The sequence below is a fragment of the Pectinophora gossypiella genome, chromosome 13 (assembly GCF_024362695.1).
Source record: "Pectinophora gossypiella chromosome 13, ilPecGoss1.1, whole genome shotgun sequence".
Classification (NCBI taxonomy): Eukaryota; Metazoa; Arthropoda; class Insecta; order Lepidoptera; family Gelechiidae; genus Pectinophora; species Pectinophora gossypiella.
This window is the reverse complement of record NC_065416.1, coordinates 7,967,604-8,255,961: the sequence shown is the minus strand read 5'-3', so window position 1 is coordinate 8,255,961 and position 288,358 is coordinate 7,967,604. Positions and strand designations below refer to the sequence as shown.

General features: G+C 36.6%; 5 protein-coding genes and 1 non-coding gene across 9 annotated transcripts; 2 read left to right on the top strand and 4 right to left on the bottom strand.

Moving 5' to 3' along the window:
- Positions 1–60,763: 60,763 nt before the first annotated feature.
- LOC126372076 (uncharacterized) lies at positions 60,764–64,260 on the top strand. The gene is made up of 2 exons (XM_050017615.1): positions 60,764–61,684; positions 63,505–64,260. The coding sequence occupies exon 1, from the start codon at positions 60,780–60,782 to the stop codon at positions 61,677–61,679; it is 900 nt and encodes a 299-aa protein (XP_049873572.1). The 5' UTR covers positions 60,764–60,779; the 3' UTR covers positions 61,680–61,684; positions 63,505–64,260.
- Positions 64,261–120,118: 55,858 nt separating this feature from the next.
- Trnaa-agc (transfer RNA alanine (anticodon AGC)) lies at positions 120,119–120,191 on the top strand. Its single transcript has one exon. It is a non-coding gene; the product is annotated as a tRNA-Ala (tRNA).
- Positions 120,192–120,411: 220 nt separating this feature from the next.
- LOC126372086 (glutaryl-CoA dehydrogenase, mitochondrial) lies at positions 120,412–122,115 on the bottom strand. Its single transcript, XM_050017625.1, has one exon. It carries the CDS (start codon positions 121,837–121,839, stop codon positions 120,559–120,561), a length of 1,281 nt encoding a protein of 426 aa, XP_049873582.1. The 5' UTR covers positions 121,840–122,115; the 3' UTR covers positions 120,412–120,558.
- A 12,348-nt stretch (positions 122,116–134,463) lies between these two features.
- On the bottom strand, positions 134,464–138,858 carry LOC126372081 (UDP-glycosyltransferase UGT5-like). Its single transcript, XM_050017620.1, has 5 exons — positions 138,702–138,858; positions 138,377–138,614; positions 137,339–137,937; positions 136,046–136,268; positions 134,464–135,121 (listed from the first exon to the last, which is right to left on the bottom strand). The coding sequence occupies exons 1-5, from the start codon at positions 138,702–138,704 to the stop codon at positions 134,616–134,618; spliced, it is 1,569 nt and encodes a 522-aa protein (XP_049873577.1). The 5' UTR covers positions 138,705–138,858; the 3' UTR covers positions 134,464–134,615.
- A 1,164-nt stretch (positions 138,859–140,022) lies between these two features.
- On the bottom strand, positions 140,023–142,619 carry LOC126372264 (UDP-glycosyltransferase UGT5-like). 2 transcript variants are annotated; one of them, XM_050017957.1, is made up of 4 exons: positions 142,262–142,619; positions 141,509–142,107; positions 141,123–141,345; positions 140,023–140,682 (listed from the first exon to the last, which is right to left on the bottom strand). In XM_050017957.1, exons 1-4 carry the CDS (start codon positions 142,509–142,511, stop codon positions 140,171–140,173), a joined length of 1,584 nt encoding a protein of 527 aa, XP_049873914.1. In that variant the 5' UTR covers positions 142,512–142,619; the 3' UTR covers positions 140,023–140,170. The 2 variants fall into 2 exon arrangements, with proteins under 2 accessions (XP_049873914.1, XP_049873915.1); XM_050017958.1 differs by having other exon boundaries at positions 142,258–142,393.
- A 2,570-nt stretch (positions 142,620–145,189) lies between these two features.
- On the bottom strand, positions 145,190–276,319 carry LOC126371975 (serine/arginine repetitive matrix protein 2). Of its 3 annotated transcripts, none has more exons than XM_050017470.1 (12): positions 276,014–276,319; positions 252,232–252,332; positions 235,416–235,452; positions 234,983–235,152; positions 234,420–234,513; positions 233,089–233,276; positions 162,540–162,692; positions 162,166–162,270; positions 161,162–161,315; positions 160,715–160,801; positions 148,791–150,021; positions 145,190–146,766 (listed from the first exon to the last, which is right to left on the bottom strand). In XM_050017470.1, exons 2-12 carry the CDS (start codon positions 252,310–252,312, stop codon positions 145,581–145,583), a joined length of 3,486 nt encoding a protein of 1,161 aa, XP_049873427.1. In that variant the 5' UTR covers positions 252,313–252,332; positions 276,014–276,319; the 3' UTR covers positions 145,190–145,580. The 3 variants fall into 3 exon arrangements, with proteins under 3 accessions (XP_049873427.1, XP_049873424.1, XP_049873426.1); XM_050017467.1 differs by lacking the exons at positions 252,232–252,332; positions 276,014–276,319 and adding exons at positions 235,534–235,797; positions 250,261–250,410; XM_050017469.1 differs by lacking the exons at positions 252,232–252,332; positions 276,014–276,319 and adding exons at positions 235,534–235,797; positions 250,385–250,406.
- Between the last annotated feature and the right edge of the window lie 12,039 nt (positions 276,320–288,358).

Below are 288,358 nucleotides of genomic sequence, written 5' to 3'. Positions count from 1 at the left end.
AAATACAGGATTTCGCTCCGTCAATATAGTTATATTATGAATACGAAACTTGATGCACACAATAAAGTACAGCTATTTGCTCTTTTAACATAGTTATTATTAAATATGAAACTTGATGGGCGGGACAAACGTCAAAACGGCCACTATAACAGTTTATATAATATTAAATAGAAGTTGTCCCACTGTTAGTTTGTATGTATATTTTGTGACAATTGCGGCAAATCGACTTCAGTACTAAATACCGTATGTTTAAACTGGAGACAATGCGTGAACACACTCGGATAAGCTGAAACGACGCTTACGCAGTTATTTTTAGTTATATAAGCGAAGCTCAGACAAGTAAAAACCTAAAGAAAAAAAACATGTAATTAGTTATTGATTGCCCTCTATGATGGACTGGGAGCGAAGTCAACATAAAACGCGTTAAATACGTATCAAATTGGCTGTTTGTTATCTTATCATTACTGCCGTTGTGAGAGTTGTATTGTAGTATACATATATCTTACGTAATCGGTTCAAGACAACATTCTAGCATAACATTCATATTCACGATCATTCCACTACACGAAAACGAAATCAGAACAGTCGTAACTATTCCATATTCATCAATAAATCCGTTGTTTACAGAACACCTTCATTAATCAACTTGCTTTACAAGGGGTCGTAGAATATCATCCTAAGCAAACGTATGACCCTAAACAATATACATTATTCAACAAAATGATGACGAATTCAAACAACGCTAAACCCCAAATTCAAATAGAGTTCGCAAGAAAGTCGTAAGAGTTATGGCTTTGAACTAGTATGTATGATAGTACAGTCAGAGATTCTGTTTTATTCAATGTAAAGTACAGTCAAAGGCGTCATCTATACGTATTTTCACTCTTCGATAACCTTTTGTCTTCTCGGGAATTACGTAACTATGTTGCCAAAGATTTTTTTTAAACATTGCTGCTTTTAAGACGCAAAGCACGTCCTGCTACACGCTGACGATTCAGATCAATGAACCACGGAATAAACGAATAAACACTTGAATTAAAAGGAATTCCATGCGTTTCCTTCCTCTAACATCGCGTTTATTGTAGCCAAGTTAGAGAAGCAAGATAAAGGTATTTAGCAATGTTTACGTCAGATAAAAAGTTCTTCATCCGTCTAAGTCGGGGTTATTTACGTTTCTTTGCTAACTTTAATCCTTTTCTTTTTCATTTGCGATAACAAAGGCTCCCAGTTCCGAAGTTTGCAGTTATTGTGTGCTTTGGTACGAAGCTTTATTAATTATTATCTTAACACAGGAAAGTTTATCTAATATTGCTACACCGTAATGAACTAGGTATTTCAGATGTACACAAAGTTTATTCCTACGTACACAAAATTGTTTAGGAAAGCAAAATACTGTTAATAAAACGAAGAGAATCTTAAGGTAATTAGTTGCTTTAGAAAAGGTTTTGAATACGTTTTAGTAAAAGTTATTTGACATTGTGTTTTCCTTGCTCGTGAAACAATAATTGGCGTACACCTTGAAAGTTTTAAAGACAATAATTATCAAAGTTTGCCACTGAATCTATTATGATTTTCAGTTGAAATATTACAGTTTTAGTACTCTAGTTTACATTTTGAACATCTTTCCTATTTAATAGCCTTACAAAGGTAAAGATATATATGAATTTTGTTCTTTTTTGTAAATAGTTTGCAACTGCAGTAAAAACTTATCTTAAGTAAGATATTGAAAAATACTTCGATAAAAGAAAACTTTATCTTCTTAAGACATCAGTTTTAAGTGCTTTTGAAAGTATTTTAAGCTTTAAAAATCTAGATCAGGTATTTCATGGAATTTTATACATTTTTAATGTCAGAACAGACCCCTCAATACTTTGCCAAGAAATTTCATAATGCAATTAACTTTAAATAACTTTTGACTAGCTTTGATATAAAAAAGAATACATCATAAAAGACACGAACTGAAAGAGATCGATGGTCCATGAACATTATTTCTCCAATGAAAATTCAAAGAACTTTATTTATAGTATAATTAAAACAGTTTATAAAACATTACAATACAATACAATACAAAAACTCTTTATTGCACTTAAATCACATAAAAAAAATTAAAATAGCATAAATTAAAATTAACATTCATGAACAGAAAGAGATTTTACCACACTAATCACCTAAAATTATTCCGTTCAAAACATTTATTTTCATTTTATTAAAGGGGTTGTAAACATACGAAAAAACTCTACCTGTTTTGTGTATATTTTGACGTGTATTGTACTCCTGTCTTCCAGAGGGTGGCCTGACAGTAAGCTTTAGGGTAGGTAATCCATTAAAATACAAAGATACTGAGAGGGAAAAAGGTAGGGCTAATGTCCAATCAGTTTCTTGCAAAGTAATAGATTGACGTGTTGGTTGCACTTAAGACCTTCTGATTACGTGTCGTTTCTGTAATAGACTACAAACACTAACAAAAATATATCATTTTTATAATTATGACGACTGTGGTCCAAAATTTTACCACTGTTTACAAATAGCTCGCTAGCTCAGTGGATATAACATCCGAGGAAGACGAGGTGACTAGACTATGACCGCAGGATCGAACCGCGCCTTCTGTTGAATTTTATTTCTTTATTGTTATTATTTTTATTTAATTATAATAATAAATAATAGTTTAATCAACACAATATATTCATAACTAAATTAAATTAGTGACTAGACACGACATGTGGGTAGTTCAAAGTAAAAAACATGATATAAATTAAAGAAGAGAGTAAGTGTTAGTTAAGATGTCTTTTCGTAATTATTTCTTTTTATTTTGGTGCAACAAAGTGTATTTGTATTGTATTGTAGTGTACATTTTAATAATATTTGTTAATTATGTGTGGATTCATGCAACACAGAACCGATCACGGTGCAGTGGTAACAAACATCTTCAAGTGCTATTTGTTTATTATTTTGGTTTTCCTCCAGTGAACTAAGTACTTACTTTTAAAAATGGTGGCAAAAATTAATATCGAAACAAAGGCCAATATTATTGTTCTGCACAACGTAATAATATCCGATGTGACTGTTAGTAGCCCAGTTTTTGTTTGTTCAGTTGTTTTTGATGATAAATCGGCTGCTGCTGAAAATCAGCGCCATAATCTAGCTACAGCTGCTATGCTAGGCTGTCTTTTGCTGAGCTGTATCCGTTTCAGTATTAATTATAGTTCAATTGTTACCACTAAACAATATGTAAATATGTATTCTTTGCCGAATAAATATTTTTCTTTATTTTCTTTTCTTCTCCTTTCTTGGTGGATAAGTGGAGAAGTGTGAGTTATATTTTGATTTTTAAATTATCGACTAAATTCCGCAAAGATGGTGACTTAACGTGCTTTTGAAATGGAAGATACCTACTTGGCCGTTCCAATGCCGAAAACCATCTTAAATAAATATAAAACAATATCGAACTCTTATACAAAATGCAGCATCTTTCCAAATAAGTAGTTCACAAAACCCTAAACAATAAAGTCAAAACACCTTTCCCGAAGCTAGCACACAAGTGGATGATGTAATCCCACCGCGCAAAGACCACTAGAATAGCGAATTTTCCGCTATCTCACCTTCATACACTTGTATTCGTATCTAGTGCATGGCACTCATAAATAAGCTGCAAAGAGCGGTATGACAAGATAGCTAGGACATTCTCTGATGCTTCCGCCACCCTGCGGCGCGCTGTCGCGGCAACACCACTACCACTGGATATACTTTATTTCTCACATTCAAATTGTATACCAACCTGCGTTTTGAACGCGGCGTTTATAATATACTCACTATACTATACTACTCAAATTTAAAACAGGCATAGCGAATCATTTGTTCGGCATTATCATCGAGTTCCGTGGAGATCGGTGGCTTGGAAGAGAGCTTGTCAGGAGTGGACGAAATGCGATAGAGATATACCGAACCGGTTCATCGGATATAGCGGTGGGGGGCGACCCAAGAAACTGTGGATGATGGTGTAAAGAAGGATATGTCTGTGAGTACTCAGGTGACGACTGACAGAAAGGAATGGAAAAGGAATTCATGTTGTGGCGACCTCACCTAAAGTGGGATAAGAGCAGGAGGATGATAATGCACTGGATCAGTTCATTTCACTCCCAACAACAGTGGAATGAGTCGTTTTGTATGACACATTGGACGACAGATGGGATAAAATGACATAAAGTGGCATAATAAGCGAATATATACCCACGAAATAGTTATGCCCTTTTTATGACGTAACTTAGGTATTGCAGATTTGCCTCAGATGGCATTAACCACTTGTCCGGACGTATGGGGAGCTCTAATTTGATATATATGTATAACCAGTCAACCTTGATTAATATAGTTAAATTGATAAAATAAATGATATCATTGAAATATTATTAAAACGTACACAGCCATGAAAGAAAGTGCATTTCTTCGAGGCAATGACGTCATAAATCGTCTGAAACAGATGTATAAGGCCAATGACGATTAAAACGTAATTTTGAATATTTATCTCTAAGTACCATATTTACAGTATCAGCTATTAAAAATAAAATTTTATGAAACATGTTATTAAAACACCGCAATAAAAACGCAAGTCTACATTAATATCTGAATAAATCATTGTCTTTGGGACAAGAAGATAGTGCGTGTTGCTTTGGCAAATTTATTTTTACATTTTGCGACATTTGAATACAAAGGGGAGCTGTTTTGATTTTTATTAGTCTTTGTTCTATCGTTGTTGTTTGAATTACTGCCACAGACTCATAATGTGACTCAGAAAAAAATAAACTTTAGTTTTGCGTAGTGATAAGTGCTACGCTAGAATTTTGTGTTTGTGTTACCCTACTTAAAAATGTTTGTTACTAATTGGAAAAAATGTGTTACGCAATAAATAATTCTATATGTAAAGCTTTCTGTTATAAAACTGTCGAGTTCATAACTATCTATATATCACAGAACGGTTGCTCCAAATATTAATCAATCCAATCATTCTCGAATTTGTTTTCGAATTCATGTTTGGATCATAAATGATTATCACGTGCTCAGCGGTGATGGAAAATATCGTGAGGAAACCTACATTCCCGAAAAAATCATTTTCGGAGATATGTGACCTAACCTGTATTAGTCTAGTTTTCCCTTCGCGGGTTGGAACCAAACCAGACAGGCAGTCGTTTCTGTAAAAAACCGGACACACATGCCGGATAAACATGAATTCAAACTTATAAAATTGAATTCAGTGGTTTAAAGCCCGAGATTCCCAGGATTCGAACCACTACGATGTAAATCACGCTTTCTCAGAAAAAATCAATCACGGTTTAAAAAAAAATCTTCATTCCCACATGTTAGCGAGATAGTCACTTGTCATCATACGGTTAAAAAAAGATTGTATAATGTTAGTAGCAAGCGATAGCGAGGCTGAATTGTACAATATTCTCGTGTCATGTAGTAGAATCTCTATGAAGCGAAACGGTAGCGCGAACGGTATAACCGACTCTGTTTGAACTTAATTAGTGCAATCGCTGGCAGCGCTTTATAGACCTCGGTTCATCGTATGCTGAATAACCTCATATCCGCGAAAGGTTTCAGCAATTTTTGTTTTTGGATAAAACTTCACGCTGGAAATATTTAAAATATTATCAGAAAACTCGTAGTAATCATTAATTTCAGACATGTTCTGCATTATAGAATTCGATTTCAAATTAAGTAAATAAAATTTTAAAGATGTTTTCCAAAAATAAATGGAATAGTCTCATCAGTCAGGTAGGAAATTGTCGTTAGTTTATGTATGTATTTTTCCAAAAATACTCAGGATATAAAATAACATTAGATATTTACATTAAAAATAAAATGAATTTACTAATGCGCCAGCTTAATATTCGTTAGCTTAGTATTATTACAATATTATATTAACCGTCAAGTACATATTATTAGTAAAATATATAGATAAAATCGGCCAAAAGTGTAGTCAAAGTTTTTGTGAAATTAATTAAAACATAGCTACATAAACTCATACTCGTTGTTCCTAATGGGGTGGGCAGAGACACGTGTAGATAACCAGATGACAATTTGTAGCCACTTTTGATTTGAAGCCCTCAATGTATATAATGAACCGTACTGTGACAGGTAATCCTTTACGAAACTGCATTTCATGCTCTGGCAAGGTCTGGTCTCTTGTATTTAAAAAAATCTCAAGCGAGCTTTTATTTCGTACGTGTATAATATTATACTTGATATTTATTACACATTATTTTTTATATCATTTGTAAACTACAGTCTTGAGCAAAATTGGCTGTCCCGCTATCGTGTGACTTTGAATACAATTCATGGTTCTTTCTTAAAATTGAAAACCATAACTTCACTGTTAGTGTTCTCACGGGCGTGATACGTCACGAACCGGGGTTCTTTTACGATCGCCGTCGATTTCATTAGATCCATCTTGACATTGAGGTGTTTGACGATTTGATTTTTATGAGCCCTGTAACATGGGTTTACAAGGTCTAAATTAAAAGTCAACTCATTAATTCCTTTGTTGCGAAACACTTAGAAGTAGCCATAAAAAAAACTAATTTACTTGCTACAATAACCGAAGTACACGCGGACAATGTCGCGGCTAATAGTATTATTATTTTTATAAATATAAGCAGGATATATTTAATGTTGAGTCGCACGGTTGACCGAGAACTAAAAACTTTCCGCATGTCATGGGAGCAAGCTACATAGGCTTCAAAAGATCGCAAAGAGTGGAAATCTGTTCTCGTATTCCTACATCCCAGCATGGGATAACAGTATTAAGAGAAGAAGAATGTTGAGTAGAGGCCTCCTCTATGTACTACCTTTTGTTCCGTATCATACTGATTCGTCCAAATATCTGGACGTCATTGGCCGCCAATGATGTTCTGATTGTCTACTCGGCTACAATGTCATTGTTGCTTTACAATGTTTCTACCATTACGTATTATAAACAGCCTGTTATACGTCTTACACTGTTTGGCACATGCCTTTCCTCACGCTGCTTCTACAGCTACAGAATAAAGATTTCAAGGGGTAGGTGTGTATAGTATACATCTCTGCCGAACCCTCCGGAGATATAGGCGTGATACTGTAGCAGAGTACAAACTCTGCACATACTGGCCTTTCTTTCTAACCGTCAATCATATTAAATTTCGAAATTCTCATTCCATTCCACATTTCCTTTCATTTTACACTGACTCATTTAATCCCCGACCTTCATAAGAGCAACATACATTATACTGCTTATCTTTGGCCGTGCCCTCTAATTTTGGATTGTGATCATTCATTCTTCACTGTATCTTATATCTAAGCATCGTTATAATTACTTTGTGAAGTGCTTTTTATAAAGTGGAGATTCCTGTTGGTGTTACTATTTTCGTCGTTATTACTAATCATCCTGCTACTCTGCCGGCACGCCGGGACTCAATCCCCACCCATCGTGCCGCAATAATACGTTATGTTTTTAAATACTCGATAAATAGTTCATTTGAAATATTATGTTGAAAATTGATCCTGCTTTTAACAATAATATTTAAACAAGGGAAAAGATAAGGCAAAGGTACAAGAATTACTAACTAGTTTCAACTTTTTAAAAGTGTTCTATATAATTGAGTTGGTCCGCGTATTGTCGGCCGAAAATAAAATTACTTACTTCTTATTCGGACATAAAAATGTTGCAAGAGAAACTGGAGAGTGTTCCCGGGGCAAAAACTTGAGGGTTTTAAGCTTACTCAAACTGGAAAGTTAGGCAAATGACACCGTGGGGACCGGAATATTTCTCATAATCTCCTGCTTGGGGTAGGATGCTTTCCTGAAGTTTTTCCTGGAGCAAGTTGGCACAAGGACCGAGGTACAGCGCTTCATAGCTCAAACAAGACAATACACTGAACATAGTTCCCAAGTTAACTTTTGTGTTAGAGCTCAAAGTGCTCTTTTTGCACTAGTGCAAGATATTTCTGCCCGTTGTTTATATGGGAGCCGCAGAATGAATACCTACTTGTGTATTCGATGGGAATGCAGCGATCTTAGAATGATTTATCTATCGGAGTTGTCTCTTGCTTTGTAAATAAAGTATTGTGTGCCATCTCGGTAACACTTTTCTTGGAAATGATGATAATAATATGTTCGTTTCAGCGTAAATCCTGTGACGGGAGAATAATTAGCTAAATGTCAACGTAAAATATAGGAAATATTCTGCAATCAACGAATAGAAAAATCACATACAAAATAATTGAAATGAATTATATCGTCTATCCCAATACCTTCATTTCGAACATATGGATGGTTTTGAATTAATGATCGTTCCATAAATTAAATAAAAACAGAATACAAAAAGCCTTTTGTGCAAAAAACAAAACCACTAAATAAAAAGGTTTTACGCGACCCGGTTTCCGGTATTAAACGCAAATTTTAATCAACAAATGAAAAGTCCGGTGTCGCTACGTAATCGCAGCGTGTGACGTGCGGCGGGTATGGGAAATGAAAATCGGCGGCGCACATCCTTTAAGCATCGCCTGTATCTGAGTGATGAGAGGAGGCGAGAGCGACAACACATATCGATTAAGACAAATTGGCAAATTAGCAAAATTGGTCATCCAGTGGCTGAGCATTGGGCTCGTGAGCCCCCGGACTCGGAGGTCCCGGGTTCGATTCCCGGTGGGGACATATCACAAAAATAACTTTGTGGTCCCTAGTTTGGATAGGACATTACAGGCTGATCACCTGTTTGTTCGAAAGTAAGATGATCCATGCTTCGGTAGGCACGTTAAGCCGTTGGTCCCGGTTACTACTTACAGATGTAAGTAAGTAGTCGTTACATGAGCCATCTAATGGGCTTTTGGCAGCTCAATAGTAACCCTGACACCAGGGTTGACGAGGTTGGTATTCTACCTCACAATCCACACGATAAGAAGAAGAGAGACAAAATTGGCATCTTTAAAACTTAAAGAGATATTATTAGACACAAAAATTGTCACAAAATCTCATCCAAAACTTAAAATAAAGGACTGACATATATATCATTGAATAAAGTAAGAAGACGAATTAGTACAATACTATGCCTGACAGTGGGACATTAAGCGATTTTGCGTTTTATGTTCGGGGATGTTATTACAGCACAATTATTATGTTAAATGTTATGTACACAAAATACAATACAATACGATACAATGCAAAAATTCTTTATTGCACTTAAAATAAATATTAAAAATAAACAATTATAATCAGTAAAAAATAATCAGTAAAATATTGTTTAAACATAATTTAACTTTAGCTTCGTAACGACAATGCGTATTTCTAATCTGTCCCCTCATACCTAAATGCATGTTACCTAACTCCGCTCCCGCGCCGTTATATCATACAATTCTAGGTGATGCTTTACTGAGCTGTGGTAAATTGAAAAAGCACCACCTGCGCTCGGCACCCCAAAACAAGGCACTGCTTGTTTCAGCTGACGTTTTTCACTACTGCGTAATGGTGTCACATATTGGATGCCTGTAATCAACTAAATGACGGCTACGTACGCCTAAAAATTACAACCTTTTGGTTACATATACACGCTGACTACCTTATGAAACTACGGTATCAGGACGTGCTTCTTCTTCTTCTATCGTGTGGGTTATGAGGTGGATGATCAACCTCATCTACCCTGGTGTCAGGGTTATTATTGAGCCGCTAAAGGACCCCGGCGTGACCAATGGCTTAACGTGCTTTCCGAAGCATGGATCATTTTACTTCCGGCCAATCAGGTGATCAGTCTGCATTGTCCTAACCAAACCAGGGATCACAAAGGACTTTAATGATTTGCCCCACCGAAATTCGAATCCGGGACTTCCGAATCGTGAGCACAACGCTCAACCACTGGACCACGGAGGCCGTTCAAGATATGCTATAAGAATACAAATTAACAGAATGGTCAATGCAGCCATTTTTGATATTGACGTACTAAGACCTAAATCATGTAAGTCAAATGTATAATCAAATTATCGTAACATCGGCTACGAAATGGAACTCGAATTACTTACTTTCCGAATGAGACACGAAAACAATGTAAGAACAAAAACAATTTACACAAAAACCCAATCAACACAAATCAAGTAAATCCGACGCAGAAACTTATTTAATTTATTGTAACGCTAGAGAAATATTTACAACATAAGCTGTTCAAACGTGAGAAAGCATTTAATCACAAAATTAAATTAAAGAAACTCTAAAGAAATAAAGTGGATTTCGTTCACGACCTGTGCAGGCACGAAAGCTTGTTATTTGTTGGTAACTTGCTTTAAACTTAAATTACCTACTACTGCACTTATTGTTTCGCATATTTTTGTAGATAACTTGGTGAACTAGTAGAAGTTACGAATATTTCGTTACTCCACTTATTATAACATAAGTACTTAAACAACCTATCTATCCTTCGTCGTGCTTTACCACCACCTGAGGAGTCGCGTTTTGTGTGCGAACGATGTGGCAAGAAATGCCGCGCTGCTATAGGGCTCTATAGCCATTGGCGGCGCTGCGGAAACCTGTAGACTCACAAGTGCTGCAAGAATTATCTACGATAGATGCTGTGGCCAATGATGATGATGATGAAACAACCTATGAATAGGATATAGTATACGTCCCACTTCGGGGCACCAGCCATAGAGCTCTTTCAAATATTCTTCCTCTCAGACGACGCCCTGAGCCGAGGTTCGCGTCCAACTGGGCACCCTCAGGCCTGTTGTCTTAAATTTTGATCCGGGTGAGAACCCACAGCGCTCTCCATTTGTCCGGCCAAGTAGTAAATGCCATCTGCGGCAAATCTACAATACGTCACGTCAAAAAAAACTAGCCATAGAGCATAATCCACCACGCTGCTTATCTTCGAGTTGGTGTTATAATATTTTGTGATTAAATATTAACACTGTATTTTTCGTCAAAAAATCCAAATAACGTATAATATTAATCGTAAAATTAAATGTGTATTATTATCATAGCATAATTTTATACTTTTTGTGTTTAGATCAATTCTATCCCTATTATTATTCTAATACAGAAAAATGGCAAACTGAGACAACAGCAATTTGTAGTTTTAGTAAATGTATTAGTGGTCCTTTTCATTGTTCCTATATTGTACAAAACATAATTCAAATCATTAGGAGTATCAACAATAGTATCTTCGTTATCTAACACACATTGTAATCCGTTGTAATCCTATTTACTAACTGTAGATATAAGTATGGAGATGTCCCACAATATTATCTGCTACAATTTGCAGAGGACACAAATCAAATGGATATACAAACCATATTATGGATACAAGCCGAGTGGATTTATTATCGAATGTGTCAAATTCTCTAGCAGTTGAGAATTAATCAATCCGGATTTAAGAGCTATCCTTACTGTAACGTGAGATAAAGTGTTGCCTTCATACTTGGTATCATAATACGTGGTTAGCTGATATATGTACGCATAGAGCGCGTGGTATTTGGAGCGACCCTCGGTACCTATCCATCCGCTTGTGAGGTTTCTTAAAGCCAGTTAAATGAGGGACTATTCAGGCTATGTTCTTCAAAAACAATATAGGTGGCGCTGTACAGATATTCCTTCGGGTAACCTTCGGATTTCGTGGATATCAGGCATATTTTATGCATCTTTTATCTTTGTTTTGGGTATAAATAATGACCCTTTTTATTGCACCCAGGCACAATTACAACTTCCACCCATTATTATTCTGATTTAAATAAAGAGAAATATATGTAGAACATAATTCTATACAAATTATTATGATCTAATATATCAAGCAAAAAATATTTTTATATTAAATTCTTCTGCCATTACATTCTATTTTGGAATAATTTATGTACCCGAGTAATGAGAAAATATGTGATTATCACGTTAAAACCAACGCTATCTATATTGTTTTTGGTGAACATAGCCTACCTAGGCTATGTTGTGAGAAACTTCCTAGTTTCTCACGGTTGACTCGAATTTATTAAGAATGATAAGTTTTTTGACTATTTTGAAGTACTTACTTATTAAAAACTTAGTACATTTCAATCAGTTTTTGTAACTCCACGTATGGAAAAGGGAACAATATGTATTGTGAATTTAATAATATATTAACCTGCGTTGTTTCCTACATTATTGACATGAATTCATAATTGTTTTGTTACAGCAAGGATCTAAATACAAAAAGTATTTTTTTTACGTTACACTGAATTTAAAGTTCTACTTACCGCTACTAGTATCGGTCTAAGACGCCACCTTGACACTTAAATATTAGTTATTGTACTTAAACCAAAACAAGTAGGTATAATGCGCAAAGTAATCATCTACTGCTATCAAAGCAGTATCAATTCCTCTTAGGTCATCGCACATTGAATCGAACCCTCCATTTCACACGTCAATAGGGCTTTTGTATGGAAACCACACACGGCTCTCGCCAAAGATGGGCTAGGCAATTAGCAGATAGCATTCCCATCGTACGAATTCACATACAGGCATAAAGACCAGACAATAATATAACATATTTTGTGGTCTATAGTTAGACAGTCTGTCGGCCGGTTTTCCCTTCGCGGGTTGGAAGGTCAAATAGACTGACACTTTTGACATTTCAAATCTTCAGGTTAGGTAAGCGGACTCCGTGAAAACGCTGCATTAACTTACACCGGTAATCCTTGATAGGGTGAGCAGAGCCACAAATAATCAATGACAACTTGCAGCCGGTGTTGATGCGTAGGTAGGTTTAAGTGGATATAATGAACCTTAGGCTGAGGCTGATAACAATTGACAAAAAATATATGAATAGGTGTATATACTATACACGTCTGCCTACCCTTTAGGTTGAACAAGCGCAATACTTACAGCTGTCTTATGTTTTGTTAATGTTAAATTTTATCCCTGCGGTCTGTATGTCAGACTTAGACGTATTGATTGATAGCAAAGCGGCTTAAAGCAATTTCATGCAAAGATAAATATGATTGCACACGCAGTAGCTTCGTTACATTTTTACGATCATTAAGCAAGTATTAGTATCATAAAAGTAAAAGAAAATTCGAAGTAAAATACACATGTCTGTTAACATTATATTAGAGACTTGTTATTTTTAAATGTACTAAAAATAGTCCTTTAAGTAGCCTTCGTTTTGTTACAGTTTATTATGAAACATTGCTGGGCACGGGCTTCGCTTCAATCAAACGGAGGTAATAGTGATGTGCATGTACCAAGCTGCTGCATTTCAAGTTGGTGGACTACCAACCCTTTGCTAGAGTTTTCAAGCCACCCCGAATGCCTCTCACTTACCGTTCTATGCGTAGTATTATTCTTTATTATAATTTTATAACTAAATTGTGCCGGAGTATAATCCTTATCTCCGTCACTGATAGGTTAACAGTGGGCCACGTTTTTAGGTCTTCTGCTATCGTGTGGGTGGTGAGGCCAATGACCTATCCCCAGGTGATTTTATAAGATTCCACTTTAGAAACTACATATTGAGATATGTATATGGATTTCTTCCACATAATCAATAAACAGGAGTCAAGTTTCATTAAACCAGCCTTCTCCAATGGAATTTAAAAATTTGCCGTTTACGAGAATCCGAATTTGTTTCCGAATACAATTTCCTCTCAGAATGATTCGGTATTGTATAAACAAAGGGGCCTGAATCAAAGGGATACATTTCATTTCATTTGTCCAATAGGTTTTCGATCGTGGCGTTCCCAGCTACTTCTTTATTTGCTTAAAATTTAATGAGTTAAGTTTGTATCCCTATTCCTACTTGCTTGCTAAGTGAAAGATGAATCGAAGAGTTTTTAATTATATTTTTTTATAACTCTACTTTAGTTCTTAGTAAGCTTATTATAACATTAATGATTATAGGTAATGATAGAAATGCCTGGTATCAAATGTGTTTCTCTAGTTATTAAATAACTTGTAATATAAACCATTGATTTAAAAGATGTGTTGCTGTTGCAGTTTCTTGTTGTTGTCTTTTCTTTAGCCATATCACCTTGCGAAATGTTAAATTGACCTTCAACAAATTTATCTGTGATAATTACGTTGAATAAATGATTCCGATTTTGATTCTGTTCTTTGTAGTCCACTTAAGTAGGCCTGAATAAACTAATACATGAAGTAAGTGCACCTACTTAATATATATAATATACACTTAGATATATAAGTTTGTTGTTGTAATTACGAATGTTGTGTGTACCTGTAATTGGAGCACATATACAAAAACTAATTTAAGACTTGTATTTTATAACTTTACAATATGTGTACTGTTGGTATACCTATCTAAATAAATAAAATAAATAAATAAATAAAATATACATAAGTAGGATTATACCATTACACCATGAATGTATTTACCGATAAATACTTTAAATAAATAAATAAATAAATTATATTATATATAAATTGTAATGTACTTATATGATAATTAAGTACGATAGTTGTGTATTATGATATTCAAATTGAGGTATCACGTATTTGCCGGCCCATCGCTCGGTGATGGATTGCCAACACATGTCGATTAATGATTAACGGCAAAAAACCGCACGTTGTTCCATGTATCCATAGCTTAATATCGTATACAATGTGGCACTACTCGGCATATACGAGTACCTATATATCGTCTGTTGTAAAGCGTTCGGAATATGTAACTTACCACATTAAAGTTAAACATTCATAAAACGAATAATAATTGGAGCCCAGTTGGTAGAACGCTTGCCTCTCACTTTGAGGTCGCAAGTTCGAATCCAGCATAGTCCTAAACCAATCATTGTCGAATTTGTTTTCGAATTGATGTTTGGATCATAAATGAATATCACGTGCTCAGCGGTGAAGGAAAACATCGTGAGGAAACCCGCATTCCCGAGAAATGCATTGTTTTCGAATTGATGTTTGGATCATAAATGATTATCACGTACTCAGCGATGAAGGAAAACATCGTGAGGAAACCCGCATTCCCGAGAAATGCATTTTCATTGGGCTGGTTTTCCCTTCGCGGGTTGGAAGGTCAGATAGGCAGTCGCTTCTGTAAAAAACCGGGCCTGTCAAATCTTCAGGCTAGGTAAGCGGACCCCGTGATAAACGGAATGATGCTAGGAAGATGAAAACGAATAATAATTATAGTCTTGACTCTAGTACACTATCTAGTAGGGTAGTAAGTAAGTCAATATAATGATATTGGCGGTTATTATTATTGCGTATGGCAGACAAAAATAAAATATCCTGCGTGGATCATAATATCCAGCTCCCGGTTCCCAGGTGGCATAGCCGGGCTGCATTATGTGACGGATGCGGCAGTGACTTGGTTAGGGGAGCTTAAGCTGGATATTGGCGGTAATGACCGCTAATGCAAAAATATCCTAGACTGCTGTGTATTTTTTGCAAATATCGTGTTACGGGTGTTGGGACCCTAGCCAGTTTTAATCCGTTCCCTACATAGCGTACGTATAGCGCATTCAGTCTAAAACTAAAATTTTGTCTTTTTCAGATTTACCATTATTTCTGAGGCTTAATTTTATTTTTGCCACAGAAGGTAGAATGATCATGTATTTTATTTAAATTAGTGATTAAATATACATTCGCATACAAAAGTATTTAGTATGTTTAACAAAATAAATATACCTGTACAAAACTTTTTGTGTATGTTGTTTTTATAATTAGTAATAAAAAGAACATTTATAACAAAAAAATCGAAAGTGTCGAGAGAGGCAAGGATCGAACTGGGGCCTGACGTTTATGTCTAGTTGACAACATGTCGTTTCTTACTGCTAAAAATAATAATTACTTACCATTTGTAATAATTTCGATCACTGAACGCTGTGGCTACACTTATGCCATAATATATTGACGCCGAAACACATATAGTGAGGGTCCCAACACCCTTTAAACTTACGCCATTTTACGTAAGTTCGAACTGGATAATTGCAAAAAGACCAAAGATTCTCGAATATTTTTGCGTTAAAGGTAATGATATTGACCCCTGGTGTTCGAAGACCTACCCAGTAGCGGGATAGAGAAGCTATATTACTATATCTTCTATAAGACTAAATATCCATATTGACTAGATAGTCTTATCGAGATGTAGGCATAATAGCTTCTAAATTCCAGTAGCGATAAGGTAGTCTCTTCTTCTATCGTGGTAACGACCTCCGTGGTCCAGTGGCTGAGCGTTGGGCTCACAATCCGGAGGTCCTGGGTTCAATTCCCGGTGGGGACATATCAAAAAAATTTTGTGGTTCCTAGTTTGGTTAGGACATTACAGGCTGATCACCTGATTGTCCGAAAGTAAAATAATCCGTGTCTCGGAAAGCGCGTTAACCCGTTGGTCCCGGTTACTACGAGTACATACGATGTAAGTAAGTAGTCATTACATGAGCCACGTCAGGGGCCTTTGGCGACTCAATAGTAACCCTGACACCAGCGTTGATGAGGTTAGTACTCCACCTCACAACCCACACGATAGTAGAAGAAGACGAAGTATCGCCCAGTGGCTACTACAAAATACTTAAGTCTTTGTAATATTATACAGTTTGGAAGTGTATCAACACAAATGCAATAAAAACCATTTCACCAGTGGAATATCTGAACATCTTTCAAAAAGCGTCGATGTTTGATAAATACGGCTCTGATGGAATATAAATTAAATAAGTCGTTGGATCTGCTCGCTGAGATTTTTATTGATGGCAGTAATTTATTTGAGCGGCACCCGCAGTGTGCTTCGGGAGAAATATGAAAGGCATTACAGCAAAAAGGCCTCTCCAAATTTATGAGCATCTCTCTCCCAGTTTGATAACGTTCCAGTTTTCATGGCTGTAGGTTTGAAAATACTCTCAATTGGCTTAAAAGCCCGGAAATCAGAGCGATATTAAGCCGGTTTTTGAATATTTTTATCCCGAGTTTTACGTTTTAATCCGCAGTTTGAATTCGACTTATTCTAAGCTAAAAAGTTGAGAATTGAAAAATAAAATTATGTTACTTGCATCATTAATACCTATTCTGCTTAGAACATTACCTGATTGTCCAAAAAGTACGATGATCCGTGCTTCGGAAGGCACGTTAAGCCGTTGGTCCCGGTTAATACTTACTGAGTACATAGTCGATACATGAGTCATGTCAGTAGGCCTATGGCGGCTCAATAATAACTCTGACACCAGCGTTGATGGGGTTGGTAATCCACCTCACAACCCACACGATAGAAAAAGAATACCTATGATTCATATTTTTAAGATTTTGGCATTGGTTGTGGGTTTTAGGGTCTTAAAAATAATAATATTAATCTTGATGTACCATCTTTCATTTATATCACTGTGCAAAAAATTGTCATTCGGAATACTTGTAGGGTGGTCATAAAGTTTATGCAGATTGATCTATATAGTAGCACCTAACATGATAGTCACTTGGTCTAGACCCGTGACTATTAGGAAACCGGTTGTTTAAAAGCCGTGAAAGAAAAAAATATAAATAATATTAAGATGACAATCTTTTTCGTCGTGTGGGTTGTGAGGTGGAGTACCAGCCTCATCAACCCTGGCGTCAGGGTTACTATTGAGCCGCCAAAGACCCCTGACATGGCTCATGTAACGAATACTTACTTACATCACTTAGTGGTAACCAGGACCAACGGCTTAGCGTGCCTTCCGAAACACGGATCATCTTACTTTCGGACAATCTGATGATCAGCTAGTAATATCCTTACCAAACTAGGGACCACAAAGTAATTTTTGTGATATGTCCCCACCGGGAATCGAATCCGAGACCTCCGGATCGTGAGCCCAACGCTCAACTACTGGACCACTGAGGTCTTTAAAAATATATGGTCGATAAAAAATTATATATGTATAGACTATTGCCAAACGAAAGATCAGGAAAGTTAATTATCTTCCAGTCTTCAGGAACAAACCAGCCTACGCAAACGAGGTCACGCATTGTTCGGGTATGAGTATCCTCACTATTTTTACCTGGGAAATAAAAAAAAAACTTCAATCAACACGACAAAATGTTGCTCAAGTATCGATTTTACGAAACAATGCTCGACGCAAATTATAATGGCAGACAGCCAAACTTTAAAAGCGTTTCAACATTAACAAGTATTAAGGTGGCAATAAAGTAGAACCATTCCAGAGGTTCTCATTTCGTACTGAAATTCACACCACTTACTCGTAATCACTACGTACTATTTCTACTGACGTGAAGCGCAAAGTAAAAGGTTTTACTATTCTTTCAATTATATTTTATACGTAAACTCGACCTTAGTTTCTCTAGGGGCTGGTTCGGTACAGTAGTCATCAATACTAAATATGCACTTTGAAAATTAGTACCAGAAAACGTATTACGGCAGATATCAAATTATACCTTGGACGATAAACATAAATCGATCATTGTAAATGCGCTTACAGAACAACGCCACAGCATCGTCGACCAAGCGTCGTTCTTAATCTGTAAGCGCCCTAAGATTTTTAAATGTCAAACCATACATGTCATAGTAATTCAATTTCTATTTCAAACTTTTGTATATTTCTCTTGCTACGAGTCTGCTACGCCGCGTAGCAGCAACATGGTCTTACGCATAGTGACTGGCTACATTATGGTTGAACGCATACATACTACATACAGATATTTATAAACTCACAGAGGACACTTTTTCGTTGTTATATCTCTATGTAAATAATAAACACCTAAATAATCCATTCCGTTACAGCTCCAATACCTTCGACAAAAAATCTCGGGAACATGGCAAGTATGCGCAAGTAATTTTAAACAATAAACAATCTTCCTCCGAGTAGCATTCTTCAGAAGCGTTGGGGCTTCGCGAAATGCTATTTATGTTGTAATTAATTTCCCAGGTGTGCTGTAAACAACTGCTGGAACTTATATTTACATTCTCTCTTTTATAGAAGCATCAAACTGTCATGTGTAAAATTATTCCAAGTTTATATCCAGCCGTAGTGCCTTTGTTCTCAAGTTACTGAGTGTTGAGAAATATTGACTTCAGACAGGCTTCTCGGAAATAGACGCTTTTGTATTTGTTATAATATAAATAAACCTCATTATTTTGTTTTACATATTATAGTGAGTGTTGCATCAGTTTTCAAATTAAACTAGTGATCAGGATATACTAGTGCCATTTGTGATATTCGTCTTAACATGGTTATGCCTCCCAAATCATGTATCTTGGATTTTTCAAGTATTCAAGTATTCGATTTTTTATTAAACTTTTATTTTCTTATTGTGAATTATTTTAGTCATTTGTATATCCTCTTAACGCCGAGATTTCCAGACACAATAGTTAAACAATGGGTTTTGGTTTTTAAAAGAACATTCGGTCTTACGACTATATTACGTATTTATATAGTTTTTTATTGTTTATTATTATTAATTTATGGTTTTTTGTCTTAAAGCCATGATAGACATAATTTACTTATGTATTGGTCACAAACAAGTTTGCACCTAAATTATAATACTACAGAGTAGTGTAGTTCAAATACTATTCATTGACTGTAGTGGTTCTACGACTGAGAATAATGTGGGACATAGAATAACAAAGGATATTTCTTTTCGTGTCTTTTATTTATCCTTCTTTGTAACAATAACTTTCTTACTCCTTAACACTGTCTGTACCTAAAAAAGAATTATCTAGGCATAGAAAATATCTTTTAAAAAAAATCTTCCTTCCCCAACCATTTAAAATTCCCATTCATCAACCATTAAAAATTCATATCATAAACAAACAAATCTCCAACCATTATCCTTCCATAGTATTCTCTCTCACTTTCTATCAACCTTACGTTCCGTTCTACTTACTTTCCTAAAATGCTTTCAAGATGAATTGCTTTAATGTGGCCTTTTTAAATCCCCAGATTTATATCAAAGGCATGTTTGTTCACTAACTATTTGTGGCTTGGTATTACTGGGGTGAGCTTATGTACATACGTAATTAGGTAGTAAATACGCCTACAAATAGATTACGTCGATCTAATATATTGCCATAATAATTAACGGTAAGAAACCAGATCCGTTCGATCATATACCGCTTAATATCTATATATATATATAGGATAATACATCAACTATCAATGAAAGATAATGGATCTAGATTAAATTTCAATACAATTATATTACTTATTAATTGTTTACGTAACGAATTAACTGTATAAATAATATGTAAATAGTTCTCTCAAGATCTATAATGATATTATATAATTTTAGTACGTGGTAACTTATAAAGGCTGTTCTATATTTAAATAATTCTGTTATTTAAGTATACTATCGTATTAAGTTACTTACTTAAATAAAATAAAATAAAAATAACGGACCTCATTGGAAAACCCTCCCGAATAAATACATTACATATCTCAAATATTTGGGAATATGTCGGCAACCAAAACAACACGAAAATAATTATTTTCTCTTTGGTTCTCACTCAACTAGTTATTACATACAGTTCAGAAATTGAAACTTAAAGCGTGAGACCTCGTTTATTACAACTAATACCTCAAGAATATAATTTGTTCAGGGGTTAGTAGAAAATATGTGACTTTAAATGACAAAAACGTAAACGCATAGAGTTCATTTGGTTGGATCACACAATTCATCAGAAATCTCTCTTAGCTGTTGGACAAGAAATATTCATACTTAGCTGCGGAAGAAAAAGATTGATCTGCATGTGCTGATCCTTACCTATATAATACGGTAGGAAATAATTCATTAAAAGGCAACAACTAATTGTTCAAAATATAACTCGAATAACGATTCATCGGACTAAATGTTATAATATAAATGTCATAAACAAACAACATTAAAATTAAATATTCATCAGACTAGCCTAATCAATACAGAGCTATTTAATAGACATAAACACGAAAAGTGCGGATTAGTAAATTAGCTTTGTCCACGTTTATTTTCACTCTAATTCGCAAAATAAGGGTCGACATGCAAAGTTTCTCAAGTCATTAACCTAACATTTGCTGCCTCAAAAGTTATGGCACCGCCATAAATTCTATTTTCTTCTAGATTCAAAAAAACAAAAGGAATTTCTCGTGCCGAAACTTTTTGAAGTGTTCCCAACTTTAGCATTAGAAAGGAAATTATCGCAGGGCAGAGGTATAATTTGGGAAGTTTTAGGTCGACGCCGGCGGCGACAAGTTTTTAATGTAAGCAGCGTCGACAGAGAAAAGCTCAGGCATCACTATAATTATGTGTTGGGTGTGTTTGTTCACGCGTATTGATTTGCTGTCGAGAACACGCGTCCAATGACACATGCAACGATTACAAATATAGAGCGGAAAATGTGGGACTGGCTGTACTAGAAAACCCTTTAGTTGCGTCACGGAGCTACAGCCGCTTTGTTTGTTACGTTTAAGTAGAATACTTGTTCATTGCGAGATCGTTACTGGGAGTTTTATTCATTATCTCTCTAGCGTTTATTGCGTTTTTATTCGCGGCTACTGCGAATTAACCACCGCCACCGGTGGCTATCGCGCGCCTCCGCCTCTATTGCAACATTTACATGTGTTCGGAAGCCGCTACATTTTATTCTTCTTCCTATCGTGTGCCTGAATACCAGCCTCATCAACCCCGGTGTCAGGGTTATGTTTGAGCCGCCAAAGGCCCCTGAGATGGCTCAAGTAACGATTACTCACTTACATCAGTAAATACTTACCGGGACCAACGGCTTAACGTGCCTTCTGAAGCACGGATCAGGTTACTTTCGGACAATCAGGTGATCAGCCTGTAATGTCCTAACCGAACTAGGGATCACAAAGTGATTTTTGTGATATGTCTCCACCAGGATTCGAACCCGGGACCTCCGGTTCGTGACTCCAACGCTCAACCACTGGGCCACAGAGGTTGTGCGACATTTTATAACCCGCACTTTGCTAAAAAGTCTTATGATGGAGTCGGAACTCCGACCGACACGGAAAGTTTGCTTACGCCAGGCTATTCTTAATACATACGTAGACAACGCAGACAACGCCGTCGCTGTCCTTTGCGTACATTTAATTTTACCTTTTCTTACACTAAAACAGAACTTGTATTTTGATACGTACGTATTTGACTTCATTTCAATAGCTGTTGGTAGTGTTACAAGATTAATTGAAACAGCAATATACCAATATCCCAAATAAAGGGACGTGTTCTGGTTTCCGCTATGAATGTCTCAATCTCAATATCCATTGAGACTTCGTGTTCCATGGCGTGACTCAAAGGACGTCTGATGTAAGTACGCAGTTACATGAGCCATGTCAGGAGCCATTGACAGCTTTATATTTAATAACCCCAGCTCCAGCACGAGGGTTGCTGAGGTAACTAAATTTTATCATCTAACCCACAACCCACACGATATCAGTAAACTAGATTACATTTAAGGTTTTAGTACGAAATAGACAAGGAAATCAGGTTTAATTTACTTGCAGTGTAGCAAAATACTATTACGCTAACGCGTAGGAAGTGCTGCATCCTCATAACAAGCATATAGTACAGTACAAGACTTTGCTAATTAGCCGTGTAACACGTATTGCAGTGCTTACGGCCAGCGAAGTCACCCTTAATTGGCACCTCGACGGATGTCACTTAACGTCGTCGTCTCATGCCGGAATTAGATGACTCTATTGGATTTCTCTCCCTGAATGTCGAGGGAGTGGTTCATACAGCCCTCGTACTAGCAGTTTATAAACCTTTTGATGTAATAAGTTGGCAAGTATCAAAAATTTTGTCAATTAGTGGAATCGAAATAATTACTCTATAAGTATGTAGTAAGGTTTTATGAAACCGTAATTGGCCAGTGCAAAAACGCATTTAAACTTACAAAACAAAATACTGAAGGTGTCACAAATGTGTGTTAATTATAATATGACTACAATACTTACTTTAAGTAATACCTATAACATAATTCCATGAATGATAGAAGCTCTCTTTATCAACAGGTACGTACTCACCATGCTGAATCGCTGCTAATTGAAGAAGGGGTTTTAGCATAAGCTTGCTATTTCTTGAACATAAGGTAACTATTTCTTTGACGCAAAATACAAGAAATTTATAGTTTTAGTTAGTAATAGTTTGAAATAAATATTATGTGATGCCGAGAAATCTAAAAGGACTATCGAGTTGAGTTAGCAACTCGAATCAAGTGCCTTCATACCTGGAATTAATTACAGCTTACTATAAAAAGAAATAGCGCTTCAATAATTCTAAGAAAAACACGTATCGTGGCTGCCGCCACTAAACAAGACGCTGCAAAGTCTAGCTCAGACAAAATGAGAATTTATTTTTTCCTGTTTGACTTGTCAACGAAATATCTAGAGGGAACCAAAACAGCAGAAACAGTGTGACGTAAGCGTTTATTTATCTCCATAATCTGCGATATAAGGCTATATATTATAGACTATCGGCACCCCGGTAACAAACGCTGGTTTTCCGGATGTTGCAGACGAGATGTTAAAATAAATAAAAGCCTGTACGTACTCGATTTCCGACGCGATGCCGCTTCCGCTGTTAAGAGAAAAGATATATTTTCTCGCTGGTTTATCAAAAGAGAGAAATACTTACTGATTTATTACAAAGCAATATAGCTGATTCGCGCCAATAAAACACTCGTGCGGATACAAATAAGAAAGCTATTTCATGAACTGTTTTCGCGCTCAGTATTAGTAACTTCTAACTTTGGTAGAGACTGTTTATTTTTATTAGGCTAACTTACTATATACTATCTTCAATTAATATAACACATACGACTACACGTTTCAATGGTATTATTATTTCTATTGTTTTGAACAGTCGACTTGACTGTAGTACATGACTTTTGACTGACAAGAAATTAATAAGAATTCACTTAGGTACGTAGTATTAAATTAATTTTGTTTTGTGCAATAAAGTATATTTGATTTGTTTTGAATAGTAACATTGTAAATAAATGACTTAGGACATAATATTTATAACAAGTTAAGAACTGTGTCACAATAACTTTATCTGTTTATTTGTGAACAGAACACTGCCAAATATGGCTCAGAATACGAAACCACACAACACCGACACACCAAGCGAAACCCCGTGGCTACGAGTATTTGTATACATTTTGAACTCCAATAATTTATTGCTCTAACGGGCACCGTTAGTCAAACCAAGTTAGTGACATTAAAGTTTGTCCAAACAAGAAAACGTTGGCTACAACCCGCATCCAAAGCAGGCCAAATTACAACTTACGAAGTGACTAAGAACTAACACATACACCAAGTTTGAGGGTAGATACAACATTTGTCGCTGTTAGACTATTGGTGTTAGGGTACCAATTAAGTAAAGCGGTAGAGTAGAATGGCTAGCTCTTTAATGAATCATGACCGGAGAGCAGGAGACCTATTTAAAAGCTATCTTAAACAAAGTATTTCCCGCCCGTTATTGATAACTCACACAAATCCAGATAGGTTTTCATACAATACAATTTAAAACGCCTTATTGCACATAAACACATATTAAAAGAAAAAACATTAAAACGTGGAAAGACTGTACATGTCGGTACCTAATAAATGCCTATTCACTAACAGAAGTCGGCGCGGCATGCGTACATAAGCAGGGCTAACACGCGCCACGTGATAAAATTATCGATCGATTCAATAAATTTTATCGAAATCGATAAGTTTGTTTTTCCTAACATGTGTGGCACGTGATTTTGATCGTATTTTGACAGAACTACATGACTTATTTGGATTCACATGACGACCCGATTACTCTAGCCATAGAGGCAGCCAATCAGCTCGCGACACCAAACACTTCAGGGCCCCGATACCGACCCCGCCGGCGTGGTCGACGATTTCCCTCATTCAGCGCTTATCGCTATCGACCCACTAGGGTCGATTAATTCTTTCAAATATTTTTCCTCTCAGACGACGCCCTGAGCCGAGGTTCGCGCCCAACTGGGCACCCTCAGGCCTGTTGTCTTAAACGTTGTACCGGGTGAGAGCCTTCAGCGCTCCCCATTTGTCCGGCCAAGTAGTTAATGCCATCTGCGGCAAATCTACGATAAGTCACGTCAAAAAAAAAATTGGATTCACATATTACCACCAATCGACTAAACGATATAATTATATCGTCAGAATCGATATAATGACCGTGACAACATTTTATAACGTAGCGCATGAGCCCTACAGGGCACTGTCATCGGCGTACATCAGTAGTAATAAACAGTATGCTTTTATTAGAGTTTGTTGTCTGTTATCTACCTTACTAGTAATGAAAAACGCTGCAATATACTAAGTGAGTTCCTATGTAGAAGTCTCCAGCACATTACTCTAGCTACCGCAGAGCGTCTGCATTACACGGTCACCACTCCAACTCATTATTGGCCAAGTCTGCACAAACACTAGTTGGAAACCAGCCTCTGTAGTGTGCTTCTTAGAATTCAAAGACTAATTTATTTACGGATTGTAAAGCGACACATAGTCTTCCCTCAATGCGAAATTCCATGCCAATTATTCAAATAATTTATTGGTAAAAGTTGTAATCTAACGAAACGTTCGATAAAGTAAAATTTCACACATATTACTATCTGTCCTCTCAGTCAAACAAAAAATATTGCTCGAGATAACAAATGCTAACTGCTATACTGTTGAGGAGCTCGAAGTTAAGTAACTTTGGGAAAGGCCGGTCATAGGATGGGTGACCCCAAAAACAAGTTTTCATCTCGACCTCCTCCGTGCTTCGGAAGGCACGTTAAGCCGTTGATCCCGGCTGCATTAGCAGTCGTTAATAACCACCAATCCTGCAATCCGCACTGGGCCCGCGTGTTGGTTTAAGGCCCGATCTCCCTATCCATCCATAGGGAAGGCCCGTGCCCCAGCAGTGGGGACGTTAAAGGGCTGATGATGAACAAATGCTAACCAACGATGAAATAAGCAAAGCGCTAGTGGTGGCAACATGTTCAGTTTTGAATAAATCCAAAGATTTAATTTACTATCAGAATTGAAAGACGTCTCAATATCCCAAATACGTACAAGGCGTATCTCCTCAGCACATAGAGTGGGGACCGCCGCGAGTGAGACTGCATTACACAAACACCACTCGAGCTCGTTATTGGCTGAGTTGTAACACGATTGAATCACACTTCACAAACACTAGTTTGAGACAGTTGTGTGCTTCTAGGAATTCAAATGGTTTCTAAAGAAACGTTTTTGAAGAATAGTATGGCGACTATTGAAATTTATCCTGTATACGCTTCATCTCTATGAACAACTTTAGAAACAATTAATGACTAAAAACAATAATATTCAGTACATTCACCCGTCATTCAACCTCAGTGAGAGGTCAGGGGAGTTTTTTGTATTGATAAAAGCTATAACAGCCTCCGTGGTCTAGTGGTTAGAGCGTTAGGCTCACGATCTGGAGGTCCGGATGCGATTCCCGATGGGGACATTGTCGAAATCACTTTATGAGGCTGTCCTTTGTTTGGTAAGGACTTTTTAGGCTTGAATCACCTGATTGTCCAAAATAAGTAAGATGATTCCGTGCTTCGGAGGGCACATGAAGCCGTTGGTCCCGGCTATTAGCCGTAAAAACACCTCCACCAACCCGCATTGGAGCAGCGTACTGGAGTATTCTCCATACCCCCTCCGGTTGATTGAGGGGAGGCCTGTGCCCAGCAGTGGGACGTATATAGGCTGTTTATGTTATGTTTTTGTAAAAGCTATACATTTTAAAGAAGAATATTTTAATAAATGTTGACATTAAAGTAAACGTCTATATTCTAATTAAATACTCAATTTACTAGATAAATAAATGTTATGTGAAGCTTCACGAAGTTGCACTGTGTTCCGCCTAAAAACAGACAATTATTTAGCAAATATCCTTTGCATCCACTGCGAACCTGAAGTAAATGTGGTTAGGTCCCGTCTTGTTTCTACCACGATTACCTACTTTGACGTGGTGCAGTGTTTAGTTCCTACTGCGTTGAATTTAATATGTGAATGTCACTCGTTGGAAGCTTATCTACTTTAATGTAATTAACTCATTCCATTTGAAAGATAATGTTCTATTTTATTTTTTTGCATACTTATTTTGAAGTGATGGAATTAGATATAATTTTATTATAATAAGCAAATACAGGTAGATAGATGACTTTAGAAAGATGGAACTGGGAGAATTGAATAAGTACTTCGAGGCCGACTACACTAAATATGTTATACTTTTAAATTGACTGATACGACGATAGAATATACATTTATTAAGTAAAGTGCACCTCTCTGCCTGAAAATGTCGTCGTGAAACTTAATATTGTTGCCTCCAATTTACAAAAACCTTTTTATCAACCAATACGAGCGGCTGTCCTGTTATTGAACAATATTCCAGTAAGCTCACATTATTTAACGATTTTATGTTACCAATACTTCATCCACAGGACCGCAACGAACTATTTTAGCTTGGAATCTGAAAAAAAGTCAATTCCGTCCATCTGGGTTTTATGCCCGAGTGTTGCGACGCTTATCATTAGGGTTATCCTTGAACCTTTTCTGGCCCTTTTTCAGGCTCACACAGAAGTTTAGGGTTGGACAAATGACCACATTTTGTGGTGTACCAACATGACGGTGGCAGACTGTTGCTAAGCTGGCAATTACTCACAGCTAACGTACGGCAGCACAGGCTTGGCTGTGAGATTCTAATGACTGCGATGCGGCCTAGATCTGCACCAAGCTAGATTTGGTCTGTCACAGTACATAATTGTTACGCAGTATAAGTTTATGAGACTAATTAATCAAGGCTAGATAATATGTTTTTTATCATTTTGTACTCACATAAATTTACCGTTTATAACAATTATAATATAATTTAGTTTTGAAATATTTTGCTAAGGTAACTATTAGGTTACCTTAGTTTATTTAAGATAGATTTTAGATACCTTAATTAATACCTGAATTATCACTTTAAATCGACTATCGCAAAGTGATAAAATTATCGATTAATTCAATAAACTTTGTCGTATTTTTATCGTATTTTGACAGAACGACATGACTTATGAACAATATTATAATAAAGTATCAAAAAAAAAACTCAAAACAGAAGTGATCTCATTGGCGATGCAGCGCGGGAATGCTAGTAGCATTATAGGAACCTTTGGGCAGGGCGCGATCCGCTGTGGTCTAAATAAATAATAAAAATATTTATTTGACCATAAAAACAAATTTAGGACAATAGATTAAGAACTAAAACATAAACTTCAAAACATGAACCCTGCTGCCTGTATCTTAAGGAGCAGTGGTCGGTGCAAGTGAGATAACAGTACAGTACCAGTGTTATAACAGCTTGTTCGGGTTTAAAATACATACTTAATATTAGTGTTCATATTTGTTAGAGTGTATGTGTGTGGGTCTTTTTTAGTTATAGTTGAATGAAGCGTAGCCCCGTATGTAATTTATAATAATATTGTAAAAAGTTTATGTAAATTGAATATTGTGTTTTAAGAGTAAACTACTAACTGATGCTAATCAAATATCAAATTTAATCAGTATTTTAGTACTTAAAGCCGATGACAACCCTGGTGTCATGGCTATTATTGAGCCATCAATGTCTCTGACACGACTTTAGTACTTAATTTTAATACTCTTTGGAATACTACCGTCACATAAATTCAGTCTGATATATAACACTGACAATCATTCGCCAAAATTGAAACGCAAAAATATGTCGCAAAATAATTAATTTTATTTTATTTGTACAAATATATGCAACTCCATTTATTTACTTTTTCGCATGAAAAATGTGAATGTATTCCACAAATCACTTTTATGTCAATATCATAATACAAAAAATACTGTTAAAAATTTCGTATTTCGAACAATTGGTAAATTATGCATTATGATATTATTAACTATGGAATTATTAGGTACTTTATAAGGTAAGTAATAGGTAACCTACCTACTTGTACTAGAATATTTTCATGACGCATTCTTTATCAGCCAATACAAAAATTCATAATTATTAGTCTACCATTGAATTTTAGGTAAATAAGTGTCCGAACATCCTATCACTACAGACATTAGAAAGTAATGAGTATAACACACTCATCAGATAAACCTAGTAGCTAAGGGCTGAAACTTTAATATGTAGGTATTAAATACATACTTCTCATCATTTAAGAGTCACGCTCTTGTCGGTGTAGCATTCTCCATGCTACTTTTTAGGGAAAAATAGGGTAGTGGTGTCGCTCTTCCCTTCCGCCCCGCAGTACTCTGACGCGAGTGGGATGGCACCCAGAGTAGTCTATTTCAAAACCACATACACACACACATGCACAACACACATACACACACGCACGCACACGCACACACACACGTATTACATACTAAGTAAATACAAATAATGCACTCTGCTATACAAGATACTCCAACGTTCAGCCAAACATCAAAGCTTTGGTCGGCCCCAGCTGAACCAAAATCAAACGCTGTGATTACATCTACTGCTTTCAATATAGGTACCAGCAAATCCACACTTTCGTAGATTAAACTCGTGATTATTTTCGCTAAGTCCGCATTCCACCAAATGAGAAGACGGTACTTAAACAAATTGAAAATTTCTAATCTGTTTCCGTCAAAGTATACCGAATTACTTTTCCAACACGAAGAAAATTAAGGAAAACGCAATAGTTCTTCGTTTATCATACTTTTTTAAGGATTGTTAGGTATATTTTAACACGCCCACCCCCTCTGGTAGATTGAGGGAAGGTCTGTGCCCAGCAGTGGGACGTATATAGGCTGTTTATATTTATGTAATGTCGGTATATTTTCGCTCATATAATATTTTGCTACGATTTTTTTTCAATACGGTAGGGTAAATTAAAACAATGTAAGTACTTACATTAAGTAAAAACTTTATAAAGCAACATCGATACATTATCTGCCTTCGAACACCATGCATTGAATTTGAAGGTAAAAGTAGCTTTACTTCTCCATTTTATTACCTAAAGTCAATCAGAAATTTAATTCCGAATTAAAATGGTCTTTTGGAGTTTAAGAAGCAGGGGTATGTTGCAACCCCTGCTTCTTAAACTCCAAATTTCATACAACAACAACATTGTCTTTCTAAACAAACAAAGAAAAGGGGTTCTTGAATGAAATTAGTCTCAAACAGTTTGATTTCACGGCCAATATCTTGAGATTAAAAGATATATTTACCAATATTTGTTTCCGTCGGAATAGATTGCGATTGGCGACAGAGAGATATCATTCTTTCTTGTTAAATTATATTACCGTTTACTTTTGCTTCGACGAACAGGCTTTTTGACGGTCGGTATATTCTACCTTTATTGCTATGAAATATGGTAGCTAAAGGAAACATAATATTAAATTACATATTACTTTGATGACTGTTTCTATGTCGCACGTAGGTAACCATTATAAAATCACGTAATAAAATAATTGTAAGCAGTAATGCGAAGGTATTTTTTATAAAACTATGTATGTTTTAAACTCATATCTATTTCCCACTGGGGTAAGCAGAGACTATGGAATTCCATTTGCTTCAATCCTTACTTACTATTGAGAATTATTATTATTGAGTTTAAATTTGAATTATGTTATTGAATTATTGTCAAGTTCATATTATTATGTTGATTTCTCAGGTTGATTTAGTTTGTTTTATGCATGACAGTTTTAAATTCGTATGCCAATTCTTGGCTGAATGTATTGAGACCGATGACAACACTGTAACTCTGTAATATTTTGTAACACGCGGTATTCACGAATAAATATTTTTGTATTTGTATTTACTATTTTTTAGAAGGCTGTAAATTAAACATTTTATAGTTTCATACTCTCATTCTCTGAAACTGAAATGCATGGTAATAAATATGCAGAGTTAATAGTGACTTAAAACAACTTTTTGGTAGGTAGGTGTATAAAAAGGAATAAAAAGTTACGCTCTTTATGTATTATATTACTAAATCATGTAGGTTTGGGTACATTTCATATCTTTATAAATATATTAGCGTTATTGAAGGTTTATATAATAATAATAATAAAATAATAGTAGTTTAGTAATATTATTATATATTATAATATATTATATATACATCATTTGAAACGACGTGATCCCTCAGCCGACAAATCCTAACTTATAGCTTGAATACTATAACGTCTGCCAACTCTTTCACTTAAGTGTTTCAAATCTTCTTCGAACGTGCATAAATATTACATATACTTCGAAGAAATCTATCCTACCTAATAAATAAATCTTTAGTTTTCACTTTTCGGTTGATAATTTTGAATTATACGTAGGTACACAGTTGCTCATTAGCGTGACCATTTATATAAGCAGAATCGATAATTGAAGAAGCTTATCGAACTAACTACATAACACAATTTGCAAACAACGAACGAAGCACGAAGTCTTGATTAGAGAAAACCAGATTAGACCTGATACATAGCTACGGTACCAGATAATTCCAAACTGAATCTAAAATTCACGAATTCGTTACCGGTAGGAACTAATAGAGAGCAAATCCATTTACACGGTAATATTGATTATTTACACAACAGCGATGGCACTGTAGAGCTTACGTGTCAAATTAAACTTGAAACAAACACAGTGATTGGCTATTGAGCATGCAATGTGACCAATCAGGCGAGCCGGTGATTATCATTCATGGAACACATAATTTTGCGGTTAGAGATGGGAGAATGATATCAGTATTATGTTAAAAGTAACAGGTATGCTCGTGCAAGCAATGGCTCATCTCAGAACTATATATGTAGAGGTGATGCTCTGAGCTGCTGTGCATTATAACTAAGTACCCTATTGGCCGTTGTCCGTAACCTATTAATATTTATCTTATTCGCACTATTTACACGAACTTGTTAGGAGCTTCTTGTGGCTCAATAATAACCTAGACAAGGAAGAAGTAAAAAACAAAGAATACATTATTTTATTTATTTCAAAGGCTATCAGTAAGCTTTAAAGGTAGAAATTAAGTAAAATTTTAGAAAATCGAGAGTATTTATAGCTGGGTTAACAAGACATCGTTTAGTTGTTACAACTATGGTCGTTGATTTTCGACTGCCCACGCAGATTCCAGAATCGTTAATTACTGTAATAGCAAGTGAATTCTAAAGGTCAAAACTGTCAATAAAGTTTACGAGGAAGAACTCTTCACAAAGTTTCTGTGTTGATGCTTTCAGGTCACTGGCTAGGACGCGGTCAGTCTTCTCTCACTTCTGCATTCCTGGTACATGTCGAAAAGGACTGAGAACTAGGCATTTAACAACAGTTTTTTATGCCAATAATTGCCTCTTACAATACATGATGTCGTTACATGTCGTTGTCATGGTGTCGTGATGTGTGTCGTTACATGAATCATGTCAGGGGCCTTTGGCGACTCAAAAGTAACCCTGACACCAGAGTTGATGAGGTTAGGAATCCACCTCACAACCCACACAAGAGAAGAAGAACATGATGTTGAAAGAAACATCATGTAATCCCACATACTAGAGTTATATGTTTTCGGAGGAATATGAGGGTAAATTGTAATTGGGCTGTTTTTTCCGCTGGATTGATAGGTCAGATTGGCAGTAGCTTTCTGTGAGGTGCGCGGATCCTGTGAAAATATACACATAATAAATATACAAAAGAATATCTCAGTCGCTCTATCCCTACAGAGTGTTAGTTACAGCGTAATGAAAACTTTGGGAGATGATTCAGGCCATGATTCTGAATTGATGTCAAGTGGAATTTTCCATCGCAAAAGTATTGAACGGAAAATACAAAAAAAATCCATGAGTTTTCCGACAAGAAAATCCACTTGATATCTATATATGATATCATTATTTGTTACTATGTCACTAACACCCTATCTACTTGTATGGCTACTTGTATTTGCTTGTACAGAGTGTAGGTGACATCGTAACAAATACTGAGGGGGATGTTTCAACTCATTATTTTGATTTAATATTAAGTGGAATTTTCCATCGCAAAAGTATATAATTGAAAATAATTTAAAAACAAAAAATACATTAATTTTGCGACGGAAAATTCCACTTGATAATTAACTCGGAATCATGGTTCAAAACTCGCTCGACGTAAAGAGAAAATAAGGCCACTCGCCGTAAAGAGACTCGCCGTAGCGCGGGTCGCCGTTCGGAAAGTCGCTGTCAACGCCACAATTCGAATCATTCGCCTCAGTATTTGTTACGATGTCACTAAGAGCCTATATAAAGGGATAATGCGACTGAGATATCCTTGGATCAGTATCTTTAACATTGTTTGAATCACCAAATTCGTAACTCCTCGCGCCGCTGTGATAAATGTATCGATTCACAATACCAGGATAATCTCCCCTCTACTTGTGGTTGATACCTATCGAGCGGCAGTTCAATGGAGTGTGACATTAATCGGCAGATTACCAGTCCAAATGATATTTGATTAGTACACGAGCGGGATTATTACCTCCAAATATTACTATATGTAGCTAATCACTAATCACCTTTGTGTTAATGTTTAGATGGATATAATCTCCCTTGAACCCCTGCAAATTAATAATAATTATATTATCTTCAATGAGTCTTTGATATAGAAGTCTGTTAAGCCTCCTAAGATCAGATTTTCAAGATAGATATGTACCTTTGAAAGGATTTTACAAGATTTGGCCCTTACGACTGAAGGTGATTATAAATTGTGTCGCCTAAAACTCTAGTAATAATTATAAGTAGTACCTTGATATCTACAGTGATTCATAACTCATAAGTCAATATAAAATAAAAACACCTTTGACTAAAGTGCGTAAGAGATGTTACATATTTTGGTTTTATAGGTCCGGTTCGGTAATTCCATTTGCGGCAAATCTACAATAAGTCTCGTGAAAAAAAATTATAGCTAATTGATATTTATAGCTCTAATCTTAATTGGTTGAGTCTACCAAGCCTGCATTATCTATTTAAATTTTATTAAAGAATGAACTTCATGATTTCCCTTTAACTTAAAAAATGCGAAACATCTCGCCTACTTAGATGCAACGCCACAGAATTCTATTAAAAGGGGCGCAAGATGTTTTACGGCCCCTTTGTTTATGTTGCGCCCTTATTACAGCAACCTTCTATGACACTGTCGCAATTTTCTCTCAGCACGGTTTTGCGACCCATAACCGCAAGTTATGAGTCCCACCTGCGACTATGAAGTATATTTGTAGGCATATCCACGCAAGGTCTCGGGTGATAATAAGAAGTGGAGAATGGGGACTTGTTTTGGCTAATGTGATTGTTATTCTTTGGGGGAACCAAGAGCCTTTTTTAACCGTTTGTATATGTACGTTACCCCGTGGTGTAATTGGGAAAATAAAAGACAGTATATGTAATACCTAATCTAGTAACTATGTATTAGAGCGTACGCAGCCGTTAAATGAGCCATGTTTGGGACCTATGGCAGTTCAATAATAACCCTGACACCAGATTTGATTAATTTAATACGCATATTTACCATAGCAACAAAGCCAAAATGAACGAAAAAGAAACCAACCTGCTTAAACAACAAAATCAAGTTGCCTATCCAAATATAGTCGTTTACCCCGAGCAAACAATCCTAAGAAATAATTTCAACGGGCAAATGAGAAGTGCAAAGGAATTTTCTTGTGTCGTTTTTATCTTCGTAAACAGGTAAGTTGGCGAGTCTTCCAAGTTTGCTAGCCAGTGGCTTGAACGTAAACTTGCCACGAAGTTGATTGCTCTGTGACCGCATTTGAAACAACTCGACAGATTTCCTGCGCGCATTTAGTTGGATGTTGCCGGATGAATAGTGACGGATTGGTATAAACTTAGATGCGCTGTTAATAAAGTTTAAATTGATTTGAAAAACTAAAATAGGTACTTAAGAAGTTACCGCATTATTTACTCTCGATTCTCAACGAATTCATAAATATTTATATGTTAGAAGCATCGAGCGTAGTGAGGCAAGGCAATGCAGAAGAAAGGCCCCTAAACTGTTGTATACTGTAAATTATGTAAAAAAAATCAAAAATCACATGTAAATACTATAATCAACTGTCTCAGGACCTAGTAATTTGAGAGAGTCAGATATATGCGCTGATTTATAACTCTATGATTATGATTATAAACCTACTAAATTGTACAATATTATTATAGAAAGGAATATTCAAATATTAATTAGAAGTGTGACGCACATTGCATTCGGATTTAATCAATATTTTATGTAAGTACTAAAAGACGGAAACTGAATAACGAATCATGGAAATTTCAATGTTCTATTCTCTGAAATAAATCTAAATAGAATACGCCGAATAAGTCTCAAAATAATTATGTGAATTCTTATGGCTTCTTATAACATCTCACTATACTAAACTTCATTTTTCTCTATAGATCACACAACTAGGCACAAATCTAAAAATAAAGGAAACCAAAATTATGATCTGTTTCAATAACTCCAAGTAGTGATTAGCGAAATTGGCTGTTTCATAGAAACAATCTCCCAGGAAATTAGGTTAAGTACCAACCAAAGTGGAAAATGTTGAGCTTCGACCAGCTATGGCTTATGCTAGAATTAAAAACTCATTACGATTTGCAGGCAACTACAGAGGCTAATTCCTGCCGGGTGAAATTTTAAATCCATATTTACCGACTAAGTTTAAAATTAATTGGCCTCTTATGCAATTATATTTTCTTTATTTATGAAGTATTACCGGAGCTCTCATTAGTATGAATGCTTTATTATGCAGTTGCTTAATGGCTTCTCTAGCATTATAAGTAAGTCAAAAAATAGAGTAAGGAGATTATACGAATTGCTTTAAGGACGCGTATTGCTATACCTTGTAATAAATAGTGAAAAGGAAAACAAATGAAAGTCAAAATTGTTATAAATCAATGTATTATGTTCGTACCAATTTGTTCGTCGATTAATAGTATTATTATCACTCATAATATATTTATTATTTATATTATTATATTCTATTCTATTTTATGATGATGACGTCGTAAGACTGTAAACAACTCCGACGACCTTTTCCGTCAGCTTTGAAAATAATTTTATCCTAACCGTAATTACTTTTAGATTTTATATTATATTTTTTTCGAAGAATTTATAATTTCACACACTAAGATTAGATTCTATATAACCATTACTTATAAATAAATTACATAAATCGACGAAGAGTAATAAATATTAAATATAGGAACAGAAAATGTTCATTTCTGTAGAGTACTCGTATCATGTATCCATACTCCAAAATACGCTCTACACGCAAATTGCAATTAGGTTCACGTTTACTTACCGCATTAAACTTTAAGCACCATGCAAGAAATAAAGTAAAACAATGGATTTTCCAATAAAGGTCTTGTTCTAAAGCTACAGGTTTCGACAACCAGAAACCACTGAACGTATCCCAAGGGTGTTCCATTAATGATTGGATGGTGTCAAAATGAACAAGCTGGAATATAGCGCCGCTGAGCAGATTCCAAGTTTGGTCTTGTCCAGTCTAGTCCAGTTTGTTTCACAACAAGAATGCTTGTGTTAAATAAAGGTATTCAAATACCGTATCATTATTTCAAGCTAGTTCGTACCGTTGTCTCTGAGTCCGGCCTAATATACAGGGTGTTAGTGACATCGTAACAAAAACTTTAAGATAATATGGTTCAGACCATGATTCTGAATTGATATCAAGTGGAATTTTCAGTCGCAAAATTCATGTTATTTTTTAGTTTTTATAAATTATTAATTTTTAAACGGGACAATGCTCCCTAGCACAGTATCCGTTTACTTGAAGACTTGACAGGTTCGGTTTTTTACAGAAGCGACTGCCTGTCTGAACTTCTAACCCGCGAAGGTAAAACCAGCCTAATACAGGTTAGGTCACATACCTCCGAAAACGCAATTCTCGGCAATGTGGGTTTCCTCACGATGTTTTCCTTCACTGCCGAGCACGTGATAATTATTTATTATCCAAACATGAATTCGAAAACAAATTCGATAATCATTGGCTGTGCTGGATTCGAACCTGCGACCTCAAAATCCCGCAAAAACGCGAAAATTTGGTTTTAGATTCAGTAGCTCCAATATTTTATAGCGCCGTCCCATTTCCACTTACAATACTTAATAAGGTTCTCGTACATTTGGCTGGAATTTGCCAGGTTTTATTTTAAGCTAAGCCTGGCAGAGGACTTGGCAGCCAACGGCGTACTCCTCATCTTATGAACTTCCGTTTCGAGATAACTTTTAGGGTTATTTATAAAATGGAGAGGATTATTCGGACGAAATACTCCGGAATGAAAGGCTGTGACGTCAGAGGTTTTCCGATGCTTATCTTGGAAAACCTAGGTTTTATCTGGCGTTGAGAACTAATTTAAGACTTGGCTAAAAGAAAAGTATAAACTTACTTACGTAGTTTATTTTTCACACCTCTTTCCAATTTTTTCAGTAAATTATGTAGTAATCCAGTTTCAGATTGTATAATGTATTTAACAGGTAATCCCGTATTTAGTAATGAGTTATTGGGTTCATTTTTACATTTCAAATTATCAATAGATACTTGATACAACAAAGAGTTGAATAATATTGTTTATAAGCATGTTTACATTAATGTTTGTGTCTAACACATTCAGCACTTGCAAATTTAGACCCAGGCATCTCTCAACAAAGTTTAATAACAAAATACCTGTGACATCACTTATGCTCCTCACAAGCCACCAAACATTCTTGACAACTCCGTAATGTTGCTAATCTCGATTTAATTTATATGTAAATTCATTCTCGGCACATTATCCCTAATATTCCGTCAAATGTTCAGAGTTCCAAAACTTTTTCAGAGATATTTTAATAATCGCGATCTCTTTCTTATTTCCCCCTTTATTACCTCGACTTTTATCTTTAATTCTGCAGACATGCCATAGGAAAGCTGTGATTATAGGGAGGGGAGTGGGGAGACAAAAAGAAATGTGTATAATGAAGTCCCGCACCCCACTTTTCCTCTTGTTGCCATTCTTTAGATGAAATCAAGAGTTGTGAACCGATTGATAATGAGGGACACAAATTGACTCGTTATATTTTATTTACGTATTCAAATTATTCTGACTAATATAATGCTAAAATTTCAGTGACACACGTGTATTAGGTTATTGAACTTTCAATTTTATTAACACGCCTAAGCCTATGTGACAGTCTTTCGCGTAGCAATCACACAAATCATACGTTATTTCTATAATAATAAAAAATCAATTGCCATGTCCGCGTGACTGGACCGGTTTTAGGATTATTGTGTGTGTGTTGGATAGAAATTCTCTGCAATAGGTCACGTCGAAAAAGAAGAAAAATATGAAAGTCATAACCCAAGTCAAAACAACAGAATTAAAGTTGCTCTATAGAGCATTCCATGTTAGGCATCTCCCTCGTGGATCGCGTACGCAATGTTGATATCCATCAAGATATAAATGTCTTTGACGTGGGTAGGTGAATCACGAAAAAAAAATACTATTAAATATAATCTCAGACCTATTCCCAAATCAAATCAAATTAATTAATTTGCGAGTACACATAAAATACAATAATGTGGTAAAATTATTTACATAAGAATGTTGTGATGTGTTCGGCATGCAGGCGTACAAATATTAAAAAAACCTCATACTCAAACTTTATCCTATTTCTACTACCACACAGAATACCAGTTGGCTGCATTTCGCAGTTAATTACCGTCACTTGACACCTGCCGTATGTTGTAGCTAATTGACAGCGAGACAAACCAACCAGTGCCGAACTGGATTTACCACCATTTTCCTCCTAAATCTTGTTGCTTTGTTTACATTGCCATCGCAATATATTGCAGATAACTATAGGGCTTTCCATTTGGAAACACTAAACAAACAGAGCCCTATAGTAAATACTTGCACCTTGTGTTATTCGTGACGAATAAGGAATGTCTGTTTGCTCAGTCTTGCAGACAAGGAAGACTCTACTTAATGCATATTTCTTTTTTACCCCGACTTTAGCGAAACAATAACGAGGGTTATTAATTTATTTATACTGTCATCTTAATATTTAGTAGTTCTTTAAAATGAATTAACAGGTGTAACATTATGTAACAGTCCTATTGCGAACTATATCTCTTTTGCATCGACACTCGTAATTTTGTAACGATTGTATGGTAAAAATATACTCGTGTGTTATCAAATAATAATTTAATGCCCCAACTACATTTTTTTTCTAAATTGTCATTAAAATAAACATTAAAAACTAAAGCTTTTTTTTGTTATTAAGTTTTGTTAAAATAACAACTGAAAGTTGAGATAAACTGTCAGCTATATTAGTAAATGTACAACAATGCCAAGTTTGGAAACACGGGTAGGCTCGCAGCTCCGAATGACTCCTGTTGTCACATGAAAAATTCGGAAACTTTTGTTTTTAGTTCGAACGAGAATACACGGCGCGACGTCGGGATCGGGCCACGCGAAATATTTCACAGGTACAGCAAATAATTCCCGCGAACACCGTAATAGATTTGGGAAAAAGCGGAAGAGAAGGCAGCTATAAATCCAACTCGAATGAACGGCCTTTTTAAAATATCAGAATATGCGACAGCCGGGAGCGTATAAAAACTAACCATTGGAACAGAGTGACGAGAGGGACCCACCATTCTCTTGTTTCCATTTAATTAAACTGGAAATTCAGAGTCATGGCTCGAAACGAACGAGATGGCTAAGCTCAATTGAAAAAAGTTAGTTTAGCTTTGCAAATGAGATTAAGTCTTATAGCGGTGTCGGTCTTCATAGTGTCGTATTTAGCTTGAAGTAACTGACTCTACTTAGCGAACTTCCAGCAGCTGAACAAACTTTAATTTATTTTTGAAAGAATAGAAAAATCAACTGCTAGTAACTACTGCCAGGATTCAATTATAACCAGACTTATTTTGATTTCATTGAACTACGATAATAGGAGTAACTTCAATTATCTGCGAGAGCTCTTACAATTTGATACGAACAAACATTATTAACTGCGTACATTCACTGTACAGGTAAATGAACTGGAGACCCAAATCACCTCTAAAAGTACTCCATGTTCAGTTACCTTTCAAGTCTGAATGGCAAAGCAGGTGTGAAATGTCTTGGAATAGAAACAAAACCCACCCACAGATATTCGTAATTAAATTCCACAAAATTACATGCCCTTTCACCAAATGTTAGACCATTTACCTTCACTATGGAGTAAACATGGACGAAAAATATTACAGAGAGAAAACAATGGACCAAGTATGTTTACAACTAATTCTAAACCCTTCTATAAATAAACGAAGTTGGATTCCCGGAAGGTTGTCTCTAAGTATGCTTTGCTCGTTCACATTCAGCTTAATTCGCAACATAAAGGAAGAATTGCTCATTATTTTAGATCTTATTTGGAAGCAAGCCACAAACACGCCCCAGTTCGGCGTGGTCTAAAATGACGGATGTTTTTTCTTATTTTCTCTTAGTTCGCTCCTAGCTTCGTGCGAAATCTGAACAAAACTGGGTGTTCCGGGGCGAGGGTTAAGATTAACGGGCAAGGTACAATTTTATTAGCATTTTTTCCTCTTTCCTGGGTGCCAAGCTCATTTCCTCTCGTTTAATTTATTGCGGTGGCAGCGAAACGAAATTAGTGATATAAAATAACCCCATTCGTGTTTGCTTAAAAAGGAAATTTAATTTAATATCGGGATTTGATTAAGGTTTCTGGATTTGGTGGGAATGAGCGAATTTAGTCGGTCCGTATTTAAATATGTGCTGTTCACATTCCGTTTACATAATATATTACAGAATTAAATTATTGAAAGTACTTTCCGTAGGCAAAAGGGAATCTTCTGTCGGGGAATAATTTCTCGAGAGTATTGTCGTTTCGTTGCTTTCAAATCGAAAATTGTACTTTAGAGAATCACTCTTTGATTTTAAAAACCACAAACGACTACGAATAAAATTAGATGCGGTTTATAAATAAATATAAATACGCGTCAAGCCAATAAATCCACGTTATCGCTTCCTTCAATCAAAATCCTCGGTACTCCCGTATCCTTATTTCGGGCAGCCAACTCGTGCATTACCGAAATTGCACGGAACCAATCTTCTTTATGCGATACTCTACTTGGACGTACGATTTATTTTGTGTTGAGAGTTGTAACGCAATGATATTTATGTGAGCAATTCACACGGGAAAGATTTTTGGACTAGAAACCTGTTACAAACTACATTCGAACCTGACCACTTTAATCTATTCAATATTTACGTCAAAATGAAATGCTTTACTACTAATATGCTTTACTCTACATGATAATCAACCATGAGAGCCCTGTTCGAAGAACGCTTGATATACACCGTAGTGTCACTGATTCTAATCCCGAATTGGGCTCTAAACCACTGAATTCGAGTTTATGAGCCTGAATTCATGTTACGATCATAGACAATAGGCTACTTGACAACCTAGTCAAATGAGATACTTTTTACGAAACGTGAAAACGGAAGTTTTCTTTTGGAGTTTGTATGGAAATGCCATCCTGGGATGTCGTCAATTAAAGCGCTCAAACGTCGTACTTATTGTCACTTATTTCCACCTAGTATAGGCATCGGCCCTCCACAAAGAGATGCTGTACTCTTGACTATAAGTCAATTGTTACTGTATTTGTCTTTTTGTGGATTCTAATAATAAACTTTACTTTACTTTACTTAATTCGTAATTAAAATTCGAAAATAAGTAAAAAAAATGAGATTGATTTTACAACATCATATACTGGCTTCTATTTCTAGATTGGAATTTTATAATTTATCTTTCACCCCGACAAATACCCAATTGATATCACGCGATTTCCAGGATTTATGCTCGTTTAAAGGCAACAGAAATGTAGTGTTGGCGTAGGTTGCTACGCATACCTTGGACTGCGATGCGTACCAATGAGTCCATATTAAAAGAGCTCAAGATCACGACGCGGCTCTCTTCAATATGCCGGGATCGTGTCCTAAGCTTCTTCGGACATATTATGCGGTCTCCGAAGCACAGTATAGAGAAACAGATAATCGTTGGGCAAATGGATGGCAAACGTGCGCAAGGAAGGGCACCTACGAGGTGGTCTGACATCCCGAAGAAGACGGTGGGCGGCAGCATACAGAGGGCGGTCCACGCAGCATATAGCCGTACCGGGTGGAAAACCATAACCTGTGGTCGCGATCCTCAGCAGTGAGGGTACCACGAAGAAGAAGAGAACGGCAACAGGCTCACCCCTTTAAACATAGCTGGCGAGGAGTGGGTACTATACACCTCTTCTTACCCTTTAGTACCTAACGTGATAGAATGTTAACTTATGTTCTCAGAACGGAAAATGTTACTCTATATGATGCCCAGCCGTACTTCTCTACTAGAGTTCAGTAGGAGTATAGAAAAACATATTGCTTTTAGCTGCTTAGGTACATTATGGGGCATGTCATTAAAGTCAGCAAAGGGATTGTGTCTACATCAATATGACGGACCATTTGCTGTAAAGGCAAGGGACTGATCACTTATCACTACACATCACATCCACCTCAAAGGACGTGTTATCAAAAATCGTTACAAGTTCTATTTTAAATCTTCTAGCCTTCTTAATATGATTCTGCCTGCCCCATTAGTGATCACGGGCATGAGCATGTGTGTATGTCATGGGAATAAAATTAGTATAAAAAATCTCAAACTAAAATTAATATTGTGCGTCAAAATTCTATATTAAAACTACAAGAACATGACAATATTACTACGTATTACTACGTACGAGTACTACAAGGGAAGTACACGCATAGGTTTAAACTTTAACGCCTCCCTTCTATCCATGCGCGTACAATATAAAACAGTAAACTTAATATAAATAAATTAGGTACAGCCGTTAAGGGTCCCTTAAGGGTCGCTTCGCAAACCTAATACATTTACATTATCACGAAGCTTTTTAGCGGATTTCAATAAATGAAAGAATGGTTCTCCCGGGCATCGTGTTTGGTCCACGTTAATAGACACATTGATGAATCAGGCCACCCCCCGGGAATTGAATCTGGCAACTTTTAAGACTAGCTGCCGTGCTACTTTTCATACCTACTACTTTAGCCGGGTACAGTTCGCTAGATTACTTTTATATTGCGATATGTTGTGAAGTTGTTTGAAACGACATCTATTGGATGGCTGGTGATAAATCATTTATTTTTTTAGTTTTTGTAGAGGTAAATTTATGGATTAGAACATCGCTTTTTGTGCAGAACCTTAAAATTACTCGTAAATTTGCCGAGTTATTTAGGAATTCGGTGAGAGTAAACTCTCTATCCATTCCTTAATGGCTCATCTTGGTTCAAGAAGTCTTATAACGGCACATTTTGTAACCCCCTTCACTCTCCATCTTTACCCAAGACACTCGTAAAGCTCCTTCCTAGAACCGCAATCTTGAAACTGTATCCAACCCTATTATGAGTAAGTTGCAACACTGCACATTATACTAACTGGGGCCATTGCGTTTTACGATTGTGGGTGCATACGAAATGCGACCGGCAGATGCGTAGGAATTGACATTTCCATGCGAATGGTCCGATTCCGAGAAAACACTTTGACTCCCGTTTCGAGAATCTTCGATAGCGGTGATCTTTTAAATGCTGTTTAAAAACGCATTTAAAGACATTCCAGGTACAAGAAAAATGCAAAAAGTAAGCGTAAAGTGGTGAAAAAATGCAAAATGGCACTGGAGTGAGGTACTTACCAAGCTTCCTGGTGCTTCCAAGATAGATTTTCCAAACATCTCAAGGATATAACTGTTTAAAAGCGATTAACTTAGTTAAAAAGTAGCGATAAACGCTGAAAATATTGTCAAAATAACTTCGACCCTGCCGGCCGTTGCCTGTAACAAAAAACTAAACTCTACATTCCTAGTTCATGCCACATGTTTTTTCAAATACGTTTCATTTCATACATACACACACATACATAAACTCACGCCTATTTCCCACCAGGATAGGCAGAGACTATAGAATTCCATTTGCTCCATCCATTTCATTACTTCAACGTATGCTTGTTTATTCATTTTATACAAAACATTAATATCTACCAGCCATAAAAACCTAAAAATACATTTGATACTGAAACCAACTATTTACGGATTCAACACAACGGTTACCGAGTAAAAATCGAACATTCTGCGCAGATGGTGTACTGAATCAAGCTCAAAGTTGGGCCATTATTAATTCTGATTCCGTGTAGCTCGAACTAATATTGCCGGGCTTATTATTGAGAAATTTTGTAATGACTCTTAATACAACGACACGCCACACTGAACACGCAACTATGCCACGAATAAGGACAAGAAGGTAGAAGTTCAATGAACGCAAAATCAGAGCGTAGGTATTGCGTCGTACAAATTGAATTGTTATACTTAATTGGAAACTTCCCGTTGGACTTTTCTATCGATTGTAGAATTTGTACCTACTATGATCAGAACAAACAGAACAGCAACTTACATGGAACAGATTAAAGAAAAGGTTAACGTCGTGTCTTATAGGGGAGTCAAGGAAATGGCCTTTGATAGACTGGAATGGAAAATGCTACACCGACAAGAGCGTGGCTCTTAAATTGATGATGATGATGTTACCAGTATTATGAATGTTTATCTATTCTATTCTACAACGACATTATCCGCGGATACTTAATCATTTAATTTAATTTTGTTTATCAGTGCACGCACTCCTGATTATATATTATGTCTAATATAATAATAATTGGAATAATCTTTTGATAATATTTATCTAAAGATTATTGCCATCTGATACATAAGATCATGTTAAAAAAGGCTCGCTTTTAGATATATAAAATAAAACTGTACTTATATCGTTGTTCTGTTGTGTTTTTCGTTATGCGTTATGATATGTCTGCTCTTGGCATTAAATATTTGCGCTTTTATTCCACAACCCAATAGGGTTGGGGTATGTTATTACATACCTTGACAATGTAACCCCTAAGGCGAGTACATAATCTTACAAAAACCATTTGCACGTTTTAACATTCGTCACTGATTGTGTAACTGTCAGCGCCCCTATTAAAATCTCATTCCACACACTGTGTGTTCGTCCGTTTCTCCCCCAAAAAATCCTCTGAATGTGAATGCCACACGATGTTGAATCTACCAACAGATAAGAGTACCTTTATCCCTTTCATGTCTTCTCACAAGCAACCATTTTTCATGCCTTTGTTGGCCGTCTAGGTATTAGGGTGTCGCTCACTATCCCTCCGTTTGTTAGATTTAATATATTTATTTTTAAATTTTTCAACACGCGCGTTGCCACCCGTTTTTAAAACGTTGCTCGTTTTAGTGACAACGTCATGCATGCTTGTTAAGGGGGATTTTCGTTGCATTTTACAAAAGAATATGCACGGATTTGCATATTGTTGTTGTGTCTGCAATTAAGTGGAAAACTGTTTAAATTTAGTAGCAACAAAGGGACTTTCAGGGGAAAACTTCTTGTGTCCGGTTATAAAAGCGAGGTGGTACCCCGAATTTGTATTTAGCATTAAAATTTCGAGTATTTTCCGTGTTCTGAATACCAGAGAATAAAGATATTCAAGTTCATTGTAAGTAGAATTTAGCTAACAATTATTATTTCAGCGAAATTTTCGTTTCATATTAAATACGTTACTTACCTTAGCCAACATTACTTAATAAATGAATTTTCAAAATAATCATTTGTATTGCATCATTATCGCCGATAATGGTTATTGAGAATTTCCTTGTATTACGAAATAAATAGGTAATTAATTCGTTACATTTTCCACGCCAACATTATCAATAGTAGTGTCGCTTGATATTCCCATATAATACCTACATAATCTCTTTAATGTCATTATAACGAATGGGTTTATGAGTTCAGAAAATCACTTATCACCGATAATTTAAACTCAACAATTTACTGATTCCAATTTCGAACAACCCGCTTCCGAACGAGCGAGCACGCTAAATTGTGTGACTTTTAATGTACACCCACACACAAAGTAACGATTTGTTAACTAACCCGGTCGGGTTCTTAAATCAAACAGAGGGCAAAACTTTGTTGAAAACTGTACAGCTGTGCGCACACCAGCCGCAAAAATGTTGCCGATGCCACAATAATTAGAGTTGCGACTGTTGATGTGCTATGTAATTAGGAAGCTTCTTTAGATTATGTGTAAATGTGGCTTATGCGTGGGTACATGTGTGCGTGTGTTACTTATCTGATTCTGATTTCGTAAGGAACATCAAACGGAACAAGGGTTGGGATGTGAAATATTCCAAATAGTTCAAGATCCTTTTGTAAATTAATGTCTGTAATTAATCAACTGTTCCTTAGTTATATTAATAGCAGTAATTATAGCTGAGTTTCTTTGTGGAGCAAAACGCTTTTTAGTTGTTTGTGTTTACAAATTAAAACTATTTTCGACGTTTTTGTACTTACGTAGTTAATGTCAAGAGTGGCTGGAAGTTGTATCTGATAAATCTACTTAAGTACCTCTAGAGTAAGTATTATTAGATAGTTAAATAGAAAAGAATCGATCGACTTAATATCGACAGATGATACATCACTATGTTAATGAACGTCAAAACACTAGCTTACTTACATTGACAGATCTAATTCTTACCGCGCATTCAGACATTAGTAAAATGTTATCTTATTGAAATACGTATAATCACTAATTAATTGTACTGAATCTGTACATACAATAAGTGCGCAATGTAAACAAATCTCAAAAAGCAATATTGCTTTTCACATGAATTGCTTCGATATAGCCTTTTTAAACCCCCTTGTCGTTCTGTTTAATATTATAATGTGCGTATTATACAGGGTGTTAGCTACACCGTGATTCTGAGGGGGATGATTCAATGATTCAATCAAGTAGAATTATAACAGCCTCTGTGGTCCAGTGGTTGAGCGTTGAGCTCACGATCCGGAGGTCCCGGGTGCGAATCTCGGTGGGGACATATCACTTTGTGATCCCTATTTTGGTTAAGACATTACAGGCTTATCACCTGATAGTCCAAAGTAAGATGATCCGTGCTTCGGAAGGCACATTAAGCCGTTGGTCCCGGTTACTCATGTGAGTAATTGTTACATGAGCCATATCAGGGGCCTTCGGCGGCTCAATAATTACCCTGACACCAGGGTTGCTGAAGTTAGTAATCCACCTCACAACCCACACGATAGAAAAGTGGAATAATACATTACTTACATATTCAATTATAGGAAATCCAGAAGTGAAACCAAGGGAACAAGTTGCTTAAAGTTTATTTAGCTCAATGTCGAGTACATCGAACACTTCTACTACCTTTCTGCGTAAATATCCGAAAAATAGGGCCCGAGCCCGAGCTACATTTTACCGTTTTTTTATAAAGGCTCTCACTAGTGTTGCCAACATAAATCCTATTATACCACTAAATTTCGACGATGTAAAACAAGATTCTGAGGCAAACCTACAATCATGTAAAAAAAACAACTTTATATTTACAGGACTGCTCCCTATAGTTGACAGGTTATTGTATAGTTTTTCTCTTGAGAGTCAACCCTAGAACTTAGCCTGCCTCTCTGTCGCACCGCCGCCCAAAAATCGAACGCTGATACGCTCATGCTTAAGACTCTTTATAATTGAGTAGTACAAGTAAATCACTAACTTAAAATATTCAACCCATTACTTACACTTACCGAAGTGGCGTTACCTCGAATATTTATCGAGTGAAAGATCTTTTAAACTTACTTCAGCACGCCACACAAACATTAAAGTTTGTAGTGCATTACGACTTGTTACTATAGCGTGTTATAACTTGAAAACTTTGTATGTGCTACGTCATTTTTAATATCCTGCTTCGTTATTCTCAGCTTTGTTATAGAAATATTACGTGTTGTTTTATAAAAATCCACCACTGCTACTCATATTGCTAGTAAACTGACTCAGAAGGTAATGAATAATTATTTAAATTATTGTTATAAGCCACCTATCTTAAATTTATGTTTGTGTTTACTTTTATTTCACAAAATCACCGCACGTTATAAAGAACAAAGCTTGTAACTTAACTGCACGAATGAAATTTATTAGAACATGCAAAATGTTCGTTAATGTATATAGTTACATAAACATTTAATAAGGTATTGCTAGATAGAGACAACAGAAGTAACCTAACCTAATCTAATCATCACACTATTCGTAAAAATTTAAAAAAAATACTTTCTTATTTCATACCTTTTAGGGCTTGATTTTCCGTAATCGGGTTTTAGATTTTAAACTTTTATTTTTATTTATATTATTCCATTAGAGAGAAAAAAAGATGAATATTTACTCGGCAAAAAATACATAATTCCACATTGTTTAGTAGTAGTGAATAACAATTGAATTACAAATAAGGCCGAAACGGCCGTATCTCAGCAAATGCCATTGCCTAGCTGTACCTAGATCATGATGATGTTCATTATGTGATTTATGCAAAATTTGGAGATAAAATCTACCCGGAACATGCTTGAGTAGTTATGTTATCAAATCAACGTAATTATCGAGTAAATATAAGCAAACCTGCAAGTTATAGCCAGTAGGTAATATGTATATATTTGGAAAGCCCTTTCATTTCACACCCAGCACAATACCATTGGAAGAAATATTTTTTTTCGTCCTCAGTTTATGTCCTCTAGAGGGCGCCACGTTGAATTTAGCGTGATGTCACATAGCCTATAACCACCGGCTAATCAAGATTTGCCCCGGGATGCTGTATGCAAATAATGGGCACGATGTCAAAGTCACTTAAAGTTTTGCACATGAATATTCGAAGTGTTAATAAGAACTTTGATGAATTACAGGTTTTACTCACATACTTACAATGCGACATTATCATTTTGACTGAATGTTGGTTAAATAAGACAATAAATATTCCTATCTTAGACGGTTTTCTAATGTATAAAACTAACCAGAATGCAAATCAGAATGCAGGCATCATTATGTATATTAAGAGTGACCTTAATTTCGTCATTAACGAACCGGACTTTGACTGTGCGGATTGTTTGACGTGCAAAATAAACCATGATCTCGCGATCGTCGCAATCTATCGCTCACCGTCATATACATTGCGGGAACATTTTGATGCTTTTATCGACAGTTTGAACAATGTATATTCTTCCTTGAATACCTGTAGTAATATAGCTCTAATAGGAGATTTAAATATCGATATTAAATTACAAAATAACGACTTTAGATCAGACGAATACTTGACTTTTAATGCCTCACACGGTCTTTTACCAGCCCATCTTTATCCCACTCGGGTAGATAAATGCTACGACCATATCTTATTAAAGACTAAGAATGAAGCTAAAGCATTGGTTATTGAGACTCACATTACTGATCATCTACCAGTTCTTCTAGCCGTAAACCTAAACATCATTCCTAGAAAACCTTGTCGTACGGTATTAAAAACTGACCGAGTAGCTATCCAAAACGAAATCGATTCCACGGACTTCTCATTTATTTTACAACTCGATAATGCTAATGATGCACTTAATAAATTTATTTCTATTATGCAAGATATTATATTCAAACATACACATGAAGTAAAAGTGACAAGAAAAAACAGAAATATAAAACCGTGGATCACGCCGGGATTGCTGCGCTGCATACGTAATCGGGACAAACTTCATAGAAAATCTAAAAAATCTCCAGACAACCTTATATTAAAAATGACATATACTCGCTACAGAAACTTCTGTAATAATCTCTTGCGTAGACTCAAAAGAAACTATGAAAAAAACCAATTTATAAAAGCCAAAAATAATCCCAGAGCAACTTCGAATGTTATTAAAAATATAACTTATTCGCAAAAACCAACTAAGGTAAACGCTCCTATTAACGCCACCCAAAAATCGACATCGTTTACCGCCACCTTTTTTAAATTGCGGATATTTTGAATTGTGTCCGAGATAGAAAATTGATTCAAATGTCAAAAGATACATGTATTAATTGACTATGAAACGAACATACCCCTGAGCGTGGGCAACAACAGTCTAATTTGTGATTGGTCTGTAAGTGTGCAGTGTCCGCGCAAGCAACGCGCTCCATACAAGCCACTACTGAAATGCATAAGCATACAACATTTTTTTCTTAAGGTTTTGTGTCCGATGAAACATATTTTTCTTCATTTTAGTGATTATAACTACTTGTTAATACGTTTAAGAACTGAGAAAGCATGCTATATTTGATATTTGTGTTAGTTTTAAATGATTAATTTGAGTTTTAAAATGTGGCGGTGATAGAAGCATACATTTGCAGTTTGGTTACTATTACCGCCACCTATGGCGGCGATCGATATTTGTATGATATTTGTATTTTTTAATTATTTAAGGTAACATGCCCAATCGTTCATAATGTTATCATCTTATTTTATAGTATGGTTCATGAACTATATTAAAATCTATTAACGCCACACATTTGGTGGAATTCAAGTATCCTGTGCTGCATATAAGTTAATGTATTTTTTTAAGAAATGTATGAACAAGTAGTTGAAGTAATTATGAATTTCTAATTTAAATACTTTAATATTTATTAAAATATGCTTTGAAACTGGTTATTACATACGTAGGTCTCATTTTGAATATTTATTTGTTTTCTTAAGGCTAATTTTTATGTGGCGGAAATTGAAACACAGAAATTACATACATGTTTCTATTACCGCCACCATAGATTCCCTCTTATGATTTATAGACAGGGTGATGCATTATTCTTCGGACTGACAGAGACGGACGGACAGACCGAAACGGACGGTCAGATAGAGACAGACGGACGGACAGACCGAAACGGACGGACAGATAGAGACAGACGGACGGACAGGGACAGATGGACAGACAGAGACAGAAGAACAGACAGAGACAGAAGGACAGGCAGAGACAGACGGACGGACAGAGACAGACGGATAGACAGAGACAGAAGGACAGACAGAGACAGACGGACGGACAGAGACAGACGGACGGACAGAGACAGACGGACGGACAGAGACAGACGGATGGACAGACGGACGGACAGAGACAGACGGATGGACAGAGACAGACGTCAATTATGTATATAAATCTATGAAACCAAAAGATTTTTCTGTAGTTTATGTCATAATTCATTTAATAAAAAAATAACAATAATAATAAAGTTTATTGAAAACTCCTCATACAGAATCATTTCGTCGACTCCCGAAATCCTGAGGGAGATTGGGAGTTTCCATAGACAGCTATATTCCACGAAAACATCAGGCGAAAGCATGGCTCGAGACCCTCGAGCCAAGCTTACCCGACACTACACTGAAGATATCCCGGACGTCAGCCTGTACGAGATTAGGATGGCCCTCAAATAGCTCAAAAACAACAAAGCGGCAGGAGATGACAGAATCACAGCAGAACTTCTGAAAGCGGGCGGAACGCCAATACTCAAAGCCCTCCAGATGCTCTTCAATTCCGTCATATTTCAGGGCAAAACTCAGAGGGCATAGAGCGGAAGGTCCTGTTCTTCAAGAAAGGTGATAAAGCCCTACTGAAGAACTACAGACCTATCTCGCTTCTGAGCCATGTCTACAAGTTGTTTTCGAGGGTCATTACGAATCGTCTCGCTTGCAGATTTGACGACTTCCAGCCTCCCGAATAAGCCGGTTTCCGAAAAGGCTTTAGCACCATAGACCACATCCATACGCTGCGGCAGGTTATACAGAAGACCGAAGAGTATAATCTGCCACTTTGCTTGGCGTTTGTGGACTATGAGAAAGCCTTTGATTCGATCGAGACCTGAGCGGTGTTGCAGTCTCTTCAGAGGTGCCAAGTGGACCATAGGTACATCGAAAAGCTAAGGGACCTCTACCAAAATGCCACTATGTCAGTTCGAGTACAGAACCAGAGCTCTAATCCGATCCAACTGCAGCGAGGAGTGAGACAGGGAGATGTCATCTCTCCGAAACTGTTCACTGCTGCATTGGAGGATATTTTTAAGCTTCTGGACTGGAAAGGATTTGGCATCAACATCAACGGTGAGTACCTGACGCACCTTCGATTTGCCGATGATATAGTCCTAATGGCTGAGACCCTGGAAGAACTGAACACCATGCTCGAGCATCTCAGTAACGCATCCCAACGAGTGGGTCTTAGCATGAACATAGCAAAGACAAAAATTATGTCCAACGACCATGTCGCACCCACTCCAGTTCAGGTTGGGAACGTTACACTCGAAGTTGTAGACCAGTACATTTACCTAGGACAAATAATCCAGTTAGGTAAGTCCAACTTCGAGAAAGAGATCTGTCGTCGGATCCAACTCGGATGGGCAGCGTTCGGGAAGCTGCGGAATATCTTCTCGTCCAAAATACCAGTGTCTCAAGACGAAAGTCTTTGACCAGCGCGTGTTGCCAGTGATGACCTACGGCAGTGAGACGTGGCCGCTTACTATGGGTCTCGTGAGGAGGCTCGGTGTCGCTCAGCGGGCAATGGAGAGAGCTATGCTCGGTATTTCCCTGCTTGATCGAATCAGAAATGAGGAGATCCGCAGGAGAACTAAAGTCACCGACATAGCTCGGAGAATTGCAAAACTGAAGTGGCAGTGGGCAGGACACATAGCGAGGAGAACCGATGGCCGCTGGGGCGGAAAGGTTCTGGAGTGGCGACCACGTGTCGGACGACGCTCAGTGGGTAGGCCCGCTACAAGGTGGACCGACGATCTGGTGAAGGTGGCGGGAAGCCGCTGGATGCGGGCAGGGCAGGACCGATCGTTGTGGAGATCCTTGGGGGAGGCCTATGCCCAGCAGTGGGCGTCATACGGCTGTTGATGATGATGATTATTGAAAACAGTTCGTTTACAGTTTTTGTTGGAACGCTGTCTATCAAACTAGGTCTTCTTCTTCTTCTATCGTGTGGGTTTTGAGGCGAATTACTAACCTCATCAACCCTGGTGTCAGGGTTACTATTGAGCCGCCAAAGGCCCCTGACATGACTCATTTATAACGACTACGTACTTACACAGTAAGTAGTAACCGGGACCAACGGCTTAACGTGCCTTCCGAAGCACGGATCGTCTTACTTTCGGACAATCAGGTGATCAGCCTGTAATGTCCTAACCAAACTAGGGACCACAAAGTAATGTTTGTGATATGTCCCCACTGGGAATCGAACCCAGGACCTCCGGATCCGGATCAAACTAGGTGAACCTGTATTTTGAGAGACAGTGCCTTCCCAATTTAAGTATCTATTAACTACATTAATAGTGGTAAAAACAACTTTTTTTTAAATAAAGTATTTTATTGTACCTGAATAGTTGGATAGATATCTCGTTGGCGGTATTCGATGCAGCAAAGGCGGTAATAGAAAGAAACCGCAATTTATGTGGCGGTAATAGAGGAAAGTGAGTTTTCGGACATAAAATTATTTTTCATCCAAAATATTCACTCAAAATTAAAAATTCTTGATGTATTTAGCAGAAGACAGTCATAACAATACAAATAAAATAAATAAGCTGCACTAGCAAATACAGAAGTACTTAATTTCTGAGAGGTAATCAGAGCATAGCTTAACCTGGCGGTAATAGGAGCGTTTACCTTAATACGCCATATGAATTACTAAAAGTAGCCAATAGTTACAAATCGTCACTAAATCAAATCAATAAATTTTTTGTAGATATCGGTAGAAACCTAGCTTCAAAAATAACTCATTGTCAAGATAATTCATGGTCTCCGTACATAATAACTAAAACTTCTAACCCGAATTCATTGGTAATTTTGGAAACGGATCACAAAGAAATAGAGTCTATCATTATGTCACTACGATCCGACTGCGCCGTCGGATGGGATGGCATTTCATCCTCTATACTTAAAACGTCAACACCAGCTCTGGTCCCTGTAATCACACATATATGCAACCTTTCCATCTCAACCGGTGTATTCCCTGACGCTCTAAAGAAAGCAATTGTTCATCCAATTTATAAGAGTGGAGAAGCAGACAATATAAACAATTACAGACCAATCTTGATCCTCCCAGCCATGTCTAAGGTCCTGGAAAAGATCCTTAACAAAAGATTAGTAAATTATCTCAATAAGTATAATGTTTTAGCCGCAAAACAGTATGGCTTTAGGGCTGGGGTATCGACAGAGAATGCGGTCAATGATCTTGTTGAGAGCATTGTCAGAAAACTAGATGCGGGCACCAAAAGCTTATGTGTCTTTTTAGATCTTTCTAAAGCGTTTGACACGGTCTGCGTCTCCACTCTACTAAAAAGAATGAAAGAGATAGGTGTCAGGGGTATCGCCTTTGACATTTTTGAGGACTATTTAACTAATAGAAAACAGTTCATTAAAATAGATTCCCATACAAGTGATGAAGAAACTGTCACGTATGGGGTCCCGCAAGGGTCCGTCTTAGGCCCAACACTCTTTAATATTTATATTAGCCAACTTTGCAAACTAAGCATACCAAATTGCACCATATTTACTTACGCCGATGACACCGCCCTTTTAATACAGGGTGCGAATTGGATAGAAACCAAAAATAATGCCGAGGTAGCTATGAGGGTGGTTATGGGGTGGCTGGCTTCTAGCTCCCTCACGCTAAATTTTTCAAAAACAAAATACATTCCGTTCTCGTTAAGACCGAAGACTAAATTTCCTTCTCACCTTAGAATTAAAACACATAGTTGCTCAAAGCAGTCCCCAACTTGCAATTGTCCAACCCTTTCACGAGCTTCTAGTCTGAGATACTTGGGAGTTATCATCGATGATGGACTCAACTGGCGGGAGCCAATTGACACTCTATCTGCAAGGGTCAGAAGACTCTTGTACATATTTAGGTTACTTAGGGCGGTGGTGGATGGAGACACCTTGCGGATGATCTATTCAGCCCTCTGCCAGTCGTTAATTACATATTGTATACCGGTGTGGGGAGGTGCAGCTAAAACCTTCATGCTAAAGGCGGAAAGAGCTCAGAGAGCGGTGCTAAAAGTTATGCTATTCAGACCACACCGGTATTCTACACACAATCTTTACCAAACAGCTCGAGTTCTCACAGTAAGACAGCTTTTTGTTCTTAGAGTTATCTTGAATAAACATCCTCAGGTTCCAGCTAATCAAGATCCTAAACATCGATCTACTAAACCAATTTGTCCTTTTGAATCTTTCAAAACATCTTTTTCTAAACGGTTCTTCTACATCCTAAGTTCTCGTATCTACAACTCAATTAATAAATCTATAAATATACATAAATTAAATAGAAATGACCTCAAAAATAAACTACATCAGTGGCTACTTAAACTAAATTATGAAGACACGGAGAAACTACTTTCCTTCTAAATATGTACCTTCTAGCTAGACATACGCAACTACACACGCACGCGCACTCACACACACCGCACACACACACACACACACACCCACACACACACACACACAGAGAGAGAGACACTTACACACACATGTTTCATTCATCTATATCCTTATAATAATAGTTCGTTGCACAAACTTATAAGTTATTATTTATAAGCTCACGGATGAATTCTGCCTCCTAAAATACAGGTTGACCTAGTTTAGGAGGTAGGAAAAACCTTGTTTATAACGCTCAAAAAACTTATATAATTGTATACTACATAGTTTTGTAGAAGATGATGAATAAATATTTTTTTTTTTTTTTATTAAGACGATTCTAGTGACACTCCGTTTGTTAAATTCTGACAGGTGGTGTACAAGTTAGGCGGAAACAGACATGCATACACACATACATACGTACATAGCGGTCAAACACATATCCCTTCTCTGTTTGCTTCTCCTTAATCTTAAATTCTTCCTATTGGAATAAACACAATTATGTAGCTAATACCCAAGGGTACATAGATTCAAGTAACGAGTATCATAATATTCCATCAAACTGTAATTTTCAGCAGCTTATAGATTTCACCGAGATTGTTGTTTATGTAGCAAAGTGCTGCCTCGTCATATTCTTCAACAATCAGGATTGTTTGACGTTACATTACATTTAGTAATTAAAATCATGTCTTGTTTGCTTTACTGACGATAAGTGAGTATATAAACGTTTTATTTATACATAGACATAAAACTCACGACTATATCCCAATTGGGGTAGTCAGAGGTACATCCATCGCAATCATTTTAAATTTCAAAATTCTCATTCCATTCCGCATTTTCTTTCATTTTTACACTGACTCATTGCATCCCCGACCTTCATAAGCACAACATAAATTATATCTTATACTGTTTACATCTGGCTGTGCCCTCTAATTCTGGATTTGTTTGTGAAGTGTTATTAATAAACTATATATATATATGTGTGTGTGTGTGTATATATGTGTATATTCTTGCTCGCTGCTTGCTTCTAATTTATCATCGTTATCACCAATCATTCCTCTACTCTGCCGGCACGGTGGGATTCCATCCTCACCACCCAGTACCGCGTGCCGCAGTGGTAACCGCGGAACCAACTCGTGCAAGTCTAGGGTTCTGACCGACGCTCCTTTTTAAAGAAGCAATCCAGTGTACAAGACCACAGTGTCAGTATTTTATTTATGTCTTCATTTATATTTAATTTTGTATACCCGTGGTTGGTTATATATTATATAAAATTATTTAACAGGGAATCATACAATTTACATACATTTTTTTAGAGTACTTAAATAATTGTGTGCAATATCATCATCAATTTAAGAGCCACACTCTTGTCAGTGCATCATTTTCCATGCTACTTTTTTAGGGAAAAATAGGGCAGTGGTTTCCCTCTTGCCTTCCGCCCCGCAGTACTCTGTCTGACGCAAGTGGGATGGCGCCCAGAGTAGTCTATTAAAAAGCCATACTAGGACTGCTGTCCTCCGCCAATGAATAGTACTGAGAGTTACTGCTGCCCTCTGTCAGGGTCCAGGTAATAATTATTCATATATTATTGCAATAATGGCCCCGATTCCTGCAGACACATCCTTATTTTATTTTAAGTTATACCCGTCATTTTCTTATCCGCCGAAAACGAAAGGGACGGGTGATTGTCAACAAGTTAATTTTAAAACGAATGAATAACCCGGGCGAATAAAATAGGCAACTCGCTGGTATGTAATCCGTTTGACGTGCTGTCTACTTAACTTTGTCGGGTTATTGGCCGATGTAAAATTTTTAGACGGTTGTTTTAGATTTCTGCTTAAAATTGACGTGTATTCCATAAATTTTATGCCTGTCGATTACCCGTCCCTTTCCTTTTCAACGGATAAGAAAAAGACAAGGCGTCTGCAGGAATTAGCACCATTATTGTACTAAGTTGTACTAAATTATAACTAACCAATTTTCAATGATTCTCTAATTTAAATACAGTGTTATTTTTTTATTATAGTCAATTATGAAATATGCAATTTTATTTTACTATATAAAATACAATAATTGCGGCGGTAATTTCATTATGTTGTGTTAAGTAGATATTCTGCGGTCAGATCACATTACGTTAACGGTCTCCGTGGTCCAGTGGTTGAGCGTAGGACTCACGATCCGGAGGTCACGGGTTCGAGTCCCGATGAGGACATATCACAAAAAATACTTTGTGATCCCTAGTTTGGTTAAGATATTACAGGATGATCACCTGATTGTCCGAAAGTAAGATGATCTGTTCTTCAGAAGGCACGTTAAGCCGATGGCCCCGGTTACTACTTACAGCTGATATAAGTGAGTAATCGTTACATGAGCCATGTCTGGAACCTTTGGCGGCTCAATAACCCTGATACCAGGGTCGCTGAGGTTAGTAATCCACCTCACAACCCACACTACAGAAGAAAAAACATAACCTTAATGAGAAGTAATGTAAATAATATATGTTCGCTATAGCCATAGCTAACTGAACGAAAAAACCAAACGGATTTCATGCAAACCAGCTCTATACAAAGATTTGCAGTTACAGAGTTATTTCAGCTAGTCTATGATTTTTTTTATGATGCCTATTTAAAATACGTGAAATAATTTATGCATCTTCTTTTATGATAGTTTATGCATGCATACCATGTATGATATTATCTATTGTCATAAAAATATTGAATGATTTTCACTGTTGACTTGGGCATAATATAATGTAATCATAAAGTTTTCCCGGTTAATTTCATTTAAAAGGTTTTCAACTAGTTTGCTTAACATTATTACTATTGTATTTGTTCAATCTAAAAGTTTTTAGACTCTCACGTTTTATATTGAGTATAAAATAAATAAGAATATTAAGTGTGCATTTTACATTTTTAAACGCATTTATTAATAATACTTTTTATTTTGTATATCATTCTATTTCTTTAAAAAAGTTGATTGTCTTTTGTTTTTTCTCTTTGTATGGTGTTTTATTTACTTTTAGTTATAATTGTAACAACAATAATGGTCATCATCATCTCCAGGTCAGGTTCGCTTACTTCCTAACCTGAATATTTGACAGGTCCGATATTTTACAGAAGCCTGGCTGACCTTCCAACCCGCGAAGGCAAAACCAACCCAATACACGTTAGATCACATACCTCCGAAACGGTGGGTTTCTTCACGAAGTTTTCCTTCATCTCTGAGCACGTGACAATCATTTATGATCCAAATATGAATTCGAAAACAAATTCGACAATCATTGGTTTAGGCCGTTGCTGGATCCGAACCTGCGACCTCAAAGTGAGGGGCAAACGTTCTACCAACTAGGCTACCACGGCTCTTAACTACAATACTGATCATATTATGCGATAATACTCTCTTAGTTTTACCGTTTATTTCCACGTCATAATTTTGAGCAACCTTCTAAAGTCGTGTGCTCAAGCGAAAGCCTCACTGGGAAAATACTGGTGTTTACCCAATTTTCCACCGTCGTTCTTTTAAATGGACTTCGCCGCAAATGTTAGTCTGTACGTATGAAAGGCTGATTTGATAATGAGCCACAATATTTAGACTGTTAATATTATGAAATCTTTTTTATGACAGTGTAATAGAGCTTCTGATGCAAAATTATAGTGCTTAGCGTTTGTGATGTAAATTATAGTACTTTGCATTGTACCTTTTCTTGCTGAAGAAATTATACTTACGCCCTTTTTTAATTAGATAATAATCAAAATATTGTAGATATTATAGATTTGCAATTAATCTACGAATTGAAACTTATAAAAACAACTTTGCAGGTGATTCGTTTCTTTACTCTCTATTTTTATTGATTTCAAATGAATTGTAGTAAATCCAATGAATGTGGAATTATTAGTAAATCTAAATACAAATGTCACAATAATTTCTTTTTAGTAATAAATAACTATGTTTCATCATCATCATCTCCCTAGCGTTATCCCGTTTTTTACACGGTCCGCTTACCTAACCTGAAGGTTTGACGTTAGATACAGGTCCGGTTTTCACATAAGCGACTACCTGTGTCACCTTCAATCCCGCGAAGGGAAAAATAGCGCAATATAGGTTAGGTCACATACCTCCGAAATACATTAATAAATAAATATCTTTATTTTTTTTTCCGGTGCCATTTTCTCGCGAATCAACAACTAAAAGTAAACACCATCTGTTTAGGAAGTAAACGAAATCAAACAAGAGGACCGGAAATTATTCGGTCAAATTACACAGATTTAGAAATTGTCCGCCTTCATTTTACAGGTAGAGTATTTTAAGGGGAAATCTCGTATTATCCGAGTCTTGGGGACTCATAAAAATGGAGACCACGACGTGACTGCGATATGCCCGCTTTTAATTTCGAAACGGACGAGGGCGAGAGATTTTAATGAGAGATCAGGTTTTTCAATTATCTCCACTTCTTTCTGCCAAGTTTTACGTCAGAATTTTGCCGGCGACCCGCCTGGATCTAGGTATTATACGGCGTAAGCGAAATCTGTAAGGTTATTTGAAGAACTTTTATGAGTGGTAATTGTTTGATTTTTGCAGTTAACTGACGGGTTTGATTCTTTAAGTCTTATAGTAGATTTGCCATTCAGTAACTTGCAGTGTTGTATTTGAAATGATCACTTTATACTTAAAAAAAAAACAATTATATTTCGTCGCTTCATTCTTCAGATATAATATAAATCAATACAAGGTAGTCCCTTTAACCTACAGGCAACATCGCACGTTCTTTAGAGTAAATCGATTCAAGTCATCGATTTCAAATTTAAAACAATTTTTTAGTCTACTGTTTCTCTATGTACCCGAACTGTCAACTTCATTCTTTTTTCGTGCGAGGCAACGAGCGTACGCGCCATTAAAAATGCCGAAACGCAGTGCACAAGAAAAATTGGATAGCTACAAAAGAAAGATAAGGAAAATAGAAGAACGAGAAAAGCGTAAAAAAGAAACATCTCGACGTCGAATTCGACGTCTCTTAGACTCGTCAGAGGACGAGAACAACGAAGGTATGTAATATTTTATAACCTTAAATTGGGTTCTCACGTTTTTTCTTTTTCTATCGATAAAAGAAAATATAAGTGAATAATATGTACATTAAATTGGAATTGACTGCGAGTCAATTACAATAGCATGTTTAGTTGCGAACTATTCATGAGACGAGTATGTGTGTCAGTAAAAATGTCGAAAATACGTGTAATCTTAAATAGATATGCACGTTAAATACATAAATTATTTTGTCTGCGAGACAATCGCGTTTACTAACGCATACAATTTGCTAAATCACATTATATTATTATTCTATACCTTCATGGGTCTTATTAGATTTACATTTCTGGTATGAAATACCCATTATGCCAATCATTTGGTAACGTGAGTGTATTTTATTTTAGATACAAATTAAATGGAATCTCGAGATGCGACGGAGCCACAGATGGGCCTGTTGACTCCACAAGATGAAGTGATGGCAGCACCGGTCTCAGAAGTGCTGGATGTTGTGACGCCCGAGCAAGGCTCGGCGGAGCCCGTCACTGAGCCAACGTCCGAAGTAGCCTTGGACCCTGAATTGTTATTCGCCCTAGGTGCTTCCACATCCGATACACCAGAATTTGGTAATAATATTCATGACAGTTTAAGTAACTTATGGACCCCAATATTAAAGAAAGGACTTCCAAGAGAGGACAAGGACAAGCTTACAAAGGAGTACCTCCTACCCAGTAATTGTAAAATGTTACAAGCACCCAAGCTTAATGCTGAAATATCTGCTGCTGTGGCAGAGGTTGTAAGAGGACGTGATAAAAAGCTAGTCAGATTCCAACAACAACTCGGTATAGGTACCGCAGCAATAAGCAGAGGGATAGACACTCTGCTTACATCTAATGACAAGATCGTGGCTTTGAAACAATTAAGTGATGGTTGCCGTTTTTTAACTGATTTACATCATTTATTATCCAAAGACAGGATTAAGTTGGTCACGCCTAGCCTGGAAAAGAATTTCCTGACAGTCATTCAAGATGCTGAAAGGGACGAGACGTTGTTTGGCAGTTCATTATCTGAAAAGATTAAAGCCAGCCAGGCTATTAGTAGACAAAGCTCTCAAATAAAGGCTTCGACGAATCAGAAAGCTGCTGGTAGTGTCGGCTCCACGCAGTCATCGGCTAATCGTCCTGTCCCGGGAAATTGGTCAGGACCTCCTCGTTACCCGTCAAACAGGGGGGGGAGGGGAGGTCAGCGGAGGCCGGCAGCGTCAACACCGCGCCGGACATACCCCCTAAACCAAGCACAAGCCAAGACTTTCAACCACCAACCCAAGACACGTGCAACTGCACAGTAGCTCAGGTACATGCTGGTCGCATTCAATTTTACCTTAATTGTTGGGCTAAAATAACTAAAAATGATGTTGTATTATCGTGGATTGAGACCGGATATTCTATCCCATTTTGTAACAAAGTAATTCAGACTATAACTCCACATTGTAATCTTTCCTATAAAGATAGCTTAGATATGTCAGAGGCCATAAATAAATTATTAGAACTAGGAGCTATATTGTGTTGTAACCCATCAAAAGATCAATTTATATCAAAAATATTTCTAGCACCAAAACCTAATGGTGGCAAACGTTTTATCTTAAATCTTAAACCATTAAATAAATTTATTGAAAAAACACATTTTAAGATGGAAGACTATAGGACAGCTGCAAAACTGATACCTCAAGGAGGTTATTTAGCTACTATTGATTTAAAAGAGGCCTATCTTTTAGTACCTATAGTCGAATCTGACAGAAAATATTTGCGTTTTAATTTCCAAGCTCCTAATTCTAATGATTTAATCACATACGAGTTTACAGCAATGCCTTACGGCCTATCCGTGGCACCCAGGGTGTTTACCAAAATAATGAAGGAGGTTATCGCCTACCTCCGGAGACAGGGATACATGTCAGTTATATATCTGGATGACATATTATGTATTGGTAACAGCTATGAGGAATGCGCACTTAACGTGCGCGAAACCTTAAAACTTTTACAGTGTTTAGGTTTTGTTGTTAATTATGACAAAAGTTCACTGATACCATCTCAAACTTGTAGATTTTTGGGCTTCCTCTATAACACTCAGAACCTTACCATGTCTTTACCGGCAGATAAAAGAAAGAGTATTGAACAATTAGTTCAAAAATATTCAGGCTTGCCAAGATGTACCTTACGTGAATTTGCTCAGTTAATTGGTGTTCTAATTTCCGCTTGTCCCGCTGCCAAATATGGTTTTATGTACACAAAAACATTAGAAAGACAAAAATTCATTTTATTACAACAACATAATAATAATTATGAAACTAAAATTATTTTACCAAACTGCATTTTAGAAGATCTTAATTGGTGGCTTAATAATATATTTACAACTTCTTGCCCAATGAGAATTGTAAATTATAAGAAGGAAATTTTTACAGACGCTTCCAGAACAGGCTGGGGCGCAGTGTGTAATGATGAAAAAGTCAGCGGCAGGTGGAGGACAGAAGAATTAGAACATCACATTAATTATCTAGAACTTCTCGCGGCATTTTTAGGACTAAAGAGTTTGGCTAGTGATGACAAAAACTCTTCTATTATTTTGCGTATTGATAACACTACGGCTATCAGCTACATAAACCGGTTAGGTGGCATTCAGTTTCCACACTTGAACAATTTGTCTAGATCCATTTGGCAGTGGTGTGAGAAGCGAAACATTTGGTTATTCGCTTCTTATGTGAATACCAAAGATAATTGCGCAGATGCAGAATCTCGTAAAATTAATCCGGACACAGAGTGGGAACTATCAGATGATGCATTCAATTCTATTATACATCACTTTGGACGTCCAGAAATTGACCTTTTCGCTTCTCGCAGCAATGCCAAATGTATCATGTTTACTTCTTGGAAACAAGAGCCAGATGCTTACGCCGTAGATGCATTTACCATAAATTGGAAATATAATTTTTTCTACGCATTTCCACCCTTCTCATTAGTCCTGAAATGCTTACGAAAAATTATTGACGATGAAGCCACCGGTATTTTAGTTTTTCCACATTGGCCTTCACAGGCTTGGTTCCCATTATTACAAGATCTTCTCGATTCTCGTATTGTGTTTTTCAACCCAAGTAAATCTCTCTTACAATCTAATTTCAGGGAGTACCATCCCCTCTACCACAAGCTTACACTGGGTGCCGCGAGACTGTGCGGGCGGCGTTCGCGCGCCGCGGCACGCCACCAGAGGCGCTCGACTTGATGATGGCGTCTCTGTCTGACAGCACTGTTAAGCAGTACAATGTAACCTTAAAGTTATGGTGGCAGTTTTGTTCGGTTCATAATATTGACGGTTTTAATTGTTCAGTTCCATCGGTTTTATCTTTCTTAACGGAGCAATTTGCAAAAGGATGTTCATATGGCTCTCTTAACAGTCATCGTTCGGCATTGTCCTTAATTTTAGGCGATGTCATCGGCTCAGATCAATCTATTAAACGGTTGTTAAAAGGAGCATACAAGTTAAAGCCAAACCGACCGAAGTATACCTCAACATGGGACCCACAATTAGTACTTAATTTTGTTTCTTCATGGTACCCAAATCTGGAACTTAGTATAGAAAATATTACAAAGAAACTAGTTACTTTATTAGCCATTTGCACAGCCCATCGGGTTCAAACTTTATCTCTTATCAAAATTGAAAACATTACAATTTCTCAAAGTGGAGTTAAGATAGCAATAGTGGACATTATTAAAACCTCTGCTCCCGGACGGGACCAACCAGTTTTGTTTCTTCCATTCTTTTTGCAGAACCCGAATATATGTCCTGCTTCAGCTCTCAAGGATTATATTTTTATGACTAAAAATTTGAGGGTCACGAACGCGGGCAATCTCTTATTGACCCATAAAAAACCACACAATCCTGCCACTTCGCAATCAATAAGCCGCTGGATTAAACAAGTGTTGTCAGACAGCGGTGTCGACGTCGCGACATACGGCGCGCACAGCACGCGCCACGCGGCCACGTCGGCGGCGCGTTCCGCCGGCCTCGGCCTCGACGTGATCCGTAAAGCGGCAGGATGGACCAATGCGTCCACTGCCTTTGCTCGATTTTATAATAGGCCTATTGTAAATGAGGGTGAATTCGCCAATGCAGTAGCATTTCCTAATTAACAATTAAGACTGATTAAGACTGATTGATTATTACATTTAAGTTACCATACGAAGAAGCGTATTTTATGTTATTTTTTTTTTTTTTGTTTGAAATAATTATGTTTTCATATGAAAGAAACAGTTCTTTTAGCTATCCTGACTTTTATTTGAATAATTACTTGATCCTGAAACAAAACTTAAATCTCTAAACATCTACCTTGTATTGATTTATATTATATCTGAAGAATGAAGCGACGAAATATAATAGATGATCAAACGAACTTCTAAGTGAAGTTCGATCATTATTATATGAGTCGCTTCATTCGAAGATATAATAACCCTACCCTCCCATAGTCATGCCACATACAATGGATGTGGATAAAGCCCAGGACTAAGTTTTGTTTCTAAATCTCTAAAGAATGAAGTTGACAGTTCGGGTACATAGAGAAACAGTAGACTAAAAAATTGTTTTAAATTTGAAATCGATGACTTGAATCGATTTACTCTAAAGAACGTGCGATGTTGCCTGTAGGTTAAAGGGACTACCTTGTATTGATTTATATTATATCTTCGAATGAAGCGACTCATATAATAATGATCGAACTTCACTTAGAAGTTCGTTTGATCATCTATTATTTGTGTGTAGCTCCGACGGGCTAAAGCTGAAAAAACTGCTCTTCTATGTAAATATAAGCCAATCAATCAAGGTGATACTCAGGGGAATTCAAAGAAAATAAATACTGGGTTGGGCACGGGCCTCCCTTTAATCAAGAGGGGTGGGGGGGGATGTTACGTAGCATATTCTACTACGCTGCTGTGGAGATGTTTTATTATGGCTAATAGCCAACGGCTTAACGTGCGGCTTAATCTCCGAAGCACGGAATCATCTTATCCAGCCTGCAATGTCCTTACCAAACAAAGGACAGTCTCACAAAGTGATTTCGACAATGTCCCCACCGAGAATCGAACCTGGACCTCCAGATCGCCTAACGCTCTACTACCACTAGACCACGGAGGTTGTTAAAGGTACGTAAAGATATTAATAATTATAAAGCTGGCATACTACGACATCATCAATAACGTTTTATTCATATGCTTTTCAGCTTAAACTTTCAAAAACGTTACAGTATTTATTTATCAAATAAACTACTTGCTTTTTTAAGGTACAAATATACGCCTCCACATCTAAAGAGTCTTTAAAAACATATATAGTATAATAGTAAATGACAAGGGATTATGAAACATATCTCTGAATATCTGAACAAATGATCAAAATCGGTACAAACAAAAACATCTAAGTATTTATTTTTTTGCAATTTAACCTCTGCGACGTGACTTAGTGCATAAAAGCGTTTATCAACACAAAATAATTTTGATATTCCTGTAATAAAATTCTATCATCATCTCAGGCCTTTACATCTTTATCAGATGATTCAAACAGCGTTTCTGTGGCAGCTTTTAAAATTCTATACAGCTAATTTTATTACACGAACATCAAAATTATTTTGTCGAGTTACAAAAACTCAAAGTTAATCAAACGCCTTCACACCAGAAAAGCGAAAAACAACACAACACAATATCATTTCTGATAAGATAAGATAAGATAAGATAATCGTTTATTTGCGAGAATACATGATATAAATTAGATATTAGTTACATAGTCCAGTACAGTATTCGGCTTACAAGCAAGCATGCAAATGTATTTTTTTTTATATTTAGCGTCTAAGTAATATTATTAATACAATTCATGTCATTATAATACTAACATTAATAAAAGATAAAAATCACAATTACAAAAAAAAAAAAAAAAAAATACAGTCAATCAGTCAATATTTTAAATGTCATGAATTTACATTTTTCCATTGCATGTATTCCTTAATGCTATAAAAACAATGATCCATTAACCAATAGTGCAATTTCATTTTAAATTTATTAACTTGTGTTTCCTTAATATCATCAGGTAAATTATTATAAACTACGATACACATATTATAAACATTGTTCTTGTACATATTTGAGCAACAACGTGGTTGGTAAATCAACTTACTATACATAGTTCTCTGTTGCCTTAGCATCACTTCATTACGACTTTTAAAGTACTCTGGATGCAATTTAACAAAGGTGCATATCTCTTTAATATATGTACAAGGCAGTGGAAGTACTTTTAATTGTTTAAATAAAGGTTTGCAAGAGTCTGATATCATTCCTTTATTAACAGCAACATTCGACATCAAAGTCCGCAGAAAAGAAATAAAAGATGAAACCCCTCGTTAATTTAGATCATTATGTCTTTGCTGTATATCTCGCCACTAACAGAGAATCGTTTAAAAAGTAAAAGGCACAACAAATCACATCTGAACATCAAAGTTACCTAGCAACACGCAGATTATTGGATTTTGTTCCATATTTCACTCGGGGTTAGGATAAAAGCCACTTTTATGTTGTATTTTTACGTCACTTACGCACATTTTGTCTTATATTCTTATTAGAAGATTTTTTCCGGTTACGACGTGGTTCATATATTTACTGAATAAACAGAGCGTCGTTCTTTTAAAGTGATTTTTTAATGTGTGTATTTCAATATCATCATCTCCCTGGCGTATTCTGTTGTCACAGGGTCAGTGTACCTAGCCTAAAGATCTGACTGATGTCTACTAAAAATAAAGATACTTACTTACTCACTCGGCGCAATAAGCAAACTGATTCTATACTAACTATTTATACCAGTTTCTAACCGGTTTCCTTTATTGCTACACACAGGTGTGTTAAAAGGAAAAAGCCTTCTAAATGTATGCTTTATCTACAGCATATCTACGTTAACATTAAATCAGAATCATTTATTCAACGTAATTACCATAGATAAACTTGTTAGTATTTTTGAATCTATTTTTACATGAATTTCCTATCACGTTGGCCTAACAGAAAACTCGGTTAGGTGTGAGTAAATACTTAGGTCATCTTGCGATGGATGTACGGCCACGAGGACTAATATGTATACACTTTAAAACCATGTCACATTAACTTTTTTGACAAATTAAACCGTAAGTCTTATTAAATGTGAAATATGATAGTGCGACAGGGTTCTAAAGTGGGTACATGATATTGCTCATGACTGTCCCCGCGGGATATTGTCGTGAGCTTATGTTATGCTATTTCCTATCAACTTACGCATCTAAACTACGAGCTGTTCACCTAAATACTGAAAAACCAGCAATACTTTTGAATCCATTAAACCGTCCAGCACTTAATAAATGAAAATGTCCCAAACTAAAAACAACATGTAAACTACAAACTAAAGCCCACGACAAAATACACGCCAATCTAACTTCCATTAAGCCTAATTCCTTTAGCTTTTTAACTTAAGTCAACTCACCTGTACGTTTATGCTAATGTCCTCACACGTTCCTTGTCAACTAAATAAGCACGTGACACAACAACGGTCGTGTTTTTGTCAGAACAATGAATGGCGTTTCTTGAACACGAAGAACTTTGTTTGTTGACCGCTGCCGTGTTTATGGACTCGAAACACCGCTGCTACGCCACTAAAGGAGATTTATTTACACTCTATTTCAGTATTATACTGGCCACCGACACATGGAGGACAAAAACAAGTTGACAACTAAACAGAAGTATAGTATAGGTATATGTTACGGACACGTATATTCGCGTGCTGTGACCTTGGAAATAAACAAAGAGGAATAATAGATGTAAAATTATAAAAAAGAAAACGATTACGATACTTTTCATGTTATTAATTATTACACCACGTCAAAAGTTGACTTCTGATTACAAAAGTTACCTACCTGTGTGTCCAATCCATTAGGGCGTGAGTGTATGTATGTATTTAAAACACAAAAAATATTTAATTGTGTAGATTTTATTTGCGTCGTCAAAGTGCATTCTTTTATTAATGCTTAAAATCTATTTCAATTGATTTGTGTATCAAAATCAACATTCCATATACAATTAACTGTACTGAGTATTTATTACTGGATTACAAAAGATAATACGACCAACAACGAATGGGCCATAAAATTCCAAATATCGTTTATACAGAAAGAAATTTGGAAGCCGAAAATGAGAAATGTTCGACTTAAATCGCTAACGACTCGTGCTGTAAAAGATTACAGTATTTCTGTAAATAAATTTTAGGAAAAGTGTCTCATTAACTGAATAATGATTTACGTCGTGTTTTTGCAGCAAAAGTCTGCTTTAATACGGAACCTTTGGAGTCTTAATTTAAATGTTCTAAAGTGCTCCTGAGCGTCTCTTTCTGTCCACTTTTTCCCTTACCGGTTCGACGAAGACATAGTTTTAATTGGTCTGCTTCCGCCTAGCCTTAAGTCTCTAATTGACTTTTTGCATTCTAATTTTAAAGTTTTAATTCGGAGGGTGAAAAAGTCATGGCATAATTCAATTAATTAATCTTAATTGTATTTCTCGTACTTTAAGTAGATAATGGAGTTTTTGCCACAGTTGTTTTTGCGTTGGTCTACATTAATAATAATCCAGATGTTCCAACCTCAATTTTTCTCTCGATACTTTTATTATTATAGACTCTAGTCTGAGCGTTTCTTCACATATTTGCAACAATGCAACGATTAATAGAGTAGTGTACCTATATTATTCTCCGATCGTTATCCGTTTTGATATCCGATCAATAAAAGGCGGGCCTATGCTATTTTGTGACAACATTATTCCGAGAAAAGCGTCGGGTAAGTAGCGGTAGTAAGACGTAAAAGGCGATAGTGAACCAAAGCCACACAAGAACTGTGGTTACGGACGTGTAGCGCAAAAACTCGATTAAAAGTTACCTAATACGTATGTGGATACTAAACTCTCGGAGCTGTGTCTCTCCTTCATATGTTTTCTCATCGAACTGAGTCAATTTAGCACAGTTGTAGGTCGGGAAACTTAGTATTAACCGCTCAGCTCTTGTTCGAAAATAGAGAGGAACGATGTTGAGGAATTAATTACGTTTATGTAAGGTAAGACTGAAACTCGTGTAAATACTACAAAATACATACATACATAAACAGCCTATATACATCCCACTGCTGGGCACAGGCCTCTCCTCAATCAATCAAATGGAGTGGGTATGGAGCATACTCCACCACGCTGCTCCAATGCGGGTTGGTTGAGGATAACAACTACAATATATTTTAGTTTAATCAATCGTTTTTAGGGTTCCGAACCTTAAAAGGAAAAACGGAACCCTTATAGGAGCACTTTTTTTTTTTGTTGACATGACATCAACCCGAACAAATGGAAAGCGCTGAGGGGTCTCACCTGGTACGGTCACGAGTACTAATATTATGTATACACTTTGAAACCATGTCACATTCACTTTTTTGACAAATTAAACCGTAAGTCTCATTAAATGTCAAATATGACAATGCGACAGGGTTCTAAAGTGGATACATGATATTGCTCATGACTGTACAAAGTTTAAAATAACAGACCTGAGGGTGCCCACCTTTGGTTGCATTACCTACATGTCGCTATAGTACTCGTATAGAACTTACTTGTGAAATGTATTCTCAAATATAAAATATGCAAAACGAAATGCACCCACGTAAACGTTTTATATTTTCCAGTATTATAGAAAATTCAACAAAGCGAATGTCAGTTTTTTGTGTAGGTTTAACTTTTTGTTCATTCGCACATGATCCGGCCTGACAAAGAGGGAAAAATGGGATATTTTTTTTTAAAACTGAACAACAGAAGCCCGTTTCATGATACGAATAGAATTGCATCACCAGATAATCCCATTTAGAGAAATGATTTACTTAGAAATGTGGCAGAAATTTTGATGGGACATTATAAAATTTAATATTGATTATACGTAATATTCTGTATATGATAATGAATACATTTGCTCTTAGATACTACATTTTTTGTCTTGATTTTGGGTCGTTTGAATGCTCTATACTTTTGTTAATGTAAATGTCGTGTAATACGCCAATCACATTGACACATCAGGTAATCTCTTGTAAATATAAGAATTAATATAATTTGTAATATATCTACGGACTTACGTTCATATACCTAAACATTTGAATCATAATAATTCATATCACACACAGCCTCCGTGGTCTAGTGGTTAGAGCGTTGGGCTCACAATCTGGAGGTCCGGGATCGATTCCGGATGGGGACATTAGCGAAATCACTTTGTGAGACTGTCCTTTGTTTCGTAAGGATATTGCAGGCTTGAATAACCTGATTATCCGAAAGGAAAGATGCTTCCGTGCTTCGGAAGGCAGGCTAAGTCGTTAGACCCAGGCTAGTAGCCCAAACACCTCCACCAACCCTCAGTGAAGTAGCGTGGTGGAGTATGCTCCATACCATCTCCGGTAGATTGAAGGGAGGCGTCTGCCCAGCAGTGGGACTTGTATAGGCTGTTTATGTATACATATCAAGAATATTTTTTTTTTTAAATGCTTTATGATGTCTACACAATTGGCTCAACCACTATAGACGATACGGCTCACCATCTATCACATTGGTCTGATAGAAATCTCTGTGTGGTGTGGATACTTAGTTCATCTCACGATGGATTTACCTCTGATTACCACATTGAGATATAGCCGTGAGCTTATGTAATGTTATGAAGTTTAAAATCCTCTTATAACGTTGAAGTAGCACGGGTGAATGAGGTTTGATAATACTGACGGTTTGAAAATTGTAGATAAAGTGTGAATATTAAGCTTTACTATGAACATTTCTGAAAGGTCAGAGTCTCTTCTCCTATTGTGTGGGATGTGAGGTGGAGAACCGCCTAAGGCCCCTGACATGGCTCATGTAACGACTACCTACTTACATCAGTAAGTAGTAACCGGGACCAACGGCTTAACGTGCCTTCTGAAACACGGATCATCTTACTTTCGGACAATCAGGTGATCAGCCTGTAATGTCCTAACCAAACTAGGGATCACAAAGTGATTTTGTGATATGTCCCCACCGGGATTTGAATCCGGGATCGTGAGCCCAACAATCAAACCACTGGACCACGGAGGCCGTCAAAAGTCAAAGTGACTGAACATTATTAACTGTCTGTATTATATCATAAAATTATAAATAATAGTTTTTTTTTTCAAGAACTACATGCAATCCTTTACTCCTATTTTCCACTGTCTAATAAAATCTTACCCTAGTTTCCAGACTTCCTTTCAACCCAATCATTGTCACACCAGAATACGTCCAGTGTTAAGAGCCAGCTTTCTCACGAAACAAATACTTAGAACGAGTTAAGTAACTGTGAGGTACGTTGGCCACCGCCCAGACGAGCTCACCAATGAATCCGCCCGGCGCAAACTTCATCCCAACTTCACAAATGACACCAAAGAGACCGCGATAATTCACAGGCTAATGTCAAAGTTGGGACTTGTTCGGAATTTTTACCAACATAAAGAAGCGCCGTTATTCCATTTTTGCCTTTCGATGCTCAGTTTTTTGAAGACTTCCCCAAGTTTTTTTATTGAATCGAGGTTTTGCGGATTTGCGTGAAATTAACCGAGTTCTTGCCAATTAAAGGCAGAATTTATTAGAAGTTTATTAATCTTCTAAACAAGACCAAAGAACAAAGTCTCCAAATTGAGTAGGAGACCGTGGCTATATAGCGGAAAGTTTACATATTCCATGTAATACAATGGCGTATTCTGAAGGCTCAATAAATAATGGGCTGCGAATTTTATTTTTGGAATCTTGTATATATGATCAGGATTATTATTATTATATAAGCCGTTTATAAGCTCGTGCTTATAAACGGGTGTAACAAGACACCCTGATAAAACATGCTTTCCCAACCGGGTCTGCGGCTCGAAATATATTTAACGCTTCGACCAATAAACGATACGAATGCTATTTAAGTAGGTGGACGTCAACCGGCTATTGGTCAAAGGCCTCGATATAATTCCTGCCGCGCGCGGCGCGGTTGTCATGCAGACCCCACTGTGATTAACAGATCTACAAGTGCTTACCAAGGTAAATTAGACAAAAGACTGGAATCTTGTGATATATCTAAGGTAATTTAGTATAATAATTTACGTTGATACGTTCCAAGATGCAGAAAACAAAGCGGCAAATTAAATACCATATTCCTTTATTTCAATAATAACGTCTAAAGAAAACATTGTGACGGAGTTGTGAAAGTAAGTAGGTCTTGTTACAGACTTGTGCTTCAATAGAAACGCTTCAATGGTTACACATTCACGTTAAAATCTTCTCCTTCGTGTCTCGCCCAGTAGAGTGGATATGTCGCAGATAGAATAGGAAACTGACCTACTTCAATTGTTTCTAGAAAGCTTAGTCTGTGCTGGAGTGGAAGCGATAAAAATACAGAACGCGTGCGGTTGATCGTCCAGTGGTCCAGTATTTGAGCGTTGAGCTTACAAAAATCACTTAGAACCCCTGGTATGTTTAAATCTTTGCAGGCTGATCAACAGCTTGTCCAAAATTACGAGGATCCGTGCTTCAGAGAGCACGTTAATCAGTTGGTCCCGGCTAGTGTTTAGTTAAGTAAGTGTATAGTCGTTACATGAGCTATGAGGCTTTTGGCAGCTCAATAGTAACCCTGACACCAGAGTTGATGAGATAGGGCATTGATCTCACAACCCACATGAGAGATGAGAAGATTTATACAAAAATAATATGGGCGACAGGCTGAAATCCTTTCACCACACATCATCTGTTGTTTTAACAAAACGTTTACGTACATATATAACATGTTTTCTATAAGGAAATATTTTAACCATTATTGACTACTTTTAACTTTTACCCGCAACAGCTGCAAGTACAATACATACATAGCGCACCTCAGGTAGCATGTGAGTCACATCTCAGCGAGGCAAGAACTGAATAATACATAACACTTGAGTTTTAACATGACACCTCTTCTTTGTTTCCGTGTCTCGCCACTCGCTGAAAGGACCCTTAAAATACTCCGCACATAACAGCTACAGATAGTGTAAGGATGCCGTGTGTATGGAATGAAATACAATACCGTCTCTGAGTTATTGTATGTTGTTTTACTCCTATAAGTACATGAAACATGAATAGCCTATACACGTCCTATAGCTGGGCACAGGCCTCCCCTCAATCAACCGGAGGGGGTATGGAGCATACTCAACCACGCTGCTCCACTGCGGGTTGGACGTGTTTGAGCTCGTTAGTTCCAACGGACGTCTTAACGTGCTTCGCACGGAATCATCTTACCTTTTCGGATAATCAGTTGGGTTTGGTTTCTCATAGAATACGTTAATTTGGGTTCGAGTTTCATCTTGAGCTGATGCTTCGGAAGTCGCGTTGAGCCGTAGGTTCCGGTTACTACTTACTGATGTAAGTAAGTAGTCGTTACCTGAGCCATGTCAGAGGCCTTTGGCAACCGCCAAAGGCAGGGTTACTATTGAACCCAATAGTAACCCTGACGCTGGGGTTGACGAGATTGGTAATTCACCTCACAACCACAAAAGATGAAAATCCGATTATAGAATTATTATTGTCCTCTCCAACAAACAAAAACTCAATTATTCCGATTACCTACATGGAAAATACCGGAGAATGATACTTCTTTCATTTGTAAAATACGCTGTGAATATTAAAGCTTTATCACTTTATAACGGGTTGTTCATTTTTATCACTTTGTAAAAGGCTTTGATCACACAAAAGTATGCAAATCAAGTGATTGTGCGTGTATTTTATATCTCAGTAATTTTTTGTTTGCTAAAATGAAAGATTACAATCAAAATGTTATAAATAAGGGAATGCCTCGTGCCTCGAGTTCTTCGCTGGATAATATCCGCTTTATTACAAAACAGATATAAAATATTATTCCACTCTACGAAAATCGACGTATGTTAATGAAACTAATTGACATAATAATTCTATGCAGAATCAGCGATAGTAGCGCCGCGGCCGCCGGACTTCTTTCATACACGAAATTATTTTCAACCTAGTTTATTATCTTTTAGCCTTCGTTTTCTAATAACACTGTCTCCTACTATGTTCATTGGTGTAGGCTTATTAGTAGCCTTTTTTTTAAAAAAAAAGAAGTAACTGTATTATTTTGGCCAAAAGCATTTATGGAAAAAAAATACATTTTTCGTGATACACCACGGTTTTAACAGGCTAACTTGATTAGAAAATCCCGAACACTATATAACTAGTTGTGATCCAGGTGAGTGATTTCCAGTTGGAGCATCCTTGTATGCGGACGTTGTAAACTTGTAGTCGTGTACCGAGTCCCGAGTGTGTGGGAGTGGCTTGTGTGTGAAGTTGACAAATGCCGGTCGCTAGGTGTGTGTCCACTCACTTGAGACGGAATACTCACCTGCGTGTCACAACGTGTTGTCGTGGGATTATTGATGCGAAACTTACTTGCATTTTGTTTTATTATATGGGTTGTAGTCTCTTGGAAGACCGACATCACTCTTTTTGACAACTTTATGTAGAGTATGTAGAATTGGCGTGTAGGCTCACGAATTTGAATACATAGTTCTCGTATTATAATTTTTTGCTAGGGTTAGCGTTAGTCGAAGATTTCCCTCATTCAGCGCTTAACTCTATCGACCCACAGGGGCCGATTAATTCTTTCAAATACCTACTTTATCCTCTCGACGACGCCCTGAACTAATGTTCACGCCCAACTGGGCACCCTCAGGCCTGTTGTTTTAAATTTTGTACCAGGTGAAAGCCCTAAGCGCTCCATATTTGTCCGGCCAAATAGTTAATTCCATTTGCGGCAAATCTGCAATAAGTCACGTAAAAAATGAGTGTTTAAATTCTGTAGTAAACAATATAGCAATAAAGACAACATATCTAGCTGTCTCACTTACACCCCTATAGTCTTTTATTTGTACGAGTATCTAGTCTAATCTAAGAGTATAGTTTTGTATTTTTGTTAATATATAATGGTATGGAGAGCTTGTGTAATACTGAGTATATATGACGACTAAGAAGACTATTGTAAACATAAGCCTATGTACGTACGTATATATGTATTTTGTAGCGGCCTCGGTGGTCCAGTAGTTGAGCGTTAGGCTCACGAACCGGAGGTCCCGGGTTCAAATCCTGGTGGGGAAATATCACAAAAAAAAAACTTTGTGATCCAGTTTGGTTAGGACATTACATGCTGATCACCTGTTTGTCCGAAAGTAAGATGATCCGTGCTTCGGAAGGTACGTTAAGTCGTTGGTCCTGGTCATTGCTTACTGATATAAGTAAGTAGTCGTTACACAAGTCATGTCAAAGGCCTATGATAGGTCAATAGTAACTCTGACACCAGGGTTGATGAGGTTGGTAATCGACCTCTCAACCCACACGAGACAAGAAGAGTTTCATGTTTTTCATTTCGTTCGACAGAGTTGCATGTGCGTGAAGATAACAAACACTAAGCTATGTGTATGTTTACACCACTCCACTTGAGACGAGGTAGCTTACCTGCTTGTTAGAACACTGCCGTACTGTGTTCTCGCGTGAGATTATTGACGAGCTTTCTCTACTATGCATTTCCAAGGGATATTGTCCTTTACTGATGAAATTTTAAGTACACGAAATTGTTCACCACGCTACCATTAATAATTTTTTTCTATATCATCAGTACAAGGACCCTAAATTTTAGTATTTAAGAGGGTTTTGTTGTAATATCAAATTGAAAGGTTTTCTAAGAAAATGAAATCATCTTCATTTATCCCACTTAAAATTAGCAAACATTTGCACTGAAAATTAATACTTTAAAACATTCTCAGCACTTCTTTGCAATCATTCAAAATTAAATATTGAACAATTTATTATTAATAGAATTTCATACTTTTTCTTAAGCAAACCGAGATCCCTTGATTTGTCAAAGGATTTACTTAAGCAATATTTTTTCGCTGGACCTTAACAAAATTTGTTATGCAAATGGAAAGAGCCTTATTACACTTCCTTAATTATTTCACAAGCTTCCCGAGCCTAAAGTCCCTGTAATATTTTATGACGTAATTTAAAAGGCTGTCTTTTATAAGCAGATTTTTAAGATGTTCTTTGAAACACAATTTTAGGCCATTGTTTCAACACTTGGCAGCAACGGAAAAAAACGCAAATTATATTTAGATGAATACTGCAAATTATATAAAGAAAAGGTTAGAACTCTTTGTTGGAAATTTATACTTGTTCTTAATTACGTTTTTAAATAAGAAATGACTTCCTAAGTTATCAACAAAAGTTAATTGACCATGAATGAAGCAGTAAGACGATTATGATGCTGCGCACCAACGCGGTTGGCGATGAAGCGATCGGTAAGGTTCTATTGACTAAGGTTGTATGTAATCTGCTGAAGCCTATCTCGCAAAACACCGCCACACCGCGCGGTGCACCGGTACAAAATCTGCGTCGTTTGAGAATCGCCAAATAGTCAGCGCTTGGCGAAATTACGTTCATCTACTAGTCTAATGCCTTAGTTCATTAAATCAACAATTTGTCTTCTTACGACTTATGACACTACCTACTCTAATAAGCATTATATTAATGAAGTCTTTGTAGTCTATGTATGGTGAACATTACCTCCAGATGTTATTCCCAGTTATACGTAGGTCAGCTAGAAGACACATATTTCTTAAAGACAATCTTATATCTGGTCTGTCTGTTGTGTTTTCCGGTACATACTAAAAGGTACCCTAATTCTAATTTAATTGTGTCCAAATTGTAGGTACCTACTAAAAAAATACTAAATATTATAACACATTTCATATTCCAACCGACGAACTCGCTTGACTAAAACACACACACATACACAAGCGCTTTGAAAAGTGTTCCACGATTGTGAAGAAGTTATTGGCCCCTTTTAAACTGAGGGAGCCAAGTTTGGTGCATTCGAATCCCCCTACTTTATCGCGAGGAAGACAAATCAAGTAGAATGTGAGGGATTACATACGCGCACAACATTTTATCGGACGCCGCCTGAAACTTTTTTCAGGGATATCTAAATCTTCCAATCTTTCAACGATAGGCTTAAAGTTTAACTCCCTTGGCTTTAATAATAGCCTATTTTTAGAGAGATAAAACAGTCAAATCTAAAATACATATATTATAATGGTGGACATAAGCAAGAAGGTTATTTTTTCCGTGCCGTATTATCTTAAGTCCCAACACGAGCTGTTTTAGAATTCATTTTTGGATCATCATGTGTCCAACGGTGAAGGAAAACGTCGTGAGATATGTTACCTAACCTGTATTGGGCTGATTACCTTCGCCGTTGGGAGATCAGACAGGTAGACATTTCTATAAAAAACCTAGCCTCTCAAATTAGGTAAGTGGACGGTTACTACTTACTGATGTAAGTAAGTAGTCGTTACATGAGTCATGTCAGGGGCCTTTGGCGGCTCAATAATAACCCTGACACCAGGGTTGATGAGGCTGGTACTCCACCTCACAACCTACACGATAGAAGAAGAAAAACATCATTCTAAAATTCAACAAGTCATCATGCCCGGATTGGTAGGTAAGGAACATTCTAAGCATAAACGAAAACTTTGACGAAACTATAAATAAAAGATAAAAAAATATCAATGTTTCCTTTGTCAAAGTTATGCAAAAATATGAAATGAGCGATCTGAACACATTTTAAGAACAGGCTTAAACCAATCACTCTATAAGTAGAAGGCAGCGGTCGGTTTTTTCCGAAACTTGTGCAAACATCAATCCTTTTACGCATTGGTATGCAGGCCGCGCCAACTCAAATGCAAAACACTTACCCCCGCTAGGGTTCAAAGCGTAAACTTTTTCTGTCCCAGACATTATTCCGGTCTCGTAGTTCTACAGCTTTGCGTGTTTGAGGTTTGGAGTATTTTTCGGTTGAACCCCGCCTTTCATTAAAAAGTTCCCAACTAATATTCAAAGTGATTGGGTAACTTTCAATTACGGGGACAGAATTGTAAGAGGCAGCGTTTGAAGCTTGTTTGCCTCGTGTTTGTGGTCTAATTTATTACGCATGATATCGCCAACGAACGCCATCTAGTTTCAATAGTTGACTATATTAATAAATTTGCCAGAAAACACAACCCTAGCAGCAAAGATAGTAGTCAAGCGCGAAAATTCCGTAAAATATACATTTTTTTACAGTTATTAACTATACTTCATCTACTAATTAGGTACGTAACAATAAGTTTCAAAAGTGTTCACCGATAACGACCGGTATACAACTTAACCAATTCAAACTGTTATATACATACGTTTTGTATATCGGTTACCTTCCTCCAATCATGTTTATACTACAAAGTTTTGTTTCCCCTTTATTTTCTTTGTACCTATCCTTTATATAATACAATAGAAACTTCATAAGTCAATTAAAAATTTACGCGACTTTTAAAAGCGGAAGCGACTAAGACTGTAATTAAATTAGGGGTAGAAAACACGGCTAATTTAACCCGGGCAGGTAACGGCGGGCATGGTACATCGCGACAAACTTTAACTGTAACGTTTCGGTTATTTTGTTATAAACAGGACTATAATATTAAATTAACAACGTTTTCGTCTTAATTTGTACTCAGTTTTTGAAAATAAAATAGTGAGTCAGACTGACGCATTTAGTGCTAAGGCGATGGCGTGCTACGACATCGCTACGCCGTAGCTATTGCTACGCCATGCACAAAGCATGTCAAAAAAATCAGATCTCTTTATCTAGTTTAATTGATTAAACTAAGGTACCTACTATTATTATAATCCCGATTGGTTACCGTTCGAGGCAGATTTAAGCCTGCCTTATTAACCCATCGCCAATAATGCTGCCAATGGGTTAGAATTGAAATTACCCCAAACGTAAGCATTTTCCATAAATAAATCATCAGATTTAATCACAAAAACGCACTTTTCTGCCATACATTTACATGTATACATTTTTTTCGGTCAGCTCTTTACTCGAATCTCAGTAGGCTAAAGGGAAAGATTTATCGTAGTTTTTACAATTTTACGGTCAGCGAGTTTGGTTGGCACGCCAGGGGAGACATTACCGAAGATATCGCAGATTTACTTCAAAGTTGATGTCTTCTCTTGAGGGAAATCTGAAAATGGAGCGTCATTCCACCATTATTTATTCCCCTTCCCAATAACGAGCGCTTAAAATTTATTTTCTCCTAAGCGGACGGCTTAGCGTCGCATGTAAAATGTGAAAACAGGTTGGACATATGCTTGTTATATTCAAACGTATTGGTAACATGTTTTAAAGGGTGCACATGTGCTTCAAATATTTAATATGTGTTGTGTTCCCTTACAAACATATCACTTTAAATAAATTGTCTTTTTAGTTTTCGACGAAGTCTGATATTCCCCTCCGCTACAACAAATAACTGTTTATAAAATATCCAGTCATTGTTAGTGTCACGATACCCTCGAGTATATTGAATACGTTTACCAATATCAGGTTTTTGTGAAATCATTCTCCGAAAAATAATAACACCGCTTTTTTGTTAGGTAAAGGAAAAAAGAACTGCATAATCATCGCGAAAAATCGATGTCATTTCATTTTGATCCCTCAGGGAGACCGCGTAGGACACAATATACGTTATAGTAAATACGGGAGTCTTAACGATCCTCTTGGCCGCACAAACTGATATAGATTATCAACCCTTGGCCCCTTCCTATAAAGCCTTTATCGAGGCCGAACCGAACAGGAATACTTCAAAACAAAGAAAAAGGGCGGATAAGAAGATTACAGTGCCATGTGGTTAAAGAATGAAAATGGAAAAAATAATACTATTCTTTTTACCGAAGCCAAATTGAAAGAGACAAGGTACCTTCCAAATGTGAATACATAAAAAATGTTTGGTTAAACGTCCCAAAATGGAACCAAATTTCGTTTTGTATTTTCAAGTCTCAAAGGCGGGACTTTGTTTTCAATTTTGAACGTATCGTTTGAGCTCGTCAGGTATAATTCGATTTTCATGTACCTGGGGGACGTCCCCTACTCGTTATTCTGTATATGTGCGTCATCGACGTCTTTTCAAGCCGAAAATACTTGGAAATTTTGCTATTCAACGTAAACTACGTCCATTATAATCGAGTTGCATACTGGAATATGCAGCAAGCATACGTGATTTTATAGGGGGTGACGGATTGTCCGTGCGTTGGCGACAGACACGTATATCATTGGATCAAGAACTCATAACTATAAATAATGACTCACATTTCAAATATAAAACCTTTTTACCTAACCAAATATCTCTTGTGAACTTGCCACGAAATATATCTGATTTGTCTAACAATCTTTGGAAACTCCAATAAAATTTAAAACTTTAAGACTTATCACAGCACTAGACTTGAAATAATTCATTTGTTAGCTCGAGAAACTTTGAATTTTAATAAATTATTCATATTTTATTAAATGAGGGACTTTTAGTTTCTCTTAAGAGCCATAGTAATAAGTTTGAGCATATTTACATATACATTTATTTGTACGTACATATTTATTTGTTGCTTATTTTCATTATGAACGAAAAATTATGAGAATTTGTTACAAAACCTTGGCCTTGCCTTTTATCAAGGTTTTAATATAGAACTCTGCTTTTCCTCAACGATTATCCTCGACTGAAGTAGCTAGCAGTTCAAAAGTCATCGCTTTGATCAAATTCGATGACTCTATAAAAGCCTCTTTTGCTAACCTATCCCGTTGAACAAAGGCATCGTAAAATTATGATGAATACCTAAAGAGGAGTTTTTTGAATAAATAAGTACTGTGAAAATATAGCTAAAAATTTCCTTCTATGTAGCTTTAATTTTCTCGCACATTTGTTATACAAACAACGTGAGTCGTTTGCAAATCCGAGCACTATGAAAATCCTATCAACTCATTAGTCTTTCACAATCAAAAACTGGAGCTCTATTCCAACAAACCCATTTTATTTGTTTGTTCAGGTAACAAACAAAATGACAGTGTCTGTATCCAGTATATTTGTAGTGGAGGAAAAAGAGAAGTTTTGAAGGAAACACAAATAAATCCTCGCGAACATAACCGTGCTAATAAACGGGGTAGGATACGGTTTCGAGCTAGCCCTTTCATTCTGGCTCTGGCAGTAAATCTATGAACTACCCGCGCTCAGGACCGCACTCTGGCAAGTTTTTAGATGACCGATCACGAAATAGGTTAGAGGGATTCAACTTTTTACAACCATATTTACGCATAATACGATGTCAAATATAATTATTTTAACTCAATTTTGAAAATAACAATGAAAGTTTTGACCATGAAGCCAGAATTGATCAACAACTACGCTATGGATAAAAAACATATACATAAAATGAGAGACCAAAGGATACCCAACCAAATAAATGTGACTCAAACATCGAGTCCAACAGTCAGCTGTGTTTGGCCATCCTTGAAAGTAAATAATCTCGCAACCGAGTGAAGTAGATACATACCAATCAAAAACATAAATGTGAAATGACAGCCAAGTTCAATACAATGATAAATGCCTTGGTTGTTGACTTCAACGACAAAAGAAGTGAGATCTAAATGGGTGCCAAGTTCAATGGTCAGTCCTGAATTTATTTATAAGTAACAGTATAACATAAAATATCTTCTTATAACATGAGATAATGTATTGTAGCCTAAGGTCTGTCTACAATACATTATCTCATGTTATCCAACAAAAACCAGTGTATTTGTATACATACAGACTTTACTGAGACATCATTTCAAGCGATTTGGCATACTTAGTAACATTCTTCATTAGGTATTTTAGTTAAGCGTTCATAATAGAATCTAAATATTTAAAAATTGCCAGTTTTATATTTTTTCCTTTGTATTCATCTAACTACTTATCTACATGCCAAATTTTAACTCTCTAGGTCATCTGGAACTGGGTTAGAATTTTGGTCTATAGGTCTATGTTAGTCAGTCAATGATAAAAATGAGGATTTTTGGACATTAATATCTAAATAACCGTTTGAGATAAGCTCATGAAATTTAGAACACATTTGTATCTCGCTAGTCTCAATATATGAGCCAAATTTGATACGTTTATGTGAAATAGTTTTTGATTTATGAGGGGGTCAAAAGTGGCTCCAAATGGTTCGTGTAATATTGTGTAATATTATGTAATATTACACACGGTGCGGCTCGCCAGTTTTGTTCCTTGAACTTGGTTTGACACGCGACCGCGTGTCTAGATAGAACTCCGTTTATTTTTTATTCTTTTGTACGTATTCCTATTTGAATTACTTTGGGATTACAACACAAGCATAAGTTGATACATAATATGTATATTATGTAAGTTATCTTCCTATGACATTAATAAAATGCGACACTCCCTTGGTATACGAGAAACAATTGAACGATGATATTTTGTATCTCGAATACGTAAGAGAATTGAGTTCAGTGATAGGCGATACTCCCTTTGAGCGAGACAAGTGTTCGTGCAGTTCCACATAAACTACCTACAATGTGTGTAAGGCTTCACCTCAAAATAGAACATCCACTTTTTATCCTGTCGGTTATAATAAAGGTGTCCATTTTGAATTCTCGGAAAAAATATCCATTTGCTTGCTTTTGTTACTGAAACAAAAACCGATCTAAAACGAAAAAAATAAATGTATCTGATAAACTACGAGCCGTGATAGACCAGTCAGTTGGAAGAACGCTTGACTCTCTTTGATAGGTCGCAGGTTCGAATCTCGGCAAGAATTTATATCAGATCGTAAATTGCTCTGCTGACTATCAGGTGCTCAGCGGTAAAGGGAATTATCGTGAAGAAATTGTTTATAATCAGAAACATACGTAACTTCGTCACGTTCAACTAGGCGTTTAAGTGTTCTGAATCTGACCTTGTCCAAACGAACCCATTACACTAGCGGCATTGCCCCGTTGCACAGCCACTGACAGGCGTTGGACCAGGTAAGACGCAGACCTAGGGTCACCCCCTCTGACTTGTTTATTATAAATGGACGCCACACACAAAAACAAGACAATTACATCACTTAAAATGTTAACAAAACAATTATACTCCCCCTCAGTATTCGTTACGGTATCACTTACACCTAGTAACCTATACTTCTTTTCTGGTTAACGGCCTCCGTGGTCCAGTGGTTGAGTGTGGGGCTCACGATCCGGAGGCCGGGTTTGAATCCCGGTGGGGACATATCACAAAAATCACTTTGTGATCCCTAGTTTGGTTAGGACATTACTGGCTGATCACCTGATTGTCTGAAAAAAAGATGATCCGTGCTTCAGAAGGCACGTTAAGCCGTTGGTCCCGGTTACTACTTACTGATCTAAGACTACATAGTCGTTACATGAGCCATGTCAGGGGCCTTTGGCGGCTCAGTAATAACCCTGACACCAGCGTTAACGAGGTTGGTATTCCACCTGACAACCCAGACGATAAGAAGATTCTTACAAGGGTCTAGACCTGAATCCAACCCTGTATCCACGCCTGCGCGCAAGTGATGTATTCCCAACATTAATGGGATTACGCGGGCGAGCGATATGTAGCACTTGTTGTTAGCCTTTAAGGACCAGCATTTGTATTATACTCTCTATCCCACATTGCATTACTTCGCTTTACTTTTACAGAGAAATAAAAAGGATTTTCTACTCCATACATTTTTTTTTGTGCATTCTCAGTCATGTGGTGTACAGTAAACGGAGATATATAAGACGTCAGAAATGTAGAGGTATAATTGTTATTTTACCTTTTCACGTACTTTAAAATTAAAATTAATTTAAATAATATAAACAATATATTATTGATATTCATTTATAATTACATTGAATCAAATAAATTATTTTTATTATTTTTATTTGATTCAATAATATAAACTATTAAATGAATTCGCTATTAATGCTCCGGTTGATTGAAGGGAGACCTGTGTCCAGCAGTGGGACTTATATAGACTGTTTATGTTTATGTATGTTAAACTATTAAATGAATCGTCTAATATTCCCAATATTCCGAAATTGATACTTAATATAACATAATTTTGTCTCTTTTATGAACATTTTCAAACAGTAACCAATTCATATTTGCTATACAGTAAGCAAATATTCCTTACTCTTGTTGATGATGATTATGCTGATGTGATCCAGCTGATTTCGGCTACGGCGACTCCTAAAACTAAGAAAATCATTCGTAACTCTTATCCGTTACTTCAAGTAAGTATTAAAACTAAACATTTGCCTTGGCTTACCTGGAAGTCTCTAAATAGACTTCGGATTCAGGTGGGCCGAAGTAAGGACAATTTGTTCAGGTGGGGTTTCTCGGATGGCTCGGACTTAAAGTGCAAGTGCGGCACTGTTCCCCAAACGATGGAACATCTTACATCGTGTCCTGCGTGCCCGAAAACCTGTACGCAGGAGGATCTGATGAGCGCTGCAGATAGCGCCATACTTGTTGCCAAGTTTTGGGCCGATACAATTTAGTTTGCCATCGACACGATAAGAAGAACTAAACATTTGTATCTGTGAGTACCAGGGCATCATATTGCACGAGAGGTTTTCTCTTTCATCACGCCAGGTTCAGAACGTACGTAATGCCAGTACAATTTTTGTAAATCCTGCAAAGCGTGCGGATTCAATCCCGTGATACAACGCTACTCCCTTTGAGCTGGCAACTGTGTATGAAAAACACGAATATTTTCCACCTGATAAAAAAAAAACCTGAACATTTTAATGAACTACGCATATTTTTTCTTGTTTTATTCGAGCCGTCGTAATCCTTTGCACCCACAAACATTTTAATACCATGTTTTAAGCGACAATAATATTTAAAATGAGAAATACATAAATGGTTTATTGGTAACTTAACAGTGGCTACACTGTACACACTGTTAATCTATTAAGTTCGTGGAAAAAATCCCAGGAGAAAAAAATAAACAGATTTTTCAATCACACTTCTTCTATCGTGTGGGTTGTGAGGTGAATTATCAACCTAATCAACCCTGGTGTCACGGTTATTATTGAGCCGCCAAAGGCCCCTGACATGGCTCATGTAACGACTACTTACTTACATCAGTAAGTAGTAACCGGGACCAATGGCTTAACGTGCCTTCCGAAGTACGGATTATCTTACTTTTTGGACAATCAGGTGATCAGCCTGTATTTTGGTGATATGTCCCCACCGGGATGCGAACCCGGGACCTCCGGATGGTAAGCCCAACGCTCAACCACTAGACCACGGAGGTCATCATACTTCCCCAAAAACCATGGTTAGAATATAATCTTTTAAATCAGTCTTGTATATTTTGTTAAATATTTAAAGTGTCTCCCTGGTGCATGAAGTTTTATCCAAATTACAACAGGCGAATATGAAATATGAAATTTTTAATATCTTCAAGACAAGCGAAACTCTAGCTAGGGTCGGCCTTTGCGGACAGGCCTTCAATATTTTATGAACGCTTAAAACTAAATTAGATTTTTCCCGAGTTTGAATATGCGACGTGCTCAAAAGCACCTTTTCTAAGTTAAATCATAAATTAATTTTGAAGGAATAAGAATTCATAAAATAAATATTCAGCTTCTTAATTAACTTTGTAATTACATGTCTTGGGATTTCATTCACGATTCATATACGTTTTCTACCTTGACTTTAATCCTTTCGCGGAGCTACTGTTATCAGACAATTTATATTATCACAATTCATGTAAAAGCACACACACACCACACATACTAACGTGTATGTGTATGTGAGTGGAAGAGTGAAGTTTTCATGGGAGAAGCAAAAGAGATGCGTCAGGGTCGTAGTAAGTGGACATCCGTGGTATTTGCCTACCCTAACGGGGAATACGCGTATGTAGGTACCTTCGTATTTGTAATAATAAGAAAATTTTGATTATAAGTAGATTAGTCTTCGGTATAATGATTTTCCATTATATTCATCATCATCAGCCCATTAACGTCCCCACTGCTGGGGCACGGGCCTTCCCTATAGATGGATAGGGAGATCGGGCCTTAAACCATCACGCGGGCCCAGTGCGGATTGATGGTTATTAACGACTGCTAATGCAGCCGGGACCAACGGCTTAACGTGTCATCCGAAGCACGGAGGAGCTCGAGATGAAAACTTTTTTTTTGTGGTCACCCATCCTATGACCGGCCTTTGCGAAAGTTGCTTAACTTCAACAATCGCAGACCGAGCGCGTTTACCGCTGCGCCACCGAGCTCCATTCTATTACGTACTATTATCTCTTAAATACAAGTAGTAAGTATGGTATTAAACCCAGAATAATACACCCAACACCTGAGTGCCATGCCCGCGTCAGATTATCCCCGACTACAAGCCCATCAGATCTAGGTCACGTCTAATCGCGGCGTACAAGACTCCTCCATTTACACTGCACACTTGCCTCAATTGAAACTTAACTAGTTTAAGTCGGTTCAGATTATATAAATGTCTTCGTTTTTAGAAATTTTATTGAGTAGTCAGTCAGCTGTGGCATCTAAAAGAGATATCGATATTTAAGTCGCAATTATACCAATCAAAACATAATTTTTACAAAAAACTGCATTTCATCTAAGCAATAACATTGGGGAAGGTTACGGTGATAAGTAAGTATGAATGAAAAATCTTGTTCAATTTTTTTTTACTCCTGGGTTTTTTTCACCAACTTAATAGATTAACAATGTATAATGGCCACTGGTAATTTACATTTAAGCAATAACATACCGTATATTACATCGTATAACTTATAAGATGTATCGTTTTTTGAACGGTTTTGAGTAATTACACCCATACAAAAGGCCCAAGTCTGAAAGACAAGCTGTTTTGAATGCGAACCTCGTAGGTAGGTAAACACTTTCTTTTGTTTATCTTTTGTAAAAGGTGAAGTCTATCATTCATTATTCATTTGTTTTTCTTCAAAGAAAGCGTTTTCATATAAATGCCAATCCATTAGCGTCCAGAACACAATCTCTTCAAAAATAATGACGCAAGGTCGCTCACCCTAATAGAAAATAATATTTTCGTCCCGCCTTTTGTATATTGAAACAAAGATATTGAACCCTAGACAGTACAAGACTTGATAATATGACAATGAGACGGTTTTATTACAACCGGTAACGGCTTAAATAGGACCCTATAGTAACCAATTTCGAATTCGGGATATCGTCCGCGTATCGGAATCGAATCGAGATATTATTTTCAAATGACGATAAAATCGAAACGTAACAACATTGTAGCAATTTTGTATGCATGACCGATACATCCCGAAAGACCGGACGTTACAGAGATATGTGTACGTTGGTGGAATGTAAAAGGGCATGGATAAACAACAGCTAATATTTAGATAAGGGTTCTCATTCGCGGACCCCCATATGGGCAACAAAGTTGGGTTCTCAAAGATAAAGGCTGTAAAACAAACGTGCGCCTACTTTGTGCCTAAACCTCAGATGTGGTTGCTTTTGTTTGCAGAATTAAGTTGATTATTTGAATATCTAGCCCTATTAAATTTTTACTTACCAATATAATGGCCCCGATTCCTGCAGACACTTCCTAATCTTATTTTAAGTTATACCCGTCATTGTCTTATCGGCCGAAAAGGAAAGGGACGGATGATTGACAGCCCTTAATTTTAGGAAGAATGAGTAAATGAATGAATAACCCGGGCGAATCAAAAAGGTATCTCCCTGGCATGGAAACCGTTTGACGTTTGCTGTCAAATTCTGTCAGGTTATTAGCCAATGCAAAATTTTTAGACGGTTGTTTTAGATTTCTGCTTAAAATTGACGTGTGTTCCATAATTTTTATGCTTGTCGCTTACCCGTCCTTTTCCTTTCCGGCGGATACGAAAATGACAAGTATAACTTAAAATAAAATTAGATGGTGTTTACAGGAATTAGCACCAATGCTTTTTAAAATCTAAGTGATAACTCGTATGTCTCGTCTCATCACGTGAGACTATTGATTGCTCATTGACATTTTTTCTTATGATTTGGCTCTTAATTACTTTATTTGATATATTATAGACTGCACAAGAGTAAATATATTAGGTATATGAATTGATTAACTTTATTTAACTGTTTACATTAACCACAATAATTTCCAAAAAAATACATAAACGTAAACTCACGCCTATTTCCCACCGGGGTAAGCAGAGACTATAGAATTCCATTTGCTTCGATCCTGACACACTTCTCTTGCTTCCTCCACATTCATCAATCGCTTCATACACGCACGCCGGTTCAGAGTAGATCGTATTAAACCTTTTCTAAAGACATCTCCAATTTGGAAGAAAAAAAAATTCTTAATATCTTGCTGTAATTGCTTCTGTTTGCTTTAACTACGAACCGAACAAGGTATAGTGCATACTCCACCTAACTACTGCACTGCAGTTAGTTAAACATCCTTGTATAATTCAGCGAATATTCGTTATAACAGGGCGACTGACGGCCGATAAACGTTTGCATTTACAATGTTCTAATCTCGTGTAATGCCGTCTAATCCTAACAAACGGCTCCTCCGAAGGCTTGTAATTTGCTCAAACTGCAGACACCGTTCGTTATAACGTCGGTAACAACGATAGGTATATATCTTGTCTTCCACGTAACGTTCTTTAGAAGCGAAATACCACACAATACACCGTTTCATGTTGAATTTTGTAACGACGTACTTACTCGTGTATTTGTGTTGATTATAGTGGATGAAATAGTGTGATGGTTCTGAACGTAGTACTATTTCTTTCATCCACTGAACGGAAGTGAAGAATAGTACTAACATGAAATATCAATTTCCGAGTTTAAGTATTGGTTGATCAATCAACCAATCAATAATTATTTATTGCACAAATACTTAAACTCAGGACATGTACAGACGAATAAAACAAGCACAATGGGCGGTCTTATTGCTAAACAGCAATTCGTGCCAGGCAAATTTAGGGTGAAAGAAGTATCACTATCGAACATTCGATTTTTTCAATAATAAATTACAACTTATGTCACAGACAACAAAATATTTTATTGTTAAGAATTTTTTGCAATAAAACCGAAACTTCTTACTAATATTTGTTTTAAGTTTCGTATATTCCTGGAGCTTCAAAACGTCTCTCAGTCCCACATGGCCTACTTTCAACAACCTTTGAAACGATTTGTCAGTCTCAACATAGCCAAGGTTCCGTGCACGTCCCAGATTCATCTAATCTTGATAGTACCACTTCCAATAGCTCTGCACTTCATTCTACCAGCGCTAGTTCGTTCTAAATGTGCACATTCTACAAAAGAACACTTTGCACAGTCTTTAGAGATATTTGTCGACTTTCCGAATTGACTAAGATTGGATAGTTTTTTTCTTTGATGTAATTCCTTCGGAATTACCTGGAACGGCCTCTGTGGTGGCGTTGTGCTCACAATCCGGAGGTCCTGGGTTCGAATCCCGATAGGGCCAAATCACAAAAATCACTTTGTGATCCCTAGTTTGTTTAAGACATTACAGGCTTATCACCTGATTGTCCAACAGTAAGATGATCCGTGCTTCGGAAGGCACGCTAAGCCGTAAGTCCCGGTTATTACTTACTGATGTAAGTATGTAGTCGTTACATACATGTCAACAGCCTATGGCGGCTCAATAATAACCCTGACACAGGGTTGATGGGTTTGGTAATCCACCTCACAACCCACACGATAGAAGAAGAAGACGCGGAGAAAAGAGACTATGAAGCTAAAATGCGTTTGCGTAGTGTAGGTACCTAATTATCACCTTATAGTGAACACTTTTTGAAAAATTTAATTCGAATGTGAGTTGTGTGAACAAAGCCTCGCAATAGTCACGCTCGTTTCAATCCAAGTAAAATTTTTAGGGGTTTAAATTTTTGAAATTAATTGAAAGAAATCGGAAGTTTCGTTGAAGAAAATTCAAAAAAGCGCTTAAGTCGGAATCGAATTATGGCGTTGACAGCGACTCCCCGAACGGCGATTCCCGCTACAGCGAATGGCTTGAAGGCTTTTTTTGTATAGTACAGTCATGGTAAAAACTGTTTGGAAATCAGCTTTTCATCAATTCAAAAATGTCACTATATGGCGACCAAAAATAACTTTGACATGAAAAAAATAACTTGTTTAATGTTCATTTGAACTTGAATGTGAACCTGTCTGTAGATTAGAAAGTAACTATAACTCAGTACAGATTTAGATATTTCAAAACTTGATTGATTGGTAAGACATTTTTTTTAGGAAAATGAACTATACTTATCGTTTGTTGAAAGGCGTTTAAAAAACCTTTCTTTTGGGTTCAAAAGGCAAAGAGAAAGCAATTGGGAGCAATTTATTTTCAGTAGAAATGTATTGTATTGCCGTTCTGTACATGTAATACACCACATGAATTACAGAGGAACTTATTCGTACAAAAAGGTGACCACGACAATGTCAAGATTTCTATATCCCCTATTATTATTATTCTCCAACCGATGTCTAATAATGCGAGTCGCACAATTGCGTTCCATTTTTAATCCCACTGCGTGCAAGAGTTTGCTTTAGCTATTTGCGTTCTGAAACCACATCCCGTATAAAGGCGTCAGAATCATTAGGAGCGTTATAAAGCGGTGTAATATTTGCCAGGTGCAGACATGCTTTGAACGCGTCTTAATGAACAACCGGTTTGAAAACAAGCGCCGAGCTTTTGTTTAAAGGTACATTGTCAAGACATTCTTTGAAGAATCACGACGACATGAACGAAGTTGCTTTCAGATAAATGTTTTTCTGAAATATTTAGAGTTTTGATCGCAATATCAAATAATGTTTTTTTTTGGTAAATACATACCTATCGTTCATGAATTCTATATTTATAGGCAATCTTTTCTGACTAACCTGATCACTCAGGCAGACTTCCTTGAATAAGTGCTATGCAGTGGCTGATAATATTTTCGTTAATAAAAACAACATTTTTGCGCATAATAATAAATGTGTACCGAAAATATAATTATTATTCCTCTCCTAAAGTCGTAACTTTCACCCGATTCAAACTGGTCATAAAATTACATATTCAAATAGACAAGCCACAATAATTACAGTTTTAGGTAGTAATTATCCGTTTCCGTTTAGCAACCTCTCTTTTATGCCGTTCCATGATATTCTTAGCCCTCTCCATCGCGAAGACATAGTTTTAATTGGAGTCCTTTCGAGCCACGCAAAGAGTCTTTTAATTAAAATTTCAACTTTTGATATTTAAAAAAGAATACGAAGGGGGATTCACCGCTATTGCTGTAGTCCGTCGGGATTTCTTTTCTGTTCCATCTTACAGTTCTTGTTTAAGTGACTGACATCGGAAAAAGCTTTTCTTTAGAAATGTTTTATGGACTGGTATTTAACAAAAGTTCCATCTTACTACTTTATTTTAATGGAATATATATTAAGTCACAAATACGTTTTATATGACTTAAAATAAGTACAAAGGTCGGTTCTGTTTTCTTTGTATGTTCCTTGTATCTGTTTTATTATATACAAATAAATAAATAAATAATAAACGGTAATTATCCACTTAACCTGATGTAACAAAATCTTATTCATAAGATTACAATTTCCTACAACAAGCTATATATTTTATTATGTTACTTTTATAGGTATATAAATTATCTATTCTACTTCTAACCTACACCCACTGCAGGATAAAAGTCTTTTTACCTTTCTTCTTGTCTTCCTCAGGAATAAATTATACTTATTTTAAGCAATAATTGAGGACGAGAAGACATTTAGATACTTATTAAAAGATGTCGCTTGAAATATATTTCTCTAGCCATGGAGGCAGCCAATCAGCTCGCGACACCAAACACTTCAAGATCCCGATACCGACCCCACCGGCGTGGTCGACGATTTTCCTCAATCAGCGCTTATCGCTATCGACCTACTACTAGGGTCGATTGATTCTTTCAAATATTTTTTCTCTCAGACGACGCCCTGAGCCGAGGTTCGCGCCCAACTGGGTACCTTCAGGCCTGTTGTCTTAAACGTTATAGCGAGTGAGAGCCTTCAGCACTCCCGATTTGTCCGGCCGAATAGTTAATGCCGTCTGCGGCAAATCTACAATAAGTCACGTCAAAATAAAAGCTTGATATAGTACACGATAGGAGTAGAGATGAGTAAGTATGTGTAGTGCAGAGACTTTGCTATACATACAAGATTCCTACCCAGTGAACAAAGTAGTCTAGCACACGGAACCGAGAACAGTATTCGTAGTTCAATTCAATAGTGTCAAGCTGGATGATACTGCATTAACCCACATGTGCGAGGTGAACCCGACTGACGGTGTAGACATCTAATGTCTCACTCAATGTGTATACATTGACAATGTGTTATTGTTAATGTATTCTGTGTTTAAAATTAACAGCCCACGGTCTAGTAGTAACAGAATTGGGCTCACGATCTGAAGGTCCGGGTTTGACTCCCGATAGGTACATTCTCGAAATCACTTTATGAGACTGTCCGTCCTTTATGAGCATCACCCTAAGTAAGACGAGTCCTTGCTCGGCGGGCATGTTAAGCCGTTGATCCCGGTTATTAGCCGTAAAACATCACCGCCAACCCGCAGTAGAGCAGCGAGGTAAAGTATGCTCCATACTTGATTGAGGGGAAGCCTGTGCCCATCGTTGAGACGGTATGTAGGCTGTTTATGTTGTTATGTTCAGGCGGAGATCAAAACAGAACAACAATAAAAAACTTAGTTCCGAATTCAAAAACAGAACTTAGCAAACGATTGTTTGATTGATTGCCAAAATAAGAAAATAAAAGTACTTACAGTACATTTATCAATAAATGAAGATAAAAATAGAAAGGGAAACAAAATAGATTTTTACGTTAAGATTTTTTTCAGGTTTTCCTCTTTAATTTTCCTCTAATTCAGAGTGCTATATTATATTATTTAAAAGAATACTTATTCTCGTGTATACTGGGAATGAAATTAAAATATATTATATATTAACACCTTTATTTAAATATAATATATACATAATACCTTTATTTTAATTATATCATATTACCTATTTCGTGTTTTTACCTCTTTTAGTTTCAACATTTGAATTACAAAATAAACGGTATAGTGGATATCAGATGAAATGAACTGAAACTAACAGAGCAATAACATTTTTAGCAAGTCTAATATTCGGAATGGTGGAAACTGAGTAACTCTGAGCAAGTTCGTGATTTATTGTTGTAGTAAAACTATCTCAGTATTTAGTGTGGCGGTTTCAACGTCAGTCTTATCAGTAAACTTTGTTACTTTGCCAACTTTCAGCTACTTACTAGCTCGTCGTGCTGAGCAATTACTTACTCGCGTGTACAAGAACTATTACATTTTGATGGAAACTAATCATGATTCTGAAATAGTTCTCAAATAGCTAGATGGGTACTGAGACTGTAACAGTCTTGTTTATACAAACTTTACTCTAAGCACTACTTGAACGAGTATTTCTACTTTAATGCAGTCTAAACTTCATAAATTTAGTTTACAACTCCAAATGTTCTTTTTACGTCCCCTAAATTCTATCTGACTATGAGTCATCAACCCTGAAATATTTCTATTGTCGTAAAGAGCAAACCTTTGTTAAGAATATACTTAATAAATTAAATTTACCGTAGGTTAATTATAAAGGGACCTGCTTAATTAAATGCGCCATATAAATACATTAGGAACCAAAGTGAACCTTAAAGCTGCTTTTATAACGCGATGACAAAGTATTTGTAGCTGTGAAATGGAGCTCGCGGAATAGGAGTTTTTAAGGAGGGAAATGTAAATGTTTTGCCAAAGTTCCCAGAGTGGCAGGTACGTATAATTTAATTTCATTCGGGGAAGGCGGGTTGATTATAAATTTAATTTATGTGGGGTTGACGTCAGGCCTGCTTGTTATTCGCCGAGCGTGCAATTTATCGAGTACAGTGATGAAAAAATTATCTTGTTGAATTATTCTTAAGTTGGTATATTGTAAATTAGAAAAGCGAGGCATTCCCAACACAAGTGTGTTCGATTACTTTCAGGGAAGCCTCATGTACTGTTGTGAAAGATTTACAGAAATAAAACTATTTTTTTTCTGTCCAACACTAGTGTTCCAAGTTTTACGCCTTTTTTATGTTAATTTAACAATTGCTTTAGACACGAAACGCAGAAATAAAAACATACGTACTTGATCTTTTTGGTGGAGGCCAATTTATATCTCTACGACTATTTATTTATTAATTTCATCATGGATTATAACAAAAAAATACATTTAGTGGACACTTTCATTGGACTTTAGTGGATCTATAGGTATGTTTTATATTTATGTATATTTTTGTTTACAATGAAAAATATCTAATAATATCATTTCTTCCAGCACAACCACGCTCGTAATCTCAAATTACTGCCACAAAGACCCACAGAAGAAGTCTTAGAAGCCAACTTTTACCATCTTAATATTGCCGTCCCAAAATAGCAATGATTGGATTGGAAACTCAATAGTGTGATTTTATCAAAACCTTCCACAAGTTTATCATGTTCGGCACGTTTATTCTTCACGTGATTAATCAAAAAGTACTTCAGAATTCACATTTCCAATTCAGTTTCCCACCTAAGTGTGTCACAGAAGTACAGATTTCATTTCACATTTACAAATTACGCTCGAGGGATATCATTTTAACTTGAATTCATTTACACTTGATGATACTTTAATAGTACCCATGATAATACATTCGTGCTCATTATGCGTTATCTATCTATATTGTTTTGATCATAAATATAATTAATATAACTATTTGTCGTGTTCACGGTAGCCCAGTTGGTAGAACACTTGCCTCTCACTTTGAGGTCCCAGATTCGAATCCAGCACAGGCCTAAGCAAATGATTGTCAAATATGTTTTCGAATTCTTGTTTGGATCATAAATGATTATCACGTGCTCAGCGGTGAAGTAAAACATCGTGAGAATACCCACATTCTCGGGAAATACGTTTTCGGAGGTATGTGACCTGACCTGTATTGGGCTGATTTTCCCTTCGCGAGTTGGAGGGTCAGAGAGGCAGCCGCTTCAGTAAAAAACCGGACCTATCAAAAGCTTCAGGTTAGAAAGCGGACCCTGTGAAAAACGGAATAATGCTGGGGAGATTTGTCGTGTTCTTTCCATATCTAGGGACTATGGAGTCCCGGACTTTAGGAAGGCGTGCGTGGGGCCGAAGCCGACACGTAGGGGTCTCTTAAAACATTTTAATCAACTTGTGTTGGCAGTTTACACCATATTATTATTCTTTAGGAGCCAGGCAGTTGTAAACAAATGCTTGGGTGAACGCTTGTATTCTACTAATTTCAAATAGGTATTCAACTCATTACACTCAAATGACATTTCAATGCATATTCGCAGAAAAGGTTACGTGTTGCTTATCATCGCGGGAGAATTTTTAGCGACGTTGAATAAATGATCTTCTCCAGTCTAACATTATCGTAAGATGTGAGCTGGTAGTCTCGGGTAGATCACCCTACGACAATAACCCCAAAACTTACATATTAGAAGAATACAGCTTCTGCCAACTTGCTAGATAGGTTTACCAGCTTATGTTTAAGTAAAAATGTACGTTATTCATGTGTCTACATGAATCTTTTCTGTATGCTCCAAAAATAAACAGCATAACTGCTTCGTGCGGACTTCTGGCCAGAGGAAGCGGTCTTCCGACACTTCAGGGACGAGAGGACGAACAATAAATTCCTTAAAAGTTTTATTGTAAAATAATACATGAATGTACTAAATAAACAAATATTAATTCAAAAATACGAACAGACACTCTTGTTGACTTTTCACCTAATGATATTTTAATAATGACCCTTGTTAATACAAGTGAGCTTATTAACATTGTTTCGTTTCAAAATATGCACATCTACTTAGCCGAAATTAAATATACACAGGAGAATGGGAGCTAATTAATTTGTTGGCTTCATTAAATTGTCTCTTAAGCTTTACGTATACATAAAATGGAAGTGTAAATGCATATTTACTTAGTCCAATTAGAAATTTAGTCGTGAATTTATGTTTATTTTTATTGCATTGCGAGTTTACTGATTATTGTGAAAACTAATGTGTGAATTTAACCCTTATAGGATGAATTTGTTGTCCGTCTGTCCATCTGTCTGTCAAGATCTTTATTTTTTTATTGACATGCAAGTATTCTACATTATTACATGCATTATTGTTTTCTACATTATATTACTGCATACTTCGAAATTTCACTTGCGGTCATAGTGACAGTCATTAGCCGCGGCTGCGGGACTTCTTGTGTTGCTCGAACTATATTATAAACCTGGTATTATTATATTTAGTCTTCGTTTTGCAATTTTTAATAAGATAAACAGGTTATTTTGACTTATCAACGTGGTAAAAGAGTTCCCCATATTATACTACCTATTCCCTTTGTAAAATCCCAACGAAAATGATGTTATGTAAATGAATGCAAGGGAAGTTTTACAGAAGCAATAGATAGATTAACCGGATTCGCTAATCTCCTATCTTGCACGCATACTCGATCTAAATAGAGTTATTTCCATGGGCTATGTTGGAATGTATTTTACAAGATGTTAACTTGATATTAGTTGACGTGGGTTTGGATTGCACAATATTACAAACATACTTACATACATGTTACATAGAAAAGAATCGTATGACCTAATATCGATTGATACATCACTATGCTCATAAACGTCACACCACTAGCTTACATACTTTGACAGATCTAATGCTTAACGCGCATACTATCTTATTGAAATATATCAATAATTGTACTGAACTGGTCTTTCTGTTTAATAATACTTAATAAGATCACGTCTATTTACCTTTGGGGTAGGCAGAGACCACGGAATTCCTCTTCTCTACTACCGCTTCTACTATTATTTCATCCTCTTTCTTTTTTTATTTTCTTCTTCTTTCTTTCTTTCCTTTTTTGTTTCTTTCTTTGTTCCTGGATGATATTAGACGTTTTAATTGCTAGAAAACATAGTCACCTGATATTGTTTAGCACAAAGACAATATAGTAACTAAAAGGCCTTTGAAAGTACAAAAGTGATGATTTCTCATCATCATGTCATACATAATGTTCATGATCATCACCAGCCCATTAACGTCCCCACTGCTGGGGCACGGGCCTTCCCTATGAATAGATAGGGAGATCGGGCCTTAAACCATCACGCGGGCTCAGTGCGGATTGATAACCATACATAATGTTAGTTAAAAAAATATGTAAAAGAAACGACGAATGGGATTATTTCATTTATTAACATCAAAGTGTACAAGAGCTTTTTATTACCTGTTTCGAGTGAACCCATCTTGTTTAGTGTTTAGCCAATCTACTTAAATTCACTATTATTTTGTAATTTTCACGCAATTTGTTAGAAAGAGAGATGAGCGTCTAGACTCACGAAAGGCACCTTCTTAAGTTTAATCATAAATCTTAAGTTAGGTCATAAATAAACTAAGATTGTGGCCACAAACACTTGGGTGGGGACATGTGAGATGGCCATAATGTCATTGTGTTCTCAACTTAATTTCACAACTTACATAATAAAGTAAGTATCAAATGTAGGAAGTCATTGATTTGAGATACCAATAGATCAGATACCAATGGGGTAAGCAGAATCAATCTTATCTAGGCTACTCGATCCCACTGCTGGGCAAAGATTTCCCCTTGCTTTTTCCACTCCTCTCGATTTTGCATGATCACCAGCCGATCCCTCCAATAAATAAGCATTGAGGTCATCCTCCTCCGTGGTCAAGTGGTTGGGCGTTAGTCTCACGATCCGGAGGTCCCGGGTTCGAATCCCGGTGGAGAAATATCACAAAAATTACTTTGTGATCCCTAGTTTGGTTAGAACATTGCAGGCTGACCACCTGATTATCCGAAAGTAAGATGATCCGTGCTTCGGAAGGCATGTTAAGTCGTTGGTCCCGGTTACTACTTATTGATGTAAGTAGTCGTTACATGAGTCATGTCAGGGGCCTTTGACGGCTCAATAGTAACTCTGATACTAGTATCATTTGTTGTTGTTGTTGATGAGGTTGGTAATCCGCCTCACAACCCACACGGGAGAAGAAGTTTATTTCTTTTGTCTGTATATAATATATCTACGTATAAAACGAGTAAGTATTTAGTGACAGTCACTAAATAACAATTAGAAAGCGTGCGTGTTGTCATTAGAGGTTCAATTTAGGGTCCCATAAAGGGCCTACTAACTCTCTAAGTTATTTAAGTTTTAGCTTAACAAGCCCTTAAAGTACATCGTCAAAATTAACTTAACCCTTCTATCTATAATCTACGTGAGACCCTTCTTAAGCTAAATAGTTATTAAGTCGGTAATTATAATTACAGGGCGCTCTTCGGTCTATTTAGATATTTCATAGTCACTGTAACCTAATGAAAGTTGTCAATAACACTTTTCATTTTGGAACTAAGCTACTTTAATTTTCTTAATATCAATATTTTTAATTCATAAAACATGACAAGAAACCGTAACAACAAATCTACCAAGCAAGAAGGACTTTCAGCCTACGTTCACTAAAACAATACAGATGGCATTATACAGTTTTAACGTGATAAATACCTATTTTCTCGTAACTCGGGTACCTATATAATTATCCCAATATACAATGTTCAGACAGAAACATACATAAAAAAATGTTGCTTGATATTTGGATCACATTATCTATATAAATAAAAATGAATTGCTGTTCGTTAGTCTCGCTAAAACTCGAGAACGGCGAACGGATCTACCTTATCTTGGTATTGAAATGTTTGTGGAGGTCTAGGGAAGGTTTAAAAGGCGAAAATAAGTGACGTTTCAATATATTTTCGCCCTATGCTAGGTGCTCTGATAATGCCTTTATAAGGCTCTAAAATACATATGGTGATACGACGTTCACCGGGTCATCTAGTTATGTATAGAATTATGTAGGTACTTACATTGCTTCTCTTTATTTTGACCATAATAATAATGAGTGGAAGATGTAATTGTGTCTGTAGGTGAATAAAAAAGGTCATCATGTATAGCCAAAAACAAAGATAAAAGATGCATGTCTGTTTTTCTTTAATAATATACCTCTAGGCTCGAGTTTGACCACAATTTTACCTAATGGTAAGTGGGTGTGTTATCCATGAAATTAGAAGGTTAAACGAAGGAAAATCTGTACAGCGCCATCTATATTGTTTTTGAGAAACGTAGCCTGGAAAGTCCTTCATTACATACAATGCCAATTCATCTAATTCGATATTCAAAAAGTATCATGAAATAGCAAGTTACAGAGAATTTGCTTCGAAGTCCTTTAGTTTTGGTTAGTAACCAAAGTGTACATAATTTATTGCAAGACGACAGTAAGTATTTCAAAATGTACTCCGCTCTGTATAACATTTCACTTCAAACGAAACGATTTCATTATTTAAATTATTGCGAATTAGATTAAAACTGTCTGACATAAAAGAGATTTCAAAGTTAAAAGAACTTGGAGGCAGCCCGTTTACTTTGATTTGTCCTTTTGTTCTTGTAAATGAACGCCATTTGTAGATGCCTACCTTTCTGCGGTGCTAATGATACTCGCCCCGAAATTATTTTCCATTTTTATTCTCAATGAAAGACCGTGGCAGCTCAGAAGATCCCGTAGTTTGTACGTCCATTTTCATTTGCCTTAGTGCATCCGACTTCAAGTCTAGGTTTTCAGGCTACGACTTAAGACTTATTTTATTGAAGAACCCTTTATGCTGTACTTTAAGAGATGAACATCGCTGCTATTATGGCCTGTTTTAAGAAGATTGAAATTATTCAAATACAAATGTTAAATAATTGAACAATAATAAGTATTACAAATAGACACAGATTTGCCACATTTTGAAACCAATCATTGCTTTTGATAAACAAAAAGAATTCTCTCTTTCGCTAAGTAATTTTGTAGTACCAGGAGTACCAGGATAGCAGAAATCAAAAGGAGCAAGCAATTTGAGTGCTTTCGCAGCGTAGTCAATTTGTACGTCCCGCCCACGTTCGGTTTGGTAACACGGCAACGTTTCACTCCGTATTGACTCCGATATATCTCCTCCGCCCTTATTTATTACACGCTCGAGGAGATTCATTTTCTTAATTAATTTCTCAGTACTATTTTCCTTGTTGGGCTTGTAAGGAGACGTCAATCCCATGCGTTGGCGAGATAAAAATATCGGGCCATTTTGTCGAACAAGCATCGGACAAGGGAACCTTGATTGCGCCAATTACTTACTTAAAATAAAAAATAGGTCAAGGGTATTCTTGTCTTATTCTAAAGCTTTTATTTCAAATATTGAGGAAATAAATCAATAAAAATGTTACTCATAATGTAACTAATATAATTATTTTGTTTAGGTACCTATTGAATATTCAATATGTGCAAATACACATATTATAGAATGAAGCTTATAAACAGTAAGTTTATTTTCCAATGTAACGTAATATAATGAATACCTCTGCAAGACAAATTAGTTACGGCCAGAATACGGTCAGGTCAGGTTAGGTTACGGTTAGGTTGCGGCCATGTTAGGGACAGGTTGGGGTCATGTTACGCAGGTAAACTATAATATTCAAATTCAAGAGCAAGCGGATCTCATTAACTGAAGAGTTTATAATAAGTAAATATTCTATATTGAGCACAAAGGACACGCAAAGCAGTAAAAAAAAACTTGTTGCTCAAGCAGCAATTTCTTCTTAAGCTTCCTCAATGTTATTTTGAAAACCAGACTTACTTTACTCTTTATTGTACACATTAATATGATTAATGACACAATATATATTGTGTTATATATATATATTGTTTTGTTGTTTAAGCTAGGTAAGTATATATAATATATATTGTGTGAAAGATAATGCATTTAGCATTGAAAGAAGCAACTGATACACGTTCTCTAATATCCGCTGGTAGTTTATTGTACAACTGAACAGCCTAGACAGATAAGTTAAAAAGGAAACGGGTATTCGCACGGGAAACAGAGAGGGCATTTTCTAGTCACTAAAACATAATCCTAGCGTTTTTAAATAATAGAAGAAAAAATAAATATTGAACGAATGAAGTTAACTCCTTTTCTAGTTAAGAGTAAATTTTAATAAAAGTTTATTATTAGATTTAATCTAATGAAAGCGGAAATGCTGAAACGCAAATTGGCTACGCTATAACTATGCGCATAGTTCTCACTACTAAATTATATAACTGTTGGTATAAATGAAAATTTTATAAAACGTTACTGGCAATGATTCCCCAAAATCACAAAATAAATCCCAACACAAAAAAACTACACTGTAACATATATTATATTAGTTTTAAAACCTGTTACAAACTTACAAATTCTGAACACCAAGTAAAATTATACTTATGAAACTAATGACGTAATGAAATGACGAACTTACAATTCATATTATGACGCAAACCTTGCGCAAAGCGGGACCTATCTCAATGTAAAGACTCTTTTATAGCCACCGAAGGGGTGGCCTGTGTATAACGGGGCCGTCTTTGCTTAAAAATTCAATATGGCTAAACGTACTTGTGTGGGATATATCACGTGGAAGCAATTTGAACACCTCTCTGCCAAGCACTAAACGTTATTTATGGTAAGCTCCCGGCACTCACTGGATTGCCCACATTGAGTTTCAAAGGACTTTCGGTACTAACGGGTTATAGTTTTGTTGTCGCAGTCTTCTTATTGGGAATTAGCGAATATAAGGTATAAAAGTATGGTAAATAAATGTATTTATTTTGATTTGACCTAGTATAGGTTTTTACCTTTAACTACTAAGCGAATTCCGGATTACCTTGCAAGTAAAATAAAAACGTTTTAGTTCACATGGGACTGAAACACTGACATGTGTATTTCTGGAACCAAGAAAAAGAGGCGTATTTTTTTCAGAACCACTTCGTACCTATTACCTATATGTAATATATAATTATCGTATTTATATTAACGCTACATTTTCTGAAGATATTAAAGCTTTCCAGAGGCTGATTTCCTAATTTTAGAAAACAAACACTAAAATATTCTTAAAAAAATGCCAATCCTACAAAACCTTTTGTTCCCATTTCGACAATAACCATAACTAAAACTTACCGAGTAAGTAATTCATTACCGAAAAAATATCATATAAAACTTACTGTTGGATGTTAGCCAGTTTGTGGATGCACCACGTACAGAAAGTTTCTATCTAGTCTGCCTCGCTGACACAGAAATTCCTGCATCGATCCAGCTCTTAAAAGATTCTATTTGAATATTTGGCTATTTACGCACAAACTCATTCCCATAATAAGCCCGTTATTTGGAAAGACACAGTATACTTACCCTAGTAACGAATGTTACCTCAAACAAACCTACCATACGTCACCAAGCAGTGAAGGTCATCTAAGGCAAATAAGTCACCTCAAAGAAAAATAACGAAGGGAAACAAGTCTTCAGAACACAAATCGGCGTACACATATTAAAGCTAAAATGTAATGTAAGTAATAAGACAAAAGTTTTAAGTCCCACAAAAGCGCAAAAGTTTTTATTTTTTTAAAATAGTCCTATCCTTTACTTACGGTAAGCACAAGAAAGAAATATACCTTGTTTTGGAACAGGTAAACTAAATAAAAATTATATTGTCTGCGAGAATCGGTGACAATGTCCAAATTGATTTTCAGATTAAATTTAGATTGCTGACAACTTCTTGTAATTTGCAACGTCAACAACATCGTTACAAGGTTTATGATTGAAGTGTAACGAGTTTCTATCGCCGTATCTTTTCTTTGGCCATAAGCAGCACGATTACTTCTTGATGCAAGGTACAAAATCATCCATAACTCTGTTAGGAAGAATCACGTACTTTGGAAATTAAAAATTCAAATTCAAATATTTATTGCATTCCATGTAGTACAATGGGGTGTTACATAGGTAAGTAGGTAGCTTAGTTTACCAGAAGGTCTAAGTATCAAGGCTAAGCACGTAAACCATTCTTGCGGTATTCATCCTCAATTAGTCCCTAGGACACGATTAATTGGCGAAAGCGCAGAGAGGTCTAGAATACCTTAATAACGCATTTACATTATGTATGTACGTAAAAACTTAAATTTAACTTAAAAAAAATTAAATTCATCTTTTTTGGGGGTATGTATACGTTTTTACAATAAAATACCAGATAATATTTTAAATTTGTCAGAAAATAAATTTAAAGCTCACGTGAAGCTTACTTTATGTAAAAAAGCTTATTATAAGATTAATGACTACCTAAATGATAAAAATGTCTGGTATTGAATGTGTTCCTCTAGTTATTAAATAACTTGTAACTTGTAATGTATATCCTCATTGGTTTTTAAAAGATGTGTTGCTGTTGCAGTTTCTTGTCATTTCTTCTCCTCAGCCATAACACCTTGCGAAATGACGTAAATTCAAAAATGTTACATTGACCTTCAACAAGTTTATCCATGATAATTACGTTGAATAAATGATTCTGATTTCTGATTTCACTTGCCTATAGAAGGTAAGTACTTTACTTTTTTTATTAATATAGGTTATACTTAGAAGTAGAAGGTAAAGTACTTATCTTATAGGTAAGTAAATGCGTTATTAAGGTATTCTAGACTTAATAAATGAAGCTGGTTAATATGCCATACGAATACACCTCTGCCCACCCCTTCGGGAATACTGACGTGATGCTATGTTATGTTATGCAACTGAAAAGAAACAGGATAATATTCTACTAAAACCGTTTTGGCCAGCAATTCGAGTACTCTGTGATATTTTTCATGAAAATATCATGCAGTTGGTGACCCGTCTGCTTGTTTGCTCAATAAATTAAAAGTTCTATCACTGTTCCTGAGTCACTAGCGAGTCATACCATACGCTTCCCAGCCAGAGTGATTTATACCTTGCTCCGTATTAGGCCATTTACCTTCTAATGCAAATCAATATATTTATGTACGTGAGTGAGCATCTTTATATATGTGTATTAATTTTATTAATCGTTTTCAATCAACTTGTTTTGTTGTTTTGTTTTGGACGTGACTTATTGTAGATTTGCCGCAGATGGCATTAACTACTTGGCCGGACAAATGGGGAGCGCTGAAGGCTCTCACCCGGTACAACATTTAAGACAACAGGCCTGAGGGTGCCCAGTTGGGCGCGAACCTCGGCTCAGGGCGTCGTCTGAGAGGAAAAATATTTGAAAGAATTAATCGACCCTAGTGGGTCGATAGCGATAAGCGCTGAATGAGGGAAATCGTCGACCACGCCGGCGGGGTCGGTATCGGGGTCCTGAAGTGTTTGGTGTCGCGAGCTGATTGGCTGCCTCTATGGCTAGGGTAATCGGGTCGTCGGGATCGTATATTACGTCCTTCGGACGCCGATACTTTTCAGTACCGTCCCTAAGCGGGATGTAATCGGAAGCCGCAACTACCAGGGGATTCGGGTGGTGCGGAGCAGAATCGAAAAAACGTTTGGAAGCTAATTTGAGCCATTGGGCAATGGTTGGCAGACCTAGGTCAATGTGCAGATTTTCATTGCGAAGGAACCACGGAGCTCCCGTGGCTTTCCGCATGAAACGATTTTGTATTACCTGTAGACGGTGGATTTGAGAGGGACTCGCATGAGCGAAAACTACCCCTGCATAGGTCATGATCGGACGGATGCAAGTCGTGTAGATTTTCACCTTATTCCTAAGGGACAATTTACTTCGCTTGTTAAGGAGACAATGAAGACGGCCCATTACAAACGCGGCGCGATCGCGCACACGTTTGATATGGGCCTTGAAAGTAAGACGTCTATCTAAGACTACGCCGAGATATTTGACTTGCTCCTCCCAAGGGATCGGCTTGCCAAACATCTTAATGATTTTAAGTTGACGGCGTGACCGTGGCGTGTTATAATAGCCCTTTGAAAAGTACACCGCTGCACTTTTCTCCGGGTTTACCTCGATTCTCCATTTGCGAAACCACTTGCCCAAGGCATTGGCCGCGCGTTGGAGGATTCCGGTCATCATAACTCGACCACGGCACGAAGAATAGATGGCTGTATCATCCGCAAATAAAGCTAATTCGGTATTAGGGGATTTGGGAATGTCACTAGTATACAATGAAAATAGTAAAGGGGAGAGAACGGAGCCTTGTGGGACTCCGGCATGTATAGGGTGCGGTGACGAGAGCGTCCCTTCCACGCGGTAGCGAAAGGTTCGATTTGAGAGGAAGTCTCGTATGATGTGCACGAGACGGTCTGGCACTCCCAGTGAATAAAGCTTGTAGATCAAGCCGTTGTGCCAGACTTTGTCGAACGCTTTCGCCACATCGAAGAAGAGCGCTCCCGTAGCGACAGGTTTTTTTTTTAAGTTTAATCTACTAGAGATATGTTCAACAATACGGTGCACTTGTTGAACGCAGGAGTGTTTGGTTCTAAAACCAAACTGCTCTGGTGGAATAAGACTATTGGATTCGGCGTAGTCCCGTAATCTAGCAAATATGAGCCGCTCATAAACCTTCCCCATGGAATTGAGGAGACTTATGGGGCGGTAACTCGAAGGTTCGTTTTTAGGTTTCCCAGGCTTTGGTATACCAATTACAATTGCTTCTTTCCACTGCTGTGGAAAGACGCAGTTGCTCAAGGCGACGTTGAATATTGCCGTTAGTAAGCAGATGAGGGGAGCACCGAAGTTTTTAAGGACACGATTCGTGATACCGTCTGAGCCAGGGGCTTTTCGGGTATGAAATCTTTTGATAATACCTAGGACCTCTTCCTCAGTTACCTGTGGAAGAGGAGGATCGGTGGGAGGTACAGAAGCCCTACGCTGAACTTCAGAGTTCACCGTCGAGAGGTGCCTACGATCGATAGGGAGAGTGCTGGGCGAGCATTGGGCTTCGAGACTGTCGGCAAGGCATTCGGCTTTTTCGTCATCGTCGAAAGCGGGGGGTTGGTTAGGCCTATTGAGAGGGGGAGTAGGAACAACCGTATCCTTTTGAAGAGACCTAGACAGCTGCCAGATGGCCTGGTGGTGGGGCTCAATGCCGCTCAAAAGATTATCCCACCGATTCTGTCGCATGTCATTAATACGTTTTCTTACAGTATGCTGCAAGAGACGCAAATGACGGCGACATTCCTCGGTGCGATTGGAATCATATGCGCGGGTGGCTGCGTTTTTCTCCGTTAGCAGATCACGGATGTCGGTAGGCAGTTTCCAGCGATGGTCTTCCATCTCCGGAACCTGTTTTGAACTTTCGTTCAAAACCGACCTCACGTGATCCGTGAGGGAGTTAATAGCTGTCGAGGCCTCCTCTAAGGAGGTTATTTCTACTGGGATACTATCTAAGTACACTGAACTGGAAGACTGGAGGCCTTCGGCCACCTTCTCCCAGTCCAGCACTGTCTTAGGGGGTGCTGGATTATCAGGGGCGTCTAAACGGGAGCCTAGTTTTAATATAACAGGTCGGTGGTCGGATTGTAACTCGTGTAGTACTTCTATAGAACATAAACGTAAGTTTATGTTCTTTAGAAGCGCCAAGTCGAGTATTTCTGGTCTGTGGTTCAAGTCAGGGGGATATCTAGTGGGCTGCAATGGTGTTATTATATCATAATAGAGGGGCTCGGCTAGAGTTTCTAATACCCTGCCTCTTGTGTTTGTTGTTAAGCAACTCCAAGAAAGATGTTTAGCGTTAAGATCGCCTGCAATTATGACTGAATTACTGAGATTAAAGAGGGCTTCGAGGTCACTTCTAAGTAACCTCTTAGAGTTATTAGGAGATAGATAAGCCGACACTAATGTGATCGGCTGATGTCCTGTCATGCCTACTCGACAGATCGAAGCCTCAATGTCAGTGAGGGCAGGTGGGTCTATGGGGATACAGTGAAGTGACTTTTTATAATAAATGAGAGTGCCCCCTTTGGGCGCGCAGGTCCTGTCGTTTCGCACTAGATTATAATTTGCCATCTTGGGGTCGCGGTTAGAGGGTTTGAGGAAAGATTCCTGCACTAATAAAATATCTACCTGATGGTGTTTTACAAACTCGTGAATCTCTGCACGTTGACCTAAGATGCCATCAGCATTGAAAAAACCTATTGTAAGGGAACGCGGTTTGACTCTACTTTTATTTGTACAATCCATTATTAGGCTTTAAATTGGGACAGGGAGTCTAATAAACTGTCAAGTTGACTAAGGGCCGACTTAAAGAGAATACTAAATTCCCTAAACTGGTTGACAGGAAATGCAGAGGCCTGAGGGGCCATCGCAGGAACCGGACGAGGCGCGAGAGAGGCTGCAGGAATACCTAAATTGCTACTAGGTTGGGCGCGGGGCGGATTTGTGGGTCGGACGATTGACGGGGGACGAGTCCATGCGGATGGACGCTGCGGCGCGAGTTTGGTCTGCGTGAGTGGCAGAGCCGGGAAATCGCGAGTAGAGTGCGAGGAAGGGGCCATATGGGCTTTAGTGGGACCGGGTTGGGAAGCTGCAGCTCGGGCTGCCCTTCGTTGGGCTACCTTGTGGTGGGTGCGTGGAGCCTTGGTGCATCCGCGATAGTTCGCAGGATGACCTTGCTGACCACACAGCACACAACTAGGGGGTTCTACCTCGTTTTTGCCTCTAAGGCAATCCGAGGTAGCGTGATCCCCTAGGCACTTTACGCACCTAGGCTTGGCATGGCAATGCCTACTAGAATGCCCGTAAAGTTGGCATCTATGACACTGCGTTGGGGGGCCTCCCTTATGGGGAGTTTCGACTTTAAGGCCAGATAGACCGCAACAAGTCTTCAGGTTGAAGATCTTCTTGCCCTCATCCGTCCTTTCTAATATGACTGTGACCATGTCATACGGGACCTGGCCACGACCGCGATGCATACGGTGCACCTCAAGCACCGGAAAACCGTTGTTAACAAGGTCCTCCTTAACAAGAGTGGTTTCCCACTCCTTAGGGATTCCCTTTATGATGATACGGAGGATACGTTCCTCCGGGAGGGCGTAGGTATGGAATTGTATCCCTCTACCTTTCAGAATTGTAGTGAGCTTTCTATGCTCAGAAGATGACGGGACTTGAATTTTGATCCCATCTTGGGTCGTGCGGGCGCTGGTGATTACGATGTTCTCCTCTTTCGCCCGAAGGGAGACTTCGTTCCACCTATTTTTGTCCCTCATATACAAGGGCGGAGGGGTGGGGCCTTTTTGTACTTGAGTGCCGCTGATGGCACTCTTACCATTGGGAGCCTTAGAAGGGCTGGAAGGGGCCTTACGGGCCTCGGGGATGGAAGAGGGAATCGACGTTCCCGAGGACGTCTTCTGGACCTTAGCAGGCTCAGATTCACGGTGACGGCGGGCTCGTTTTCCCTTACGGCCCTCCTCGAGCGTGAATATGTCCTCCGAAGAGGACGACTCCACACACTCCGACGACGAATCGGACTCGGCAACGTCCATAAGAACATCGCACGATTCCTCATCGTCACCGGTGAGGAGGGTAGCAGGGAAAGGGGAAGAAGCGCGCGATTGGGACAATGCAAGAGACGCGGTGGGGTGGGCAGACGCAGTAGGCCGGTCAGTGCCGGGAAGCGACGCGAGAGACGCGGCGGGGCCGGAGGTCGCGGGGAGACAGGGTGACGACGCGCGGTCGGCACGAGCACTATCAATGCGGGGCGCGGAAGGCAAGGTTAACGCCGCAACTTGCGGTACTAATCGACATATCTCAGCGTAAAGCGCGCTGCTTTTATCCGCTAGGATATGCGTCAAAATGATTTTACCGATTTCGGCCCACAGCTCGGAGCTGTCGGCCATTTTTAAGGGACGGCCAATCTGCTATATAATAATTACTACCGCTTCGCAAAAGCGTTCCTCAGAGAATAAGCGGCGCAAGAAACTCTGAGGCGATCGCTGGCTAACTTTCGCAACTCGAGTGGGATTGCTCGAGGGTGTGTAAGAGTGAGTTTTGCCTCTTTGCTTGGGGTTAACAAAGAAGATGTGTGCTTATGGTGTGCCCTAAGCTGGTATCCCTTTGCCGATCTTATTGTGCAAGAGGGTTCCTATGCTCTAAGTGCGGAGGGTTTTTACACCCCGAAACACGAAGAGAAAAATATAAGGGGTAGAGATTGGTCACTCTACCCCGGGTGACAGCTAGGGTCGACTAGGGTAAACCCCAAGGCCGGTGGTTCTAGCCCCGTCCGGGTAATGTGCCTGCCTCAAAGTGAGGCAAGCGGACGCCCCAGGGCCACGTCCCACTCAGCTTAGTTAACACCGCAAGGTATCCACTGAGGACCACGAAACTGTGGTTTTAAAATTAAAATCGATGCAACTGTAAAATAACAGTCGTTATTTTATCCTTGAAACTTAGATAAGCCAGCAAGTTCTGAGAAGAACTATTGTTGACTCAATGAATGGCGGCAGGGTCACGCCAGCAGGTAGCCGGCAGACAATGGCGGCACGGGGCGCGGGGCGCGCGGCGGGGGGCTGCGGGGCGCAGCGCGGGGAGCTGCGGGGCGCAGCTCGGGACCTCTGAACAAACGACCGTTCGGGACGGCCGCTCGACGCAGAGTGTTTTCAATCAACAAACACTTACGGGGTGCTCACAAACTCTTTAGATGGTGATTCTCTACCAGCGTGTTGCCATGTTTGAAAAAGGTTCCGCCCAATCACGCAACCTTTTTGCCCCTAACTCTCGAACTCATTATGTCCATCGAGAAACATTAGTCTACTCATTGCGTTTTTTTTTTACCAACGTTGTTTTATATTCCGATTGATGGTCATCGTCACAATCTATAGGAAATACTTATTACCGCAATATTTATTTTGTTTATTTTATGAAAGTAATCACATATCCAACAGCGTTTACAATAGCTGTTTACTTACTCGTATTTTTAATGTTTCATATTGTTTATTCTCCCGAGCATATAATATGGTCAGAAGGAGGATAAGGTATATTTAACAAGCTAAAATCTTCTTAGGTAAATTTTCCAAAAATAATTTCTATGTGTTTGGTCATTTTAAGGAAGGTTTGTGAAATATTAACCCCCGATATGTATAACAAAATATTTTTTCATTTTTCATTTTGTAGTCAAGTAGATTAGGTATGTAGCAACACTATTAAAAAAAAAAAAACATTTTGTCAACAAAAATAATGTAGACTGTAGACAACGACGTAGTTCTTGATACCCTACAACCAATACAAAGTAACAGCTAGTACCTACTTAAGTTCGTTAACTCAATTTACTGCAGTCGCGTAGCCTTTAGACAATTCCATGTGCACGACATTAAGAGCAAAGAACAACAAGTAATAGGAGTGTTGTAAAAACCTGCAACATTAACAACGTGTCCAAGATAAAACCCTGCTAAATACAATAAGACGAAACCGTCTACTGCACGACCGTGTGCAAACAATACCACCACGTCTATACCTAACATATCTGTGTATAAAAGAGTAAAGCTGGCTTACCACTGCATACTGTATGGTCATGATCGAATATTACAATTTACGTTTCGCTTTCGGAACGCAAATTAATTTATAATAAATGCCATAATGTAATTCTCAACATAACTGATGTCAGTATTGATTTTTGTGAACACGGAACTTGAAACCGGCTTCAATCCAACTGTAGTGGTTTTCTACTATAGCATTACGCCCGCATTCAATTGATGGATTGCAGTCGGTTTGCAGTTGTGATGTAGCTATGCTAACCGCTCAAACTGCATTTTTGAAGCTAGGCAGGCAATTCAAATATCATCAGTTGTCTATCATTTTCCAATAACCGAAAGATTTTTCTTATTCTTATTTTATGATTCTACTTAATCGAAACTATACAATTATTGCAAAGCGTCTTATTTTACAAACTTTGTAATATTTCCATTCATTGGTATTGCACAACTACGTTAACACGGTTCCATCGCACAACTGTAATTGGGGCGTCAGTAAGCTAATCTCGATGGGTTTTCGAATGACCAACCAAAGCCATGTCTGTCAATTTACTATTTGCGATTGGCCAAGCTTGGCATGGTTATCGGCGTTTGTGGATCGTACTGTTCATAGTATCTAATATTGCAACCTCATAGGTAATGGATATATTACGTAAGTAAGTACAGTCATGAGCAATATAATGTACCCACTTTAGGACTCTGTCGCACTAACATATTAATTTGACATTTAGAGCGACTTACAGTTCAATTTGTCAAAAAAGTTAATGTGACATGGTACCAAAGTGTATACATATTAATGCACGTGACCGTACCAAGTGTTTTTGGGAACTATTTGCAACTTTATCTGTGGTTTCAAGTTTGACAGACGGCCAACTTGCGATGCCCAAGCTTCAATGACATTACTTTTTTGCTGAATGATAGCTCTCAACCGTATTAATATAATATTCCTATAGGTACCTACATAATTGAGCATAATATGCAATTTCTCACGAATAACACCTCTTTTCTTATCACTCGTCGAACAAATAAATATATTATATTACTAGTTTTTGCCCGCGGCTTCGGTCGCGATAAATTCGGAGTAACACGGTTCCCCTTTCCTATCGTCCAAAAAAAACATTACATTAAAAACATTACAAATTACATATTTTTGGGTTAAAAACATTACATTAGTGCCAAAATTAAGCTACCTACCTTGAAATTTCATCCCCTCTTTGAAGAGGTTGGGGCAGATTTACACAAAAAATGATGCACGATTTTTTTGTTAGTCACAATGTATCCGCATACCGATTTTTAGCTTTCTACCTTGAAAATTGCGGAATGCTCTATACAAAATTTCATAGTCCATTTTTGAGAAGTGGGGGGTTAAGAAAGAGACAAAATATAGCCCACGTCACTCTCCATCCCTTCAAATAACTCCATTTTAAAAATCACGTCAATTTGTCACTCCGTTTTGCCGAAAAAGACGGACAAACAAACAGGCTTACACACATACTTTCCCATTTATAATATTAGTATGGATTTACATAATGCTTGTGATTGGCTTTTTTCGCTATCTCGCATTCAGAGCTTTGCTGATACCACAAGCCTCCGCTCCGCTCCAGTGGATACCCACCCTTACACGGAAGCAAGTTCTCATTACAGCAACAATTTGTCACGGGCGCACCGAGCGTTCAACTTTACACCACGTGATACGCGTGCGGTTCTTGCGCTAGTCCATGTATTCTCTTATAAGCTCGCTCGGAGGGGTTGAATAACTACATCCAATTTTTGAATTCTATATATCTAGGGTCTAGGGCGCAAAGTCGAGAGGAGTGTAAAAATCAAGGGGACACCTTTGCCCAGCAATGGGATCGAATAGGCTAAATAAGATAAGATAAGATATATTTAGGATTTAAAAAACAGAAAATCGAAATAAATGAATCTAAATCAAATAAAATTACTTACAAACAGAATAAAAAAAAAAAGTTTTGACTTACACAGTTAGTTCGACCATTATAGACGGCGATACGACTCACCTAACACGTTGGTCCAACAGAAAGCTCGGTGAGGTGTGAGTACTTAGTTCATCTTGCAATAGATGTACCTCTGACTACCCCAATTGGAATGTATTCTTGTTTATAGAATAAGGAGCGTGAGTCTTCATATAATATCTTTTACATTTGCCGTATACCTGACTACTAATATTCTTCACATTTAAGCGTAAAAAACAAAAAAAAAAACCTTTAGCCGCGGGAACATTATCCGAATATATAAATGTATTTGACATTTTAGTTTATCGCGTAAAATTGAAATTTCAAACAATTTAATAATCACGGTTGGCCGTTTATTGACGGACACTTATAATAAATTACATACCTATTTACTGGTCCATTTTGGTTTCACTGTGCTACGTGAATTTGCAAATTAATATTTAACATGAGTGCATTAAAATTAGATTAGTGCTATTGTTAGTACTGGAAAATCATAATACTTAAGCGTAGTGTAGAGTACGATATGTATTTCCACCTATGAACAAATAGTATTCTTGATCTGATTAGCCATAGAGGCGGTCAATCAGCTCGCGACACCAAACACTTGAGAGCCCCGATACGATATTCAGCACTTATCGCTATCGACCCACTAGGCTCGATTAATTCTTTCAAATATTCTTCCTCTCAGAAGACGCCCTGAGCCGCGGTTCGCGCCCAACTGGGCACCCTCAGGCCTGTTGTCTTAAATTTTGTACCGGGTGAGAGCCCTCAGCGCTCCCCATTTCTTCGGCCTAGTAGTCCGGTCATCTGCGGCAAATCTACAATAAGTCACGTCAAAAAAAAAGTGATCTGATTATTTCATGTCAAGCCAGTTATGAAAAAAAAGGAATATTAAAAAAACATACTTTCATCATAGCAAGCGTGATTTAGACGTGAACTAAGCTATCAAAGCGTTGATTCCGCTCATTGCGTAATTCTTCTACTCACGAAAAGGGAAATGAAAACATAATATCTTTCGACTAAAATTGCCAGCAAACCAAATTTTTCCGTATCGTACGCGCTTACAGTATTTTCAATTTTATATAGAAAAGTAATCGCTATTACCTACTATTATAAATCATAAGGCTATTCTTGTTTTGTTAATTTGAAAAATACTGATGACGCCTTCAGAAGGATTCGGCGCACAAAATCACTGGATGTCATCCGATTTTTTTAAATAAACTTAACAAAACTCTACTTTTTCTGTAATGTAATAGTGATTACAATTCAGTGATTGAAATAGTGTTTCATAAAACTGAAAAATTTTACAGCACATACGATGAGGAAGAATTTCAATTCAGTTTTAACAATGACGTTAATGATAGAATTGCCAGAAAAGAATTACAATGGCAATAATGATATTTGTAATTATTCCTGCCACCCTTTATCAACTGGAAAACAGCTTATAACAATGACAATCATTTCGGGGCTGTACCAACAAGTGTAAAGGTAAAAATTATGGAAATTACTTAAAATTAAACAAGCCATCCCTTTATACACTGAAGGGGGCTTTGAGTGCTTCGTGAAATGGGCACTTGCCTTTAAATGTAAAGGAATTTAAACAACGATTACAATCTAGATTTACAGTAATTTGCAATGGAATTGCTAATGAAATCGCCCGATGACCTACTCCAACTACACAGCTGATAAATTGAATGGACCCGAGCACCTTTATTGATAAGAGAGCAGGATTGAATTTAAAATTATGTACAAGGTACACTTGAAAACCGACGTTGCTGTGAAAACGGGATTATACTTATTATTCTCTCCAAGATGATTATTATCATAATAAAATAAAAGAAAAAAAAACCAGAATATCACAAGCGCTTTATAACCGTCTTCTACTACGAATTAGGGAAGAAGTCATATAACGAAATTATCTGGTTGATGGCAGGGCTGGCAGAGAAAGACATAGAAGGACATTGACCAAATTGGAGATGTCCGTAGAAAAGGTTTAGGATGATCTACTGCGAACCGGCGTGCGTGAATGAAACGATTGATGAATGTGGAGGAAGCATGAGAAGTGTGTCAGGAGCTAAGCAAATGGATTTCCATAGTCGTGTTTATTTATGTCGTAGTCGTGAGTTTATTTATGTATTGTATGAATCTGGCAACATATATTATTATATAGAACAGCACGGACCTCCGCGGATCGTGTTGCTCTTTGGACAACATAACAACTGTTGAACTATGACAACTAACTGAGGGGTTATAAGGGCCACTAAAAAGGGGCATTAAAGAAATTCTGTTTAACAATATTGGTGCTTGACATTTTGTTGACTGCGCACTTACTTTTACCTATAATATTTTCAAATGTCAAATTTCAATATTGCTTTTTTAGACGAATTGCTCCAATGTGGCGTTTTTAACCCTCCTCTTGTTCTAGGTCAGCATAAAACTTTAATCATTACTTAGAAACACATGAATAACCAACAGTGAGCCAGCTTCTGCATAATATGGAGTTTTCCATCCGACAAGCATTGTTTTTCATGGAAGTTTTCACATTCCCGTTAGAAAAGTGGAGCAGAAGTAAAGTTTGGAGTAATTTGCATCTCTCTCACGGATCTGAATCACAATGAGCCAAAAAGCAATTAATTCTTGAAGTACCCTGATTCCGGTTTTAAACTAAGTGCTCCTTTGAGTTTTCATTCCGATTCTCATCAATAGGAACAAGTAGCTACTTACAATTATATTTTAAGCACGGAGCAGTCTCAAAGGAAATTTGACGATATTGTAATTTTCCTTTAAGGTGTTCAGCCGTTATACCACAAAAGCTTCAGTTATTCTATTCTCAGTTAATATTGAAAACAAATTGATGTAACGGACTCACGTTTCAGTGTTTTAGAGCTAAACCGAAGTACTGGTATTAGATAGCTTGAAGATGCTTACATTGTGATACCTTCTATGACTTGGGCTACGTGGCCAAGAATTGATACTTAAAGCAAATAGGAATTTATAGTATCTGCTTACACCTACGGGAAACAGGCATGACCCATTTTATTAGCACCTATGTTATTTTTTTTGAGCGCTGAAGGCTCTCCACCGGTACAAAATTTAAGACAACAGGCCTGAGGGTGCCCAGTTCGGCGCGAACCACGGCTCAGGACCTCGTTTGAGAGGAAAATATTTGAAAGAATTAATCGACCCCAGCGATAAGTGCTGAATGAGGGAAATCATCGACCACGCCCGTGGGGTCGGTATCGGAGTTCTGAAGTGTTTATTGTTGTGAGCTGATTGGCTGCCTCTATGACTAGAGTAATCGGGTCGTCGGAATCGCATATTAGGTACGTCCTTCGGACGGTTAGTATATTCACCCTTTTTCTTATCTGTCTAATTAACAGTAACAAAGCGCATTTTCATTACGAGTAAAGTTTCTGTGGTAAGTTGATAATAAAGTCCAATTAAGCATCAGTCGTTATTATAACTGTAACATTCATTCGCTCGTCCGTTGAACATGGTTAATTACCAAAATGCAACGCGTCCGCAGCAGAATTGGTTTCGTGTATGTGTCAGCTTATTTCAATACGGCGAGTGAGACAAAACATGTAACCTTAAAATATACAATATTTAATTATTCTGCACAAAGATGATAAAAGGGGGGTTAAAATCCACATCGAAGCAATTCATCTAAGAAAGAAATATTGCTTTTTTTGACATTTACTTTTATATGCGCATAATTATGTCAAATTGCAACTTTGCTTTCTTAGATGAATTGATTTGATGTGGCCATTTTAACCCAAAGATGTCCATCGTATCAGAGGGAACAAAGTGAACGAACACTCTTTCTTTAAAAGCGTAACATTTTAATTTTAATGTAATATTTCTAAGTAACAATAACATTATTAATATTTAATTTGTTATCGTCACTGTAACATTAAATTGATAACTAAAACTTAAACTACGTACCTACAACTTAAGTACTTACTTAATTTTTTCTTCAATACCTGACCAAGCATAGAGCAAGAGGTGTAAAATATACATTCAAATTTGGGTTATATCCTTTCCTTGTAATAACCGCGTGACATTTTGAACCGGGTAATGAGAACGTAAATATTTCACCGGCCGCAATATTTTATTGATAACTGCGCTAGTTCGCTCGCGGCCATAATTCGCGAATCATTTGACGATCCGCTATTGAAACGCGCCGTGCAAATGACATCATCATCAATTGCTGTCACTTTACGCATATACTTACGTTATTACCCACAATAACACATTATTTTCCCCACACCGTGTTCTGAATACCTATTTTCCCTATATAGGTACTTACCTATTTTCTACATAGGTACAATAAGTATTCAGAACCTACAGTGTTCTACTAACTCATTTTAAATCGTACGCAAAGAAAAAATAGGCGTCGGTTTTTATTCCCACAGCATCAACTTGTGATTTTCTATTCTATTTTTATAGCAAATTGTTAATTTAATTTATTTTACCGAAATTAAAACGATTTTCCTGTTAAAGTCTGCAAACTTAATTAACGCCTGAGCAGTTGTAATAGCAAAACGTACTTCCCTAACCTCGAAAGCCAGAGATAAAACACATTTTTTCCACATCATATTAAAATAAGTACCTGCGGGCCACAAAGCCAGCTTGTGTTTGGAGAAAACCACTTTTTCTCAACCCCGCGCTTTATCGTATTATTAAAATAAATATTTTAAATAACGAGCTGTGAGATTGAGGTTTGCTATAGCAGTTATGGCAGGCGCTTGTGGGGAGCGTGTTCGTTTGTCGCGCACGAAATTGTTTTTGTTTCATAAGGGAGAGGGGATTAAAATATGCGCCCTGTTTCTATGTAATCATCTTCTGTGACAGCTTAGGTTTCGAGGAAAACGATACCTGATTATCTGCTTAAAATTCTGCAAAAGTACACTCACCTGTATGCGATGAGCGGAATAATCCAGACACAAATTGAAATTGATTTTTAATAATTTTTAAATACCTAATTACGTTTTACTCAGAAATTGATAAGTGGTACTTGAATTGTAATGAGAGGAAGATCATTATTTATTCAGATAAACACTTGATGATGGAAATTAAAATTCAAAGGAAAAGAGGTACCTACCTAATTTTCGCTTTATACTTCTAATCTTGTTGAGCAAAACAAAAGATTATAGCTTATAACAACAGTATCTTACGACTATTAGGTAGTCCTCGTATCAACTTTTGGTCTGAATACCTGTAGACCAACATACCGGCTATCCTCTCCTAGTCAATATGTTCCAAATGTGAATGTAAAGCAGCATGAAACCTTCAAGGACCTATTTCTTTGTACCGTAGAAACTTGCGACAAAAATGTATTACGCAGAATAACGTTACAGATACCTACTTCCTTTTTCCGCGTATACGAATGAAAATATTACAATTGCTCCTTATTCTATTTCCCCTATTTCCCTCCACATTAGGGATAATTTCTATGCAGTAGCTCCCCTCCTTATTATTATGCCTAATAAACAATAAAAACGATCGTCACACGCATAAAGTGATATTTTAGTAGGTGTTTTGTGACAAAACTGCTCGTTTTCACGACAGTATGCTCATGCGGTGATTTTGCTTCTAACGTTTGAATAGGGTGGATAAAGCCGGTAAAGCAGGTGGAAGATATATGATTGCCGTTGAAAACTTATGGTACTTAAATAATACTTCTATTCCTTAACTGGTTACGTACAAATAGTTGCTTTCTTTTTCTTCTATCGTGTGGGTTACAATCAGGTGATCAGCCAGTAATGTCCTAACAAAATTAGGGATCACAAAGTAATTTTTGTGATATTTCTCCACCGGGATTCTAACCCGGGACCTCCGGATCGTGTGTGAACCCTTGTCTTCATTGACACTCACAAGGAAATTATTACATTGACACTCAAAGTTCTTAACATTTCATTATACATATAACTATCAATGTATTTTTTTTTGTCAATTTTAAACAACCTTTAAAATTCAAACTCATAATGTCTTTGGAAACGAATTATACTTTTTGACACAGAATAATAGCCGTAGCACTCCCCCGTCGCCTTATTAAAACAAATATTTCTACTTGATACCACAGTTCATCCCCACGACACTAAATTACTTTTCAAAAGAAAAACGTCTCGCGTTAATGTCGTCAAAATAGTCATTCTGTTCCCCAACAGTAACTCGAAGGCGCGTTATTATATCAGTGTTTTATGGGATCGTTTAACGCGAAAGCGTTTTGTATTCAAAGAATTTTACCCTCTTAGCTTATTTAAGCCGGCCGCTTATAGAAGCGTATATAAATACAATGGCCCCGATTCCTGCAGACACCGCCTAATTTTATTTTAAGTTATATCCGTCAGTTTCATATCCGTCGAAAAGGAAAGGGACGGATGATTCACAGCTCTTAATTTTAGGAAGAATGAGTAAATGAATGAATAACCCGATCGAATCAAAAAGGTACGTCACTGGTATTCAATCCGTTTGACATGCTGTCTACTATCTGTGTCGGGTTATTGACTGATGTAAAATTTTTAGACGGTTGTTTTAGATTTGTGCTTAAAATTGACGTGTGTTCCATAAATTTTATGCTTGTCGATTACCCGTCCCTTTCCTTTTCGGCGGATAAGAAAATGACAGATATAACTTAAAATAAAATTAGATGGTATTACAGGAATTAGCACCAATGAGGGACTTTCTAATCGACGTTCCCCAAACACACGATAGATGGCGTTGTTCACTTTTACCGTGATAATTATCTATTTTCCCATTGCTGGGGTGCATATTTATTCAAAAAAATTAAGCATACCTATATAAAAATAATTGTTGCTTGATATTTGGATCACATTACGTATAGAATGATGTTGCTACCTATATTGCTTCTCTTTATTTTGATCAGAATAGTAATGGGTGTAAGATGTAATTGTGGCTGGGTGTAATAAAAAGGGTCATCATTTATACCCAAAAATAAAGATAAAAGATGCATAATGTCTGTTATAATTGTGTAATATAATTTGTTTTATGATGTTAACAGGTCTTACAAAGGAATTATACACTCGTCTGAATAACCTCTGTTCAACAGCATTTAATCCTTTCATTGTTTTACCGAGTCGTGCTATTTAACTGTTGAATGTAAATAATTATAATGAAAAAATCGCCATAACGTTGATTTAAAAAACTGTCTCAAAATATGAATCGTCCAAGATAAAATGTAGTACGTATATTGTATGACATAACCACAATGATCGTGTTCATAAGAACACGATCATTGTGGTTATGTGTCATTGTGGTGAACAGACAGAATAAACAGTAGAAAGTCGAGGACGCACCGATAGCCGCCGTTAATTTCGTAACTTGCAATCACCGGGGGCGTAGCTCAGATGGTAGAGCGCTCGCTTAGCATGCGAGAGGTACCGGGATCGATACCCGGCGCCTCCAAATCTCTTTTACTTTTTAGTACATATTCAATATCTTTTTGAAAACTGGACGTAGTTTCGATGTTGTAATTATGTAACCATGTAGGTATATCTTTGCCAGTACAATGTTATTGTAATTCTTTTTCTTCTATCGTGTGGGTTGTAAGATGGATTTCCAACCTCATCAATAACAGATAATAGATTTATAACATTAAATGAGATTCAAATGACTTAACAAGGAATGAACAACATAATAATTTTATTTATAACAAAAATAAATATGCGTACAACAAATATAGTTTATTAATCTTTTTAACATACGTATTATGGCAGTTATTCAAATACTATTTGAATCTAATATTGTCCAATAAAGACGGATATAAAAATGCTTAACTAAATGCCTGTATTCCAGTAATAGCCCTGCCCAATATCAAAGCGTGAACATCGTGTGTCCCTTCGTAAGTATTTACTGCCTCCAGATTCATGACGTGTCTAATGACATGGTATTCGTCCTGAACACCATTTCCTCCAAGCATGTCTCTAGCTACCCTAGCGATTTCCAACGCCTTACCACAGTTGTTTCTCTTAATCATAGATATCATTTCAGGAGCCGCCTTACCCTGATCTATCAAACGACCGACCTGCAGGCAAGCCTGGTTCCCAATCGCTATTTCAGTTAACATATCAGCGAGCTTCTTCTGAATCAGCTGGTTGGAAGCGAGGGGTCTCCCAAATTGGTTTCTATCTAATGTGTACTGTCGGGCGATCCGCAAACATGTTTCAGCGGCACCGAGAGCGCCCCAGGATATCCCATACCGCGCGTTATTGAGACATCCGAAAGGCCCCTTCAGACCCACTACGTTCGGCAATAAATTCGCCTCCGGTATGACCACTTCATCGAGCAATATCATTCCCGTTGCCGACGCTCGCAAGGAAAACTTCCCATTGATTTTAGGCGTATCTAAACCTTTTTTCACTTGTGACCGCTCAACAATAAATCCACGAACTTTTCCCTCCTCATCCTTCGCCCACACAACTAAAATATCGGCGATAGGTGAATTTGTGATCCACGTTTTTGAACCTGAGAGGACGTAAGTTTTACTTTTAGCGTCATATTTAGCTTTTGTTACTAATCCACCAGCATCACTGCCGTAATTTGGTTCAGTCAGTCCGAAACAGCCTACTAATTCTCCTTTGGCCATTCTAGGTAAAAACTTTTGCTTCTGTTCTTCAGTGCCATACATATAAATTGCTCCCATGGCTAAGCTGCTCTGAACACTCATAGCCGATCTGTATGCTGAATCTACACCGTCCAGTTCTCTGGTAATTAGTCCATAAGTAACATAGGACACGCCTGAGCATCCATATCCCTTAATAGTGCATCCCAACACTCCTAACTCGCCCATTTCTTTGTAAATCCCTCTATCAAAGACCTCGTTTCTGTTCGCTTCGATAATTCTCGGCAATAGTTTCTCGTTACAATAAGCCTTGAACGAGTCCCGAATCGCCTTTTCGTCGTCGTGCAATTGTCCATCTAAATTCAGTGGGTCCTCCCAGTTGAAATTCACTTTGGCGCTCCTCGAACATGTTGTGGACAACGCTCGCAAATTGGTGCTATTTTTACACACACTAGAAAACAAACTAGAGAACTTCGTTAATGACACAACCATTTTGTAGTTATTCACTCGTTTGTATGATAAAATTTCCAATCTGTTGCATGTAGCGGCTTGTTATCAGGTTGTTTACTTCGTTCCAACAAGTTAATACGCACTATCACTTCAATATATACAAGATTGTCACTTTATTCGTACAATTTCTGGCACTATGTTTCACCTATTACAAAAACTATGAAATAAGTTTCAAAAGTGTTCTGAATTAGCAGTTGTTTGTTATTTTTTCCTGAGTCTAACCTCGCCAGTGACCCAGTGACAGTGATAACTATCGGTATCGTTTCGTTGCTAACTTCACTCCGATAAATACGTCACTGTTGCGTACCTACTCCTACGCATGTTTGCGTATTATCTCATTCATCTGATAACTCGTGCACAAAGCGTAATTTATATAGCAATACGGTTGAAATTTACATCAAATAGATCGTCGACTTCTAAAATATTACATGTTTTGCACTAGGTATAGCTAAGCAAAGCAAGCAGTAGGGTTTCTTATCAGTTGACAAATAATATAAGATGTTTTGATAACTGTTGTTTAGCGAAGATAAGCTCAACATGGCATTTGTTTATTACAAATTATAACAAAATAAAATGCGTCAGTGAACACCTTAAATTTAATTTAACTTATTCTGACCTACATCAGTAATCTTTTAACACTCTTGAACCGGAAAAAGGAATTTTAAAATCGTTTAGAAAAAGCACCTACCTAGCTTGTTCATACTACTTGCCTTCATAAAAACATTAGCCACATTCTTGCAGCATAATATCCAGCCTAATAACAGAAGCCATGCTGAAATAAGAGCAAATTATATGCAGCGAAATTTTCATATTACGAAACTGGGAGGAAAGAAAAAAAGGTGCAAAAAACGAGAGAGAAGCGGGATCCTGTAAGCGGGCAGTGTGTCCACTTATTTATGTCCCGGGGCAAAAACCACTGCGTTATGAATGCGAGCAATGTTGCAACTCGTTGGCTAGAACGTGGACTTTTTGTGCTAGCAACATTAAAACAATTTTTTTATTTACATGGCACACGACGAGCTTTTTTGCCCTTGTTCCAGCAGAAGGGGGTTAAGAACTTAAAGAGTAGGTTGGTCAGGGACAAAGGGTAATTATGTGCTTCAGATGAACTTGAGCTCCCAGCGCAATTTGAGACAAATCAGACGTCGTGGTTGACAACCGTCTTTAACATGAATAATAAATAAAGATTATGTATTTTTGCATCTGGCCCTCATATAGTATTTTTCACAGGTGACTTTACAGTATTTTTCGAAGGGCTGCCTGGACCATAATATTATAAGGTTAAATGTAAACAATGTCTCCTGAAATTGTCAGAGGCCTTACTATAATCAAAACGGTCGCAACATTAAAACCAAACAGAGTAATATTTGATTAAAGAGCAAATCAAACAATTTTAATTGGTTTCGGTTACAAAAATGAGCAAACGAGCCGAGATCGTTAAATTAATTTCCAAACGTATCCAATCAAACAAATAGATTCATTACTCTGTCAAATTTCTACGAAAATATGGTTACTTACTGTATTTTCATAGAAATTTGGTATTATTTCATATAATTATATCTAGCTGCTTAGCATGTCATCCTTAATAATTAACTAATAAAAATTGCTACATTTTCATCAGGCACAAGACCAGTTTTGCTGAATAGACAAGTCAATCGTTCTTTCAATCTAATCTAGAACACGATGGTGGTTCTAACAAAATGTACTCTCTCTGTCTCTTCAGTAAAACTCTTTTATACCCCAAATGGGATTTTTAACAAGTACATACCTACAGTACGTACATTGTGTAAGTTCATCTATATTACCACAGTAAATTCAAGAAGACGAGTTTAAACGTTTGCTGACTAATATTATTCTTCTTTTGTCGTGTGGATTGTAAAGTTGTTCATCGGATCCAATTCACCAATGCCACGTTTATTCTACATCGCATTTATTTTCTTTATAATAGCAGTTACCTAAGCTTTTTGGTGGCCCTTATCATACTATTCTGCGACAATGAGGATCGTTATGTAGGGGATGAATCTTCTATAAATTATTCACTCTCTATTTGCATGACAAACGACGGCTGAGCGTAGGTCTAAGACCTTTAATGGCACCTCTTCGGTCCTTTAACTGTCCTTTACCCACTCCAATCCTTTCACACTTCCATGGCACGACACTCTTTAATGGCCCAGTGATTTTTCCCAGTCATATGCAAATGTCAGATTAGCATACATTTTATTCACAGCCCGACATGAACCGACGATAAAGCTGATGGTATTATAACAATGTGAATTTTTGCCTGATAGACTTTCCAGCGCTTTGTAGTCTGACCTTGCTAATTGGGGTGTAATATCCCATCATAATTTCTCTTTCATCAACGCTTTGAAAGTGGAAATTATAATGAGGATAGCGGTTATGTCTGTTATATGCATAAGTTATATAGTCAAGATAAAAGTGACTCGCAAGCAATTAATTTCATTTTTAGAAGACATAACTATATACCTATGAAAATAAACTAAAATAAATCAGACCATTTTTATAAATACGTATCGTTATTTGTAAATAACTTTCACATGTAACACACGAAACACCTGTTACTAAAGGCACAGCGCATATTCTTAATAAGTATATCAGTATATAAGCATATCGATCACATACGGGTTCCGAACACAAAAAAAGCAATAACAAAAATACTACTAGCCATACATAACGCAAATAAACTGAAGCGATCCGTGTTCAGACATTCAGTTTCAGATGGCAACCAATTAGTAGTAATACCGTCCAGTCCTTCCAGAGGATTATATTGAGCTGCTGCTATCGATCCGTTACACGTAAACTGCGGTTCAGACGCCAATGTAACTTCTCCCACTTTAAGTGCAATATTATAAAATCACACGGTTCCACCAATGACGTTCCCAAATTAGAACATCACAGAGAATTCCTGCAGACATAAATGGAATAGTCGTGTAGTTCGAGAGCTCAGAAATACGAGATAATCTGAGTAAGTACCAGCTAACTTGCTATATTGGGTAGCTGTGCGGTTTCACTGACAGCGGACTCGTGTGGAAATAGAAGTGTAAAATAAATCGACATCCTAAATAGAAGCTTAGATTTCGCTTTTTGCGAAGCGTTTTTCTTCATTGACACTTGAATTTTCAGGCGAGTTGGAGGATTTCAGACATACATACCTATGGAAAATTTATGATAGAAGATAGATTACAACTAGCTAAGACACCACTACTAACCCGCAATAGAACATTGTGGGTTGTTCGTGCTCCCCATTTGTCCGGCCAAGTAGTTAATGCCATCAAATCAGCAAATCTACAATAAGTCACGTCAAAAAAATATCATCCAGTTGGTGATGGTAAACTTGGCCCCTCGCTACAATCAGTAGGTCGAGTCAAAAAATACTGGCTTGTATGTGAACAATGATCTTACAGAAATAGATTTTAGTGATATTTTTTAATTAACAACCTTACCACAGCTTTAAGTACTGCTCCACCCAAACTAAGATCTGTTTTATCGCCAACGAATAACGTAATCTGTTATAATTAGCGTGCACTTAGAAATTCCCGCAAATTGACTAATCATTGAAAAGTATAGACAGAGCCACTTATTCATCACCTAACTTGGGGTCTAAAAAGGCCACATTGTTGCAATTCATCTAAAAAATAATAATAATTAATAATTTATTCATGTAAGTATATAGGTCAGGTATATATACGTATTATATTTGTGAGTATGTTATATATTTAATTGCATGTATTTTATTGGTAAAATTGTACTTTATTGGTAATAAGTTGTACTTATAGTTTGTACCCGCAATCTTTCAATATTTTTTTTACATTTTTTCTCACCTTCACATGGTAAGAAAAAATGTAACAAAATTAAAAAATCTGAAACGTATTATTCAGTATACTTTTCGTGTGTAAGATAAACATGCTGGCGGCATAGGGGTGGCCCAAGGGCCACCCCCGCCGCACCCTAACCTACTGTTATGCCTTGTAAAAATTATGACAAAACACTATTATTCTAAAAAAGAATTATGGATATCTATTTATTTATCCCAAAAATAAGTTATACCTAACAAACCAGTATTCCTAGATGTTATTATGGGAAAGTAAAACTATTATGCTAAAAAACGTTATGCAAAAAGGATTATGATAATTAAAATTATGACAAAAACATTTATGCATTTTAAGAGAATCCCAAATTAACATTATGCTCACTATAATAGTTTTGTAACTCTATGGTATAGCACGCGAGGTGCGTTTCGTATCACAATTTGACGGTGACGAATAATAATACGTTAAATTGTAAGCAGTATATTACGTTTCACAATTTTTCTCTCTTCAATCTCGCGAGATAGATTATAATCTAACGTTATTTACAATTTTACGGTGACATACATACTAAAGTAAATCTACTCGTACCTTGAAAACATCAATTACTACAATTAAATACATGATGACTCACGTAGAACAACGTAGAGCAATTAATTATAGTTCTTTTAACCTTTGCCTGTCTAGACTTGTTTTATTAGAAGACTGTTTTACGATAGGTATATCAACAGAAAATTATATACACTAATAAATTTTAATGAAATGCCTTCAATAGTCATATATATAGATAACATTCTGCCACGTTTTATTTTTGTTTAAATATAAACTAAGTATGTTATGTAAAGTGAAAGCTGTTAGATTTTTCTGTTCTCGTCATCAGATTATAAAACTGAAAATGCTGGCAACGGTTACGATACGAAAATATATTATTTTGGTCTGTTTTCAGGTTAACAGTATCCACGGATTAGTCAATATCCTTAATTTATACTCCGAAAATTTTACCTATTTACCTTTAATACCAGCAAACTTAAATACCATTAAACTTCACCGTTTCATTCACAGCGTGTTTTGAAATAAGTTCTAAAGTCTAATATCCCTGCACCTCTGCCCCAGATAGAATAGCAAATGATCTGGCGGAAGAAAACGGCTATTCATTCGCACATTTGCATTAGCCGCATGGATGCAACTCTGTCAGGCCCTAGGCTCTGCACTAGGGATGCCTTGTTGACATGTGACTCAGATTTCAATCAGATTATTATTTGTGCTTAAGTTTTATTCGTATGTTTATGTCCTTTGTAGGTATATGTTGTTGTGCAATAAAGTATTATAGAATACAATACAATACAAATACACTTTATTGCACCAAAATAAAAAATTATAATTACAAAAAGACTCTTAACTATCTCTCTCGTTTCTATTGATTGATTATTTTCGTGACTAAAGATTTAGAACGTTCTAACTCGTAAACCTCATAAGTGTACTTTTTACGAAAATATAAGATATTTACGAATGTGTTTAAAGCTGTCTCTGTCAGTGTTTAAAACTAAAGTGACCGATATAATTCACAGGAACTGTAGGTAATTTGAAGCAACAGAAGAACATAACATACAGACGCAATAGTCGAAACGTTCTGAAACTTTCTCGAGGGTTCAGACAGAAAAGGGCAAATGAGACAATCTATTCCCACGATAAACTTATAGAAAAGGCTTATTTAAACAAATAAAAAGCTTCAATTAAGTAACAGCAATTCTCTTCCCTACATATAGACGTATATACACGTATAGATATACGTGTATATACGTCTATACTACGTATACGTAGATATACGTAGGCGTGTGCGCTACTATGGTACCTATTTTTCTACAAAATAAATCAGATGTAAGTACTTTATTGGGCATAAAACACAATTTAAACATACACAAGAAATACAGCACAATACTCGGCCTTATTGCTTCTTTTTCTATCGTGTGGGTTGTGAGGTGCACGGCTTAACTCACCAAACCTGGTGTAAGGCCTACCATTGACCCACCGAAGGCCTGACATGACACAGCAATTTCTAAAAACAATTGAACTGAATCATATATTATTAATCCCATCCCTAGTCTGCTTTCCACAAAACATTTTCCATTCAATTCCACGCGTTGCCATTATGACGTACGGACACAAAGTTTTTGCCCGCATGTGCGCATGTGGCATGCGGGAACGAAAAGACTGCACTGACCGGGGATTGGCTTATTTATGTGATACGCACGCCATCGTACGTGTGCACTATGCAGTATGTATGCTTTAAGGCCCCGAGCAGACCAGAAAGTGATAAATAATATTTTACATGGTTGATAACATTGAAAGGAGCGAAAGTGATGTGTCAGGATCGCAGTAGGTCGAATTCCGTGGTGGCTACTTACCCAAACAGGAAATAGGCGTACTTAATCTTATTTATGTACCTATATAATTATTATGTATGAAGGTCTCATTAAACGACCTCCGTGGTCCAGTGGTTGAGCATTGGGCTCACGATCCGGAGGTCCTGGGTTCGATTCCTGGGGACATATTACAAAAAATACTTTGTAGTCCCTAGTTTGGTTACGATATTACAGGCTGATCACCTGATTGTCCGAAAGTAAAATGATCCGTGCTTCAGAAGGCATGTTAAGCCGTTGGTCCCGGTTACTACTTACTGATGTAAGTAGTCGTTACATGAGCCATGTTGTTTCAAACTGAGGTTGGCACTCCACCTCTCAACCCACCGATAGAAGAAGATGGTCTCATTGGATGTCGTGGTTGATACTAGCTACAAGACGTATGGATGGTTTTAGGAGACGCGTTTATGAGACAGTAATATTGCTAAGTAATCTATTTTTATTAACCTTACTGAACAGATGTGTCCAAAATATAATATATATAACTGTATTTTTGTCATATATTACATTGTCACAAAGGTCATAATTTGTTTCAGGGTACGTCTTCAGATTTTAAGGCGGAATTCATTGACTACTCAAGGTAGGTTTCCATCTTCCAAATATTAATTACTTTTACATATTATATGAACGGGTGAATAGGCATTTTCTGGGTAAGCTCGTTCCAACGTCGATCTCTTCTTTTCCTCGTGGAAGAACGAAGTCAAGAGCAAACCCATTTTAATTAAAAAAAAAACAGAAGTTTCTGCGAAACTATATGCACACAAGTACGTTTGGTTTATTTATAATATATTTACCAAAAAATCCGGAATAAGTAAATTTGATAGAGAAATTTTCCCTAATATTTTAAACAATAAAGTCTGTGTGAAACTTTACTACGTTTGCCGACCGTACGCTATACCGTAGCCGTTGACGTCCACAATTTGTTTCAAACACAAACATAATATTTTCTTTTCTACTACACGGTCATAAATTTACACTTCGCTTTGTGTATTTTTTTATTTTGTAAAGTTCTACTGCCAGAATAGTTAAATTGCACCTTCGTAATTTCGTGACGTCTGAAACCGAAAGATTTTAAGAAGTATGAAAATTATCTCTTGTTACTAGAGTTCATCAAATATACAACAAAATGTCTTGATATAACATAGCATCTCGCCTCTGTTAGAAAGTAAAAAGTAAAAAATATATATTTACCAAATAAAGTAAAATTAACACAAGTTAATAGCGGGTCCTGCACTAAGGTTTCCCCTGTATCGCAGTAGGCCTATGGTATAACAATTTTTGCGTAAAGATTAAAAATACGAAGTCCGGTGGAGACTCAGGTACCTATATACATTGAATTAAAAAATAATAGGAACATAATGATAATGATACATTTTAAATTTAAAGAGATCAGGAATTAAACATGTAAGTATCTTAAACTCTAGGAATCTTTAAAATCCTACAATTATAGAGATCAGAAATAAAATTCAAAATAAAAAACAAGAATTAAAATTACAAAAGACAATATAACAATAAGTATTATACTTCAGGTGTCAACAGAAGTGTGTAGTACTTATATATACATCCGCCTCTATTGCCAATAAGCCAATAATCCTGTAAACCACGTGATATCAATTATCTATGATCCAAACATAAATACAAACTCATAAAGTCGAATTCTGTAGTTACAATATACTGAATATTACATTAAAAATTGTTTTCAATACACAAAAGTTATAGTTTATTTGTAAACTTTTTGAATAACATTTTAATAAGGGCCAAAGTCAATCAATACTATCCAAAGTCAATTTATCTAACGAATTTTCTGGACAAGGATACGGCCTTCGTTTTAATCTTGTTTGCATACAGATTGGCCACGTGAAAACGGAGAAATTGGAGTCACAAGGGAGCAGGCTTTCATTATAGACTTTATATATATTTACAGACTTCATATATATGTTTGCACTATAGGCGCAGCACATAGAAGCAGTTACATATCTCATGTTACAGCGTAAACATTTACAACTACTTCAATGCTCAGCGGGAGAGAGAACTGTCAAACGGTACAAATTAGTGATAAGATCAGAAATCAGAAATCAGAATCATTTATTCAACGTAATTATCATGGATGAACTTGTTGAAGGTCAATGTAACATTTTTGAATTTACGTCATTTCGCAAGGTGTTATGGCTAAGGAGAAGAAATGACAAGAAACTGCAACAGCAACACGTCTTTTAAAAACCAATGAGGATATACATTACAAGTTATTTAATAACTAGAGGAACACATTCAATACCAGACATTTTTATCATTTAGGTAGTCATTAATCTTATAACCATGATATTACCATTGCTATTAATCCTGATCTTAAAAAAGGATGTTTAGTTGTAACACTAGGAGACAGCAATATATTGTACTCGTAGGTACTTAACCTGGTCTAAAAGTTAAGTAAGTACAAACGGATCATTATAAAGCCCAATCAGCTAATTGGCTAGAAAGACGCGTTAACTAATATCTTGTAATACGCTATTCACTTACTATCAGGTATACCGTAGACTGGCTCCGCACCGTACATATTGTGACCTATCAGAATTTTCACAGAGAAAAATTTAAATCGAAATAAATTCTGACTCAGACGGGACTTGAAGCCGCAGCTCTTGACAGCCCGGAACGAGCGTGTTAACCATTACACCACCGGGTCGTCCTCCTGTCCATGCGAAATTCTTATGACCTATGGTATCATCATTAAAATATATATAATATATGTGTATTATCTATTTATATTATTTATTTATTTTTAGTTCTGTGCAATAAAGTATATTGTGACCAAGTGACCACAAAAAAAAAATTTCATCTCGAGCTCCTCCGTGCTTCGGAAGGCACGTTAAGCCGTTGGTCCCGGCTGCATTAGCAGTCGTTAATAACCACCAATCCGCACTGGGCCCGCGTGGTGGTTTAAGGCCCGATCTCCCTATCCATCCATAGGGAAGGCCCGTGCCTCAGCAGTGGGGACGTTAATGGGCTGATGATGATGATGATTTGATTTGATTTGATTAAGTCGACTCCGGCGCCATCTATATATAATATTGAGTACTAATATTACTTTAGAGCGACAAGTCTACAGTTACACGTAGATTTAAACTTATCGTAAAGATGACGCTATTGCTTTTTCTAAATGATTTTTGTTTTTATACCACTTACCATTTGCACTAGCACTTTGTGAGTTTCCATAAGCACGTATTAGTGCTTTATTTAAAAAATATATCAGAATTTTGCTAAGTACATCATCACAACTCTTTTACTTAAATAAACAAAAAAGAACTGGACGTTATCTGTTCTGTGATATTGATTATAATTCCACACGAAACTGGAACTTCTGAGGGTGCGTACGATGGGAAAAATCCTGATGTGCTTTTAAATTGTAAGTATACTTATTAATTAAAATATCTATCAACGTGAACCATAGGCGAAACCATCGAGGTTTCAAATGTTCTCTAATACAATTATGATAGTTTAACTTAATGAGTTTACAAGCAAGTAACATTTTTGCTGCAAAATATAAACGGGCTAGTATTTACGAAAACTGGGTGAAATTGCTTCGAACTTGTTCCTACTGATTTTCATTTGCCGAGTGTTTCGCATTGGCGTTAATTCCGCTCTGAATGCCGGCTCGATCCGAAGTTTTAATTGCAAACTCTTAATGAGGTAGGCTACAACCTCAAAATAGTCCAGTGTCGCTGATCCACAGCCATAGCACGTACTGTGCGGGTTTATTCTGTCATTGCTATTTTTAAATTGAGCGGCACTTCACTTTTTAAACATAAATAGCCTATATACGTCCCACTGCTGGGTACAGGCCTCCCCTTAATAAACCAGAGGGGGTATGGAGCATACTCCACCACGCTGCTCCAATGCAGGTTGGTGGAGGTGTTTTTATGGCTAATAGCCGGGACTTACGACTTAACGTGCCATCCAAAGCACGGAATCATCTTACTTTTTCGGAAAATCAAGTGGTTCAAGCCTGAAAGTCCTTACCAAACAAAAGACAGTCTCACAAAGTGATTTCGACAATTTTCCCATCGGGAATCGAACCCGGACCTCCAGATCGTGAGCCTAACGCTCTAACCATTAGACCACGGAGGCTGTTTAAAAGAGGTGCAAAAAAGAATCTCGACTCACAAAAAACCACATGACATTTTTTTACATTAATTTATTTTATCAATATTGAACTATCTACTAAAATACCCTATGCTGATTGCCAAATCCTTTCAGCAGACAGCACACAGTTTTAAGTTAAATGTAGGTTATTTTCATTTTGATTGTTGTTAGTATTAATTTGATTTGTTTTCTGAATCATCAATGAATTAATATTGTAATTATCAATCAGAATGATTGCCCTACTAAAAAAAAAACATCTTATTAGTTATATTTTTGGCATTTTTACCACCAGCGCGCCTTGACGGGGCCTACTCTAAAAGTTGATAAGGTCGACAAAAACATAATACTTCTCTCTCTCTTTATTTAAGAGCTGCTCTTGTCGGTAGAGTAATCGCCTTCAATACTCCATAGATAGGGCGTGTAGAACGGTGGTTGCCCCAATCGCCTTCCGTTCCGCAGTACACCGACCAATTTCTCAATCGGTGATGTTCTAGCTAGAGCCCCACCAGAATCCATTTCCTACATGAATGTACTTGTTTATCTACTTAATGTTTTTTTATTCTGTTTTCGCCAACATTATAATTTTGCTTTTTGTCTATTCCTACTAGCAATAGGTGTTTCAATTAAGTTTCAATCTATAAAAATATAATGGCCATGCTATCCAGCTGTCGGGTCTAAATCCCTTAATCTCCTTCACCCAAAAGAGCGGCAATATAATTTTTGTACACCAGCAGCTTAAAGTATACTGATTACTTATACTATATATGTAATATTACATAGTATCCTGTTAAAAGAAGACAATTTTAAATTTATCGTGAAGTTTGATTCGGTGTCGATCTCGTACCTACAAAGTGCAGCAAATAAGAAAATTTGCAATATTATAAAATGGTTTCTTCAGAAATTATTAATTAAAATTCAAGCTGGGTAACATTGTTTAGGTTCTTGATCTTACTTAAGTATATTTAATTTAGTAAGTTTACAAAGCTGTGTTATCAAAATTAATCAACGTCAAAATATTATCAGGAAATAATTTAAACCTGAAAATTATAAGTGAAAATGTTTAATTAAAAATGATTGGCTTTAATTAAAACTCATAACGAAAACCATTACTTGGAACCATCACTTTTATTTTTTTTAAATATACGTTACGTGCCTACTCAAATAAAAACATAATGGAATATACCTTGCTAAGTTGCTACAAAGTTGACAACAGGTATGAGCAACTTACCGAGTCTACAATAATAGATTATTCATGCTCCGTCGAAAAACAAATCGACTGGAGTATAAACGCTATTATGTTATCATGACAGTATATTTATTGCCCACAGCTAAGCACAGGCCTCCCCTCTATCAACCGGAGGGTTATGGAGCATGTTTCACGACGCTGCTACGCTGGTTGCTGGCCACAACGTTAAATTATTTTAAAACTTCAGTCGCCTTTCATTTTAATTTAACATACATTTATTCAAATACCTTAAAATGCACTATTGTACACGTAACAAAAAAAAACAATGTACCTCTATAATATTCTTCCTAGCAACTAGTTATAGGAAACTGCCATATTTTTGTTGCTAGTTGCTACTGATATTTATTGCTACGTGTATTGTGCCATTTAATCATTAATAATTATTTCTCTCTTAGAAATAAGTCCTCCCTTGCTTGTTAACAATATATAAATATAAATATATATATTCCTATATGTATATATAGTATCCATGGTATCTGCTTAAGGCGAGATTAGAAGGAATTCCATTTTCTTCGATACTGACACACTTCTCTAGCTTGCTTATTCTTTCCATACCTACATCAACCATTTTCACCCATTGAAAGGCGTAGTCATTTTTCCGTATGCTAGATGGAGTGAGTCGCAATAGTCCCTGCCGTCTGCACATTTGGAATTCATAACCCCTCCAGAGTACCAAGCGGCTAGGACAAAAGGGACCCTGCAAATGTTTACCTAATTACACGAACAGTAGTGGACGAAGCTTGCGCTAGGGGTCTCGTGCTTTACTGTTGAATTTTTGGGGTTACTACATAGGTGGGGTATACATTGCTGTGTATTTTGCCATGGCTGTTCTTTCTTTTCTTAAATACCTGCACGTATTCCCTACGTATACAGACAGAATAAAGTTTTAGGACTTACAACCTCCTATTAAAAACTTTTGATAACCGTTTTTGTGTAACGATTTAACCAGATAATATTATATTTATATACTAAAACAAAATTAATTTGCAGATATTTTATTATTAAACTCAGGTACTTAAAAAGCTTAGCTTTAATTTTTTTATTAGACACTTGAAAGAAATTGCCAGTTCAACTATCTAAATTGTCTATCTATCTAAATTGTAATCTTAATTTTATAACAACATTGGTTTATCAATTTTTCTTCTTCTTCCCTAAATCTTCATTAGACCCTAAAAATTGTAGCAATGCACTGATTAACTTAATTACGATATAAATGACAACAGCAGCACACACAAACACGAACGCATAGACATCAAACATAGTATAAGCGAACCAGTTTAAATCTCTTGCAGGATTCTTCATAAATTCTGCTCCTCTATTCCGTATTACATATTCAATCCAAAACATAGCAGTATCAAGAGCACTCAGCGGTCTATCTTTGAACCTTCTCGAAACTTCTTTCGCCTTGTTTCTATAATAATCATTATTTATGACGTCATTAACTAGGTGCCGAAGTGTACTCTCATTAATGTCGTGGTAAGGCAAAATCTTGCCAAAACCTATATCTTGGGCTTGGAGCAAGTTGTTGTATTGATCGGCGTATATTGGAATACCGATGATCGGAACTCCGTTGAAAATAGCCTCTTGCGTTCCAATCAGTCCACCGTGGGATAGGAACACTTTGATGTTGGGGTGCGCTGAAAAATTTCATCGAACTTGTTAGAAAGATATTCGCATGTCTTGACACCATATCGCACCTATGGAGGCAAAAACAAACATTTATAATAGGAATTTCCTTTATTCGACCTAGGTAATTAAAACAACGATATCAATATTTTCAAATTGTTTTTTAAAAAAAGAAATGATTATTAAATAACAACCTAATGGAATTATCTACTTGAAGAAAAAATACTTTTTCATCAGTAAATAAGGTCGATTTTTTTTCGATTTTGGCTACGGTGGTGAACCAGCACCACTTATTATGTCTAACACCAGTTAGACATATGTGTGAGGACAGTGATAGATTTATGAGTTTACTTATGCTTATCCACAAAACAGAGACGAAATAACACTTTTATGTATTTCTAGAAGTGCCTAGTCATAGAAACTGTAAGGAGGATAATGAGAACTATGAGAATATAATTATTAACTGTACATAACCATTTATATGTCAGTTGTTAGACACACAATGATAATAAGGTTCTAACAATCAAATGGAATGACTAAGCGCAAACATAGAATCGTGTATGTAAACAAATAATTACCTTGCATGGACCCTTACACGTATTCATATATTATTGACAAAATAATAATTGTCAATTAGATTGTCAATTAGTGACTCGCAATATTCAAACAGAAGGGTCATCCCTGAATATTACTGATTCGTTGAAGTCTATTTTTATATAAGTAATCATCCTCTGTGCTACGTATGATAGAGGTAACTAATGCTGAAGTATTTACTACTACTAATAAAAAAAATGAAATTCTACTTTCAATTAAAATAATACATTTTCCACAAGTTTGCTATGTACGATAGCAGCGCGGATAAATCGACGATATGAGGCACAACTAAGACAGTACGCAAAGCTAGTCAGGAACATGATTTCTAAAGTTTGTCTTACCCAAAATTTCCTTCTGTGGCATCCATTTTCTTATAACCAGATTGTCAGGTTTGTTCTCGAAGTTTTCATCTTCCCATTTCCAAAGAACTGTCTGCTTCAACTGCTTGAATACGTTCAAAAATGCATTCTTTTTCTCCAGTGGCAACTCCGAACTTCGCACGTTAGAACCGAAGTTTACGTATACCACTCCATGCTTCGAGTCATCCAGAATTTTTTGGAGATCCTGAAATGTATTGTTCAGAACACTCAGAATTTATATTGAAAACATATTCCTAAAATTCATTTAAATCAACGTGACAGCATTATGCCTGTATGAATATACATCAGGATGTATACATTAAAGCGAGACATAGTCAAAAGTATCATCTATCATAATCATTTCTATACCAGCAGGTGGTTGTCAGGAGCGGGTAAGGTAGTCTACAGACCAGATGTCGTCGTATGACTTACCGGACCCGGAAGGCATTTGTCCACCAACACGAGAATACCACTAATTGATAAATCAAGTTGCATGCCAGACTCCAGCGTATACAAGCTGTATCTAATAATATCTGATGTCCATTTAACTGCTGACGTATACACTACATAATACTATGGACGTACACATGCAAACAATTTGTAATAAGTGTTGTAAAACTATTCAACTTGTAGTTCCTATCAGTACTGTCAATAAACTTATTATCAGCCTTGTTAATATTGTCATCTGGTCCCTGTGCAATAACGCACTCGAAAGCATATATCGACTCAAGAGTCGAGACTCCATTAATTAATTCTAAATGTATGAAATGATTATTAAGTTAATCTTATATAGGTTCGCATTGACCGCCATTTCACTTGAAGGTAATGGTGTGGCCTATAGTAAAACATGCTTACCAAGCGGAACCAAATCAAAAAACCTTACAAACGATTTTATCGCATGACTTATTTTAGATTTTGAAAACAATACATCTTTTATTGTTAAACCTGCTACCTGAGTTTGATACAATTAAATCTAATTTGCAAATAGGACTAAGGTTTAGAATTATTAATGCTATAATAAATAGCATCCATTCAAAGATAAATTTACAAAATCCGTATACAAAACTACAGACAAGCGATATCATTATGAATTCAAAAACACTCAGTAAAAAATTGAACTGTAACCTTGAAGGAACATATACACATATTGTATTAGTTTGTTGTCAAATTTGTATTGAGTCATCAATATAATTGTAAACGTAAATAATGTTTGTAAAAGTAGATGCTTCTGGCTAAAAGAGTCTATTTATATAAAATTATAAAGATTATGATTACCATAGGAAGATGCCCGTCACTCCTTGATAGATGCAATCCACCAACCTCTACAACATTAGGAAGGTACGCCGTTGGTGGATCAAAACTGAAATGGCTGTTGATCAAAATCAAAGACGCATTCCTCTGCATCTCAAACAAACTGGGTACAGGCTCCTTTAGGTTCGGCACGTACTTCTTAACCAACTCTTCATTTTTAGGCAGAAACCAGTACTTCCACCACAAGTACTCGTAAACTGTGAAGTACCAATTCCTGACTCTTCCGACAAAACTTTCCGGTTCTTTCAAATCCAAGAATTCGGCGGTAACTGTGGCTAATTGAAGAGGGTTCCTTATTACGATGTTATGACGCATACAGTTTCCAAATGTTGTCACTAAAGCCAGAGGTGCTTGATATTTATGAGCTAAAATATAAAGCGCTTCTTGAAAGAACTGTTCGCAAATGACCAAATCAAATTTGTGGTCGCGAGCCAAGAACTTTTTGACTTCAGTCGAGTTGAGTGCGACCTCTGTAAAACCGTAACCGCCGCCCCAAAGGATTTTGTCGTGAAAATCCTCAGCTGATATTTCTACCATTGTAAAAACGTTTGGTCTTTTACCACCTGAAAATTTATAATCGGATTGTGTTAGTTAAGTAAGTAGGTACTTGAATAAATTACTGCAGATTCTTCTTGTACCATTGGAATTAAGCAGCGAGAGATATTGAAAGATAAGCTAGTATTTCAGTATTACCTAATGCATTTTTTTGTGTTGTATAAAAGCTCCCGTTTAAGTTGTAATGTAGGAAACTAGGCTTATGTAATCTCGTAAGTTAGTTTAAGTAGATATCTATTTAATAAAATGTTAATGTACTTTTTATTTATTTCTTACACTGGATAATATCAGCACGTTCTTCCGGTTGATTTTATTTTTCGAAAAACTACAAATTAATCACTTAGATCTGTGAGAGTAGATCCACATTAACAATGCTATTATGGGTCGCTTTATTATGATGTACTTACAATAAACTTGTTAACTTTAAGACATAGACAAATAACTTACCAGTTACATCCCAGATCTCCTTATCATCAACAATAACTTCATGATAATTTGGTGGATGATCAGCCTCTCGAAACGCAGTAATAACAGTAACATTATGTCCTCTTCGAGCCAGTTCTAAGCCAATAGGCCTGAGCATTATATAGTGCGATTTAGACGTAAAAGGAATCACATAAAGTATGTTGGCACATCCACAATATTCTATCACTAAAAGAAAAATAAGGAACAACTTTGATCCTACCTGAAAATTGAGAAAATATATTTTTAATAATGATTTTATTTCGTCTTAGAATGTGGACTTTAAATATAGTTTATACAACGTACTAACCATTTTGATACTTTAAAAATTCGCATGAAGATAGTAAGAACTGAATATCTCAGTAAAACAACGAAATGTACGACCTATTGCTCCGTAGTAAGAATTAACGAATGAACCTTCCTAACCGTGGAACTATTCTACTCAAGGTCATAGAGCAATACACAAACGAACAGCGAACTTTGTTCGCCAAACAAATTACACACGTGTACCCTCCGTGTATGTATGACAGATAATATTTTATGTAAGTCTGAATATTCTTACATAGCATAATATAAGGTATAGGAAAAAAGGGAAATATAATATCTTGATATCGACATTAAACATATTATATTTATTTAACACGTTAAAAAATATAGCAAGCTTAGGTTCTTTTAATTTAAAAATATTTTTTAGTTTAACCACTATCTCGTATGGTCGTAAATGAAAATATGGCTTAAGGCGGTACACATTTACCTAGTAAAATACATATTCACTCCAGATAAGGTAATTTTTATTATAATATTAAAATATGACAAAGGACGTGTAGTGGAAGGCATAATTTACCATCGTACGTAAACTTATGTATTTGAAATATGTTATGTTCAATTTTAGAATTTATCTTTGTGCCATTGTAAAGTTGATTCTATTTATTTCTGACTTAGGTATTCTATAGCAACAATTCACAGCAAAAGCAAATTCAAATCAAATTGGTTCTAAGTTAGGTCTAATTTAATCGATCACGTCGTGTGACTGTGTCAGACTCATAGTAAACAGTAGCCAGAATGGAAAATTAAAACCTTATAACTATTTCATTAAGAAAACTTCAAATGTGCCCTATTAAATTAGCCTTATAGTCTTTTTTTCTCGTGTGGGTTGTGAGAGCAATGACCGCCGTCATCAACCCTTGTGTCAAGATTAGGTACTATAGAATAGAACCGCCATAGGCGCCTAAAATGTCTCATGTAACAACTACTTGCATACTTATTTTAACTTTGCTTAGCTAAGCAAACGTAAATAGTTTGTTTTGTTTGTCTCATATATTTTTTTTTACTTTAATTTGCGAATTTTAACGTATAGTTCGATTTTTGTCGCGCTGGGACTGGGAGGTAGTGTAGGTACCTGATATATGTTACCAAAAATACATAGGTAGTTATTATAATGATATATGTTAATATATAATATACAAATTATTTTCCATTCCATACTTTTGCGACGAAAAATTCCACTTGATATTAACTCAGAATCATGGTCTGAATCATCTTCCTCAGTATTTGTTACGATACTAACACCCTGTTATAAATGTTGAAGTATATTAATATCCTTATTATGTGTAAAATCCGAAATAAAACAATTTTCATGCAGCAAATCACTTTATTATATCAGCGCCATCTTCAAAGCTACGTCGGAACTTTTGTTGTTGGACTTGTTCAACACGAAGTAAGAAGATAACTTTCTTACATAGTACACAGTAATAATCAACAGATGTCGTTATTGTAAAATTAAGAACGTTTCCGCTTCTGTGCGACCCTATTGTCACCAATACCAACCATGTTTATTAGACCTAACACTACTTTAATTGCTACAAAAATAATAATTAAAACAACGAACAAAACAAATGTATAGACATCTAACATATTAGCAGCTACCCAACTCAAATCCATTGCAGGATTTTTCATATAATTTGCACCCTTATTTCTAATAACGTATTCGATCCAAAACATAGCAGTGTCTAAAGCATTCATAGGCCTATCTTTGAATCTATCTGCTATTTCTATAGCCTTATTTTTAAAAGAGTCATCTTTTAGCACTTCTTTAAGATTATTTCCAAGGGTTTCTTCACTAATGTCGTGGTAACGAAGTATTCTGCCAAATCCAATATTTTGAGCTAGTAATAAATTATTGTACTGATCGCCAGTGATGGGGATGCCAATAATTGGGACCCCGTTGTAAGTAGCTTCTTGTGTTCCGATGAGGCCACCGTGAGAAATGAAGACTTTCACATTTGGATGAGCTGGAAAATAGGTAAATTCGTTTAAAAATAAATTATTAAGTATCTTGGAACAGACCTACTTTAAATTTGGCATCAGTTTTATGAATATCTTGGACGAAGAATTCGTAGCAGACAAATTGTTTATTTTGAGTTTCTGTAATGTCATTTCACCATCTCCTTCGGATTTGATTATTAACCCGGTAGGTAAGCAAAAGTAACACGATCACAAGTGACAACTTGATTGTGTATTTTACCACCTGTATTAAATTATACATCTAGCAAGCATAGGTATATAAAAATATACCTACTTGATTACACTATAAGATTTAATAACTACCACCAAGGATGACCTAGGCACCTTAAACTTATATAACTATGGATATTATATAAGTAATTTTAGTAATTATCATTCCGACGTCTCATAGCATGTTATCATCATAAGTTGAAAAATTTATACTGACCTAAAACATCTTTTTGCGGCATCCATTTTCTGGTTACTATATTTTTAGGGATAGGACCCAAATCATCATCTTCCCACTTCCATAGCACTGTCTCTTTAAGACTCCCAAAAACTTTGATAAACGCATTCTTCTTCTCAATAGGTAGCTCTGCACTTTTCACATTTGATCCTAAACTTACATAAACAACTCCATGAGGTGCTTCGTCTAAAATCTTCTTGAGATCCTGAAAAGGTACAAAATTACTTTGGTTAGTTAAAGTCTCCAAATGTGTAAATTATTATTTCCTCGTCCAAGTTTGTACTACTTTACTATGTTCGCTCTTTGCTTTATAGTATCAAGTAATGGCATTGTGAACGATGATAAAATTCAAATAATGAAGGACTTACAACAGGTAGCTGAGATTTGCTATGAGATAGGTGAGCTCCTCCAATCTCTACAATATTTGGTAGATATGCAGTTGGAGGATCAAAAGTGAAGTGGCCATTCATCAACAATAATGATGCATTCTTCTGCATTTCAAATAGACTTGGCACAGGCTGTGGTATGTTTGGAATATATTTCGTCATCAGTCGTTCTTGTTCGTATAAGAACCAGTACTTCCAATAAGCGTACTCATAAAGTGAGTAATACAGATTCTTTAATCGACCAACAAATGTTGTAGGTTCGGGAATTTCAGCCCATTCAAAAGTAACAGTTGCCATTTGCAAAGGATTTCTTGTAACAATATTATGCTTCATGCAGTTCCCGAACGTCGATACTAATCCCAAAGGTGCGTTGTATTTGTGAGCTAATATATAAAATGCTTCTTGAGCAAATTGTTCACTGATGACCATGTCAAAAGTATTGTCTTTTGCCAAAAATTCTTGAACTTGCTTCGATTTTAGATAATTTTCTGTTAAAGCTAATCCACCGACCCAAAGAAATTTCCAAAGAATTGTTTCTGTTGACATATCCACTGTAGTGAATAGATTAGGACGGGAACCATCTGAAATTATACAAAATAAGCATCTATACAATATGCATATAGGTTAAACTGTACAATTGGAGCAACGACTTAAAATACTTTAAAGTTTTTCAAGTTTACAGTTCAAAAGCCAGTTTAAAAAAAAAAACAATGAAATAAAACTTTCAGTACCTACCATTCCCACCAAAAGCAGTTTTATCATCAGATCCGACGTCATCCACCATAATCTGATGGTAACCTGAAGGATGGTCAGTTTCCTTGAACGAAGTTATAACCGTTACGTTGTGACCTCTCTTCGCTAACTCTAATCCTATGGGCCTTAACATTATGTAATGGGATTTTTCTGCATAAGGAATTATATAAAGTATATTTGCTGCTTCACTATAGCAACCTAAACTAAGAAGAAATAATATTTCTTTAAACATATTTCTAAAACTTTTATAATGATGAATATAATTTTTACTATAAGTATTTATGTTATGTATGATAACGACCGTGCTTAGATGCGGTACTATTACGACTGAGAGCGTCAGTTCCACGAGAATAAAATATGTACTTACTGTTGAGATGACCTTTAATTGATTAGTACCTAGCCTGCTTGTTGAGGTTGTTAGGAAGTGACTTTTAATTTTTTATCATTTAAATTTAAATACTCAATGCGATAACATTTCTGATACTCACCATAAGTCAGCATCCTATATTTATAATAATCAATTAAAGTGGTTAGTAAACATTAATATTGACTTTTTATGTAGGGACATCTTGAGCTGTATACTTACTCGTATATATAATGTGGTTTATCGTGTGCATTTCAGAAAGAATAATGTTAGGTTTTAATTTTTAATATTAGATTTATATACCTAATATTAGGTTTGTAATATTAGTCACATTTGTCTTTACACAAGTTGCGTGACTTTATAGTGAACGTAAATCCTTATTACGCGTATTTTATTTACGCCTCATGTTCAAAGTAACATAAGCAGCCTTGTATTTATTTACACTATCTGGCACTAACTGTAGGTTGTCGCACTAAGTAGGTATTCGTACCTACACAAAGACACTAAAACGCCGCTGTATCCCTAATGATGAAAATTGTAGAAGAAATAAGTAACGAGGAACTTTCCAGGCTACCTTCCCCAAAAACAATATGGCGTTGTACTGTTTTTTTTTTTTTTTATATAATATTTAACATGATATTACCTATTTTCTCATAGCTTGGTTACATAATTATTCAAAAATATAATGTAATCGCAGAGGCATGTTAAAAATAATTGTTGATAATTTAGTTGCTACCTATATTGCTTCTCTTTATTTTGATCAGAATAACAATGGGTGGAAGATGTTTTGTGCTTGGGTGTAATAACAAGGGTCATCATTTATACAGAAAAACAAAGATAAAAGATGCATACGTCGGTTATAACTCCTCTGCTGGACTGGGAGTAAAGAAAAAACATAGAATGCGTTTAGCTGCCTATCTTCCCGTGCATGTCGTAAAAGGCGACAGAGGAACAGCGTCCTGTCGAACATGATGGATCATCTGTAAGAGGCTGATCCCCTATCATCATACGGTTTATCATTATCCACCATAGGACTATGTATCTAAAGTGCTCTGCCCACCCCTTCGTACGGGCGTGAGTTTATGTATGTATGTACGTCTGTTTTCCATGCAATTAGAAGGTTAAACGAAGGCAATTCTGTACAGCGCCATCTATATTTTGTTAGGGACGTGGCTTGAAAAGTCCGTCATTGAAACTCCTTTAACGGTACTGTAAAAACTGTATTTGCATTTTAGAGTAGCCGTGCAAACTTACAGTTGCGATAAATTAAATAAATAATATGAGTAGGAAGCGTGTTAGTAAACATCTGTTACAATGCTGGAAAAAGATCTCATTAATACTCGTACTCCGGACTTTCATTCTCCTCGTTATAAATAATATTTTTCTAGGGAAAACCGTTTAAAACAACATCAAAGTCATTACCCAACCAGTAACCAACACCTAGTTTTGCGGAAACCAGACTCCAATCAGATTTTCTGATTGAATTGTCAAAATAATAATTATTATACACTATGGAAATAATTATCATCTAAATACATTCCTGCAAGGCTAACGTGCGCAACGTGATAAAATTATCCATCGATTCAATAAATTTTGTCGAAATCGATAAGTTTGTTTCTTTGTTTCACTAACATGCATGGTACGAGATTTTGTTCGTATTTTGACAGAACGACATGCCTTATTTGGGTTGACATATTAGCACCAATCGACAAAACGACATAAGTATATCGTCAGAATCGATACAATAACCGTGACAATATTTTATCACGATGCGCAGGTTAGCCCCACTGAAGATATAAAGTGCCTGATACAACCAAGATTCACATAACATCATCTCCTAACAGCGATTTTTCTAAAATAGCCCGAATCACTAAAGAGATAAGAAATCACAAATAACTAAAGAGCTAGCCTTTAAATTAAAAGATATATACTTTACGTAATCTGTATTCGTATCAATATTTTATAATGTAATTATATACCATTGATATTATTGTATGATTCATTAACATCTGTTTTAACTTCAAAACCTAGTCTAACCTTGATGAAAGTATTTATTGTCTGCCTCGAGTGATGTTCGTATTCGAACACTATTCAATGCACTTTGACGTTATTGAATCAAGCAAATCTCAATCACAGAAAACATCAGGAAAGTTTGTCCTTATCTCTGTATTTTCTGTCCATTGTGCTCAATAAAGTATTTTATCTATCTATCTATCTAAAGAAGTAAGTGTATTCATTGCATGAAACTAACATAACCTAACAGCCTAATACGTCCCACTGCTGGGCTCAACCAACCGGAGGCAATATAATAAAGTATGGAGCTTACTCCACCACGCTGCTCTACTGCGGGTTGGTGGAAGTGTTCTTATATCTAAATTATATCTACCGGGTATTCCAGCCTCTAGAAATATATCCCGCCTCTAGAAATAAGTCTCGTAAAAAGCTGTACTTTTCAGATTATACTTTAAACTGAGATGTTGATTTTTTCGAATAAGTATCTATATAATATTCTGTCTATCAAAATGGTAAGCAATAAAAGTCAAAGATAGTGCTATTAACACATTATATTTATTGATACATTGTCATTAAATTCTATTCCATTATTATTATTATTCCTTAAACCTACAATATCAATAAAAATTTAGTTATCGAAATGTAAGTTTATTCACAAAAATATTATGGTTACAATATGGACCTTTTAGAATTTATTACACTGGACGGATTTTAGATCACATTAATTTATTAACTTTAGTAAAGCTTTAAGTATGACTTTTTACATGAGAAAACGAAGCAACTTATAAAATTACAGTTAATTATATTGTGATAAAGTTAGATAACTTAATATCTAAAGCGTTTAAGGGTTCAGTCTGCACATGACTTTTTTCGTTTCATTTTATATACTTGAAGAATATGGCATACATTGTTTTATAAAAATAATTAATAATCTCTAATTTTCTCTGTCACTTTATAGTTACTACTCCTTCGTTCTTTATAAAGAGGCATCGATCCATTCCTTGACTCGTAGCCAAGCGGAGAGGAGCGCAATCCGTTCTCAATATACTTCACACTTGGAAGGGGTTCACCTTTATATCCACGGCTTTTAGTCACAGAGTTAACTTCTCTTGACTCGATAATCTCCTTGCCACGACCATCTCTTGTTGGCAACACTTTCTTGCTGACAGTTTCCACGGTATCAGTGACACTCGGTCTTTCTGGATCTCCAGAACGAGTTGTATATCTGTACGTTTCTGAATAATTGTCACTGCTGTTACTTCCTCTACGAATGGCAGGTGATTTTAACCTCGTTTCTAGTCGAGACACAAATGGACTGCTCTCTCGGTTCAAAGACTCTGTTTTGTAAAGAGGGATTTTTCTTTCTTCAGATATCCGATCTTTATAATGCGGAGACGGAGTGCCATATCTAGACGATAATCTGCTACCATCCGATTCGTCATCTGCGTGTAGAGTTTGGTATAGATCTGGAGCACGCTCGCGAAGTCCTTTGAGGAATATCTTTTTCTTATCTGTGTCTTCGTAAATTTTAGAATGGCCGTTACTTATGGGTGTTGTCTTTCCATAACGCGCTCCAAATAACCCGTCACGTCTACGTTCGGTCTCACGTGACACCGCGTCAGCAAGATCACGTTGGCTTCTGTTGATAATGGATACTATTCCGGGACTCTTTAGTTGCTCCGGAGTCTCATCAAGTCGACTAAGGTGGGGGTTGGATTTATACATGGTAGAGTAGTTGCGGTTCATGCTGGACACGTAACGCGGATGTGTGTCCTGTTCAGGTGCGCCCATAGCAAAACTCTTGCTCCGGTTGAGAGCTTTGTATGTCCTCGCTGGTTTTGCGGGACCTGGTGGATATCCGTTGATCTTTCCGTCGGGCGAAGTCGAAACGTTGTTAGATATATTAATGGCGCTGGTAGATCGTTTGCTGGGAGTCAGCCGATGCCAGTATTTGTTGGAGCTGGGCTTTTCGTTGGCCTTCTCCTTGCGGTCGTGCAGTTTCCGCGGGAGCGTCTGCGCACTGCGTGTGTAATCTTCCTCAGGCTCGCTGTTCGGATTCAGTCGACTTGTTGAGTGACTGAAGCGACCGAGTGTGCTCGAATACTGACCCCTGAAATAAGAGCAAAAAATACGCGATTTAGCAAACTGCGTCTAATGTACTTTATACTTGTTTCGTGATCACAAGATGAGCGAAGCCCACGTACATTTATTGTTATCTCCCCGTGTGTCACAAAAACTGGTAATCTTGTATACTAGTAATTGGATTGAATGGGGAATCTCCTCCCACACGTCTAACGACCGTGCTTTGTTTACGTGTGCTAAAATACCGGCAACGCCTCATTAATATGGCAACGACTACGCCTTTGTTTGACCCACAGCAATTTACCATGCCATCTTAAATGTAATGAGCGCTAATTGCGAGTATAAATTCAATTAATCCAACAAATACATTTTGAATGAGCAAGAATGTAGAAGTATGTTTAGTATGTGCAGATATTAATCGTGGGTGGTTATAGGAAATACTAGTAGCGGAACCAATCGGTTTTCCGATTCAAGATTACAGAACAGGTATCCATTGTACACATACATACACAATAGGGTAATTTGCAAATATAATTGTATCAACTAATTTGCATCGACAGATCAACACCTAAACATACACCTGTTGTCTTACATATCCTTACGATGAGTCACTTGGTCTTGTCGTTGCCGATATAATTCTCAATAAACGGACTGTTTCGCTTGACAAACTCTGAGTCAGCGAGCTAAATAAGGTTTTCTTTGCAAGTAAAATGCTTATTTACCCTTAATAGGTAAAGCCCATGGACAACGACAGATTAAAAAGGCAAGACATGCCGGAACGTATTATCCCCGGTCAATTGAAGTGAACGGTTTTGATTGATACGAAAAGGATATTATAGATAACAATCAATTAAATTCAGGTACAACGAGGCAGGGTCCAATGAATGGAAATCCTCCTACAAGATTACTTTCGACTTAATATAATGGAACTTATTCGGTGTTCATACGCTAATTAGTAGCATTAATATGGAACGAAATGAGAGTGTCAACTTTATCCGCCAATTTGCATACGAATTGCTTAATCACACTCAGTAAAGCTGTTATTAATACCCAATTACAGTCTTAGAACAAAATGTAAATGATGTAGTTATCATGTAAGTCGGCCAGTTTCAACACAAAGCGAGAGTGATCCTTTGAATGGTGCTAGAGAGTGTGCAAAATCCCCATTTTGGTGTCCACCACCAAATGCGTTCTGTTGTTTATGTAACCAGAGCAGCGACTAAACGTAAACAATGCTGGGTATCTGTATTAGGTTTTATTGTGTTTTCTACAAAGTGTATTCTAATGTTAATCAAGAGATGATTGAGTGTCTGTTAGAAACTCTTCCCTGTATATTTGTTTTACTAACCTGACTTTTAAGAAGCGTTCGATAAAGTATGCCACTTTGTTACCTTAAAGTAGATAAATGTTTATCTTGAGGCTGTTATTTTATTAAATAGGCGTAAAATTATTCTTAACGACCAAGTAGTTGCGGTAATGATTAATTGTAATTGATAGCTGCAAGGCAATGCCAAGAACGCAACCACACGGAAAACTTAGAACGTAGGTTTTACTAGTACTTAACTTGAATAAAATGTTTAGCTAAGATAAGTATTTGTTTAGTTTTCCACTATTACGAGAATATCATGAAATATTTGAACAGTTTTACTAAGATTGATGAGTCTGGATTCATGTTTAAGAGTATTTTCAACTATAAGAGCCTTCAAAATTTTGTTTATTTGAACAACATTGTCATCTATATTGCCGTAATATTATGATAATATCGAAACAAGAAACATTAATTAAATTTTATGCTCCTTGCCTTTAAGTGTAGGCGGCTTGGTTTGTAGGACAAGATTCTATTTAAGGTTCATTAGGTTTTTTATTACAAGTTTTAAAAATCTTAGTAAAGTACGTCATATTTATAACTGATATTCTATGTATACTTAATTTAAACACAAGTACACTTTCGGTATGAACTTGTCATTTCAATGTCAATAAAAATGATTGAATAGTATCTTTGTTGTTTATGTTACAGATTGAAAACAAATGTGTGTGTGGGGGTGGACTTACCGATCTCTGTGGTCGCGCGCGTCGGCAGCGGCGGCGCGTCGTGTACTGCCCTCGTACTTATGCTCGCGGCCGTAGATGCTGGGCGCGAAGGGGTCCTCTCCGAGGTAGTAGCGGTGCGGGGGCGCGTTGGGGGGCGCCAGCTCGCCGCCGTACTGCTTGTACGTGCGCGACGTGTGCTCCGGCGACGGCGACGGCGACCGAGAGCTCCGCCACCGCGCCCTCCTCTCCGCGGACGCGGACCTAATCTTCCCCACTAACTTCCTAATCGAGTTTCCGATCGCGGAACCCACCGACTTACGCGCCGGCGACGGACGCCGTCCGTTGTCCGCGAAACGAGTCTTCTGGTTCTGTTTGCGCTCGTCACGCTCGCGCCTGCGCGGCGGAGTGCGATCCCTGTCTGAACTACCACGACGCTCCCTCGGTGGAGAGTAATCAGGCGGAGGCTCCACTGCTCCCTCCTCACGACTATCGCGTGAACGGCCTGAATTTTCATTTCTTGAGGAACTCCTATATCCACTGTCGTAACGATGCTCTTCAGAAAGTCGCTGTTTAGCATGTCTGTGCTTTCTTTCAGGTGCAACCGGTCTGTAGTCATCTTCGACAGAAGGCTCTCGGAAAGAACGGTCTGTTTCGAGCGGTCGGAACGGAGACCCGCGTGGCGGGCTGTGCATAGTCGATGAGGATACGTAGGCGGAATCGTCGCGCGAGGGCGGATGACGGCGGCCGATCGGCGATGACCTTCCCTGGGGCGAGTCACGCTTCCCATAAACATGTCTGGGGGAGGACCCGTTCAACCGGTCATCGCTGGCGTAAGGAGACCGCACCGCTGGCGGAGACGGAGACGAGCTACGTGGCTCGGGCATTCTGGGTTTGCTGGCGCGACGTTGAGACCAATCCGCTACTCCTTTAAAGTATCCACCGGTCCTGTTAACGGGAACAGCAGGTCGTTCGTCCGAAGGGGTCGATGACTTCGTCTTGCGCAGGGCTCTATCCGCATACACTGGCGGTGGTGGCACTGAAGAGGTCTTCCCGTAGTAGCCCTCGTCCTCGTTTGTTTTGCTCTTGACATAGAATCCAGGTTCGGGTCGTCGTCCTATTTCATCAGCGATGGAATCGTGTGACGAGCGGGACTCGCTGCCGAAATGGCTTTCGAGCCACTTTGAGGTTTCTTTCTTGCGGGTTTCCTCTTCAATGTCGAAGTCCAGAGGGCGCTTGTAGTCTTTGTCGTGGTCTGTAAACAGAGCGGCAGGTGAGCGCGAGTGAAGCTCTCGACACGAGCGCGCGCGCCGCTCCTCACAGTGAAGTGGCGCGGCGTCCGCATCGTCGAACACACATGGCTATGGCGTAATCGTTCAGTCAATAAGTTTGCCAAACTATCGAAGGTCACGATGCACAAGCATCTTTACTTAACCTGTACGAGACAGTAGTGTGGCAAATTATTCACTGAATAATAATTTCTAGGTCACTTTCATTGTAAAGTTTTGTTTACATAATGACGTAAGTTACGAGTAATTTTTCATGTAGCTTTACTTATCAGTTACTGAATATTTAAACATATTTAGTTGTATACTTAGATTGAGATTATGCATAATTCATCATGCATAATTTTAAATAAGTACTTACTTTAGTTATTACTAATTACATTTTGTATAGTATTATATTTGTTGATAAGCCTTAGTTATTATTGAATAAACTACTAAATTATTAGTAGAGAATACTATTATGGCAAAGCTATGTAGAAAGAGTCGACATGAAATATCGGTCTATACGTATAGTGACACGATTTAAACATTAAAACAAGGGCAAGAGCACGTGAATGTAAACATTATTTCTAAATTGACAACCATTTTTATTTCAACGTCAGCTAGTATGGGAACTATTTGTACGAATACGCGACGAACTATTTATTTTATACGAGTATTAATGCTCGTTTTTTGTTGTCTTTTTGGTCTTAGTAGAATAATGCAGAGCCCTAAATTATATGAAAGAAAACACTTGCAGGTTTTTATAAATTTTACTTCTTGAGATGATAAATTGGTGGTAAGTTACCAAAAAGTCAATCGTCTATTCTCCTATCAGTAATTCCATAATCTACGACTATTACGATAAGGCTCAAGCTCTCTTTCTCGCCTCGACATACATCACCCGTCTCTCTCTCAAAGTACTGCACAAAAAGAGACAGATGATCTCTGTCGCGGCGAGAAAGAGTCGCGTGCTTACCAATGATCTAGTAGTAGTCACCCGGGGCAAACCTATTACAATACGTCACGTTAAAATACCCAATTTAGTGTTACTTTTTTATTTCTGTCCTTGACCATGCAGCATTTATAACAAGTAACATTCCAATTATGAATATTTAAAACTCATTAATTTTAATGCCAATAGCGAACCCATTGTATTTGGGATTCTATTAACTTTATTGCTAACAAATCTTCTTAAATTGAACTACTTAATCAAATATCGAGGATTAAATCTTTTTGACCTTCTAAACGTAGACAGCCATCTAATATTATAAATGCGATAATAACGATGTCGCTGGTATCGGTTTTTTTGGGACATAGTCACAAGTACTAGAGCGATTGTATTGAAAATTTACACTATGAAAGATGAAACCCAATGAAACCCAAAAGAGGACCAAGGAGTAATTTCCAGGGACCTTTGAATGTAACTTGATACTCATAGAGTCGAGATAACAGTACTAACAGACCGGGACGCGTCATAACACATAATATAAGGTCACGACTATATCCCAATTGGGGTAGTCAGAGATACGTACATCGCAAGATGAACTAAGTACCCCACCTTACCGAGCTTTCTGTTATACCAACTCGATAAGTGAGCCGTATCGCTGTGTATAATGATCGAACCAACTGTGATAATAAATTGCACTTAAGGTGTATTCATTGGCGCAGGGTTCTATTGGTTTGGTTTCATACATCATTCGCCTCAGCCTTTCCGCGATATAACCGAAGTTTAAGCAGACGAAGTCGCGGGTAATACTTCACTACATAGTATAAAACAAAGTCGCTTTTTCTTCCCTATGTACGCTTACATCTTTAAAACTACGCAACGGATTTTGATGCGGTTTTTTTAATAGAGTAATTTAAAGGAAGGTTTATATGTATAATAACATCCATTAAATACTGGAGAAATACTGTTATTTTTGAGGTTTTTAATGTGATGTCGTAAATAATTTAATTTTTTCCTCAGCATTACACTTGAGCGAAGCCGGGGCGGGTCGCTAGTATATAATAAATGAGGCGCATTAAGGCAAATTTGCCGGGGTCGTGTGTGACCGTCCATGGCACACTTGACCTCAGCAGTAAGCGCGTAGGCCCGATGGCTGACCATATGCGGACGGATGGGCAACGTTCTTTAAGAGATTTAAACGTGCACTATTTATAGGAAGTTTAGGAGCGTTTCTAATAATATACTTTATTGCACTTAACAACTAGTTACATCACAAACAAAAAATGGACGTTTACATATATTAAAAAGTTTAAAAAAGTTTTCATCTCGAGCTCCTCTGTGCTTCGGAAGGCACGTTAAGCCGTTGGTCCTGGCTGCATTAGCAGTCGTTAATAACCACCACTGGGCCCGCGTGGTGGTTTAAGGCCCGATCTCCCTATCCATCCTTCCATAGGGAAGGCCCGTGCCCCAGTAGTGGGGACGTTAATGGGCTGGTGTTGATGATATATATTAGGAATAATAAAAAAAAAAAAAAAAAATCATTTATTTCGGGTGTTTTCCCATAGTAATTGTTAGTAACAAAAGTCTTATATCTATGTTAGTAAAAAAATTACAATTAATTAATCGATTAAATAATTATATAGTTTAGTGTCTTTGGCAAGTTGGACGCGGGTCCAGTGCTGCATAATAGCACTGTCCACGTCCAGCCTTGCCGCGACAGTCTGCAATAGGCTGTTGAATACTTGTTTGGTACGTATATCTATTGAATCACTGACAGTTGTTTCTTTTTCCCACAATTTCACCTGACAGTGTGGCCTTTGACCTGACTTTGTGAAGATCTCCCTTACTTAACCTGAAGATTTGAGAGACTGTCTCTCTAACCTTTAGGCAGGTTAGGTCACATACCTCCGAAAATGCATTTCTCAGGAATGTAGGTTTCCTCACGATGTTTTCTTTCACCCCTGAGCTCGTGATAATCATTTATGATCCAAACAAAAGCTGGATTGGAACCTGCGACCTCAAAGTAAGAGGCAAGCGTTCTACCAACTGGGCTACCACGGCTTCTAAAGTGGTATACTCTTGTGTTGTAAGTAAATATTTATTCGATCCATTTTTGAAGATAGTACTGAAAGCAAATTTTGAAGATAGGGCTGGCAGAGGAAGACCGAGAAGGACTTATGATGACCAAATTGGAGATGTCCTTAGAAAAGGTTCAATACGATCTACTCTGAACCGGCGTGCGTGTATGAAGCGATTGATGAATGTGGAGGAAGCAAGAGAAGTGTGTCAGGATCGAAGCAAATGGAATTCTATAGTCTCTGCTTACCCCGGTGGGAAATAGGCGTGAGTTTATGTATGTATGTATGTATATATGTATGTACTGAAAGCAAAACACAGACTTCTGGTCATTCCATTGCGATTCGGAAAGGGCATAACTTACATATCGTCCTCATTATCATCGGGTTCGAAACCCTTTATTTTATGAGTTTAAATTCATATTTAGATCATAGACAATTGATATTACATAGTTTGGATTTGTGCTCGATTAATGGCTACAGGCTCGCCCTCTATTACGTTGAGACTTTAACATATCTGGCGAAGAGAGGGTGTAAGAGATGCTATTCTTTTTCTTCTATCGTGTGGGTTGTAAGGTGAATTACCAACCTCATCAACCCTGGTGTCAGGATTACTATTAGCCCGCCAAAGACCCCTGACATGACTCATGTAACGACTACGTACATACGTAGTAAGTAGTAACCGGGACCAACGGCTTAACGTGCTTTCCGAAGGACAGAAAGAGGTGCTATTTTATGTTATTTTCTACACTCATTGACTATTTATATTTCTCACGTAAACAGTTTATTTTATACAGCACATTGTAGTATTTGCTTTCAATATTTTCTACGTGATTCAACAGAAATATAATGTTGATAGTGAAACAATCTTGCATTCTTTACAATAGTACGTATATAGGTGGGGCAGGTTTGTATGTAAACACCATAACAGTACGTGAACACTTTGACTTCCACTTTTGTAAAGTGAAAAGCTCTGACGCATCGTGTGCGAATGACCGCCCTAGAAGTAAGATGAAATCTAGTCTTTCATGTACAGGATGTTAGTGATATCGTAATGAATAATGAGTGGAATGATTCACCATGATTCTGAGTTAATATCAAGTGGCATTTTGCGTCGGAAAATTTATGAAAATTTTTATGTTTTTTTTTAATTATTTTCAGTTCCATACTTTTGCGACGGAAAATTTCACTTGATATCAACTCGGAATCATGGTCTGAATCATCACTCAAAGTTATCGTTACGATGTTACTAACACCCTGTTTACCTATTATTTACTTTATATAGACATCTTTATTGAAGATATACTTAGAAAAGGTTTAGTACGATTTACTCTGAACCGGCGTGGGCATATGAAACGACATGTGGCAGGATCGGAGCAAGTGGAATTCTATAGTCTCTGCTTACCCCGGTGGGAAATTGGCGAGAGTTTATGTATGTATGCAGACATCCGGCTTTTTTTGAATATTACCCGACATATCATTTTAAGCTAGATTCGCACAATCTATTCATACGCATTACATAAAATGAATACCTAAGTATACTTATTTATTTTATTAAGGGCCGATTTTATTCCATTCATAGATTAAAGTATTGCAGAATTTTCTATTCCTTTTATAAAATAATTTATCCATTTATTATCAAAATAGAGATCTTTCAATCTTTATTTAAAATTGATACCATGATAAGCTGTGAATCCATAAAGTATGAAATATGAGTATGCTTATTTGTATGTTTGCTTGTTTGTATGAGTGTGTTTTTTTTTATGCACATAATGTAATCTTGCATAATTTAAAAGGGCACTTGCATTCTTGAGCCGAAATTTCGAAAATTGTGTACAAGTTAAACAACCCGGTAAGTTGGTCAAAAATTAAAATGTGATTAAGTTTCGTCTTCGCATTGCGACCTAATTTTGTATCCTACATTCTTAAATTGAATAAAGCAAAAGCTGTAGTATGTCACAGAGTTAAACTGATGCCGTTACTGACTATAATTTTACTAACAATAATGCAAAATTCTGTTTAATAACTAAGAGTTTTAAATGGCCGCCCGGAAATGAAACTTGTAAAGATAGAAGAGTACATTCTAGAGGTATCAATAAGTAATGCCTGATACTTTTTGTAGCCATTATTATATTTATTTTATTTTATTTTGTTTGGGGAGCTTACAGCGATATATTCTATAATTTCTTCATTACTCGTGTAGCATAAAGTAAGTGTGTCCTCCAAATGTTCAGCCTAATCTCGGAATTATGAATTATGAATATATGCATGCTGTGTTTTAGGCAAAGTCAGATCAAGTCGACATTTACCACAAAACACCTGATTCTTAAGACACAGATTCGTCTAGTTTAGGAGTTATTAGAACTTTTTTTTAATAAAGATTATTATTTATTTATTTAAAACACAGTCAAAGGTAAAATAAATTTTCTAATAACTCTAGAAGCGCTCAAACTTATCACACCTAAAAGCGCTTAAGCGCAGTCAGTAAGCGCACTAAGCTACATACACTGCATACATAGGATCGGGCTTAAAGGTGAACTGTAGCATTAGGTGCCTATCACAAAGATCCTATACTCGCAGAGATACGGTGCATTAATTAAGGTCTGTATAGCTCCCAGCTTAAAAATCAATCAATCTCGAAAGTAACCCTGATACCAGGGTTGATGAGGTTGGTAATCCACCTCACAACCCACACGAGAGAAGAAGCTTGAAAAGTCAATATTGGCAACACGCGCAGATTGGACTTCTAAAAAAGGAGGGCTATTAAACGTAAGTTCTAATATCTATGCAGTTTTCCTTCAAAATGTATGTGTAAATTATTATTAAAACTACTATTATGAAGCGACAAATATTTGCCGAAATAACGCAACAATTAAGTAGATTAGTAAGGTAAACACTTTGTCGTCAACTGTTTAACTACAATGTACACAAACTTGAGCCCACGTATTGGCGATTACAGACGGCGACGGACGAACACGATCAAACCCGTTATCTTTTTTTGACGTGACTTATTGTAGATTTGCCGCAGATAACATTAACTACTTGGCCGGACAAATGGGGAGCGCTGAAGGCTCTCACCCGGTACAACGTTTAATGTCTTAAAGGCCAGGCCTGAGGGTGCCCCGTTGGGCGCAAACCTGAGAGCAAGCAGAAGAAGACGGGTAAATCAATAAAAGTGTCAGTGTGTCATTTGTAGGTCTATTAAATTATTGGCTATAAATAAGGGTCTCATAGACTCATTGATGCAATCGACAAAAAGGTATTGGAATACTAAATTTTCTACTGCCACTTAATCGTCAAAAATAATAAAATTTGTGCATCCTGAATTACATGACAAAGCAATTCTATGTTACTATGGAAATTGACTTCGCATATGAATATCATCATCATCATCATCATCAGCCCAGTAATGTCCCCACTGCTGGGGCACGGGCCTTCCCCATGGATGGATAGGGAGATAATATATTTTTATCCATTAAACAAAGAAATAAATAGGACGAAAGGTAGAATAATTATTTAAACAGTTTTTCTTCAGACAAGCATATTCACCACAGGAGAGAAAATATCGACTATGCAGTCGGGGTCAAAGAAACCAAACCATTTTGTGGTTGTAGTTACCTATCAACATAATACAGTAAAAAAGTGTAAAGGAAGTTGATTCTATTGCAAAATATTTAATCGTCGGGTTTAGAAAACAAAATATGTCCATAGTTAGAAGCAATTGATCAGAAACGTTTGATGAAGGAAATCCTTAAGTGCAATCAGTGTTAATCAAATAAAATACTACAAAAACTCACGCAATAATAGATGTAAAGGAAACATTATATAGAAACTTTGAGTGGCTACTGAAAGTTTCTATATAATGTTGTTTGTTGAAGAGAGGCTTCTCTTCCATCACAGCCGTCTTTATGACTACGAATTTATAACTAAACAATAGGCGTAATCTTTAAAAGTACTATGTCTTAAGTAGTTGCAAGTTGTTTTAGAAGATTTTTGTCTGTCTAACAACATCACTCCTGGTTTTTTTATTGAGTATATTTTCACTTTTTTCTGCTTATACAGGATGTTAGTGACATCGTAACGAAAACTGAGGGGGATGATTCAGCTCATTATTCTGAGTTAATATCAAATGGGATTTTCCATCGCAAATATATAGAATTTAAAATACTTAATTAACAAAATAATGAATCATAGTCTGAATCATTCCCCTCAGTATTCGTTACGATGTCACTAACACTCTGTATAAGATGATTTGGCCTTTCAGAGAAACTGTCCTACTGAGAATCTGTCCCTAGGAGAAAAACTTTTCTAAAAGGCCTCATAACGAAATTAATCCGAACAATAGATTGCTAAATCGTTGCTGTCGCAAAGTAACTATATGTCACTACTCACTATCCTACTTTCTATTTTGACGTGACTTATCATAGATTTTCTGCATAAGACATTAACTACTTAGCCGGACAAATGGGGAGCGCTGAGGCCTCACACCCGGTTCACTATTCTACTAACACCGGTGCTATAATTTTAAGTAAGTACCCAATAATTAATAATAATAATAATAATTGACAGCCTCCGTGGTCTAGTGGTTAGAGCGTTAGGCTCACGATCTGGAGGTCCGGGTTCGATGCCCGATGGGGACATTGTCGAAATCACTTTGTGAGACTGTCCTTTGTTTGGTAAGGACTTTTCAGGCTTGAATCACCTGATTGTGCGAAAAAGTAAGACGATTCCGTGCTTCGGAGGGCACGTTAAGCCGTTGGTCCCGGCTATTAGCCGTAAAAACACCTCCACCAACCCGCATTGGAGCAGCGTGGTGGAGTATGCTCTATATCCCCTCCGGTTGATTGAGGGGAGGCCTGTGCCCAGCAGTGGGACGTATATAGGCTGTTTATGTACCCAATAATTATGTGTATGAATACTAATTACTAAAGATAAAGCGCAATTTAATCTGCGACATACAACTCAAAAGCGAGTTATAATAGATTGAGCCAAACGTTTATGCGAATCAATTATAGCTATAACAAGTTGCCTTATTAGAGCATGTCCCTAGCGCCGTGGGCAGTAATCGACACTGATATGATGTAGAGTACCTAAAGTTCTATGTTTAATAGGCTTGACAACTATTATAGTACTTCTTCTATCGTGTGGGTTGTCAGGTGGATTACCAACGTCATCTGGGGCTTGTTTCATAAAACTTACAATTGTAAATTACAACGACAATTTGGTGTTCATTACGTAGCTAAATTGAAACTGCAAAGTATTTGTGATCACACACTCCGCAATGTACATCGAATTGTCTTTGTAATTTACAATTGTAACTTTTATGAAACAGGCCCCTGGTGTCAGTGTTACTATTGAGCCGCCAAGGGCCCCATACTACGTACTTACTTATCAGTAAGTAGTAACCGGGACTAACGTCTTAACGTGCACTCTTCCGAAGCACGGTTCGTCTTACTTTCGGTCAATCAGGTGATCAGCCTGTAATTTCCTAACCAAACTAGGGATCACAAAGTGATTTTTGTGATATGTCCCCACCGGGATACGAACCCAGAACCTCCGGATTGTCAGCCCAATGCTCAACCACTGGACCATTCAGGATATTAGTTATAGTACTATATCCTATCTAATACGGATTTATTTCCAGGTTTATGACGTTATTTACAATACAATACAAAACTTTGTGTTGCACAAAGACAAACCTTAAAATGAAGAATTATAATCAGCTTAATTATTTACTTGATTACACAAGTTTTTTTAACGTGACTTATTGCCTATCACGTGCTCAGCGGTGAAGGAAAACATAGTGCGGAAACCACATTCCCAAAAAAAAAATCATTTTCGGAGGTATGTGACCTAACGTGTATTAGGCTGGTTTTCCCTTCGCGTGTTGGAAGGTCAGACAGGCAGTCGCTTCTTTAAAAACTGGACCTGTCAAATCTTTAGGTTAGGTAAGCGGATCCTGTACAAAGCGGGATAATGCTAGGGGGATGATGATCAATCATCATTGATAGATTGCCTTGGTTACAAATAATTACTTGGTCGGGCAAATGGGCAGAGATGGAGGCTCTGTTTTTATACTAAATCTATAACTGTGCTTTGTAGGTCGGTAGAGTATTGTATGTATGTTTTTTTTTTTGACGTGACTTATTGTAGATTTGCCACAGATGGCATTAACTACTTGACCGGACAAATGGAGAGCGCTGAAGGCTCTCACCCGGATTGTATGTATGACACTCTATATTTTTACATTATTTTTTATCCAAAAAACACCGGAAAGAGGATCCCCTCCTTAAACATATTCACATGTACCATAAATCCAATATACCAATGCATTCCACATACATACATAAATTCACGCTTGTTATCCCTAATGGGGTAGGCAGAACCACAAATAACCAAAGGCAACTTGCAGCCTCTGTTGATAGGATCGCGACGCGTTCCATAATACTTTAAAATATCCACCTATCAATCTACTTTTCAAACTGATATCCGCGAATTCCGAATAGTTGTCGTCGCAAGCGCAAGTCGCTATACTACGTTCGACCTTAAAGACGCCGACGCCGACCGACACGGAAAGATCATGCTTGCCAACCAAGGTCGACGGCTTGACAAAATGGACAGCCATTTAACATAACGACAGGAGACTGCCGCGCCGGAATGGACTTATTTGGCTGGCGATTTAATTTTTGATGATCAGGAGTCAAGCCAAGGTATCGCCATCATTGCGGGTCAGAGAGTAGGATGTCATATTGACACCGCGGCGGATTTCTACGTAGATGGATGGATAACTCGAACATATTTTATTTTCCCGTGTCTTATTGTAGATTTGCCGCAAAGGCATCAACTACTTAGTCGGATAAATGGGCAGCGCTGAGGGCTCTCACCCGGGAACTCGAACGTTACGAACGATAAGGTTGGTTTCAAATTGTCTAGATTGAATACCTACCTTGCCCAGAACGCTTCCCGTATTGCCTTAGTGTACAACGAGCTTTATTGTCAAACGCTGTTTTGGGAAAAATATTTAAAAAAATATTATAAAATTACCCATCACTCATCGTAGCCGGGCAGGGGTAAAAAATGGGCACATAATAGATACATAAATTATCAAATTAATCTCTATCGTAGAGTTTATGATTGACCGAAATATCAACAAATTGACAATAGTATCAGTTTCAGCGAATCAGAATCAGAGGATTATGATAGCTAGTAATAATAATGGAGTAAGAAAATCCTGAGAGTATTCTGCCAGGTTTACAAAAAGTACGAGTATGTAAGTAGGTACAGTCTATTGTAGAATTACGATTACCATACAATATGATAGACGTACTTTAAGATTCGATTATTTAAGCATTATGTACAAAGTGTACCTAACAAATTAATTTTAAAATACAAAAAACTGAAAGTAGCTATTTACGTTCAGTTTTCTGACGACTTTGTGGTTCTGCTTACCTTATTTATTTAAAAAGAAAACCTACATGAAAGTTTCAAAAAAGTAATATTTATGCGAATGCAGTATACAAATGTCAAAAGTTCGAATTTTGAAATAAATAAATAAAGCGCCATCTATCCAAAGTCGTTTGAACTACTAGTCAACAAGCTAGGTAGCTTGCTGCGACATCTAGTATCGAGTAGTAAAACTAAGTTAGTATCAAAACTTACCGTTGTGGCGGAGGCGGCGCTGTCGTCGCATTCGCACGGACAAACTATCCCAATCGTCTTCCATATTCGGTTGACCTTCCCTTTCGGCTGCGGTACAAAAATACAGTATTAAAATATATTTATATAGGTACTTTTCATACAACTAGTTCTTAGAAAAAAACACTATGCGTTCAGCTTCTTACCATTTCAAGCACATCACTAAACTAAACTAAAGAAATGTAAGTAAACTTTCTAACCACTTGATGAGCTATTATTATTATGAACTAAGTAACAACGCATTAAGGATTACGGACATGTTTTAGTATAAAAAAGATTATTATTTCATAAATGTTGGTATGGACATCGGCACTGTCCGCCGAAGTGCACAGCAGTTTGTTACCAAAAGGTCCCCCCTTTGTTATAACATCATTTTATTGATGTATGTGTGCGTGTAAAATCCTCAAGCACCTTCTTCTGTCCGTGTGCGAGAGTGCAGATGAGTGGCGACACGCAGCCCTCCCGCCATGAGGTCGGTGCTTCGTTCGTGCTCCACACGCTTGCGCCGCTCCGTCCCGCCGCCCGTGTGTCGTACTGCGCTCTCGTTGCTGGCCAGCGAACGGGCCTACGACATAAGAATACAGTAAAAAATATAAAACTTAGCAGACTATAACGTACATATATATACATACACATAAACTCAAGCCTATTTTCCACCAGGGAAACACGCCTATATATACGTCCCTCTGATAATCTTCTATCGTATGGGTTGTGAGGTGGATTACCAACGCTATCGTTCTGTTTTCTGTTTCGCTGAATTCCATGCACGATCAGAAAATAGACAGAGAAAGACATTGCTTATCATCCCTGACATTTTGTGGATTGTGTGATGCTCTGTCGCGGACCCCCCACTTCCAATTCAGTTGAAGGCGATATAGTTAGGGAAAGAATACATATGCATACTGAGTGGCTCCGCTGGAGAGATGCTCTGTAGCGGAGCCAATTTAATTCTTTGTTTTCTTTCTTATTATAGCACGTACACATAAATTCTCTTCACATGCACTATGTACGTAGTACATACATTGACCTGTACTTAAAAGTAGGGAAACAAAAAATCGGGAAGTATGCATACCGGTTGTGAGAAGCTGCAGTAGTTTTAGGCGGATGAGACGTTCGTTATGTAAAAATTGACGATTCAAAGTGTAACTATGTTACCTACTGAATAAAGATATTTTTGAATTTGAATTTGAATGGCTCCGCTGGGGAGAATGCTCTGCAGCGGGGCCACTTTAATCCGTTGTTTTCTTTATTACCATACATGCAATGCATGCAATAAAAACTATATCGTCTTCAACTGAAATGAAAGTGGTGGCGCCGCGACAGAGCGTCACACCGTGGATTGGGAAAGCACCAAAAGAGCACCTTTTGTTGCATCTTCTTCTCTTCCACCCCGAAAAGGATATAGCGTATATTACCTCGTCCTTGTCCTCAAGTTCTTCGTCACAGACGCGCTCCTGTTCCTTCGTGTGTCGTCGTTCCGTTACAATAGTGCCATCCGGGCGCAAGGCTCGCAACTCCTCCTGTTGAGTTAAAACATAATATTAGTGGCTAAACTCTATAATTATTAGGATGAGCGCAAAAAATATGTTAAATAGGTACCTATTATATCTACAGGCGTGATAGCCCATTTTGAAAGAACGTGTGACTTACATCATAAGGTCGCGACTTTGTAAGTCGGGTTGGCGTCTTAACCAATGAATTCGGATTTATTTCCGACTTCACGTTTGGTTCTTAACTCTACATAATCCAGGGATATCGCTAAGGAGATGAGTTGTAGTACTAAACATACAGTGTCATCAGTGTTGACAGTGGTGTTGTAGGCAACGGTGTCCCTGATAAGCTTCGGTCCTCGCGGCACCAGCGCCAGTTGGTGTTCTGTCTGCGTCTTCAGCGCATCGCGGATATCCTCCTCCTTCGTCTCGTTCACAGCCGCGATCAGAGCCTGGAACAAACAAACAAACAGGTAAGAATTTATGATTATTATTAAGACTGTTCGAGTTGAGCGGGAATTTGACTCGAATTTTATATTTTGAAGTCATACGATGCAACTTTAAGATGGAATTACAGATGGAGTGACGGCACAGACATACACCTTTAAGGAAAAATCTGTTACCAAAAATACGATTATTATTAAGATTACGGTTGAGAGCTTCAACGAGGACGATCAACCTCTCGATGACATAAATGATCATATCCATCCTCTTTAGGCAGCTGTGTGATCCCAGTAGCTGTCCGGCACTAAACAAAACATCGCAACGTTGTCAATATGTCAAAATATTTTCTGACATTCTATTACAAAATCAGGGAAATAGTATGCGCTTCCAAAAACACGAAAAGCACGATGAGTGTAGAAAACAAATTCTATAGAGATGCAAGAATTTACTGGGCCAATGTACCGGCCACGGTGAACGGTGTGCTCGGCGGATTCGGGCATATTTCCGACATAGATCTCGAAGGGTCCAAAATGTTTTTGAAGCAGATATTAGCGCGTGAGATACCTCCGAATACTAAATTGGCTCTGGATTGCGGAGCAGGCATCGGCCGAGTTACTAAAAACCTTTTATTCCACCATTTTGAAAAGGTCGATCTGGTCGAACAAGATGAGAAGTTCATTGCCACCGCTTTGGAATCTATCGGCGTGGACAACAAGCAGTTGGGAACACTGTACAAAATGGGTCTCCAGTACTTCAATCCAGATAAAAAGTATGACGTCATCTGGATTCAATGGGTACTCGGTCACCTGAACGACGATGACATGTGCAATTTCCTAGAAAGATGCCGCGACGCGCTGAATGAGAACGGAGTCATCATCATCAAAGAGAACATCACAACTGACGATGAACTGGAATACGACGACGAAGATTCATCAGTAACGCGACCTTACGAACTCGTTATAAAAATAATTGAAGTAGCTAAGTTGAAAGTCCTACAAGTCGACGTGCAAAGCGGTTTTCCCAAAGACCTTTACGACGTGTACATGTTTGCTCTAGTCCCAGAGTCTCAAGTACCTCTTACTAAGATATCTTACGACAGTGATTAGATTTTTTATCAATTTACCTTTAATGTATAATATTTGGTTGAGCATATTTTTCCCTAGCATTTGTATTTATTATAAAAAAATAGTTTTAGAAATAAAGTTTTAATATTATAACAATTCGCTTTGGATGATTGGAGCAATTTACATTTAAAAGTAAACAAAAGTAATGGCGGCAGTTACACGGCAGTATCGTTTTATCTTGACGAAGTGTTGAATCGTGGTCGGAGTTCGTGATGGCGTTGTTAATAAAGTAGGATGCGGACGAAGCGACGGCGACATTCGCAAGTGCATTCACCGTTTTAGTGTATAGTTACGAAATACTTGCGTCAGAGCCGAGCTTTGAATCTGATCCCTTGAGAAATCACTTAACTGTTTCACAATCAATTGGGCAACACGTGCCTATCACATTAAATTTTAATACCTATTTACGACGAGGCATACATAACGCTCGATTTCCTCGTAGCTGTAAATCTCATCTATTAATTGCGGCCTACAAAGTTGGGATTGCAATTGAATAGTTCTCCGTATCACTGATAATTAACAACCGAAGTATGGTGGATGTTCAATCAAAGAACAGTTAGCGATGGTATCGCACGAGGCTCTGTTATTAGGGCCCGGGCCTGGTCTCCATCTGGGGCGTTGTGGTCTCATCTCGACGCCCAGCGATTTCAAGTTACAGTTACATTCGAAAATTGATGTTTCTGCCTCTATTCAAAGATGAATTGCGCTTCTATTAAGCCGTTCGTGTTCTATTGGAACCTGAAATTATTACCATACCTTTCAAATTACTTACAAATAATGGTATCGTATCTGCACTGCGTGCTGGATTACTAATTTTATTTTTACATTATTTGGCCATTATCAAGCTTGAGCGAGAATTTAAGAATTCGCTTTAAGTGCAGACAGCTGACCTTGAAGTTTCATTAAAAGGTAAAGCAGGCAGAAACAAAAATGTCAGGGTTGTTGCATCATGCTCTTCAAAGGATGATGACCGAATACTTGATTCAATTTAAATCGAAATATAAATTACAGCTTGGTAAGAAAAAAGTCAAAATCAGAAATAGTTAATGATTGATTATTAGCTTAATTTATGCATTCCCAACACAATAACACTTCTGCGGTTTAAAGATGATAACATTGTTTGTATTAGTAGTTCTACAACAATTGTTTACTACTCAGGAATAAAAACATAACAAGACAAAGTAAATAATAAACGTCTAAATGTTTTCCAATGGCGAGCGCAAATTCGATCACGACTATCATTGTGTTATTACAGCTATACGCATAATTATGTAATTATGAGAAGTGGCTCTGCTTGTATAATTCATATAAACTCGTATTGAGTAATAAAAATTCCGATTGCCTGGTCGTTGCTCCTGAGAATCGCAGTCTCGAGGTCAAAATAAATATTATGTTACGTGTATTTATTTTCGTGTATGTGTGTAGTTATTCCTTCGAATTGGAGAAATATTACTTTGGTCGTATGTTGGGCTTTACAGATTTTATCTAACAAGTACTTGATGTTTGTATAAATAAAGATGTGAAGTGAAACGGAATACATTACAGTTAAATAGCTACTCTTGAAGTTGTTCCACACAAAGCTAGGGAAGCGGGCCGGTGCGCGGGGTTTTGCTTGCAGTTTCATACAAAATCAGTTGTGATGTGTCGGTTCTGTATGGAGAGGGCATTATAGATTGGTAGGTCATTTCGGCCGCTATATTCTACTAATATATTACAGCGGTGAACAACTAAGTTGACAAACCATAGACATACGTAAACATCGTAATTGTATATGAGAAAGATTATTGTGGTCTTATTTGGTTGGTTGCGGAACAGTGACGGCCCTAGGGCGGCGGTGCGAGGTGTGCCACCGCACCAAATAGAGGGGGGAGCACCAAAATCAACCTAGACTAGTTCACCCTGGCCGCAAACTAACTTTATCGGGTTAGATTGCGGCCACATAAAACTCATACTGTGGCTGTAAACAACATTTTTAAAATATTTAAATAGGTAAATTTCAGTGGCCGTAAATTAATCGGAAATTTTTGTATTTCGACAAACATCCGTCTTGCTTTCTTTTGTAATTGTTTAGTGGAAATTTGATATGATGTTATTGTTTTTTTTTTTTTGTGTGGCGCCCTTTTATAATAAACTATTTCTATTCTATTCTATTTTATTTTAAGGGGCGCCACTTTAAGGTCTCGCACCACCTAAATATTTTGCTAGGGTCGCCACTGTTGCGGAATCTCCGCAAAAGTTGACCCAGATCAACCTCAACGATAACCGAGAACCCAACTTATTAAAATTATCGGACGTGACTAGCATTTACAGAATCCTTTCATTTCCTTTACATATTGCAAACAATAATCCTACTTTTGCCAACGCTACCGTTTTATGTTAAGTGCAGAAAGCACGTGAGGGGTCGTAGGTTCGCGAGAAATTTTATTATAGAAATTGTTTTGTTGTATAGCAACACTGCCTTGACATCTCTTACGAGTGCTATATTCATGCATAAACACGAGCTATTTTCGATTTGTTTTAGTGCCTGAGAGACTCTCTCTCGCTATTTACTGACTCAGTGTTTATGTACTATGACGAGTCACTTTAAAAGCAAACTTACATTTAAAACCTATTGATAAGTAATTACTGACTGAGTTATGTAGTAAGGGAAATTAACAATAAATTAAATAATGAATAAAATTAAATTTATATTGGAATTAAGCGTAATAGTTTGTCGATCTTGTTTTTAATCTATTTGTTTTTATGTACTTACAATAAACTATTAAAACAATATTATTATTATAATTACGATCGCAATGGTGCTTTAAATTATACCTGTCATTTTCTTATCCGTCAAAAAGGAAAGAAACAGGTAATCGATAGGCATAAAATTTATGAAACGCACGTCAATTTCAGGTAGAAATTTAAACAACGCTCTTTAAATTTTATATTGGTCAATAACTCGACAGGATTAACTTGACAGCACAAGTCTAACGGGATGTATATCAGCGAGATGCCTATTATATTTTTCCGGGTTATACATTCATTTTAAAATTCACAGTTGTCAATCATCCGTCCCTTTCCTTTCGGCGTATAAGTAAATGAGAGGTATAACTTAAAATAAGGAGGTGGCTGCAGGAATCGGGGCCATTACCTATATAATTCTATTACTTTAGGCGGGACTTAGGCATCTATCTATGTAATAATTTTATTACAGTTACCAAGGAATTCAATAGGTGCGTTTAGATTACCGCTCCCATACCCTTCACCTTATTTCAGTGGTCCGAAGTAAAAGTAACCCCGACAAGTTAGGTCGGGAACCGGTTGAGGCAATGTCCGCGGCGCACGCGCATTCGGCGGAATTTTGACGAATTTCACGCTAATACAACCGATAACATTTTGAAATAAACGTGTGAAATGTGATGGAGCTAACAGAGATGTATTGGACAAATTATAATGCTTTAACGAGGTGATATTAGATGTAGAGCCCGGTCATAGGATGGGTGACCACAAAAAAAAGTTTTCATCTCGAGCTCCTCCGTGCTTCGGAAGGCACGTTAAGCCGTTGGTCCCAGCTGCATTAGCAGTCGTTAATAACCACCAATCCGCACTGGGCCCGCGTGGTGGTTTAAGGCCCGATCTCCCTATACATCCATAGGGAAGGACCGTGCCCCAGCAGTGGGGACGTTAATGGGCTGGTGATGATGATTAGATGTAGAGGAGGATAAAGGGTTCGAGACGGAGTACAAAGGTGCTGTGTGTTTAAAAGAATTTACATAGTAAGAAAAAAATAGCTTGAAACATGATGCTCATCTAACATAATGAAATAGACTGGTAGCACCGGTAGACGATAGCTGTCAACCAGTTAGTTCATTTAGTTTTGCAATTTGCACCTGCTCCGCCATAAAATACCTAAGTACTTAAAATAAATTCTAATTTATTGCCACCTGGGTAACAATACATAACATAACATAAACAGCCTATATACGTCCCACTGCTGGGCACAGGCCTCTCCTCAATCAACCGGTGGGGGTATGGAGCATACTCCACCACGCTGCTCCACTGCGGGTTGGTGGAGGTGTTTTTACGGCTAATAGCCGGGACCAACGGCTTAACGTGCCCTCCGAAACAAGGAATCATCTTACTTTTTCGGACAATCCGATGATTCTGGGTAACAATATTTATCATAATTATCTCGTAAGTTGTTGATGGTTGTTGATAAGGAACAGAAATCCTGTATTATAATATGCATATGCATTTAGTTATGAGTCAGTTCACGAGTAAATAATATGTATGAGTGTAATTAGCCAATGAGAATAGTAGTGTAACTAGAAAGAAAAATCTACCATCACTCGCCTGGTAGGGCCAAGCAGTCGTGCCTTGGGAAACCTACGGGTATATGTGTATAATGTAGCGCATAAGTATAACAAGTGTTAAGTTCAACTTGCTTGCATATTAAGTAACGGATTTATGTCAAAGTAACGGTAATGAAAATGCAGGACGACCAGAAATTGACAATCGTATAATCTTGGAGTTTTAAGACTTACTTTAATGAGCTATGTTGGCTCATTAAGAGCTCTGACACCTGGTTTGATGAGGTCGGTCATCGACCTTACTGCGCATCTGTACAAATAAATGTATGTACCAGATATGTTTAGAAAATAATGTGGTGGTGCTTGTGTAATCACCTCAAATATTTTATATTTTGGCATTTTTTATTTAACTTCAGTTAAAAAAATAACAAATGTTAGGTAGGTAAATACAATTTAGACGTTTAACGTTGTAAGAAGAGCGTGTGAAGTTTTTGTGAAAGGCTTAGACTGAAAGTAAAGATGACCCGAGATTGTAACAGATAGTTTTATTCCCGTTCTTAGCCTAATTGCACATTCAGATGCTATAAAACTTTCTTCGATTAACTCAGCAATTAGTCTGTAATACTTTACTATCTAGTCCTCATCTAGGTACTAAACAGCAAGTGCAACTGTAAAATTGGTCTATGAAACCCCATTGATAGATAGGTAAAATTTTTATTACTCACTCATATAAAACACACTTTTTAATAAGGAATTATCGCAAAAAGTTATTAATTCAATAACGCTGGAAAACTTAAAAGCCTGTTGCTTTTAAGTTTTTTTTTGGAGACTTCATATACTTACTTCAGAAAATCGTAAATCCTACTAACCAGCACTACTAGTAGAAAACCAAAAAAACGCGAGAAAGTAATGCCACCTATCTAACAAACATTTCTCAATCACACATCTGTGAACAAAACAAAATCACCCAATACAACATTTTACAAAAACGGAAAATAGATATCAAAAACGGAACAAATTGTTACAGTTACTCGTATACGGTAACATTTCACGTGGTCTAGAATTTCACAGCCTTTTGCCATCATCGGTGACCTGCTTGGTGTACATTCTTATCTGAGATCAAGGTCACGTCTTTATACCTTCGAGCAGCAGTAGATTTAGCGAGGCTCTGGACCACTAGAGGGATCCTACACCCCCAAAAGTGTTTGAATCCATTATCATAGTTCGCAACACCTTGATAGATGATAGTGGCTGTAAAGTTGCCACGATTTGGTGCAACTGTTCTTGTGGCATGGTATCTTTTGCTGCGTTTTTCAGGTGTATTCCTGTAGTAAAGAAGTACAGCAGCGGTACACAAATCTTAAATTTTAAGATAATATACAGGGTGTTAGTGACGTCGTAACGAAAACTTTAAGGGATGATTGAGACCATGATTCTGAGATGATATGAAGTGGAATTTTCCGTCGCAAAAGTATGGAACAGAAAATAATAAAAAGAAAAACAAAAATTTTCATGAATTTTCCGACTGAAAATTCCACGTGATATCAACTCGGAATCATGGTCTGAATCATCCCCCTCAGTATTCGTTACGGTGTCACTAACACCCATACCTACTTGTATGGGTACAGTATGTACTTGTGCGGGGTGTAAGTGACATCGTAACGAATACTGAGGGGGATGAAACAGCTGATTATTCTGAGTTAATATCAAGTGGAATTTTTCATCGCAAAAGTATAGAATTGAAAATAATTTTAAAAAACTAAAAAAAAGTCATGAATTTTGCGACGGAAAATTCCACTTGATATCAACTCAGAATCATGGTCTGAATCATCCCCCTCAGTATTCGTTACGATGTCACTAACACCCTGTATAATTTATCTTCCTACAAATTTTCCTGTTACTGCAAATTTCAAACCAAGCCCGTCTGCAGTATCAAGTTACGGGTACCAAATGGACAACTACATCAAAATAATCGCTTGCTTCACGTTCCTCGTTGTCGCACGAACTACAGAAGCAATAGTTATCTGCCTCGGTGCATGAGTTTATTTAATAGCATCAATGCTGAGTGTGATCTGTTTGGCAGTAGCAGTAGATCTATTAAATCAGTGCTTGCCAGTGGTCATTGCAGCTCCTAGTTAGGTACATTATTTTGTTTGGTATATTATATTTTGTTTAGGTTTGCTTATGTTTTGTATTTAGTTGTGTTTTATGATTTTTCTTTTATTTATATAATTATTATGTAGTGTTCTCACTTCCGTAAACTTTTTTACTTCCTGTGGTAGCTTGTAATTAGCCTTTATTTATTGTTAAGATTTTGATTGTGTGAATAAAATAAAATAAAACCAATACCCTGGATCCCTCATTATCTTCAAGGTTAGCTCTTTTTCAGACAGGTATTTAGGATTTTGATGTTGGGATCGTAATGGCCCGTTTTTTGATCGTCTAACGATAATATGGTCTCGATCCAGTGAACCTTTTTTGTTTTTTCCACTATCCCGTTTCATCACTGGCCGACTGCTAATATGCTTTGCAGATTTGGAAGATTCGTGGAAGATATTTGCGTACAGTTTTTAGGTTTCAATGGGTGGTTCCTAATGAGCGTTTTTTGGATAGATCTTTTCTTTACTTATGAAGATAGTCGTTGTTCCTATAGGCAACCAAAACGGGATGTATATGTTACCGGCCAAACCCGATTTTAGGCCAAACTAGTTTTGCCTAGGCTAAACTAGTTCATTCTATATGCGATCGGATAAACCGGTACAGACTAGGCCAAACTGGTCTGTCCTAAGGGTGATAGGAGGAACTAGTTTATCCTAGGAGGAACTAGTTGAGCCTAATAAAAATAAGTTCACTTCAGGATAAACTAGTCTGGCCTAGGAGAAACTGGTTGGGCCTTCTATGAATGGGTACACGTCAAGAAAGCTAGTTAGCTTAGCCTATTTTATGCTAACAGGGAATAATAAAATACCAGAAATACTAGTTATAAAATCAAGATGTATTTATCATTTGTAATTTGTAAATTATTAATTAGATAAGATTGTATTATTAATGTTTATCATTTAGAACAAAATAAATTTCACTTATTTTTGCATGCTGTACTCTGATGGCATTTGGAATTGCAGAGCACCTTCTTTTTCTTGCATTTGCACCTGTTTGTCAAGCAGTTCCTTATGCAGCTGCACCTTACGAATCCTTATGGCTCGACAATGAACACAACGCATAATACACTTTGTGTCTCGTTCGTAAAGACTACTTTAGCTTAAAACATAACTGTCATTCTAGTCCAGGTAAATACGGCGCCGACTTTAAACATTTCTGACTAGGAAATATTAGTATAGACTAGGCCAGACTAGTTTATCCTGAAGTGAACTTATTTTTATTAGGCTCAACTAGTTCCTCCTAGGATAAACTAGTTTCTCCTATCACCCTTAGGACAGACCAGTTTGGCCTAGTCTGTACCGGTTTATCCGATCGCACATAGGATGAACTAGTTTAGCCTAGGCAAAACTAGTTTGGCCTAAAATCGGGTTTGGCCGGTAACATATATGTCTGATTGTTGCAGCATAGTCAACGTTGGGACTTCAGAAGTTGGTTATTATTAGTTTATTAATCCTATCCATAATGTAGAACTCTGAAGTCTGCAATGCTTTCATGTGCCTAAGCATCTCTATATTCTTTTAATAAAATGCTTTCATTCCATCATCATCTTTAGCCCACTACCGTCCACTGTCTGACTTAACATGGTATGTCACAATATGACCGCCAGTTATAGCTATTCTTTATTGACCATAACAAATCCAAACGTGCGATAAACTACGAAATTCAGTCCCTTATCGTGTCTTAGTGGTGCGTGAAGTCGTTTATTCCTCCAGCATACTTCGAGTCATGATTCTGACTATTTCCGACAGAACTTAAATTCAGCCTATAGACCATGATGCAACTAGACTTTGCAGAAGTCAATACCATGACCTAAACAGTCACTATAAAGCGGTTCATCTAAGTATTTAGATACGAGAATAATATTTCGTCGAAGAAAGGAATCCGCAATGAATCCTTTTTTGTCCTTTACCTACTCTGTTGTTTGTTTGACATTATCTATTATAGTAGCCTATAATATTTCCATTTAAATATTTATTCCTCCCATCAAAAATCTTCTTCTCAGCATAAACCTAGTGTTTTTATTTGCAACAGATTACAATTTCACATGCGAAGTCTATCGCTTTCCAGTCTGTGTCTACCTAACCTTAAGATAACAGTTACGAGTTATGATCGTAGTTAATTTTATATCACTAGCACCGTATAATACCGCGATTAGATCCAAGTTTAATTTTCTCAATTATGTTGTTAGAAAAGCTGTTTCTGCTCCTATCTTGGTAATAAATAAGAAGATACTTGGTGCACCTAAATTGGAGATCCGGGATCTGAATGTGTTATAGTAAATAACGTTAAATGTCAAAGCAATTACATTTTATGTTCCTGGAAGTATGATAGCGAGATATCTTATCCGATACATGAGCTGGAACCTAACAGAGACTTAGTATGCGTATGGTTCAGTATGGGAAACTTGAGTTGGGAACGGAAATATTTTGTCTAAACTAGTTAAATGTTTAGGTAAGTAATCGATTGAAAATTTTGTTACTTTGTAATTATGATAAATTGGACAAATATGTATAACAAAATACTCAAAGGTTGACTGAAGCTCAGTTTAACTATAACTTATGTACTTACATTAAATAGAAAAGGCAAATAATAGGACTACCTAATCAATCAATACGAGGACCATTTCTAAGAAAATACATTTAAATCATTATGCATTAAATCCGTAGAAAGCATTGGTCGGTATAAGCTTTCCGCTGTCATAGTCGGCCACTAGTTGCGTACCATGATTTATTCGCAATTCAATGCTGAGAATATTAGATTTATCTAACATGTAACCCTGTCGTGACTTTGATTTAATTGAATATTGTGCAGTGTCTCATTACAAAATAAGAGCAGCATGAGAAGTTAAGGGTTTAAAGTGAGTAGGAGAAGACACAATAAGCCACTTGGTAGTTGCTTGACAGCTTAAAATAGATAAACCGAGTAATTCTATCGCCTGTCTTGACATTTTTAATTCATATGAGTATCTATTGCGGATAGGAAAAAAGTACGATAAAATATATAATTGTGTTTTTTAAAATATATAACTTATAATTTGTGTTAAGTATTTAATTGGACACGCACAGTCACATTATAGGTCTACGTATAAAAATAACAGAGACCAAACAAGACAAAAACCTCGAAAAAAATTGTGTTTTCTTATATTCGATGTAAAGAATTTTATAACATTACAATTTACATAACATCTCAAAGCTTTCAAGTTGAGTTTATGTTCATATCTGGCTATGTTCATCACGTTGATAGTTTGCATATCTAACAGTATTATTAATAAAATAACGATTTCTGTCTTCCGTTAATTACATGTAATATAAAATAGATAAACCTTACTTCTTGGGGCGCAGCATGTTGACAATTGCAACATAAAAATACCTTAAAAAAAGGTTATAAAAAAGTATTAATTCTTTACTTTTTTATTTAATTTTACATTCATCGATCTATCTCTTATTGTCGGACGTGTTTGTAACCTTTGTAATTACCTATTAAAACTGAATTATATGCGAAGTGGCAAAACAACTAGGGTTTCTACAGTCACTACAGTCCACGAGTGGTGAAATAATCAATCCACACATTTAAAAATCTGTATTGGAGCAGTTCAATTCCTAGCAATTTCGGTTGAAGATAATTTAGGTTTAGGTCGTTATTTTGTAGAGCAATTTTGTATAGGAATTATTTCAGTTGCGCTAAATAACCTACACATTTCATAGACATGCGATAATGTTAACAACGAAAAAACCAGCTCTAAACATTATGAGTAAAACTTTAATTCCCCGGTAGATGGCAGTGAGACGTTTATTTGTAGAGAAAAAGTATAAAACGTCTCTCGATATGTTTGTCGCAACATTTTATCAAGACGTTGCAATTAAATGAAAAACTTAGTGCAATAAATTACTAAGTACATAGTGACATTGCGTGGTGCGACTCTTCCTAAGATACAAGTTCCAGGTGGGAATCTTAATCACACTTTCAGATTTATCACTACAATTTTGTATACTTAAACAACTTGTTGAAATAATAGTATAATCTCTAACGACTCGAGTTTTTACTCGACTTTTTTTTAGCAAATTGCAGACAAAGAAATGGAAACATTGCAATGTAGACTCGCTCGCTATGTTAAATATTTAGCCAGCAGAATTATCTATTGCGTCAATTATTTGACAATAAATTTCTAGACTCTACTTTTTATTTTGTACGACAAAAGAGAATAATAACCTGTATTCGGCTGGTATTCCCTTCGCGGGTTGGAAGGTCAGACGGGCAGTCGCGTCTGTTAAAAATCGGTCTTGTCAAATCTTCAGGTTAGGTAAGCGGACCCTGTGAAAAACAGGATAACGCTAGGGAGATGATGGTTGATAAAATGGCGTTAGTTTCATATTCGATATTTAGAATAGATACAGTATAACAACAAACTTTACAAAAAACTGGCTCTATCAATGAATTGTAAATGTTCAAAATTTCAAATAAACTTGCCCCGAGTAAGTATCACTTCTACTTTTGCCTACATATTCCCCGTTTGCCGTGGTCAGGAAGCCATTAAGAAAATAGCAAGGGATATTAATGAATGCTCTTGCGTTTATCTAACGATGGCCGACCCACGCTTAGAGTATTCTAGCAATAGTAGGGAGTAGGATTTCATTCATGCATACACTGCAATTGGCCCTCATATATCAGGGTCTATAAAAGATACAAGCGTGGATGCATACATTAACATTTTAGACTTCTATTTATTGGGTAGGTATATCTATTTAAGAATGTGTTTGATAGAAAATGTTATCCTACTAAGATCTTCCTCGAAACTTCCTCCACTCGCCTTGGCCTCAGGTGAGCGTTTTGGTATTTTAAATTGACATTTACGTACTCAATTTGAGGACTTTTACTCACTGGACTCGAACATATATCATCCTGCCAACTAATAATATTAAAATAATGACGTTATGCCTCACTGCGTCACATCTGACAATACCGATTTCGAGCTGAGTTTCCGGTATTCCTTAAGGTCTCCTCAACTAAGGGCAGCGTCGGAGGTGTGAGTTATCATCTTAATCCGGGGCATTAATTGTTTAATTTGTAATTTGAATTTGTATTTGTTTTTTACTATTTTAATTGTTTGTGGTATCTATTTTTATGTATGGATTTTAAATTTCAAATAAACGATATTATTATTATTAGCATCCGAGGGTGCGAATATTTGTAATGTTCGACTTTGCATGCGTGTGTTCACTCAGAAATCCGGTGCGCCGCAGCACGATTAGGCGTGTATTTTTAGGAGCACCATAAGATAAAAGATAAACATTAGTGTCACATCGAAAATTTTCTTTGTCTTTTTGCAAATATTCAAATTCAAATTAAACACAATCCGACGTAAAAACAGTTGATCGCGTTCTATGTTTTTGAAATAAGAATCTAAATTCAAATTATTTTTGTTTTTATAACACCCGTGCTTAGCGGAGGTCCGTGTCGCTCTATGGTAGTTGATTTACCTTATTAATATTAGTTAATTATGTATCAACTCGGGCAAAGTAGCCGATATATTAAGGAAGGTGAATCTTATAACTGACTAGAACTTTAGTATGGTTAAAAAATAACATTGTGCATATCAACTCTTCTATATTATCAACACATAACATAAGCTTACGACTATATTCCTAATTAGACTAGTCTTCTGAGTAGCTTTGTTCATCCATCACAAGATGAACTGAGTACCCACACTTCACTTGAGCAGTTAGACCAATGCGATATGTGTCAGTGGAAATTTGCAATTAACATCAATCTATCAAATCAAATATACTCTATTGCACAGAACTAAAATTTCAACAATCTATCTTATTATATTTATTTATTTATTTATTTATTTATTTATTTATTTATAGGAAAACCAACAGCTACATCAAATAGTATAAACATAAATATAAATCACAAAAGAGCCAATTATAGGTTTCCACAGATAGACTTCGGTATTATGTTGGTCATACAGCAACAATAGATAGCAAAATATATATACATATATCATACATATTACAAAATACACAAACTATAATTATATTATTCGAACGAATCTCCAGTTTATTCTGCAATTAATGGCAGTCGACGTATCTTTTACGTCGTATCGCTTTCCCGTGACAACTCTGATCGAACGCGCGATATGCGAAGAAGCTTGGAAATAATTTCACACTCATTCAATGGATATTGCTTTGTGTTTACTTGTGACTCGAGCTGAGTTAGACGTTTCTAGTTAAGTATAAAAGATTTATACCTCTAAGTACTTACATTTTCTTATTATATAAAAGTGTTGTTTGTGTTTTTAATTGACTGCTTTCTCCTATTGAAATTGTTAATAGATTATACGTATAAAAATTAAAAAACGAGTACTTGCTAAGTTTGGCGTTTTGGCATTACGAAATAACAAAACATATTTGAATTTGTTAGGATATCTCAGTGAGCGTTACAAATTATGTTAGGCTCGAAGTATAGTATGTCAATTTCTATAATTCATTTACATTTCAGACCATGATTTAAGCATCATGATGGGATATAAAAGCGATAATGGATGGATAGGAACATAAACTGCTGCATAAAACTGAATGCAATGGCCGACCTTCAGGCGATCGCACAAGGCTTTATTGTCGGTCGGTCTCGAGTGTTGAACTTTACTTCCTATTTAAAGCTAGTAGATGCCGGAGAAAAAGAGATTAATCTTTACTATAGCTTGATACTAAAGCTTAAGAAACCGGTTTATAGAATTCCCAACAGAGGCGATGCTTCGATATATGGAGGATATCTACGTAAACATTCCGAAGATCCTACTGAGGACTGGAGACAGTTTAAAAGACTCTGCCACGTAATCCTCAGTGGGTGGACAGCAACGATACCATCGCAAAATCACCCTACGCCAAAGTTAAAAGTATAGTCCGTGCCGTCACACACACAGACACAAATCCACACATAAACAAAACACAGCAGCATTCTACAGAGCACGATACACAGGTGGGGTCGGGCCCGGCACGATTCTCGGGATATCTAAGTTGTGCATCGGCCTTGAGAAAGCCGTAGTTGCCGCTCGCGCACTGACCTTTCTGCTCCTCACAGCAAGCTTATTTATGGCTCCAAGACCAGTGATAAATCTTCGGCAACTGTGCCGTGTGCATCCGCGTTGTCCGAGGATTTTGTGGCCACCCCTGTTTTTGTAGATAGAAAATACGTATGCACGGTTTAGATAAAACCCGTGGTCGCAGTACTATTATGTACGAGTATTCTAGCCGTACTGAATCAAACGTTTTTGTCAATATTGTTTTGTTATGCTGTGCATTTTGTAAGGAATTTTTATTATTACAATGTACGATTTCTTAAGTAGGTACCTAATGTTTTCTTTTGTCATAATTCATAACTTTTATTACTTTATACGCGGTAGGTAACAAATGACCTTAGTGCGCACTTTGTTTGTAAATATTTATAGCCGTAATTAATATCATAACATAAACAGATAAATATTCGTTGTCATGCATTTAATTACATATCAAATAGACAAATCGATATGTCAGTAGATTGGAAAACTAGTAATTTACTTTGATTGATTAGTCGTCCGCAATCAACTGAAAATAATTCAATCAAGATAATTTATATTGTGCAGTGTACTACAGCGTGAAATGCCTAAGTGCATGTTCAGTACAGTTCATGTTTTGTAAGAAAAATTGCAAAACGATATAAAACGCTTATTAAAATTAAAGTTTATGTTTAAGTACTTACATTAAAAGTGATAGTGATATTATTCTTAATATGAAAGTTCAACTACCATCAAATACCGAACGAATTTCCCATAGCCATAACACTATTTGTAACCAAATCCAAGCGCAAAAAAGCTCTGAATGTATTTATTTCTCTCGCTTCCATAATAAATTGTATGTGACAGTTATTGCGTGATATCTTTAAAGGATTCGCGGTAACATTGTCCAGGCATTGTCTGGCTGTTCTGTTGTCGCCTGATGGTATCACCTTTCAACTTTGTACTGTCGACAGTGCTATCACCAACTAAACATTATTTATCGGGACCCATATTGGCGGCTCATGATTTATGAAATGAACTTGGCCACGGAGGTTATTTTAGTCGTAGCTCCTTAGGAAAATGTTAGGCTGATCTTTATATCTATGATCATTTTCCGTGAGCCTCTAGGGCATGTATGTTCTGAAGCGTCACATTATAATATCTTCGTAAGATATAACTTTACAAAAATGGTTGAACAATAGAGATTACATAAACTCACGCCTATTTCTAATCGGGGTAAGCAGAGACTATGGAATTCCATTTCCTTCCTAACATACTTCTCTAGCTTCCCCCACATTAACTAATCGTTTCATACACACACGCCGGTTCAAAGTAAATTTTACTGAACCTTTACTAACATCTTCAATTTGGCCAATGAACGTCCTTCTAGGTCTTCCAACAATAGAGATTGTATTTAAAAAATATTATGCTCATGATACCTAAACATATAATTTCAAGTTCTCCTAATGAAATGAAAGGTCGATCGATCATGAATCGTATTGTATAGATCTAATTATATTCATACTACAACACACTACCAGTCTATATGACTGACCCGTAATGTTAAATTTATGTGTTCGTAGAGCATTATGTTGTCTCTCCTTGAATTTATGACGTGGCTAGGAACTTAACCGGTATACCTAGGAGGCAAGAACAGTAACGGCAATAATACACGACGCTATTACATATATTTAGAAATGAAATTTGCTTATAATTTGGATTTATTGTGATCTAATTGGATGAGATTGGTTGCTGACTTCGGCACTAGACTACACAGCAACTTGCACGCATGTTAGAAGAACAATTATTAACAAAATTAAAAGAAAAAGCCAAGATTATAAACCAAAGGTTTGCTAACTTATAAAAAAGTGACATGTTCTCGTAGCCTTTGATAGAACACAAAGAGAACAAAACAAAAGCCGTCGATCAATTCTTCCTCCAAGCTTCTCCGTCAGTCCAAAATAATGAATCACGGAAAATGTCTTACCAGGTACCCTAAAACGCCAAGACAAATGCATTACTTGCAAGCTACGCTTAATTTGAAAGTATAAACACTGCAGCAACCTCATATTTTATTGAACTTGAAACCAACTTAACAGGTTAAGCGACTGTCAGCGGCATGCCATAAGTCAGCCGCTCTCGTTCCCAGCGTGCAATTTTATCAAACTCGAGTGAAATCAGTCATTACAGGTAACCCAGTTGCCAAGAAAAGAAAATGCAAGGGGATCTCGTCACCCAATAAGTCGGGGAAATTACGATTGAGCCAGTGACGGGCTTAGTATTAATCTTTTAACAGGAATAGAAATGTCAGTTCCATTATTAGCTACTTCACATTCAAACCTCTTTACCCAGGCCTCCGCGGTCTAGTGAAGTCGTTGGAGCGTTCGACGCATGACGAGTCAGGTCTTGGATTTGATTCCATTGATTGATGGGGAAAATAAAAATTATGTATTCCTATATGTGTAATAATTAATAATTATGCATGTGGATAAAAATATATCTATGTGTGTATACATGTGTGGGTGTGTGTGTAAGTGTATTTTATGAATTTATCCCTAGTTTGCTCAGGACCATAATATCCTGACCAATTTCAGCTTGCAATCAAGCCACACGACTTGATTCAGTGCTTTGTAAAACACGTTAAGTCGTAACACGAGGGTTGAGGGAGTCGTTCATTGATCGCACAAATCACATTACAGTAAAAGAAGCAAAAGGTTAAAGATAAAGGTAAAGATTTTTACTGTGCATAAATTTAGGTATAGTTATAGATAATAGTTGCAGTTATAGTTGCAAATTACGTCTCACTATATTTTGCCTATCAACATACTCTACTCTTCTCTACAGCAAGTTACCGTTGCAGCATACAATAAGCACCTTACAGCACTGTAATCCCCATTACACAGCCGTATAATCATTTGTCAATAGTTGTAACAATTCAATTCTTATCAGCTGTTCAATCGAGCGTTGATAACTGACTCCGGTTCTGATTGAGAGACAAGGTAATCCACTTGTATGCCCCGTGAAAGTTATTGCCGGCCTGACAGGTTGTATGGTGCGTATAGACATCTCACTAAAGAAAAAAAAGTATTGAGTTTATATCTGGATTTGGTAACGGGTGCGTTTGTGGACTTTTGCCAGTTACGGTTTCTTACAAAATTTTGTTTAAATAAACAGTTTTTATACTTATGCCTACTCGTGAAACCCAATGAATTCATAAAGTATGCTTTGCCTTACGATGCTTCACCTTATTGTCACAGATTTTTAGCGACATAAAAGTCTCCGACATATCTGAATTAGTCATAACCTGACAATTATTTATATATTAACTACATTAATAACCTATACCTATACGTCCCACTGTCGGGTACAGGCCTTCCCTCAAGCGTAGGGTACACAACAAGAGATGGCACGCGAATCTACTTTGTTGGCCGTTCTCAATCAACACGAGCCACTAGGCTACGGGCACCTAAGAAATGCCTCGTAAATATTTGACTGCTATGTCCCCTGCTAATGTATGTTGTGACAACATAATGCCGCGGACTGTCTACTCCCCATTGTGAAGATGATAATGAAGAACGTCGTCTTTATGTGAATTTATAGCAAGTTTATTGTTCGCCGCGTCTTACATTGTAACTGCTGGTAGCTTAAAATTATAGACTCGAAGAAGACTATAAATACGCATATGTTTTAAGAATAAAGTAAGAATTGTTTGTTTGTGTTTGGCAATAGATTCGCCCCTGTTGCATGGAACTTAAACATACTTGGCAAGGAGTGTGTGTAACTATGCCTTCGGGGATACAGGCGTGTAGTAAGTGCCTTTGTTTAATGAAAACGCATATTGGTCAGGTTTAGCGATAACTCTATTTCAAGTTATTATTGTTATATATAAAACATTGTTAAAATTATACATACCAACAACTATGTTTGACGATATTTACGAGTATCATTACTTACCTGAAACAAGAAAGAATAAAAACATTAATACAAGTTAGGAAAATAAACTCTTTACCGAAGTGAAAGGCTTACTCTGTAATTGTTTTGAATTTTCAAATAGGATACCTGTACGAACAAATAATAAAGTCGGGTCTTACAAATCAGACGTATCAAAGACAATATCCTTTTTGTTCACACCATTACTTATTGATTCTTCTTACTGAGTACTAACCTTCTATAATATGTATACCATATACGCGATAATGTGAAAGACTTCCTTATACCCAGGCAATTAGTCAATAGCTCAACCACCCGCCCGGGCGCCGGAGTGTTCCTACTATTATCTCGGATTTCCCACGAGCAGCATGGAGCCGCAAAAACTCCAGGCATCTAGTCCTTGACAGCCGCAATGATTGTCCCGACAACTAATGTCGACTTGATTATTTTTTTGCGCACGCGCAATCACTCAATGGACCCCCATTTAAGGCGATTCGATAATTCGCACGCGTAAAAACTGAAAGCTCGAACGTAAAGAGGGCTTTTGAAATTGTGATTTTAACACAAGAAATGATATTTCTATAAAAAATATATACCTAAGGAAGAACATAAACACACGAGTGCGATTGGTAATGAGCTAATAAATATATTATGTATAAAAGAATTTGTAGCTACTATTGATTCAAAGTCCTAAGATAGATAAGATGAATGATTGATTGATTTTTATTTTTGTTTTTTTTTTGATTGATTGTTTGATTTGTTTTGTATGTTGTGTGCAATAAAGTATATTTGATTTGATTTTTTTGATTTGATGAATCGTACGATGTCATCATCCTGCACCTAATGGTCCTTTATCTTGTATACTCGTAGTGTACACAATCCCTCTGTCGCCTTTTACGAAAAGACTTGGGCAAACTTAAAAAGTCACGATTTTTTAAAGGTGTTCTTATTCGACAATTGTGAATTGCTTTCCTCTCTACCGTTTCACGGCGACGCACTTTTCACTCATATCAAAATGTATGAATGGAGACATTAACCTACATTTTCAATTCTGCGTACTAAATCTCATAAAACTTGAATGCACGCATCGAATTCTCAATATATATGAGTATATATATTCTTTTTAGTTATTCATATCACAATTTGAAGTTATCGAAGGCTTCACACGTACATTCTAAGAAAACAGTGACCGCATAGGTACTTAAAATAGGGCTGCTGGTTCAAGGTATATACAAATTCTATAAAAAAATTGGATATTTTTACGCCTAGGCCGACCTTCTTCATGAAACAGACTTGATTGTTAATATCCGTTTTAAATATTTCACTAATCCTCGCCAATAATGTATGATGAATGATTATATAATTATGATGATAACTCGTAATTAAAAAAAAAACTTGGAAAACATTCTTCTGAAGCATAAAATTGAAATGTATTGAAACCAAATGTAGTAACAACCCTATTTATGATAGCATTTTGAATTTGTAAATAGAATTCAAATTCGTATTCATAAACAGATGTACAGTTCTTATCACAATGTATACGTGATGTGTTTTCCGATGATTTCGGGTTTGCTTCGTTCCAATACAACAATAAAGATTCGAATGCAAACTATTATGAATTATAAGAATTTGTACATGGTACCTAATTATATTTTACTATCGTGAGAGTCTAATCGCAATGACTCAGCAAATATATCTAGCACTAAGTCGTTTTGCTAATTGCAACAAAATTCTATTGGAATAGGTAATATATTTTTACTGCAGCGATTATGATAAATATATTAGACATAAAATGTGATATTTTAGTCTAGTTCTATTAGGCACGTGTTGCTAAGAAAAATGGTAGGTACATAACCGACCTCTATATTATTAGGACACTACAGGGCTCTCGTAAACCGTAGGCGGTTTAAATTATTTACCAGGAAAAGCATTCTAAACATTTGTACATCACAGACTAAGTATGGGACCGATTCGCATCCGATATGTACTGTATCGATTTCATTGCTCCTTAGAGAACTAATTAACTCCGCGAATTCCAATCTCAGAAACAACATTAAGATTGAACGATCCCATCGTTAACTGATCCTAAGTGCCACTTTAACATTTAATCGATGTGGGTAGGATAGTCAGGTCTGGTACAGCTGTGAGAATTCTGTCTCTTCATGCCATCATGTCTGCTTTAGGTTAGGGGCAGAGGATGAAGCATTTCTACCTACCTAATTAGAGCTACATGTAGTATAATTTCCTATTAAACGTTTTCCTAGTAAACAACCAAAGAAGTCCTTACTTAACATAATAATAATAAAACACTTTATTGCACACAAATTTACGAGACATTTACAGGATAAAATTATTCACACACACACACAACATCCAACACACCCTTCCTTTCTTCTATCATCCTTATGAACTACTCTTATTTTATAATCGAATTACGTGTCATCGCAACAATATCCAATATCTGAAATAGTTCACTTTCTCACACAAATTGAGCCTGAATGCCGATAAAAAATGGAATTTAATCCCCTCTATTTGCAGCCACAAAGCGGTTATTTTCGAATAACTGCACGTCCGGTGAGGCGCCCGAGCTAGGCGCCACAGTAGGTAATTAGATTAAACGATTCACTCGAATTGTAATACATACAGTCGATATATCTATCGGAGTAATGACGTGTACACAATCATTGAAGGAAATTATAGAAATATTAGAAAAATAAATACGGAGAAGATCGAGCGTCTGGTTTCGGTGACGATAGATACACACCATAATTTACTCGCAACTCAAATGAGAATAGGATTATAGTCCTTTCAGATGCGAATACTTATGTTACTATAGATGTGTATCTAAAATTTGAAAGTACGTCCATATCAAAAGTTCAATGTCTGAAGTGACTGCCAGCTCATTTCCGCTGGAGTTTCAGTATATAAGTAACTAGCGACCCGCCCCGGCTTCGCTCGGGTGCAATGCCGAGGAAAAAATGAAATTATTTACGACATCACATTACAAGGTTCATCATATCCATCTTGGGATTTCGTATCAACAGTGGCTGCAAGTTGTCTTTGATTACTTGTGGCTCTGCCCACCCCATTTGGGATTACGGGCGTGAGTTTATGTATGTATGTATGTATCACATTACAAACCTTAAAAATAACAGTATTTCTCCACTATTTAATGGATGTTATGTTATTATACATATAAACCTTCCTCTTGAATCACTCTATCTATTAAAAAACCGCATCAAAATAATTCGTTGCGTAACTTTAAAGATTTAAGCGTACATAGGGATATAGGGACAGAAAAAGCGACTTTGTTTTATACTATGTAGTCAAACAGAAGTAATTAAAATTAATGTATTTTCATTCGACAAGTAACGACCCATTAGAACCGATGAAGTGCTAAAGTACTAAAGTACATAATACTAAATTTATTGGAAGACTATAATAGTTACTGCGGTAACAGTTATAGTAATTCCCACGCCCAAGACGAGTCGACATCGCGCATCTTTATAGAAACCCTGTCTATTGTTAAGTCGTGTGTATCTTCTATGCACGTGTACAACAAGCAGACTTAATAAAAGCTATACTGACAGGATGTTATTTGAAACGTGCATTTTTTACTAAGAACGTACGCACGAAACAAAAAGTTGAGACAATTATTCGCATACCACTACGTCTGGGCACGTCGCGTACGCGGTACGGACCCTTATTAAATGTTCAACTCATGTACCTATTCTTCAAAATATAATTTTTATTCGTCTTTTTAGAAAGGATTCTTGATAAAGTGAATGTTTGTCGGAATTGTAATCGTATAATTATGGGCGTACAAGCCGAAGCGGGGTTAAAATCAGCCATCGTTAGTTACATGTGGGTTCATAAGAAATATAGTTAAAGAAAAATTTTAAACAATTTTTTAACATAGGTAAATTACTGCATGTGGATAGGAGCTCGGTGGCGCAGCGGTAAACGCGCTCGGTCTGCGATTGTTGAAGTTAAGCAACTTTCGCAAAGGCCAGTCATAGGATGGGTGACCACAAAAAAAAAAGTTTTCATCTCGAGCTCCCCCGTGCTTCGGAAGGCACGTTAAGCCGTTAGTCCCGGCTGCATTAGCAGCCGTTAATTACTATCAGTCCGCACTGGGCCCGCGTGATGGTTTAAGGCCCGATCTCCCTATCCATCCATAGGGAAGGCCCGTGCCCCAGCAGTGGGGACGTTAATGGGCTGATGATGATGACCCATATCTACGCATGCGTAATCAAAGAACTGGCTAAATAAAAGTGCTCTACATACGTAACCAAGCTTACAAACCATCTCGCATTTTCTAAAACACAAACTAAAAATTAAGTCTTCTGTCCGTTCTCATTACGAAAGATCATGAAAATGAGCAATGTAAAACAATTCACACGCATAAGCTTCACATTAATAATAGAATAACTGGGAAATTCTCTGGCTATGCGCTTGCGCACTGGATACCTACCCATCATAACTGTTCCTCAGGAAGTACATGTAATTATGCCACTCCCGTTACATAGCATGCTATGTTTAGAATTGTGCATATAAATTCCGTGTTACGGTTTCTTTATAATGTGATAGTAGTTACTGGAAGGCATATGCTTTAAATTAGCTAAGGTGAGCTTAATGGAAGTTGTGTTTCCGACTAAGTATGAAGTGACCTATGGGTTATGATTTATGATTCCTAGCTGAGTTTTTTTAGGACAGCCGGTAAAGTGCGAGACAGATTTGCGCACTAAGGGTTCCGAGGTATTGACTTTGACGTTGACTATATTCTCCATGCAGGTCGCGATAAAAACATGTTTTTTGACAACAAAGCGATCCTATTTCCGTTTTTCCTTTTGAGATTCGGAACCTTAAAAAGACGACTTGTAGGTTATAAATTGTATAAGCATTCCTTGTCAGTCTGTTATATTACAAATGTGTTTCGTGTAAGCAACCGTTCTTAGGGAGTATCTGTCAATTTAGTTCTAAGACAAGCGATAAAACTAAAATAGCGGTTAATAAGAAACTATGGAAAAAAGAGCATCACTTATCAACTAAACACATGATTTATAGTTAAAATACTCTTTCACACCACAACAACATATTATTATATAACAATTATACGTAAATGATGGGCCTATTGTTACTCGCGTTATCCAATATACACGTAGTTGGATAACAATGCGTTTTGTTATTGCTAATACTTATACCTACTCGTAAATCAATACGAGGAAATTTACATGGAATCAAATGGTTTATTAAGTATATTGTAACTTAAAGCGTTATACAAAACACGTAATATTAAAAAAAATATATAAATAGTCGTAATCTTTCATATAAAATATATATAAAAAACGTAAGTAAATAATATGACCAGGGGGTCTCAAAAACCACATTATTGCAATTCATCTAAAAAGCAATTTGACATTTGTTCATATAAAAGTAAGTGTCCAATATCAATAAACAAAAGAAGATTCTTATTATGATATTTCTTCTTCAACTGAGTAAAGTAATTTTGAAATTTAAATATACAATTTTGATACTATATGAAACTATATTGAATTCCAATAATTTGCCTTTGACAAGACACATACCGAGCACATACCCAATATATATATAGAGCGACGAAATCTTTAGTAAATTTCGTTTTCAGCACGACTCAAGTTACCCCGGAAGGGACATGGCTACGCGGTTATTATACTAAGCATTGAATAGAATGGCGATATTATTAATTCCTGAGATCTTATAACTGTCACGTTTAGTCGAACACAATGTCTATTGACGACATAACGCGAGTATCAATTATGTATTGAGTCTCTTCGATTAGCATCGTAGCCATTCAACTATGGTGTAGCGATGAGCTTATGTGAGCGATGGTTATAAACGTATATCTATACTGAAATAATGTATACTTTATTTCATTTATTAAAGACAACATTTCTAGTGTATACTTATTCGTTTACTATGTTATATAAGTGTATATGTGATCTGATTACAAAATACTATTTTTATAGTCTCAAACTTATCAAATAGAATCAGTGTTTAGGTGTTATTCTATTATGTACAAAATAGTTTAGTTTTGTAGTTAGTTTGTGGTAGCTTGTAATTGGCCTATAGTTACTATTAAGTCACATATATTGTAAATAATGCTGTAAGCGTCCCTAAAACAATAAAATAAATAAATAGTAGATAGTATACTTAAGTAATTTAAATACAGCTCTTTTAATTCGTATTGATAAAAAGCGACTGGATATATTTGGGTACGAAGTGATGACGCAATCCCAATCCCTAGTATTTAAATATATAATCAATTTTCACTTAGGAAATTGATTTGAACAAAGTCAACGCGTAACTAATTCGTGTCCTTCCTTTACTAAGAGATTGTCTATTGTTTTATGCCTGTATCGATTTGCGAAGGAAATGAGGCAGTTTAGCGAAAACCAATTTCCTATTGTAAAACGCACTTTCTGTAGTTTCAAAGTTTGCTACTTTAAAATAGAAGTAACTATCCTTTGTCTCAAATCACGTTGTATATATTTGTAAGTCATCTACCCGTATTCAGGAGTCGTAGTTCAATTTTATTTTTTTAATTTAAGTAAACAGAAAGAGAAATATGTTACGCGTATAAGACCCAGATCAGGGGGTCAATCCACATCGAAGCAACTCATCTATAAAAGCCATATTGCAATTTGACATTTGCCTGTATAAAAGTGCGCAATACAAACAAATATCAAACAGCAATATTGCTTTTTTAGATGAATTGTATTGATGTGGCGTGATTTTTAACCCCCGAGTTGCATTGAATAAACGACACTGAACATGAAACGATAATTTTAATTTACCAAACAAAAAAATATCTATATTAAAATGACGATCTACATCTTGATTATCCAACCAGATCTAATCACACTAAAGCACAAAACTTTCACTATTACAGCTCCCCTAACAAAAAGCCTAAGTCTATATTAAATTAATTGGCTGTCGACGGAAGTTCGTGGTTGCCTGCAGTTTTACATAGAGGCAGAAAAAGTGATGTTCTAGCGGAGAGTGCGCTCTTTACATTCCCACAAGTCAGCTGACAATGGGATGCGATGAGGTTGCTCACCTTGCCTGCGACACTCGAGTGCCGAGTACTAGGGTGCCGAGGGGAAAGATCTCGGTAAGATATTTCGGGAACCTTCTAGAACTTTCCACGGTAGAGTCAGAAGTAGATTGTTATATGATTGTCTTTATAACGATGTCATCATCATCATCAGCCGTACGAAGCCCACTGCTGGGCATAGGCCTCCCCCAAGGATCTCCACGACGATCGGTTCTGCGCTGCCCGCGACCAGATCGTCGGTCCACCTTGCAGCGGGCCTACCCACTGAGCGTCGTCCGACACGTGGTCGCCATTCTAGAACCTTTCCGCCCCAGCGGCCATCGGTTCTCCTCGCTATGTGTCCTGCCCACTGCCACTTCAGCTTTGCAATTCTCCGAGCTATGTCGGTGACTTTAGTAGTAACGATGTACTTAGATACTAAATACTTTTTCTGTTTCAATATATTTGGTTTGGTATTATAAGTATTATTACTATTCGTCAAACCTTGATCTGGTAAAAACCGAGTACACTATTTTCTTAACCTTCTAGAACAAAAACTTTAACGAGGGCATTTTGATGCCAAAATCAGTCGTTCAGAAGCTCCGTGAAGATACACTAACACAATATTCATAAGATAGAAGCATTTGTGCAGTTCATGATGATTTATTCTAGAAAGCTACACTGATCCCACTAAACAAAGCCCGCTTGGGAAGTTTATCTACCGCCTAATACTGTGACATCGCATAATTAGAAGAGGCGATTGTACGTCGATCGTGTCACCGCGTATTGACATCATGGTGGGACCCTTGATTGACGAGATTATGCCATTGTTGTTACACTTAATTGGTTCATTGTACACGAGGTCAATACACACAGAAAACTCTTCAAGTACAAGGTAAGTCGCTGAGTTGCCAATGAGAGGTAACATTATGAATTTCCAATGCAGGTATACCATGACAAGAAGGGTGATGATAATGAACTTAAGCTTCTGGGTTGGGGTTTAAGTAAAATACTCACTTTCAACACCCTTTTAGTCTTTTACTTCTCCATAATTTAATCTATATTAATACTCATACTACATAGTTAACTATTCTAAACCGGCGTGCGTGTGTGAAACGATTGATGACTGTGGAGGAAGCAAGAGAAGTGTGTCAGGATCGAAGCAAATGGAACTCCATAGTCTCTGCTTACCCCACTGGGAAATAGGCGTGACTTTATGTATGTATGTACGTGCTACATAGTTAATTGTTAACATAACGATCACAGAACTATATTATGGGTTTCGGGATTGGAAAGAAACTCACTGAGTCCAAGGAGAAACGAATTTATTCACTATACACACGGTACAGCTTCCACACAGGGCTTCGCGGTATAACTCCGTCACCGTCTCTTTACTTTATTCCGCGACACTCACGTATGCAAAAAAAAATTGGCAATAAAAACGAAATTCAATTCAAATCTCCTTCTCACAAGACAGTTTAAAGTCAAATTAATAAGCTTACACACAAAAGATATCATATAAACATATCGTTACATCGCAACTGGCGGCACTAATGCGTGTAAATGACTCTCATTTGTGTGTGCTGTGTGCATATCTGACCACGCCACGTGGTCGGAACGATTTTCCAACGAGTGACCACACTCACTCTCGTGATCGCGCACCGTGACGTATCTGGGTGGTCAGATTAATCTCTAGGATAATAACAACTGATTGTTTGTACGTAATTGTTCAATTCTATTATCGCTGCGGTGTAACAGAAACTCTATAGAGGCGAATTAGTATAGGAAGTTTTTGAACAATGAAGGAAAAGAAAACTAATGTTTACGTGACAATGTCAATATAATTTATTGAAAGAAGGGAAAGTAAAAACGGCTGGGAAAACCTAAAGGAATTTAAGGTATATTATAACGTATTCGTGCTTCACTGTACATTGACAAATGACGTTTATAATAACTTAAAGTGTCCATGGTACCTGCATTATAAATGATCATGTTCCCAAACAATGCACGGAACAAATCCTTGGAACTACTTTTAAACATTACTATATTACATGACAATATGCGTAATATTAGCCAATAACAGACAAAACAAGCGATCATAATTTCTAGCGTTCATGTAGGGTACCATACATCCAAAACCATTGTCTCTGGCTAAGGGGCTATCTCAATACCATCTTCCATATTGCAATAGTAGATTTAAGCCAAACTTATTATGTAAATGGACCTATTCACAACGGATAATGCCAGTTAATACGATTTAGCAAATACAAACAAACTACCTGATTGTATGTTTACGCAAATATTACCTTGAAACGGTAACCGAAACGGTTCATGCTCTATTGAATTGGTTTTGCACTCTTTCGTGCATTGTGTTGGTAATTCATGAATTAATGTGGATAGACGATAGCACAAGACGAAGGTATATAATAGTACTTATAAATACTTTTTTCTAAGAATGTTCCTGAGTTTATCAGGCATCGAAATGCTTAGTATAAAAAGTTCATTATTACAAAGTAATTAAAATGTTTATTAACAAAATAATATTTTATTATTAATTATACAATTAATTCTTTAGGTCCTATAAATAATTTCATTTAATTATCCCTATACGATCGACATAAAAAAGTATTAATATAAAAATGTGGTGCGTATAATTACAATACCTTCTAACGATTAATAACGTAATCATCTTTGCATTGTGATGATTATGATAACAAAAGGTGGATATCAAAAAGTGTGTCACTTTGCATATGTGGGTACTAAAGTGGTCTTAAAGATACTTGTACACAATTATTGTCATACAATACCGTGTCAAAAGTGAAAATACTATCTCTTATTATAACTAGATGTGTCAAATTTCTCTTAATTCCACATTTTTACGCGCTTTTATTTCAATAATAATATGCTTTCTCACAGATTTATGACTTCTAGGGATTTTGGTATGAATTGTAGAAAATAAAAACTTAAGATTTCTCTTTGAAAGTTAGTCCTATAAGTCGACCGTGAGAACACGGTGTTGTCTAGCATTAGTTGACTCGTAAAAATAAATAAATAAACATTATTTCATATACTATTTACATTAAACATTGCAACACTCCCACATACAGAATATTTCCGTATGAAGCCTACTCGTGCTCTCAACCGACCGTTCCGTTTTACAGCCTCTACTATTTTCTCCGTACCATTGCTTACTAGAAAACCAATATGCAGACACACCGCAGTTTACCCTACAGTCAATGGTAAAGTAATAGGTGCCACATGCGTGAAGCCTTTGTTTGGCTAACGGAAAATCGGTTTCCAAGAACATTTAAACTACAAATACGAATACTCAAGATATTTGTGATTTCCACCTGCGTTTCACGTAAGCGCGACATATACGTAAATAAGTATATACAAATATTATATATAACTCTAGGTAGATTTAGACGCTTACTGAATTGTTTGGTAGCAGTTCGCTGAAGACTATTAGTATCAAAGATTAAGAGATGAAGGGAAAGCTTTTTACCAGTGGTAGGATAATAATCGATTAATCGGCTATACAGGTTGTGAGAAGCTGCAGTAGTTTTAGGCGGATGAGACGTTCGTTATGTAAAAATTGACGATTCAAAGTGTAACTATGTTACCTACTGAATAAAGATATTTTTGAATTTGAATTAGTAAAATAACATAACCTGCCACTTTGCATCATACTTTCTCAAAGCACAAATATCTATAGATAGAGTACCCATGCAAATTGGTTTTGAATCCTTAAAACTTTCATACCCAATTCAAATTTCTGCCTTTACACTTCTTACAGAAAGGAATGTAATAATGTATGTCGAAACAATTTCGTTATGGTATTTAAAAATGATTGAACCATCATAAAGTATCATAACGAATGTTAATTATATTTTATTACCAACAATTTAAATGAAGTGCGGTGTGTATACACGAGTAATTTCACTTTTGTACTTTTACGAGATGGAAACACACAAACATATTAATGTTTTAGCCAAATGCAGATTACCTACTTTTATTCCGTCATAAAAACATAATTCTTCATTCATTCTTGCTGAATATAAAGAACCAACTCCGACATAAAAACTGGACAAACGCCGTATCGTTAACAGACCAAATAATAATAAAAATGTATAAAGTAATGAACCGCATTAAAAAGGGTTTAAGGTCTGTAATGGATGAAATTAGACCATAAAGCGGTGTATAAAATAATTCTTTACCAAATTATAAGAGAAAAGAGATATATTTAAGCATTGCAGAACTAGAATCTTATTGTCCACTGCAAATATCATGGGCAAGTGCTAATTTAGTAGTGTAAGTGCTAACTTAGCTTAGTATAGTGGACACAATGATCGCAAGGTTGTTGATGAGACAAAATTACAGCTTGCCTAGGGAAGTCGATGTAAAATGACCTAAAGCAAAAAGTCGTTTAAGCAAGCCTTTTTCTAGCGAACAATTTCCATATTAAATTCAGTGATTATTACCACCACCCTACCACTTAAAGATGTTTTTTTTATTAGGTAATGAGTTTTATAGACAATACAATCAGTTTTAATAGTAGCAGGTTTTAAAAAAGAAAGTCATTTTTGACTTATTACAAAGCGAAAACTAAAGATAGTAATACCATGTTTAAAATATAGCCACGAAGAAGTTCCGCGGCCATAGCGCTAGTGTCACAGGTTTTGCATACAATTATTATGACTTGTCAATTGTAGACTTCTTTCGTGACACAGACTATATTTTAAACCTGGTAGTAATATTATCTTTAGTCTACGTTACAGATTTATATCGTTTTGTAAAAAGGCGCTAGATAATTAATCGGTGGCATAAATTATTCACACATTATTTTAACAAGTTTTATTGTTAGTCGATATAAAGCAGTATGCCGCGCCAGAAGAAAAGTGTTGGAAAGAACTATAACTAAAGATAACCTGTAAGTACCATTCCAAGTTCAGAAAGGCTTAAAAAAGTTTTTGAATTATTTTATTTACTTAGATATAATTATATTTCATATATTGCACCTCTTTTTATTCTCTGAGTTGGCTGGAAGAGATATCTCTTAGAGATAAGTCCTCCCTTGTAAACGTCCATTTCATGTTTGTGATGTAACTAGTTGTTAAATGCAGTAAAGTATATTATTATAAAGGCTAGGTAAGTTTAATTTTCATAGCTTGTACACTAGGATTACCAAAATTGTTTTTTTTTTCGCGTTTTTGTAACAAATGCGATATTCAGTTATAAAAATCGAATATCGTGACGTCAAGTGAAACTATGATAGATACGTATTAGTTTCGCTACAAATTGTTTGTATTGTTTAGAGACTGACTCTGTCACCTGTCACGTATTGTATTTTCTCCGTGTTGAATTTCACTATCACTTGCACGACTACGGTATACTGTTACGTAATATAATATTTAAATTATACCATTATATTTAACATGATATATTCTAACGACGATAAGCTCTACTGGTATTCGCGTAAGCGAGATCTTCTAGGGATAAATATGGCGCGGGGTAGAGACAGTGAACATTTATAATTAGGAATTGTAATTGAAAGTGCCGAGTTTGTGTGACTGTTAATGTTTATATTATTAAATAAGTATTTTAGGTTAAGGTATATGTTTCAGTACTATTCAGAGGCGGAGGACAGGAGTCCTATTATGGCTTTGTAATAGACTACTAAGGAAGGCAAGAGGGAAACCACTGCTCTATTTTTCCCTAAAAAAGTAGCATGGAAAATGCTGCACCGACAAGAGCGTGGCTCTTAAATTGATGATGATGATGATATATTTCTATGGGTCTTTGTTACCTGATAAGAATAAATATTAGGAATTGTCAGTGAGATCTTATAGATCTATTTACATTAAATCACGCGTGTCACTTTTTCCTTACAATGTCGACTTTTATCTATCTCTACCCCGGGAGATATTTATGCCTAGATATAATACTCTAGGCAAGGTCCAGGATAGACCAAATGAACAATGTCAGATTGACATTATGTAAATAAAATATGGCCGAGTTTATCAACGCACCGGCGAAGCCGCTGAGACTCCACAGTGATTACACTGCACTGAGTTTCCTTTTATAATATACTAGCGACCCACCCCGGCTTCACTCGGGTACAATGCTGAGGAAAAAATAAAATTATTTACGAAATCACATTAAAAACCTCAAAAATAACAGTATTTCTCCAATATGTAATGGATGTTATTATACATATAAAACTTCTTGAATCACTCTATCTATTATAAAAACCGCATGAAAATCCGTTGCGTAGGTTTAAAGATTTAAGCGTATATAGGGATATAGAGACAGAAAAAGCGACTTTGTTTTATACTATGTAGTTATGAAGGCAAGCACTGAGAAGAGTTTTTTTAAAGTTCAACTCTAATCGTACGTCGACGTAAAAGAATGACGTTTTTTTTAATCCCTGTCACAGACGAAAACTCCTGTTATTACGATAACGATCATATCATATTTAACGGTAAGTACTTTCTTTTGTAAAGTAATAAAAACTTATCAAGTGAAATCAAACCGAAGTATAAGCAAAAAATAAATCCAAATAAGTACCTATTATGTAGGTGAAATCAGTAAATCAGTCACAAAAAACTTTGTCGTATATACTACGTATTCGCCTTATCTGACATTCGTTTCTTTGATTCATTTGATATTACCTACAAACATAATAAGAATTAAAACAGAATAAGTTTGTATACCATTATACTATTATAATTATGTATATCCTATGTGCGTACAGGTCAGTACTTTTAATGAAAAATTAAAGACGAAAAAAAAATATTTTTTTCCAAATGTAATTTTTAGCTTTTCCTGCTTACCAAAAGATTGTTGTTTTTTAAAAAAACATTTAAAGTACGTACAAAAACTGTGCGTATACTATTTTAAAGCTATTGCTGCATAAATACGGAAGACAACGCAATGTTCCTATAGTTTACCGTAGCCGAGTTTCAGTGTGGCCACTGCTAGTCCCGCCTTATCCATTCATTCGGAAAAGGAATTAGTCTATAAAGTGCATCTCTGCGGGCTTGTGATTAACTCGAGGCTGCGGGCGCGACAACTCGCCGCTTCCTCATTGCTGCGCCGGCGGCGGTTAGTGCACGCGCAACCTACCCGTCAAGTTCCTTTCCCAAGCCTGACAGATACCTCCGACATTTTTTACCCCCTACACATGAATGGCCAACTAATAAAATGATTGCCCCACTCATTATAAGCACCAATATTACCAACATAATAAAACCAATCTAACACCCGTGAATTACATTTCAATAGCCTTGTTCAGCACCGCGTAAGTGAATAATGAACGACAGTATGCCAATTTTCTACGTGTTAAATATCAAGATATGGTACAAATTAAATATTTGATTACAGTTACCTTTACAGTTGATTACTGTTAGGTCAATGACTCGTAACGGTATTCAAAAACGTGCATTACACGCCCATCACGGGCCACATCTCATTCAAATGTTAAAAACCAACTAATTTTCCATCTCAACTTTGCGTAGATGACTTGCATTGATGTCTTTGCTATCGAGAGTGCTGGCCGCTTTTAACTTTCTATTCAATTTTGGAATACGATTCAAAATCAAACGTTGCCTAGAGAAATATTGACGTGACGTAATGTAATTAATTGTGTACCATTTAGGGATGTGACGAAAGTCCATTGTTTTGCCTTCAAACAAGTGATAAATTGTGCGATAAATGAAAAGGGAAACACGCAAACCGATATTTATCGCATACTATCGAATTCACATAGCTATTACCGCTATAGATATACATTTTCTTAATTGGAATATTATCGTTATTTCATATGTTACAAAACTTTGATAGCATCTAAAGCAATCAAAATTTATATGCTGAATTTGTTTTGAAAATGCTATATGTTCCACAAATTCATAGTATAAATAGTAGGAATAAATAGTAACAAAACTAATTTGTACTGGGTACCTTCATAAACATGATAAAACACTTGTTTGACAAGAAATATGTATAACGTATTTAAAATTAATAAAACATTCTTGAAAGTATACTTATTGTTTGTATACCTTCTTACATGACATACTTATTACGAGTATGTAATGACATGACACTAATTTAGATTAAAATATTGTGTTAACACATCACAACGCCGACACAAATAAATCAATTTGGCAACGAAATATTAATTTAAATCATTCAGATGCGTAATTTAGATAAGTGCATAAAAAAGAATAATGACAGCCATATAAATACATTTTACATTTTAGAACAAGCGTTCCGAAAGTGAATATGTAACAATCTATTTACGTAGTTAAAAAAGTAAGAAATTATTTATTAAATTAAAATACATAAACAAGTACATTCCATCCAACTACAATTGTAACAACACACATATTATTAAAAACAACGTACGTTACACGTTACGTACACTACGTTTTACGTAGTTTGAACAGATCCATTCACACAAAAATCCGAACGCGACGCGGTGCGTTTTTATACACACACCCGCTTCAGGCTATACCTTCAAACGATAATCGATCGAATCAGCGGCTCGTGCCCACGATTAGTCCCAGAGCCCAAGTCATAAACCATTACGCAATGAACTTTCACCCGCTCTTCTGTTTGCTCACATTCCAATTAGCATCAGAAACGAAACGAGTACTAGGACATACTAAATAACCTATTCTTTTTCTTCTTCTATTTGCAAAAGTCGGCCGTGTGTTACGCAATTACAGTCAGCCATAGACCAGACCAAAGGACATGTTAATTTTCTAATGGCGTGGTATGCCGGAACTACGTGCTAGACGAATTCGATTGGATCACAGAAATCATTGCAAATTCGATTTGAAATGTAATAAATAGACATCTAGAACGCAGATCATCAAAAGAAAAGTCAGGCATTTAAAAGTTTGTAATGACGAAACATTTGACTGGCTTGTTGCAGCTTTAATAATCTTAAAAGAATCATGAGTTCATATTAGGTACCTATTTCATTTTCTTCTCATTTCTAAAGTAATATATTTATCAGAGGAATGATTTTGTACCTTTATAAAATGCCGTTTTTGTGTGTCGTAGTGTGATATGAGCTTGGCCAGAAACTAATATTTGCTTGCCATTTAAGTGCTCAACTCCTTTTACAGTCGTTTGTTTGACCTTTGGTTGACATTTATATTGATACAATGATTTACAGCATAATAGCTTTTGTTTGTCGCTCATAAATTAAAACTGAATCAACGATGTACCTTTAAAGTGGTTTAATTTATTATTGATTTTTATCTTATAAAATAAAATCATGACATAAACTTAATCTAAATCCATAAATAAGCTATGTACAGATTACATACATAGCAACAGCAAAAACATGCATGTAAAATTATTGAAGCTTAAAACTTTCGCAATAAAACTAATTCTAATTTCGAACGACCTGTGCGATACGATCAATCTGGCAGCATTTTTTTTTTATCTTTCTCTGTCAAAGAACTAATAATTTGATACGTCCAGATATTATTACACCAAATAAAAAAGTTTCCATTCACCGGACCAAAGCTTTCGGTCCTAATGAGCTCGAATCTCAGAATCGTATCTATCGCGTCCGAATCACAATCGCGAGGTGATTTCTTATTGTTTTATTATTAAAAAAAAACTATTATTCTTTTTGTCAGCAGTATTTGCGGTTACCTACCGCGTTGCCGTTCAACACTAAATAATACCTATAAATTGATTTTCCTGTCATTACTTGAGTGCAAGAAATAACCGTGTGATAATCTTTTATTTAAGTGCTTATATTAAACTGTTAAGAATATTCTGTTGATCATAAAAACGTAATCTTTCAATCGGTTTCAAAATGATTATGTACATTCGATGGTTATCTTTTGTTTTTTATTGCAACAAATTTTTGTGTGGCAATAATAATTTACCCTGTCTATTTGAGATGCTTCAAGTACACTTTTACTTCTTTGAAATTCTGTTTAAACATGTCATTTGATACTACTACATAATAAAACCATGCTTTGTTTTGATGGAAAACCTCAGCTACCCGACAAAAAAACAATAACTGTGGCTACTTCCAAGTAAACCATTTCGCCAGAGCTTCGGGGAGTAATCAGCCGTGAACGCTTCACGGTCCTCGGCGCCATCTTGCTTTTTCTTTTTTTATGGCAATGGTATCATCCAGTACTGCCAACCCCGCTGCAGAAGTAATAACAGTTAAAATTAATCTCACGTAGAGCATGACTTCAATTTGTTAATGACTTACAAAACTTATCTAGAGTCGTAATGGAATATTAGATACCTTAGCCATGACATTTAGGTAATTAATATTATGAATCGGTTTAATTTAATTTGTAATTAGAGATAACTCTGTTATTTTTGGTGGTGTGAACAAGCTTTTAGTTTTGAATTAATATTATTTTGTGATCTGTTTGACTTGAATGCCTTTTATATGCTCATATTTTTCCTTAGTACATACATACATACATAAACTCACGCCCGTAATCCCTAATGGGGTGGGCAGAGCCACAAGTAATCAAAGACAACTTGCAGCCACTGTTGATACGAAGTCCAAAGATGGATATGACGAACCTTATTTTTCCTTAGTGTTTACATTAAACCATGATACTTAGGGTAGAATTTATAAACAACTCTCAGCTGAGACTGCACTCAAGATCATGTTCAAGTCCATGTTTTTGTATAAGAACTGTCACATTGACATGATTTAGAGGGCAGTCTCAAAGCTGAGATTAGTTTATTAATACCACCATGTAAGAAAAATACGGAAGAACAGTAATCACACTTATTTATTCTGGTATTAAGAAAATAACACTTAACTTGGTAAACACATCCGATGTCGTCAAGGTCCCCAACGCAAGAGAGCGTGTATCAATCCGTCCGATTTGACAACCCCATTCTTGTGTTGCCATTTATAGAAAAATGTCTTATAACTGTCGACGAACAATTCAGCCTAACACTCGTCCATCCTGACCGCGTGTATGTCCCCATACACGTCGACAGATGAGCCTAACACTCGGCTGATTGATGCACGCTTCCAGCTTAATGTATCTAATTAACAAAGTATATTTAAGTTAATCACACAATAAATGCACAGAATACATTTCATTTCAGTTCATTTCATTTCATTTCAATCTTTTCACACAGTTTCATAGAGCAGTTAAGTTTTTGAATAGACATGAGGTTGTTCATTTTGAAATTCACTATACAAAGATTTTAATCGTAAGACCCGGTTTTCTAGACGCAATAATTAAATGATAGAGATTCGATTTAACTCAACATTGGGTTTTACGTCCATTAATGTAAAAGAAAATATTTATATTCAAATTAAGAATGTTGGTAATATAGAATGACCGGTAATAGGTATAGATTTATATGAACCCACAAAAATGCTTTCTAGCCGTGGGTAATAGCTACCGATTTATGGTGGTACAAAGGTAATTTTAATTAGCTGCACAGAATAACAATTCAAGATATTTAGATATAAGGTAATAGATTTTGTTTACAATTAAATTAATCTATATTACATACTAATGAACCAATCACATGGTCCATTCTATCTCAGTTCTAACGAACCAATCACATGGTCCATTCTATCTCAGTTCTAACGAACCAATCACATGGTCCATTCTATCTCAGTTCTAACGAACCAATCACATGGTCCTTTTTATTTCAATACCAACGAGCCAATCACATGGTCGTCTGTTTCTCTAATATTAGTTAACCAATCACATGGTTCTTCATACCTTAAATTTAACGAACCAATCACATGGTTCTCTGTTTCTCAAATATTACCTAACCAATCACATGGTACTTTATACTTTAAATTTAACGAGTCAATCACATGGTCGCTACCTTAACAAACTATTGTCATAATACCTTTAATCTTATCGTATAGTGATACCTTCATACACATTTTACACATATTGATATTTATACTAAATACAAAAGATGTAATATCGTTGATTTAAATTTGATTCGTAACTCTAAGTCATGATCAACAACAATAAACGCTGTTAAAAATCATGTTCACTGTCAATATTTTCAAGATCCGTGTCACTTTCATTTATGCTTAAGGCTGCTACATGAACCCAGGGCAACATAACGATCGGCAGCGATTGTAGTTTTACGCTTATGTCTACTATTACTTAAACCTGGTGTCGCCGCGATTTTATACCGGTCATTACCGAGTACTGCAATAACACGATATGGACCCGAATAATTGTGGTAGTAACTTTTTACTTTTTCCATCATTTTTAAAATTTGTAGACGTAATCTCTACTAATGCGCACATTCTCAGAACATGCGCATATTCTTAGAATATGCGCATATTCCCAGAACATGCGCATTCGATGCAAGCATCCACATATATATTTTTTTTCACGAATCACATCTTAGGAAAACCAATATGTCCTCTTCAACCGATCCTGTGTTCTCTAGGCCCTTTGGCCTAGAGAACACTGGATCTGGCCTATGTCGTCGTGGTTCATACGACATAGCTGCCACCTTGCCCCCTTCGGCACCACCCAACGCAAATCAGATCTATTACAATTAACACACCTGTATAACTTGTTATCCTTGATAACATTTTCCTTTATTTCTTTTAATCCATTAGCATCTAAGTCAGATGAAAGTATCTCTCGAATCCGGCATAATTCACTATCGCCTAACTGCAGGGTGTGAAGCTAATCGTCACCTTCCCTAACGAATAAACAACTTCGTTGCCAAATCTCCTTAAAGCTGTCGTTACGTTGTTGTGTTGAAGGCCCAAATGTGTTAATTCTGAATTTGCCAAAAGAGAAACCTCACTGCCGAAATCTACAAAAGCTTTCACTGGAACCCCGTTAATAAAAACTTCTTTATAGAACTTCAAGTTCAGAGTAGACGTGGATATGCACATCGTCTTTTGAGAATTGGTAGCCTTACTATCACGCTACTCGTCGGGTTTCATAAAACAACTGTCTATTTTATGGCCTACTTTGTTGCACCGAGTACATTGAATAAGTGGTTTCGGGCACATTCGAAATGGGTGACCTGATCCCTTACAATTAAAACAAAATATACCGGTGTCATTCGGTACTGATTTTATCTTGAAACCACTAGCTCTATTACCATTGCTGCCGCTAGTTGTATTGAACCCTACGTTTGGCCTATTCCTAAAATTGAAACGTTCTGGGATATTTGTCTCCTTATTACTCATTAGGAATTCTAATAACTGTTCAGGTTCTGTGCACCGTAACGCCAAAGCATTCGACTTTGTAGTTTTGTCACTCAACCCGTGTATCAGACAACCTACCGCGCGTTTGCCGATATTGCACTGGTTCAACATTGCCAATTTCTCGTAAAAGTACACTACGATTGGTTCCTGGAACATACTTTTGCACTTTAGCATGTACTCCAAGGACTGGCCATAGTTTTGCTCAAATGGGAATGCACTACACAACTTTTGTTGCTATTCCACACACGTATACATTATGGTTTCTAGACTATTATACCACGATTTAGCCAGTCCCTGCCGTTTCTGGCAACGCGAAATGAATTGTAGTTCTTTCGTCCCAACCGTAGACGGTGGCGCACTCATTCACCTTTTTTTTTACCAAACAACTACTCGCTGTCCTTTCGATGACGGCTCAAAATCTGGAAGTATATTCTTAGGATTGGGGTTATTAGAGTGACTGGGTGCGCCTGCCGGCGTCGGCTGGGGTTTTATTGAGTTTAGTATGTCTATAACATCCTTGGACGTGAATGTAGGACTATCTGTCCGTCTAGACCGATGCGCGGTATTAATTCCTTCGTCATGTGCATCTGTATGCGGACGTTTCATCCCATGATTGACGTCATTTCTGTCTGGTAGTCTACTACGTTCACGGTCACGTTGAAGTTGATCTTAAAGAAACTGCAGCCGTGCTCGCTCTCGCGCTTACAATTGTTCTCGCTCCTGTATACTCGAACTATTCCTAGTTCTACTTTGTTGGCGACTTACACTGCGATTACGGTGGTAGAGAGTGGAGCTAGGACTACGTCTTCTACTTCTGCTTCGCGTCTTACTGTGACGATGAGAACAGCTCGATTTACGTCTACGACTTCTACTTCGCGTCTTACTGCGTTGACGATGACAATAGCTTGGAATACACGTCTACGGCTTCTGGTTCGGGTTTTGCTGCGGTGACGATGCGAACGGCTTGGACTACGTCTACGACTTGTACTACGTATCTTACTTGAGTCATTGCAATTAGAGTGAAGTCCACCCTCGGTATGCACATCACGGTCGGTGCGCCTTTCACGTGACTGCTCGGATGTCTGGATCTCGAGAGTTGTAAGGCCGTCGCCTCTGAGCTTCAGATTCATCACGTTGTTGCATATCTTGGTAAACAATTACCGCTCCAACGGTAAAAACAAACTATTCAACGCCACGTGGACTAGCCAAGTTCCGTACGTATATACTTTCGCCGCCAACCTTCGAATGCCCAATTTCTGCATTGCGAAATGCACTACTGTCCTCTCATCCCAGCCGTAAACCTCCGCGCACTGATTTACCTTTTTTAGCCACATGTCTATGCGTTGGCTTTTCAGAGACGGATTAAATTCCGGAAGAATATTTTTGTAATCCAAATTTTTATTTACTGATGGTGCGCTTTGATTTAACGGCTGCGATGGGAGAGCATCTTTAATAGTTTTAATTAGTTCGACAACCTTCTCCTGCTCTCTTCTCGAAGCCAGCTCGCGATCAAGCAAGCAGCGACTGCGGCTGCGGCTTTCACCGCGGCTGCGGCTGCGTCTGGCACGTGAACGGCTCCTCCTAGGAGTCTCCAGACTAAGGACTGCGTCTCCTCCGTCCATTTCCTAGAACTCGTAAAATAAAATTGTAACCATTAATGACTAACCAACATTTGAATTTTAAAGAATCTAATTTTACTGTTTTTGATGATAACTCGAAAACGGTGCTTCCGGGGCACGTAATTATCCGCCAGATTCTACCATCCAGATAATAAATCCGAAGAACAATCCGGAGTGTTCGGTCGTCCGATATCCGGACAGCATGCCCTAGGTGCATCTAGAGAAAATAGACAATATTATGTTTGACCCCTTTCATCAACCTCCGTAACCTCAACCTGGTATCATCACATGTGCTGTTCGTATAGGATCTATTATTGTTACTAAAGAACACCCAAAACCTGCTAGGGGATGGATAATAAGGCTATGATAACATTTTATTCACAAAAACGTAAAAGTTAAAAATATTTGTGTAAAAATCTCGTAAACTATGCATGTGACCTTACAAACGACATCTTCAGTAATCCCTTATAACCCTCAATACCAGCAAGTTCTACTTTATGACAATAAATTACATTTAAGTAGTTCTACTTTATGATAATAATTACAATGACTCTTAATGATATTAGGCCAAACAAAATAATTACATTTTATAATTTAGTATCTAAATAAAGATTCAATTACTGAAACCAGATTGACCGGACCATATTACATATGTACATACATACATATGTATATGAAGAGGTGGGCAGAGCCACAAGTAATCAAAGACAGCTTGCAACCACTGTTGATACGAAATCCTAAGATACCATACATAACCACCATATTATGTGGCCTATAAGAAAAAAAATGTAAAAACAACACATAAATTATCTTGTAAACTACTTACATGTCTGGTCGCAATAACAACGAAATTTTTGTTACCGCTATATTAATTAGTATTAATCTTTACCAAACATAATAACCCTTTACAACAAAACTACACTATTATTTCCTTTTATATATTTTTTTTATTTTTTTAAATGTAGGTATGTACGTAGCATTGGATTAATTAGGTCATTCATTGAAGTTGAACATATCAAGAGTAATACATTCATTTTTGTTTATTTTCTGTAATCCGTACGTAATGTTTAGAATGTGGGTAACTCTTCGAAATAAAGACAGGTTAAATAACTATAGGTAACTACTATTTGAAATAAAAGTTGACTATGCGTAATTGAAACAATTAGAGTCTCACTAATAATTAAAGAATAATTATAGTTCAAACAACACTTTTCTACAGTTAAACTTACAAACTATCCAGCTTGAAAAGTGGTCACGCGTGGCAACAAAACATTCCAAAAACGTAGGTACTTACCACTTCTGATATGTAAGAAAAATACGGAAGAACAGTAATCACACTTATTTATTCTGGTATTAAGAAAATAACACTTAACTTGGTAAACACATCCGATGTCGTCAAGGTCCCCAACGCAAGAGAGCGTGTATCAATCCGTCCGATTTGACAACCCCATTCTTGTGTTGCCATTTATAGAAAAATGTCTTATAACTGTCGACGAACAATTCAGCCTAACAACCATATTACTGTCTGCATAGAAAAACGATATGAGAAAAACTATAAGGAACTAATAATAGTTCTTAAGGTCTAAACATTAGTAAGTTACTTTCACATCAGTAGGACGTAACAATAAATATTATTTCTCTTAAAGCAACAATGATTCTTTAATAATAAAAACATTTATAAAACCCACAAGCCTATTCGGAGTGAATTGTTATATAAACATCGATTAGCGTAGGTGAATCTCACTATTACAATGTTATATGTTCTTTAGCGTATCGTTATCTATTGCATAACATGATAGATGTTACACAAACCAATGGGACAATAATGCCTTTCTTGTGCCCGTTTGACACCCACTTAGATATATATCTACACAAATTACTTTTGACCCAACGGTGAACAATGGAAATACTATCTATTTGTTTTAAAAGGTGGACTAAATTATACTAAATTGAAGACAGGTCTAAATGTGACAAAAACGTTTTCTTTTTTTCTATTTAAGTTTTTTATAAATTCAAATAAAGAAAACCGTACTACATTTTGTAGTAACGTACGCGACATTTTGTCATGTTTTTCTATGACCTCACAGGTTGATTTTCATACGAATTCCATAGTAATTTCGTGTTTTGATGTTTAGTAAAAAGTAACTGATTTGACTAGTTAGAAACTAACCTATTATCCGATTCCAACAAATACAAGCTTAGCCATGTAATCCGTAATCGATAATCGTAAATTAAATAAATAACGGATACCTAACGTACTTTATAGTACTTAATTGCGGTAAATTATGAATTTAAATCAGAAGAAACTTCATAATCGGTAGCCTCGCGAGAATTCCTGTGATTATCATATTCTGTACATTATCATATTTGTAAACGGATTTCATGAATTATCGTAATACAACTTTACTATTACGATTTTCTATTTTATGTTAATACATTTGCTAGTTCCTTAGATATGCTTCCTATCCTAACGGCACATTCGAAGGCTGAACTTCTCAATTCGTATATTATGTACATACGAATATTAAAATGAATCAAAATTAATTCGCTGCATAGTAATGGACTTTAAACGCTAATGCGTTATCAAACAATAGACGTATTAATGTGTAGGACACAAAATCAATGTAGAGCTGAAATAGGACTACAAATAAGTTCAATAAAAGTAAAAGTGGGTTTTACATTTATAAAATTGGTTTCAAACTATTTTCTAGATAGCTATTTTACAATCACACAGACTACAGAGGTGTATGCTCATATCAAAAATTGCAACTCTAATATTAAAGGCACGACCGATATAAAAATCGATTTCGAATCCACGCGAAATCCATTTGTAAGTAAGTACGTGCCTAACACAAGTAAAACCGTGATCGAATTATATCGTTATTACAATAAAAAAAAAACTACACTTCTCATCAAAAAAATCGAAACACCTTGCAAGTTTACGTTTTGTCAGGATTATCAGAAAAATGTGTACATTTAGGAATAAATGTTAAATGTCGTTTAATAGTGAGTAATATGAGCTTATCAAATCTTAATGTTAATGTTCTAAATTTAAATGAATTTTTCATAGGTTTCGTATTTTGTTAAATGAGTCATTTTTATTCCGTATGGAGTATAAAGGAAATGGATAAAACAACACACGTAAATGAAAAAAAAAGCTAAAAAACGTTTATTTAATAACTTGTATTCCCTCCCCGAGCTCTAATTACTGCTTCCATACGGTTCTTCATCGATCGGATGAGAGTCACGATCACATGCTGTGGTATATTGTCCCATTCCTCTTGGATTGCATCTTGCAGCTGGCTAAGTGTTTCTGGGGCAGGATCTCTTGCTCGAATTCGTCTCTTTAATTCATCCCACAGATGTTCAATGGGATTCATGTCCGGGCTTCTTGCTGGCCATTCCATAATAGAGATATCGACTTCGTTAAGATAATCTCGTACGACGCCCGCGGTGTGAGCCCTAGCATTGTCGTGCATGAATATGAAGCCGTTGTACCAGTCCACGATCCTTCAACCTTCTTCTAATTGTAGAGTCACTTACAGCCACCCTTCGTACAACACGAAGCCGCTGCTGCAGTTGAAAAGCGTTAAGGCGTCGATTTCTTAAAGAAGTTGTTACAATAAATCGATCATCTCGCTCAGAAGTGACCCGATTCCTGCCAGATCCTGAACGGCGCGTGAACAAACCAGTCTCCCGATAACGTTTATAGACTCTGTGAACAGATGACAGGCTTAGATGCAGTCTTGCAGCCACAACACGCTGACTAAGGCCAGAATCCAGCAATGCCACAACTTGGGCGGCTTCTGTGGGCGAAGTATCCATACGTTTTAGAAAAAAAACCTTTTTTCAGACGTCCCAAAGTCACAGTATTGAAATAAAAAACAAAAAGTTTAAGGATAGGCGCCAATTTTTAGTTTTTAAACGCTAAATGTACTCCAACCCTAAACACACATTTGTCTCAAAACAGTGATTCATTTCGTTTATAAGATAAACAAATGAAATTCTAATTTTGAATTTAGAATTTTCGCTTATTACTGTAATGGCCAAACTGCCAGCTATACATTTATGTATTTTTTTTCATCGTATGATTTCTTTTTTGTGTTAAATTCGGACAGAAACAATGAAAACGGAAGTGTTTCGATTTTTTTGATGAGAAGTGTATTTTATATCGAATTATGAAAATATCGAATTTGAAAATAATTGACAAAGAATCGCCAGTTATAAGACCATGATGGAACGTCAAATTCCAATTTTGAATAATGCTAAAAATATGTATACTTTTAAGTGGTTATTTTTTTATTTATTTTTAATCAAATGGCTGTTTTTGTTTGAAAAGTCTTTCTTACTGTTATTATTGTTTTTATGAATAAACCTATAACCCATAGTGGAGTGGTTAAAATCTCAATTCAGTTGCGTGTTTATAGCTGTTTTATCTCACAGAGACGGCTAATGATGCAAAAGCAATAAAAGCGATTTAGAAGACACTCGTAAAATGATTTAAAGTGAAATTAAAGTTTCACGTAACTAGTTATTACCAGGCGTGATGAGATGTAAACAAAGAAATCGCTCAGTCTGTTCACACTGGTTATAATTTCTGTTTTATGTAGGTACGTATAAAGTACTCATAGATGAGATTGTTCTTCAATTAATGCTTCGTTTAAAGAGGACACAGTTTCCTTCCGTAAATGAAAGCTGCAATTTAGGAGAGCCACGATTATGTTTTTTTTTTATTTACCGAGTTATTTCATAAGCTGATACGTAGGTATGATGTTTTTTTGTTTATGGAGACTAAATTTTAAAACGATGAAATGGAATTATTGATTTCATGTCAGAAATCGTAACGCACATTAGAAGATGACTATTTTACCAGTAATAAATTGGATAGCGACCTAAAATAATTAACCCCTTCTATTCCCGATAATCGATTTTTTTTCTAACGCCAATTCGAATGAAGCAGCACAATCGTGCGCATCTTCGATCAATGAATACCCGTCTACAAATCTCATCTCTTCGCATCTAGACAAAGGAACGTCTGCGTTCAGTATTCACACATACATAAATTATTACACATGTGTTTATTTATAAATGTATATATTTGTATGTATGTATATACGGTTTTATTTTCTACTTTGTACACTTTTTGCTTTCCCACTTTTATTGACCTCTCACACCGTGCGGGGTTGGTTGGAAGAGATCTCTTTTAGAGATTTTTGTACCTATTTTTGTTTTTTTATGTCATTCATTTAATTATTATGTACAATAAAGAGTTTAATAATAATAATAGTACTTAACATGGTGGACAGAACCACTAGTAATCAGAAGACCACTTGCAGCCACTTTTGATAAGATGTTAGATAGGACACAATAGCTCTGTTGGTTTGTTTCGTTGTCAATGTTTTATTTTTTTATTTTTTCCCAGTCCAGCGTAACCAAAGTGAGTTCAGTGTTCACACCGGCTATATTTTGTTGCGTTCGTATATTATCCCATAATTGCTCAGTTTCGTTGCAGGCGACACGGCCGATGGTATCGGGCTGATGTATCGAGCTAGCCCCGCAGGCCTCTCGATGGCCTGCCGACTTGCTTGCAACTACTCCCGATAACGCATTATCGATATTCATAATGCTGTCCCTCGTTACTACGGAATGTGAAGCTGGAATGGATAAGCGGAGCTAAATTAAGGTGCAAAGACGTGTAAAATGAAAAGTTATTACGTGTTGGTGTAGCAACATTGTAAAGGATTTCTTATGTTACATGGGTAGATTGAACGGATTAATGAAGACGATATACAGATAGCAGCAACAGCAACATTTCAGATAGCCCAAGCTATCTACGCTAGTTGGCTTAAACAAAATGCAGAAATGAAAATTACCTACTTATTAGTACCTATCTAAATCTATTTATGACCTCTGCACAATGGGCACGGGGCCCGCGCGCGGTGCGATTTATATCCAGATCAATAGACGCAAAGAATTATATCTACGTGGATAAACGTCGTACGGCTATTGGTAGACGCCCTCAGAACCCGTGCTGCGGGCGCTGAAACATTTAACGCTATTGCAAACGCTTTAAGCGCAATTTCAGAACCTGTGTTATGAGTTCTGACGAAAACAAGTATTAAATATTTACAAATCAACACTTCAATGAATTAGTCATTACAATCCAAAATCACTGCACATCATTATACACGGCTACCAAGACAAGAATCAAACTTATCATCGACCATCACTACTTTCTTCCCTGTTAATGGTCCATTAAATTCGAAAGCTCGCTGACAATAAATAACGATTATTATCTAATGATTATCAACATATTTATGTTTACATAATGTCGTTAGTAGCGCGCCTTTCTCCGGTCGTTGACCATGCCAAGGCCGAACGGACCAATTAAAATCAAGACCGTTCAAATAACTCTAATTTCAATGGTCAATTTAATTTTTGATCGTGTTTATAATTTCCGTCCAATAAATTGTAGGAAGTTCGTGTTCTGACCAATCAAATGATTTGCTCCTAAAATATTATGCGGAAAATCTAAATCGATTCTGACATTAAACTTAATTGGACTGTTTGACTAGATAGAATTTACGCTAATCTTTTTTACAGTTTATTGAATAGCTTTAATAGTTTTCGCGTTTATCGCTTAACAAATTATCACGAGACAAAATCCTTGCATTATTTTGTCGCTTTCTTTATCAACTCTTTATCTCACGCTTGATGTGCGTAAGTTCCCAGTTTACAATACGTGTAGCATGGCAGAGACATTTCATTTCATTTCATTTTCATTTATTTATGTTTCGGACGCATGTGAAGTGAACAAAGGGTATCCTTTTAAAAAAATATATGAAAAAAATATAATTATGTTTAATTGAAAAACTATGTGTGCAATGAATGGTGTCACTATGCGTTACTATATTGTGTTCAAGCTTATCATCTTATAGGTTACTAATCTCTTCGAACGAAGCACACGTATAATTACGATAGAACTTCACTTACAGGTGAGTTCGTTTAACCGCTACTGAATGCGATAAATTTCCTATTCCGCCCAGTCATCCCTTAGGAATATCAAAGCTCGATCACGTCCGTTTTCGTCATCGCCATCTCTATTCACGGTTGGCAAGTTCGCGTTACGCAACACCCGTCAAGCCACATCATCGGTCATTATCACGTCCGAACTTTTATTTAATTGCATTTTTTTTATCAATGAGAACGTATTGAATCATGTTTTTAATTATAGAGAACAATGAACGCAATCTAAACACGTGGTTCTGATTTTACTAAGTTTAAATTAGCGGAAACGAGTAATATGTAGACCTTCATTTTTTATGTGTGTGAATATATTGTACGTCTAATATTAACTCATATTAATAGATTAGGGCTTTACGACTTGTAATAGGCTATGGGAACATAAGGAAATAATACATGTCTTAGAAAAATATTACCTAATAATGTATAGGTGTATATGTAAAGACTAGACTGTAGGTAGACTAACCCAAATGCAGATAACCTTCTAATATTTAAATTATCCGCATAAAAATATTTATATGCATGACTCAGTAGTTTGTCTCCTTAGAATAGAGGTGTGTTCCTAAGACAAAACCTTTGACATTTGGCTTGAATGCTCGTTTCAGTTTTAATGACTACGCATTCATTTTTTTGCATTACATGCTGGCCATTTTAATTTTTTTTTTTTTTTCAAATGACAGCCAGATACAATGCAACATTTGAACCTGGAATGGAAATATCGCTCAGCGGTGGCATTTCTTTCTTATTTCGATAATTGTCTGCCGGTGACTTTTAAAAAACGAAAAAGATTTTAGCCGTCGAACCTAACAAACAAGTCTGTCCAGAGAACTGGACCTTTAGGGGTTTGAAGGACCAAGTGAGGTGGTTAGTGAAAGAGGGGTCGTAATATAATGGTGCTGGGGCATCTCCCCGCCTCACCCCGGTCAGACAAGCTCCGAGATGCAAGAATGCAGCTGCAAGTGGTTCGCTTTCGAAACCCCGTCCAACAGTTGCAAGGATTTTGTCTCGTATATTGAATCAGTAATTAATATTCCAATAGATAATTTATATTTATTAGCTGTCACGTCCGCTGTACTGGCTTATAAAACTTGTAAGTGTTGAAACCAATAAACTACTTTCATGAACATTTTTTTTTAGATTTAATCTTGCACACTAGTAGGTAAAGATTTATATAAGTTGAGTCCCTGATGTAAATGCTGAAATAGCCATAAAACTAAAAAACATCAAACACAAATTATACGAAAAAAGCATGTCTTAGTAAAGAGCGTCCCATCGTCCCCAACTTCTAATTTGAGCGACTTCCTAGACTCTAGGTAATAATTGAGCAAAGATGAGCAGGTATTTTCTGAGCATCCGGCCAACTCCACCTGACCAATCATCACAAATTATACGTATTTATTATATGCACTGTCTGCTAATCATAAGTAAGTCTTGCTTTTAGTCCATAGTTCAGTGAGTAAGTGAAAAAGAGGTGTTGTCATGACGCTCAGAATGCCGGTCAATAAAAAGAAAATAAAGCTGTTACTATAGAAACTAAGAAAGCTACCAAAATCCCACAACCAAAACACATAGATAATATCTTATACACAGATTGAACAAAAAAAATCTTATTACAAAATATGACTAATTAATCAACTTACCAAATTCAGTATTTTTCATTCACAATCAAATTTTTACAATGTCACTCATAAAATATGCAAAAAGACACAAAGGCACATCACATAACTGAATAATCCTGGTTAATAAAAAATGTTTTGGTAAAATTGCCAAATTAGATAATATCCAGTGTTTAAATTTCGAACAAAACTTTTCAAAGTTCGTTCGAATATCGTGCGCTAAAGAGGAGCGAACGCGCGCTCTCACTTCGCTGTCCCGAGGTGTACTGAACCCTACTATGTGTAAAGTACTATCTCTTCAGAGCTTAGGGTTCTTGATAACAGGTTAGGGAATCGACTTGATACTTCGATACTTTGCAGATTATTATGGATGAAGAGCTTCTGGAATGCTACTTTGAAAGAAAGAAAAAATATTATTTTCCTTAAAAGAAAATGCGGTTTATAAAAATATGAGATATCCAATATGCAAATTATATATCATGCTAAGATAGGTGGTACACTGTATATAGATAAATGACAACTTTAAGTAAATTAACAATAAAATGAATCAACTCTTAGACAGGAAAGAATAAATTGATCACTAAACGTCCACGTCTCCAGTTGCGGTATACGTTTTGTGCAATAGCTCATAGTCTCTATTAAAACCGTAACAGGTTTTACATTTTTAAACCGTACATTGGAATTCGAAATTTTATTTTTTATTATGAACCATGTTGAACGTTTTTTTCCATATTTTTAATTTATTCGCGGCCAGTGCGCGTCGATTGATACAATCATGGCGAAAAGCAAATGGTGGTTAATAAACTATGCACCGCAAAAGCTTTAAGTTAACCTTTTTATCGGAGGCTTTAAGCTCGCCGGTGAGTTAAATAAAGTGGTTTCTAAATATAAACGTCGTATCTCGACACGCCATTGGCAGGTGCGACTGGCTTCTTCGGCCTTTTTTGCTGGCTATTTTTATGGTTCCGTGTCCAAGAGGAGAAAACGAATTATTTCTGTTTTTATTACCAGCCAGTTACATTTCTATCACTGTAACTGCCTTATTTAATGAGGCAAAAAGTGTCTAATTATGAAGTTTCTGAACGATCGTGCATTTGAATAAAATAACGAGTGCTTTTGTTTTGCTACAATTGCAGAACCTTCTCCACAGTATTACGACTATCACGTACCAACTTTTTGCGAGCATCTACATTTTTTTTTACACTTTTTTCGGCGACAATTTTATAATTAAAGCTCGTGCGTTTATCAGGTTTTACCGAGAAACTGTGGTCGGTCATATCTGTGCGTATCTCCGGCGCATAGTAGTTTAAAATAATATACTTACCAACTTTTATTCCCCTTAGCAAAGGCCTCCGAGCGTCCTACACGCTTATTTGATCATATAAAAGGCAGTTAACACAATGTTTTACATTTATAACCGGGACTTGTCACATTACTTCACTTATTTTTGTAAATAAAGAATTGCAATAAACATGCCGCCTTTTATTTCGTGTCCATATTTAAAGTCAAATTCTTTTTTAAAAAATAAAAATTATATAGACAGATGTGACTGATCAAATCTCGAATGGTTGTCTAGTACGTATGGGATTAAAAATAACGTATTTTTTGTAATTAATCTGGGGCGTAGTATTACTTTTAAATGGTCTGGAATTTAAAACTGTAATTGTACCTACATTGGCGATAAATGTACGCAAATTAATAATCTTCAACAGAACTGTAAGGTGTAAAGTTAATTAGTACTTACTTAAATCGTTTAAGTTTACTGCTTGTCATATTTATTGGGATAGGTAAACATGGAACAGAGGGGATAAAATCGAAGCAATTCATATAAGAAAGCAATATTGCTATTTGACATTTGTTTGCATTGCGCACTTTCTTTTATATGCGCAAATGTAAAATTGCAATATTGCTTTCTTAAATGAATTGCTTTGATGCGGCCATTTTAACCCCCTGATCTTTACATACCTGCACCATCATTGTGATCGATATTTATTATTAATGTACTTAACCGTACATTGTAGCCTCCAACACGCTTTAAATAAGGAGAAACTAGAAAATTATTTTATTACCTACAACATTTATAACACGTATCAAACACCTAACTGGTCTAATCGAGGTAATATTCTTTTCATCCCAGACCACCTATGCATAGATCGTAAAGAATAATCATTTAACATAATTACATGAATTAAAACTAGTGCAGCCTAGTTATACGAATTATACAAATAGAAAATGAGTGTAGTTTATAGTGAAATAATTAAAAGAATCACGACTGGGTCCCACGGCCCGTTACTACCACGAGGAAGATAACGCTTGAAAAATGTACCTTTAATTGTGTGGCTTAAGCTTTGAGAATCCCGCGAGCGATTCATTTCACACGGGGACAGGAAATTCTATAAAAAAAATAAGTGGTTTTATGAAGAGCCTTTTGTTTCTTCTATTTACCATTCATTAACGCATTGACAGTTGTACTCGTTATTTTATTTTTATGAGTAGGTAGACTATTTTGTACTTTCAAAAGATTTGTGGAGAACATCATCATCTCCCTAATATTATCCCGTTTTTTCACGAGGTCCGCTTACCTAACCTGGACATTTGACAGGTCCATTTTTTACAGAAGCCACTGCGTGTCTGACCTTCCAACCCGCGAAGGGAAAACCAGCCCAATACATGTTAGGTAACATACTTCCGAAAATGCATTTCTCGGGAATGTCGGTTTCCTCACGATGTTTTCCTTCACCCTTCAAAGCTTCAAACATGAATTCGAAAACAAATTCGACAATCATTGGTTTAAGCCTGTGCAGGATTCGAACCTGCGACCTCAAAGTGAGAGGCAAGCGTTCTAGCAACTGGGCTACCACGGCTCTAAAGATTTGTAGAGAACCTAAAGGGTATTATTTCATAGTATGCACTGCAAGGAGCGTATACGCTTGTTTACCTTACTTGAATCTCAGGGTCCTCGCATCCTCGCATCTTTACTTATCTAATCTCCTGTTCCGTTGTGTCATCAACCTCTGCGATGGTTATACAGACACGTTACCGTTGTCGTGCAAAGACAAACTCTTCCTTGCCAGTTTAGTGTGGTATGTATTCAATAATTCACAGCAATTTGCTAATATGACGGGGAAATATTCAGTTGCAGGCTTTGTCTCAAATTAGAAGTGTAGAGTGGGCTAATTTTTAAAGGAATTCTTGTCTATATTTTTTATAACGATTTTATTTATAGCTCTACCCGCCGATTGTAAGAGTCATTAATGTTCGTATTTTGTGCTACTATAATGCACGCGGAAGTCAAAGCATTCCTACTTAGTTCAAATTACGTCAACTTATTGAATTTCTTGTCAAAGAAAGAGACATACAAAGGTTTCTTTCTATGCTTAATTTTGAAATGATTACTTTTTCATTCTAAATTCAAATTATAAATAGATTATGATAAATAGAATAGAACATAATATAAATAAGCAACACTTAATAGTCAGGCCCCACAAGCAGTGCAGTTGGGTAAATAAATTCAAAGTCACGCCTGTCGTTACATAACGTAGATTGATGACCTCACACATGGAAGTACCACACTAATGTGCATACATGGGTACATTAGGGTCTACATACACATTATTCCAAAGGCCTAGTATTGTAACCATACTTTAGGCTAAAAAAACTGAAAGCAATCGAAATACAAATATTTCTAAATTTGGAACGAATTCAATATTTGTTGCTGTTAAGTAGTATATGATATACGATAAGCATTGAGATGCAGTAGGAATTTCAAATTCCGATTCTATTTTCAAATTCAAAATTGCTAAAAATATTTCGAAATTCAAACTAAAGCTACATTTACGAACAAAATCTTCTCGTCACGCCCTCTGCAAACAGCTAGTAAAAGTCATCACAATTTGACATCAATAGTTCACAATGAGTGCGCATACGACGTGAAGATGACGTACTATCAACAAAGAAAAGAAAGGCATAGATATCAGTGGAAAGCCACCGTCATGGTTTCCACGGAACATCGGGGTCGGCTATTGTAACCGTCTCATTGTCTAAGTTTAATTGCTCAAGAATCTTCAGATCAACTTGGCGTTAACATTAGGTCATAAAAAGAATAAATTGATTCAAGTAATAAGATGATTAAAGTATCCATTAGTTGGTCGTAATTAAGCGTACCGTCGCCTACTTCTTTTTAATATCACACTTGTTTTTATGGATCGTTAGATTATCTAGCTTACATGCATAGATTTCTTTATTATTTATGTTACTATTATTGGTAACCAATAACAATACTAATAATCACTATTATAACTACAAATATAAACATTATTTTTGCTTAAATTAGTGAGTAGAATTTAGAAAGTAGATAAGTTTTTCATAATATACCTACATCAAAAACTAATCTTATATCTATTCTTTGATTTCTGTCAATCACAATCTATTTCCAGTAATGTACCATTATTCGAATTATAATTATATTCCAATTTTAAAACGCTGACTCTCACTTCAAATATAAAACAAAAGAAAGTGCACACCAATTTTAGAAATAAGATGCGCCCACACATAATGACATCGATATAAACCGCTTATCGAAGTCCTGCGGACTAAAAATACTCGAGTGGCCTGGGTATTGGTAACCCAAGGACCACAGTTAGCCTTAACACCCACAGATGTCAGGTAGCAACATAATTTACGACTCGTATCGAGTATATATCGTTGTACCGATCGATAGTCCCCAGATAGCAATCATTAGACCACTTATACACCGCCGCCAGTGATCGATCTAAGTCTCCAGTATAAACGCTTCTCTATATTGATGAATATTTATGCAATATTAAAGTTCTAATTTAAACTCCGAAGTAAAATGTGCGAACGACAGTCATTGCGGATAATTATAGATTTTTATAAATGCACCTGCTTTATATGAACTCGGGAGATACCTAAGGCGCAGCGGTGCTGCAGCATCAGTGCATTTATTTTTTCTAAAAATATACTTTTTTTTTAAATGCGTCGTGTGTGGTGGTTTCTCTATATTTAAAGGAATCTTACTTAACGGTTATCTTTGAACACGATGAAACAATCTAAGCAAGTGGATACTTTTCTCTTGTGAACTCTTTTCCGCTAATGTAATTTTTACCATTAAATAAGGTATTTTTACCATCAAATCTTGTGTCTCGCATGATTAAACTAATTTATTCACTATTATATTAGGTATATGATACATAATGTCAGCAAATAAATATCAAAGGTAAAAACGTAATCACTTCGTTTGCAGACTATTTCTTCAACGTAACGATGATGACATATGATGATACATGTTACATATACGACAATCATTTCGAATAACATAATGACAGTCGACAATAATGCGATAATCTACGTAGTACTATCAAAATGTTACACTAGAAAATACCCATTGTATAAAAAAATATTGAAATCAGGACACACGGCCCGGTTATCTAACCTGAAGATTTGAAAGGTCCTGTTTTTTGCAAAAACAACTGCCTGTCTGACCTTCCAACTCGCGAAAGGAAAACCAGCCCAAAACAGGCCCAGCTAGGGCAGGGAAGTCAGCATATTACTACATTAAACCCAAATCGCAATTAGACAGTGCCAAATGCGATTTTCTAGAAAAGTTTCATCTTTAAGTCGAGAGACCGAATGTCTTGTAAATCCAAGATCCATTTCCATTTACCAATCCAAAGTTTAACTATTGTATCTGGAAACCTCGTCCACAAGTATATTGAATATAAGTATATTATTATATGAAGCATCATAACCTGTGAATAGTTATATCGGACAACGGGATCCCATAAAATCTTACAACATTACTTTTCGTCTAAACTTTAGATAAAGAACAGTAAGCTCTATTCCGCGTTAACTATAAACATGTAAAGCTACGAAATGTGTGCAAGTTATTATAATTTCAACATGTAATGCTGAAGTGAATGGAAATGTGATAGTTACGGCGAGCGGAGCCGCGGGCGCGCCTAGTTCTAAATTGCCGATTTGCCGCTTTGTAGTCGGAAATGGCCGGCGGAGCATACGCACGCCGCATAGGAACACGGGTCGAGTCTCTTTTGTAGCTGGTAATCTGTCATTTGAGCTCCGGTCAAGTAATAGATACTCGTGCCAGGTAAATATACCGTCAAATTCCACACCTAATGAAACACATCTTGCCAGACTTAGCAGAATTATAAATTTTGAAAATGGAATACATAAAAAAGTTTTACCGTATTCATTTTCCAGCGGACATCTCCTATTTTTTTCTTTTAAGTAAGTCGCATAGGAAAGGGAGGGATGATTGACAGCTGTTAGTCTTAAAATGAATGATTGAATATAACGACACAACCCAACATTTAGGTAAGTACGTTGGTATATATAACTCTGTCTGACTATATACCACGAACCTAAATGTAAAATTTTGAAAGGTTTGTTTAAGATATCCCCAAAATTTTACGTGTTCCATAAATTTTTAGCCTATCAATTGAATATTTTATTTTACTTACTTACTTAATTTAAATAACATTCTTATAATAAGAATCTTCATCAATTTTTTTTGCAGGTACTATCTACTACTTATCATTTTTATCCGCTTTGTCATATAAAATCGATTAAGAGACATTTTGTTGGCACCACATTGATTGACTACTAGCAATGAAGTAATAATAAGATAATTTTGAGAGGCTTTTGTTTTTTTGGCAAAAATAATAATCAAGAGTTCTGGCAGCTCACAGTGTGACCGCACCCCGCCATCTTAACGCACAGACTATTGTAGGTACGTCCCATATTGTTGAGAGTATTGTAGGCGTGGTGAGCATCACAGGTGGGTATTCAAGCCCTTTCCTAAAGAAACTGCGACGGAAGCCTCGACTGGTTTAGAAAGCCAATAGATTTTCCCTTTTCTCACATAAAATCGCTTAGGAGACATTTAGTTGGCGTCAATTGATTGACTGGTTTCGTTGAAGTAACAATCAACTTTTTTATGACATTTTAATTAGTGTTAACAGTTTTGCATCGTTGAAGTACCCATCCAAAACGATCCATAGATAAGAAGTCTATCATACTATAATTACATACTTATAGATTAATTTGGAGCTTCTCATAACAGAGGGTATGTAATATTTTGGATTGTGGGGCCTAATAGGGTCCAAATGTTGTTGCTGTGATCACAATAGAGTGTATTGGTTTCAAACAACTAATTATATGTTTACAAATTTACAATGTTTAGAACAGCTGCTTTAAAAAGAAATCTGATTGAGTTTTGTACTTTTTTCAGCGCAGGTGCAAAAATTAAAGCAAAATTAGCGAAGTCAAATCCGGTACTGAGTCGGTAAAGGCAGTGCCTATATTATTAAATAGACTATATCTTGCAATCTGTCGGCTTTGAATGGATAATAACGTAGGGTCCAGCGGCACGGTACTTAGGGTACTTTTCCATAGTACCTTTCTAGGACTAATTGTGGTTTGGATTCATCTCATATTTCTCTTCTGTCAAGGGTAGGTAAGGATTTTCACACACACGATAATCGATAATCCTAATAATACAAGAATCACCCGTCCTTGCTCAATTACTATCTGTTACCCTATTTTTCTTATATCTTCAATCATTTTTAAAGGTTTTAAAGAGACTTCAATGAACAGCAATAACGTAATATATCAAATTAATTAACTATATCAATAATCTTTAGTTCCTCGTTACCAAACTGTCAAAAACAATTACCATCCAGTCCGTAGTCAGTATAAAAACAAATTACCTCACCACACGCTGATGACGTCACAAACCATCAGTATCACACAAGTGTAAAAAACCCTTAACAAATAGGTGCCTCACTGCCTCCCTCCTCGCGAGCCAACGAGGAATTGAACCTGGTGCTTAACTCTAATTGCTAACATGTTTTTGCAATCTCGGATTCGCCCCTTAATAGCCCAGTTAAGCCCTTATAAGCTCCCATTGCCCTGTATTGAATAAAAACTCTTTATTATTGGTCTTTGCGTATCCGTACATCTAAACATTGCAACATTGAGCCTTCTCAATGGGAGGGTTTGGCAGCACAGCGCCCAGAATGGCGCAGGCTGGTGATGAAGCGAGTACACGAGTTCCAGCAACAGCGCATGGCAGACCTCGACGCTAAACGTGATGAGTTGAAGGCCCGTCCCCCTGCCGCTATTCATTATAATTACCAAAACGTACGTGCCCTCACTGTGCGAGGGAGTTCACTGTAAAAATAGGCTATATAAGCCATCTTCGGGCGCATCAGCATCGTGCCAATTAGGAGTCGAAGTGGTCGCCATGGCCGAAATCGACCGGAGAGATCATCATAGCTGTTGCAGCTTCGTCGGGGAAGACTTCAGTTACCGCAATAAGTGCATCAGTTCGACGCCTTATAACTTAGGTGCAAAATTTCATAAAGATCGGTGAAGTAGTGACTAGGACGACGCGAAAACGTAACAAACAAACTCACTTTCGCATTTTTATACTTTTTTATATTACAATATATTTTCGGACAGTTCTGTACCTTTTACTAATACAGCGAAACATAAGCGAACCATGTAAATTTTAATAATAATAATAAAAACACTTTATTGCACATAAATTCACAAAACATTTACAGGATAAACTTTCTTACTTACAATGATAAGCTTTTGCGTCTGAGAACTGTAGAGAAACAGATACTTATACATATTAGGTCTTGGCAAGTTTTGTCTAGTTTGACCATGTGACCTGTCTTTCTCTTGTTTTGTATAGGCAAGGAATCTTCATTGATACTTTCCCATTGATGGTTTATTTTATTGCATCAACATTTCAACTATCAAAGCAGAGAGACTTGTGCAATATGATAAAACATTAAACACCTTGATGTATCAATAGCTTTAAGGTTACGAATAATGATAAAGTGCTTACTAACAATTCATAACGATCACTGTCTTCATAATTAAATAGATTTGTGTATGTTACAACACGGAGTTCGATATATTCATCATCAGACACTGAATGGTCGTTTAAATTGCTTAACGCACGCAAACCATCGATCTATCTATTTTTTGCTTTGATTTTGAACAGATACGCCTTATGGGAACCGATTTTACATCGGGCCTTGTTTTGCGCATTATTATGTTAATAAAAAGTTACGATTGTGCAGGTTATCGTAGAATTAAATGGAATCTCGTTGTGTTTGTATTGGTTATGTGGTTTTCGAGGCTACTTGACTATGATTAAATGGATACAAATGGGCGGCCTTATTGCTCTGAAGCAATTTCTTCCAGGCACCTATTACCAATGCGGGGTTTACATATCTAGAGGAATAATGAAATTCCTACGAAAATTCTAAACACTAAACCATATAAAATTTACTCTACGTATAAAAACTTCCTTATTCTATCGTATTAATCCGTCCGTGAAATCACTGAAGTTGGCCATTACACTCCGGGCAAATTAATTTTAATCAACCGACAGAATTTTAGCTATCAAAGACGTCAATCTGTGGCCGATTATCAACGGTTGAACGATTCCGACGGTCACACTAGAAAGTTTAAAACGTTTGTTTAAAAGACAGTTTAGAAATGTGAGAACATTCAAAAGTATTTGTTTATAAATGTAGTCATTGTATAATTGACAGTATTTATTGAAAATCATGATTTTTATAGACATTTTTTACAACACTAGTGGTATTGATTACTTAGCCGGATATTATGGGAAGTGCTGATAGGAACACCCAAGATATGTACATTTTTAGATATACTAATTTCTTCTTCTTCTCTCGTGTAATCAACCGTCTTGTCATGTTTATCTTTGAGCCACCAAAGGCCTCTGATATAGCTCATGAGATACTCATAAAATATATTATCATCTCCCTAGCATTATGCCGTTTTTCACACGGTCCGCCTACCTAACGTGAATATCTGACAGGTCCAGTTTTTTACAGAAGCGACTGTCTGTCTGACCTTCCAACCCGCGAAAGGAAAACCAAACCCAATACAGATTAGGTCACATACCTCCGAAAATGTCTTTCTCGAGAATGTGGGTTTCTTCACGATGTTTTCCTTCACCGATGAGCACGTGATAATCATTTATGATCCAAACATGAATTCGAAAACAAATTCTACATTCATCGAACCTGCGACCTCAAAGTGAGAGGCAAGCGTTCTACCAACTGGGCTACCACGGCTCCCATAAAATATATTATATTAACAGAAATGATAAATAGCAACAAGATTTTCCGCGCTACTTACTCAAGAAACGAAACGTAATTTTTTACTGTATGTCAGAGTGAACAATATAGACTTTATAAACTCTGAGTGAGCAATTGATTTGTACTATATCAGACGCGGATGATAAATAATTATCATTTCTAATAATTTCCATATATACATACATAAAATCACGCCCGTAATCCCAAATGGGCAGAGCCACTAGTAATCAAAGATAACTTACAGCCACTGTTGATACGATGTCGTAAGCTGGATATGATGAACCTTATGGTGTCACATTAACTTTTTTGACAAATTGAACTGTAAGTCTCACTAAATGTTAAATATGTTAGTGCGACAGAGTCCTAAAGTGGGTACATCATATTGCTCATGACTGAACCTTATTCTTGAAGCTTTAACAGACGCAGTCACTTTCATCAAGCGAAAGTTATCTGTAAGATTTGTAAGTAACTACTCTGCAGTGTTTTAAGAATTGCAATTACAACATACTTTTACAATTGTCATAAAATTTACATTAAACATTGGTTAAATAAAATCTTTACTTATTAAAGAAACTTTATAACGCTCATTATTTGTATTAAATAAGTGTCGACTGCATAAATAAAAGCAAATACTGGTTCTTATTAAATATACAGGTAATTCTTATTCTTATAAAGTAATCAAATCATATTGCAAATAAACGTTATTATGCAAATAAAGATAATTGTATACAGTCATAGTCGTCAAACTGGAATCTAGATTATAATGAGTAAAGTTCAAGGTCTTGTGTTAGTCATAATATTGTCTATTTGGGAATTTTGCATACATATTCAAATAAACACAACATAACAGAAACGAACGATGCATCAAGATTTCTCATCTTTATCTTATATTATACAAAACTAGCGACGCGCCCCGGTTTCGCTTGGGTGCAATGATGAGGAAAAAATGAAATTATTTATGACATCACATTAAAAACCTCAAAAATAACAGTATATCTCCACTATTTAATCGATGTTATTACACATATAAACATTCCTCTTGAATCACTCTATCTATTAAAAAACCGCATCAAAATCCGTTGCGTAGTTTTAAAGATTTAAGCGTACATAGGGATAAAGGGACAGAAAAAGTGACTTTGTTTTATACTATGTAGTGATAGATCACTAATCAACTATAGATATAGAAAGAAAGAAAGAAACATTTATTATTTAGGACACCACAGACACGGATTACATATATATACATTATAATGACATCACATCAGAAGTCAACGCACACACGAATTTTCTATATAGAAACATGGAAAACGAACACAGAAACTTATTTACTTACTTTACCTACTTAAATTAAAATGTGACGTCATGTCGGCTTACACATGTGTAGTGGATGGTGTCCCGTATAAAAGGTTCTCACTTAGCTTATGCCGCGGCGCGAGCCGCGACGCTGGTATTCTGTGAGACCTGAGTAATGAGTGAAGTAGAAGTAGAGATACGGTGACTAGTAGCCAAAACATTAGTTTATGTTTTCAAGTAGGTAGTTAGCAGACTTAATGGCAACCAGATCTGCGTCTATAAATCGTACGTCACATCCGTCATTGGCAACAAGGAAGAACGCAAAGCGAATAGAATACCTACCAAACTAAGGACTCTCACCCGTTAAGGCATACTCACTCATACATACATAGTCTAAAAGCTATTTTAGTAATTTTGGTGTACAATTCATATCGACAAAAGTTAGAAAGTATGACCATTACTAGTTGATTACATTATGTTAAGTTACTTTATGCTTACTACGAACATTGGCCTAATAAAAACCAAATTATTAAATACAAAAGGGCCAGCCAATCATGTTTAACGATTCATTGTTGGAAGGCACCATTTCGATTTATCTATGAAATTGTAATAAACCATTCTTTTGTTCGGTAAGGTCAAGGCGGTACCGACATTCCTGTTCAATAAATATAATAAGTAGTTGTACAAAAAAAATAAAAAATATCCGTCTATGTATTATGTCCCACTGCTGAATACAAACATTATTAGCTTTCAAGTTAATTGAACAGTAAACAATCGAAAGAAATAAGTACTCAATTTTGGTTTATTATTTCAAATAAACAAATCGTCTCAAAGTTTCTTGCGGCTGTAGACAAAAGACAACAACAAAATGTCGCAATTAACAATTGTTTACTTACAAACGCTTCCACGGTAAACAATCCAGAGCCTCCGGTCCACTCTACATTCCACTGTTATAATAATGTTTTACATTATCTAAGCTGACCACCCGCGCTGAAACTAAAATTGCTTTAATTTCTAAGCATACCTTAGCCTTAGTATTCATTAAATAATTAAAACTGAGAATAGAAAACAGCCGCTCAACCATACAACTGCGTCATTCGAACAATTTAGATCGTAAAAACAAATAATTAAAGCGGACTCCATACAAACCTCGTTTCGAATAAAATTATTTCAACAGTCGGAATGAGCTTGAATTTATTTTCGTCCCACTCCATTTATTTTCCTTTTAAATATAAATACATGGGAACACTAACAAGCAACTTGTTATAAGGATTCATAATCTTTGACAATCAACAGGGCTGTGCGGTAGGAGATAATTTTTCCTAACATCACCTAGCGAGGTAATCTCAGATTGGATCTCGAGGTGATCGCATGAATTCTTAGGCACACCGCGCTGCCTTGTAGATGGTATCTAAACATCTTAAATTATTGTCCAAGGAGCTACCTTGGCGCTCATCTAGCGTTATAATCGCGGAGTAACTGACTTGGCTCGCATCTGGATGAGGCATATCATTTTGAATGTTAATCATTCGCGGAATTGTTCCACTGCGGTAGATTGTGAATCAGGTAAAAGCATTCCGTAACTGTAAGCTCTGGTTAATATAGTTTTTGATCATGTTTGTGACTCTTTGTTTCTTGAAATACACGAAAACCGACATAAGATTACTCTTCACTCACAATATTTAGCTTTAACAACATTTTTTGTAAATTCTCTCGGTCCCAGGAATAAGTCTTTTCCTATATTCAAACTCTAAGGTTCAGTAATTCGACCTCGCTTTTACATCGAGGCTTCCTATATGTAGATACTGAGATAAGACCCGTTTCTCCGTAGCAACATGCGCATTGACATTATCTTGGAGAAAAAAGTCACATCCAAGTTTCTCATACATTTTGTTAATAGCGTTTTGTGGTTTTATTGGTAACTGTTGAAAGCGGCCGGCACTCCTACTAATGTTCGGCGTGAGGTCAAATTACTAGCTAGAGCCGCAATGCTTAGATACTGGGCGAAGGAAATCTACGGAACAGGTTGGACGGAGAAATACATCATCTTGCAAAATTAATAAGTACTGGCCACTTATATAACCGCCTAAAGGTGAAGGTGGCGCCTTTATAGTTTATTTTTAATCTTTGACATTGAAATTATATTTATAAAAGTTTTTATAGAAATTCAAGTCTAAACAGCTTTTCTGTTTATGAATTATACTTAAATGATCCAACTTCTTAATTTTTAATTAGGTTGAATTTACAAATTGTACGATAGGAAAAAGTATACATTTCAGAAGATCAGATATACAAAATCTTAGTCCTCCCACGATCGAATTTAGTTCCATGCCTTAGGTAGGCGAGCTCAAATTGCGTGGAATAAAAAATAGGTTTGGTTGGTGCGAGTGTTTCCAATTTGGCTTTAACACTGCAGGCCTATTACCACGCAGTTCCAGTCTGGTTTTATGTTTTTGCCCCGCCTTGCTGACAATTTGCCTTGTAATGTGTGATTGGAAAAAATAGCATTGGCTGTTTATATGCTGTTGTGGCTAAAGAGCGCTTATAGTGCCCTTTTAGAATCTGTTTTATACGCTCGAACGAAGGAGTAACTTTGTGTATACTTATAAGCAATAAGGTGTTAATTTCTATAGGTTTTTTCTATCTTTTAATTTAGGTATTTGTCGTTTGGAAATTGAATCTATTTTTGTTTTTATTATACTGTAGTATAATCATTATCACGTGCTCAGCGGTGAAAGAAAACAGCGTGAGGAAACCCACATTCTCGAGAAATGCGTTTTAGACGTGCAGGTCCCCTAAGTAACCTAACTGGTATTGAGCTGATTTTCCCATGTGAAATACGGAATAAGGTGATAAATAGGTAGATGATGATGAGTATAATGCAATAGGTCTACTTCCCAAGGGTCTTTTCGTAACTATGCTCTTACGAAATAGGTAATTATTCACCTCTGTCAATGTACGAGTGACTGTCAATAAACTTGGAATATTTATGGGCATCGTGAAACTTCAGGTGAGGAAACTATACACTATGTAACTTACTGGGGACGAGTAAAAGACGTGTCACATATATTCCACACTTTTGTTGTTTTAACCAAAAGTACAGCGTTCTTGAATTAAATAAAAAACATTGAAATTCAAATTCAAAATTATCTCTATCGGTAACGCTTTGAATATTTTTTTAAATATATATGTTAGGACGCCGACCATGAATCCCTTCCAAAAACTCCTTTGGTTCGCGCCAAAAACTCCCGCCACCCCAAGCCACGAAAAAAGAAAAATAAAGTTGACTCGACTACCGCCCTCGCGCGTTTCTGTACAAGAAATTTCTAAAATAACATAAAAGTATATTAATTCAAGTTGTGCTGTTTAAACTTAATCTGAAAGTGCACTAGCAGTCTCCAGAGCACCCCGGGATCAGAAGAAACCAAATTCAACAATCCTGTAAGTACCTTTCCTTTGGTCGGTGTTTTTGTATGGGCAAGTCTATTTTTAAGATTCAAAAATATCACTAATCTCAGTTATCCAACAATATATTTTCTATTGTAGGCTAAATAAAAACGCCTTGATCTAAAATCACCGTTTCAGATTAAACACCAAGTCCTCATAAATATACTACAGTACAATTGCCTAGTACCTGAACAATACAAGCAGTTTATGTACGTAGTGTAAACTAAGTAAAATTGGCGCAAGAGCCAAGTGTTTCCCTGTGAAAAACACAGTGCTGGTCGGAAAGGCTCACGTTTGCCCCGAGGCGGGCAGAAATGACGATCACTTTCATTGGACATCACTTTCCGTGGCGCAACCTCAGATCTGGGTCGCGACATTACTTACCGAATGGTAATGTCAGTCAGGCACGTATTAATTCAGTTAAGTTTAGAATAATTCTTACTTATCCCGGGAAAGCGGGAAAAACGTTTCATTGCGTAGGTAACCACAAACAAAATTCCTATTTAATTATTTCAACCCTTTGTAAATTAACGACAAGAAATCAAAAATAGGTACAAAAAGCACGGCGCTTGTTCAACTAGCATACGGCTTATTATACTGAAATAATTGTTTGTATACATATGACATTCTAGTTAGTAAAAGGACTTGCGTCAATGAGTTACTAATTTATCTTTCGTGCAATTTTCACTAACACAGTTGGTTCGACCATTATAGACGGCGATACGGCTCACCACCTACCACGTTTGTCTAACAGGTTCTCCTTAGAAGTCTAAGAACCGATCATCATCATCATGGCGTCCAAGCCGTGTCCGGCGACGGCGACTCCTAAATATCTATCCCAGGTCATTGTTATGATAGGCTCTAATGTGGCTAGCAAAACCTTGATTTGAAGGTTCGGCCACATGGCGCACAGAATAACTGGCCAGCAGAATTAAACGTATAGTTGTAGGAGGGCTTCTGTCGAGTCTTCCGTATTTGGCGTTTTACTTCAAGATCTTCTAAACACTTCTTTTCGTACAGGTAAGAACTGATACGAAGATAGCTAACCTAATCTAACTTCAAAGCGTTACAAAGCATTTGGGCCCCTTCCATGACTTCTAAATACATACCTGTTTACTACAGATGCGGCCAATACGTTATTTAAACGAGGGCGGTGTAATCCACATAATAGATGAGTCAAGCTCAATCACATTCTGCAATCCTTACTAATAGAATGGTCTGGGAAAGCTGTTGACGAAATAATATTATCTTATAACCTTTATCTTTATTGTTTGTGTCTACTGCTTAAAAGTGTTTGTCATTCCATAACTTTCCTAATTTATTATCCATTTGTACATTTGCAACAAAGTCTAGGAGACCTAACAATTGCGAAACACTATAAAGTCAATATGAGAGGTGAGGTATTAAAACTGAAAGTGACAGCGCATACAATTTAGCGCATAATTCGCTTTTAGCAAGTGCTAGTTGAGCAAGCGCCGGGCTTATTTGCCAGGACACGTCACGATCGACACCTACTTGAGATCGGCTTACAGTGTTAATGCGGCTTAGTTTAATAGTATTAAATGTAATCCACCACACATTGGTTCGAAACTTTTTGTTGACAATTGTCATTTCACTAACACAGTTGGTTCGACCATTTTAGGCGGCGATACGGTTATTACGTTGGTCTAACAGAAAGCTCGGTGTGTTGTGGGTACTTACGAGTAGTTCTTCTAGCGATGGACTTTCAAAGTTGCGATATAGTCGCGAGCCTATATTTATGTATGTATATCAATAGTCATTGAGGAACTATCTGTTGGAGAATTGGGGTATACCTAACCTTCTTAGGAGCAATAATAAAATCTGGCTGGGAGGTCTCTTATTGATGACTTGGGAGCTCAGCGTACCCCGATAGGGATACAGGAATAGGTTTATTTGTGTAATCATCAACAATAACAACCTTTTATAACAACAACGACAACTTGTTTTATGTAAACGTGCTCGAAATGTAATGAACTGTAAAGGACGTGAGCATGTCCCTGGCGTTATCCCGGTTTTACAGGGTTAGCTTGCCTAAAAGTTTGACAGGTCCAGTTTTTTACAGAGCGACGATCTGTTTGACCTTCCGACCCGGAAGAAAAACCAGCCCAAAGTTTCCTCACGATGTTACAGAACGTGATTCCATATTTGAATCCATTCCTACTACATACTGGAATATTCTACGAGTTTATTTTCATATTCCCTAACCATGCATGGAATGTGTATCAGATAAGACTTTCAATAGACCTACTTGAAATCGATTGAAGCATAAATAAATAATTAGGTAATTATTTAGGGCATGTTCAACTACTCGCGGTCATTATTCTATCTGATTGTAACCGCATTGCGATCCTCGTTATATAATACGTAAACACTTAGATTAAACTATGAAGTAACTCGATGTAACTAGAACAAACATGAAGCTATTACTATGTAGTAAGAGTAGATATTTTAATTAATACTTACCGAATACTTTTCGATTAACATCAGCTAAACCTACATACAAAACATAAATGTGTATGGAGTAAGTACGGTCACTAGTACTAATATACCATGTCACATTAACTTTTTTAACAAATTACGCCGTAAGTCTCATTAAATGTCAAATATGATAGTGCGACAGGGTCCTCAAGTGGGTACACGATATTACTCATGACTGTACTCATTATAAAATCTATCTTAGATATTAATACAGAATTTTATCAAAATCGACTTTAGGGCAATATTTTTTTTGACGCACATGAATCGAAAAATTACTCAGTTTTTCTTTAACAACGGAAAATATACTAAAAAGTGAAACATTACAACTTTGACTGTACTATTAAGCATAAACAGAATTGATTCTCAATCCACGCTCAGCTTACAATTTTATTCAGCGAACAAAGCTCACCTGCAATAATGGCAATAGAAATATAGCCGCACACCGCATGACCTTAGCTGCGGACTGCGATGATGACTTACCATTAGTTACGATGCTTGCCACTTTTATTGTTGAAACAAAACAAAATGTATTTATTGTTTAGGCTGCAACGTAGGGTACAAAGCGTGGCGTGGGCGCGGCGCCCGCGGCGACCTATCTGCGCGAACAAATTATAATTTCAAAATCCCCATCGATTTATGTGAACGCTCATCTGAATAAAGCACTGCTCCATTTTACAACTGATCCCTTACTATTGTTATGCGATTATGTTTATTAAAACTATCCTGAACTATTATGTACTTATGGACATAGTTTCCTGATTTTTACATAATCATAATCACTGACACATGGGTAGGCAAACCAATCAGGGACGAGTTGTTGCTGCAATTCATTGGTTTCAACTAAATTCGAAATTATTTTAACATAGCTGTCTACTCCACCGTTGTAAAAGAAGCACCAAGCTTACTTGAATTTTAAATATCGAATGAAAGTGATTTGTTTTTATTTAACATGGTATTTTAGATTGTAATAGATCGTCATCGAGAAAAATTCTCTAACAAGTTGTCGAACAAGTCTAGCACATTAGCGAGCAAGAAACATCAAACCAATCATAGAAAATATATACACTAAAGAAGTCATTGATTCGACATAACATCAGTAATTTTAATGTATGTAATTTAAAACAGTCTCTATATAATTTGCATAACTACATAAACAACTCGGATTGATTCACACGCGCAAGACGTAATATTACATAACGAGTTGAAGATACGAGTTAGTTTAAACGGATACCACGTATAGTATGGGACGTATTTAGTCAAATTTTATTTAACAAAAGTCAATACAGTTTTTACTTAACAAACATCTTTTAATTTGGAATAATTTTAAATAGATAAAGAATCCAGCCTTTCGCATCCTACTGCTGGACATAAGCTCTTTTAACTTCAGAACGGCAAAAATAATTACAATACAACACAAATAATATTTATTGCACAAAGTTAACTAGCAATATAAACAAAATAATAAAATAAATGGTGCAAAAAGCGACCTTATTGCGAAGGTACTTCTCCTAAATAATAATTATTATTTCATCGCGAAACAGTGGTAAGGGAGGAGTGTTATTACTGGAAAAAAGTGAGACAACCGGCGCCGATAATAATTTGAAGCATTCTGTCATTTCTGTCGATTTAATACCTACTCTTCTTTAGGGATGTTTAAATACTCTCGGTACCCGTACTTTACTGACGATCGGATTAACATAACATCTATAGAGTCGGCTCATGGGTACATGTGATACACTTTTCCTTTATTCTTAAATGATCTCTCAAAATAAGAATCTGAGTGGCGTACTAGACGAATCATCATCCAATACACATTGCGGCCAATGTATAAAATGACAATGACAAGTCCAAAAGTTTCGATTAGAATTAATAAATATTCCTCAATCTTACGCAAATCCAATGAGTAGACTCGCTAAGTTTCTGAGAATTCATTCACTAAAACACTGTTGCGTCTCAAACAATTAACCGAACGAAATTAGCTCATATTCTTCAAGTAACGACTTCAAAATATTTTTATGTTATTTTTCTGCGTTTGGACTTAGCAATAACAATAAATTCGTGAAAGGTAATTGAATTCTTTGGAACAATAAATAAAGACAACTAAATGGATTGTGCTTCAAAAGGAGTGAAGGACGTTATATTTATTATTTGACGTCTTTCCTTTCAGTGACGTAACGTGAGCACTTATACAAAGCAATCAAAAATTCAATTTCAAGTTAATTATGAAGACGTGATTGGCAGAGGGCAATACATATTTTATAGTAGTTCAACTTACTTATCGTTGCTTTAAAGTGAAAACTACGTAATTAGCTTTCTATAAAATCATATTCAGACGTGATTTTTTTTACAAAAACCTCGCAATAAACAAACTGATTTCAATCCGGCAAAAAACTTGTGATGTCTATTTTTACCTGTAATAAAATCGAGGTTTAGCTGAAAAAATCACATCCAAAAGGCGCTTACGTGATTTTCACTATAAGGCTTTATGTATATGTGTTTAGTAAGGTAATTCATACAATCCCTTCATAAACAAAGCATCTTACATAGTTCTCAAGCCAAACTAGTCTATGGCTCGAAATGCCAGCTGGTTCACCTTCAGAGGTGACCTCTGGTACCTGATCAGGAACTCACGTCTATTGTATGCGCAGCCGCATATTTGTGTACAATTACAACCGCTGACCTACTTACTGACGTGAAGTTTCGCTCAGTTACCAGGATGTGTACGGCCTTGGAAGAATATTGTGCGTAATCGGATGAAAAAGAAATCGATTTAGGTATAATGAAATTTTGCCGGAATCAGGAATCTCTTTGATTCTCATATCCGAAAACGCTTTGTGTCATTAATCGTTAATAACCGGATTGACTGATAACTCCAGTGCGCTCACCCGTTGACTGAGAGGAGGTCAGTACAATCCAGAAGTGGAAATGAATGGCTTAGAATGGAAATTAAAGTTTAACCAATTTATCAAGGTTGTCAGGGTCCTTCAAAAAAGCGTGTCTAAAGTCTTTTCACATTTTGGACATTTGACACACACAAATAACGATCACAAATCAATTTCATAACACCTCTAAAAATAAACGGCCAGTATCTCGGTCCAGAAATAGCGCAAGAGTCTAAGCTAAGTTAGTACGTGTTCCCAGGGGATCCATTAGCGTCTATCACCCATATCGACTGGTAGGGATGGAACTGTAACCCTGACACTCTATCACTGGCCCCTCACATCTTATGGGGCGAGATAAATTCCGTCATCGGCGCTCTAAAAGCATTCGTAAATTGCTCCGATCAAGCCTAGTGACATGGGGTAGTTGCATTGCATGTGATAAATTGGTACGCGCGAATTTTCTTTCAACCAACAAAATAGGAGAAAGGGGAATAAAATAAAAAATGGTATTTTTCTCTCGTCTGGTTTGTTCAATGATTGGTCAATGACCGTATAGTGGTTAACTATTAGCTGACAAAGACCCCTGACATGGCTCATGTAATGACTACATACTTACTGAATAAAACATTGTAGGTTGATTTCGAATTGTAAAATGTATTGGGAAACAAAGTCGTTTATTACTGCTATTTTCCGTAGTACATTTTTCTCTTTTTAAGAAATAATAATTAAAAAAGAGAATAATAATATTAGGGCAGGACAATAACAAAAACATGACTAATAATCATTACCCGATTATAACCATGCTTAAATCTACTTAAACGTTCAAAATTAGAAATAAAAACAAAACTATGTCGTATGTAAAGTCAATTACTATATCAACAGTCAAAGATAGTCTGTCATTTATATATCTCTCTTCTTCCATGCTCATTCCCATTTACATACATAGTCATCATTTACATCTACAATTGATATAAGTACTTGTAAGAACACAAACTACAATCTAGTACTCACATCATGCGTAGTATCGCCGCGGTGGAACTTCTCTTCCGTCTCCTTGACGCGTTCAGTGACGTTGCGCGTGAGCACCCTCCGGTCGCGACTCTCGCGCACCTTGCCGTCCGGGTTAGCCACCACTTGCGAAGACACCAGCACTTTAGCACCGGCCGGGGCCACCTCGCCGCCGTGCAGGCCGTCGACCTCTGTTGAAAGATATTGACCTTAGTAAACAGTTCGATTTATATGCTTACTACATAACTCAAATGGAATTCGGACAATATTGCAATAGATCATCACCTATATTTTATTCTGTTTTTATTCCTTAGTTTAAATTTTCACTCACACAGTTGACTCGACTATCACGTCTAACAGAAAGCTCGGCTAGGTTTACTTACTTCATTCACGTACTTAGTTCATTTAGCGATGTACCTCTGAGTACCCCAATTGGGATATAGTCGACAGCTTATGTTATGGTATGTCGTTATGTGTTTATTATTTTTGACGTGACTTATGTCACAATTACCTTGGTCGGATCATTGAAGAGCGCTAAGGGCTCTCACCCGGTACAAAAATTTAAGACAACAGGCCCGAGGGTGCCTAGTGTTTATATTCCAGAGTCTGCTTATCCAAATGGATTATACTGGACCGGAATATTTAGGAACATACAATACATGAACTTATGCCAATTTATTCTGTAGGCGGCAATGATGTTAGATGTGAACCACAACCAAGTGTCCCAAAAAGTTACTATGGCCATAATGATGTTCGGCAATCAAATAACATGATGTTAAGCAACATTCACCTTGAACTTGTGAATGTGTAACTGTCTTGTGGTACATCAAACCATAAAAGCTTCCAAAATTAGGTTGTGATCGTTTTTGTATGACAACCATTAAAATACTATTAAGCACAAAATAAGTAACAGATACGAGTAGGTGCTTTTATGGAACACACGTCAATTTCATGCAGAAATGTAAAAAGCCCTCCCAACATTTTATATTGGCCGATTACCCGACAGAATTAAGTTGACATCTCACCTATTTTATTAGCCCAGCTATACATAAATTAATTTTAAAATTATCCGTCCCTCTCCTTTTCGGCGGATAAGAAAATGACAAGTACTTAAATTAAAATTAGGTGTCTGCAGGAATCGGGGCCATATTATATTAAAAAAATCTAAGTACTGAAAGTAAGAAAATTAAAAGCCACTAAGTCGTAATTTAAGTGTTTTCTTAGCTCAGCACATAATCTCCGCCTCTGCAACCGTTGAGATCTTCACCCGTATCCCTGGGCAAGGCTTCTACATTATTATGCTTACACATGAAATACATAAACACTTGACGTACCATCCAGAGGTGCCCTGATAGCATCAACGCCGTGTCTCCATTGGCCTTCGATGGCGTCACCTTCATGCTCCACCTGCTCGTCTGGCACTCGATGCTGCAATCACACCAATTAATTGTATTAATCAATTAAATTGTTCCTAATTGTTAGGTAACACGTATCAAACTAGGTACCTATACTATGTTATAGATAAATGCGAATATATAATTGCCAAAAATAAAATATAAAATTCTGACTACAAAATAAAGTGACAAACATTTTTTTTTCCATTTAACTTATTTATGATGTTCAAGAAAAAGTCCGACATTTTATCACATTTTTCTATGGCGTCACAGTATGCTTTTACAAACATAGTGTCTTATTCTTATCGTGTGGGTTGTGAGGTGGAATACCAACCTCATCAGGGTTATTACTGAGCCGCCAAAGGCACCTGACATGGCTCATGTAAAGACTACATACAAAACAAACATAGTAATTTCGTGTTTTGACGATTATTAAAAGGTAACACCTAAGGAACGACTTGAAAAATTTCACACAGAAAAGTCGCGAGCGTAAAAGAACCTACCTCTGTCTGCTGGAAGTTGGTGGTGTGCGTATCCTCGTTGACGGAGGTGGATATCTTGGGCCCGGAGTCGCTGAGGATGCGCCCATCCTCCAGCACCAGCTCGCGCTTCACCCGCGTCGCGATCTGCCGCGTGGTCGTCACCTCGCTCTTCTTCCGAGTCACCCATTCCTCTGGAATATCAGAATTCAGGGTTTACACTTAAGCATTAGAAAAAAATTAAGAAAAAGGTCTCCTGATAAAGCCCATTCCCCCTAAAGAAATTGTATTGTATTAAATAAACAGTTAAATAAATAACTTGGAAAAGTATTTTTACTAGTAAAATCAAATTTAATAGGGAGGATATTTGAGTAATTTTAACACATACATAAGTAATACAGCACAGGAAGATTTATTATACCACAATGGTGTTAAAAAGTCTAATAATAATACTAACCTTCTTTGGTTGTAGCTATAGTATCACCAGGCTCCGCCTGTAAATAAAATAAAAATACTTTAAATGAAAAAAAAACATAATCTTAATTTTAACTGTAACGTATAGCGCCATCTCTTACCGAGTAGCGTAAGCTACGAAAAGCTAAGTCGTTGCGGTCGGGCGACCTCGACATGTATTGCAGTAGTATTCGCGGCCGTCGCTTGATGGCGCCATGATCACTAAGTGTGAAAACTGTCACCATGGGAAAACATACAACGATAGTTTTCGCGGGAAATTGTTGGAAACACTTTAACAATTCAACACTTTGTAAACGTTCTATATTTTTTCATTATTTTACACTGTTATATCCAAAGAAATTACAACAATATTTTTGTAACTTCACCTGTAATTGCAGCAAGAAAATAATTAACAGAGAAATCGGCTATCCTAAGTCAGAACCGATAATTAACTGAAGGAAAACCGTAGGTTAGCTGTAATATAATTATGGATGTGTTGGATTAACATTTTGTTTTGGTTCACAATAGTTTATGTAATGTTTGAGTATTCAGAGAGTCGCCGGGGCTTCCGCTGGGACCACACCATTCAATGGTTACGTCGGAAGAGTGCCAAATCAATCGAGTGTGATACACTGACGGTCTGAATTTTGAATCACCTGCTAAGTACTTAAATGGGTTTAAAATTAGTAGATGAATTTACACGTTTTACAAAAATATTGAAAAGCGGACATTTCTTAGCTGGTTCTAGGTATAAGTATACTTAACTCATGGAAGATATGTTTGATACGACGACATAACGCATAGAAAGAGTCAAATATTGGTGAAACTCGCGTAACGCTAAATCGTTATCATTAACACAAATCCATTATCTTCCAGAACGTGATTAATTTTACCTACCAGGAAACATCTTATAATACGTAGCTATCAAAATTTACTTAGAAATGTTGCTTGGTGAATAGTACGATGGGCAGCCTTATCGCAATCTCTTCTAGGGAACCTTTAAGTGTAGGATAAAATATAACAAAAGCGTAGCGTGATGGACGACGGCAGCACAAACAAAATAATAAATTAAAGAAAATAAGTATGTATCCATAAACTAAACTAAAAAGCAATACCTACATACAGAAAAGACAAAAGACAATAATAATGTCAAAATAAATATACAGAAACATAATACTATTTACCTTCATACATTACTATGGAAGAGAGGATATTAAATTCCCATTCAATCACTAGTAAATTACATAAACAATGAACGAATGAACCTTTCCCCACTAGGAATACGCCGAAGGTATTCTAAATAACGAAACGGAAAGTTTTCCTATTCGGGTGAGTCCCAGGAGATAGGAGAAAATTTACATGTGACTTACATCCAGATAGATAGGAAAAAAATACCCACTTTGAAGTTATTTATAATAAAAAGCAATATTTTAATTTGACATTAAATTTGTGCATATAAAAAAGTAAGTGCGCAATGCCAACTAATGTCAAATAGCAATATTGCTGTTTTAGATGAATTGCTTCCAATGGCCTTTTTAGCCTCATTTTAACCTCATGCTCACTACCAAAGAAGGACGAAGCAGACAGTTTGGTACCTAATTACAAGTAATTAAGGCACAAATGCCTTAAGACAAGTATAATCAACATCTGGTAGTCTTCTTATATCGTGTGGATTGTGAGTTGGATTACCAACCTCAACAATACTGGTGTCAGGGTTATTATCGAACCGCCAGAGGCTCCTGACATACCTCATGTAATGATTACATAATTACGGGATCAACGAAGCAAAGTGCTTTTCGAAGCATGGATCATTACTTTCGGACAATCGGATGATCCGCCTGTAATGTCCAAAATAGGGATCACAAAGTGATTTTTGTGATTTGTCCCGGATCGAAACCTGAACCTCCGGATCGTGAGTTCTACAGCTGTACCACTGGGCCACAACTTCGTACTCTATACATCTATTATGGGTGGCAATATACAGGAAAAGGTACGCCAAAAACTTTAGGTAAGTTAAGTAGTTATAGTATGTCGTCACCGCTAAAAACAGTAAATCACCTGTAGCCATTAATTTGTCAGTGACGTGTAGTGACATGACGTGAGTGTCGATGTCGGGTCGTCGATAGGGTCAATGCCTTTGCTTTGTCATGGTACCCTGGTACATACTTTTGTTATCATTTTACAAAATACACCGACCTCCGTGGTCCAGCGGTTGAGCGTTGGGCTCACGATCCGGAGGCTATGTTCGATTCCCGATGGGGACATATCACAAAAAATTCTTTGTGGCCCTAGTTTGGTTAGAACATTACAGGCTGATCACCTGATTGTCCGAAAGTAAGATGATCTGTGCTTCGGAAGGCACGTTAAGCCGTTGGTCCCGGATACTACTTACTGATGTAAGTAAGTAGTCGTTACATGAGCCATGTCATGGGACTTTGGCGGCTCAGTAGTAACCCTGACACTAGAGTTGATGAGGTTGGTAATCCAACTCACAAGCCACACGATAGAAGAAGAAGACAGAATACACACAAAAGTCACGCCTAAAACCTCTTTTCGGGTAAAAATAATCACTAAAAGACTAACTAAGAATTTCTATATTTCTGTCCTAAAAATAAATCATTCCTAACTTACAGAGACACCTTATTATGGATGGATAGTCATAGATAAACCCACTGCGTTTATTGCGTCCACTTTATTCATAACATAAAATGCGATCCTTTTTCTAACCTTTTCAGTCTAGAAGGATAAGCAGAATATAAGACTTATTATATTTTCTACAGTCTTTTATAAGAACTATAATGCAACTATTATAGGTATACCATGGTAGGTATACCTCTAAGTACCAGAATAACATAAGATACAAGAGAGACCACAGATCGGCAACCTGCGATACGTCACTTGTAGACACGACTGACAAATTGTTACTGTGATTTATTGTTACCGACGACGTTGAGACGAGACAACATCAGGTACCTAAAGTTTTTAGATCCTTGAGTACTGTGGCACACGGCCATTGGTTATAAAAAGCTTTTAGCCGCGTATTACACGAAACCGCACACCGACATGATTTTGAGTGACGCCCTAATACCTAAACGACGCAAGCGCCGCTTGCCCGCGCGGCGAGGCGGCGGTGTCCATATGTCAGCGGTATCAGCGGAGTACATACAAGTCAATGCGAGGACATTAGAATCTCTTCACCGCGAACCGCATGTATCTAAGGCAGCGGAGGGATGAGCTGCTTTTCTACTATTCATCATAAGACACACGAAATCGAGATGTAAAATATTTTCCTTGTAGAATTTGTTTTTGAATTTATGTTTGGAACATAAATCCACATTCCCGAGAAATGCATTTTCGGGTATGTGACCTAACCTGTATTGAGCTGGTTTTCCCTTTGCAGGTTGGAAGGTCAGCCAGGCAGTCGCTTCTGTAAAAAACCGGACCTGTCAAATCTTCAGGTTAGGTAAGTGGATCCTGTGAAACACGGAATAATGCTAGGGAGATGATGATGATGATTTCGACAATGATACAGACGCTTTCAATGGGTACACAATGATTTGTTCTTAATCATCTCTTGTATTTTAAGCTGTACTCTCTGTACCAACCTCATTATATTATCCTTTTGATATTTAAGATTATTAAATATAAAAAAAACATTCTTGTAAGTGGGAGCCTGTCATCAATTTTGTAGTAACTAAGTATTAGTCCCAATCATTTCATTACTCAGGTTTTTATGTCTTATTTTTTTGCGCCCGCAGCCAGAATGACAGAATGAGTGATACCTGATCCATTTTTCATAGTTGACCTTCAAATCCGATTCTATAAAAAGGTATAATGGTTTGATTTATATATCTAAGCAATTGTTTTATGACTGTAATTAATCTATGTAGTTACATCATCGCTGGCGCCATAATAATTTGAAATAAATAAATGAGTTGTAAGTTAATTTCGCAGTAATTTAATTATACGTAAACTCTATCTATCAATAACGAGTTCCCGGGTTCCGGGTTCGAAACCCGGTGGGGACATATCGCAAAAATCACTTTGTGATCCCTAGCTTGGTTAGGACATTACAGGCTGATCACTTGATTGTTCAAAAAGTAACATGATCCGTGCTTAGGAAGGCACGTTAAGCCGTTGGTCCCGGTTACTACTTACTAATGTAAGTAAGTAGTCGTTACATGAGCAATGTCAGGGGCCTTTGGAGGCTCAATAATAACCCTAACACCAGAGTTGATGAGGTTGGTGATTCACCTCACAACCCACTCGATAAAAGAAGAATAACGAGTTCTAGTAATGTGAGGCGAGACATTTTAATAATAATTTAATAATATTTGTTACTTATTGGCAGTGCACACTAATAAGATACCATGTCATATTTATTACACGAAACACGCGTGTAAAGGTGAGTCCTAACATAATTATTATATTATCATATTATGCAGAGTAACTTACATTGTGTACAAAGTTCAAAACCTTTGTCAACTGTACATTATTATTAATAACTATAATTTGGCTACGTAGTTCGAAGTGTTACGAATTGATAATGGAAACTAGTGAAGTGAGATAAGTAACTGTTCCCAATACGAAGTTATACTAATATCTAAAAAGACTATACCTAGATGTTATAGTTTAAAATCAATATAATATTTATATTTCTCAGATGTATAGAGCTATAAATTACACATAAAATATGTCAGTTCCAAAACTATTTATTGGCCCACTATAACATAGAATAAAAAAAAAATAGAGAAAAAAATAGTAAATGATATCGAGCACAGATAACATCACATTTTGAAGCTACCCAGGACTTTACAACCTGACAACGGAATATTTAGGCACGTTAAGACGTTGGTCCCAGTTACCACTTACTGATGTAAGTAAGTAGTCGTTACATGAGCCATGTCAGGAACCTTTGGCGGCTCAATAGTAACTCTGACACCAGGGTTGATGAGGTTGGTACTCCACTTCACGACCCATACGACAGAAGAAGAACGGAATATTTCATAAACATAATAAAATAGCGGTTTTCACGGACTCGCTCAAATACTTGAAAGTCCCTCTTCTCTCAAACACGTTACCACTGCATATTGTGACACATGACCCAATTACACACAACACATAGGAAACAAAACAACAGATGCATCCTACAATGCATCGCTGCGCTTGCGCCGACAAGGTCGCAGCCTTCCACGTGTCACGGAAACTGCATACAAACATTCATTCAACTTGTAATTGCTGGGTCCGGATAATTACATGCTTGAGCTTTTGAATTGAAAGGTGTTTAGGGAAAGGGTGACGTGTTCAATTAATGTGTGGGGTAATTCAAATTAGTGTGTGGGGAGCTTTCATTTGTTTTTCATTTTAGATATTTGTTTGTATGGCGTTTTCCCACAACGTGTTGTGCAGGCATGGCGTTCGTAACAAACGTAGAGGGGAAAGTAATGAAAGGAGGGGCTAGGGAAGGGACTTCAGTTAATACTAATATAGATAATGAGTTAGCACAATGTATCATCAGAATGTCGTCCAAGCCGAATGTGTCATGTATTCAATAGAATGGAACATAAATTGTTTATTATAAAAGGACGCCGCACACAAAAACAAGACAATAATACTTATAAATTTTCACAAAACTATATCAAAAAGCATAGAGGATGTTCATCATATACAGTTAGGTAATTTAAAATTTATTTTTGAAATAAAATAGGCTCGCGTTTGACCACAATCTCACCTGATGGTAAGTGACGATACTGCCTAGGGTGGATCACGCTTACCTAAATGCCTATTCACTCTAGCCTTGAAGACTCCCAGGTTATAACGAGTTGTAAAAACAGTCGACGGCAGACAGTTCCAGTCCTTTGCTATTCCCATCAAAAAAGTAGAGGCAAAACGTTTAAAACGTCTTCAACTTCTAAATTGGAATGATAGATTGATATAATTTAAACTACAACCACGACACGTATTCACAGTGAAGGAAGTAAAAAAAGAAAACTTTCACTCGCTCTGGGGGCTCCACGTGTTTGAAATTAGTTAGGTTAGGTGATTGCCGGTAATAGTCCCGAGAGGTGCATAAAAGAAATTGACTCTGCCTCTCGGCAGTAATTACTTAATTGGCTGAGAGTTGCCTTCATTAGTATAATACAAGTTTATTGGTTTATTTAGGGCGATTGATTTCGCCACCACGTAATATTAAAATTTCTTACCTTTACTTCCAATCTTAAGCACTTGATACGTCTATGCGAGAGTATGCTCCATACCCCTTCCGGTTGATTGTGGGACGCCTTTGCCCAACAGTATGTTAAATCTAGCGTTAAGTAAGCTTTCAGGTTATTATTTTTTTATTAATAGTCACAAAGGTTTGAGTTTCGCGCATGAACAGAGAAGAAATAGGAATTTCATCATGTTTTCCTTGGGAAGCGAATATACTAATGTACGTTATGTACGAATTGTAGCGTTGACAGCGACTCTCCGAATGGCGAGCCTCGCTACGGCGAGTCTCTTTACGGCGAGTGGCCTTATTTTCCCTCTACGTCAAGCGAGTTTTGATGTTATAGTACAGTTATGGTAAAAACTGTTTTGCTGTTTGCTGTATGTGATACAAAATGTAGCGTTTTTCACCCTTCATTTAAAAGAATGAATAGTTTTAAAAAACGTGACGTCATTATAGCTAGAAGCGCCGGCCATTAATTAAATTAATAAATGTGAACGAGAGAATGAGACGGGTCCAGACCTTGCATTGATGCATTAAATACCTAGCTCGCGGCTATCGGGACTATCTACTTTAGCCATCAATTTCGGACATACTGTACCTTGGAACAATGAAATGTTAGGACCGAGTTTACCATGTGATTGGTGTTACTAACAGGAGTGACTTATGTTTCTCTTTTAAAGATTTTTGGCTGTGAATTGATCTTTATTTGTATGGGTATGCGCAATAAAACAGAAACTATAACGTAGTTTTTATCTTCTTCTTATCGTATGGGTTGTTACCAACCTCATCAACCCTGGTATCAGGGTTATTACTGACCAAACCAAAGGCCCCTGACATGGCTCATGTAACGACTACATACTTACATCAGTAGTAGTAACCGGGACCAACGGTTTAACGTGCCTTCCCAAACACAGATAATCTTACTTTCGGGCAATCAGGTGATCAGCCTGTAATGTCCTAACCAAACTAGTTTTTATAAAATATATATATTAATATAATCATATAATAAAACTGTCCAAAATAAAAAGGCAATTCTAATCAGAACACCACTATCAATATTAGCGACATTAAGTGGCCGATTCTCCATAACATTGGATAGCATAAATACACACAATAACCCAAACGCAAGATTCTAGCGTAACTCATATCTGTAGACTCTATTACATTGTATTACGTGCTCTACCAAAATATCTAAATACTGCAGGTGCCAATTCTGTCTCCACAGTTCTAGGATTCTCTCTCCCACGAGGTCCTCCCTTCCTCTCGCAGTCTGATACAATACAATATTTAGGCGCCGCTAATGGCCATCGCCTCGCAGACACAATGGCTGCTTATCAGACATCTCACATACTCCAACACCAACCTGGAACACTCGACAGATCACCAGCATAACGCATTGAACGTGGTACTGGAGAAGGGACAGTGTGGGGTATGAGTTCGGGACTTGAGGCAACCTCACTGTTGGCAACATCAAAGCCCTAATTATAAATTTTAATGTAATATATTTTGCTATGGCAATATTACAAGACTTTACGCCAAGGACTTTGCCGACGAGGCATGTTTTCTTATATCTCGCTACTTATGTAAATATTTCCTAGTTTTTAATTTAATACAGTCCACTTAACATCTCGAAGAGGTTTTATTTACCGAAGCAACCATCGCCTCCAACACTAACATAACATAAACAGCCACTAACAAACAAACACTAACATAAAGTAGGGTACAGCCGTCCCCTCAATCAACCGGAGGGGATATAGAGCGTACTCCACTACGCTGCTCCACTGCGAGTTGGTGGAGGTGCCTTACGACAGCGACAAGTCTAAGAGGTATTAAATAGACAGAGGAAAATTAACATCATCATCTTCCTGAGCGGGTTCAGTTACTTAACATGTAGAATTAAAAAGGCCTCCATTTATATAATACTCCAAATATATAAACAGTAGAGCAATTTGAGCACATAAAATGAAGTGCGCAATGTCAGATATCAATATTGCTTTTTGGGATGAATTGCTTCAATGTAGCCGTTTTAGGCCTCCAGAAAATATGGACAGATCCAGAACTTTCAACCTAAAGAGAAAAGTAGCCCAAACGGACAACAAACTTACAAAAAACTTTCATTTTCAGATACATAAAATACGTTGTTTGAGGTTTATGCGGTTATTATCACAATTAAAACACATAATACCGGGTTCTTACCGAGATGACATCCTGTGATCATGGCACTTACAACAGTGTTGAAATATTCATATTCATATTCAGGAGATCCCTGATTTTAACGGCCTCCGTGGTCCAGTGGTTGAGCGTTCTGCTCACGATCCGGAGCTCCCGGGTTCGAATCCCGTTGGAGACAACTTTGTGATCCCTAGTTTGGTTAGGATATTGCAGACTGATCACCTGATTGTCCAGAAGTAAGATGATCCGTGTTCGGAAGACACGTTAAGCCGTTGGTCCCGGTTACTACTTACTGATGTAAGTACTTAGTCGTTACTTGACTCATGTCAGGGGCCTTTGGTGGTTCAATAATGACTAGGGTTGATGAGGTTGGTCAGCCACCTCACAACCCACACGATAGAAGAAGAAGGCGGTAAGAACCCGGTATTATGTGTTTTAATTACATAAAATACTATGTATGTAAAATCATATTTCTTCATATGGAAGGATCTCGTAATCTAAGATGATACAAAAATAAAATAAAATTCCATGCTAAACCTGTGCAAGTCATGTAAGTCAGCTAAGAACGACACTCACTGACATGATAATCACTATTCCCCGTGTCTGAATATGATACTGATCACCATATAGGAAGTTCAAAAAGAGTACGTTAACATTACCCGTTTATAATAGCTCTCGCATGTAGGTACAACAACAAGAGATAATTTACGAAACATGAAGTAAAGGTCGCGCCAAATATAGGCGGCCAGATGGATTGCCAAAAAAGATAGAGCGAAATAGTGTTGCCGATCGATAGTCTATCGAGTTGCCCAATAGCAAGAATATCGATAGTGTAGTTCAATAGTATCCATAGCTCAAAACCTGACAATGGAATCGATAAAGTAAATACGGCAGGGATAGCATCGGTTCTATGGTTGCATGAACTTTAAAAACTTTGGATACCTCTACCAAAAGTATCTAATAAAAGCTCACAGAAACAAAACTATAGGATAGGATACTATTTCTTTTTTTAAGAAAACTATCGATTGCAGAATTATCGATACTTCGGCAACAATAGAGCGAAACGAAATTAAGGTCCTGCCTTGACTCTACCTAAAGGTCGGTGCTCGAACTTTTATCCAACTATAAGAATATTTGTAAACCAGATTTCAGTTTGTATTATTATAAATGGCTATTTTTGAAATATGTTTATTAAATTCTTTAGATCTTGCTATGTTAGTAATGAATCGCTATAATAATATATAAAGCCATATATTAAAACATCTAATTACATAGCTTCTATAACACATACGCGTAATGAAGATTAATTTACTAATTTAGCGTACTCATAACGCACAAAAAGCATTATAATAGTTCTACGAACAAAAACTTTTAACTAGTTTTTCATGGAAATAAAATTATACAGATTATACTAAATACCGTGTACATGTAACATAAAATTGAATAATCATATTGCGCATTACCATCGCAAAAAGCTGACGAAAAATTTAATATTTACAAAATTACAGGTTAGAAGAGGCAAGTCGTTTCAGAAAATAAACAAAATAATCTCTCAAGCGTGTTTACAGCCGTAAAAACATATTGTTTGACTTTAGTCGACTTGGGAAATCCTTGAATATTAACAAGTGGCATGAAGTATGAATAGCGTAGAATTATAAGCACTAGCAACGCTCCTATTCACGTCTCATCAAAGTCAGTTGCATTTGAAACCGAGAGTGGCATTGTGAACTAAACTAGCCCATTGACCGGGGCCTGACCCTTCAGGCGAGCAAGGTCGTCCACTTGTTAGACAAGTAACTAAACGGATCTAGAAGTCATCTAAATGGAGAACATTTATTTATGAAAACGAGTCTTCTGAACATTCTCACTCTTTCTTTTTTGTTTCGTAGTAAGTAATGAAATTAAGAAATATAATGGTGCAGCTCCAGCAGACAAAGAACTCCTAATTTTATGTTAAGTTATACCTGTAATTTCTTACCTGCTGAAATGGAAGGAGCTAAATTTAATCAAAATCGAAGGCTTAAAATTTATAGAAATCAAAAACAAAAACAACACTTCCAAAATTTCAACGTTAATGTATAACCGGACAGAATTGAATGACAGCTCACGTGAAACGGGATGCATATACCATCGAGATGCCTATTTGATTCGTCCTGGTCATCTAGTCATATTGTTAAAAATCATTCTTTTGATAATTAATAGCTGTCAATCATTTTAAGAGCACTAAGTGAGAGTCAATGTTGTGTACTAACATCTACGTATGAATACCACTGGGTACTTTCGTTCTTGCCTACCCATTCATTCAAAACCCGGTTCTCCACCCATATATTCTCGATTATGTATGAACGTCATAGCATAACATAGGTGCATATTGTAATTTATTGAAGTTACGTGACCGATACGAGGCATGCTTTGTTCTACGTAACCTTATTAATCTATGATTCAACCTGTTACATTGTTTGCGTTTTTTGTCTTAGATACTGTTATTGTTTTTCCTGATTATTGTCTCTACGTTCTAAATACCTACATATTTTATAAGTCATCTACCAATAGAGACGTTTGCATCGACCAATAGTACTGGAGGATAGTAAGTAAAAGATATCCTCTGGACCTCGATCAAGACGAATAACGACAAGAAAACTTTATTATACTCATATCGCCTTTACCATTTAAAATAAACAAGCTGTGAACGTGTTCCGGCCAAGTAGTTAATGCCATCTTCGGCGAATCTACAATAAGTCACGTCAAAGAAAAAGGTGAACGTGTTTGCCAGCCAAGCAAATTTAAATCAAATTATTTAGCAATTTCATTAAATTTTACAGGTTCACGTTATTAGGTAGGGCGACAAATTTGTTAACTATCAATTTGGAAACCAATCACTGGGCGCACATTGTGCGTTATTAGTACGATCAATTTGAATTTTTTTTTATATATTTTGTGTGTGTGCAATAAAGTATATTTGATTTCATTTGATTTGAAAATCATATTAGCGCGTTATTTTATTGCATTGCTTACCAAGTATTATCTACTTAATTTTAATCTTAGTTTACTTACATCTAAATTGCAAATTCTAGGTACCATTTCTTTTTCACGGCGAGAATATTTAAAAATGCACTTACAATTTTATCTGGACGTGTCACCTACCTTTATTTATACCAAAAGACTAGGAAACAACAGCGAAAAATCTGCTAGAACAGTTTTTTGCTAGAAACGATCACAACCGCAAACACTGTCGTCGCAAAATGCGCTTTTTTGCGCAACGCTTATCCTAACAACCTTTGACGAAACGAGACGTGATGACCTGACAACATCGAACAGATGACACTTATTCCGAAGAACATCTGTGGCGTAACTTTAGGTCTTACAGAAACTACCTACCAATATGTTAACCAGTCTGTGAAATAATGAGTGAGTGGCAAAGATCATTAAACTATAAAGTTTTTGTCGCTAAAGATAAATGACACATACAGTGTTAATAATCCCTTTTTTATAAATACAATTTTGAGTTATAATTTTCTCTACTTGGCACTTTAATTATAAAGAAATATATGTTCTAAAAAATCTATTTTTCTGGGTAATTTTAACCGAATTCGGAAAGCGCGAGCGTTATTTGACTTTTCGGAAAATTGATCTATGTATACTACAATTCCTAATCACACGAAATACCATGTTTCTTATTTCAAAATTAAATATACTTTTAATAAAATTGGTATAAATTACTGTAACAGAGCAATAGCCTAGTGTTCCAGTAGTAACAGCACCGCGTCGCTCGAGCTGTCGCGTATCAGTTGCGTACGCGCATGAGTCAGAGCAAGGCGATCCCTACTGCAAGGTGACTGCACTGACAACTGTGTATGCTATGTTGATCGAGAATATCGTGTGACATGTCAGGATGTCAATGACAGGACAAGGTTCTGTTACACGTTTCAAATTGGAAGAAGGGACAATACACGTTGATTTGATTTTGATTGGAGACTTAGATTTTTCGTGCCGGTCCTTAACTAGGAGTGTGATCGTAAGTTATTTTATAAGGTGGCGTACCTAAGCCGTTGAACTGCGGTTTAGTAAGTAAAGGACATCTTTCGGAATGTAGTGTACTATCATCTGTCAAAAACTCAAAATTCTGTTTTGGTCCCTCGATGGGAACGCACATTAACAAGAAATAAAATATTTAAAAACCCTGTAGAGTTCGTAAACCATTATCTACGACATAACTTATACCTTACACTTATCTACCTTAAACCTAAGGTATATTAAGTTATGCAAATAATAATAATAAGGTTAAACTTAGGTAAAACCTTCGACAGACATATACATTTACAACATTAAAATATACACACATGTTAAAAAATCAGAAGATTAAGTCTGCTCTCGTACTCTGCGCACCCCATTAGGAGTATGTATGTATGTAATAGTAACCAGTAAGGATTATGGTTCGTTTTATATTTGATATGTCTACTCTGTGTATATAAAGTGCTGTGAGGTAAACATAAAATTACATGAACAAGATTTGCGGTTTACCACACTTGTCAACTGACATGTGGCTGGCCCATATCACCTATAACCTAGCTCTAAAACTTACAGAACATTTGTGACAGATAGGACACGCGCTTAAAAAACTTTGTTTTAATTCCCTTTTTATATTATACTAGAGTACTTACTGAGAAACGTGCCTACACGTTATACCAACATAACATGGACTATTTTTAATTAAGCCTAACAAATTTCAAGGAGCAATGTACCAACATAGAAACCACTGTTTTTTTCCTAATAATGTACTTAGCTAAATCATATTTAAGTTGTTCTCCAGAATAATTGGTACAACGACCTTAGAATGCGTCTAACAGATGCTTCATAAATAATCACATTACACGACAGTAATTAATTAAGTATACAAAAAAAAGCTACTTCATTCTCACTATATTCAATATAGTAAAATCGTACCAAATCACCGAAAAGGTCTCGTCGAAACGCGGTAGTATAGCCCTTTACAATACATGGCGCTCCCACGGCAGCAGCGCCCGCGCAAGGTAAACCGGCTATTCTGCAGAGCAGCCTGTGAATGGCTTGCGTAACCGGCGCGTAGTAAATACATGAGGTGTTTGTTTCACTGTTTTCCTCAATTTAGAATTGTATGTAGTATCTGTATGGCATATCTATATTGATTTAACGTCGTTATGTACGTGTAGGTTCTGTCATATACCTAAATATACTTTTCTACCTAAACTGACTCCGTACTATCTAGTAAGTAAGTGAAAATTAAAGTATTACCGTAAGATAGTTTAATATGACGAGTCTATGTAGGTATAGTAACAAGTTCCCTAGAAGATACCTAAAGTAAGAAATATAATAAAACTATTTAAAATATATACTTATCCAATTTTTTACATTAGATAATACCTCTATGAACTGACAAAAACCCGTTTTCTGCTAATCCAACGTTGACGTAGTTTCAACATAATACAACTATAATTCTGACATAATATTGCACATTTTTTTGCTTCTGACATAGTATCCTTGACGTAACGTTGTAATTTATTATGATATGAACACATATGAGACTAATGGACTAAGATAGAACAAATGTGAAGAAGTAAGAAGCGCCGCAAGAGTACTTAGAATATGCATCGTCGAAACTATTCCAAACCTCCTGAATCTTCGATTGAAAAAAAAAAACATTTTTCTAATCCAATATTAACTATCCTAAGTTCGCGCTTTTTTGTATGGCTTTATCTTATCAGTTTTAAAATAAGAACATCATTGTTCAATCAGAAAAAAAAACCACAGTTCTCTATTCAATTTTAAAATTGAACTGTCATTGGATTTTATTTCTTTTTTAAATAATTGAAATCTTTTGTTCGAATTATAAAAATAATAGTAACCTATTATTTTATAGTTAAAATCTCTTTGAACGAAAGTAGAAGTAGTTTTAACTTTCAATGCCCCACGTGGTATAATGAAGAGTAAAGTCGTGACTAATTGCAGGTTCCGTCGCGGCGTGAGAGCCTGCAGATCCAATACCTTGTTAACCGTTTAATTAGATCGTTCTCAATAAAAATAATGGCCAAGGTCCCAATTGTTTAGTTACACACGCGAATTATTCACGCTATATTCTATTCCGTTGCTTGAACGTTGGAAAATAGCTACTGGTTTTACTAGGATTTTAAAAACCAGGAAAGTCATTTTCTACTTTTTGGTATGGTATATCTAATATTACAAAGCATAACGTTCTAATCACTGCTGATTATTACTGAACTTATTGCGATGTACTTATTTTATAAGTAATAAACGTAATCAAAGGCCTTCCATACTTTTTCACTTATTCCTAGTAAATGAATGCGGTCCCAAACGGAAGCAGTAACCTAGTAATATTATATCCGTAATTAAAAAGATGATCTTCGATATTTAAACAGTTAAAAAAGCACATAGCGCCAAACACTTTTAAAAAAGGAAAATAACACAGCACTTATGATATCACAGTATCACACTAGCGTCACTCGCGACGAATTTAGACGTAATAATACAATCTATGTATTATGTATTTTATTTTCGTATTTTAAACTCGAAACATGTTAATTCGCGACGTTTACGTATTGGCGAGGCCGCTCGTCGGATGCTGAGAACTGCACTAAACTACTAAGCTATTGTATGCAGGTGGATTGTACGGATTGTACTACATAAAGGGTGGCCACGCGATTTTGGGTTATATGGAAAAATATAAAATTAACATAACATAAACGTCCGTCCTTACGTCTCACTACAAAACAAAATAGAAATAGAAAAAGTACAACATGCGGCCTGAATCCTGATCAATAAGAAGTCTATGCGCAATGATGCAGCATAATTTGATATACTACATTTTATGGAGGGTTGTAGCCACAGACATGAACATTTTAATCAAAATACATACCTACATAATTGAACCGTAACAAATATTTTATCACCGTTTAGTTACTTACCTAAAAAAATAATTAAAAAAATCGCGTTACAAAAAAATACCTTAAATCAACCATTTTAGGTCACACACACTAGGTGGGTTTTAATAATAAAATATCCATAATGCTCGCAGTGGATGGTAACTCTATCTATTCAGTATCCGTCGGCCGTATTATGGTCATTTTCCATTCACACAGTGAAGCAATCCACTCGCCGAGTAGAAGCCGAATCGAAACGTCGTCTACTACCGAACTTATAATTAAAAATAATTAAGTTGATATGACACATTAGTACCTACTAAACTACTAACTGAACTTTCAACTCGAAGGAAAAAATAGGTGTCAGGATACCAATTTAGAGTACTTAAACTCTCCCACCCTCCCTCTGCCCTCTGCGGGACTTGCAATTCTACTGCAACTATAGTGTAAATGTAGCACTGAAAGCAATATGGTTATTCAGAATAACGATATTGTCTTGTGAAAATCAAATAAGTATTGCTTATATTTTTCAGCTGCAATATTCGACAGATTTTAGCAACGGTGTTCAAGTAAATATTGTACCAAGGTGATAAGGAATTAGCATGCCGAATCAATATCGTGTGTGAACATTTTACGCTGCAATTTTTATGCTACTTCAGTTAGTAGCCTCTTGCTAAGTAATTTATGTTTAATATACGAATGATTCTTAATTTGATTCAACGTAATGGTTTAAAAGCAAGTAATCATTATTTGTCTACTTTAATTCAATTATTCACTTCAATACCATAGGTATTTAGAGACCTAATTTCGGTAGTAGATTTTATCTTTAAAAGTCGATTTTCATTTTAGATACCTTTTGCCTACTATTTTTATATTTATATATTTATTTGATTATTTTCATAATTATTTTCATACAAATAGATAAACAGTTTATAAAACGGTTCGAAACGAAAATAGTACCTATACGATTTAAATATATTTTCTTTTTTAAATATATTTTCAGGGATTAGGGAGTCTAGACTGAGTGAATTTCAAGTGATCTGCTAAGGATCGTATAAATTGCGCAATGTGCAGACGCAAGTACTACAATGGGCGCCTATCTACCGATCCTCAGCAGTTACCGCTACCTAGCCACCATATTGGGCAATAAGCATGGTTACTCTATAGCCTATAGGCCAAGGTATTTAGATTAACGAAAGGCAGCCTAATTAATTCACTGGGTAAGTCTTAAACAGTATTATGCAGCAGGTGTAGGAATTGCAAAATGTTGGTCCTTAACGTAAATTATGTCAAGAAATGTGTTAATTCACGTTGATAAAGTTTTATTAGCATAATAATTATTATTCTAAATGTCTCCAACCAGTGCCTATATAAGCGTTTTATGTTATGTACATTCGTATACAACGATTCGATATGTCGATATAACAAAAGTACAGACCTACATGAAGAGATGGCGCTAGTAGTCACAAATATTGAAAATGCTAATTATAATTAATTATATAAGGTAGCCAGATAATACATACGGTAGCTAGAGCTTCTTCATAAGTGGTGTGAAGAGGGGGTGACGCAGGGGGCGTCTCTCGCGTCAACGCTGCCGTCGGCATGTCAGTACATCACTGGCCAGCTGGAAAAAAAGAAAAATAATTTAAATGGGCGGATTAACAAAAACAAAAATTTGAAACTCGAATATGCTACCTTCGTAGAACTAAGGATCGACCCAACCAATACCAACTCAATAGCGAATGTCTCTTTTTTCTTGATTGTTACTCACTTCTTAGTCGAACAAATGGGAAGAGCTCAGGCTCGTACCTGATATAAGGGAGACACTTGCTAATTAGAAAGAAAAATAAGTAAAATATACTTCGTATCTCTACATTATAAGGAAAATACTACGGATAACTTAATTCCCTACATTCCCTACTTAAAAACTCGAGTCAACGAACTTCATATTTGTTATCATTTCTAATCATATTTACTCGGAACAAAGTTGGTCACCGTAAGATAATTTCACGGCTAACCCAGGTAATAATAACGTCTAAAAAATCGTGGACAAAATAGTACAACAAGATGTTTTTTTACTAATACAATATACAATCAATGGCGCGTAGCAAACGAACGCTTCAAAGAATTTATTTGCCTATAAACTCATTTAAAGTTACAACTTGTGTAATTGCCAGCTGATTACTGCTTCAATAGGCATTCTTTTATAAGTAACTGGCATAATAACGCCAGTGAAACGTTGCAAAGTGGTACTATCGCTTGAAGAAGTGTTATTGGCGGTACGAATGTTGCTTGACCTTGTAGTGGCGTCCGTAACGACTGTGCAAACATTCATTACCATGCACGATGGTACCACAGTATGCTGTATGGCACCGTCACTGAGCCACGACATTACATGGTTTGGGTTGTTGTACGAATGCGAGCGAGTAGCGGGTAAGTAACGTACAGCGTATAGATACTCTATATGTACTCTATATGCGTTTTGGACCACAGCATCACGCATTGGTCGTAACATTTAAACCCACCCGGATTTACGAGCGGCATAAGTTGTAGCAACGCGCTTGCGCGCCTTTACAATGCTACAGCAACGGGTCTGCGCGCCGCTACAAGAACACTGCGACGATGGGATCTCGGCGGAACAGCTGATAACGCCCTTTTTTCTTATTTTCTTAGAACAAATAATTACCAGTTTTAGAGTCCGCTGGTCGTTTTATTACAACACCAGAGTAGATGACCCTTTTAAGTGATAGGGCTCTAGTCTCCAATACACGCATGTATACCCAAAGGGTGCTTACCCCTGTGAGATGTATGTATTATATGCCAGCTATGTTTAAGTCCCACGTAAGTTTGTATCCAACCTCGTTTATTACTTACCAGAACAAATGGGGTAGGGCCAAGTAAATATAAACAGTCTATATTACACCCTGTACATACATACATACTCCCTATACTCCTTATCTACCCGAAGGCGTTAAAAATATATCTACGGCGATTTAGCAGCTAATATCATTACGTTGCAAAGCTGAAGTGGCAGTGGGCAGGACACATAGCGAGGAGAACCGATGGCCGCTGGGGCGGAAAGGTTCTAGAATGGCGACCACGTGTCGGACGACGCTCAGTGGGTAGGCCCGCTACAAGGTGGACCGACGATCTGGTGAAGGTCGCGGGAAGCCGCTGGATGCGGGCAGCGCAGGACCGATCGTCGTGGAAATCCTTGGGGGAGGCCTATGCCTAGCAGTGGGCGTCGTACGGCTAATGATGATGATCATTACGTTATATAAATGATTTATAAGGAAAATAACAAGAGAATGGAAACATCTCATAGAATCAGCATATTCTAAAGAAAAAGTAAACTGATACCTACTTATATGCATAGTCGCTTAATCGCTATCATAAGGACAGCAACCCCACGTTGGCGTAATATATGGAAATGTCGACGTACGGACTATTAATGTACGTTAATTATGTGAAAATTCATGCCACGACTCCACTCAGGTGCGTCTTGCCAAGATCTTTATAGATCAGGATCTGAACATGTTTACTAGTAGGTAAATCTTATGTCCTAGAGAACTACTTATACTTATTCTGTTATACGCGATCTCAAGGCTGTTCTATAAATATCCGGAAAACATTCTGCTACTTCTAACGTGTGGGTTGTGAGATCAATGACCGATCTCACCAATCCTGGTGTCAGGGTTACTATTGAGCCACAGGCCCCTGACATGACTCAACTAACTAACTAACTACCATATTAAATAAACATACCAGTATTTGTGGTTTAGTAATTTAAGTTGAGAAGAAATATTTCACAATAAATATTATACGTTTCAAATTTCAAAGCCTTTGTACATTTTGCACGCCTTTATTTTTTTAATATCCTTTATACCGACAACTAACAATCTGAACGCATTTTATCCGAATCATTATTTTATAACGACTATTTATAATATGAATAAAAATGAATCGTCAAATAACCATAAATATTGATTTAATTAAATAAATAATTGTGAAATAAATAATTAAGTGTGTTTTAGCGCGCGACTATCTTAATTTGGGTATAGGTTTGAATTTGGAATCATATTTAAGTAATATTTGACTACATTTACATTACATTGACTATATTTAGATCTTTAACGGCATGTGAAATTCTTCAGCAACCCGCGGAACGATATTATTTATGTGTATGTGAAGAAATAAAATATAAGATTATAAAATGTATCATGTAGTAAAAATGTTAATTAAAAATAATAAACACGCTTATCTAACCTAAATCTCTGCATAATCTGTGGATCAATTAGCGGGTAATCAATAATATCATGGATTTTAAATATTATGTATTTTGATGACAATTCTCTAAAGTTGCTGTTTATTATATCGGGCCTGTCGTAAAAATCGATAGACAGATGTGTCCTTTCTCACATAATGGAACATAACTGTTACCTACCATCCAGTGTATCATAAAAATGGATTACTTAAAACACATAATAACGGGTTCTTACCGCGTTTAAAGCAGGGGTATGAGTCTCCCGATATTTCGAAACTTTTGCAAGTGCCATGATCACGGGATGACTGATGATATTGGAGTGAAACTTAAAACAGTGGATTACTTGTGAATGTCCTGTTTAGATTTTACGATATTTATGTATCTATGTTAAAGAAAAAGCTTGAATATCCTCCTCTAACAAGTATAAACGACAACAACGGTACCACACCTGATGGTCATGACCACTGTGACCTTACAGAGGATACATAAATACGTGACATGGAAAATAATAAACATTTTATTATCAACTCCGGTATGAAGATTAAGAGGTGTGTCTATTACTTAGGAGATAACTTGTGGTAAGGTCAGCCATTTGTAAAGATTTAAGTTTTATATTATTATGTCTATTTCGTCAATATGCATTGGATTATGTAGATTTAGTTACCTATCACTAAAAATAATATAGTAAGAAAAATGCATGTATTCATACAATTAATTAAATAATGTATTTTACGTTCGAAAGCTTAAAAAATATTTTATTAATATTTTTTAAATGTTGTTCTAAATAAGCAGTATTAGAAATACTTACTGTTTCTTTAGGTAGGTAACTAACACAGGAAGCTACAAGGAAAACAAGTTGATTCATCTCATTAATGCATTGACGTTTTTCATTACCACTACACAGTATGTCTCCATAACATCGCTTTATCATAAAATACTAATTTCTATTAAGATTATTAAGGACAACGGCCCTGGGATAGCACCCCGTTGCAACCGATCTTTATAAGGCGTTTGACACCTTTAACTACAAGGAAGTTCGTTTCACCTTTGCCACCGTAGCTTTGCGCGTCGTTTCCTCATTTTCATGGCGCATGTGTCGATATACTAATGACACAAAATGCATAATCGGTGATTGAATTTGACCATATATGGATGGTGAACACGGTTACAAAATGGAATTATAAAGACGCTTAAGAAAGAAAAAGATGCTTACAGCCCATTATGGTAATTGATATTTGATTGAAGTGTTGAAAGAAATAAAAATAAAGGATTTCACGAAAATGAATTATGTTGTATGTTCAAAATATACAAAATTTCTTATAAAATACCTAATTAGTCAACCGGATTAGGTACGAAGTATTCTCCACCACGCAGGTCCGGTGCAGGTTGGTAATGGTGTTTGGGCTATGTTTATGTTATATAAAGTAAAATTCAATATAATAATAGATAATAGAACAATTTAAATAAAGATATCTAAAAAAAATATAAATAACAACGCCAAACTTTCCAAACAACGATTCTTCTAAACGTTTGTTACATGTTCAATGATTGTTTCTAACGACACTATGGGAAATTGTAATGATGCAATCGTTGTATTGCATACGTAAGAGGTGAATATCGTATAGTAGATTAAAATAGCTACAACAAACATTACTTCCGTAATTATCTGTGTATTCAAAATATCTTTATTCGGATATGATTAAGCACATTCTAATGTATAAATACACTGTTGAAGTATTGAGTTGCATACTTCAGGAAGTTTGGTTGTCCTTATTAACTAAGCAACACGAATGTATGAGTTCTTATTACTGTTTAAACAATAAACATCTCAATGCGTGATACTATTGGTGTTGGTAAGTCACGAAATAGTTTTGCATGTATATTTGAAAATTACTCATGATATCATATTTATAATAATGAATATTATTTATTCTAGAATTCTCTTCCACGCTACGTCAAGAATGACCGCTTTTAAAATTTGAAAGCGAAAAATAAAGATAAAATTTAAAGCAATGTTAATAAACAGGTCAATTAATATTTGTTTTACAAAACCTCACCTATTAAGTTATATTATATGATAATAATCGCAACCAGCTTCTCCTTTTTCGAAACAACTTCGGATACGGGCTAACGAAGGTCAAAAGTAGGAGACACAACAATTGATATCCTCTCTTTTAAATTCAAATATGGATCGTCAGTAAAACATAAGAAGCGGTATACAATCAAAAGCGTTCATATAATCGAATGGCAATCAAGATAGCGCGATGCCCATACAAGACCGCAGCCTCGATGAGTCACATGACCTCACTTCAGGAAAGGAAACTTGCCAGTCAAATTGTACTTTCTTTTCTACAGCTGATGTATGGTAAAGGAGCTAAAGGAATAAGACAAGAAATAACGACGAGGTAAATATTATAGATAGAGCGGAAAAACGAAAGAGATTTAACCCAAAAATATTAGAATTGACATGTGACATTGTGTCTCCAACTAAACATGTAAATTATACTTTACACAATATAGAACGTTATGGAAGAGTATTGCAATATCAAAAACATATTATTAGCATCATGTAAATTAAAAATGTCCGCCTACCTAATTTCAAAACGAAAGGTGATAAAACGGAGGAGTTACGATAATGGTCAACGCGAATCTGTATGATGAAACTATTGGCATTTCCTAAACTTAATATATCTATGGTTAATGCATTTATCTTTGTTGGAAATTTCAAACAACATATAAACATATACTTGTTATATTGAATGACTGTAGTAATGCGGATATTGAATTTTATCTTATAAATGATAACTAAATTATAACGAAAATAATGCGTTTTCACACGAAGGGAAATGATACTTCACTACGAACTTTCCTACTTTGCCTTTATCTTTATTGCGATAGGATGCGATATAATTGAAATCAATAAAATATTTAACTTCAGTATAATACGAGTATCATTAAACAAAACAATAAATACCAGAATAGGCATGAGATTAATATTCAATATTCTCATGTTTTTATGTAAGTAAGTAATGCATTATTTACGCAAGTCAAACCCTCGATAATGAACACAACTTGCTCCGGAAGATAAGATGTTAAGTAATTTCACACTGTGTTGATATTCACAAAACAATTACAAAACCTGCTCAATGAAGCGCCAGCACTTGATAAATCATTTACACTCGAACAGGTACTATCTACGTCTTTCGTAACTAGAATGTGCTGGTACTCTGCTCACATACCAGTCACAAATCAAATGAGGGATTATTCTCAAACTATCAGTTACACTCTATTGATTAATTAACCTTTAAGCAAGTTGAAATATTAGCTGTTGGGCAAACTAGCAATCACAATCAGCACATATTTTACGATTGAACAATCACACTGAATCAACACAAATGCGCGTTGCGACTGCAGAATAGCCCCCGATACCCTATTCCGACTGGTTCTCAGGTTCTCAGTTCTCTCTGACGCCGCGTAGGACGCTACATGCTCTTGCGCAACTAACAACCAACTCCTCCAATCCATCGAACATCCTCCCGTGAAATAAATGAATGTTAATTGTACGATTCCACAAACTAATTAACCGCGAAGGTTAGGCGATTGTTTTAGACTCATAGATTTCAAAGTCGGCATTGTCAATTATTTTGACGTAGTGAGTAAACAAAAGTGGGCAATTGAGTCAAGATTTTTGGTGTTCGAGGTTCAATATTATGAAACAAAAATGAACCAAAAATGCAATTATTTCAGTGGAAAAAAAATATTGTATGTAGCGTGATTAAAATTGTGTTTTGAACTGTACATGTAAATGACAGATGTGATGTCAAGCAGTCGCCGTTCCGGGAATCGCTGTCCACGCTACAATTCTACAGAAGAATTTATTATAGCTACGATTTTCAAAATACTTAAAAATAATATATACTTTATCTTAGACTGAAATTGCTTATTAATTCTCGAGGTGTATTAATAAATGAATGTAATTTTTTAACAATCGAATTCTGAATGAGGGTGGTATAAGATAAATCGTCCACTAACACGCCTCTAATTATGTGTGCCCGCCGAACATTTGTAAGTGTTGAATCTTATTATCGATTTTCGAAATCTCGCCAAACTCGTTGATATCAGATTCCGATTCGATAAATAATTCATGAGGTTTCGATACCACAATAGGGCTTACGGAATCAATATTTATGGGAGTTAGTACGCGAAAAAAATTACGAAATATCATACTGGTTTTTCTGGTCATCCCAAATTATGGTGAGCGTGTATCGACGCTCTCCAAGCATTGAGGTACCTATTCGTAAAAACTCGTATATGCACTTTATTAAGAAATAAATTGACTCGGGACTTAAAACAAAACATAATTACTTTACACGAGCCTTTATATGATAAAAGTCTTTGCCCTTATAATATGACCAGGCCATCAACATGCATTATGGTCCGATTGTCTTAATACCAAAACAAATATACTTAATCATTTATTAACGAAGCAGCGGATCATTCTCAGTTTACCTGAAATCATCCTTTGACAATATTAACATAATTTTAAATTCTGCAGCCAAAACACGTCTCAATACACACGTCTCAATTCTGAATAATATTGACGAAAGAATATAATTAACATAATATTATTCGTATATGAAATTCAACGAACCATGTGCAAAAGAATTACGCCCAGTTTGATTTGTACTATTATTACACAATAGTAAAACAATTTTTATTTTCATTTACTACTCGGTTACTACTTACTGATGTAAGTAAATAGTCTTACATGAGTCATGTCAGGGGCCTTTGGCGACTCAATAGGAACCCTAACACCAGGGTTGATGAGGTTTTGTAATCCACCTCTCAATCCACACGAAAGAAGATTTTCATTTAGAAAACTTCAACTTTGCAAGACATGGGTAAGCGCATTTTGAACTTTTATTTATTTACTGTCAGGAGGATTCACACTATACAAATTCATTACTCAAAACAGTAAAATAACTATGCTCACTACTCGTCGCACTAGTTGCGGATTTAAAAAGCAATAAATTTTAACGCCCTTCTGTTTGCTTTGTTCGGAACGCTGAGGCATGCAACGTCGCTATTGTATGCGAAATCGTTTCACCTGTTAGTGCGTGTGGTCTTGACTAACAGACTCTTCAAAAACTTCAACTGCTTTCAAGGTAGCACAATGAGAATTAAGAGCCAGAAAATTAGGTTTGTATTGTTAGCCTTGACTTGTCATTTTAAAGAATGCTTGCTTAATTATGTGTTTGACTAATAGAGCAGTAAATAGAGTAATATGTTAATTTTAATTGTTATGATGATCAATCATCATAATGGAAGATAGCGCCTTCTAAGGTTTGTCCGTGGCGCTCACAACACATTATAATTATTTGTCTTATCTGCTCCCAGTAGAGCGCAGATGCATATTATTACATTATTATATTCGAATATTATTATATTTGTATGAAAAACCGAACCTGTCAAATCTTCAGGTTAGGTAAGCGGACCCTGTGAAAAACGGGATAGTGCTAGGGAGATGATGACGATTCAAATATTATTCTGTGTGGGTACCTAGTTTATTTACCACCCCAGTATCATCAGTATTATCCCAGTTTGTTTGAAATATACGACCACCTATCGTATTTTTTTTGTTATTCTAGTTTCGAATAAAGTATATTTTAAAGCAAATGTTGACCCAACTGGGCGCCCTCAGACTGTTGTCTTAAACGTTGTACCGGGTGAGAGCCTTCAGCGCTCCCCATTTGTCCGGCCAATTAGTTAATGCCATCTGCGGGAAATCTAAAATAAGTCACGTCAAAAAAAGCAAATGTTAACGTAGCCACAATGGTCTAATCACCAGGTATCGCCATTACCATCGCCACCTTCCCTCATGTCACATTACTATGGAATACACCAACGTTTCTATCTTTACAATCTCCTAGATTCCTGTCCATTACATAATCTCCACTTATTATAATGAGGTTCGCATCGAAGGCGGCTAATTTCCCGTCTGTGACGCCGGCCAGGGCGGTGAAGGGTCCTGACATTTGCTCCGAGTAGCATCACCTGCAGAGACGGCTGCAGATAAGTTTGTTCCGTTATTATATATAAGCTTTTAGATATAAGATTTGATATTGTTAGTGCGGTTTTTTTTTTACATAACGTAGTATATTCTTGGGCGAAATGTATTTATTTTTCAAAACATTTTTGTGGTTTTTATTTATTTAAACGTTAAAAAAACATTTATCTATTTATATTAGAAAACAATAAATGCCAACCACTTTAAAATATAACAGACTCTAAGAACAAGGGTGCTTTATAAAACTGTGATTGCGTGTCGATAATGAAAAACTTTCTCACGTGACATAGAGATTTGATATAAAACTCATGCACGAAAGACCCCTAAGTCCGTGAGTCCGTGTCTGAGTTCGTGTTACATAAGCATCGTGCCATGCTCATCATAGTTATTATCCTGACAAGCCCACGGGGCCAGATTTGGTGCGAATCAAATTCTAATCGCCTTTGAGTATGAGTCTTTATATCCTTGTTAGTACGTATGAGCATCATGGTGACGAACAATATTGTAAATCAGGTCAGTGTAGTACTAAATGGTTGCTATCGATTTGAGGTGACGGCAAAATCTTCAATTGGAGCTTGATAAGTGGACACACATACATGTGGGAAAATCAAAAATATATTGCTAGAAATTAATTCGATAAACAAACAATGACGTTTTCATGGTACAAATCTGAATTACATTAGCCGCCAATGTTGCCATTATAATAAAAAACTACTATAATGAGTAACGACCTAACGATAACGTTACAAAAATAGGTATTTTTATTATTTAACTTATTACTAACCCACATACTAATAACCATGCCTATAATCCTTTTTAAATGGCTTGAGAGTAAGTCGTCAGAACTTAGAACCCTATTTCACATGTTTAGTGAAGTACGCTTTATACAACTGCACACATCTATTGTCCCAGTGAGATAGGTCCGTCAGTTTACAGCTCAGAGTTGCTCCAAAGAAAACACATTGAAATTAAATCTACCAATTTTTAAGTAGTAATATTGACATGTTCAACTTTTAACATCATCCTAAACCTTTGAACTTCTTGCGACGGACACGTGATAAAAATGTCTAAAATAAACAAAATTATGTAACAGCGTAATTTTAAAGACATGAACTGTGATCAACTGGGGCATGATGCTTGCGGTGTTGACTGGGACCTCGTGTATGGCGCTGATTCAGTTGATGATAAGGTCAACGTGTTCAACTCACTCCTGACCAATCTTTATGATAAGCATGCGCCTGTACGAGCTGTTCGCCTAAAGCATTTCCCAGCACCTTGGTTAACTGATGAGCTGCGGGTGCTTATGGCTAAGAAATCTAATGCGAGAACTCGCTACAAGCTCAACTCATCTGAGCGCAATAAGGATAGGTACAGGAGTGCTAGGAATCGGAGCAATACTGCATGTAGGGATGCTCAGCGCCGTTACATCTTTGCTTCAGTTGCTAATGGTGATCCCCCTCAGGTGTGGAAGTTTCTCAATACTCTTGGTATTGGGAAATCGAAGCCCAACCCCCCTTCTGACGTAGATGTTGATGCTCTCAACATGCATTTTACTTCTGGTGCAGCTAGTTTCGATTCCGCAACTAAGTCTGTCACTTTACAACGCCTAAATAATTCCCCTATCTTTTCTCCTAACTCTTTAGATTTCACTCCAGTTTCGGAAAATGATGTTAGAAAACAAATCCTGTCCATTTCCTCTAACGCTGTTGGCGGTGATGATATCAGCCGCAATATGCTTATCCCTATCCTTGATATTATCCTTCCTGTGATTACTCATATCCTTAATTCCTCGCTGTTTTCATCTACCTTTCCCAACATTTGGAAGCAAGCTATTGTAGTCCCTATTCCCAAGATATCTAGCCCATCTTCCTTATCCCATTACCGTCCCATCTCCATACTTCCTTTCCTATCGAAGGTGCTTGAACGTGTGGTTCATCACCAGTTGTTTTCCTTCCTCTCCAAAGGTCATCTAATGAACGCATTGCAGTCTGGCTTTCGTCCGGGGCATAGCACAGTTACTTCTCTGGTCAAGGTATCCGATGATATCCGCATGGGTATGGAGCGTCAGGAAGTGACTGCTTACTCTCCTTGACTTTAGCAATGCGTTCAATAGTGTTGATTTTGACGTCCTACTGTCCTTTTTAAAATTATTAAACGTCTCCTCATCCGTCACAGACTGGTTCCGTAGCTACCTTGAGGGTCGTCGGCAGCGCGTCAAGGTTGACGGCATGTTGTCTGACTGGTGCAGCATCACGGCTGGAGTCCCACAAGGTGGCGTCCTTTCTCCACTCCTATTTTCCATCTTTATTAACTCCATTTCCCAGAGTCTTACCTGTTCCTACCACTTGTATGCGGATGATTTGCAGATTTACACCCATGTACCTGTGGAAAGTATTCAGCAGGCTGTTTGTGTCATGAATTGTGATTTAGTGGCTATTGCGGCTTGGGCGTCTGAACATGGTATTTCAGTCAATCCCGGTAAGTCGCAATCCATAATCATTGGTGGTCGCAGGCAGCTTGCTCAAATTGATTTTCCTTGTCTCTCCCCTGTTTCCTTCATGGGTACTGTTATACCTTATTGCGAGACCGTCAAAAACTTGGGCGTCTTTTTTGACAGGACGTTATCCTGGACACGCCAAGTTAACGAGGTCAGTAGGAAGATTTTTGCCTCCTTGAGGTCCCTTGGGCGCTTGCGTAGCTTCCTGCCCGTTAAGACAAAAATTGCTCTCTCCCAGTCCCTTCTTCTTCCTATCCTTGACTACGCCGATGTTTGTTATTTGGATCTCACTGAAGAGCTGCTCAACAAACTCGAGAGGTTGCAGAACGCAGCCATCCGCTTCGCGTTTGGCTTGCGTAAGTTCGACCATGTGTCGGTGTACCGTGCGCAGCTCAAGTGGCTCCCTATACGACTTCGGCGAAATTCCCATATCCTCTCACTCCTTTTCAATATCCTCCATAATCCCAATACTCCCCCTTACCTCAAAGAGCGTTTTAGTTTGAGGACGGAAGTTCACGAACGGCTGCCTCGATCGTGCACTAGGATGCTATTGGTAGCTCCCACCCACCGAACTGATTACTACGGCCAGTCTTTTACTGTGCAAGCTGTGCGCTTATGGAACTCCTTACCTGCTTCCATCAGAGTCGCTAACTCTCTTCAGAGCTTCAAAAACCAGTTGCGAGCTCATTTTGAATCCTTATGTGGATATTCTTAGGATATTACTATTATGTATGATGTATTTTATTTATTTCAATACCTGTATGTGTGTGTATAGTCTATTATTTATTATAATAGTTTTCTTTAGATTATGGTTAGGTATATTTTTAGTATATATGGATTATATTAAATTGAGTATTTATTAATATATGTACGTATAGTATAGAGTATTTATTATATTAACTTAAGTTTTACTTTTAGGTATTTATTTATTTATTTTTTGTTGCACCATCCCGCATCCAAGTTGTAAATGTTTGTTTCCTTTTGTTGGTTGCCTGGAAGAAATTGCTCTAGAGCAATAAGGCCGCCCAAATTGTACTGTATTCATGTGTTATGTCTGATTGTTGAAATTCTAGTTCTGTGCAATAAAGTATATTTGATTTGATTTGATTTGAATTATGAATACACTTGTTGTTTTTGTCAAAAACGTGTACGATGACCTCATACGATAAAGGAGATGGCGAATGACAGAAAACATGCGGGTTTTGTAACCAAAGAGCGTAGGAGCGAATTTTTGTTTGATTTTCGCTCGTTCAGATTTTTTATAGTAGTCGTAACTTAGGCCGCGATGCAAATGTTATCATTATTTTCACCAAAAATGGCCACGACGAATTTGTAAACGAATATCTTTGTTTCTGAGAAGAATTTTCGGCCTTACGTACCTGAGAAACGGGAATGTCGTAAAAACGTGTAATTATTTTTATTTATTTTTTTATTAAGATGGGTTTGCTCTTGACTTTGTTCTTCCACGTGGAGAAAAAGAAATTGACATCAATCATAATAGGTATGTACATAAAAGGTGTTTGTTTTTTAAACATATTCCATGGCTCACTATTTGGAGATCTGGGATCGATTCCCGATGGGGACATAGTCGAAATCACTTTGAGAGACAGTCACTTGATATCCGAAATAGTAAGATGATTCCATACTTCGGAAGGCACGCTAAGCTGTTGGTCCAAGTTACTAGCCGTAAATGATCTCCACCAATCCATAGTGGAGCAGCGCGATGGAGTGTGCTTCATATCCCCTATGGTTGATTAAAGGAAGGTCTGTGCCTAGCAGTGGGAGTGGGACGCATATTTTCCAAAGTTCCTATGTTAGTTAAAGTAGCATTACGTATCTACTTATGTATTTCTAGTAAACAACTTTCCTCATCATATTTCTATTTATAAATTGTTTTTATTACACACATCTATCTAATACGAAACTCTCAGACCCACTTCACACCTAACCAGTCGATTTCATCTTCGAGTTATTTCGAAACGTATTGCAATTCAACCGAAGAGGTTGATTGATTAAATGTGAAATAATAATTGGAAGAGCTTCGGATTAATACGAGCAAAACTAGGTTAAAGCCATCAATAAACGAATACTCGTCGACAACTCGCATTGACATTGTGATCAATTTTAAGTAACTGACTTAGCAACTTTTCAACCTGTCATTCAACAGGTTTTAAATATTGTTTACATACCTGGTATATTAGATGTTAAATTATTTCATTTATTAATATCGAAACTAATGCGCGATAAGGGTTGAAGACTAAATCCTTGCAGCATATTATTATCATTCTAATGTTTAAATCAAATTAAATATTATTTATTGTACGCCCATACAGGAAACATTTTATTACAACGAAGTAATAACATTCTTTTTATCGTAACGGTGGACATTGTGTCTTTAACACAGGTCATCCACCATTTGGACTCTCATATCAAAAGTAGCTGTCAGTGACACCAAAACTCTGTATGTATAATTATACAATATGTTGCCTGCATACAATTTTGCTAATTAGGTTCTAGCACACAAAGTAATAAACTCATCAGTCATCACTTGCTTTGCAAACTTATTGCATAAGAATTATGCAAACATTTGACAAAATGTTTTGTCATGTCCCATTCATACGTGTAGTGCGTCTTTCACCATCCTATAATGACCTTTGAAATACATCATTTACAAGTACAAGGAAGGTCTCTTTAAACTGGTACGATTGTAGTTTATTAACGTGGGAAAAATATTTTGCTCACATACACACGCGTAGAATACATATTTCTCTGAAGATATTTTGTTGTTGTTTAAGCTTCAGTGAAAAGTCAGCTCACGGTCGCGCACCACAGGGAGTCATTGTTTTTTTTTTACAAATCGATTGAGAATCTCAAATTAACAAAGTCATTGTCCTAAAAAAACAAAGAGACAAAACAAATCTTCGTCTTTTAGAAGTGTTTTTTAATTAACAGATTGTAAATATGTTAGTCACTGGCGATCAATTGAAGGCCTATAGGTCACGCAATTTAAAAAACCCAAGGCAATCGATGAAAATATACACTATAATATTATAAAGCTCATGCACATGGGGTCCAGCCACTTTTGAAACATAGTCCTAAGGTGGATAATAATAAACCGTATGATGAGAGAGGATCAGCCTATCGCTCTTACAGATGATCATGTTCGACAGGACGCTGTCCCTTTGTCGCCTTTTACGACATGCACGGGAAGATAGGCAACACATTCTATGTTTTTTCTTTACTCCCAGTCCAGCAGAGGAGTTAAATCATTCCTCTAAATACCGAAAGCGGTATTCCGTCTAAACTAAAGTTTGCAGTAGCCCACCATACCCAAGACGAACAGTGTTGGATACATAAGGGAAAGAATTAGCGAAATACTATTCTCATTGACAAGCGAATTAATTACAGAGTCATAAATTCAGTAATATCCACTCTACTGATTGACAATAATAAGTAGTGTTGTTCTGAATCACATTGACATTCTCGACTGCATTATTAAAACGAAATTAGCATGAAACAGCCTCGGTAACCAGAAGTCGGCATTGAGGGTCTACCTTCGTACTTTTGGTGAATACCTGATAACTACGTAGGTAGGTAAGGCAATGGTGATTTTTATTTTACTTTATCATTTCTAGAGGGGTATAGAGTATAATCCACCACGCTGCTCAACTGCAGATTGGTGGTGATGTTTTTACGGCTACTAGCTATTATGTTCTAATTTATACTAGCTCTATCTTTTTCTTGTTTTAATGATAGGTACAGTCATGAGCAATATAATGTACCCACTTTAGGACTCTGTCGCACTTACATATTTGACATTTAGTGAGACTTACAGTTCAATTTGTCAAAAAAGTTAATGTGACATGGTAGCAAAGTGTATACATATTAATGCTCGTGACCGTACTAGAACAGAATCTTGACTTTTAATAAGTTTATACGGTTTTTGTTTTTATTTTCTCACTTTCACTCCTAGGTATTTATTAATTCCATCTGATGGTGGAGTCTGTCTTATTCGTATTTTTTTTTTATTTGCATGGCACCGACGAGGATAATATTATAATTATTAAAACTTTTTTCACACTAAGGTAATAAATTGCTATGTCGTAGTAAGGTCGCCGTACCTGTATGATTTTCCCTACTCGTAGATAATTTGAATGTGCCATGAATTAAATGTGTTTATGTGCAACACAGCGTTTTGTATTATATGGCCTTATGGCCCTAGGGTCATAAGGCGTCAAGGACTGTGTCGTTACACTTGGTGTCGAGAAACCCATACTGCACTCAAGTGGAATACAGATAGCAATGTTATGTGTGTGATGTGCATACTAAAGTTAGAAGCTTCTGCGAAATGATTAGGTTCGTTAGGTATTATGTGACGACGAGAATCTTTTATTGACAAAAGCATGTATCGAATATTAATACAGGGTGTTAGTGACATAAAAAGTAAAATTTTAAAAAGCACTAAAAGTTGCATGAATTTTCCAACAGGAAAATCCACTTGATATCAACTGAGAATCATGGTCTGAACCATCCCCCTCAGTATTCGTTATGATGTAACGAACCTGTATACTCGTCATCATCATCACTAATTTAAGAGCCACGCTCTTGTCGGTGTAACATTCTCCACTCTTGTCAATCAAGGGCCAATTCTTTCACTTCCTTATAAGACACGACGTTCGCCTTCTCTTTAATTTGTTCCATGTAAGCTCTTCTTGGTCTGCCCTTTCCTCTCTTTCCTTTCATCTTCCCTTCCATGAGGTTTTTATAAATTCGTCGTGTTTTATTAAGTGTTCAATCATCTAGCCTTTTCCGTCCTCAATAACTCGCATGTACTCGTAGAAGTATAAAAATACATACTTATTGAAAAAAAACTTTTTGCATTTAAGCCATTTTTACTGCAGTGGCAGTTCTCATTTAATCACTCGATAAATGTATAAAAAAATAAGTAGATAATATAAAATCAGTAGTGATTTAAATATATTTTATATCTTCATAATCATGTCTTAGTAATATTGTTAAAACCGGATTTATTGTGGGTACATATACAACACCTACCTATCAGATTCCGGCTCGGGGTCTAAACCACTAAATTTGACTTTAGAGTTTGAATTCATCCTTGAATCTTACACAATTCATATCACGTGGTTTCCAAGATTTATGTCCGAATATAATGCCGATAAGCTTTCCCCTATTACACGGGACATAGACATAGCTAGCGAGGAGTGTGTGTATATACTGTACACCCCTGCCTACCCTTTCGGGGATACAAGCGCTATGTTATGTTACCTATACAATAAATAACAAAATTTTACGAGTATATTGTAGAAAAACAGCAATCAGCAGATTCATCAACTTCAATTAAACGACACAATATCTCATGACCCCGGAAGGTCACCAAAAAAATTAGTTATTAATCAATATACGTCGCTGCAACCTTCAGAAGACGGTCATACTTATCATGTGTCCGACCGCAAGGCTGCCTTCGTTTTTGCAGTCGGCAAGTTCCGCCACCCAACCGCGACGCCTCGCCTATTGACTCTATTACATGCTAATTTGTTTAGTGCTTACTACACAGCAAGTAATCAGTTGAGCAAGCAATATTACAGGGCAGGATTACTGAAATTTTAGCCGTAAGCATCAATGCATACATTTCACTCTTTTTATAACCTGACACGAATGAGTTTTTCTAAAGATTGCTTTTCGTATGCAGTTTTTATATCCAAGAGTTTTGTCAGACACCGGTGCTACTGAGTGAATTCTTCTTCTATCGTGTGGGTTATGAGGTAAATGACCAACCTCATCAACCCTATTGTCAGGGTTATTATTGAGACGCCAAAGGCCCCTGACGTGTTTCAAGGCTTCACGTGCCTTCCGAAGCACGGATCGTCAAACTTTTGGACAATCAGGTGATCAGCCTGTAATGTCCTAACCAAACAACGAAAACTAATAATAATCTACTTTTTGGACTAAACTAATAATAAAAGAAAATGGGCGTCTCGAAATGAATATCGTTGCCTAAATTAAAACCTCGTAAGCGTCTTTTAGAAAAATCAAATTTTTGTCAATAAAACCTCGCAACGGAATCGCTTTCAGTTAAAGTAACAACATAACATGACATAACAAATACCTTATTGCATACACAGGAAATACAAAACAAAAGAGAAATAGAAAGAATACAATAGTAGTAGTAGTAGAGTGATAATAGTAGTCTGATTTTATACCTGGAATAAAAGTAGCGTGTCCGCTTGGGGGTTTTGTTAAATAAAAGCATATCAGAAGTTTTCACTATAATGCGACAATATCAGAAGTGACTGCGGGTTTTCAGGGGTTCTCCCATTAAGGGTTACGGGTTTTATGTAAATACTGTTTCTTTTCTTTTTTATGTTGTTACTTATTAAATACACGTAGACAATGATACCTATTGGTATTTAGGTTAAAGGAATACAAGTAACATCCTTAATGAATATGCATTATGACGCGTAACTTGACGCTTGATCAATATTATTCATTAACCGATCACAAATTTACAATTAGGAACATCGCCTACCTTCTACCCACTGTGTGATAATTACTCGATTTCAAGCAGAATCATGTAAAATATTTTGCCTAGACTGTTCCTATTTTCGGTGCTATTCAAATTCAAAAATATCTTTATTCAGTAGGTAACATAGTTACACTTTGAATCGTCAATTTTTACATGAGAATCCGCCTAAATCTACTGCAGCTTCTTACAACCTGTATAGCCGGGGAAAAGAAGCTGCAATAAAAACCTAGGCACAGGGCCCTAGACGTTCTTTTAAAAAAATATAAAAAAATATATATTCATCCCGATATAAATATATTACATACACACTCACGCTTGTTATTACTATCGGGGTTACATGCTTTTTGATGTGTCCTAATAAAAAATATTAGATGCCCTGGAAAGCTAGAAATCCTTTACGTGTTTCCTTTTAATCATCTTGAATCATTTTCTTTTATAATCAAGCTAATTTGTATTTCTATACCAGTACATTCTCCACCAACCCGCATTGGAGCAGCGTGGTGGAGTATGCTCCGTACCCCCTCCGGTTGATTGAGGGGAGGCCTGTGCCCAGCAGTGGGACGTATATAGGCCGTTTATGTATACCAGTACATTACATACATATATTAATTTATGTACCTACTTACTTACGTACCTCGTAAATACAATTCGCTCAGTTTACTAGGGTTGCCCGTTGATTCATCCTGATCGTCTAACATCGTAGCTCTAATGACCATTCACCTGCATAGCGGTGCCTCTCGCCCTTTAAGCGATGGTACACAAATGCTAGGGTACTGGTACACTGGTACATATAATCGCCTCACCTCGGCCGGGTGAGGAATGCGCTCGCGTGCCTCAAGCCACTAACTGGCTCTATTATACACAAATCACAATAAACTTGGGACTATCAAGTAAGCTGTACGATTTGTTCGAGGTATTTGATTTCGAGGAATTTGGTGTTTTGATTGACGCGTGTTTGTCAAGGCAAATCAGTTTTATTACAGTATCAATAATAAAAAAAACTATTAATAGTCCACGTACGATAAACTGATTGAACTCTTTTTTGTACACTGTTAAAGTGTACATACTTACTTATATGTATAAAATTATCATTTCGTTTTCTTTCCGTCAATCTAGTGTTTATCTGGGACCTGGACACAGAAAATGCAAAATAAAATTGTCGCTTTCATATATTTACTTGACCATTTATCATTATTTGGGCATTTAATATGCTTGAGCATCATAGGTAAGGTACTAATCTGTGGTTCCGCTAAGTTCTACTAAACGTTCGACCGACATGACGTTAGCAAAAGCGTACAACAAACGGTGGATTATTGACTTAAAAACTTGTATTTTCGGTTTACAAGCACAGAATAGTTCGCCATGTTTACAATAATTATTAGGGAAAACGCAAAAATGTAGACGCTAAATAAGTTACCGCTTATTGCGGTATTCTATTTCAATACTTACTCATACATTACTTAGCGTGAGTATCATCGTTCTACAAATAACGTGGTTTTAAGTAAACTTTTGACTCATATTTCCTATCCTCAGTTGGGAGGGGAGAGTCCCAAATTATAAAAAAAACAATTGAGAACGTCATCTTTGGTGGGCCTTACTCTTTTTTTTTAACTAACTAGCGATCGTAAGTCTCTACACAGTTTACCATAAAAAATAACCTTATAGTACTACACAAATAACCTTACACAGTCTTCTGTTATCTTTTGATAACTTTTTCCGAGTAATAATTAGAAGCGTCAGCATTTTATTTTATAACTTAGTAAATATAATTCGTAACATTTTAGTCTCGATGACCCGATTCCTCTAGCCATAGAGGCAGCCAATTAGCTGGCGACAACAAACACTTCAGAATCCCGATACCGACTTTACAAGCGTGGTCAACGGTCGATTTCCCTCATACAGCGCTAAGGTCTGGGCCTCAGGCCTGTTGTCTTAAATTTTGTACCGGGTGAGAGCCCTCAGCGCTCCCCATTTGTAAAAGCCATTTGCGGCAAATCTAAAATAAGTCACGTCAAAAAATATAAAAAAATAACGTTTTAGCTATTATAAGTACAGGAATAAATCACACAACGCAATTTAGTCTTGCTTAAAGTATGACAAAATTTCCAAGAACCGATTGCTTATCAAGGATGTGACTAAGAAGAATCTGTCCTCTTTTTGCCAAGTCAAATTAGCCGTCTTATAAATAGGTTTGCGCAAAAAACTAGTTACACTATCGGAATATCTGATTAAGATTAATTATTGTTTTTTTATTGATTTCCTACGGGGTATAACGTAGAACCTTTGCCCAGGGATACGGGTGAAGACCTCAACGGTTGCAGAGGCGAAGATGGGAGCCATCGGTACGGCAATGCGGGACGGAAGGGGCAAGTCACAGGGACTGTAACCTGGAACCTGACAGAGGGCAGCAGTAACTGTCAGTACTATTCAGAGGCGAAGGACAGGAGTCCTAGTATGGCTTTGTAATAGGCTACTCTGGGCGCCATCTCACTTGCGTCAGACAGAGTACTGCGGATTGGAAGGCAAGAAGGAAACCACTGCCCTATTTATCCTTAAAAAGTAGCATGGAAATGCTGCACCGACAAGAGCGTGGCTCTTAAATTGATGATGATGATTGATTTAAGAGATGAAATGTCTTTATAGCTGTCTGTGTTTCAAACAATTTGAGAATGGTAATACTACTTAATCGTAGGAAACTTTACTATGAGCATCAAATCTCGCACCCAATATGAGTCATTTATGCAAAGCAGAGTATTTATTGCATGAGTAGATATTATTACGAGAATTAAATGAGTATAATCGCGTGTAATTTGCTAGTAAGTGTATATACTTTGGAATATTTACATTGACGATGATAATAGCATTGGTATGTATAATTGCTGTTGCCAAAAATTAATACAATTAAAAAAAATATTGGTATTATTTTCTTGACAAAATAATTTTTATTATTTATTTTAAATTTAGAGATGTTTTGATAAAAGGTGTTTGTTTACTAGGTAATTAAAATGGTTTTGGTTCCAACCCGCATTGGAGCTGTCCTATATTTTAGTACCACCTTTTCTAACATGTTTCTTTTTGTTTTCGTCGATGTGTGCAATAAAGAATAGGTATAATAATAATTATTATTAGGCTTTTTAAATACCAAGCAAAAATATCTAAACCGATACACACATTATACCTCAAAAATGATTCGTCTCATCACATATTTTAAGTGACATGGCAACCCAAAGTGTAAGTTTACGAGCTATTTCGTTTATTATAAGCCAAGTATTATTTTTATGCGCTCAGCCATTGTAATTACAGTTCACTGACAAAAAAACAGCGCAAAACATGCAGCCCAGGGGCGTTATTATATTAGATTGAGGAATAATGACAGATGTTATGTGCGCCCACGCAACTGTTTGTCATGTACAGTTTGAAGGTATTGTTGTGATTTAAATATTGTTATTTTTGGCCAGTGTTCTGTGACTCAACTATTGTCGACACCTTGAACTTGTTTTTGATGGTCTCGGAGCAAGGGCCATTTCGACGTATAAAACGTGGGTATATTAAGGGCAATATCTCTCTAGGACACCACGCCACTGCACCACCACCACCACGCCACTACGGTAGCGTCATTTACAAAATGTAATGCAGTTAACACCTATACCGATGTAGCCTGGTAGAGGTGAGACAGCGTTTATAAAACAGCATATATCCACGGTGTACTAGTGGGATATAGCCCTAATATTGGAGGGAATATTTCGCGCTTGATCAAGAGAGCAGGAATGAACTATTGTTCATTCTGGGATTTTTTTTTTGACGTGACTTATTGTAGATATGCCGCAGATGGCATTAACTAGTTGGCCGGACAAATGGGGAGCGCTGAAGGCTCTCACCCGGTTATTCTGGGAAGTATCACGCCTTGTTCAGTAAATATATATTATTATAACGATATTCTTTATTCCTGTCTAAAGAAGATGTCTAACAAAAATTTGTTTTTTTTTATGAAAAATGTGTACAGACTTACGTTCGCTAGTTAGTTAAAAGAGTAAGGCCCACCAACGATGAGCTAAATAGATGCTACTGATAAAATTCTTTATTTTTACCTTTAATCATTAACACCAAAAAAGGCTGCCGGTTGTCTTCTAATGACTGACTTTTCGTATAGCACATAGTGTACGAGCAGAAGATAAATATGTATTTGTGAGCATGAGGCATTTGTCAAAGCTTTGTTCAACAGCATTATGTAAACCGGACTTTAACTCTTTCCGTTAAGAACTGAACTTATTAGCTCACATTAGCGACAGTAGCTGTTGAGGTAACATTTCCAGCTGATCAGCTTCTAGGCCGAGACATCCGTCGGTGCGCGCAGGAAAACCCAATACGCAACCGTTTGAGGACTTTGTTATGCAAAGGTTTGAGTAATTCGGTAATTGCTTACTTTGTTGTTACAGGAAACGTGTTGTATATGTTGTCACATTGAAATGTTATATTAGAAAGTGTTTATTGTGTACAACTAGGTTACTATTTAACAAGCTTTATCATTAAAAACATCAACATAAGCTCGACTATATCCCAATTGGAGTAGTCAGAGGTACATCCATCGCAAGATATTGATCGTGATGAGCCGTATCGCCGTGTAAAAATGGTCATGCCAATTGTGTTTGTCAATTTGAAGTTTAAAATGCTAAACTTTATTTTACGTGGCCTATGAAATTCCTCTCCCGTTTCTACCTGTGTCGATGCTAACTTAATCTGAAGTTAGATTAGTAATGAGTCGTCGATTAGCCCTTTAAAGCAGCATGGTCTATGACTAAGCTGGTACATGACTAAGCCGTTAGAACAAAGTTTAAAAAACCTGGTTTACATACATACAAAAAGTAATACGCGATCCAGGTACCTAATTGCTTTATCTTATAAAATAATAAGTAATATAATATTATCATCATCATCATATCGTCCAAACCGTATCCGGCGACCGCGACTCCTAAATATACATATCTATCCCGGTTCGTTGTTGTGGTGGGCTCTGATGTGGCTAGCGAAACCGAACTTTGCCAACTAAAGTTCGGACAAACCACACCTATTATAATCACGTAAGGACCCGATCAAAATAGTTTACTAAGAAATACGCAGTTGAAGTGTTTCGTAAAATTCTGATATTATTGTTTAGATATTTGCCCACGATATTTTCCATCTGATCGAATATCGTATTAATATTCACAGTAGGCACGCGATGTTAAAGTGTTATGATAATGTGATTATATTCCGCGTTAATATGGAGAGACACCTACATGCGTCAGTATTTGCATACGTCGACACATTATGTCATACCTAACCTTAGACGCGGAAAATCAATATTTTCATACTTACGTCACTTTGTTCAAATATACGCTATTTATGTTTAGTTTTGATTTTTTTGGGTTACAAGGTTCTGTTTTGGAACTGTTTGATATTTCAATGTAATTATCAATCACGAAGTAATAAACTCTCGGTTTGTATTATATTATGGTTGAATAGAAGTAACAGTGCGAGAAACTCAACAATTCTTTTTATGTAAATATAATCCAATCAAATCAAATTTTAAACCATGGTCCATGCGTAGAATTTACATTTTATTCCGTCATCCATATGTAATATACCCGATATGTTTAAACGACAGTTTATAGCTTTACAAAGCTTCTATCTCATCACAGATAAAACTATTTGCCTTTTTTACACCAGCCACACGTTAACAGGTTGTTATGCTAATTCTCAGAAGGATAGATAAGCTGTTAAAAGCTTTTTTAAACTTTTTCTGTTAACATCCAATTTACATATTCTAATCATGCCTCGATCTGTAAACGAATATATGAACCACGTCCTGTTTTATAAATAAGTAGCGACATGCGAAATTAAAACGTAATTACATGTTTAGATACATGCAAATTAAAAATATTGTAATCACAAACCTCCGATAAAATAACAATGTCGTACGGCTGGCAATGATCACAAAAGACACACTTGTTTACTGAAACTTTCTGTCACTGAAACACTGAAATTCACTGAACAAAACAATATTTCAATAACGTTGAAAATCAACGTGACTCTATGGCACAACACTAGAAGGTACTACTAAGGGTACGTTTACAGCTGCATGCACTATAGTCGTACTTTTCATTAAGAAAAGTGGACAAAATAGGTGGCGTTGTGGACGCGCGCGGTCGGGACAGAGGCTATAGTACGCTGACAGCGGCGCATGCGCGGAAACCTCGCGGCATGCGCAGGAGTGGGGCGCGGACCGGTGGCGGCATGGAAAATGCGTGGACGACGGTTAAGGCGCTACTCCATGTAGCATGAATGACGCACGATCGTTATGGCTTTGACAAGTCAACTGTGAAGATATATTCATTTTTTTTAAATATAATCAAATTTTAATTAGCTTAGATTGTCTCACGAATGTAACTTATGAAATTAGAGACATTAAGTAAGTAGTCTAAAAGTATTTCAATCAAAAATATAAATATTTTACCACGTATATAACACAAACATTAATAGCCTATATACTTACGTCTCAATGCAGAGCTAAGGCCACCCCTCAACCAATCGGAGATTTTATCACATTTTTTTATACCAAATATAAAATTAGTAAGAACAGCTAATATCGAAATTCAATTGCGCCTTAAATATCTTATCATATTCAAATTAGGACCATACAACAACCGTTAAAAGGAGCAGTTTATTTTATTGGCTAAAGCTTAGGACCGGTCCGAAACACAGGTCAAAACTTGTTTTAGGTACCTATCTATATTTTAAAGGTATTTAGACATAATATTATATTAAATATAATTAATGGGAATGTGCTTGTATCTCTATTGGCTATAGAATTGTATTTTGTCTCAGAATTAAATCATCGTTTAGAATAGATTCGCTCGAGAGATGAGTTTTCCTTAGTAGTATTATAATATACGAATAATTATGCAGAAAGAATGTGTTAAAAATAGTTGGCTCTATCATTATAAACGGCGATATGTCTCACCACCACGTTGGTCTAACAGAAAGCTTGGTAAAGTGTGTGTAGCCAAAGGTTCATTCATCGCAAGATGAACTTGCCTTTGGCTACCCCGATTGGTATATGGTTTTGAGCTTATGTTATGTTAAAATAATGTCAAATATGTGTTATTTGCGTTGTCCCAAGGAGGCTGTTTTGTTTACTCGTTTTCATTTCAAAATCGTGACGGTGATAAGAATTTATCAACAAGGTTAAACAACCTGAGGTGAGGATTTAGCAGCTTTCGTTATGAAATCCTCCTTGTCTCCCGGGTGAGAGCCTTCAGCGCTCCTCATTTGTCCGGCCAAATAGTTAATGTCATCTGCGGCAAATTTACAATAAGTCACGCCTAAAAAAACCTCCTTGTCTCTATGAACAGATAGTAGCTGCTTCCGAATACAAAATTACGCCAATAATCATATCGAAAACTTTAAAACTTTGAGAGCTGCGGTATACACAGCTCAAACCGATGCCCGCGGCACAAGTGCCACATGCCGCATGCCGCAAATAGGGTAGTTTCCAACTAGTCAAATCAGTTACATTTTACTAAACGTCAAAACACGAAATTACTATGGAACTTGTATGAAAAAGCAACTTATAACGTCATAGAAAAACATGACAAAATGTCGCACTTATTATTACATTTTTCTTTATTCATTGCATAAATTGGTTAAATAAATAAAAGAAAATGTTTTGGTCAGTTTCAGATCTGTCTTTATTTAGTGACCAAAATTTATTTTTGACCTAGGAAACTACCCAATTATATCGAGGGCTTCAACAAATAGCCGTACTTACTACGTTTGTCCACGTAGATAGTATTCGCTGCGTCTATTGGTCAAAGCTCTCTAAGTATATAATTTGCAGGACCCGTACCGCCTGTGCTGACAACTACACAAATTATGGCAACTTGCCTGTAGGTACCTACTTAATTGTGCTAATTCCTACAAACGCCATATAATATTAAGTTATACCTGTCATTTTCTTATCCGTTGAAAAAGAAAGGGACGGGTAATCTACAGGCATGAAATTTATGGAATACACGTCAATGTTAAGCAGAAATCTAAAACAACCGTCTAAAAATTTTACATCGGCCAATAACCCGACAGAATTAAGTACACAGCACGTCAAACGGATTGCATACCAGCGAGATGCCTATTTTATTCGCAAGGATTATTCATTCATTTTAAAATTAACTTGTTGACAATCATCCGTCCCTTTCCTTTGCGGCGGATAAGAAAATGACGGGTATAACTTAAAATAAAGTTAGGACGTGTCTGCAGAAATCGAGGCCATTATATATCTAATTTAGTTCTCCACTGTAAGTTTTACCCCTGCAAAGGGTATTCAGGTATACTTACATACAGGCGTGATAATATATTATGTTGATTTATGTTTATATATCCCGTTTTTAATAAAGATTTACATTCATACAGCGTTATATTAATCGAAGCGTACAACATGTTTAACGAAGTACAAAAGCCTACTCGTATAATAACCGTGGGGCCTATTACATGCAAACGTATTCTCAAGTTTATCGCTTGGCCACAGCTCATCAAGATGCTCCCGATGACCATTTGCATCGCACAAAAGGACCATGGCGAACAAAATAATCTCACAGTCAGAGATTCAAATGTATTTTATTGTCGTGTCACATACAACATGCGGTATATACGAGTACCCGCTTTTTGTTATATGTATTATGTTATATAGATAAAGACTCAAATGGGAGTAGGTATTTTAATTCTTCTTCTTCTATCATGTGGGTCGTGAGGTGGATTACCAACCCCATCAACCCTGGTGTCAGGGTTGTTATTGAGCCGCCATAGGCTCTTACATGACTCATGAAACGACTATACTTACATCAGTAAGTAATAACCGGGACCAACGGCTTAACGTGCCTTCCGAAGCACGGATCATCTTACTTTTTACAGGTGATCAGCCTAGGGATCACAAAGTGATTTTTGTGATTTGTCCCCGCCAGGATCCTCCGGATCGTGAGCACAACGCTCAACCACTGTACTTGTTATGATTTCATTGTGATGTGTGTATTGATGATGACGATAGTTTTGTCTCAAACGTAATTCACTAGGTACTTGACTGGGCAAATTGTAGTTGGCATCTAACGTAAAGCTGCCCCCTAATAATTCTGAACTAGGTGTATAATTTTTCCCATCTTATCTAGAATATAATAAATTGAATTCCAAGCAGTATCAACAACTCAAAACGATATTAACGCTCAACGAAACAAACCTGCCAGTAATTACAAATCGACGGGGAAGAAGCAAATACTCCTATCTTACATTTTTAGGCAAATCGACTTTTTGATGTAGTTCGTTGCGAAATTTAATTTTACGTTGGCTGGCAAGATCTCCGTTGTATATTTCCTACTTTTAGGGTGATTTTCGATTAATAGAAATAGCTCTTAAAATATAGATTTTATATGTTGCAATATTTTTTATAAAAATATCTCCTTTCTACAGAAATAAATAACTCCTATCTCATGTTTTAATCGATAATAGCTCCTATCTTCAGAATCAAGCATGAGTCTTTTTGTTTAATGGAAGATGATGGAGGTCGATGGATGATGATGGGCAATGGGCATGGCACGAAATGTGTCTTTGTTTCAAAAACAAGAGATGATGGACCCAAGATCTACTTTTTGGGGTGATTCGATCACTGACACTTTTCAATATTAAACATTTTTTTAAAGACAGTTATTAATAAAAATTGTTTGACAAGTTAATTATTTGATATTGGATAACTGGGTTATTTAAAATTATCTTTTTGTCAAAAAAAATCCCACAGTTTTAATTTTGGAGAGGAATTTAGAATAAAAAGTGAGAAGTATATCGAACGACCAATACCATACAAAAATATCGATATTTTATATTTTTGTATGGTTTGGTAAACATTAAGTTACGGAAATGACACCATGTAAACGTGGGAATTTTTACTATGTTAACTCCATAAATAAGGACGCATTCTGGAATGTGTTCCGGAACACATTCCTGAAGAAAAATCATAGGATTCCTCCCACATACTCTACAACCCCTTTATTGACCGGGCTATTGATAATGATTTTAATAAGTACCTACTTGTTGATCTCAGTTGATTATTGACTTAATAAATATGAGGCCTATAAAATCAAAGGCAGCTAAATCCAAGTCTGTCAAATAATCAGTAAGCTACAAAAATCGATAACTTTGTTCAGGTAGATACAATATTCTATATTTTAAGACAGATTTGTAGAGAATGTGAATATTAAGATAATATGAATTTTAATTAATAAAGCTCCCTGTATATTTGAATACAAAGTGAAAATAAAATAGCATTTAGCTGGCTTTGATTCCAACTATAGGATATTGCTGTATTTGATTCTGAGTAACTGGATATAACTGAGTTTGATAATGACAGTCACCATTAAACTAACATTTAACTAAGAAAGAAAGGTCTTTCTTAGCAATATTAGCTTTCCAGTTCTCGGGGTTTCTTTTTCTTTTACGAACCTTGCCCGCAGTTGCTCTTGTTACAGGGACCTCCATGGTTATCCAAATTCGAAGTTTAGCAAAAGAATTGTCACGGAATTCAATAAAAACACAAGAATAACGCTAAAAACTGGACGACACATTCATAATATGAATTGTACGGCAGCGGCCATGTTCGTTTTCTGAAATCCAGCTCTCTGATTGGTTGGCGTAACTCGTAGCTCAATCGTAGCTATATTTGATTTTTACTGGTTGGCATGTAGCTGTCTTTGATACCAGTATCAACTTTTGACCCGAATTTTATAGGGATTTTCCTGCATTTGTTACTAAAATGAATATGATAAAGTGTGTTAAACTAACGAAAGTAGATGGCGCCAACTCATTTTACGATATTATGGCGTTTAGCTGCCTTTGATTTTAAAGGCCTCATATATAATTCGTACTATATTGATATTTTTTTTAAATGCCAATTAAAAAACGAAGGTGCCTACTTTATCATGATCAATAAATAATTTGTTAAACCTTGTTTAAGATCAAAGTTTATTTTCATTAAAAATGCTAAGCTTTTTTCTTTAAAAAAGCTGTCGTTTCAGTATTTTTAAAAAAAATACGATTATTTGTTATTATATTTCATGCTTTATAATAGTTTACAGTTAAATATTTACTAGTTAAATGTTGCAGCATTGCTTTATAATATCTCCTAACTTGAACATAATTTGAAATTCATTCAAAGCAATACATCCTATCTTACAAAATCATGTATAATTTACGTTAGTTTTATAGTTATTGTTTTTTTTAATTATTAATAGGTTTTTGAAGCTACAGTGAATAGTTTACAAAGAGAAATAAGTCAAACAATAGGAATTTGAAGGATTAATTGCAAGTGGAAAAACCGTCTAACGTCAAAACTTTCGACCCAACACAGAAACCAATAGGCTCTAACTTACATTAACTTTAATTCCTCTATATATACAAAATTAATATTAGTTTAAAAAAATGTCTCTTGAAATAACAAAACTACCTTCAGAACATGACGTCGCGCTATAATTATTAACAAAAAAGTTATTCAGTTTTTTCCTCCTCCTGTAAAGTTAGGTCTGTGTAAGATAGGAGTATTTGCTTCTTCCCCGTCGAAATTATACTTCTAAATAAGCTCAGAATTTTCATAGTTTTTGCATCAAGGGCCGTTGGGCGACTGGGATTATGACATGGCAATGTTTATGCAAAATCAACCCACGCTTCATTGGTATGCATCTGGGGCTGATAAATAAGATTGTTGGGCAGGTCCTCCCACTGGTCCGAGTGAAGGCTCTACGCTCCCGACACACCTTACCGAGAATAAAGACCCTCAAGACCCTTAATTATCCACCTATATTCATAAGCTGAATATGAACCATATATTAATTGGCTCTTATTAATATGCATTGCTAATAATATGTGAAAGAAAACATGTGTATAACTTCTGTAAATTATGAAGGAATTTACCGTATTGTGACTTTTATTGGTAGGAGAGTATAATGAGTTTAGTCTCAAATCTAAATTAATATCAACTGCAGCTACTGTTAATTCATAGACTGCAAAAAAACCAAAAGCCATTAATTTAAATACCTCCTTCGCAGCAGCAAATACTTTGAAATAACACAGGAAGTTCTTTTATAAACTTCGATATCGATATTTCTTGTATAGAGCCACCATTTAAACACAATAGAAATGTTTCTTTTATATCATAAGTCAATGACCATTAATGAATGGGTATTTTATATGACCAACTAATTTAAGATCGTAAAATAAGGTGTGTGTAGGCGTTTGAAAATCTCAAAATTATTAGCAAGATATTTATTATCCACGCTATTAGTCTCAGTCTCTACTCATTATCTCTGGTTTGAGTGTAAATTAATTATATATTACCATGTGTGATGTCATTATTTTAATAATTATAGTATGGTACTTTGATACTTTGTTAAACATACACAACATACACACATAAACTCACGCTCGTAATCCCTAATGGGGTGGGCAGAGCCACAAGTAATCAAAGACAACTTGCAGCCACTGTTGATACGATGTCGTACTTTGTTAAAAAATCTGGAAAATAATTAAACTATATCTTTCGTATTGTGACGCACATTTGGAAATAGCATACAATATCCTTTCAGACGTAAATTTTACGACCATAATATTGATGTACAAGAATCGCGAGTCGCTACACAAAAATTGTCACAAATCTCCTTATTATTATGAGTTTAAAATTGGTTCTGCTAACATGCAAATTTGTAACTACAAGTCTTATAAAAAGTATAAAAATTGAATTTGAATAGCAACCGCAAATATATTTTTTTTTTTTTTGCAAATTAACAAAAGAAAAATTCAATCTGAGTACATACCTATACTATAATATAAAATCATTTGCAATAATTCTATTCAAATTCAAATTATAAACCAGTTTGATCATAAATCACTGCAATATTGATAATAATATAATCTTGATATTTGCGGAAGTATCTTACTGAAGCTATATTTCAAGCATAGGACGTGTCTGTTGGAAGTTTTTTATTAAGTAAATGTTATTATTAAGTATCTATTTGAGGTTTGTCATAGTTAATGACGTACTTATCATTAGAGTATAACATGTGGGTGATATTTTTTAATCTGCTCCTATTTTAAATCATGTCGCGACATGATTTAAACGTGCTTAATATTTGAAAATAAAGCAGCTACGTATTTCGTGCGGGCAACCGAGTCTCGGCGCTAGATGGCGCTCGCTGCACTTCCCCGTCACTTCATTTTTTTTGCTTCCTCTCTGGCTAACCTCTTCGCCGCGCACCGCGCCCTTCGGTTGCCCTCAACGCAAAAGCATTCGCGGTGTCTTATGTCGCGTCCCATATATAACAATACACTTGATAAAAAAATCTAAAAAGAACTCTAGTTCCATCCCAGGTATATATTTTGCATGTTAAAGTCGCTAAGGTGTAAAGACAGATTGTCTATCTCACTCGCTTTTACGCGCTAGGCGGTACGAATGAGATTTTTAATTATCCGGGGTGACTACTGTAATACTGGTGTGAGTTGTGCATACTGTCTAGTAATAAATGTAAAATGTAAATGTAAGTAAAGAATAGGTATGTGAGTAGGAAATTTTTTCATCTCTATTTCGCATTATCGCAGTGTATACATATATAAGTGTACTTGTAGACTACTCGTGGCGTGGACGATATTTTTTATTAGATATACTATTAAATTAGTTTCATACTTTTTGCACCTGAGGTCATTATGTTCTCAGTGTGTTATGTAGTGGAAAAAACAGATACAAAGGCAACTTAATATCCTTAATTTATTGGATTACGAAGTACCTACTTTAGGCGAAGGTGCCTTCGACAGGCTTTTTTTCTTTGTTAATTTGTATTGAATAGTAGTTAGTCTACTGTACTATAAAAATATATAGAAGTAAAGTCACCTCAAAAAGTTTTTCGATAGGCAGAACAGATAAAAGTCATAGAGAGAGAGTAGTGAAAGGTACTTACGTTAGGATCGAAGCTAATGGAATTCCACAGTCCCTGCTAATCCTGGTGAGAACCCGGTGGGTTTATGTACGTATGTACATACATAAGCTCACGCGTATTTCCCACCGGGGTAAGCAGATACTATGTATGTATGTATGAAAAATATTGTAATTTGAGTTGGTCGACAACTAAAACATAACGTTCCATCATGCCTGTATCCCCTGTATGTATAAAAGAATAAAATACAGTATTATTTATCAGCACAGACGAGTTATCCAAAACTTCTTATACTATAATCATAACATATCTATCCTCAGAATAGACTTGACACTTGACAGTCACTTAATTTAGAACGTTGTTCCTGAACTACGATGGTTATTATTTTATTTTAAAAGCACCTTTGATCAACTCCTTAATCAAATAATAGTTTGTTTTATATTAAATATATACATACATAATTACATACATAAACAGCCTATATACGTCCCACTGCTGGCCACAGGCCTCCCCTCAATCAACCGGAGGGGGTATGGAGCATACTCCACCACCCTGCTCCACTGCGGGTTGGTGGAGGTGTTTTTACGGCTAATAGCCGGGACCAACGGCTTAACGTGCCCTCCGAAGCACGGAATCATCTTACTTTTTCGGACAATCAGGTGATTCAACTCAATCAGGAAATTCTCACAAAGTGACTTCGACAGTGTCCCCATCGGGAATCGAACCCGGACCTCCAGATCGTGAGCATAACGCTCTAACCACTAGACCACAGAGGCTGTTAAATATAATAAATAAATATTATATATATATATATTATAGTCATAATCTTCCCGAAAACAACACACCCACGAAAGACCGGTAAGTGAATACAAAAAGGCTGTAACATTAATAAACTCCCCGAAGCAGTACTGAGGCCCATTTATCAGAAGGCATAGCCGGTTAATTGGTCCAATAAAGCATACAATCGTTAACTAAGGAGTAAATTACCGGTGGTTGTCTCTGGTTGCCTCACAGATGCTCAGATAGCAGAAGCCCGCAGGCGAATACTTTTGTAACCAGCTCGTGTCTACTATACTATGTAATGTTAGGCCGTCGTTTCACTTTTGTTTGTATATATGATTAGTTATTAGTACGTTTTATTGATCTTAATTGGTTGGGATCTTCGGATCATTTTATGTCTAATAGATGTATAATGGGTTAAATAATAATGGCAATATGTGTGTATACCTATACTATACACCTCTGTAAAACCCCTCGGGTATGCAGGCGTGATATTATACTATGTTTAGGTTATAATGAAATGGTTGGCCCAGCCAGCCGTCATAGGCATAGTGGGCGTGAGTCAGTTGAGTAGTTAAGATAGGTTATAGATCATAGAGTTGGACCAGGGGTACATTTAATATAACAGAACACCTACCAAATACATATTGTTTATGGAACCCGCCTTGACTGTCATCATCATCAATTTAAGAACCACGCTTTTGTCGGCGCAACATTTTCCACGCTACTTTTTTAGGGAAAAATAGGGCAGTGGTTTCCCTTTTGCCTTCCGCCCCGCAGTACTCTGTCTGACGCAAGTGGGATGGTGCCCAGAGTAGTCTATTTCAAAGCCATACTAGGACTCCTGTCCTCCGCCTTTGAATAGTACTGACAGTTACTGCTGCCCTCCTTGACTGTACTATACAAAAAAACGCGCGACGTAAGCCACTCGCCGTAAAGAGACTCGCCATAGCGGGAATCGCCGTTCGGGGAGTCGCTGTCAACGCCATAATTCAATAGCAACTATTCTACGAAACCCCTTCAGTTAGCAAAACCCCCTTTAAGAATCCCTGACATAGGCAACCTGTGCGACAGATCTGGAATTTGACAAAAACTACGTAAATATGATTTTTTGTTAATAGTGAAAAGAAGAAACACAAAAGTACCATTGAAATCTTAGCATCGTAACAACCTTGCCTGCACGCACTTGAACACATAGTACATGACATTTTTAAGTACACTTGCTCAGCGCATGACCAGCCTAAAAGTACGTAAGTTGTGTACTATAATCGCGAGATGCCAACATTACGATAATACGAGTACTAATACTGTTGCCCCATTGTACAGGTGTTTGATCAGCTGATGAAAGAACTGTGACAGCGCATGCGCACTGCAACGTTTGACTATGACCATAAGTGTTGGGCAATCGTGTTGCTTCAAACAATATTTATAAAAAGTTATCTTTACTGGATCCGCAACTTATGCTGGCTGTATGGGTAATTATAAATATCCTGCGTGACCCATGGTACAACCGCTTGGTGCAACTGGTTGTACCATAGCGATTTTAACTCCCGATGGTCCAATCGTCCGATGGTACAACCACACACTTTCCCTACAGAATCATTAATGCCAAAATGCATTTAATTTATTACGAGAGTATCAGTGATCATTAAAAAAAAGAATTAACTTATTGTAATTTCCAAAGTTATCTTGAACCACCTTGACATTGGTCTAACAGAGATTTGGGAGTGAGAGATATAACAGTGATCAGTGAGATTTGGGTACTTGAATCATCGTGCGATGGATGTACCTCTGACTACCCCAATTGGAATATAATTATGACTATATTCCAACACAGTTCATGAGTTTATATCGTTATTTTGTAATAACTTGAAATCATTATATGCTTCGAAGAAGTTCCTAGTTCTAAGAACATCTGCGGCTGCTAGACGTAACTTTTTCACATCACGTTTCTTTTTTTTATAATTTACCTATATTATATATTGATACTATAACTACTAAGTAGAAATGACGTGATCCCACCCACGATATTATTTAGTAAAGATAACACTTTTTATAATAGGTTACGTACGTCCTACTGCGTATCTAGTTTTTAAGCTCATTGACTTCAAATAGTGGGCAGTGCTATCGATTACAATCAAATTACAACATTTGTTTGTTCTCCACATTATAGATATGGGTTATTGTTGCCATAGCACGATTTTTTTAAATCAGTTTTGTTGTGCCCTGGGCCCTGCACTGCGCCTATACAAAAGACATCAACGAGTTAAGAAGGGAAAATAAGTGAAGAAACAAAAATAAGTGGCTTAGAAAAGTGTCAAAGATTTAAATAATTGTATTATAATATCGTCGATATGTTTTTAATTGTAGTTTACATCTGACTGCCCCATTTAGATATAGTAGTAAGCTTATGTGATTTTAATAAAATAGGTATTTCTGTTTGAATAATTGTTTAGTGCATGGAATTGCTTAAGTATCTTTGTGCATTTCATACAAATATACACCAATACAATAAAATGACATATACAACGTTCAAAGACCTTCCGTATAATAAGTTTAGCAAATTATGTCATAATGACGGCGGTGCATTCAAACCACATCACATATTATGACCTATCCATGTGTCGGTAATGACCATGATGCCGCACTGTGAACACACGCAGTGCTGCAACTTATTATAAATAAACCTATTTTCCATACATTAATTATTTTTAATGTGGATGAATCCATCATCTCCCTAGCATTATCCCGTTTTTACGGGGTCTGCTTACCTAACCTGAAGGTCTGACAGGTTCGGTTTTTAGAAGTGACTGCCTATCTGACCGCGGAGGGAAAACCAGCCCAATATAGGTTAGGTCACATACCTCCGAAATACATTTCTCGGGATTGTCGGTAGATCTATCTATATTCATGGATATAAATTAGATTAGATTTATTTATTTCACATTTAGTTATACAACACATTTTAGACCCAATATAAAACGGTAACAACATATATATGATCGTCGAAAATGATACCATGAATATATTTTGTGATGACCCTACGTAGGGGATAAGGGCAGGATATAAATATTTTATGAGTACGAATATGATCTATTGTTCGCCCAAAATTCATAAATGCCTTTTTTCCACAGTATATAAAAATGAAACAGACTAACATATCAAGACACAACCCACACTGCTGGAAGTAGACAATCGAAATTATGCACTAATATTTTTGATAAATTTGTGCACTTTTGCGGCGTAACTTACGAGATGGGATGAACTGTGATATAGTTGTCTCACTGGTTATATATTAATATATTAACAATACTTATGATACATTAAAACTGGCATAATGATTGTAATGGTTGTGTTCCTGCTCGTTACGATCAACTCCTTATATGACTCTAAATATAGGCAGTGTAATTGTTTATTTGGACATACATGATTACGTTTCGATTTTACAACTATCGGTCGGGTGAACGAGTACAACAAGCATACTCGTACTATTAGTGTTTAAAA

Bases quoted from the DNA above. Each gene is read 5' to 3' on its own strand.
- LOC126372076 (XM_050017615.1), top strand. From the start codon at position 60,780: ATGGGCCTGTTGACTCCACAAGATGAAGTGATGGCAGCACCGGTCTCA.
- LOC126372086 (XM_050017625.1), bottom strand. From the start codon at position 121,839: ATGGTTGTGTCATTAACGAAGTTCTCTAGTTTGTTTTCTAGTGTGTGT.
- LOC126372081 (XM_050017620.1), bottom strand. The intron at 137,938-138,376 runs GTAAGTTATTTG...ATAAATTTTCAG, and splicing joins GGAGATCTGGGATGTAACTG to GTGGTAAAAGACCAAACGTT. The intron at 135,122-136,045 runs GTAAGACAAACT...GAAATTTTTCAG, and splicing joins GCCACAGAAGGAAATTTTGG to CGCACCCCAACATCAAAGTG.
- LOC126372264 (XM_050017957.1), bottom strand. From the start codon at position 142,511: ATGTTTAAAGAAATATTATTTCTTCTTAGTTTAGGTTGCTATAGTGAA. The intron at 142,108-142,261 runs GTAGGTACTGAA...GTATAATTTCAG, and splicing joins AACTGCTTTTGGTGGGAATG to ATGGTTCCCGTCCTAATCTA. The intron at 140,683-141,122 runs GTCAGTATAAAT...CCTATTTTCCAG, and splicing joins GCCGCAAAAAGATGTTTTAG to CTCATCCAAATGTGAAAGTC.
- LOC126371975 (XM_050017467.1), bottom strand. From the start codon at position 235,656: ATGGTGACAGTTTTCACACTTAGTGATCATGGCGCCATCAAGCGACGG. The intron at 162,693-233,088 runs GTGAGTACTAGA...TGTTTGTTCCAG, and splicing joins GCGGCGATACTACGCATGAT to GCTCTGATCGCGGCTGTGAA. The intron at 162,271-162,539 runs GTATGTTTAGTA...TTAACTCAACAG, and splicing joins CTGTCAACACTGATGACACT to GAGGAGTTGCGAGCCTTGCG.